This window comes from Oryzias latipes, chromosome 1 (assembly GCF_002234675.1).
Source record: "Oryzias latipes chromosome 1, ASM223467v1".
NCBI classification, from domain to species: Eukaryota; Metazoa; Chordata; class Actinopteri; order Beloniformes; family Adrianichthyidae; genus Oryzias; species Oryzias latipes.
The window spans coordinates 10,768,522-11,010,215 of NC_019859.2; the positions used below are offsets into that span (position 1 = coordinate 10,768,522).

At 40.3% G+C, this 241,694-nt stretch overlaps 5 protein-coding genes across 10 annotated transcripts; 4 read left to right on the top strand and 1 right to left on the bottom strand.

Annotated features, from left to right (window-relative positions):
- The first annotated feature begins 431 nt into the window (after positions 1–431).
- Positions 432–30,710, top strand: atf7ip (activating transcription factor 7 interacting protein). 2 transcript variants are annotated; one of them, XM_011474379.3, is made up of 14 exons: positions 432–1,015; positions 19,287–19,335; positions 21,428–21,931; positions 22,060–22,483; positions 22,645–22,820; positions 22,924–23,061; positions 23,143–23,214; positions 23,298–23,404; positions 27,180–27,241; positions 27,752–28,414; positions 28,491–28,592; positions 28,691–28,768; positions 28,887–28,966; positions 29,761–30,710. In XM_011474379.3, the coding sequence occupies exons 3-14, from the start codon at positions 21,434–21,436 to the stop codon at positions 30,214–30,216; spliced, it is 2,856 nt and encodes a 951-aa protein (XP_011472681.1). In that variant the 5' UTR covers positions 432–1,015; positions 19,287–19,335; positions 21,428–21,433; the 3' UTR covers positions 30,217–30,710. The 2 variants fall into 2 exon arrangements, with proteins under 2 accessions (XP_011472681.1, XP_011472678.1); XM_011474376.2 differs by lacking the exon at positions 432–1,015 and adding an exon at positions 15,047–15,267.
- A 5,655-nt stretch (positions 30,711–36,365) lies between these two features.
- Positions 36,366–178,320, top strand: LOC101163953 (glutamate receptor ionotropic, NMDA 2B-like). 5 transcript variants are annotated; one of them, XM_020702419.2, is made up of 17 exons: positions 36,367–37,502; positions 42,379–42,879; positions 82,332–83,015; positions 123,826–123,969; positions 127,410–127,680; positions 132,780–132,972; positions 147,132–147,246; positions 147,364–147,569; positions 152,267–152,438; positions 155,408–155,561; positions 156,822–156,947; positions 157,908–158,137; positions 160,458–160,618; positions 163,174–163,361; positions 172,053–172,291; positions 174,512–175,514; positions 176,508–178,320. In XM_020702419.2, exons 2-17 carry the CDS (start codon positions 42,871–42,873, stop codon positions 176,888–176,890), a joined length of 4,278 nt encoding a protein of 1,425 aa, XP_020558078.2. In that variant the 5' UTR covers positions 36,367–37,502; positions 42,379–42,870; the 3' UTR covers positions 176,891–178,320. The 5 variants fall into 5 exon arrangements, with proteins under 5 accessions (XP_023811626.1, XP_023811621.1, XP_020558078.2 ...); XM_011474390.3 differs by having other exon boundaries at positions 36,368–37,502; positions 174,512–174,920; XM_023955858.1 differs by having other exon boundaries at positions 36,366–37,502; positions 174,512–178,320.
- A 28,834-nt stretch (positions 178,321–207,154) lies between these two features.
- Positions 207,155–215,795, top strand: LOC101157109 (factor VIII intron 22 protein). Its single transcript, XM_023955885.1, has 17 exons — positions 207,155–207,358; positions 207,674–207,940; positions 208,386–208,495; positions 209,244–209,366; positions 209,493–209,603; positions 209,707–210,609; positions 210,870–210,916; positions 211,559–211,631; positions 212,991–213,150; positions 213,297–213,365; positions 213,480–213,600; positions 213,693–213,785; positions 213,890–213,954; positions 214,320–214,401; positions 214,466–214,512; positions 214,591–214,646; positions 214,730–215,795. The coding sequence occupies exons 6-17, from the start codon at positions 210,551–210,553 to the stop codon at positions 214,809–214,811; spliced, it is 954 nt and encodes a 317-aa protein (XP_023811653.1). The 5' UTR covers positions 207,155–207,358; positions 207,674–207,940; positions 208,386–208,495; positions 209,244–209,366; positions 209,493–209,603; positions 209,707–210,550; the 3' UTR covers positions 214,812–215,795.
- A 991-nt stretch (positions 215,796–216,786) lies between these two features.
- On the bottom strand, positions 216,787–220,543 carry LOC101157512 (peripheral myelin protein 22). Its single transcript, XM_004065706.4, has 5 exons — positions 220,419–220,543; positions 219,648–219,742; positions 219,263–219,362; positions 218,961–219,101; positions 216,787–217,761 (listed from the first exon to the last, which is right to left on the bottom strand). Exons 2-5 carry the CDS (start codon positions 219,720–219,722, stop codon positions 217,604–217,606), a joined length of 474 nt encoding a protein of 157 aa, XP_004065754.1. The 5' UTR covers positions 219,723–219,742; positions 220,419–220,543; the 3' UTR covers positions 216,787–217,603.
- A 5,271-nt stretch (positions 220,544–225,814) lies between these two features.
- On the top strand, positions 225,815–237,350 carry LOC101164209. The gene is made up of 17 exons (XM_011474421.3): positions 225,815–226,289; positions 226,528–226,686; positions 226,759–226,877; positions 228,159–228,342; positions 228,969–229,081; positions 229,156–230,248; positions 231,926–232,050; positions 232,348–232,603; positions 233,397–233,521; positions 233,623–233,719; positions 233,834–233,956; positions 234,211–234,383; positions 234,934–235,031; positions 235,316–235,443; positions 235,569–235,749; positions 236,552–236,696; positions 236,980–237,350. The coding sequence occupies exons 1-17, from the start codon at positions 225,869–225,871 to the stop codon at positions 237,052–237,054; spliced, it is 3,615 nt and encodes a 1,204-aa protein (XP_011472723.1). The 5' UTR covers positions 225,815–225,868; the 3' UTR covers positions 237,055–237,350.
- The last annotated feature ends 4,344 nt before the right edge of the window (positions 237,351–241,694 follow it).

The window sequence follows — 241,694 nt, forward strand, 5'->3', positions numbered from 1 at the left end:
AGTGTGGGACAATGGATTTTAAAGCAATTTGAACACCATGCTAACTATTTTTTTAAAAATGGTAAATACAACGTTGCAGATTCCTTTTTACAAAGACAAATTATTATTAATTTAAAAAAAATTGAAACACTTATTCTTTCAAATGAAAAATCGTTCAAACGCAGAACATCGTGGTCTACATTTGCCAATCTAGTGATCATCGACGTAGATTGGTTTACAGCAGTGACTTCTGGGATATTTCTCTAGCCCTGGATTTTGGATTCGGACAACTTTACAAAATGGGTGTCCATATACCCCCCCCCCCCCCTTTTTTTTAGGCTCTTCTTCAAGTAACTCCTCCCTCTGAATAAGTCCCTCCCCCTCAGCCGGGTATTAGTCTGTGAAGGAGAACTCGCTCACCCCTCCCTCCCTCCCTCCCTGCCACATGCTAATGTGGAGCTCACTCTAGTCTGTGCCTGCGCTGCTGGCTCAATGAGGCTCTAGCATCCTGCAGCTCAGCTTCTCCACACTGAGGTGCTGCTGCTTGAACACACCAACAGGGGTGAGTCCTCCTCAGCTAACCCGTACAAACCGACCGCTCAAGTTCTGGAGCCGTCCATACGTACCTCAGCGGCACTGGGCATCAACTTCAGCGCCTCAACTGGTGGAGAGGCTTTGAAAAAAGAACCCCAAGGAATACTGAAATTCAGGTCGCGACGCTCGGCGCGAGCGGCTGAGGTCTATCATCGTCCAACCCCCGCCGCAACGACTGCTGACGTCACACCAGTTTTATTTCTCTGCCTCGAAAAGAGGAGGAGCCTATTTTCGAGTTGATCCGACGGTCGGTTGAGACCGCGACCACCGCGATCCAGGCTGTGTGGCACAACCTCTACCCTTCTCCCGCCTGCATGTTAAAAGGAGAAGTTACTGTCACAGCAGATCCCTAACGGGTTCAGTAGATTTTAAAGGTGATAACAAAGAGAAGAGACGGAGCCGTGTGAAAAAAGCGGGAAGAGCAGTGGATAGCGCTCATCAGGTGAGTAACGGTACTGCATGTATGTAGCTTGTTAGCAAAACACCTCCTACCTTTTAGCTGTGATGTTTCTGCTTTTTTTGAAGCTGCAAAAAAAGTGGGCTCACAGACACTTGCATATAAGCACTATTTATGTTTTGATTTTTTTTAAGTCTGATTTTCTGTATTTTATTATAATTATTTTTATATTAATGTAGTTGTGGTTAAAACTATCGGAAAATGTTGCTAGCTAGCTAGTACCTGAAACTCGTATAAAAAAGAAATATTCATTTTTGATTTCACCCAATGAATCTAACTGTAAAATTATATTAGGTTTAGAATCGAACATTTCCAAAAGGTTTTATGATAAATTTGATTTTTGATTTTATCTTGAAAAAATTTGTAGAACTTTTTTTCTCATTTATTTATCGTTAAATCATTTTTACAATTGCCATGGTTGATGTTAAATTGTTTATTGCCAAAAATAGATTAGCAGACTTTATGTACTAAATTTGGCTAACAATTTTTAACAATATATATAAATTGAGTAGTTTGGCGATTAACTTTAATTATGATTTCGTAGAGAAATATTATTTTCTCAAATGCAAGTTTTCAGAATTTTTTATGTTGTAATGAAAATGCTGAATGTGTCCGCTGATAATTGCGTTGTCAACCGCTGCGTTGACAATGGAATTGAAACATCCTGCAAAGTAAATAAACATCGTTAAATAGATATAAATATTAATATGCACATAAATATGTATGCATCCTATGTGGTATTGGTCTTAAAAAGAGCACCAATTTTGCAGCGGTGACAGTAAATGTAGAGGTACAGAAAAGGTTGAGATTTATAAAACTTCATCCAAATGCAAAAGAAACATCAGGATTGTTTAGAATGTTCGCATAAAGACAAAGAACATTCTTCACAACAGTTAACTTACATAAAAACCTAAAAAAATAAACAAAAAAGGGGGATTACCCTGGAAAGACACAAAACCTAGCTAAACTACAATGGAAAAAGCTGCATCTACACCATGCTCCCCTCTTGGTTCAAAATGGTACAACCCAGTAATTTTCCATCCGCCACAATGCACTAGAATGTGGGTGTGGCCTAAAAGAAGTGTCAATCTGTGGTCGAAACGTGTTTTTTGTTGTTGTACAAAACTACAAAAACAGTGTGTAGCTGTTTGAACTCTAATGTAGTGATGTGTGTCAAGCTTTTTTCCTGCAGCAAAAAGCCTTTGAGTTAAATTACACACATTTTCAGATAGAAAAATCACAATCTATTCATTCATTTGTTGAAAAATAATCAAAGCTAGCAGTTCCAGATATTCTATCACTTTTTCTGAAACTGCTTTGGTCTTGGCTATATTCCCCTCCCCCACGTCTTTAGTTATCTGCCTTAATGTGGTGCATTATCCTAGCCTGGTGCTCTGGTTTTTTTATTTCTTTAAAGAGGAAGTACTCTTTTAAGTGGTGCCACCCACTTTTTAAAAAGCTGTTTTGTAAATTTTTTGTGAAAATCTTTGACATGTTCTAATGCGTCTTAAACAACAGGTGATCAATCTATGTGCAAAAGTTTACTACATTTGTGAACATAATTGTCTATATTCACACAAGGGAGATTTTTGTTTGTCAGCTAAACTGACACATTCGGTACAAAAAAGTTGTTTGTCAGGCCCACTAGTCTTGTTTTTACAGCTATGTTATCAAATTTAAACTAGCTGTCTATAGCTGCTAACCTGTGACCACTATGTGTATACTATCAAACTCATTTGCTTAAACGGCACTCTGGAAAAAATTGTGTTTCCTGTGTTTTTAGCATGTTTTTTGGCATTTTTCCAATTATTGAGGACGTATAAAATTAAGCCTAAAATAGCGACGAAGCAGATGAAAAAGATCCATTGGGAAAAAACCTGTGCAAACTACTTGGATCCGTGGACGTCTTCTTTTTCCTCGTCCACGTTGGCATCTGGTTCAGAACTGTACGCCTGGATAGCTCCACTATTGTTCACCACTTTTATTGCTCTGCTTATGTTAGATCAGGGTGTCGAGGGCTGTAAGGTATAGGGTTGTGCCGATGCACGATACCATCGTCCATTGTGATGCCACGGCCCCGCCACGTTGCGAGTCGACACCATAAGCCGCAGTGACATGTGCAAAATATCTTGATGGGATCAATGGTCGGATTAGAATCCAACCGTGTACATGGCACAGAAAAATGTTTTCAGAATATAACAAACGTTCACTAAGGTCACACTTTCGGTCGGAATAAATCATTCGCACATGCGCAGTAGGGTTTGAAAAACCGGAAGAGGATATAAGTTCCGCCGAGCGGCTATTTTTTTTCAAAAACTTTATTGAATGTAACAATTCAATACAAAACAAGGTTAAACAGCGCTGAGCGGCTATATACATTGACATGTCAGCTCGGTAATATACGAGACGATCTTCTAAACGTGCTTTTAATAATGTTACGGTTATTATGAAACACCTGTTCGCTCATCATTTGAATTTTAATTCGTGTGGTCAGTGCTTTTTCTGAATGGAGCCGGAAAGACGCCAGGATTCGCAGTATGCTAACACGGGCTAACAACATTAGCTTTGGGTGACGCTGCATCTTGGCTGCACGTAAACATGTGGGAATAACATCAGCCTTTATTTAGTCGGGACACGACTAAATAAAGGCTGATGCTGATACGAAACACAAATCCACGTGATTGTTTGAATTTTTTCTAAGGACTGAGCGACATTTCTGCTTTGAAGCTCAAACCGCTGTGAGTGCTGACGATCCGAGCTGTGCTCAGACACACACTTTTAGACCCGGTTCTGAGTTTGGTAGCTCGTACCCGTAAAGCTGCGGGACGGATCGCAGTCTTAAATCTCCCACACATACCGCTCATGTAACAAAGCATCATCCCCCCCCATCAAACACAAAGCTGTAAGTCCGCGCTCCGCCGGTCCACTTGACTAGTAAAATGCGGGAGCGGACCACTTCTCGTCTATTTTGTTTGTTACTTTTTTTGTTAAAGTCACTTCCCTCAGTTTATACTGGATGATCGCGGATGAGTCATTATTTGGGAAATAAAATAAATAAAGTAATAAAGTAATATAACGAATAGCAATTATATAAGAACGAAAAATGTAAAAAATAGCCCCCCCCCCCGACGATATCATCGTCCATCCCGATGGTTGACAGCAAACATCGTCAACGGCCAATTTAGGGGACATCGCCCAACCCTAGTAAGGTAGCAAGAGAGAATGTGAATAGATTGATTAAGGCGAAATGGGGGTGGGCTTACTACACGCCAAAGGTCCCGCCCACAACTCAAATGTGAATTTTTAACAACCTACTGCCGCTTTTCGGAAACTGTGTTCTAGAAGACAAGACACGCTTTTTATTTGGGCTAAAAACAGCTGAATAATCAAAGAGCACTGGGTCTTTAAGTTTTTGTTAATTGGATGAGGGAACTGGTTTGCTTGACTTTAAATGCACCTGGCCATAAAACCACAAATTCTAGTTAAAGTCGCATTGTCTTAAATAATATTTGTGGATAATTTACTATTTTTTCTTTCGAATGCCATGTTAGGTGTATAGCTTTGTGCTCTTGTACCAAAGAACAGACTTTTTGCGACTCTAAATGCACATTGATAATGTACGTGTTTGATATAGCACAGTCTATTATCTGTGTAGCTAACATGGCTGCATTAAGCCTGTTTTTCTTCTGTTAGCACATTTCTTGCTATTCCTTTTAAATTAAATCACCAGTTTTCTATGCTTCTCGAATTTTTAGAGAGAAATAACAGCATAGTTTCTTCTAAAAGCTTTTGACTCTTGTCGGAAATCACGATTGATCTACTAATCAAAAACGCACAGCTACAGAGTTGCTTGTTAACCATTTCTAGCACTTGTGATTAAACAATATATTTTAAAATGGGCATTGTAGAATGGAGGAGCGTGTTTTCTAAGTGCTGACGCTGAACTTTATAGCCTATGAGACATGTTCTATGGAGTTTTAAAAAAGTGTTTTTCTTTTCTTTTAATGGTAATCTGATGGACTAGATTTGGTTCAGGTGGGACCAGGGGCCTCATTTATAAAACTTTGCGTAGGATTTGCGTCAGAAGTGGCGTACGGATGAAACATAGGATGTGCGTACGCACAGAAATATTCGGAGTTATAAAACCGTGCGCACGCACATCCTACGCATCTTTCTCTTAATAAATCACAACCAATTCTAAATGCTGCGCAGCTTTTGCGGCCTCATGACACGCCTATAGTTGCCCATAAATAGTCTGTGAAACGCCCACAAATGAATATTCATTGATTGCGAAACCATGCCAAACACGGAGAGAAAATCAAAAAAACGTAACTTCACTCAATGTGAAGTAGAAGTTATCGTTGATGAGGTGGAAAAGAGGAGAATAATGTTGCTTGGAGGGCACAGTGTGGGCATTACTAATGCCAAAAAGGCACGTGAGTGGCAGACGGCGGCAGACGCTGTAAATGCTGCAGCCTCACAACCTCGGACCGTGGCCGAAATAAAAAAGAAAAGGTCGGACATCAAAGTCAAGGCAAAAAAATGTCTAGCGCTGAACACCCCCCCCCCCCCCCCCCACACACACACACACACGTGGGGGGGGGGGACACCGGAGCTGACCCCTCCTGATGAGAGACTGGCGGCAATAATTGGGGAATCCCTTTTAAGTGGAGTGGTGACTGAGGCGCAGGGGGACACCGACGCGCCAGATGCACCGGGTGACACACCCCCAAAAGCCCGCAGAGGAAGTCGGAACCGGCTCATAAGCCACTCGTCCTCGTTTGCCAGCAAGTCTCCTTGCTGTCTAAAGATGCGTTCACTCCGAATTCTTCCATTTGCCACATCTTCTAAGAGCGCAAGATCAGCCATTGTGCGTCATTACGCATTGTGATGGGGCATTTTATTTCCATCCATTTAATTACATCTGACAAGCTGCAGATGTCGGTAATAATCGACGTGGAAATGGGAAATTGATCAGCGCAAATGTAATTTCTTGTTGCTTTCTGAATGGTCGAGACATACGCCATACATTGTTTCATCAAAAATAAAACAAACTAAAGGCATATGCATGAATACCATAATTCCGTAGCTTATGAAGAAATGTTTTACTATGAAAACAACTTTCCCTAGTGGACAATTAATGCATCTCTCTCTATCTATCCATCTGTCTGTCTGATTGCACCTATATCTGCTCCGCCAGACGGACACATTGACGGGAATGTCAGTTTTGTACATTATTTCGCTCTGTTAAATATATTATTTATGAGGATAAATTGCACAACATGCCAATATTGCAGAACATATTTCACTTTTCTTTTTCCAAATAAGTGTTCATTTGAATTTCTGTTGTAATTTTCGTTTGATTTTTTTGTTTTTGTTTGTTTCACTGCTTATCGGTCCAACGGGTGTTCGTGTAGGCTGTTAATTTTAAGACTTGCTTTGTGAAGTCTTCATGTTATTTATGAGAGGCAGTATTGTCATTTTCACTTTCACGTGTTTCTTCCATCTGCCGACGGCGTCGCCGTTTCTCATTTCACCCGTTTTTGTGCGTACGCCTGGGTCAGAGCTTGCGTGAAGGACCGCACATTTTCCCGTCAAGTTTGCTTTTTATAAATCTCAACTATTGCGTAGAGAGTGGCGTACGCCTTCTTTTGTGCGTACGCAACGTTTATAAATGAGGCCCCAGGACTACTGTCCCCATCCAACTGCATTAGGCAAGTTAAAAAAAATGCTGGGTTAGGCTTCATTTCAAATAAAGTAGGCCTGCACAATATACCGCAAATTTATCGTTATCGCAATATCCAGCTCTGCAATATGCATATCGCAAAAGACGGCGAATATCGCAATAAATCGCAAACCCAAAATGTGTTAAAACAATCTTCTAGCAGCTTGAAGCATTTAACGAATCAAATAAATCCCTTTATGCTTTGACCAATCAGATGGAATCCTTCCCATTGTTGACCAATCAGATGGAGGCCTATTATGTTAACCCTGGTCCTGAAGAGCCTCAACCCTGCCTGTTTTCCAGCTCAACCTTAACCAGCTTGCTGTTGATTGGCTGACTCAAGTGATTTCACCTCCTGATTGACTGAACACACCTGATTTTGGTTATCATTATCGAGCAGTCTAGGGAGAATTGGAAAACAGACAGGGTTGAGGCTCTTGAGGACCAGGGTTAGCCACCCTGACGTTTGTCCCCCATGTCGATGAGGGTCATTTGGAGTATAATTTTTAAACTGTTGCAATGAAATGGGAATGATGTTTTTGTTTATTTTTCTATTTGTTTATTTACCGCAAATTTATCGTTATCGCAATATTGATCACTAATATCGCATATCGCAAGTTTTCCTCATATCGTGCAGCCCTAAAATAAAGGAACATAAATTTGCTGTTGATTTCAAAATGCGAGGAGGTTTATGGATGTGGTCAAGGAAGACATAAAAATGGATGATGTGAGCAGGAAAAAGGCAGAGGATAAGGTTTGGATGGAGGTCGATGATATACTGTGGTAACCCCTAAATGGTGGAAAACAAAAAGGCAAAGAATAAGAATTGCCTTAAATAAAATGGTATAAGGCTTTTCTAGCAAAGCAGCCATGTTGTATAGTTTAGAGACAGTGGCAGTGTTGGATGTTTTGTAGATACATGCAGGGAAGCAAATTTTGAAAGGAGAAACGGCGATTAATGCAGGACTCGATGATTGTTTGTTCATTCATTCATTCATCTTCTAAACCCGTTTTGTCCCTTTCGGGATCCTGGGGCTGCCGGAGCCTATCCCGGCCACTCATGGGTGAAGGCGGGGGACATCCTGTACAGGTCGGCGATCTGTCGCAGAGCCACAAATTACACACTCTCATTCAGACCTGGAGGAAATTTGGAGTAGCCAATTAACCTATGAAGCATGTCTTTGGACGGTGGAAGGAAGCCAGAGTCCCCGGAGAAAACAGCAATTCAAAACAGCATATTCTCCCCGCATGCGCGGAAAGGTCCCCCATTGGAGTTCTTTTTCAGGACCCCCATTGGAGCTTGAACCGGTGGCCTTCTAACTGTGAGGCAAGATTGCTAACCTAAGGATTGTTTGTGTGACTGAGAATACTAATCATAGGGTTAAATAGACACACGAGTAGCTGCTGGGACCCTCAAAGGGGGACATTCGAAAGATATTGAAGAGATGCTTTCAAAAATGTGGGAGCAATTTTGGGGGTGCCTGCTTCCTGTGCGAACTATCCAAGGGTTAGGGTTGGCTGCACAAAAAAAATCTATGAAAATATGGGTGAGTGTTTTTGGTGTGAAAGGACTTGACTGTCCGGCAACTATCCTGACAAAAAATCTGTTGAGATGAATTGGATAAAAAACGAGCTAAACTTTCTTGCTCAACATTGGTGTCCTTGTGGGAAAGCCTTCTCAAATGAGTTAAAGCTGGCATTGTGACAAGGTTTAAAGATAAGGAAAGGTCATTTAGTTAATGTGTTAAGGCAGATGGGTGAATGTATTCAGTCAAGTAATTGCATTTCTGAATGAATACAATCTTACCAAGCCAACAACTAGAGCCAGTTGGGTTTGAATAGTGAAATAACGACCAATCCACTACGGTATCATAGTAGTTATATAAACCCATAAGCAAAATCAGGATTTTGACATTTTTGTCTGTTTACATCTCTGCTATTCTATTGGCCATATGTAGAGTGTACAATTTGTATTGTGGCAACAAAGAAGATTACATATCGGAAAACATGGCTTATGTCAAGAGTCGATATCACAAAAAAGTTGGGAAATGAACTTAAAAAATGGATCAACTAGGAGTCATTACAATTGTAGTGCGTCATCAATGCATCTGCAAGTATAAAATATTATTAAAATTTAGTGTGCCTGCAGCATAACTTAGCATGCTAGCAGTGCTGTGACAACCTGTCAGAAAATGTTTCTCAAATTTTATTTATTTTTGCCTACAACTAGAAGCTTAGCGGTTGAGCATATAATTGCTGAATGTTCCCTGCAAACCGCTTCAAAAGAGAAGAACTCCCACAACTATAGAGTAAGAGGGCTGTTTTAAAGGACTGAAGCTAGCAAGTGTTGGAGCTAGCTACGTAGTAGCACAAACAAATCCATTCGAGTTGTTAATCCTTTAACAACAGATGTTGGTTGCAACACTAACACAACACACACCTTGACATACCATAACTCTTCGACCTTTCACACTATCAATGTAAATGAGCTGATTCTGATGCGGAGAAAGCAGCTTTGTATATCGGCTGTACACAGATACGCAACACATTACTATGTAAAGTGTTGCATTACAGAATCAACTGATTTACATGGATTGTGTAAGCACTTTACTATTGTACCCCACTTTAGAATCTGCGCGAAATATGGTAATTGCGTAAACTGTCGAAGAGTTACGATAGTCAAAGGACCGTTAAAGATTTAGCTTTAGCACCAGTGGTCTAAAGGAAAATCTTTTTTGGAAAAAAAATCTTTTGATGTCAATCACATAACCTTCACTCAACATTTTTTTTTGCTTTTTATGTTTCAGTTTCACCAGACTTTCACTACAAGCACCATCCCTCCAAACTTAGAATGGATTCTACCTTTTGATTGGAATGCAGATCAGTAAAAAACTAGGATTGAAGAAAAAAGAATTTGCCAGCGTCTCCCATATGCTAAAAACTGAGAATTACTTATCTTGTGTAAGAACACAGTGGTTTAACGTTGTAACACTGGATAGACCTCACAACTGAGGAAAACACTGGAACATAATTACTTTCTGAAATGCGGAGTAGATGCAGCATTTTGACGGATGAAGTTTAGCAAGCAGTAAAAGCTAAGCTATAATTAAATATTTTTTATTATCGAATAATTGCTCACATTACCAATTTTCCTAATGTATGGCACACCGGATTATAAGACACACTATTGATAAAATTGTCGTATTTTTGAACTTGTAATATAGAAGGCGCACGGATTTAGAAGGCGTGTGAAGCGAGACTAAAAAGTCACAGATAAGTCCGTCAGTCAGACTGCAACTGCGTTCACAGTATCTCTGGAACTTGTCTGTAATATGTTAATCCTGTTAGTGTACTCAAAAAACCTTGTTTGCAACATGTAAAAAAACAGACTGATAACTGTAAAACAAACGTTTTACAATATCACGTAATACACCGCAGTCCATGCATCTTTATAACACCCATACTTGTTTGTAACTAGTAAAAAAACAACAAAACTGACACTTTAATAGGATGCTGTGTTCCTCAAAATTGCTCCAGCATCAAAGAGCACAACCTGATTTAATCCATATAAGGTGCTCCAGTTCATAAGGCGCACTGTCATCACTGTGGATGCTGAATTGCAAACAATGTGGGGCTAAACAAGTATGAAATAAATTGAATTGCACTTTTTTTCCCCACCAATATTGCTTTTCAGTATTTTATTTATTTTTTATTTTCATGGTCAAGGTAGAATAAATCATCATTGTTAGCTTGTCTAAAAGATCTGTATGAAACTGAACAGCTGTGGCCGCCATTTTATGCTGAAACATCCGTTGCCGGCACAGTAGAAGTGGGGGTGGGGAAGTGTTAAGTAAGGAAAAAAGTCTACTGTGACAGGTACATAAAGAAAACACTCAAATTTAGACAGACTATAAAGTAAAGTAGTTTGCTGTTTCAAGGCCAAAGATGGACCTTTTACCAATTAAAAAAAACTTGAATTATAACAATCTATTTGTTTTGAATGGGTTGGTAAAATTTTCCAAATATACCTACTTATTCTTGTTTGTGGTCAGGTTTGTGATTATCTTTCTTATTTCTGTTGTGATCTTTTTGCATGTTTCAGTTTTAGTGCTAAAAATCCCCCTTTTGCAAAATGGTTTAGTCCATCCGTGGCAGTAAAACTCAAGTGGGAAGCACATTGCAGTTGTGGGGGAGGGGTATTGACGCTCTGTTTCTGTTTGAAGACTTGGACTGCGTGGTGCTAGCTATAGCTTGATCATCCAGCCTGACTCTAAATATCTTAGTGATAGCTGAGTGTTGTTGAGTGCATTTTTGTTATTTCAAAATCTTTTCCTCACTAGGACATCTAGATCCTTTAATTAAAAGTTTTTTTTCTTAAAATTTGTATTGAGTTAAAAAGGATTTTCCTTTGCACTCAGTTGTATTGTCTTGAGCCTTTGTACATATCATATTGTGGCTGTATAGCTACAATAAACCCTTCGCTCCATAACGCTAAGGAAAAGGCAGCATGTGCTTGATTGATTCACATGGAAGCTCCTGGGTCTGCGCACCCCTTCCCCCTCCTATTTTTCTTCCCCTTTTTCCTTCTACGTCTCTCTGGCTATTTCTTGGTTTTTGAGGAGGGGGTGGAGGTAGGGGGGTAGACAAAAAGAGCGTACAAAATTTGAGCTACTTACACTTGGAAAGCAATGCGTTAGGGCTTTTGAGTGAGTGTCTGCATTTCACTGTAAAACATCCCCTGTTGGGATAGATTGCCTTTCAATCAGTAAATCCTCACTTTTGGTCTAATTGTCAAAATGTGACTGTAGTGTTTCGTCAGTAGTTTATTGTACAATGCTATGCACTATAATCTTTGAATATATTATTTATTGGGAGTAATGTTTGTGTTGTCTGTATTAGTTTATTTCGTTTGGGGAATTGCAAACTGGAAATGTCTTTCTAGATTTAAGCTTATCGGTTGTAATTATTTTATAGATTTTTTTAATTATGATTCAAAGGTAGAACTATTATGGCACCAGGTATTTTGAAATAAGTCAGTCAATGAAATTCTTGCATTTTTATTCAATTTGCTCTCCTCAATTTCAAACTTCTTATTTTGTTTTAAATTTTCTGGATTGAACAATACGTCATTGTTCACTGGTATGAGTCAGAGTACACTTGTGGATGGAATGCCGCTCTTTTCACATACAGGAAAACTGAGCCGCACTGACGCTCTCAGCCCTGTGCTGTTCAGACTAGCTGGTTAACCTGTTCAGGCATGTTTTGGAAATGACCTCTATAGAAGAAAACGCCAGCTCGATCACTATATATTCCAGGGGTAACATCAAGCTAACATAAATGTGCCACAGCTCAAATGAGTCTTATCTGTGGAAGGATGTTTTCTATCTAATCAAATTAGATTGAAGTCAGTTTTGACATATTTTATAGGTATTTGCGAGTATTGCTTTTGATTGTTCATAGTCATTTTTATTTGATAGTTTTCTTATGCAGCTGAAGGTTGAGATTGTTTTGCTAAGTGTTGCAGTCAAAGCTCTGGCTGTGTACAGCAGACCAGGTGGCCATTTTGAGTTTCAGTGAATCCAGATGCAAGCAGTCAGTGTGGGGGAAGGGAAGACTGCGCACCCTGCGCAGTAATTTTGGAATGCAGAATCTGCCTTCATGAATTGACTTTTTTAACCCAGTGTTTTTAGTCTAAGATTAGTTTACTACTTAGTTGTTTTTATTCCTCCAGTGTTTTAGGAACAAAAAAGCAGTAGTAATAGTAAAGCATTCCCTGTGTCTGAAAAATGTAAACAGATACGTAAACATGTTTGGTATGTACATAAGGGTTTGGGTACTTTCAGATACGTAAACATGTTTGGTATGTACATAAGGGTTTGGGTACTTTAAACATTTGATAACAAGAAGAACAAAGTCGTAGTTCGAATAAGTTGTTTACTCAGAAACCCCAGAGATCTCCAAAACAGTCCACTCAGTGTGGCTTTGAGTGGAATAAGGCTAAAGAAACAGTTTTGATCGTGAGATTCTAGCTTTTTTCTACAATAATCAGACTTCTCAGAACCACAAACCAGAATTTGAAGTGGACTGAAGTGCGGACCTTACTTGTTATGTCCCTGCTCTTTTAAGTGGGCGGAGTTTGCTACATGATCTGCCCTTGCCTGTCCTCAGCATGCTGTGCGCAGCAACACTGGTGGCCATTTTGAGTGTCTGCAGTAGCAGAAGAGGGGGATGGGCAAAGAATGCAGCGTAACTCTTTGTTTACTTTCACAAAAGGAGTATAATAGATTTGTTTTAATTGTTTAAAGACATGACAGAATATATATATATATATATATATATATATATATATATATATATATATATATATATATATATATATATATATATATATATATATATATATATATATATATATATATATATATATATATATATATATATATATATATAGTTATTTATGAGTTTTATTACAATTAAATAAGGAAACAACTATAATTTCTTTAAAGTAGAAAAAAGTATAAAAGTATGAAACCAAAGCATTTATACCAAGTTTATTTTTTTTTTGTTTGTGCCTTTAATGAATAATCCTTGTTTTTTTAAGGATGACACCCCTTCAATAGAATGGTTCAGTCCAGACAACAGCAACCCTCCTGCTGTGGGAGCGGCAGGGTGGATAGTCTGTAATTGTGCCAAGCTGTGCTCTTTTTTTTTTTTGTGCCGTGTGCAGCTAGCACGAGACTGCGCAGCTAAAAAGCGCCATTTCCCCCTCTTGTAAAAGCAACTGGTTTTGAAGGAAAGGCTACCCTTTTTTCAAGGCATTATTTTATATTACCTTGGTAACTTTTAAGCATAGATTAAGGATGTTTATAAGAAATTGGTTACAACATAAAATTTTATTTAAAACATGTTTAAGATATTACTTTTACATTTAAGGTAAAGGGGAGAATTCTATAAAGTTTAGAATTCAATAAAAATTATTGCAAATCAACTTTTTTACCATTAAGTTTAATAGATAATTTCTTATCTTTAGGGTTTGTTTGCCCCTCCCCCACTTCCTCCCCATAGGACATTGGTTCAGCCCATGAAGCTGGGTAGGCTGGTTTACCACAGGCAGAAAGACAGTATGTGTGAGTGTGTGTGTGAGCCTGTGAGTGAGAGAGAGACATAGCAAAAGGAGATTTGCAGGGGTGGTTGGGTGCAGCTGCCTGTGCGTCAATATTTTGGCCGCAGTTAAGCACTGGCTATGGAGCGCTAGCTAAACTCTTACTTGCTTGTATTTTTGTGCCTTTCTTTGCAAAATCTGAATTGGTTTTATTTTTTAATCATAAGGAAATTCTTGTAGGATTGTAAATCCTATTATCAAAGTTTTTTATCCAATTTTTTTTCTTTTTTTAGATTCCCCCCTCCCCCACATTTATCTAAAACTTTGTGGATTACTGTGTATTATTTTTAACAGGAAAATACCTACGTAATAAAGGAGTGATCTTCTAGAGTTAACCATAAAATCTTTTACCTTGCCGTTAAGGGCAATGGTGATGTTGGCTTTTAAACCAGCAGCAGCTACTGCACAATTCGAATAATATGTTTGAACGTATAATTTGTTTTTTTAAATATATGTTTTGTATACACTTTAAAGTGTAATGAAAATTTTCCCCATTTACTTTAGGTAACATAGTAAAATAATTTAGTTGCAGCACATAATCTTTACCTCAACATCTGGAGAATGTTGTAATGATAAACAATTACTGTAATATTTTGACAGATTTCTCATTCTTTGCCCCTTATTGACCAAGATCGTTTTTGTATTAAATTGCCATGACCATCACAATTTTAAAGAATCTAACACATCGTCCCCCACCTCTCGACAGAATGGTTTTGTCCTTGCTGGCTGTGGATTTTTACACTGTGAACTAGTTTGTGCTAGAGCTGGAGGGGGATGGGTGTTGCTTAGCAACAGTCTGTTCACTTCTCTTCTGTTGCGCTGCTAGCTAGTGTTGTTATAAGTAATAATAACCACTCCACAATTTAAGAAGAAAACGGGTGGCATAACACTTGGTGTGTAACTTTAATGGAATAACAATTAAAAATGACAGTAAGATGCTAACAATATAGAATAAAAGTGTGTGTGTATTTAGTTTCATTTTATGGGGAAGAGCACATTTTGTTTGCTTTTCATTGTAAAGTTTGGGAAATTGCTAATACATGCACATAAGCTACACACACTGAAAGCCATACCCCTGTGAAGAACAAATTGGACTAGTCCTGCTACTGAGCCCCTCCTTCTTTCCTCTCTTCTGTTTCCAACCTCTAAGCTGTTCTCTGCTCCTGTGACCAACAAAAATATGGAGGGCCCAATCCAACTCATCTTGCTAAAGCCTGACGTTTGTTTCTAAAGCCTTTTTTAACAGTTTCTCATCACTTAGATGGATTTAAAGCCAAGTTTCCTGTTTTTCTTTTTAAATTTTTTTTTTTTTTTTACCAATTAGCTATGGTATCCTTGCTAGTTAAAAAGGTAAGGGTTTTGGAATTTTTGGGGTTTACATTTTAAAGCAACTTGAAATGTTAACACTTTCCGTTGTTGTAAATATAGTCTTAAATAATATTGTCACCACAAACAAGGTGTTCTGTTAACAAGCGTTTATCGGTAATTGTAACTGTAAAGTTTACATTTCTTAAAATTTGATTCCATTTCAACCCTTTAGTGATGCACGTAAAAGCTTTGTACAATGTCCTGGGTACTCAATATGAGGGAGGGACAATCGTATAAAAGACATCTTGTGCCAAAACAAGACTCTTTTAACATTTTAAATACTGTTAGCATGTTCTGCACACTTTTCAATCAAGATTATATTGCCAGTTTATATATATGTTGTCAAAGGAAAGTTCTTAAGTATCTGGATTTTACAGTTAGTAATTAAAATGCCTAGAACAGTGTGACGCTGCTCAAGTTTAGTGCTGCGTTCACACGGAACGTGAATTGTGCTTCCCCGCGTTTGACACGTGACAAATTTGCTGCTCAACGTTGTCCAAAAATGTCTTCATAAACCTAAAGGCCCATACACACTGGGACAAATTTCGCGCACGATTTTTGCCGACATTTAACGCTTCGTGACTAAACAAAGGGCACCAATGAGAGTGTGCACACCGACGCGAAAAAACGCCACGCATCAAAAAAAACCCGCCTCGGGTTAGTTTTTTTTTTTTTTTTGACACGTCGCGTCAAAATCTATTCGACCAATGAGAACGGCGCTTTTGCACACGTGTCTGGAGCCTCTGAAGTTACAGTAAAACACAACTTGGGGGCGCTCAAACACAAAACTGCCTTGCTGAGCACACATACCAGCGAAGAAGATAGACGCTGAGTTGCATCTACACAGCCGCGAAGAAATAATGACGGACATTCTAAAATATCCCCGAACCAAGCACCAGTTGGAGCAACTGGTGCTTGAAATATTCATGTTTTCTTTGTATGATTCTGACAAGCGCGTAAACACTTGCTCTCTTCTTCTGAGTGAAAAGCAACTTTAAGAAGCGTAAAGTTGCGCAGCGCCACCTTGTGTACAGGAGTATTTCTGTTTTACATTAAGCGCCATCTAATGTCAGGTTATGAAATTGCATTGTCGCTCGGCTCATCGTCAGCGAAAATCGCCTGGGTGTGAACACAAAACACGTGGTGAAAAACGCTGGCGAATAACGTCCCGCAAATATTCGTCCCGGTGTGTACGGGCCTTAACGCTCCCGCGTGTGTGGGAGAAGCTAGTGTCAAAAGTTTTTAGCCTTATCGCTCCATGGAAGCTTTGTCAGTAGGTCTCATTTACAATGCTTGTAAGACATTGATGATGTTGAAGTATCAGATCTGCTTATTTTGAATAGTTATACAAAAACATTGGTAAGCATGCCCCCATGTCTGGGTTCATGAGACCATTCAGAGACTCTCCCAGTATGGAGAGGTTCACAATCTACTACAGGAGCTGGATATGAAAGATTGCTGCTTTCGGTGGTACTCCTGTCTTTCTGTGTCCTAGTTTGACAGTTTGTTGTACGGCATTAGTTCGATGACGGAAAAAATAAGAATAAAGTTAGAGGAACTTTTTATTGTGGTCTCGACGAAAATAAGAAAAATATCATAAAGATGAGGAGAACGATCAGATTCTTCTCCATGTTGGTTTAGGATTCTACTCGCTGATCTCATCATTAACATGTCACTGGCCAAATCATGATTGGTTGTCAGGACACATCTTCGCCAAAATTCAGATATATGAACTCTGGAAATTTTGTGACTCCCAAATGACATCACAACACCCAAAACGTGCTGCTGCCAGACTGCCGCACCATGTCCAATGGTCAAAGCGTGCTGCTGGACCGCTGATTGCGTCCGTACGTTGACTAAACATTGAAACTGGTCACCCCTAAAGCTTGAATTCCATTGGTATCACTGATAGTTTTGTTGGAGCCCTTGGTATTAAGTATTACTTTGTGCATTACTTGAACTGAAGACGTATCTCTATCTGAACAAGTTATCTCTGACAGAAAAATTAAGACGATAGTTAATTTGTTTTTCTGGTTTAACCCTCAAACACTGGAGCTTTAGTTCCAGTGTTGACATTCTTTGGACTACTGCAACTCTTCAACCGTCAAAGGTAATTTGAGCAGATTCTGAAGCTGAGAAAATCAACCTTATATGCAACATTTTACAGTAGTGAAGTGCTTATGCAATCAACGTTAATCAGCTGATTCTGTTGGGGAAAAAGTAGCTTTATGCCATTATGTTGCAATGGTACAAAGCCGAGATGCAACGCAGCTTAACCCTGTAAATGTTCGAAGAGTTTTGAAAGTATGTCAAAGAGCGGGTTATTTTGGTGTCACTGGCAACATTTCTGGTGTTAAAGGGTTAAACAAAGTTAATAGTTTATTCCAGATGCACATTTTTGTGACTACTTCCGATAATTATTCAGATTTATTTTTAATTTCCAGATAATTGATTTTTGTCCTGCTTTTATAAAAAATACCAAAATTAATTCTTTAGGATAATGGATTATTTGAATCCTTTTGTTTTTTATCTTTTCAGACCATGTTACATTTTCTTACTTCAACATCATAAACCCCTTATTTGGAAAGTGGATACACACACTTTATGACCAAAAATAGGTCATGACTCTTGTCGGCTGGACAAAACAAGTGGCATCTAGAAAGAAGTAGGCTTTACTTAAGATACCTTTGGCTTTCTTTTAACTAAGCTGGAAATAACACTTAAGTTGTAGCGTTTTTTGTAATGTAAGATGGTTTGTGATGATCTGGTGGAGTGTCACATTTATGCAGTAATTGTTTTTATGTAATCTTGAGCCAATAAAAACAAGTTATTGATAATTTGACTGCAGATTACGTGCTACGTACGCATGTAATATGTACTATTTGTTATGCTTCATATGTATCCAATACTGGATGAGCAGCAGTTCATTTATAAACTGTAAAATGGTTAATGTATATATACATAAATGTGGTTTTTTTTTTGTATTTTAGATTAGACATCCTAATGGGTTCTCTCTTATTTGTCGTGGATTTGAGTTTAGTCTCTACTTGCTACATCCCGTAGACTTGAGCAGCATTTGAAAACCTCTGTTCTAAAATTAAATCTACAATGTTCGATGCAACGTTGCCACCGGATTCATCTGACTGTCATTTTCAGCTAGCTACAGTGGGTTTTGCCTGGCATCGAGGAGCCGAGCTAACCACCATTTTGAGTTTCTGTACTAAATCCAGGCGCAGTAATTGAGGCTGCAGGGTGGGGGAGGGGGACTTTAGGTTCTGTGCCGTGTGCAATAGCCTTGGAATGTGGAGTGGAGCAACAATCTTGTTTCTATGTACACCCATCCACCATCTTTGTCGTGTTTTTATTCATATTTATATATATTTATATATATATAATGCTTTTCGCGTGCCCTTACTTTTTAAGACTAGAAATATGTATTACATACACAGGAGTTTTATTCTCATTGCAAGAGGCATGTTTGCTGATGAGAACAGAGCAGAGATGGTTTACACTTTAAAGCATCTGCTTCAGTACCTCAGGGTGGTGCTTTTGCAGTAAAAAGTGTACACTGAGTCTATGCGTTTTCCATTTTCATAAAGCAACCTGCAAAGTTACAGAAAAACTTGTGGTTAAAGGACCAATGTTCAACTGCAGCTGTTTTCCAGATCTGATCCACTAGGTCAGCAATTCAAGAAAACCAAAGCTAACGCTCTTTATACATACCAAAACACTAACAACAGTCATTCACCAAATCGAACCTTTAAGGGGGCTGTGAGTCCATGAGCCAAAATATTATAGTCTATTAAGTACATCACAAAAGCAGCATAGATTCTAAATAAATGATGTCTAAATTCCCTCAAGTAGTTGCCTTAATTACAAACTAAGACCTCCTAATGTCAGCCTATGATGTGGATATAAACCCTCCTATTTACTGTAGCCACTAGGTTACATTTTAATTTCACTTTTTTGTTACTCAAAATAATATTTTGTTTCCTTTTCAGATTCAACGTCATTTGGTAAATCCATGACCATCAATCTGCTTGCCTAAAGGTAAGTTAGAGTGAATAGGCACTGGTGTTATTTGTTTCTGAGCAAAAGATGTCGCTTCATCTTCTGAAACACGTAGCTTTGAAACCTTTTTCTCAGATGGGTTACTGCTTTAAATTAAATTATCAAGTCCATACATATAGCCAAAAAGATAAATGATCTTACTGCATAATTAAAAAAGTACCTCAACTGTGTGAGAAAGACAAGACCATGTACAGAAAGACCATAACATTGTGTATAACCTTGTTGTGCTGCCAGCACTGCCACAGTCATACTCCGAGAGAAGCGAGACATTTGGTCTGGAACGCAGAGCTGCAAGACCAACTGACGTCATTTTGAAGCATGACACCCCTGGTCTGTTCTGATTGGCTTAGGAATGAACCAATAGATTCACGAGACAGTGGAAGACAGTTGTGTTACTGCTGATACTATATTACTTGGCTTCTGTTTTGCCTTTGGATTGTTGTCTGGATAAATAAAAGGTCAACTGTTAGGTCAATATTTTGCAATGTTTAAGGGCATCTAATTTTAAATTTTCATTATATCAATATATATATATAATATATTCATTATATTAAGTTATATCTTAAAGCTAATGTTGAACTAGCTTACTGTTTAGATACGGGATCTGTCATTTGTCTCCATGCACTGAATCACAGGAGAAGATTTGTAAACTTGGAAAAAAAAACGTAAAGTGTTCATCTTTTTGAGATGTGGAATGGTATGTTTGAGCCCGGGTCTGACCTTAAAAGTGAAGCTATAGTACAGGAAGATCAGCAGCAAGACAATTCCCTTTGGTAAAAATGTTCTACTCCACTGTACTCTCTGTGAAACAGAAAGATCTGAACTGTTGTTATGCTGTCATTAGGCAGTTAATTACATCTCTACTTGCCTACATATTTTAGGTGTAAATGTGGAAAGAGCAACACAATGACAACAACGGTTACTGTCAGGAAGTTGACATGGCAACAGTAGATTTTGTTACAAATGCAAGGGCACAATATGAAAACATTTAACTATATAATTTATCTACCATTCCACTTACTTTCATATATGAAAACACTTGAATACTGGATAATATCTAAAAGAATTGGTGCTAAACCATAAAAACACCAGTTAAAATTTCACAATCACATATTTTTAGGCTTTACATTTAACAAAAGGATTTGCATGGGTGCAACTGTTTGTTGTAAAGCTTCATTTAGAAATATAGTGATGGATGCTTACATCTATAGTTTGCCATAAAGATTCATAGTTTAACCTATAAAATATGGCTTTGTGAAAATACAGTAAGAATACTATTTTGGCTAAAAACATCAATTCTGTTACAAGTAAGGTTATTTACATAAAAAGGTTTCTAGAACTTTTATCTGGAGTTTTTAACTGCAGTATTAACATTATTATATGACACTATTATTAGTATTAACACCACACACTGATCTATTTTTAGAACTGTTTATTTTAAAACAAAGGCACAACACATGATCGGCAGATCTTTTTCAGCAGACTTCTGGCTGAAGAGTGCTGGAACAGCTTTGAAAAAAAGCTTTTTCACATTAAGTTTTATTCAAAATGTTACTTCTGAAATAAAGAGGCTATAACAACTACTGGTGCATAAACACGCCCTGTAACTCGCCCCTTTAGCTCAGTGAATTGTCACTTGTAATGCAGTTATTTGGCATTGCTGGAGAACACACGGTAAGAGTCTGAGTTGCAGAGAAATTTTCAGAAAAACAGTGAATGTAGATTTGGAACTTTAAACTTTAATGCCCGTATTCAAGAATGAATCCAGATTTTCAACTAAAAAATGAAAACCAAAAGCTTTTTTTACACTTGGAAACCAGGACAACAGTGAAAAGAAATGAAAAGAAACAGCTGTGCAACTAAAGTTATGTTTGAATGAAGTTATGTGAATCTGTGAGCAAATTTTCTATAAAAGACCACAGCATCCAGATGGACTCTTCTGCACCCATTACCTTTTATATTGGGTGTATCTTAGAGCAGCTTAGAGGTCTCTTTTGTAGAGAGTTATTTTGTTTGCTTTAGACATTCGCAAGAGTGATCACGCTGTTTGCATCCATTTTTGCTCTTACAGGAAGCAATGGAAGTTGTCGTGGCGGAGGAGAAAAAGAAAATTTTCCGGGCCAGGAAAACGATGAAAATGAGTGATCGTCTGCAACTGGAAAGCCTTCACAGCACTTTGCTGACATCAGCTTCAAGTTTGCCCAGCCCATCTCCACCACCACTTATGAATGGCACACACAAAGAAGACGGCGAGAAAGTGGACGATAAAGAGCAAAACAACATCTCGCGCGCAAACTCTCCCAACGCAACATCACCCAACTCTCAAACCCCTGGGAATTCTCCTGCGCCATTCCTGTCCCTAAATTTGTCCCCGTCTCCTGGTTCCTCTCAAAGTCCAAAAGAACAAGAAGTTACTTCTCCCAGGTCTCCAGTCCAATCTGCATTCTTTGACGATATTAAGGCAGAAAGTGAGGCAAAAGACTTTTCTCCAGGACTATTAAATGAGTCTTCAGTGCCATCGTCAACTCAACCAAAAAAAGACACTACAGAGACGCCATTGGACGAAAAGAAGCAGGTAAATGTCAAAAAGCTTACGCAAAACTCACTCGGTATTATAAAACATTATTTTAAATGTTTAAAGGGTTAAAGAGTTCAAAAGATTCTTCAAAAGTTTCTTCAAATATGGTTTTATACTCTTGACAGGAAAAAAAGAGTACAACAGAGCATCTATCAGTGGATAATTCCTTAAAAGATTCAGCCTCGTCCTCGGATGCTCCACCGTTGGAATCTGAATTTACACGACCAGTTGAGGGAGAAAGTGACTCTTCCACAAAAACGGACCCTGGCCCCCACATTTCCAAAGTAAAAGATGGAAAGCCTTATTCTCCCAAAGCTTCTACGAGTCTTTCCAAACCTCATTCTGAGGGGGAAAAAAAGAAATCAGTGGATATCAAAGAGGAGAGCATAAAAGATGAGAAGAATAAAAAAACCAGCATCAAGAAAGGGTTAAAATGTGGCGAAAAAATGGAGGTGGATTTAGTAAAAGAGGAGATCAAAAAGGAAAAAAGTGAAGAGGGACAAATGACTAAGTCGTCTCGACCATCATCAACTCCGCCCTCTAATACAGGTTGGATATTCCCTCAATATATTTGTTTACTGGTTACTGTCATTATCTCTGTTACTAATATCAAACATTATTTAACAACAATGCTCCTATGCTCATGCTCTTTACTGTGTAAAAAAGTCAAAAACTCAAACTGCATTTAGTAAGGATTGTCTTGCGCACAGCTCAAGAGAAGAGGTCATCCTCAACACTGAAGCGCACCTTATCAGAAGGAAGTGAAATAGACGGACCGACTGTTAAAAGAGAAGGCAAAAGGCCCAAGATGCAACATGAAGAACTGGAGGCCCAACTGGAACTGAAAATCAGTGCCAAAGCTGGCAGTCACCATAAGCTTGAAAAGGTATCAATCAATTGTCCTGCTATGTCTTAACTTGAATTTTAAAACTGCCCCATTACTGAGCCCAACTCAGTCATTTCTACCATTTTCTGGTTTCGTCTTTTAGATTGTGCAGCAGCTTGTGGAAGAACGGCTGAAGATCTTGGAGTTGACTGTTTTCGACAAAAATTTCCAAGAGCTAAAAGCCAGGGTAGATAAAATTGACTGTGCCAGCAAACATCAAACGGCCCTAAACTCACTCCAAGTAGGTTCATTGTACAATTGGTATTATCGTTTAGATTTTTCCATGGCAAAAACGTTGTCAATTTCTGCCCATCTCTTTTAGACCAAGATTTCTCGACTCGCTAAAAAGTTTGGAGAGGCTAACCAAGCATCTGAAAACAAAAGAAAGCAAGATGTAAGATACAATTTTTTTTACTGCAGTTAAAGTGAGATTTTAAGATTTTTTTTTTCTTAAAGACTGGTTTTACTTTGGCGTAGGTTATTGCTGCAGCTGCCGCTGCAGCTGCTGCAGCAGCTTCTGTAGCTACCACTACAACAACTGCTGCCAAGACTACTACTGTTACAACCATCCCTCCACCTCAGCGGTAAGTCTACATAAAAAAGTAACTTCTAAACTAAATTCTATGCTCTGTACTTAACTAGTAACTGAATGAATCCACGAGGAACACTATTTTCACATCAGTGCCAGTTTAACATTTGTCAAGTGACAAAGTAATTGGGTTTCAAATTTTTAAGCAAACATGCAGTACAGTCTGTGCGCAGTGTTTTGTGTGAATAAAATTTGGCTTTTGTAAGAACGTGACAATACTGGACTGATAGGGTTAGCATCAATAGATGACATTGTCCCGGGTTGCAAACTATATTATAAGACACTATTTTCAAAAACAGACTAAATTAAACAACTGTACGTCCTTCAAAAATCCAAACTCCTTCTTCTATGTCCTTTTTTCCCCGCTTTGTCAGCCTTTTAACCCTTAGGAGTCGACGGACGCTGCACAGCGCCCAAATCACATGACCAATTTTGAGATGTGGTTTTGTTTGCTCCTCCTGGCTTATGATAAATCATTTCCGTTGTCATTTTTTTTATGTTAGTTGTTTACCCGTACGTCCTGGACCTGATGAAGAGTTGTTTCAGTAAGTAGTTGAACGCTTACGGCGATTGCAAACAAAACATGTGGAATCACCTTCAGTCCTGTTGAGTAAAAAATGTTTTGCCATTGGTTGCTGGAACAAATTCAAGAAAGTTGCAGTGAAAAGTTTTACAGCTGAGATGCTTCAGAGATTTGAGACACTTTGCATGTTTGGAGTGTCTCGTTTGTTAGCTTGTTAGTGAGTGTGTAGTTAGTTTAGTGTCTAAAACTAGGCGACTGTTGAACACGATCAAAGCGCTTCCTTTCATCTTTGAGCTTGACGCTGATGGCGCTAATGCGGAAATACTGCCATGGTGGTGGTGAAGTGGATAATCCATCATTTGTTTTTGAAGAGAAGAAAAGATGAGTTTCCAACTTGACCCCTGAGAGCGATTGGAGTACTGGACAGACACAGAGACCACTCAGCAGGCACACCAGGTCCAGGTTTCTGCTGATGCCCACAGTAGACACTCCTCCATACGTCAGCTTTGAGTCGTAGAGGAGAGAGGTGGATTATGATACTGCCCCAGCAGTGAGCAGGTTCCAACCATGGGGGACACCAGGAGTCCAAGTGGATGAAAGTCCTGACTGTTGTCCAAAACACGTATTTTTGCTGTTTGTTGCTTTGACACAGTCAGGACAATTTGGACCAACATCGATGATGGTGCTGCGAAAAATGAAAGTTTAGGGAAGAACTATAAGGACTGATATAGAGATGGAGATCTCCACAAGCCTTTTGATCGCCTCTACATGTCGTTGGTGTTCCTGCCAAGCCTTCTAGAACTACAAGAGACAAAATCACCCTTTGTCCAAGCCCCTACCAGCTAAGTTGATGACAAAAAAACAGATTCCAACTGATTCCAGTCCATATTTTGGAACATTCACATCAGTAACCCAGAAGAAGAAGCAAAAAATGATGGAAAGAAGGAACTCAAGGCTATGACAAAGGCCTGCCAGGATTATCACCAGCCAAGGAATGAAAGGATGACGATGTACAAGAAGGACAAGTTGACTTGTATTTCATATAATGGGGGCTGAGACTTTTTGTACTGGTTGAGTCGAGCACTCTTTTGTGAAATCCACCATATATACTGGAAAAAACTGCAACAGAACGTGGACCTTACGCAGCCATCCTATCCTGATACTGGGTGCCATATTTGCATATATATGAACTGTTCATGGACTCAGACAGCGGACGTTTGGAGCATGTGGCGGCTACAAGGAGAGCAGATGGATGCCCCAAAGGGGGGGAAGCAAATGCCCTATACAAAAATCTGGGAGAGGGCCCACTTGTCTGTGCTGCACCACCCATCCTGCATGTGCCACAGACTGGCGAGGAGTGGAGATGGACGCTGGGCTGTGAGAGACATGCCCTGTCCAACACTAACAGGAACATGGGTGGGGTTGACCCATCTGATCAGCTCAAACGGTATTACTCCGCCCACAGAAACCGGGCTCACTGATTCAGTACTGCCCTGCTGCACTTGTTGGAAAGGGGAACAACAAACATGTATACCTCGCACCTTGAGACGAGCAGAGCCAAGCTAATGCAGCTTGTGACACACAGACGTGATGGTGGAGATGGTTTAGTGTGAACAAGACAGGTTTTCCCCAGAGCAGGAGGCCGCATCCACATTCCCGTGCCCATCGACACAGATTCTGATAATGTCTAAAACACAGGGAGGCTGAAAAGCAAATGCAGCCTTCAGGTGATCAAGATCAGGAAAGACGCAGCTTTTGAAGTAAAGTGACTCTGTTTGTGAAGCTGGACAGGAAACTGCTTTGTGGATCTGCTCAAATCTCCTATTTATATATAAATAGGGGGGAAAAGCTTGGCTGCATTTTTAAACGTTAAACGTTGGGTCAAAAATTGAACATGATTGAGATGCGGTCATGTGAATTCGGCTGAAGTGATTTGAGTCTTGGTCTGAGACACTGGCTGAGACACTGGCTGCCTTTTCATTTAAAAAGTTGCATAGCTGCTAAAAGCCAAAAGGTTTGTTAAGTTTAGGTCCAGTGTAGCAAAAAGGGAAAGCTAGGTGAGGTTGTACTGAAAAAAAAATGCTACCAACCAGGGCAAGGTGAACTGTTTTATGGTGAAAATATAAAGATCAACTCAGACAAAAACGGCCAATCGTACCCTGGACTCCTAAGGGTTAAGTCTCACTTGTACGTCCAAAATCCTACAGATTGGTCGGGATGATAAAACATTTGTTTTATGAACCCTCAAAGTAAACCCCCCCCGTGGGTCGAGGTCCTGAGTCTTGTGACGTTCTACAATATGAAGCCTGAGCGTTTCTGCAGGCAGAGCAGTGTAGTTAAAACTGCACCTCTTCTTCCAACAGCGTGCTCCGTCGGCAGACAGTAGAGCCGCAGCCTGAGGTACCCAGAGAGGGAATGGCACCCTCTCTCGGTAAGACCCCTGCACTGTCTGTCAAGGTGGAAATGGAAGAAGAGGACATGGGGTACGAGCAAGAGACAGATGTCTCACACCAGATTGCCATGGCGACAAAGCTGGCAGAGTTCAGTGAAGGAAGATGCAGAGCTGAAGTTAAACTCCGCCCGATTTCTTCCCATTTGGAGAGCGTGTTGTACAACAACTGCAAGCGAAGCTCAGGAACCCCCAGGCCTGACCGTTACGCATCTTACCTTTTCCGCTACTTGGTCCCTTATGACACCTACTGTGACTGGGTGGCAAAGGTCAATTACGTTGGATTAATGGGAAAGGAGGCACTGCCCACAAACTTGAGGAGAGCAATGAGGATGTACATTGACCGTCGGTTTCCTTTACTGTCAACTGAGAGGTGGAGAGAGATTCGTGACGTAATCAATGAGATACTCAGAGTCAAGAGAAGACCGGAGTTTTTTCGAGAATATGACGGAAGGACTACAATGTTAATTTGAGGCTGTCACACAATCATAAGCATTCTGGGACAATTGTCATGAAGCACAATAATCAAACGGTATTTAATCTTTTGTCTTTCATGCAAACACGTAGAAGGACATTAAGACCTGGTGACTTGACACTCCAAACCGCTTAACCCCTTAACATCATACCATAAACTTGGGCAACCATTTTGTAAATTGAACCTTCATGCAAGCTGTTTTACTGTGTTGAATGGAATAAAACGAGGTGTCCACGCCCTCTTCTGTTCAATTGTTGTGCTGTCATGGACGCAAAGGGCTTCCTATGTCTTCAAGTCTAAGCATGAGCAATCTTTCTGAACAGGCCGGTCCGTGCTACCGTCGAAGTAAAGCAGACTCCAACCGTTCCTTCGTCTAGCTCTGCTGGTGAGTAGCAGCATTTTTTTTCCAAAGTGGAATTCTGTGTCCGTCTGTACGAGAACAACGGAGACGGTTGATAGATTTTGGGGCTTCAGTCTTGGCAGCAGAATGTGTTTTTCATTTAAACAAGTTCTGGACATCACTGCCATGTTTCTAAACCAATTTGATTTACAGTCACAGGTTGATGATTTGAATACATTTAGGATTTGGTGTGAATGGACTAAATATTGATTCATGTTTAAAAATTGTTTGGGTATTAAAAAATGGATTTAAGCCACCCAAATCAGGAGCAGCTTGCAGAAAATCTGTAATTTTGTCTTAACAAATACAAAAATCAATCCACTTCATGACTCTGACAGTCTAGATCCTTATTTATTCATGTTACCTAGTCCTAAACCATCTTGTTGTGGGTTTAGGTTGTATCTGCCTTTCAGAAAATACTAAAAATATTCACGTTTACTGCTCCATGGAGCGTCCTCCTCCTAACTGACCTGAACTCTTTCTGCTTGTTCCCAGTTGTTTCGGTCCAAGCACCTTTACCTGCCTCTGTTGCAGCCTCGACCACCTCCGGCACCTCCACTGCCATGGTTCCACAGGGCTCCATCCTGCAGCTCATAACCTCCAGCGCCAACAACGTCTCCACGCTGGCCACAGGCATCACTACTCAGAGTCAGCCGGGCACGCTGGTGCTGAAGACGGCCCCCGGGAGCAGCATGGTGGCTGCGGGGCAGCCTCTGGTTATCCAGCTGCCGCTATCGGTTAATGGCCAGACGGGGACGCTGGTCAACTTCCCAGTTTCTTCCTTGTCTGCGGCCACCTCACTAACCAAGGCTAAAACCACTCCCTCCACCACCACCTTCATTCTCAAGCCCTCTCCTGCGACCAACCCAGTATCGGTCTCCAGCTCAACGGCCGCCTCTCTCCCAGCAATTCAGGCCTCTGCGGGTCAGGTGTCCTCCACCCAGATCTCTGTGGCCCGTGCTGTGTACCAAGGCGGTGCAGGTGGAATAACTACTCCCAACGCGGGAGTTTCTGTGACCACAGCAAGGACACCGGCTCAGTCCGTCTCTGTGGTTGGAGCTTTGTCTTCTGCATCTTCACCTGCAACCTCTGTACCGGCGGCGACCGGTTCTACTGCCCCAGGACCCCCACAAGGGACGTCTCTAACTTCAAAAACAGGTGAGGAAGATGGAAGCTCTGCCTTTGCTTACTTTCGTTCTTCTAACTTAATAACTAACAAGATGATCTTATTTAGACAACCAAACCACCATAACCCCGCCAACCAAAGTAGTTGTGCCTGTAGCACGACCCAAAGGCTCCGTCATCGACCTTACCGAGGATGACGATGATGTTCAAGGTAAGACGAGTCCTTTTCCCCTTCATGAATTTATTGTTTTAAAAACTTTTCCTGTCTTTAATCCTGACACTAAGAGTTTTTTTTGTTTTGTTTTGCAGTGACAGGAGTGAAGAATGCAACAGTTGCACCTCCTTCTCCTGCGTTGCGTTCCAACCCAGTTACCAGCATTTCCACCAGTAAGAACAACCTAGCATGTTTAATTCATAAACAAACGACAGCACTTAAAGCAATTCACAATTATTGCTTGTTTTTTTTTTGTGTGTGTTTAAAAAAATCTTTGTGATTTATCTGCAGGCGCTGCAGCCAGGTCGTCCCCAAAAACCAATCAAAACCCCTCAAATCCTCAGATAACGGTGCATCATCGCCCCCCACAGGTGAGGATGTAGAAGTGCAACAGAAAATGTTGAATTTATTGTTTTTAGTTCTTATTTAGAATTACATGTGTCTGCAACTCGAGCATGAATGGAGAACAATTCACACAAGATTATACAAATAATAACAGCAGCTTCTGGCCCCCAAGGGTTTGGGTTTTTCTGTTTTTATTCACTGATGTTTGAGGGGAAAAAAGGAAGAAGAGCTCAAATGTAACAGAAGTGTCAATAGCAATAGGAGCCCGGCCACTATTGGCGACTGGCATCTAAAGTAAAGAGAACCTTTCAGACCCGCCATTATTATAGACCGGCCACTCTCCTGCTAGCTTACAGCCCATCACAAATGATCTCCTATTCAAACGGCATTTCTTCGTCTGCTCCTGATTCACAAAAATTTGAATAAGGAAATACTTCAAACAACAATTTTAAGCTTCATTTTCTTCTTTTCGGAAAAAAGAAAACTGGTCAAAAAGACAAGACTCTACTTTTTCTTCAGGGCTACATTTAAAAAATGAAGGTTTATTTTTTTGACAGTTTTTCCTTATTTTAAAAAGTTTTGTTGAACTACTTAAGATCACATCTAATTGTTTGGTTTTATTCGCATACGAGTAACAGTTGCCTGTAACTTCTGTCAAAGGATTATGGTTGTTGATTTGAAAACTTGAAAATGCTGAACTAATCCAGACGAGGGGTTTCACATTAAAAGCCTAAAATAATCAACTTTTCGTCATTTTTTTTCTGCACATCAAAAGTGACTTCTAGTGACTGCTTTCTAAACTTCTCTATGTTTTTCATAGGATGCTGCTTCCAAGCCCCGCCCCACAACCTCTGCAACAACACGGGGTCCGGCCCCAGCGCTCCCTGCTCTCCCCGTCGCCCCCGCGCCTACACGCTTACCCCCCGAGGCCGAACGCACCTCTCCTCCCCAACAACTGCAGCTGAAGCTGGTGCCGGGTCAAACCGGCATCGTGTTGTCCTGGAGTGTGGCGGAGGTCGACAGAAGCTGCGCCACCGTAGAGAGCTATCACCTGTACGCCTTTCACCAAGACAACTCCAACTCCAGCTCCGCCCAGCAGCACTGGAAGAAGATAGGGGAGGTGAACGCGCTGCCCCTCCCTATGGCCTGTACGCTGACACAGTTCCAGTCTGGCTCCACATACTATTTTGCTGTTCGAGCCAAGGACATTTATGGACGCTTCGGTACCTTCTGTGAACCTCAGTGCACAAATGTAATCACTTCCACTTCTACCTAAAACCGTCAGAAAAAATAAAAGTTTTTGTTTTTTTTGTTTTTTGCCTTTGAATGGTTATGGCAACTTCTTTTTTTCATTTAAAAGAAAATCCTTTTCTGTTAAGACTCAATGCTGAACACATGCAGTATCTGTAAATAAACCCACATCCTGGACTACTGACTGACTTGGAGGATCGCTGAATCAAATCTTCATTCTCACTGGTTCTTCTTTGTATGTGACGTATTATTTTGTGACTCAAACGTGTAAATATCTGATTGATCTAACCCCTCTGCAACGTCAGATATTTATGCTGTTGCCTCCCGCTGTTCCAGCCTTTTTTTCCACCTGTTTTTTTTTTTTTTTTAAAGGATAGGCTGCAAGATTCTTCATGTAAACTCAAATGCACAAAAATGTAAACTTGTGTGGTAGAAACAAAATAACTTTTGTAAGTTCTGTCTGGAAATGAGACTTTGACAAAAACAATAAAAAAAAGTTTTATTAAATGTTCGGCTAAATTGAAGTGTTAATGAACTGTTTTTAACCACGCTGTCAGACGGCACTTTAGCTTGCCTAAGCTAATTGAGGATGTGTAGGTTTGTGCTTGCTGTCAATAATTAATATGGTGTAACATCCCTGAACGCCACGCTGCTGCTGGTGGACCGGCGAGCACCGGTTAATGGCAGCTTTGGTAAAAAGGAACAGGAGGTAGCTAGCACCCATTGATGGTCATTTCCATAAGGAGAGATTTTAGGAATGCAAGGTAAGATTTGTTGTGATACAGACAAACGTGTGTGAAGTAAGTCCACAATCTTTGGCGGTTTGGCTCTGGGCTGATGACGTTAACTCAGACCTTTGGTGAATAAACCTTAGAGCAGGGTAGACCAAATCCAGACCTCGAGGGCTGACCAACCACCTGCTGGTTTTCCAGAAATCCTGCCTGCTCTGCTGTTAATTACCTGGATCAGGTGTGTTTAGCCAATAAGGAGCTTCAACAGCAGGTTGGAAAACATGTAGGACGCCGGCCCTCGAAGCCCGAATTTGGGCATCTCTGCCGTAGATGCTGATGGTTGTTAGAGGTCAGACCGTTCCAAAGCTTTGCTCTAGGTGGAGAACAGGGTGGTGGAGGGCTGTTGAACTGTCTAGAATGCAAAGAGAAAAAACCTTTATGAACTTAGAGGTTTCAAATTAAAGTCCTGGTTCAGGGCTGGCCAACCCTGTTCCTCAGGAGCCACAATCCAATCAAGCAGTCCAGGGAGGGCTGAGGGTTGGCCAGCCCTGTCCTAATATTGGTAACAACCCAGCTTACCTGGAAGTGAGGTAGATCCTCCTCGTTGATATTTTGCAAAACCTTTTCTACGATATTGAGATGCATTGGAAGTTAGAAAACATTGTGCTGACTACTTTTAGAAAGGTGACACCAGCCAATTAGGATTGACATAAGTGCTTCTGAGGAAATCACACACGGTGTGACGTAAAATAAGAAACTGTACATACCTGAAATTACACAATACAACAACCACTGCAATGGAGACCACAGATTAGACACACGCCAAAGGGAATCCTTTGGTACAAGTTGGAGGAAGCCGCAGAAAAAAGAGAACATCTAAACTCCACATAGAAAGGCGGCATAAGGTTGTCTGCAAAAGACGTTTCTGATAAATGGCCTAGAGACAAACTGTTTTTGTGTTGTGTGCAAATGTGGACAAGACATTGAAATGTACCCAGCTCGGCCAAAGGTTATATCTTTGTATTGGTAACAAGCCAACCTAACAAGAGTGAAGTTGAACCAGAATTATAGCCATGTTGGTATTCGCTCAGTTAGACATGCCCAGAGCACCTCCTCAACTTCCTGACAAGATGCCCAAGTCACCTCAACTGGCTCCACAGGATGCTGCCAAGTTCCTCACTCTATATCCAAGGGAGCAGCCAGCTACCCGGTCGCATCTATCTGGGGCTTTGTTCTCGTCACCAGTGGGGCCCCAGTGATGCCAAAAGAGTTCCCAAAGTAAATGTTTTATCTTTACGTCAAGGATTGAACATAATTGGCTTGTAAACGAGGCAGAGCCAAAATAAAGTAAAGACACATGATGGAGAGACCTAGATCCTGTCAAACGCTGTGAATGAACAAACAGAGGTTAGAAATGATTCCTTCTTTGTGTTTTGAGTTTTGTTTTTTACATGCGTGTCAAATTTGGGACAAAATTGGAAAAGTTTAGTCATTATTTTGTGGGTTAGTCTTTAATCCATAGAGCATGAAAACATCTGAGCATAAATCAGTGTGGCACCATGAATTCTAAAACCAAAAAAAAGGGCACGTGGAGGTGTGAAATCTTTGATTGATGAGTAAGTTCAGCTTTGATCCACTAGGTGGCAGCACTGTACCTCCAAGCCATAATTCTCTGCTACAAACAAAACTCAAAGAGAAGGAAACCAAATCAGAACCTCTTTCCGTTGAACAAAGGTATGTTTAAATAGAAAAAAATAGAATGTTTTTGAATGTAAAGTCACTTAGTATATAAAACTTGACTTTAATGACAAAAGTCTTTCTGGTGGAACAGAAGATAAACTGTTCTTTTTTTGTATTTGCCACACAAAAGGAATGGCTCAGTTAATTAAAATGGTGACAGAGAAAAATAAACCCCAAAAATAAGCTGGTAATTGTCTGAAGTATTTTACCAAAAGAAAACATAAAGTGTTTTTTGAAGCATAGTTTGAATAACAAATCACTTTTTGAAGTGGTTCTGGGCCTCCTTCCATTCTAATCACCCAGAAGTGTGTACCTTTATGGTGAATCAGTGACTTATTTAAACAAAACTGAGGTGAAAGGATGGCGTTTTGACATAAAAGAAGCATTTTCATGCTGATGTAGACGTTCTCACGTCAGCACAGGATAAGCTTTTTGTGTTTTAAAAAGCAATCCTTTTTTGGCTCCCCTCGTGTGCAGCTTTGAGAAAACAGTTTCAGTTGATGCTCCTCCCGTGTTGAGCGTGGAAGAAGCTTCCTTTGAAAGGACCTGGAAGTAACTGTTTTCCTTGAGAAGGATCTTCCAATCCAGAACAAAAAGGAAGGTTGATTCTTTTTTTCCCTTTCTTTTCAATGAAGAAAAGAAGGGATAATCCAATCCCACAATTCTTTTCTTACCCAACACTGAAGTGAAAATGGAGCTTTAAAAACACCATCCAGCTTGTAAATATCTGTAATTCTGTAAATTCATGTTATGTAATCCAGTTTCATGGATAAACTTGGCCATTTGTGTAGATTAGATGTATAAACATGAGAAGCAGAGCTGAATTAACTGATTTAACCTGAATAAAACAGATTTTGATGCAAGAATGAGTTTGATTTTTGTTGCTCTGGATTATGTGATCAAGTGTTTCCCATGATGCATCTGGGTGCCCTTGCACGTGCACTTTCAGAGGTTTATCTTGACATTTTTTTTCAACCACACATCTATCTGCTGGCATAGTATTTAATTAGCTGAGTTTAAATCTGCACATGCCCACATCTCCTTTTGGTGTTTCTTCTTTTTTTCTCAGTGGTTCCTTTGATCCATGGCGTTTGGCAGTGGGAGATCAAGATTAGGAAAAGAAGGAAAAAACAGTTTTTATTATAATTCAGAGGTAGAACAGGTATTTTGATTCTGGTTGATGAAACACAACTGAACCTCTCCTTTGTGATGGTTGTCTTTTACTTGGCCTCCTCTTCTGTCCATACAAACCCAGATGGACAAGATTTATCAACAGACAGAACCACAGTCCAATATTAAGAGCCAACTCCAAATGTAACAGCCTTTTTGGCACTAACAAGCCACCGTAGCCAGGCATTAAGAGAATAAATAGCTGTGAAGTATATCAGGGGTGATTTATCGCTAAATTTCATATACACAAAAGAAAATTTTCCAATAAAAAACCGGATTTCTTTGTGTTCAAACTGGAACTGCAGCGTTATTTAAACTTAATTTCTGCTTCAAAAAATACAAAAGCTCAAAAAACAATTAGCATCTGTAAATCTTTTGGACTGCTGACATAGATTTACTCTCGCATTTTCTCTTTTCTCTTTATTTTTTTGTTTCTTTTTATTTCTTATTCCCTTTTGTGTTTATTATTAATAATTAGTATTTTTTAAAGAATGCAACATGTTTGTTCTGTATTCAGAATTCTATTGTACATTAAATGTGCATAATTGTTGTATTTTCTTGTTTTGTATGTTGCAATTGTTCAATAAAAAAAAAAAAAAAAAAAAAAAGTATATCAGGGGTGTGCAGCCTGCTGCTCCGGAGCTACATGTGACTCTTTTACCCCTCCATTGTGGCTCTGATTAGAAAAAAAAGAAAGTTTTTAATTTTATCAAGTAATTGTAAAGTAAAAAGTAGGTGGTAAATAAAAAAATGTAAGGGAAACTAAATCTACTTTATTCAACTCATTTACAAACAGTAAATAAGTCGATATTTGTCTGCCGTCTACCACAGAACATCGATTGGAAGTCATTGAGCCCAACCTGAACCCCCGTTGTAAAGGCCCGTTCACACCGGGACGAATTTCGCCGGCGATTTTCGCCGACGTTTAACGCCTCGTGACTAAACAAAGGGCACCAATGAGAGTGTGCACACCGACGCGAAAAAACGCCACGCGTCAAAGCGTCAAAAAAAACCCCGCCTCGGGTTCGTTTTTTTTTTTCGACGCGTCGCGTCGAAATCTATTCGACCAATGAGAATGGCGCTTTTGCACACGTGTCTGGAGCTTCTGAAGTTACAGTAAAACACAACTTGGGGGCGCTCAAACACAAAACTGCCTTGCTGAGCATACATACCAGCGAAGAAGATAGACGCCAAGTAGCGTCTACACTGCCGCGAAGAAATAATGACGGACATTATAAAAAATCCCCGAACCAAGCACCAGTTGGATCTACTGGTGCTTGAAATATTCATGTTTTCTTTGTATTATTCTGACTAGCGCGTAAATACTTGCTCTCTTCTTCTGAGTGAAAAGCGACTTTAAGAAGCGTAAAGTTGCGCAGCGCCACCTTGTGTACAGGAGTATTTCTGTTTACATTAAGCACCATCTAATGTCAGGGAAGGAAATTGCATGTTCGCTCGGCTCATCGTCAGCAAAAATCGCCTGGGTGTGAACACAAAAGACGTGGCGAAAAACGCTGGCGAATAACGCCTGGCGAATATTCGTCCCGGTGTGTATGGGCCTTAAGGCGGACTTTCTAGTTTTTTTTACTAATTGAAGGATTTTCAGTGCACCTTAGGTTTAAAGTAATCAAGTAGTAGTTTGAAGTACAGTAAAGCTGCGTTCAAATCGCGTCGGCCGCCTCTCATTTGCCGCACGGCGAATTCTGTCCTCGCTGCATGACCAAAAATGGGTTCCTTTAAGCCGGCCTCTGCTACTGCGTGTGGGAGGAGCTACCATGTAGCCTGATAGCTACATGGAGCGGTGTCTGTGTCCATCTCATTTACAATGCCTGGAAAACACAGCTGATGTTGAGAGATCAGGTTTATTGATTATGAAGAAAACGTCTCCAAAAACGTCAGTAATCACGTCTCCATGTCTGGGATCATTCAGATTCTCCCCGTTCAGTGTGCTTCTCTCCCGCTGCTGTGTCTGTGTCTGTGCTTCCGCAGTCTTTCTGAGGCTTGCTGACTCGCGTTAACTACATAAAAACAAGTTTGTACCTTGACTTAACATTGAAACGGCGTCCGGTGTGAACGCACCATTATCCAGCACCCAAATAATTCAGCTGAAATTGTCCAAATCCCAAACTATTGCTGTTACCTCGGGTGTTCCTCAGAGCTCAGTTCTGGGGCCCTTTCTCCTTTTAAATTATTTCTTTTCCCTCAGCACTATTTTCCATAACTATGACATACACTTCCACTTGCATATGCAGATGACATCCAGCTCTACTTTACCATTAAACCTACCTCAATTCTTCTCCTCTGTTCCCTCATTGATTACCTAGCAGCAATTAACCCTTGTGCTATCCTAGGCACTTTAACATTGGGAGTTGGGTCAGCTAGACCCACTAGACAGTGCTCTGAACCTTTTTTCTTCAATGATTTGTGATCTTCACTGGTGTCCAAGGATTACATGAAATCTTTCCACCTTTATCCACCTTTGTTATGGTAGGGAGAACATGTCAATGTATGGATGGGGTCATCTAAGATAGCACAAGGGTTAAATCCTGGTTCTCCGACTTTTCTTCAAACTAAACATGACAACTGATGTTTTCCTTGTTGGCTCAAAATCCATACTGTCTAAAACATCCCATTTTTGTCTCCTTCCACTTCCTTTCTGTTTCTCCCTCCCCCCAGGTTAAGAGTGTCCTCTCGTTCTCGTCACATCTCAACCGTTCCGGCCCACAGCTCCTGCTTTACTTTTGTCCCAAAACAGCAACAGAGGGAGCTGTTGCTTCCTTTAAAGAATCAGTTGTCTTCACAATTGTTGCAGCAGCCTGTCTTCACTGTTGCCCTCCCTCCGATTCACAGTCCTGCCACAGAGGAGCCACCTCCACATCTCCTTCCCTCCTCCCTCTGTGAGCGCCGCTCTCTTTCCCCCTCTCGAGAGGCGAGGAAGAGGAGCGGAGGGTTGTGCTCCACGCTCCACACCAGAAGTGTGTTTTCGGATCCACACTGTGCACGGCTGCAGCAGCCATGCAGACCCGCGTCTGACAGCTGCACTGGCAAAAGGCTGCAGCTCATCTGAGGGAAGCCGGCGTCTTACTTTGACAAGAAGATTAAAGAAGACTTACCAGTTGCAGAGAGAGAGAGAGAAGGAGGAGGGGGGGGATATAACTGAAAGCCCCCTACCCTCGACTCACTTAACTGAGCAAAAACGGAAGGCTTTGGAGTATTTAATTTTTTCTTTCGTTTTATATTTTTCTTATTCCTCATCGCGGTGCTGGGAGGTGCTTCATCTTTTCATATAGTCTCTCTTTCTGTCATCTGCCTCCTCATCTATTTCTCCATCTACTTGGTTTACAATTTCATATATTTATGACTGAGAGAAAGGAGCGTTCTTTTCATTGTTTGCCCTCCTTCCACTCCTCATCGCACCATTTCTCTTCGGTTCCTCCTTACCATTTCACCTGAGGCTCATCCGTCCATCACCCCCCTCCCACCTCTTGCTGTCTTCAAACTCTGACACGATGATAAACTTGGACGAATTTTCTTCAGACTTTAAAAAAACAAAACCAAACAGCAGCTCCTCATGAATGACTTTTTTTCCCCCCTTTCCCTTCTCTTTTGGTCCCTCCACACCCATTTTATTTGCGTCACTCTCTTGCGGGATTCTTAAATATTTTTCTAGGTAGGTTAACTATTGTTCAGTGTCTATCTGTCTGTCTGTGTGTATTTGTGTGTGCTTTATGTATATTTAAAACACACATCAACACACACTCGCACACTCAAATGAAAGTGGATTCTAGTGTGGTCTCAGCCGTTTTGCTTTCCTCTCATCCATTCATCCTGGTCAAACATTTTAATCTGCTGATCATGTTTCTTTTGTTCTTTAATTTACAGCTTTTTCACTCAACTAAACATGTTTTTGCAAGTTTGGCCACAAGAACTCATTTAGTTTAATTTCTTTTCTTGTTTTGGAAAACGTTGATTTGATTTTAAGGTTGCACGCAGAATTCAAGTCAAATCCTTGTTTTATGCTCATTATTTTTTATTCTTGTTCATCAGCAGCTGTTGCTTCTGTTCCTCCTCCTCCCATCCCACACGATCCAAACATTTCTGCCGAACTGAACCCTTCTCCACTGTTCTTTCCTGACTCCCACATCTCCTCCACTCCTTCCTCTCCTTGTCTTCATTTTCATCCTCTATGGTTTAAGAGAGAGACCGGTTCCCACCAGGTAGCTGTTGATCTGTGGGTGCAGGCTGTGGATAAACAGACTGAGAGACAGATAAAAAATAAAATAAAATAAAAACAGAACTTGAGATCCCATCTCATACCAGCTTCTCATCTTCCTCCTCTCTTTCTGTTTTGTATCCCACCGCCACACCTCACTGTTTGGAAGCATCACCTCTGCTGTTTTCAGCTCCATCCACTTGCTGGTTCCCTCGGCCCTTAGGCAGACCTGTAGCTTAGGCCACGCCCACCTCCTGCTTTTGGACTGCTTAAAGGGGGGATTTCTGAATCCCCTTTTTTCTCATGGTTGTTCGGGCGAAGAGGGATGTCGCCATGAAGGGGTCCTCCGGTTCTGCTCTGTCTTTGCTTTTCGTGTCTCAACTCTGCTTCTTTGTAAACCATCATCTCCAATCCAGTCTATAAAATATGTGTTACAGAAAAGAGTTAATTAGGTGAGTAGTGAATTGATCCGAGCACTGTACTTCTCCTGCTCCTGCACATGCATGAGCTCTCCGGAGGGCGTACCCCCCCCCCCCCCCACACACACACACACTACCAGCGGGTCCAGCAGGAGCGTGCACGTGTCCGTCTGCATGATGGGGGAATGTGTGGTGCATGAGGTTCCGTCGGCAGGTTCCCCCCTGAAGGTTATTTTTGTGGTTTTCCGCCGCGTTTGCCTGCACACACCTCCTCTCGCTCTGCTGTGACTAACTGATTGCTTATCAGACCATGCCTTTGATCTTTATCCATCCCTGCAAACGTTTCATCCCTTTACCTCCAAGAAACTCTGATTTTTATGTCCCCCCCCCCCCCAGTTATCAGTAGTGTTTCAGAGCCAGTGATGCTGTTTGTAATTCGTGGCAGAAACCAGCCCCAAATACTCAGTGAATTTGCTTAATTCTGCCTCGGTCAGCTTTCATCAGCTGACGCGCGCGCGGTTAGTCCACTGCTGTGCACAGGTGCATGTATTTACATCTGTTCATTTGAGCCTCCTTCCATTTCCTTGCCGATGCTGCGAGCTCTTTTGTTGATCAGTTGTCGCATGGATTCCTCCTCCACATTCAACACATTCCTCCTCCTGCTTTCTGGCTGGAAAGATCTGCAGCAGATCTTTGAGGATCATTTGAATCAAATGCCCCCTAAGTCATCTGAGGGGTCTGAGGCGAATCACATAGACTACACTGGACTCCCTCGTATAACGAAGTATAAAGGGTTTGATGTTAGTGGGATCCAAATTTGGTGCAAACACAACAGCTTTACTCAAATTTAAGCTACTGATCAGTTACATTTACCTAAGTAACTTTGAGTGAAGACTAATTTTACAATGCTCTACTTTATAAAAATAATTTAAATAACATTAAATGAGGTGATCAAGAGCTTCTAATCTTCCGTTTTGTTTCGGCCTGTTGCCAAAAAGACTTTCAACTAATTTAGTTTTTGTAAAGACTTATTTTAAAAAAAGTTCCAAACTTTAATTTAGATTTGAAAACGTTACTTTTTTACTCTTATTAGAGGCTCCTTTGTACTTTTACTGAAGTCGTCTAATATGAATTGATGCTGCTTATTGTAGAAAAACCTTGTGGATATTTCCGTAGGCTTAAGGCCGGAGGAAAATTGGTCAAATGCGAAAAGACGTGGAAAAAGTGAGAAAAGTTGTGGTCTCTCTTAGAAATCTTCACAGATGTATCACGAACGAACCACATTAAAACCACGGAAGAAGTCCGATAAACCACGCAAAGAACACGCAAATGTTTCAATTACGTCATTTTAACTTTATGTGCCTTATGTGGTGCATGCGTGAAGAGTCCGTTTGACACACGGGGAACGGTCGTGGAAAGCCACAAATTTGTGTATGCATCTCGCAAAAATCACGCACAATTGCGTAAGATTTACGTACTAATTGCGTATAAACGACGTAATTCTCAATCAACCAAAAATTTTTAACAGCTCAAAACCAAATTCACTTTAATGTCAGATCAATAAAGTTCACAGTGTCTGTGTTGATAACTGACATCTTAGGTTCTTCTATTATCAGACACGGCTGTGTTTTTCACACACCTGACGTGTTTCGACCGGCGTCCTCCATCTACATCAGAGTCGTCATCAGGTGGTGGTGATGTGCCTGTCAAACTTTGACAGGCACGACTCCGCCCCTTGACGTCCGTTTGCTGCTGGAGGATGTTGCTCCAGGTGTGAGAAAGCAGGAAGGCCCCCCCCCCCATCCCGGTTCATGGAAGTGTGGGCTCACTTTGGGATCTCCACCGCCTCCATGATCCATCTGCGGTGTCTGTTGTCTTGAGTGCTGAGGACTTTGGCCTTTTCCCAGTCCATGATGTGGTTTTCTTGTTTGCAGTGGTCCGTTGTGGCTGATGTCATGTTAATTTTTGTCGGCCGAAACCCTCTACGGTCATCTGCGCGCATCTATCACTGACGAACGCAGGAAACACGCTTTACGTATATCACGCATGTATCACTGAAGAACGAAATCTCATACGTGGAAAATGTGCAAATTGTATGTAGTGGCTGTGTGACACGGCCGTTCAGTTGAGTCGTTCCAGGCATAAACACAACAAAAGCATCACTAAACAAAGTAGAATAAAAACAAAGTAAACCTTCAAACCCAATTCCTCCAATAGTTGGAAAAAAAAGTATTACTTTTTATAGTTTTAGGATTGATTTTAGCCGGTCTGAATGATTTAGAGGAAAAATTCAAAAGAATGGTGAAGCCGTTCAGATCCTGTGAGCACGCCGTCTTCAAAGAAGGTCGCGTTTGTGTGAGAATGGGGAAGAACTCACTTAACGCCTAAGTAAAAAAAAAAAAAAAGAAAAGACACTTCACTTAAAAAGTAATGAAGCAAAAGCAGTCATGTTTAATTTAAAAGTTGAGGAGATACATTATTTTGGGCATTTATTTAGGCTTTCTGAGGATTGAAATATTAAATAAAACCTTATTAAAGTTAAAGTTTGCGTAAAATAAACCCAAAATAAACTGGATTTTCTTTTAAATGCATGAAGACTTCAGGACCTTCAGAGTTACAATATGTATGCACCAATGAATTCTTCACTGATCATTTTACCAAAGATTGTGTTTTCTATTTAAGAAATGGAAGTAAAAGATAAAAGAACACGCCTTACAACTTTCAATTAACAGTCTTCAATGTTTACATAAATAAATAGACTTGAAATTTGAACAAATGCATGCGTTCTGGAATCTATAAAAAGTATAGACGCAGCGAAAACCTTTCCATTTAGTTCATGCGAATGCGCAGAAAATAATTTCTAAACGTTGGACTAAAGTAAAAAATGAAAAGTCTGTCACGGTGTTTTACAAACTTCAAATTAAAACAAAAAAAACACATTCTTCCTTTCACCTAAATTCATGATGATACATTTTTCAATCTCAGACATTTTTTATTTGCATTTACTTGTTTTACATTAAAAAAGTGCTTTGAGTCCGTGGTTTTCATGGGTTAGTTCCTACAGATCCAGCACTGAACCTCCAGCAGCAGCAGTTTTTAGTCGTGTTGCTTCAGTTAAAGGATTGTGTAGCTTTGAGCTCAAACTGTCATCTGGTCAGCTCTGTTTCCTGATTGGTTCCTTCGTTGGTGTCAGTAATGATGCATCGCTGCTTTGAAATTTAGTCTAGTTTGTGAATCAAAGCCTTTTTGGGGTTGTATCTAGATAAATGATCTGTGCTCTCTAAACGCTGCACTGACAAAACAAAGCCAGTCAACTAAACAATTAAAAATAATGTAGTTTTAAATAGGAAAACTGAAAAAAATACAAGTTAAAAGGAGTTATATTAATATATTTGTTTGTTTGTAACATGAAAACATTTAAAAACAGAACTTTTTTAATGCTAATGTGAAGAAGTCCTTCAAAATAAAAGCATGTTGCAGATTTCCTAAAAAACGTATAATTCTTGTAATGTCGTTGTTGCCTGCAAGATATTGCTTAATAATGAAATAATGTTGTGCATTAAATGATGCACAATCAAAGCCAGTTTGTTATAACACCAGGGAAGGGACTAAACCGGCTTTAGTTGGATGCATTTCAACTCCATAAAACTGCCATCTAAACTAAACTAAAACCAAAACAAGCTTGACCAAACAGTCTTATACTAAGACTTTTAACATCTTATTATACGAGATTCATTTTTTAGAAAACATCTGTAGCTTGAACAGTGAAAAAAGTTTCTTTACTGATCTAAACTTTGACGTTTCAGTGAAGGAGTCCAGTTGTTTGAGCCTTCATCTTAAACGGGGTTGACTTCACGGCAGCATTCGGCGCCTTTCTCCTCTGACTCTGCCCTTCATGTTTCTCTCCTGTTCAGAGCAGAACGAGGAGCTGGCCGCCGCACAGACGATCATGACTGACTAAACTAAGCAAAGACGCAGAGTGACAGAAAGCCCAAGAGGAGACAGGGGAAGGGAAGCGCAGAGAGAAGAAGCGGAGTACATCTGCTGCTGCTCATCTCCACGGCAACAGCGCTCCCACACTTGCAGAGTTCTTGAAGGAGACCTCTGCGAGCTGCATTACCAGCTTTGAAGGAACTGGATGGAAAGAGGCCTAGTTTTTTCCACACTGACACTCTGACCTCAACTTGAAGAAAAAAATACTCCTCAGTTCAATTAGCCTTTTTTTTGGCAGCCATCATTCTCCAGCCTCTATGAATTCATTCAACCCAGGTCCACTTTGTGTCAGTTTTTCACACGTGACTTCTTCAGCTCCCATCCCTTCATCCGAGGCTATGAGAGGAGGAGTGGAACCACAGACCTCTCCATCATGCCCCTTCTGAAAAGCAGAGCAGAGATCCGGGCTGGCAATGTTCAAGGTAGGCCGCAGATTTTCATTCACAAACTGCAGGAAAAGAAAATGCCAAAACTTTTTTTTTCCTTTGCTAGTTACTGACATTAAAAAAATATGTACAAGTTGATGAAGTCATAAAAAGCCATTTTCTAGCGTTCACATCTGATTGTTGTAGTGTAATTATTATTGTCAAAGTTAGACTTCTTTGAAATGACCAGACATTTCCACAAATCTGTGGAGCTGTTGGGCTTGTTGCTAGGCGACAGATGAAAGCATCACCTGCAGTGCTTTTGGTTGTCTCAAATGTTCTTTCTAAAATCCCGCTTAGCACTTTTTTTGTTAGAGGCATTTAAAGGTCACTTCCTCTAAAACTGAAACTTTCAGGGCTCCAAGAGGCTTTTTGTTAAAGACTGACAAGCTTTAACTGACTTCACAAAGACGCCATTTCTGCATTAACACGAAGTTAAAATGTGTTTGTGCATATGCATAAAAGTTTATCAGCAACATGGCTTTTTCAGAACTTCTTTTACTTTTGGTGAATATTTCCTTTTTTCTTATTATTTCTAAAACCTTTAGGCCTAGAAAAAGTCTTTCTCTTTCTAATCCGCACAAATGTTCAAATGTTGAGAACGTTTAAGGCCCAAGGTTTTTCATGAATCCTTTATGATTACTGGCTATTTCTCTCAGTTAACTCCACATTCTTTGTTTAACTAGAATTTTATTTTCAAAACGTTTTAGGTTGAAGGTTCTTTCCAACTTATCTTTGTATATCTTATTTTTAATTATATATATATATATATATATATATATATATATATATATATATATATATATATATATATATATATATATATATATATATATATATATATTTTAAAGTAGATTTTTACAAAGGTAATTGTGAAAAAATAGTTTTTGCTCCAAAAAAATCCTATTTGGAGATCTATTTTGAAACACTTTGAAAACATTTTTTAACAGTTTAACATCAGTAATAATAATGTCAAAGTACCTAGGATAGCACAAGGGATAACGTGGGTCCATCAATATGTCTCTATTCTGGTTTAGGTTCTACTGAGCAGTTTGTTAGCGTTTTAGAATCAATCATTTTAATCCAAAGGCGTGGATTTTCAATACTTCTGTTTGAGCCTAAAAAGGTTCCTGCATAATAAAAAAGAAAAATTTAAAAATGAAAGCTTCCTCTTATTTGTTATCCTGATTTACTTATTTTTTTTAATCAGTTTTGTTAAAAATCAATAAAATAAGATGGGGTCAGATCGAATTTAGAGCAAAGAGCTCATAAAAACAAGACCAGACGATATGAAGATAGATTAAAATCAATTGTTATCTTAATGACATAATGATCTGATTTTATGAAATGGGGGATAAAATGTGATAAATTATGTAATAGAAAATACTGTGAGATGAGACAAAGTGAAACAATTTGAGATGGAAAGCTGCAAAGCTGCATCACATATTCATAGACACATTCAATATAACCCTTGTGCTATCCTATGGGGTCAAGATGACCATTGACGTGTTCTCCCTACTATGACAAAGGTGGATACAGGTGGAGAGGATTTCATGTAATCCATGGACACCAGTGAAGATCACAAATCATTTAAAAAAAAAGTTCAGCGCACTGTCTTGTGGGGTCTAGATGACCCAACACCCAATGTCAAAGTACCTAGGATAGCACAAGGGATAATGTGGGTTCATCAATATGTCTCTATTCTGGTTTAGGTTCTACTGAGCAGTTTGTTAGCATTTTACTTGCTAAACACACCTGTTGCAAACAATAAAAAATGAGAAAAATAAAGAAGCAAAAAACAACTTCTGCTATAATAGTCTAGAGAAGACGTGATTAGAAAGTCCTTCTCCTTGCTTTCTTTCCCATTAAAAATCAACTTTTATATCTCAGAAAAATGTTATTAACTGCTCCCTCATGCAAATCATTTAGTTCTGTATTTTAACGCAGAGTTGCAGCAGAAGAAGTTAGTTTTTTTCAAACGAAAAGACTCAAATATCAAGACTTTTTTTTTTTTTTACAAGCCGACACTTTATGGATAGTTTTTAGTGGTTTTGCACCAGCAAACCAAAATATTTGAATTCATTGAGGGGTACAGCAGTGGGAAAAGGTACAAGCAGATAAAACAAAAGAAAGAGGGAAAAATGCATCGAAAATGTCACCGTGTATGCAAAGGATTTTCCAATCAAAGACTTTAGAGAAGGTTTGTGTTTTTTACTGAATAAATCTGCAAAACTTCTTAAATTGAATTCAGCATTGGCAAGGCTTTTATTTCTGCGGGGTTTCAAATCCCCTCAGTTGACCTGATGATGTTCCAGCTCAACAAAACATAAAAAACACTCATTCCGATTCTAACAGAAATGCCATTTTATATTATTTTGTTTAAAAAAATGGCTCCAAACCTTTTGGAAAGGAGAAATGGAAGAAAATAGAAAACAAAATTCCATGGAAAAAAGGACAATTTGACTTTTTTTTTGGTTTTAAACTGTAGGTTTTTTCTTTTCCGTGGAATTGAGCTAAGCGTTCAATAAGCCCATCAAAATAAAAAGCCGTGCTGAGGGGAAGAGGATCCAGACAATAGTGACTGTGCTGAGCAGCAGAGTCTGCAGCTTCTACTTTCTGTCTTTTTATTTGGAAAGCTGCTCCGGAGTTTGACTGATGAAAGGTGTGTTTAAAAGTTAAAGAGGTGGGTTGGAAAAAAGAAAATTAATGGAGCCAGTCAACTGAGAGGCAGCGTTGCAAAGATTATAGGAGAAGACATGTCAGTAAAAACCCCTCGCAGACAGACTTGATATTAATCAGAGCGGAGTGCTCTTTTCGACCTGTTAGAAGCTTCTTTGATCCTTCCACATGCCGCAGAAGAACTGAGAAACACAAGTGGAGTTAAAAACAAAACACTGTGTCCAGCTCCTGCCAGTGGAGCAGCTCCAGCACGCGTCTCTCAAAGGCTCGGCGGATCTGCATCTGGATCGTCTGTCATCTTAAAGAAGCTTTTCTTCATCTTCATTCCTGAGATAAAAAGATTAGTTATGCTGTCTTTGAACTACGGTGGCCTTGAAGTTCAAATCACACCAAATCGCTCAACATAAAAATATATTCCATCCATCCATTATTTGAACCAGTTTTATCCCTTATGGGGTCATGGGGTTGTAGGAGCCTAACCCGGCTACCGTTGGGCAAAGACACGGTACACCCTGGACAGGTAGCCAGTCTTTCGCAGGGCTACAATCATGCAACCACGTCCACATATCACTTTATCTATGAAGCATGTTTTTGCACTGTGGGCGGAAGTCGTAGTCCCCGGAGAATACCCACCATGCACAGGGAGAACATGCAAACTCCACACAGAAATGTCCCCGCTGGGACTTGAACAGAAACTATATTAAAGACTCCATTAAAATTACCAACAAAAAACCCCAAAAAGATAAAAAAAAACAACAACATTAAACTTAAGAAATCAAAACACAATCCCCCAAAAACAATGAAACTACCAGTAAATGAAATGAAACTTTGCTGAAAACTACGGTAATTTCCAGAAATCAAAATAAAGATGTTTGGGTTTTATCAAATGCATCTCAATGTCCACAGACTAATAAAATTTTTATGATTAGTGTGGAGCATATTCAAAAAATGGACAAATGCCATCCTCCATTCAGCAATATCCAATAATACCATAGGTCTCAAACTCCTGGTCTCCTACTTATTTCCAACTAACCTGCTTTTATAGCTTCCTATTGGGCAACACGCCTGATCCACAAAATCAGCAGCAGATAGGAGGGAGATTCTGAAAAACCAGCAGGAAGTGGGCCCTCGAGGTCTGGAGTCTGACATCCCGCTATTTCATACCTTTTCTGGATGCCATAATAAAGAAAAACATTTCAGAAAATAAAATTAATTTCCAAAAATCAAAACAAAACACAACAAGAAAACAGACAAGGTAGGTACTGTGGGACATCACTGATTGGATGATGAGATTTTTCCATTATTTCAACTGAAAGTAATTTTTTATTAAATTATTCTGGATATGAATAATTAGTATGCAGATATTAAAAACAGATTTGAAAAAACATAAACGTAATCATTTAATCAGTGATGTCCCATCATACCCACCCTTTTTTTATTTTTGAAATTCTTTTTTTGTTTTCCAAAATGTTTCTCATTGATTTTGTTTCATTTTTTTGGATTTGTTTTTTAGTTTCTAAATTGTAATATTGTTTTTTATTATTTGTTTACATCTTTATAAGGTTTTTTGCATTTGTTGGTGTGATTTGCGCTTCAGGGTCGCTGTACTCCACACATGTTATTTTTTTTGTTGATCCGTACCCGCCAAATGCGTTCCGCTAAATTATTTTACAGCAACGGATCAGTCAGAGCATCTCTTGAGATGGTGATAACAATAATAACCTATTAAAATGTTTATAAAAATTGGAAACTTTTATTTTAAATGTTGATCAGGACCGCACAATCCTGACTCAGGCCGTGCAGATCTGCACATGTGGAAAGTGGAAGCTGGGTCAACCAAAGTTGAGATTTTCATTGCAATAACAACAATATATGATTATAGAGTGTTATATTTAGGTGCCAGTTTTCCTATATTTGGTTAGGGGGAAGCTCTCCGTTGTTGAGGAAAGCATTAATGTGTGCAAACGCGCAGGTTTCCATTGTCTGAATCGCTCAGACAATTGTAAAAGAGGCAGAACTGTTGGGAAATTCTACACAGAGCTAATCTGATTCATATTGCTTTACTGTCGTTGGCAACGAGAGGAAGTGACACAAGATTCCAGTAGAGATCAGTAAACGATAGCGACTTAGTGGTGCTTCAGTAATGTTCAGAGACAGATTTTCCTGCTTCTCAAGCTGAGCAGAGTGTTCTTTGCAGTTGGTTGTAAGCTCAGAATGGCTGCAGAGGAGCAATGTTTGGAGAGCAGGTTCTCCATCTCCAGACAGGAGGTGAGAGGTGAGGTCAGGATGCAAGCAAGGGGTTAAAGATGTAGCAGAGCAGCAGAGGGAGGAGATGCAAAGACAGAGTCCATCCGCGGGGGCTTTGGAGACAGAGAATGAAGGGGTCTGGGTGTTGACAGATGTAGCTTTGAGTGTAGAAGCAGCAAAGCCTGAAAGGGCATGTTGTTGTTGTTGCTGCGTTGTGATGCTGCGTGCTTTTCTCTGAGGGTGGGGGGATGTGGGGGGGGGGGGGGGATTACTGGGTCTGAAGCCCCCTGGCAGACGGGAAGTGTGGCCTCTGTTTTGATCATCAGACCCTGAGGCGTGCGTCAGCGGTGAATTGTCCTGAGCGTACGGCCGTGGAGACGGGGATGCTGCAGCTCGCTGACAGCAGGCTGAGTCAGTTTTGGATCAGGGCCGCGTGTGAGCAGCTCTACAAATGTTTATTGAGTCGTCGGAGGATTACAGGTGCCGAACAGCCTGGTGTTTGTTGTTTATCCAGAACTAGTGAGGGCGGGAGAAGTGCTGAGTACTTAGTTACACAACCAACTCAATTCCCAGCACTTTATTTCATTGTTATTTCAAGAAAGGAATGCTAAAATTGGAATTATAGATGTGGGGCTTTACGAGGGGCACCTGTGTGCAGACAAGATCTGCTGACATCATCAGCTGAAACTATACAATTTACCCTAACCATAACCCAAAAGTGTTCGGAAGTGTAGACAGTATTTTATTAAAGTTTTTTATTTTTTGCATTATTTTTTGATAAAACACTTGGGAACATAAACATAAAACAAAGGGAAACAGATTGGTTACACAATTGAACAAAAGAACAAGGCAAAATAAAGACATAATTAAATAAAACCCATAAATAATAAGCGTTTTCATATGTAACAAAGGATTTTATTAATGCTTAAAATGCAAAAAACTGTAATTGTAAGGTTCACTAGTTAAAACGTTTTTTCGAGCGATATGGGGAAACTTTCGGTTCAGGTAGAGGACTTCCGGTTCTAGAAATTGACGTCTGCAACTAAGTACAAAAAGTCGGCTTACTTTAGTGGAGAACATCTATAGCAGGGCTGTCCACACTCTTTGGCATGTGAGCTACTTTTGAGATGACAATGTGCAGTAACGTATGTATCAGAGGATGTTCGATTGGCTGTTCTGCATGTCATTCAAGTTGCGTACTTCTCGGTGAGGATTTTAAATCCCTGACGGATTTTTTAGAATCATCTATATCTATCTATATACATATATAAGTCTATATATATATATATATATCTATATATATAGATATATATATCTATATATATCATATAGATACATACCATATACCATCTATATAGATGGTTATTTTTCTTGCCATCTACCCTCACGTCCTTGAAGATCGACCGGTCGATCGCGATCGACGTAATGAGCACCCCTGATCTATGGGATATTTGGTATTTCAACATTATTTAGTTTACATTTTTAAAACCTGCTTTTTTGGGTTATTTATTTATTGTAATTCTCAAAATGTTTGATAAAACAGTGAAAGTTGGGAGGTAAATTTTAGTTTTTTCCAAAAGGAATTCAGAAGAAAAACAGTAAATAAAATAAAAGAAAAGAGAGAAAAATCTGTTATAGAAATGGAAACAAGATGTTACTACATAAAGACAGCTCTTGCTTTCTTAATAGGATGTAAGGAACTAGCTTGTTTAAAATCTATTGCTAATCTAGGTAATTATTTTTGTACAGATTAAAATGCATGTTTTTTTCTAATTTTATTAATTACAAAGGGTGTAAGAATTCATTTTATGGATTCGATCTGATTCACTGACCTAAAATTGATCCAGGACATCTTTAGCCAAAAATTCAACCAGTGTGACTCAGAGATAAAAACCCATGTACTGAACACTGCAGGTGACGTTTTCCAGATTCATTGTATTTCTTGAAAGATAATTCTCACATTATTTATTGTGAAAATGACGCTTTATTTCCAAACAATGCATAACCTACTCTGATAAAAGTTGTGTTTCTGGTGTTTTTAACATGCTTTATGGAAATTGTTGTGAGTCAGGATTGAATCAGGAACAGCTACTTTGGGATGTAGAAAACATGCTGGGCTTAAACTCTAAGCAGGGAGCTCAGCAGCAACGGAGAGGGGAAGGGGGGTGTGGTTGCTCCACACCAACGGTCCCGCCCACAACTCAGAGGTAAATTTCTAAAGAACTCCTGCTGCTCTGCAGAAACTATGTCATTGAAAATGACACAGTTTTGTTTTTTTATTTGCTTAATTGTAATCAAAAGACCACTGGAAATGGTTTGAAAATAGATCAAAAGATGAGCGGAGTGGGTCTTTAAGTAACCAGATCCTGTTAATCCATGTACTTTCATCAGAATGACTTGGTTATTCCGCTGTGTAAACTTTGTGACCATGATGCCAAATTTCTGTCCTCACAAACACATTTGCACTACAAAAGCTGCTCGCCCAGCTGACTCCCAGCAGAGGAGCAGCTGGAGGAAAGATGGGCCGTTTCTGTGAGGTAGCGCTCTCTGAACGCCCCAGTAAACATGCCGTCTGATCAACCAGGTTACTTCAGCTGACATGCAACTGTTTCAGGTTCCTTCGTGTACAGTGAGGTTGGGTACCAAAAACTTGCTTGTACAATAGTTAGTTGTTTTTTAACTGTGATTGTGTTTTTAAACAACACTGTGGTTCTTAGGTTAATTAATACTTGTTAGCTAACAGGTGGTTAGAAATGTGTTCCCCGCTAAAGCAGGAGCATGGTGCCGTGTTTGTTCAGATCATTGCAGGCTGTAAGGTTTGAACCCTGATTAATTAAACTCTGAATAGATAAGTGGAGAAACAAGCCAAAGAAAGACTCTGCATGGTGCAAGAAGCACGAGACATCCCATCATCCTCTGTGGCGTGTATAATTGCAGCGACCCATTGATTTTTTTTTTTGAGTACATCTCATGACTTCAAAAGAAAAGCACCTAATGAGGGATCGGGCTCTCTGATGGCCAGGGCTTCGGGTACAGAGATGGCTCAGCTGTCAAAAGCTTCGGCAGACCACAGACAGGTGGGAGGGGCACGGCTGCACGGATAATGACCCGCATGCTAAGTCTTGGATGGCTGGATGATCAGACCCAGAAAGGAGAAGCTAACAGAGAGATGTGGAAGAGAATGAGCGCAGTGGATGATGCCCGTCATGGAAAAGAGCGGATGCACCTCTTTGAGTTTAGTGGAGCAAAAAGAAACAAACTCTGGTCTGGAGAGATGTAGATGTGAGGAAGATGGTGAGATGAGTCATCCCTCATTCTAGAGACATCTGTGGTTCGTTTGTTGCTACACAGCAGAGGCCTGAACTCAGCTTTTTCACTTTCTGTCCCCATCGTTAAAGACCCACTCTACTGAAAATGGGGTTTTTAGTGGAGTGGCATGTTTCTCCTGATGGAGGACAAATAGCAAGTGAGTTCAACTTAAAACCTGCAATTCTGAGTATTTCTTCATTTAAACTGTAAACCAGGGAAAGACGAAAAAAATTGTCGTTTGAAAAGAGCGTATGTATATATGTGACATCGAAAATACGCTGAGCGGGCCACAAGCTCCCTGGTCTGACCTTTTAACAACAGGGAGGGGAGGGGGGGGGGGGGGGGGTTGCGCTGCATCAACTGTCCAGCCCACAACTCAGAAGCAAATTTCTAATGAACCACTGCTGCTCTGCAGAAATTCTGTTTTAGAAAACAACACAGTTTTTTTTAAAAATTTGGCCTAAAAACTGCACAATTGTAATTAAAAGACCACTAGGAACGCTTAAACTAGATCAAAAGATGATCGGAGTTGGTCTTTAAAAGAGAGAAATTATTAGATATTTGCCTCAAGGGGCAGCTGAAAAGCAACTCCTGTTGAAATCACACTTAGGCATTGTTTTTGTCCGTTTGATCTTATTTTATTAGTTACATACATTTCGGCCTCTTCCAGGATACTTACAAAAGGCTCAAACAAATTATATGTAAAGTTTTAGTGCTTGAAATTGCCCCTAATTTGCCTACCTATTTTTTGAGCTCCTGTAATGTTGTATGCAAAACAGATCTAGAAATGAAACATTCGATATCTTATAAAAACAGTTTTTTTCACCTAAACGCAGACAACATGGCGTCAAACCCACAACTTTTGTGGTTTGGCTTTTTATTGGCTATAAACAGCAAATGCAATTATACAATTCCTCACATAAAACAATAAAAAATTTCAAAATGAACTTAAATAACTAATAGTCCAAGCCTGTATGTGGGTTTTCCTCAGAAATTTTAAATACTCGTCTAAAAGGTTGAATTTTAGCTGAAAATGAAAATTTACAAACAGTAGTGCATTTTTAGAATAAATGACCAGAAAAGACAAATCATTTCAAAACATTTCGCTTCCAGTCATTTTTTTCATTTTCTTTCTGTAAACAAAACAACAGAAAAATTGGTTATTTAGTTTTCTTTGTATCTTTGTATAAATCTTTTGATCAAACCAAACCAAACAACCCCCCCCCCCACACACACAATGCCGGCAGTCGGTCGGCCATAGAACATTATATTGTTTTTTCTTTATTTTGGTTTGATGTTGAGAACTGAAAAAGACCCACAGCAGTCCAATATCCTTGTTCAGGCTGTCATGGATCTTTTAGCCTTCTTTTCATTTAATTCCTTAAACTCTTAAATTATGAGCGCACAAAGAGAACAATATTTGAATAATTGCCACCGCCCCCTCTGTTTACTCTGGAAAGTCTGCATGTTTTCAGCAGATCAAAGAAAAAATATGATCAACTGGCTCAACTGTGTTTTTATTTATTTATTTAATAATTTCACACTTTTTGTGCTTTTAAACAACAAAAAAATCAGCAAAATGGTGGTTAATTTTTACAGCCACAATAAGTTTTAACCTTCATTCACATTCATGTGCGTCCATCCAATTATATTGGTACCGAAACACAAAATTCCCAGTTTTTGCTTCCCCCTCTTTGATGTAATGTGTGACGGTGGGAGCGAAGGATTATAGGGAAGTGTGTGTGTGCGTGTGTGTGTGGGGGGGGTCTCAGACCGGTGACGCCGTGTCTGCTCATGAGCTCCTTCTGAAGGTTTTTTTGTTGGTTCTGCTCCTGATCTGGAAATGTTGACTTTGCTCAGGTCACAGGGGGAAAAGCTTCCACCCAAACTGCTAATATTAGAACTTCTTTGTGAGGCTGCAGATCCAGACGTTCAGACTATAAGGAACCCTTTTGTCCCGACACACTGAGGTAGAAACGGAGATGTCTTTGACACGAATAAAAGAAAAAAGTCAAGTTTGGTTAAATATTTGTATCCAAACAGGAACTTTTTTTTTTTTTATTCTCAAAAGGAGCAAAAGAAATTCTTTCATGTGGTTGACTTTTCATTGCACTGGATGACAAGATCATCATTTTCAAAGGAGATGATGGCAGAAAGCAGGTTACTTTGATGCTAATTATCAACAGACCTAGTTTTGTTGGGGCGCAGCGTACTCAGGTGCTGCCAGGTGGTTCATTTATTTATGACTTTTTTTCAGTCTCAGTAATGGGAGCATGAAAATGCTCATCTTTTTTTTTTTTAAGTGGGAATAATTTGCCCAATAAAAGTCATCTCACTGCACCCGTTGATCTTTCCCAGATTATTAGCGCTGCCAATGGCAAGTGGTGTGACATTTCTGCGGCTTCTATTGGCTGAACCTGTTCCAGGTGTCAGCAAATATGTCTCCGTCTGATCCTCGGAGGAGCTAACTTGTCAATTAATTAGCAGCGGCTTGCTGGGAGCGGCGTTGGAGAGCCGGTGGGAGTGACGGAAGGAAATGTGGCCTCTTCCTGGGAACGTCTCAAAGATGGAGGAGCGGCCCGGGCGCTCGGCAGAGGAGGAAGAGGTGCAAAAGCGCCAAGTTGATCACATTTTTCATTCTGGTTTCAAGACAAAATGTGCAAAATGCTTTTAATTGAAAAAGATGCAGGCCCTTCTGAGAGCTGCCTGACAAAACGACAGCCCAAACTGTTCCCATCATGTTTGTTTTACAGGTTGGTTGCTCTTTTTACTTAACACTCTTTTTTTCAGACATCCGCCATTGTTCCCTGCAGCTTTCTGTAGCTTGTTAACTTCTTGTTGTTTCTGTGCATTTGCAGCAGCTCGGTGGTCAAATGGTGTAGTGTCCACCCAGAAACTAGGATTTGGGTCATTGAAAGGACAAAGTTAAGGATCCTAGGGATCCTTTATGGGGGGCAGGAGGGGGTAGAGGACTTTGGAAGGGTGGCCAATGAGAACAGCAGAGGCCATTACAAACGAAACGATGAAAAATCTGTATTTTCAGTTTGTTGTTGTTATTATTGTGAAAATATGAAAACATCAGTTCTTTTAGCTTAGGTGCCATTAAAAATGTAATGCTTTTATTATTATTGCAATGCTCACAGTAGCTTGTCATAATGATTTCTTAATCTTTCTCAATAGTCATGCTAATATTGATATAAAAATTGGGGGGCAATTATAGGGGCAACACAGGGGGCAGAAGCCTTCTTTTGCCCCCCCCGTTTGTAGACAGATTATGTCAGACAAGATTCTGAAGTTGGAATGAATGCTGAAGTGTGTGTGTGTTTGGGGGGGGCAGATCGACCGCGCAGTGTTTTGTCAATCACACAATCTTCCACCTCTAAGTTTTCACTGATGTTAGATCTTAGAATGGCTTCACAGCGATAAGGTCCTGGTTTAAATCCTAACTGGGACCTTTCTGTGTGGAGTTTGCATGTTCTCCCCGCACATGCGTGGGTCTGTCCGGGCACTGCGGTTTCCTTCCGAAATCTAAAAGCATGCTTGAAAGGTTAAATGATGATTCTACATTGCACCTAAAGCTACGTTCACAGCAGGAATGTGCAGTCTTGAAAGAGTGTTTTGTCCTCGGTGTTCACAGTGGACAAACAGGGAGGAGCTTCTTCTATTTCTTTTGCTATTTTCTAGCAGATGCCTGCCACCTACACCGCTCAAAGAGGTTCAAATCTCATGAGTCTTGATCCAGGTATATGACAGCCTTAGTATCATAGAACTGCTACTATTAATTTCTTCTCCATGATCAATAGACGGTGGCACTTCTGTGAATGAAAGGGGAAATCATCCATTCGTCACTGCTAAATCTGAGTCCAAAGTTTGATCTAGTTAAATTTATAAACACGCATTTAATGGCCTCACGTTTTGTATGTAGAGCCCGAAAACTGTTGTAGAAACGTGCGTGGTGACGAGTGAACGCAAGAGAAAACCAAAACGCATGTTTATATAGACTTTTCATTGAAAGTGGTCGGTTGAACGTGGGTCGCCGAAGGCAAACAGACAGAAGACGCTGTAAATGTTGTGTTTCTGCAGGATGTTACGATGGACTGTTTCGATGCCACAACAGAAAACATCGTGAAACCCTGTTAGAAAATTGCCATCAGTCATAAGCCAGATGATAAATTCAAGTAATGGGATTCTAAAAAACTCTTACTCTTTGTAAATTTAAAACCCTAAGAGTCGATTTTTGCATGTCTTTATTTTGGTAGGCATTATTATAGAGATCTTCTGTTACACATCATTTCCTGCAGAATCCTCATAAAAGTCTTGCGTGACAATATTTCTTCCCCGTCTTCTGTCATCCAAAGACCAATGTTCTGAAATCATCATCGCACAATCAATACCAAAAATCCTTCTTTCTGGTGATGTCAGTGACCCGACTGCTCGCCTCTGATCCACATGCGTTCGGTGTCCGTGGAACTGTGGTGGCACGGACCCTGAAGAGAGCCGCGGCTCTGATGCAGAGACGGGCGCATCACAACCCGGCTGGATTAAATCCAGAGATTGCAGCTCAGTGGAATAAATGGCTTCAGTCAGGTAATGATGGCCAGAGGGGGCCGTCTCTGAGCCTTCCGCTGTGTGGAGTTCATTGCGGCCGTGTGGTGATGTGTGCACTGCGGAGGGATTGGTCAGTTAATTTGCTTCTAATGGGGGAATCATATAATGTGATCTTGAAGAAGCCATCAGCGTCACTGCAATCAACAAGGAGAGGAGTCTCCACCAGATTAACCTGAGTTGTTGAGCCACTTCACTGCAGGATGTTTTTAAGCTCATCCCACTGAAAAAGAATGAAATATTCAGTCATTTTATTTTAAGGAGGCGAAGAAAATGCCCTGAAAGTAGAAAGACAATCTGTCGAATAAATGGAACCTTTTCAGAAACTCTGAAATAAGATGTTGTGATCTAGAAAGGAGCTTTTCTAGAACAAAAGAAAGGGAACTTAAAATACAGTGAATTGTTGCATTTTCTGCACTACAGGGCACAGGGGAGGGGGAGCACCCTTACCAAACTAAAATACATTGCTTTGTGACCCGGTTTGATGACTTGCTGTCAAACTTGCTGGGGCGAACAAATCAAAATAAGTATAAAATTAGAAAATCCTTTGGTCATTTCAGCTGAAGCTGCTCTCCCACCGCTGTGGCGGGGGCGCTCGCTCCAGCCCTATGGGCCATGCGACAGACTGTGTTCGTCCAACAGTAACCAGACGGGTTCCTGCAACTTCATGGCCCTGAAAGGGATATAGTGGATTGAGAAAATGGATGGAAGGAAGTTTGTGACTAAAAACACTCGGATTTATCCTCCATGTTGGATTTGCACTCCACCCGCTGATTGAGTCACCGAACACGTCATGTGCCCAAAAGAAAGTCTCTAATTGGTTGAGGCGATGCGTCGACTTAGTCAAACTTCAGATTTTTGGACACGCCGCCCAGCTCACATCTCATCTGTAGATCGACTTCCCATTAAAAAATTAAAAGGCAGCTTTAAAATATCGTTGTAGGATTTGCCATTCATTTTTTATTGACCTGACAGGAAATTTTTGTGTATTTATGTTGTAATTCTTTCCATTTAGCGTCAGAATATTTAAGCTGTAAGGTTGTTTTTTGTGATAGACTCCCTTAAAATCTTTAAAGTAGTCTATGAAATATGGAGTATAAACTGTGCATCTATGAGCCAGTGGGTTTGAGAAATCCCCAAATGTTTCAGGAAACCATTCAGCTCCACTTACAAACTCTTATGACAGTTTGGTCGGCAGCCAGCACTGTTAGGAGCCAACAGCGGCTTCATTTGGACACTTTCTTTGTCAGAGTGAAATGAGCAGGCATGGAGAAGGTAAATAACGTTGGCTTCCACTGTTGCTGCGGGGAGTCATTATAACTGCAGGATGCCTGATTACCTGACAGAGGGAAATGAACAACCTCCTCTTTAGAAATACATTAGATTTTGGCACGAACGCTCATCTCTTTACTAAACTGAACGTTTTGTTAGAAATGCATTTACCTATCAGGCAACTTTTTAATGTTTTTTTTTGTTGTTGTTGAGGAAGAACAAACAGAGATGAAATGACAGCTGAGTCTTAAACTGCTACAGGTACTTAAACAAGTGTTTGCCAGATATTTTGAGTAAGCTGGTATTTTATTTGTAGATTCTGAAGTGTTCTTCAGGTAATAAAGTGCAACAAACCTGATAAATGAGACTGTTCTCAGGAGATGGGTTATTACCATTTGGGGAAAAAACTTAAAAGAGACCTTCTTGTTTGTGTTTGTGTGTTTTTTTTCTATTTGACCTTTATTTAACCAAGTAAAAATTAAGTCTGATACTCCCGGAACAAACATTCCTTCAGTAAATGTCAGTTGCAGTGTAAAAGTGCTTAAAATACTTAAAACTTTAAACAGATCATTGAAGAAAAGAGTTTTTTTGGCTTCTGTTTCATCTGTGCTACCGTCACAAACAAAAACTGCCACCATGCGATGGGGATTCATCTGCAGAATCCTTAAGATTTCATGTCGCCACCCGATTTTAAAAAAATGTGTTGTTGTGGTCATGAATGTAGACGAGTCAGTCAGGCGTCAGTCAGTCAGGCAGGGAGACAGCTGGGCGGCCACAGGGCGGTGGCAGCCAGATCGCCAGCCGGCAGCAGCTCTGATTGGACGATATGTAAAGGTCTCAGGACGGTGGTCGTCCATTTCATTTGCCACCAACCGCCCGGGGGTTTATCAAAAGCGGGCCATTCTGCACCACAGTTTATTTGCAACTCAGATTCTTCTTCGCCCTTCTTGAGCGTAATGCGTTTTGTCTGTGAGAAGCGCAACAACCACAGCGTTCTGTCCTCTTCGTATTCTTCTCAGCATCAACCGCAATTCCTCAAGACGCAGGTCTACGAGTCACCAGATTAACGTCTGCTCATCGCCAGGTTCTCCAGTCCATGACAATAGCCATTGTTGAGGACCCATGCTGCTATTGTATGATTTCTAACAATCAGAGGGCGGCAGTGTGACGGCAGCACGGGGGCAGCAGTCTGAAATCAGCCAATCATCAGACGATTTTGGGGACCTTGGAGACCCTCTTATCAGTCAATTAAGCTGCCTTCCTGCCACCCGCCTGTCATCAGACTGCCACCTCATGACCTCGAAATTTACCCGTCGTTGTAAAATGTAACTTTTCCTAAAACCTCCCCGGCCATCATGAGGCGTAAAACTATAAATGTAACTGCCGCCGCACGGCCACTTGCCGAATTTGCTAAAAAACGTGCATTTAGGTCACCGCGAGGTGGCATTTTGGTATATGTGACTATAGCATTAAAGACCCACTCTGAGGAAAATCATCTTTTTTGGCTTTTTTAACATGTTCTTATGGCATTCACTGATGATGGTGGACATATGTATTAAGGAAACTAAACTCAAAACTAAATTTGAGTGTTTCTTTATTCAAATGGTTGTGAATAAGGAGCAGATGAAATGCAGTTTGAAAACGCTTGTAATTGCTACATAAAATCTATGCTGGGAAGCCATAAGCTCCCTGCTCTGCTCCATTCTGATGCATCCACTTGTAGACAAATAGATCCCTGTGCGTCTTTGTTTTCTTTGTCTGAGCTGGGATCTGGATCTAAACTGGAAGGCTGGATATCTCCCGTATTGCTCACCATTTTTGTTGCACCTGGAATGTTATGGTGGGGGTGTGTGTGTGTGTGGGGGGTGGGGGTGGGGGGTGGGGGGGTGGGGGGCTGTGAACAACGGAAGAGAGTGTAAACAGAGAGCTTTCAGCAACAGAGACTGGTCCTGTCCAAAACTTATAGGTGAATTTCTAATGAACTTTGAACGTCTGGACTAATAAATTAAGCTCAGATGACCTTTTTTCAAACTTTGTCTAACTTTTTTTGTTCTTGAATAATCAAACCACATTTCTGTGTTATATAATCTTTTATTTAATCACAGAGAAAGAGCAATCTGTGCCCAGCTGAGCTGCTGGATGTGCCGAAAAGGCTTTTGCTTGGCCGTTTATGATTACAAAAACATGTCAGAAGATTGGAATAATTATTACAACCATCACAGTTGGTCCACCTGTGGGAGGTGGGCTCTGTCTTTTATCATGTTTGTAGGCAGCTGCTGTTCTGATGCCACAGCAGCTTCATGGACAGAGGGAAGGCCAAAGTCTCCAGCTTCTTGTTCAGGTAGACGCTGGCAGCTTTAAGGTTCTGATTCAGAGAAAACATCAGATTAAAAAACTCAATTCATGTCAGGATTAGAAAGCAAAAAGGAGAAAATAGAAGCGTTAGCTTCTGTTTTACGGGACTGTCACAGAGGTTGTGCACTAAAAAAATTCCCTTAATTTGTCTATAGCTGAGGGATGAACTGTAAAAAACTACAATATAGAGTAAAATTCAATAACTTTTGATGCCTTTATGGTTAAAAAAAACAAATATTTATTTCAGGTCAGCAGACAAATACAAACTTGAAAACAAGTTTTTTTCTAGGCGGTTGTTACACAAGAAAGTTTACCACCAATGACAGTCCTCAGTCTTATCCACAAAAAATAATGTACTTTCGGGCGGAAACAAAAACCCCAAAACACTTGTTTTTTTATTTGAGTTTATTTTTGAAGCTCAAATAAGGGTGTTGATTGACTGGTGTCCATCAAATCTTAATGATGTGTTTTGACACCCTGTCAGTCATCCTTGTCCCGCCCATTTAGCACCTTTAGGTCATTTAAATTCAACATTATTTATAGATCTTTTTTCCTGTAACAAAACACCTCAAAGTGCTTTACTTAAAATGAAAAAGTTATGATAGTAATTATAATACAAGACCCCCAACACACATACACACACTGTACAAAAACAAACAGGGACAAAGGCTGTAAAAGCAAATTAACGCATGAGGAAATGTAAAACATACTTCAAAGATAAGATGATTTTGAAGCTTTTTTTTGAAAAACTTCTGTAGTGGATGAGGCCTTCACCTTCTCAGGCGAGGGTCACAGTGCTGGATTTAATCGATTCATATTCGAATCCCTGACAACAGTTTTTATTATGGGATGTATTTTTCCTTCTGAAGTTTGTTCTGTTTCGCGTCAAAAGTGCCTTATAACTTACTGTAGCTGTTTTCCTTTCCATGAATTGTTTGTTGCTGTTTAAATGCAAAAAAAAAAATGAAAAGCAGAGAATTTTAAATGACACAATGGTTTTATTTTTACACACATATGTTTTAGTTGGATAAAGCGATGTCCAGATGTTTTTAGTTGGTGTGTTTGAAGCTGCTTAAAATGTGTGACTGCAAGCCAGAAGCGAACTTCATCTGCCTCGATGCTACTGACCTCCAGTTTTAGTTCTCTACCTTCTCCTCTTCAGATTTGATGGGTGGCTCATTACTACGAGGTTCACGTTTACTCGACACATTTAAGGCAGAAAACGAGATGCTCTGGAGTCTTAAATGTTGATTCTTGTTGAAACTCTAGTGCCAGCTGGTGAGCAAACCTGTGAAAACAAACCAGCCTGACTGGAAAATGGAGCAGGAGCTTGTGTTGCTCTCATTTATCTGCTGTAGATCCATGCTGACCAAAATGTCTTACGCAAATTCAAACAGATGATCAGGAAACCGATGAAGACGTCAGTGAAGAAGGAAATCAGGCTTGTGGAGTGAGAAGACCAGGTGAAACACCAAGGAAAACAACAGTGTTTTGCCTAATCAAATAATGCTTTTGGTTTTGGATCTTTTAAGCCACTGAGGTCATTCCAACCAAGAGCTATCATAATGGTTTTCAACCGAACTGTTAGAAATGAAGACTAAAGTCCAGATGCATATTTGTCCACGTGAGCCAATGTGGGGTGTAATGTGGCGTTCAGTGCCGTCAAAGGTTTTAATTCTATTGCTGAACCTCACAACTGGTTTCCCTATTTTTGGTGTTTTTAACATATTCTTGTAGTATTTTTCTCATGATGGCGGACATATGTAAAATAATTTAAGATTAAAATAGATATTCTGAATATTTATTTATTCAAATAGTTGTGAATTGAAAAAGCTTGTAGCCCACCCAGTGTAGATAAAATGTACGCTGGGTGGGCCACAAGCTCCATTCTCCTTTTCATTCTGATGCGTCCACTTGTAGACAAATAGATCCAAGTACATCTTTGCTTTCCTCGTCAGAGCTGGCATGTGGCTCTAAACTGTTCGTCTGGGAATGTTAAATTGGTGGTATTAGGCTAGCTGGCGAGAGTGTAAACAAAGGGATTATGGGAAGTCAGGGCAGGCTTACTCCGCGCAGGACACAGGTTTTTGATTTTGTATACAAACAGCATAATCTCGATTAAAAGACTACTGGGAAGACATAAGACCAAAGGATGATCAGAGTGGGACTTCAAGGTTTAAAGTTTACGAGAAAGAAACATCTACACTGACCAAAAATATGAACGCAACACTTTTGTTATTTCCTCCCATTTTTAATGGTGTGAACTCAAAGATGTGAAACATTTTCCACATACACAAAATAACCAGTTCTCTGAAATATTGTTCACAAATCTGTCTAAATATGTGATTGTGAGCACTTCTCCTTTGCCAAGACAATCCATCCCACCTCACAGGTGTGCCATATCAAGATGCTGATTGGACAGCATGATTATTGCACAGGTGGGCCTTAGACTGGCCGCAAGAAAAGGCCACTCTGAAATCTTCAGTTTTGTTTTATTGAGGGGGTCAGGGGACTCAGACAGCCAGTCAGTATCTGGTGTGACCACTCAGTATCTGGTGTGAGGCAAATGACCACCATTTGCCTCATGAAGTGTGACACATCTCCTTCGCATAGAGTTGATCAGGTTGTCTGTTGTGGCCTGTGGAATGTTGGTCCACTCTTCTTCAATGGCTGTGCGAAGTTGCTGGATATTGGCAGGAACTGGAACACGCTGTCGTACACGCCGATCCAGAGCATCCCAAACATGCTCAATGGATGACATGTCCTGTGAGTATGCTGGCCATGCAAGAACTCGGATGTTTTCAGCTTCCAAGAATTGTGTACAGATCCTTGCAACATGGGGCCGTCCATTATCATGCTGCAACATGGGGTGATGTTGTTGGATGTACGGGACAACAATGGGCCCCAGGATCTCGTCACGGTATCTCTGTGCATTCAAAATGCCATCAATGAAATGCACCTGTGTTCTTCGCCCATAACATATGCCTGCCCATACCATAACCCCACCACCACCATGGGCGACTCGATCCACAACATTGACATCAGAAAACCGCTCAGCCACACGACGCCACACACGCTGTCTGCCATCTGCCCTGAACAGTGTAAACTGGGATTCATCCGTGAAGAGAACACCTGTCCAACTCGCCAGACGCCATCGCATGTGAGCATTTGCCCACTCAAGTCAGTTACGACGACGAACTGGAGTGAGGTCGAGACCTAGATGAGGACAACGAGCATGCAGATGAGCTTCCCTGAGACGGTTTCTGACAGTTTGTGCAGAAATTCTGTGGTTATGCAAACCGATTGTTTCAGCAGCTGTCCAAGTGGCTGGTCTCAGACGATCTTGGAGGTGGACATGCTAGATATGGAGGTCTTGGGCTGGTGTGGTTACACGTAGTCTACGGTTGTGAGGCCGGTTGGTTGTGCTGCCAAATTCTCGGAAACGCCTTTGGAGTTGGCTTATGGTGGAGAAACAGACATTCAATTCCCTAGCAACAGCTCTGGTGGACATTCCTGCTATCAGCATTCCAATTGCACGATCCCTCAAAACTTGTGACATCTGTGGCATTGTGCTGTGTGATACAACTGAAGATTTCAGAGTGGCCTTTTTTTGTGGCCAGTCTAAGGCACACCTGTGCAATAATCATGCTGTCTAATCAGCATCTTGATGTGGCACACCTGTGAGGTGAGATGGATTGTCTTGGCAAAGGAGAAGTGCTCACTATCACAGATTTAGACAGATTTGTGAACAATATTTCAGAGAACTGGTTATTTTGTGTATGTGGAAAATGTTTCACATCTTTGAGTTCACACCATTAAAAATGGGAGGAATAACAAAAGTGTTGCGTTCATATTTTTGGTCAGTGTGTTTGCGCAAATTAAAAAAAATAAATGTCACCGTTTGTGTTGCTGTTGGTTTCCAAAGTTTTTTCTTTTTGTTTAAGGCCTTTAAATTATAAAACAAAATGACAAGAATAAAAATGAAACATACCTGGCAGTTTATAATAAAACTGCATATCACTAAAAATGTTTGTTTGCAATAAAAGATGTGAAAAGTTAGAAAAATCAAGAATTAAATAATATTTTGATAGAAAGTTTTCATAAAAAGGTTGTTATCTAAACTAGACTTATGGTACACTGATGATATACAGAGCACAGAGCCTTTAAAGATCCACTTCATCTTGTCATTTTTATAGAGTTCCCAATGGTCTTTTAATTATGATGATGTCATTTTTTGCAAAAATCAAATAACCTGTGTCGTTTTCTAGGACATCATTTCTGCAGAGCGGCAGTAGTTCATTATAAATTCACCTGTGAGTTGTGGGCGGGCCCCATTGGTGTGGAGCAACGCTGTCCCCCTTTCCCCTTCTACCCTCAAACAGCATTTTTTTTCCTCCACTCCTGATTCACAACTATTTGAATATAATAAAATACTCACAAATTGTCATGGTTTGGGTTTCTTTTGTATTGGTTTTTCCTTTATATCTTGTTCTGTCATGTTTGAGTTCTGTTTTATTTTGAAAGGTTTCCTGTTTTGTCATGTTTTTGAGTTTTACTTCTTTTGTCCCAATCTGTCCTGATCATGTTCACCTGTGTCTTGTCTGCCCTGTCTGTATATAAGTCTTGTCTCTGCCTTCCTCTTGTGCTGGTCCATTAACGTCATTAATGTCTCTTCCATGTACGTCTTCTGCCCTATTTATCATGCTATGCCCACAGTGAGTTTTGGTTTTTGTTTCCCTGCTTAGCAGCGCTTTTTGTTAAGTTAATAAATCCCTTGGCCTGGAACTGTGTGCTCCCGTCAATGCATTTTGGGTCCTTCATGCTACCACAGCCCCCCAACCTGACACAAATGTGATTTCAATCTTAATTTTCTCTCTATGGGTCCTCCATCATCAGAAAAATGCCATAGCAACACGTTAAAAACACAATTGTTTTCAAAATGGGTCTTTAACGAGGTGGGACAAACCTTTTTTTTTTTTTTTATGGGGGTGTCCTCAGCAGAGCTTCTTCCCTATTGCTGTCTAAAGGGGCTGCTTTGTGCTCATGGGAGGCTTTGAGATGTTCTACCATAGCTCATGAGGGCTGCTCCTCTCATTCACCCTCCTGAACTAATCTTATTTTCTTGTTGCACCTACCCTGTAATGTTTGAACCCTGTTCCACACTCTCCAAAGGATCTGATCCAGTGAGACCAATAAGAGTTTGTCCAAGAATTTTGTTCTGGATTTCTGATCATATGGCAGCCATGAGGCTGAAACCCACCCATCCCTGCTAGGAAAAAAAAACTGTCATGCACTCAGCCAGAGTGTGTTAATGAAGACGTCAGCAGAAGTTCCCCTGCAGCAGAACTGGGATGAAAGCACCAGAGGAATCAGAGACACGGCTCTCCGCCTCGCGATGGAGTTCTCTGCTTCTGTGGAGATGACACAAGTACCAATGTCACCTGTCGCTGACCACCCACTGTATGCAAATGAGCTCCTGAAGTGACATTCCTGTCAGATTATGTCTCCATAACACCCTTCAGATGTTTCGACAGCACATCCCACCACACACGGGCCCTGAGGGATGAAGTAAAGCCTGATAATGATGGCCCACATGTGCTCACTGTTTACTCCTGATGCTTAAAGCCTTCGCTTGTTTTGATCCACCGATCCGTCCAGCACGCTTGTGGCTGTGAAGTCCATTTAGAATGGACTGATTGGGCAGGATCTGTCTTTGTGGGGCCATGTTGTTTAGCAGCTCTGTTCAATGTTCCTGGGTGTACGGACGGTTACAGAATCTCTGGAAGACAGTCGGGAGGGCTCAGGTGTTTGAAAAAATGTTTCCTCATGCATGTGCTTCATTATCGGGTGGACGGCTGGTCACGCCTGCGGTGAAGCACCGGGATAGAAAGTTTAGCGCCTGGCTAATTGTTCCTCATGTGTGGAGATCGTCGAGAGAAAAGCGCATAACCGGTCAACCTGCATTCAGGTTTTCTTTGTTCTTTGTAAATCATCCAGAGTTGGAGCAGATCAGCTGTTTGCCATAGAAGTTGGCTGTAAAAAACAAAATTATATTGTCATTGTACTGGCAGGTTTTTTCACTGTGCTTAAAAATATGTGGTAAAATAAATAAAGCACATCACACAAAATGTTAAAAGTTACTAAAATTTAGTCTAATAAAGCTAAATTTTGGACAACCTGGCTTGTCCAAAGTCCACGTCATGTTAAAATTTATAAAATCAATGAAATGCTGTCCCAGCACTTTCTAAAAACTGTTTATGATTTCTTGATTGTGATTGGATAAATCAAGCCATGTTGTCTTTTTTTTCTTTTCTAACTTGTCCTGTCCAACAGCTGAGCAAACAGCTATAGGCCTCTTGTGTTGGACAGATTTCACTGAAACAGTAGGGGGTTATGCATCTTCTGACACACAATCTGAATATTTGTATTAACCCTTTTTGTGACCCTTTCTAGCTAAATCCTAAAACGTTGATTTTACAAAAAGGGAACAAAACTTTTGGATTAATTCTAATTTAGGTTAGTCCCCTATTTTTGTTTAGATTTTAGCACAAAACAATTAAAGTAAAAACATTTTATGATTCAGATTATGGCATTTTTTAAAATCTCCCTGTGAACACACTTTCTTTTTTTAAACACTGAAAAACACTACATCAGCTCTGTAAACATCCTCCTGACTACCAGAGGAAAATAAATGATGCACACAGGACCAGAGACACACATAGGACCAAAGACACACACAGGACATCACACACAGGACCAGAGACACACACAGGACCAAAGACACACACAGGAACAGAGACACACACAGGACCAGAGAGACACACAGCACCAGAGACACACACAGGACATCACACACAGGACCAGAGACACACACAGGACTCAAGACACACACAGGACATCACACACAGGACCAGAGACACACACAGGACCAGATACACACACACAGGACCAGAGACACACACACAGGACCAGAGACACACACACAGGACCTGAGACACACACAGGACCAAAGACACACACAGGACATCACACACAGGACCAGAGACACACACAGGACATCACACACAGGATCAGAGACACACACAGGACCAAAGACACACACAGGACCAGAGACACACACAGGACCAAAGACACAAACAGGACCAAAGACACATACAGGACCAGAGACACACACAGAACCAGAGACATCACACACAGGACCAGAGACACACAGAGGACCAGAGGCACACACAGGACCAAAGACACACACAGGACCAGAGACACACACAGGACCAAAGACACACACAGGACATCACACACAGGACCAGAGACACACACAGGACATCACACACAGGATCAGAGACACTCACAGGACCAAAGACACACACAGGACCAGAGACACACACAGGACCAAAGACACACACAGGACATTACACAAAAGACCAAAGACACACACAGGACCAAAGACACATACAGGACCAGAGACACACACAGAACCAGAGACATCACACACAGGACCAGAGACACACAGAGGACCAGAGGCACACACAGGACCAAAGACACACACAGGACCAGAGACACACACAGGACCAAAGACACACACAGGACATCACACACAGGACCAGAGACACACACAGGACATCACACACAGGATCAGAGACACTCACAGGACCAAAGACACACACAGGACCAGAGACACACACAGGACCAAAGACACACACAGGACATTACACAAAAGACCAAAGACACACACAGGACCAAAGACACATACAGGACCAGAGACACACACAGAACCAGAGACATCACACACAGGACCAGAGACACACAGAGGACCAGAGGCACACACAGGACCAAAGACACACACAGGACCAGAGACACACACAGGACCAGAGAAACACACAGGACCAAAGACACACACAGGACATCACACACAGGACCAAAGACACACACGGGAGATCACAGACAGGACCAAAGACACACACAGGACCAAAGACACACACAGGACCAAAGACACACACAGGACCAGAGACACACACAGGACCAAAGACACACACAGGACCAGAGACACACACAGAACCAGAGACGCATACAGGACCAGAGGCACACACAGGACCAAAGACACACACAGGACCAGAGACACACACAGGACCAGAGACGCATACAGGACCAGAGACACACACAGGACCAAAGACACACACAGGACCAGAGACACACACAGGACCAAAAAACACACAGGACCAGAGACACACACAGGACCAGAGAAACACACAGGACCAAAGACACACACAGGACCAAAGACACACACAGGACATCACACACAGGACCAAAGACACACACAGGACCAGAGACACACACAGGACCAGAGAAACACACAGGACCAAAGACACACACAGGACCAAAGACACACACAGGACCAAAGACACACACAGGACATCACACACAGGACCAAAGACACACACAGGACCAGAGACACACACAGGACCAGAGACTCTCAGAGAACATAACACACCAAGCAGAAATGAACTTATTGCTAAAAATGTTGTCAGGAGTTCAGCTCTAAAAAAATGACAAAAGAGCAAAGAAAAGAAACTTTGATTTATTATTTCTAACTATTAATATTTCCTGGCTTTGTTTGTTCATATTTGCATAATTTTGACAGAATATAATTATCATTCTGGATTAATATTCCTGTCTGTTTTTATTCATATTTATGTTAAAAAAGTTAAGATAAAGGTTTAAAGATTTAAAAGTTTAGCTTTAGTGTTTTCAATAAATGTTTATTTCGTTCGGCCCGCAACCTCAAGTGTCTTTTGGATTTAGGCCCCCTCTGCAACTGAGTTTGACCCCCCCCCCCCCCCCCGCCCCCTGTAATACGAGTCCATGCATTTTTCTTTGGTAAAATGAGCAAATAAAAATAGGGCACACAAAAGGATGTCATCAAATTGTTTTTGTGCGTGTGTGTGTGTGTGGTGGGGGGAAGGAAGTTTTTAGCAAGCAGGTCCTGTGGCGCCCTTCATACCCCTTGGTACCCATGAAATAGCCCTCAGTTTCAAAAAGGTTGGTGATCCCTGCCATAACATTTTTGTTGGAGGATACACAGTATTGAAAATCTCCTATTGCAAAAAATGACACTTGTTAAAAAGACATAAATATTAAATGGAACCCCCCCTCTTTTTTTTTTTGCTCCTCCCCCTGCAAAAGAGTGCAGACGCTTTTTTCCCTGCTCCTGCTGCTTCCTGCTTTATTTGCTTTTTAATCATTTAATTAATCATTTTTAATCATTTTACTTCTTCCACACATCCTGGAATATCAGACTGGTCATCCTTTTTTGTGACTTCTACCTATACAAATCAATATTTTTGACAAGCCAGCGACATGTCCGGAAGAGGAAGAAAAACAAACTCCCACTGTGAACGCTGTCGGATCTACCAACAAGAAATAAAAGAGCTACAAACACGGATATTTACTTTGGAAACTGAAAATGGACTTCACAAGACCCTTCCAGTAACATCGGGTGGTAAGAAGCCTGCTCTTACCACAAACGAGAAGAATAACAGTGACATAGACCTGAGTGATGTTGTGTCCTTTCCAAAACTTTGTGCGGAGGAACTCTGTGTTAAGCCAAAGCGTAAAGATGACAGAACATCCGAAATAAAGCTCACAAACAGATTTTTACCCCTAACACAATGTGATATTGAAGAACACAGTGAAATTGGACCACAGAGAAGGAGTCATAATGTTGGAAACAAAGCACAGGCAGAAAGAAAATCTGTGCCAAACGTCAAGGTCAGAGATACGCTGCTGCTTGGAGATGGCGCTATCAGTGGAGTCAGCCACAGAAGAATGCAAACTTTATGTTGCCCAAGTTCTACTGTTCCAGTGATTACAGGACTCTTATCTAAAGTCTTGTACCAAGGAGTTAAACGAATAATCATCCATGTAGGTGCTGTCGATATCAGAAAAGAACAGTCCGAACGTTTGAAAAAAGACTTCATCAAGTTATTTGAAGAGATTGACAAAGTAGAGGTTGAAGCATTCATCAGCGGACCTTTTCCTAACATCGATGGGGTGTCACTCAAGTTCAGCCGTCTGTTTCAGCTGAACAATTGGCTCTCCAGAGAGTGTGCTTCCAGAGGATTGCATTACATTGAGAACTTCAATACATTCTGGAAGCGAAAGGACCTTTTCATGGGAAGAGGCCCACACCTGAACAGAGGTGGAGCAAGAGAGTTAGTGAAGAACCTCCTCCACGCTCTGGGGCATAGAGGCCAAGGCCCTGAAAAGGCAGCAAGGAAGGACCGAGCCAGTGTCCCAGGAACCACAGCACAACGGCAACAACAACTACCTCCACCAACACCGGTCAATGACTTGGATCCGGCAGCACCAGCACCACAACCACCTCCACCTAAGGACTCAGCTCCACCAGCATTACAGCAACCACCTCCATCTAAGGACTCACCTGCACCAGCACCACAACAACTACCGCCAGCTAAGGACCCGGTGCAGAACCACAACAACAACCACCAGATTTGGCCCCAGAAATTCCACCATCTGACCAGCTGTGGGCGCCCCCTGCTACATCTACTCCCAGTGAAGACTCACTTTCCTTTTCGTCCCCCCCACTTTCACCCATGGCCCTACCTAGCCATTTTGATAGCCTCATTAAGTCAGGAATTAAGATGGCTCCCCTAACACCTGTGAGCCTCACACCACACAGGAGCTCTCCTACCCCTCCAGCGCCCCCTCCTCATCCTTCACCCAAAGTCCCTCCAACACGGCCTTCATCCAAACCCCCTCCAACACGCCCCCTCCGTCGTTCACCCAAATCCCGTCCAATCTAGTTCACATCCCTTGCAAGAAGGTTTTGACCAGTCCCAAGGAAACTAATCTCAAACTTGCTGCACTCAATGTCAGATCTTTATGCAACAAATCATTTTTAATCAATAATCTTATCTCTTCTTTTAATCTTGATTTTATGTTTTTAACTGAAACATGGCTTGACAAAAACACAGGAAACATAGTTCTAGTCGAATCAACTCCCCCCAACTACAAACATGAATCGGAAATACGAGAAAATAAAAAGGGTGGAGGCGTTTCTGCACTGTTTAGAGATAATATTGCAACCCGCAGACTATCATTTGGTGCGTTTTCATCATTTGAGTATGTGTCCTTTAAGATTGAGTTAAAACAAACTCCTCCCTTACTCTGCATAGTTATGTACAAACCTCCTCAGCACAGCCAAAGTTTTATTGATGATTTCACTGAAATGCTCTCAGTTGTGTGCACAGACTTTGATGGTCTAGTCATTACAGGTGATTTTAATGTTCATGTTGATAATGTCAATGACAGAAATGCAAAAGAGCTCAATGCTGTCCTTGAAACCTTTAGTCTAATTCAGCATGTGAGTTGCCCCACCCACAGCAGAGGGCACACTCTGGACCTGCTCATCACAAGGGGGGTTACTATTTACAATGTCAGTGTGGTTGATGTCGCCCTCTCTGATCATTTCTGTGTATTCTTTGACCTGTCTGTTGCTCCCAAACCACCGCCTGGCCCTGCAGTTGTCCAAAGGAGACAAATAAATGAGAGCACTAGGGCACAGTTTGTAGAAATGATAAACCCTGAAAACGTCTCTGGTGCCAATGTTGATGAAATGCTGAATTCTGTTACTTCTAGCATCTTGAATGTTCTGGATGCCATTGCCCCTATGAAAGTTCAATTGAGAAAACATAGACAGAAAGCTCCCTGGAGGAATGATGATCTAGTCAGGGCACAGAAACAACAGTGCCGCAGAGCCGAGCGAAAGTGGCGCAAGTCAAAACTCCAGGTTCATTATGGAATATATAAGGCGGAGTTGTACGCTTATAACCAGATCTTATGCAGAACAAGGGAAAGGTACTTCTCTGAAATAATTGGAAGTTGCAGCAGCAACTCTCGTATCCTGTTCACAACAGTTAACAGATTAACTAACCCTCCAACCCAGCTACCAATAGAATTGGTTTGTACACCTAAATGTAATGAGTTTGCTGTATTTTTCAATGACAAGGTTAAGGGCATTAAAAAAGCCATCAACTCCACAACACATATAACTATCGAACGGCCACCTACTCACTCTAAGCTGACTCACTTTATACCTGTCACTGACCAAACTGTCCAAGAGACCATCACCCGTCTGAGCTCGTCTACATGCTGCCTTGATGTGTTACCCACTAGATTTCTAAAGTCTGTCTTGAACAGTGTGTTGCCATCAATTACTCAAATAGTTAACATGTCTCTTCAATCTGGAATATTTCCAGACGCATTAAAAACTGCAGTCATTAAACCTCTCCTGAAGAAAAACGGTCTTGATCCCACTGTACTGAATAATTACAGACCTATCTCTAATCTGCCATTTTTAGGAAAAGTCCTTGAAAAAGTTGTCTACCAACAGCTCACTGACTTTCTCTTATTAAACAATTCGTTTGATGTTTTCCAGTCAGGTTTTAGACCCCATCATAGCACAGAAACTGCTCTTATCAAGGTAACCAACGACATCCGCCTGAACACTGATGATGGCAAAGTCTCTGTCTTAATCCTGCTAGACCTGAGCGCTGCCTTTGATACTGTTGATCATGGGATCCTTTTGCACAGACTCCAAGACTGGGTTGGCATGTCTGGATCTGCCCTAAGTTGGTTCAAGTCTTATCTAGAAGACAGGAAATATTTTGTTGAAATTGGGAGTTGTGTCTCAGACTACATGGGCTTGAATTGTGGTGTGCCCCAGGGATCGATCCTGGGACCCCTTCTGTTCAACCCTCTACATGCTGCCACTAGGGCAGTTAATACGCAGTAATAACATATCTTATCACAACTATGCAGATGATACTCAGATCTATGTGTCACTGACAACAGGTGAATATGGGCCGGTGGATTCTTTCAACCACTGCCTCCAACAGATCAGCGCGTGGATGCAGAACAACTTTCTCCAGCTAAACTCAGACAAGACCGAAGTTATTGTTTTTGGCCCACAGAAACAAAGAGAAATTGTCAGCAGCTACCTTCATTCTCTGTCTCTTGAACCCTCAAATCAAGTCAGAAATCTAGGGGTAATCATGGACTCTGACCTGAACTTTAACAGCCATATCAAGTCAGTAACATCAGCGGCATTTTACCACCTGAAAAACATTGCCAAAATCAAAAACATAATCTCAAAGCGAGACCTGGAGATACTTATCCATGCATTTGTCTCCAGTAGGTTAGACTACTGTAACGGCCTGCTCACCGGCCTCTCCAAACGAGCTGTAAAACAGCTTCAGTACATCCAGAATGCTGCTGCTCGAGTCCTGACCAAAACCAGGAAGTTTGATCACATTAGTCCTGTGCTCAGGTCTTTGCACTGGCTCCCTGTACCTCAAAGAATAGACTTCAAAGCAGCTCTGCTTGTGTACAAGTCTCTCCATGGCCACGCACCAAAGTACATCTCTGACATGTTAGTGCCATATGAACCATCTCGTACTCTGAGGACCTCAGGGACCGGCCTCCTGTTGATTCCCAGAGTCAGAACTAAACAAGGGGAATCAGCGTTTCAATATTCTGCAGCTAAAATCTGGAACAGCCTCCCTGAAGGCGTAAGACAGGCCTCTTCTGTGTTCATGTTCAAATCTAGACTTAAAACATTTCTGTTTAGCCGTGTATATGACTGAAAGGTCCTATCTGCACCTTTCTTTCCTTCCTTTCTTTTTAAATCTTTTTTTTTTTTTCCTTTTCTTTTAAAGTAAATTTTATGTTGATTATTTCTATGATTTATTGTGATTTTAATGCATTTTTCTATTTTGTGAAGCACCTTGAATTACTTTGTGTACGAATTGTGCTAAACAAATAAACTTGCCTTGCCTTGCCTTTAAAGATGAATACTATAAACATCTTTATGAAAAAATATGTCTTGGAGCCCTAAAAATGTTTGAAACCAGACATTTTTACATGGTAGCACCAAAAAAATGAATCGGAGGATGATGCTAAAATGAGAAAAAACAAAAAAAGAAACATTCGATAATAACAGAAATATTGTTTGGTTGCAGCCCATCAGTTTGGACACCCAGAGCAGAACAGCTGGGTGTGTAGTTGTCAGTTCCTCGGCTGAAATTCGTGGTCTGCCAGCTCGAGGCTAAAAGCAGCAACATTTATGTAACATGACACTGTTCAGAGCAGGATCAGCTTTTTACCCACATTTAAAGCCCACTCTTCTCCACCAAGCATCCCGTCTTTCAGCCTTCCTCTCCACTGCCGAAGACGAGCAGAAAACATTCCACACGCAGCACAATGTGCCCAAACCCTCGGCTAAGGAGAGGCTTTAGCTTTAAACAACTTCAGGAGGCAGCAGGGAAGGGAACAGCTTTGACTCACACATAAAAGCTGCAGTTAGTTTTTTTTAAATCACCTAATTATTGGCCATTTTTAAGCCTTTTTGATCAAATTTTGTGCATTTTTGGGGGACGGGGGATTTCAAGAAAATATTGTGGAAACATTGCTGCTTGTAGAGTGAAATTGATCTCACCAAATAATTATTTTTCATATATTTATGTCACAAATGTTACATGCTACAACTACAACTGTATATGTAACAAGAATTCAATTTTTTTTAAAACTTCAATCCCTGTTAAGGATCAACAACATCTCTAATATTAAATCCTTCCACTTTATTATTTGTTGATTTGAATAAAAATAATATAAAATTACCAAAAAATTCTTTGTAATTTATAGTGGAGGAAAGGAGCTCTGTAGTCAATTTGAGATTTTTACCGTCCAAAAAAATTAAACTGATAACTTTTACTGTAGACAAAACACATACGTATAATAATATTTTCTCACAAAATGTGTCATGTTTTCTTAAATGCTTGGCCTGTAGCAAAAAAATGACGTTTTTTAACGTTTTTGTCCAGCCTCCTTAAAACGACCAAAATTCAGCACTCAGATGTTTTTTTTAAAGCTCAATTCACTTAAATTTGCTTTTTGTTTAAAAATAGAACAGTGCATGTCAAAGGAAGTTATAGAAAGGCACTTCCTCCTTCTCACCGCACTAGGATGTATTGAATTATCCTCTCATTTCAGTGCCTTCTGCAGACAGATTAATGCATTACCTCTTTTCAAGTGCTGCAGGGAGGCGCACTGCTCCTCTACCGGCGCGTCTCTCCACGGATAATTTGTGTCACACTTTAGCTGGGCTGCGAGCTTTGTGCTTAAGTCAACAAACAAGTTTTCTGACAAATGTTGAGCCCCACAGAGAGATATACACAAAAGTCTCGGTGCTGTGTTTACCCTATAAGCTGAGCTCCACGTTGGAGGGAGGAGGTCTTTGTTCTTCCCAGCGTGACTCCTCCAGTCCTCATCAGACGTTCAGGGCTTTTAAATGAGTCTATTATGTTATGGAGCACACCCAAGCTATAGCAATGATTAATGCCGCTAATCAAGGGAACTTGATTTATTGGTTGTCACTGGGTTGCGTGTGATGTGTTTTCCTGTGAACGTGAAGGGTAAGCGATTAAAAACAGGAGAGGTCGATTAGGGAAGAGGCTGAACTGCCCAGCAGCGATGCTTTTGGGCCTGAAAACATGGTTTCATGAAAATCAAGTGGGAAATCACAAAATGTACAAGTGAATGTGCCAGCAATAAACAACTGAATTTGAAGTAAAAATAAAGCATAGAACAACCGTCTTATCAGGAGTCTAGTTAGTGCCGGACCTAGCAGTGTGGGGCCCCAGGTGAAGGATAACACGGGGCCCTCTGCAGCGGTTCTGTTACAGAATTTTCAGTACTGTAAGGCGCACTTAAAAGCCCTTTGGAATTTGCTACTTTGGAATAGTCCATTACTGTACAGGATGAAACATTTTCCCATTAGCAGTCTTATGTCATTTCAGTGATTTGTGTTTTTTCTGACAGAGTTACGTAACCCTTGTGCTATATTATTGGGTCCAGATGACCCCACCCTTACATTGGCTTGTTACCCCTACCATGACAAAGGTGGATAATGGTGGAGAGGATTTCATGTAATCCATGGACACCAGTGAAGATCACAAATCATTGAAGAAAAAAGTTCAGCGCACTGTCTAGTGGGGTCTAGATGACCCTAATCCCAATGTTAAAGTGCCTAGGATAGCACAAGGGATATTAATGAGCATAGAAAGGATTTTAGACATTTATTTTAAGTGTTCATCTCAGGGCCCTCAAGGTGCTTGGGGGCCACAGGTAATCGCCCACCTCGCCTAATGGTAAGTCCGCCCCTGAGCCCTGCAGACACAGAAATGACATTCTGACCCAGCGCTGGGTCTGGGTGTAGGGGTGCAAGCAGGTCACCAGGGCTTCCGGTGGATGCCAACAGCCCAACAGTCTGTGTTCAATTAAGTCACATCCGGGTGCTCTTTGACTTCACTCACATGTCTAACTCTAAAACCACAAGTATCAGGAGCAGTTTGAAAAAGCTAGTTGATGTGACGTAGAACCTTCAATGGGCGTGCTCCGCATCACTCTGATGCATCCACTTGTAGACGTCTAGATTAATGGATGCCTTTGTCTGAGCTGGCATCTGGCTCAAAGCTGTACGGCTGGATAGCTCGGATGTTACTCACCATTTCTATTGCACCGGTAATGTTAGGTTGGGGTTATGATAGGCTGTAAACCAGCAGGAGAGCGTGTAAACAGATGGATGATGGGAAGTGTGGAGAGGCTTACTCTGCACCCACGGCAGAGGGGAATATCTGATGAACTACTGCCGCTGTTCAGAACACAGGTCTTTTATTTTGACTAGAAATGACATAATCCCAACTAAAAGACCCCTAGGAAAATCTTCCCAGTGAATCAAAAGACAATCGAAGAGGGTCTTTAACTCCTCTCTTCGCATCTGCCTCAGTCTGTCTTTCTTTTTGGACCATACTCTAAGATGACACTGATGATAAAATAATTTGCAAAAATTAAGATAGCTTAGAATACAAAAACTCAATTATAAAAATAAAAACAGTCCAATAGAAGGCTCTCAGCTTTGCGATTTAGCTCCATTATTTGACAGGACATGAAAAGAAAACCGAACATTGGTACTTCCGTATAAAGCGCTTGAGAAATGTATCTTTCACTTTGATTGTGTTCTGTCAATGTAGAGGAATATGTGCTTGGTCCAAAATCCCATAGAGTAAATGACTGCATTTCCGTAGCACCAGTCCGTCCTCCCCTGTTAGCAGGGATCGCACTGGATTCCTGCCAAATCCCTGTTTCCAGTCCACCCATGCATCAGGCTTGGAACTGTTGAATTGATTTGTGGGATTGGTGCTCCTGCTAAAGTAACTCGTCTTTGCAGAAAAATCTTCCTGGTGGGAGTCACTTCTGACACCATGTGGCATTTTCCTTAGTGATTACAGGCCCGCGCTCTGTGCTTGTTGTTTAAGTCAACAACAGGTTTCCAAAGACACAATCTGGTGTGAATACGCCTTAAAAGACCTCAACCATGACCAAGAGCGTCTAACGTCTAAGTGAAGGATGTGCTTATGCAAAGACCATGCTGTTTTATTGCAAACTAAAAATCTTTTTTTACAAGTGAGAATTTGCACTGCAGTATGATTAACATAAAGTGTTTATTATTAGTAAACGGCATGAACTTAACGGCAATAATTGATGCAAGTTGTATCTTCCTGTGCATCAGGGTTTTTGTGGAGGCATATTCGAAGTGTTACTATGGGAACCGAGCCCTCCTGTTATACGGCACAACACATATTAAGAGGTGCCTTTTTCTTTTACTTCTTCCTCTTTCTTGTCTGCCGTCAGACTTCTTGCAGGATTTTAAAAGACTTTTACAAATACAAATAGTTTCTCTCTGCTGCCCTCTCTGAGTGGATTCACCAGCCTTTTCTTCTTCATCAACGATGAGAAGCTCTTTCCTCCTTTCTGTGCTCTTTTTAAAAGTCATCTCCTCCCTGGGTTCTTCTTTTATCATCTCACGCTAATCATACCATTTTTTTCTGTCATCTTTTCAATTTCAGCTACATTTCTGCTCAGTAGCGCCTGCCGTTGCCGTCTCCCTCCCCTTTTCCTGCGTTTCTTGCAGCTTCTTCCTCCACCTCCATCTCTTTTGTGTATGTCTCTATTTATGCTTCTATCTCCACCTTCTTTTCTCCGCTGTCTCCCACTCACACTCTTCCTCCTCCAAGCTTTGCCGTCCACATGGAAATCCCGTCTCATTTTCAGTTAGCATGTGTACTTGCAATTAAGCCTGACAAAGCACTGGTGATTTGACCTTTAGGGCACTTGTTTTTTCCTTCCTACCTTCGCTCTAAATGTGTTTGGGTTGATTGGCCTCTTGTCTATGTGCTGACATTTTATTAAAAGAAATTTGGCTTTTTACTTGTTTTGTTCTAACAGGACTAACTCTGTTTGATATTTAAAAAAAATCAATAAAGAATGAGCAACGGTTTACTTTGAGGGGCTGAGGTCTTTTGCATATCAGTGATACTCTAAGGAAGGGTCCACCCACCAGCCAATCAAACTATCAATCAATCAATCAATCAATCAATCAATCAATCAATCAATCAAACAAACAAACAAACAAAACAAACAAACCCCCTTAAAAGCACAAATTGAACCTTAAATGACATTGAAAATGACTGATTGAACCTCTCTTTCAAAAAGAAAATAAAGCATAAACACAGAAAATTCATCTGTTTATCATCTTTTGATCTCTATTCAAAGCGTTCACCTCCTCTTTCCGCCCCAATTGCACACTCTCCTGCTAGCTTACAGCCCCTCACACTCCCAAACTGACATTAGCGGTGAAACAAAAATGGAAAGCAATATTTGATTTATCCATTATTGAGCCAGATGCCAGCTCCAACGAGGATAACAAGACGTTCTTGGATCTAGTCGCCCAAAAGTGGATTATTCAGAATGGAGCAGAGCAGGAAGCTTGTGACCCACCCAGTATATTTTCTACGTCACAAATATGATCTTTTATTTTATATCTGAATGCAATTCACTTTCATATGACATATACAGACTTGAACCGTAAATTTTCTTCTAAATCAAAAATGCAAACCTCACATTTTTCAGGATTACTCTTCTAGTGATTAGTAGTAAATAAATGTTGTCATACTTAAAAGCAGTCAATTCTTTGGTTAATAGTAAATAGCTTTTCCCTTCACAGAGCTTTACTCTCTCCTTAGAAGATCCAAAGCACTCAACACTCCTAGTCCCAATCTCCAACGCCCACACGGGTGGGGACTCCGCTGACGAACACTGGTGCCAGGCTGAGGTTATAGGATGTTGAGGTTATAGGATGAGCAATGTGGGGTTCACTGTCTTGCCCAAGGACACTTTGGTGCATGGACGGGCAGGCCAGAAACTGAACCTGTGATATTCCGTTCAGGGGTTGACCGCTCTACCTCTGCGCCAATGGCGTCCCAAACTCTTTCTGGTGCTTCTTTCTTTGGTCTTTGGCGCCATCTTCTATATCTTCGGGCCGTACCCTTTCAGCGGTGCTAATGCTAGCACTGACATAACAGGATCTGCATGTATAAGAATATTTTAAAATGTAACTCATGTTTACACTAATATTTATTCAATAACACTGGAATTGTTAACATTTTGTGCTAACAAATTGTTATTGTTGTCGTAGTTGACAATAGACTGCAGCCCAAGTCTTTCACATAATTTTTCATCTAAATCTGTCATAGAAATATGCGAATAATAAACTTTCTTCTATCAGGCTTGTGATGTTCTGGCTGCTGCTTCTACAGTTTTCTCCTCATCTTGCATCTTATGTTCCTCCTCAATCTTCTGTCATTGCGTGATCTGCTCCAACGGATGTCTGCAGGCCGGAAAAGTGGGGCTGTAAACATTATAAATGATCAGCAATGATAGATCAACAGCTGCCTGAAACGAGCAGCAGAGAATTCTGGGAGCAACCAGCAACTGTCATGACTCAGGAGCCATAATCCCACGGGAGTTGTTGTTTCCTGACACATTTTGACGAGTAAACGTTTAATCCTCTTGAAAGCACCGCCCACATCTGAAGGTGATGGGCCTGCAAGCAAATATATGCTTTCCAGTTATTTAGAGTCAAACTGTGCTGGTGTTGAAAGTTTCCATCAGAAATGATAAACTTACTTTATCTTGTAAGAGGCTTACGAGAATAATGAAGAAAATGATCTTACTAAGACTTACTTTATAGGAAAACTCTGATTTCAATGACATTTTTGCTTATATAATACTAGAACCCGAATAAAAGCGAGAAAATTATTGAGTTTTATTATTTTTTTAAATCACTGTGCTGCCACCTAAGTAACAAAACAAAAAAAACATTTTATTTTATTTCTTAGTATCAATGGTTAGTTCTGAGAAGTCCATTCATTTCTGATAATTCACACCTCTACGGTCATTATCCTGCTTATATTATGGTCATTTATGAAATAAATAAATATTAAATCAATAATTAGTGCTTTGATCTTGTTAAAAGTTTAAATTATTTTTCACCAAAAGTGTACTATTAGATACACGGTGCGATGCATTTTCATGTTAATGGCTAGATCCTACACCAACCTGGGCTGCTGCAGCGAAGGAAAGTGGTGTATATGCCAAGTTAAGCGAAACATCACTTCAGAGGTAAAGTTCACCTCTTAGCGCTAGTTTTTGTCCAGATGATGAAGCAAATGTGTGTTTCCGGTGTCACCTCTTTGTATCTCATCTCCTCCGTCTTAGATTCTCTTCTCCATTTCTCTTCTGTTTCATCTCCGTCTTCAAAATGATCAAATTCCCCAAACAGGTTGTAGGAAGCTATAAAATCGCTCATGTCTCTTCTACTGTTTTGCTGTACAGCAATTATAAAGCTAGATGAGAAGTAGATTAATTAAATCAATTAATTACAGGTCATAATTAATTATAATTAATTTATCGCATGACAGCACTAGTTTATATCTCAGCTGGGTTCTTTTTATGTGGAGTTTGTATGTTTTTCCTGCTAATTCTAGGTAATCAGGCATCCTTTCAGGCCATTAACATGTTTCATTGGTTAAGTATAAGTATTGATTCTGAATGGCGTAGAAAGACAGTAGGAGGTTAGATGTGGTCTAGGATCTGCTCACGAAGCCCGCTAGTGTTTCCTTAAGACAGCCAGGAAATCTACAGGACTGTGCATGACCCCAGCTGGGACAAAGCGGGTATGAATTTTGGCAGGACAGTCTGACTTTCTTTTTCTTTCCCTAGAAGTTAGTGGCTTTTCAGTATTAAGGCTTCCATATTGATAGAAAACAGCAACGTGAAGTCTGAATGACTGACTGGAAGCTTTTTGGAAGATGAGGCTGTGACAACAAATTATGCCATCTTTACCACCATGCTTCACTGTTGCAGCATGAAGCACCATTTTTTTTCCTCGTTTGGAGGTTAACAGCTAAAAACTATCAAAGTATGAAAGTACATAAGAAGAGTTGGGTAAGAGAAAGGAAGAGAGGAACTCTCCTTTTTTGGGGTAGAAAGATAGCAAAGCAGCAGTCACTGATATTTTGAAGCTGACCCGGCTCTGTGGAAACTCACACAAATGTGCACACACAAAACTCATCATACTCTTACAGTTTTGTCTTTGATGTGCGCCTTAGAGCTTCTCTGAGGAAGTCTCCCCATGGTATAACAGATTTGACAATATAATGTGCACGATGTCTTAGAGAAATTTAAATCAGGGAGAAAAACAGCGATTAAAATCGAATTTGGAATGACAAAATTGGAGATTTTACTTTTTGCCGATATTGCCCGGCTCTAAGGAACACAGTTAATAAAGTCTGATGGACTTTATCTCTGACTCTTTTGTCTCCCTTAATAGGTCTTATAGTTTGGTGCGCCTTGTACATGACACAATTTAGAAAATGGAGCATTCATTGACAGTGCACCTTATAATGCAAGATATACAGTAATTACTTAACTTTTGGATGAGGGTCAGCACCGCTAAGAGGTCTGAGGCTACGGTTATTGACCGGAGAAAGGTAGTTTGCCCTCTCTCGGTGGGTGGAGTGCTCCTGCTTCAGGTGGAGGAGTTTAAATATCTTGGGGTCTTGTTTAGGAGTGAGGGAAGACCGGAGCGTGAGATTGACAGGCGGATCGGAGCAGCATCCTTAGTTATGCGGTCGCTGTGCCGGTCCATGAGGGGAAGAGTGAGCTGAGCCAGAAAGCAAAGCCCTCAATTTAAGGGTCAATCTCCTTTCCAATACTCAGCTATGGTCATGAGCTCTGGGGGATAACTAAAAGACTGAGGTTGCGAATACAAGCGGCTGAAATGAGGGTGGCTGGGCGCTCCCTTAGAGATAGCTCAGAGTAGAGCTGCTGCTCCTCCACATCGAGAGGAGCCAGTTCAGGTGGCTTAGGCATCTGGTTCGGATGCCTCCTGGACGCCTCCTTAAGGAGGTGTTCTGGGCATGTCCCACTGGGTGGAGGCCCCGGGGAAGACCCAGGACGCGCTGGAGAGACTAAGTCCCTCAGCTGGCCTGGGAACGTCTTGGGTCCCCCCCAGAGGAGTTGTAAGAAGTGAACGGGGCGAGGGGAAGTCTGGGCATCTTTGCTTAGACTGCTGCCCCTGCGACCTGGTCCTGGATAAGCGGAAGAAGATGGATGGATACTTTTCATTTGACGTTGACACTTTGTGAAAATGATCATCTTAGCTGAAGCATCAGCCCCATAGCTCCTCTAATGGTGAGCTATGGAGTCTGTTGACGAGTCTGTAAGCTTTGTTTTGTTGGGAATGGGACTCCATATTGTACTGCACTTTTCATCATTTGACATTAGTTCAAGATTTGTGCCAAACAACGTAGTTACAGTCAAGTCGCTCAGGTGTTTGCACCTCATTTTTCCGAGTCATTGATCTCCTGCCTTCGCCAGCACAGATGTCCTCTGGGAGCAGTTTCAACATTTGCCCTTTCACTGTCGAGCATCGATGTTTAGATTTTCTGAGTAGACGTGTTTTGTTTATCATCTATTTTTCTCTCTCTCTGTGCCTTTTCCCACAGGGACGGCATTTACACTCCTCCACGATGCTTGTCAGCCTCCCCCCTTCTCCCTCCCACCTCCCGGACAAGCGATTGGAGTTTCCCTCTCCTCACTATTCTACTTCTTCAGGCCAGTCGTCCCGCTACCCGCGTCCTCAGCCTCGGTTGACACTTCCCTTCCTGTCCTTCTTCTTGTCTCTGCTCCTCCTTTCCATCGTTTTATTGCCGGTCTGCGAGTCTCGGAGGGGTGGAGGTCCAGGAACAGGGCCCGGGGGTTCCCCGGGAGGACAGGGAGGCCACAGGGGTGGCACCAGCCAGAGAGGTGTGATCATCCCTCCTCAGTACTCTCCTGGCTCACCAGCGCTCCCCCCTCTCGGTCCTAAATTGATTAGCTCCCTCAGCATTGCTGTCATTTTGGTGGGGAACTCCAGTGAAGTAACCTTGGGGGCGGGACTTGAGAAAGAGGACTTCCTCCACATCCCATACCCCCCCAAAGTCGAGGTGGTCACCATGAATGAGACCGACCCAAAGAGCATTATCAACCGGATCTGTGCACAAATGACCAGGAACTCTCTGCAAGGTGTGGTGTTTGGGGACGACACGGATCAGGAGGCCATCGCTCAGATCCTGGACTTCATCTCTGCTCAGACACACATTCCAATCCTGGGCATCAGAGGGGGCTCTGCCATGGTAATGGCCGCTAAGGTAAGAAAAGATGGTGTCAACTGTTTGCATTGTTCTGAACGCATCGTTTAAATTGAGGAGAGAGCATGGGTCACATGCAACACAAGTGATCGCTTGCAGTTTCCGAGCCTGGTGTGAACGTAGAATAGAACTGTCATCCAAGGCTTTGTCTGAATGAACTCACTAGTCCCTAAACCCCTAAAAGACTCTATAGTACGATACTATCTAGTGGCCTGGATTTTAACCTAATTTAGACTCATGCTACTACTTTTTTGTTTTCAATGGCATATTGGATGTCACCTTTTTGCCGAAGTAAAAACCCACATATGAGTATTTTACGACGAATATTCATGAATCCACTGTGTTCTGATGATGAAAATTTAGATAATTTACAAGAAACTATTCAAATGAAAAATTATCAATTGTAGCTTAAAGCTGCAGAAATAGATGGCTTGTACTCCACTGTGTAAAACATTACAAGGTTATTTAGGCTGAAACAGCAGAATAATAATCCGACAGAGAACAACATAGACTAGCGGAGAATAAAATGATTGTAACTGATACAAAGAAGAAAGAACTAAAACTAAAATGCAGAAAAATTAAAAAAAACAAAACCATAAAAAAGAGATATTAAAAATGAGATAAAATGTCCCAAATTTGTTTTTTAAACATGCAAAATATGAATTTCCCTGTCCCCTTTTTGTTCTGTAAAACCTTAATTTTTGTCTGTTTCCGAGAAATCATGTGGCATTCTCCCTTTTTACTGTCATGCTGCTGCTGCTGCTGCTGTTGTTGTATGTGGAGTCCCTCGTGGACACAGCTGGATTGAGGTAAAGAAGGATTGGCACAAATATGACACTTTCAGAGGAATCTGCCATGCAGAAAGGAATTGCTCAGAAACGGACTCACTTCACCTCAGAGGAGTTACGTGCTGTTTCTCCTTTATTTTCAAAGTCCTGTTTTATTTTTCGTCTATTTCGGGAAAAATCAAGTCAAACAAACGGCAAAAAATGGAGTTTGTCAGTCTTATTCCAAATCCAGCTTTGAAAGAAATTCAGTATCATTATTAATTTTGGGCACATTTTTAAATGCAATTTTGCTGTGATAAAAACTCTCATGTCTGGTAAAGGATGTGGTGAGAAAACACACTGAAAGAGGTATTTTTGGAACAGTGATTGAATAAAGTTGCCAGCTTATCCTTGTTGCAGATCACAGTTACTAAACAAAAATTTGGTTTGTAGCCTTGAGCGGCTAAAATTACCCTGGAATCAAAGTTGATAGAACAATCAAAGGTCTAGTCGATGAATACCCAACAAATTGACATTTTAAAGCCCCACTGTGATCATCTTAAAAGCATTCCCAGTCCAGTTGTTTTCTAGGACATAGTTCTGCAGAGCGGCAGCACCTCATTAGAAATTCACCTCTAAAAGCCCGTACACACCGGGACGAATATTCGCCAGGCGTTATTCGCCAGCGTTTTTCGCCACGTTTTTTGTGTTCACACCCAGGCGATTTTCGCTGACGGTGAGCCGAGCGAACATGCAATTTCATTCCCTGACATTAGATGGCGCTTAATGTAAAACAGAAATACTCCTGTACACAAGGTGGCGCTGCGCAACTTTACGCTTCTTAAAGTCGCTTTTCACTCAGAAGAAGAGAGCAAGTATTTACGCGCTTGTCAGAATAATACAAAGAAAACATGAATATTTCAAGCATCAGTAGCTCCAACTGGTACTTGGTAAGGGGATATTTAAGAATGTCCGTCATTATTTCTTTGCGGCAGTGTTGACGCTACTTGGCGTCTATCTTCTTCGCTGGTATGTGTGCTCAGCAAGGCAGTTTTGTGTTTGAGCGCCCCCAAGTTGTGTTTTACTGTAACTTCAGAAGCTCCAGACACGTGTGCAAAAGCGCCATTCTCATTGGTCGAATAGATTTCGACGCGACGCGTCGAAAAAAAAAAACGAACCCGAGGCGTTTTTTTTTTTTGACGCTTTGTCGCGTGGCGTTTTTTCGCGTCGGTGTGCACACTCTCATTGGTGCCCTTTGTTTAGTCACGAGGCGTTAAACGTCGGCGAAAATCGCCGGCGAAATTCGTCCCGGTGTGAACAGGCCTTAAGGTGAAGGCCGGACCTTTGACGCCGTCATGACAACTCCTGTTAAATGTATTTCATATTTTAAAAAAAAGGCTATTTTTGATTTATGCTTATGCTTTCTCTTTGCCAAAAAACAACCGTTTATCTTTATTTCTCAAATATATGATTGTAACAATAACATAAATACAAAGCAGTGACTTTTTTTCCTTTAAAGTTAAAAGAAATAAGTGTTGGGGGTTGGAAAGTCCTGGTTTCTAGGAACTTTTCATTCCTTGCTGTAAGGTATAACCAAACTAATTTCAGTAATGTTTTAGTTATTAAGTCTTTTCTTAGACAGACATGAACGTTTTTACACTTTTCTCTTTTGTTTAAACTCTCAAAGTTCAAATCTTCAGAGAAAAAAAACAACAGCATTGGAGAACGAGTAAACAAAGATATGATCACGATCGAAGATTTAAAAACATTTGTAGAGATGCACGTATGCTGTATGGGAGATACAGCAGGGAAAGGATTACAATTCTGGGACAGTGATATTGTAAAATAAGGGAAGTAATCTGAATTTAAGCAGTAATCTGAATTACAGATCGGAGGTTACACTGAAGAAGAGTACCAAACTGGTTCAGGTTCTGTAGGGTACAGCTGTTCAGGAAATCCTCAGCTACAACTGGTGCTGCATTCACTGACTCTACAGGTGTGGGAAATTCTGCATCATCTTAAAAAAAAAAAAAAAAAGTTGCATCTTACTGTTTTTTTTACGACGGGGCCAGTTTACCCCAAAACTTTTTTTTTAAAAGTACGACTTTTAAGTTGTAAATTTACGAGAAAAAAGTCGTAGATTAACGAGGAAAGAACACCAAAGTTTTCTGATTATCGGAGCCTAGCTTGAAGATGAAATATGTGGAGCCTTTTGTGAAGTTTTATTTCTGGATAGGTATAAAAAAACAAAGACGTTCGGAACCTTTTGGCGACTCAAAATCAGATTATTTTCAGTGGAATCGGCTTTCCGGGGTTCAGTGTCAGTAAAGCGGATTTTCATGTGTAAAATAAGGAGCTCAGAGACACGTTTGGGTGTAGAGGACCGCTGCAGCCTTTATTTTCCCTTTCATTCACATACCCTGAAGTTCATTTGTCTCATTACGTCATGAACTTGTCATCAGAACACCAATGCGGAAGTAAACAGTGTTACATATGCCCACTCCTACAGATGAAACGTCCCGTTTTAACATAAAACAATAAAGAAGAATGAAAATAGTCTGTAAAATTAGCATTAGAACGTTGAAAACGCCAAAAAGTGCTCCTCCTCAGACGGAGTGTCACACAGACGTGGAGATCTGGGGCCTCATTTATAAACGTTGCGTACGCACAAAAGAAGGCGTACGCCACTCTCTACGCAATAGTTGAGATTTATAAAAAGCAAACTTGACGGGAAAATGTGCGGTCCTCCACGCAAGCTCTGACCCAGGCGTACGCACAAAAACGGGTGAAATGAGAAACGGCGACACCGTCGGCAGATGGAAGAAACACGTGAAAGTGACAGTGTGTGCCAAATCGTGCTGGCATGTGCTGTGCTACACAATGTGGCACAGCTTAAAAACGTGCCTCTACCCCCTGGCGCTGATTGCTGTGTTGGCCCCGACCCTGAACCCCATCCCCACGCATTTGAGCCAAATGCTGCTGCTGTGCGCCAGCGCTTGGAAGTGATGCGTCGCTTGTAAAGAAAAAGAGGTGTGGAAAATATTATTTATTTAAGAATTCCCTCATCGTGCAGTTTATTTCAGTCAGGGCGATCTTGATTTCGCCCAACTCCTTGGCCACCTCTCTGATTGAACTACTGACTTCCCTCTGCATTTCAAGGACTGCATCGGTGAGGACGCGCCCACTGCTGGAGGGTTGAGAGCCGCGTGCCGTGGAGACGCTGGGGCCAGACGGCTGCTCAGCTGCAGCATCGTAACCACTGGCCCCGCTGGAACACCAGCAACTAAAATAAAATTGTTCTATATTAATAATCTGTAATTGTGTAGCCTGCATACATGTGACTTGACTGCATTCATTTTAATTATTTCTCTTACCTGTGTCAGCCTGACCCTGGCGCGTCGGCGTCCCCTCCGTCTCAGTCAGGTGACTGAGGCGGAGGAGGACGCCGATAAGGGGGACTTAATAAGGATTCCCCAATAATAGCGGCCAGTTTCTCATCAAGAGGGGTCAGCTCCGGTCCCCCCCCCCCCCCCCCCCCCCACGTGGCGGACACACTCTGCCGATGCAGCACTAGACGTTTTTTTGCCTCGACTTTGATGTCCGATCATTTCTTTTATTTCTTTTTTATTTCGGCCACGTCCGAGGTTGTGAGGCTACAGCATTTTCGGCGTCTGCCACCGTTTGCCGCTCACGTGCCTTTTTGGCATTAGTAATGCCCACACTGGGCCCTCCAAACAACATTTTTCTCCTCTTTTCCACCTCGCCAACGATAACTTCTACTTCACATTGAGTGAAGTTACGTTTTTTTGATTTCCCCTCTGTGTTTGCCATGATTTAGCAAGCCATGAATATTAATTTGTGGGCGTTTCACGGACTATTTATGGGCAACTATGGGCGTGTCATGTAGCCGCAAAAGCTGCGCTGCATTTAGAATCGGTTGTGATTTATAAAGGGAAAGATGCGTAGGATGTGCGTGCGCACGGTTTTATAAATCCGAATATTTCTGTGCGTACGCACGTCCTATGTTTCATTTGTACGCCACTTCTGACGCAAATCCTACGCAAAGTTTTATAAATGAGGCCCCTGGTCTTTCCTGGAGGAAGAAAGGATTGAAGTGGACAGCTGCCTGCAGGGATACCGACGGCTTCATCGGGCTGCAAAGATCCTGCAAACCACCCATCAATAAATAAAACTTTAATAAATCATAAATCAAACAAGTGAGCTTCCAAACATTTGTAACGTTATCAATAAATATTAAGCTCACCTGTTCAATTGAGTTTAGTCGGTCTGCTCTGCTGCTGCGCGGCGTTCACTTGCTGCTGCACTGTTTGCTCACTTCCACTAGTTTAATCTCGTAAATTTGCGAGTTTTTTTCTCATAAATTTACAAATTAAAATCTCGTAATTTTACTTTTTTTTGTGGCCCTAAAACTCCGTCGCAGTTTTTTATTAGCAAAGTCAAAAGAGATTTTGCGTGGGGCCTCTCGGTATGTGCTAAAGTCTAAGAACCTTATCCTTCCTCTCGCCTACAAAAAGATGTTGCACGAAAAAGGTCTGAAAAGGAGAGAATGAAGAAGAAGAAAGGAAGAACAAATAAGTGAGGGGAGATTGACAGTTGTGATACAACACATTTTGTGTGGGTGTGATGGAATAATAGGCATTTGCGCCACACATAATTACCTCATTTAAAGCAGACAGAGAGACAAAGGTATATGAGCCGAGAGTGACAGAGGTAAAGGAGTAGATATTTTGGTAGTAGACACCTTAGAGCCCCCCCTAAAAGAAAAGCACGAGGGGTTCTGCAAGGGGAAAACTGTGCGTTGGAGGGGAAAACTGCGAATAACAACAATTTCTTGAGTAAATATCTAAAAATACATATTTTTTCTCCTGCTCCGAGTGATTTACTATTACCTTGGCTTGTCTTTACTTAAAAAAGCCTTTATTCTTCTTGAGCTAAACACGCTCACTATCGGTTACAGGCACACGCACACCGAGGGGGTGAATAACGTTGCCATGGCAACCACTCACATATATCTTTCTTCGTGCGCTGTATAATACCAGCCACAAAGGCACAGAAAGAATAAATCATTATTTCTTTAACAAAAGCAGCAGCAGCAAAAAAAAAAGGCAGCGTTTCTGGAGAGACGGAGTTATGGATACAAACAGAGGGACAGATTAAAGCTCAATGATGGAATGCAAGAAAAAAAAAGGAATGTGGGAAGAAAGATGTGGATTGACGAATGAACTGCCTGTGTTTTTATTAAAAGTGATTTTAGGAGCCCCGGTTGCAGAGATGTTAACGATATTTATAGCTTTTTGAGTCGCACAGTGCTGAAAAAAATCCAGCTACTATACGCTAAAAATAATTAGAAAAAAAACCCTAAATATTATATCTATTTTCAAAGAAAATCAGTCTACTGCTCATATTTAAAGGAAAGACAAGAGTCAAAGCGAAGGTTATTTATTCAATACAAATTACATTACAAATTAATTAGTCTACACTGCAAAAACTGAACCTTAGGAAAGTCAAAACAAAAAATTGTCTTAGAAAGAAAAGGATCATACGGAGCCCCTAAAGGGCCATTGATAGGAAAAAAAAATGGAGGAAAAATTTTTTGTTTTGAAGTAAAAAAAAAATTTTGAAGTAAAAAAAAAAAAAAAAAACTAACTGGTGCGCACCAGTTAGTTTCAGGTGCGCACCAGTTAGTATCAGGTGCGCACCAGTTAGTTTCAGGTGCACCAGTAATTTATTTTTTTCCTTTTTACTTCAAAAAAAAATGTTTTACTCCCAAAATTTTTTTTCCTCCAGTTTTTTTTTTTTCATCAATGGCCCTTTAGGGGCTCCGTAGGATCAAGAAAGTTTTTCAATAGCAAATAATCTCTGAGGAAATACGTCTTAGTGACTGATTTATTTCTTAATATGGATGGAAAAGTCTCTGTCTTAATCCTGCTAGACCTGAGCGCTGCCTTTGATACTGTTGATCATGGGATCCTTTTGCACAGACTCCAAGACTGGGTTGGCATCTCTGGATCTGCCCTAAGTTGGCTCAAGTCTTATCTGGAAGACAGGAAATATTTTGTTGAAATTGGGAGTTGTGTCTCAGACTACATGGGCTTGAATTGTGGTGTGCCCCAGGGATCGATCCTGGGACCCCTTCTGTTCAACCTCTACATGCTGCCACTAGGGCAGTTAATACGCAGTAATAACATTTCTTATCACAACTATGCAGATGATACTCAGATCTATGTGTCACTGACAACAGGTGAATATGGGCCAGTGGATTCACTCAGCCACTGCCTCCAACAGATCAGTGCGTGGATGCAGAACAACTTTCTCCAGCTAAACTCAGACAAGACCAAAGTTATTGTTTTTGGCCCACAGAAACAAAGAGAAATTGTCAGCAGCTACCTTCATTCTCTGTCTCTTAAACCCTCAAATCAAGTCAGAAATCTAGGGGTAATCATGGACTCTGACCTGAACTTTAACAGCCATATCAAGTCAGTAACATCAGCGGCATTTTACCACCTGAAAAACATTGCCAAAATCAAAAACATAATCTCAAAGCGAGACCTGGAGATACTTATTCATGCATTTGTCTCCAGTAGGTTAGACTACTGTAACGGCCTGCTCACCGGCCTCTCCAAACGAGCTGTAAAACAGCTTCAGTACATCCAGAATGCTGCTGCTCGAGTCCTGACCAGAACCAGGAAGTATGATCACATTAGTCCTGTGCTCAGGTCTTTGCACTGGCTCCCTGTACCTCAAAGAATAGACTTCAAAGCAGCTCTGCTTTTGTACAAGTCTCTCCATGGCCACGCACCAAAGTACATCTCTGACATGTTAGTGCCATATGAACCATCTCGTACTTTGAGGACCTCAGGGGCCGGCCTCCTGTTGATTCCCAGAGTCAGAACTAAACAAGGGGAATCAGCGTTTCAATATTCTGCAGCTAAAATCTGGAACAGCCTCCCTGAAGGCGTAAGACAGGCCTCTTCTGTGTTCATGTTCAAATCTAGACTTAAAACATTTCTGTTTAGCCGTGTATATGACTGAAAGGTCCTATCTGCACTTTTCTTTCCTTCCTTTCTTTTTAAATCTTTTTTTTTTTTTTCTTTTCTTTTAAAGTAAATTTTATGTTGATTATTTCTATGATTTATTGTGATTTTAATGCATTTTTCTGTTTTGTGAAGCACCTTGAATTACTTTGTGTACGAATTGTGCTATACAAATAAACTTGCCTTGCCTTGCCTTGCCTTAAAATAAGAATTCTTGGTATAACCACTTTCCTCACCCAATTTGGAGATTTTTTTTGTTTTTTTAAAGAAAACTTGCCAATGGGGTGGGAATATTTGACCTCCTTCTAATAAATAAATTGGAAGTAAAGTCCCATTAGCTGCCAAACACTTAGATCTGTGAAATTTATTTTCTGCATGGGGGAACAGTGAGCTGCAGGCACAGCTGCGTGTGGGAATCATTTAGTGGTTTAACCCTTCTAGTCCAAAACCGCAATGCACAAGTCCACTAAACTGGTTAGAATTGTTACTGAGCTTTGGTATCAAACTCATCACCATGTGGTCCTAAGGTAACTGCTATAACCCCTAAGCTTTAAAGGTTTCAAGGACCTGAGGTTTTTTTTTGGCAGTGATTATTATTACAGATGTTTGAACTTCGAACCGAAGTCATTTGTACAAAAAAGTACAGAATGAAGCGGAGCAGGGTGCTTGTGCCCCGCCCCAGCGTTTTTTTTAATGTCACAAATGCGATCTTTTTCAAGCTGCATTTTTTTGTCTGCTTCTAAATCCAGATTTGAATGAAGAAACACTCAGAAATTCCAGTTTATTTTATTTTAAATGTCCTCCATCATCAGAAAATTGCTACAAGAACACGTTAAAAACACCATTTTCATTTGGTGTGAGTCTTTAAGACAAACTTGGGGATGAAAACACTGAAAAATTTAATTTTCCTCCAAGTTAACTGGAATTTTATTTTTCTTTGATTGACACAAATTGTATTTTATTTTATAAAAATAAGGTCACCTGAAAATTTTGCATAAAAGCTTAAAGCAAATCAGCTATTACATTTATTGTGTCTGCCCAGTGAGTGCAACATGGAAAAAGTAGAACTTTAACATTTATTTATTTTTTTAACCCAAATTGCTTAGTGGAGGAGATTCCTCTGGAGTAACCTGCCTGATTACTGCACTTCCAGCACCTCATTGTGTTCAAAAATGTTCCACAAACAGGTTGGTCCGGGCAATTTGCACCTTTTTCATTTAGCCATTAATTCACACGGTGCCATCTTTTGATTCTGGCACCGTGTTTGGAGACAGAGTTGGCCCTGGCCCACACTCAATTATGGTTCTGCAGATTAATGATGCCTTTCAGATCCATTGTTAGGATTTCAAGCTGCGGGTATCAGAGCTGCTGGTAAATGATAATAGCCTCTAAGTCTGTGTTTGGGCAGATTACAAGAGTTGTTTTCTCTGAAAACAATCTCCAGAGAGCTGCGCAGCATCCTCATAAAAGGGTCTTTGGATGGGAATTTTATTTGAAACTTTCTCAGCTCCGATTTGATTCTCTTTTAGTTTAGATCTGGCTGAAAAACTGTCTACCAGTAAAAAAAAAAACTTTGGGACGAATGGTTTTCTGTTTGTTGCTCCCTTGTGGTGTGATATCTTGTGAAAAAAAGGAGGGGAAAATGGCATCCATAGCTCTCCCTGTCAATGAAAACTGATTCACTGCTGTTTGATTGATCACTACAATTATACACCTTCTCTGTCTTAAAATAGATGCGCTTGCAGAGAGGTGTGTGTGCGCGCACACGCGTGTGGATCTTATTAGACAGACGTGATCTGAGAAGTAAATTATCTCCCGGACCTGTCTGGCCACTTGAGTCTGACACGACTCAGGCAGTGATGAGAAGCTCCTCGCTGTTTCAAAGGTGATCTCACCTTGGCATTATTCACCTTATGGCTCTTGCTTCCATTTCGTGCTCATGAATCCTGGCGCTTTCATTCGACGCCATCGTGTAATCTGGCTGTACATCAGAGGATAATGGATCACATCTGTTCTGGTAAGCACCAGTTTAAAAAAAATACGCCAAAAAACTGAAGGAGTAAAACGAAACTTTGACGTACTTTAAAGCTGCTTTGAAAGTAAATACCTGCAGATCAGGTCTTTTAGGTCAACTTTTAAATTGACCAACCTTACATCAGAAATTACAAAACTTTAAACTTTGCTTTAAACATATTTTTTGCAGGTGTAGTTATATTAAAAATTGAAAAGTACTTTTGTTAGGGTGGGCTACACGTTCGCCCCGCCACATACTCAACAACTCACCTAAATTCAAAAAATTCTGCAGAAAAACATCTATTTTTTTTTTTTTATTGAATACAATACTCTTTCATACTAATGGGGCTAAAAAAGAAGAATTCAAAATCCACTAAAAAACCAAAACACACATATCAGGGATATCCAAAGGAAGTTTTAAAATTATTATGGGATGGCCACAGGACCTTTGGCGTGGCGACCATTTTTTTTTTGGCAAAAACTTTGACTGATCTTCAGGAAACTTCACACACAAGGAGCCAGATCAAGTCCACCATCGGAACCAAAGCTTTGTTGACCTTTGACCTCGGGAAGAGGCCATTTGACTTAAAAAATAAATAAATAAATAAATAAAAGGTAAACTTCTCCTAAGGATTTTTGATCTAGTACCTCTTAACTTCTCGAGCATCATTGGGAAGCCACTCTGGATAAAAATGTTGGAATTAGAAGTTGTTGATTTTTAATGGCGTTAGTGTGGCGAGCTTGCAAAAGTGGTGTTGCTCTCACATTTCTTTACAGGAATATTGTGAAATTGCAATCCATGACTCACAGATTTAAAGATGAAGGATATAATATAACATATGATATGAATATATTAGGAATGTGGTCGTGGTTAACGTAAAAACCTTTGTTGCTAGGGAAATCTAAAAGTTTACTTTAGCTGATTTTTATAAAACTTACATAGATCTTTTCGTCCCCCCAGGAGGGCAAAAAATACAATGGTTGCCATGGAGATAAAACCAACAGTAAAGCCATCAATTTGAAAAAAGTGTTTTTTTTGGAAAGGCAGAGGGGGGGAGTGAGGGGCCTGAAGCAGCTCATCCAAAAAAGGGGAGTAATGGGGGCTTCAGATGGACACCCAAAACATCCATCTTTATGGATGAGTAAAACATTTTACACACCTTATCTACATTTTGAATTTTTCTAAGGAGAAAAGTGAAGAAAACATTTGCAGGAGAGGGTCATTCAAATGTGGCGGGTCGAGAGAAAATGCTTCAATATAAAAAATGACCAAACCTTAGAAGTTGCTTCATTTTTATGATTTAAAAAAAAGTCACCTTTCAAAACTAACCTTTCCCAGCAATATGATTTACCGTATCTTTATTTTTAATTTAAAAACAGATGTCAGGTTCTCCACAGAACTTCTGCTTTTAGTTTCAATGGTTTGTCCTTTTTTTTTAACCTGTATTCTCATTTATTTTACTTTATGAAAGTCCGAAACCTCTGAGCCTGAAGGACTCTGGACTTGTGCTCACAACAGAAACATCTTCAGGAATGATTTGCATTTCCGTCTTCAGACTAATTCTACCCTGTTGGAGCTTTAAACGTCTTTCCTCTATTCTCCTCTCACTCACACATATCACCTTGACATTCTCTGATGGTCGTCCTCTGATTGACAGCCCTCCCTTCCTATGTTTGGCTGAACGTTTAACCTCAGAAATATCTGACAGATGGAGTTTCGATGGAGAAGAAATCTGCTTGGAAATAATCCTTTCACCATACGAAGATGAAAGTACAGTAAAGAAGAAATGGTCACACCTGTCGTACTTAAATACTGCCGATTTCTAAAGCACCTTCTGAGTGAAATGTGATTTGTCTGATGATCTGGTTTTTCTCTATATTTGATATGAACTGTCACTTGACGTAAGGCTCTTTGGAAACTCATTTCAGATGTTTTCTATGAAGCATCAACAGTTTCAATGCAACATTTCTACAGTACCTTGATTCCATTAGGGATAGATCATGAGGGTGGTGCATATTTTTTGTTGTTTTTTTAATATAGTTTGTAGCTTATACTTTAAGCTATTTTTTCCCTCCAACTTAATCCTCTGTTGAGATGCAGTTCGTGTCAGCTAGCCTTTAGCCGCTTGCTTGATGTGTTCAATTCTGGGAGGATAAAGCTGCGTAAAAACCTCAATAAAGTTCATAGTTACCTAAAATGTTACAGGAAACATCCGGAGAGCAAAAATTCAGCTTCAGTAAATTGTGAACTTTGAAAAATAATATCATGAAAGCCCATACCACTATGGGTACTCCACCTTGCCTAAGTGATGTGTTTTTCCAGGGTAGTGTCAAAAGTAACTCGTTTTATGTCTTAAAAAGTAATGTTCTGGCATTTCGTTGGTTGATTTAGTGACTATTCAACTTCAAACAAAAAGGCATTTTGATTGCATGCAGAACTTTGAGGGTTTCATTGTTTCAAGTCACAACCTTCCTCCTAATACGAGACAATGGCTGTATATCAGAGTAAAAAAATGGATAAATCTGGTAATCCTTCCAAAGACGATTAGATAAAATAAAAGTCTGAGTAATTATTTCTGGTTCTACCTTGGACACCAAGAACCTCAACTTGGAGATATTCCCCAGCTGGAAGAAACAGTTCCTTGTTAGCATTTTAACGTGGTGACTGCCATATTTTTTGGCGTATAATTTGCGTTTTTGGCATAGTTTGACCAGGTGTGCGACTTATACTCCAGAAAATGTGTCGTCAACATTGCTGAGTCAAACATGACAGAGTTTTTAGGTTTGGTTGGAGAGACGGGTCAAGGAGCTGATGTGGTGTCCCATCAGAGGGATCTTCTTCTCAATGATTAATGTCTCTGTCTTGACTAAATTCCACTGGGGGAAATTGGCTCTTAACCACAGGTTGATGCAGGTCAAACAGCTGGTTTAGGAGAACACTTGATGGATCTCTGCATGATTAAATGAGTTGGATGCTGCTGGTGTAGCTGTTCTAGAGGGAATTATCTAATGGTATGCTGTGATTCCCAGGCCATGTTAATGAATCCCATGAAGACAGCAGCAACACTGGTGCTCACACATAAGACCAGGATACCTCCACTACCTTTTTGTCTAAAAGTTTTAGTATTATGGGACACCAAAACCTTTTCAGGGCATGTCATTTACCAAAACTAAATATAAACAAGATTGCAAACATTTTTAAAGTCATTGGTTAACTTTTCTAAAAGCTTTTATTGCATTTTTTTAATAAATTGTCTTTAGAAGAAGTTTGCTCGTGTTAAACGGCTAATATCACACATCTGGCTTGGCAATCAGAATTCAGAATAATTATCCATCCATTCATCCATCCATCCACCTTCGTAACCCGTTACATCCCTTTCAGGGTCATGGGGTTTAACTATGTCGGTTGAATGAAGTTTTCCTGTATGTCTTTCCATGAATTCAGCCAAACAAAAAGCTGGTCCAGTTCTTTCACTGAAAGATTTTTACATTTTAATTGCGTCCTTCAAACAGACTGCCAGTCCAGTTTGCTCTCTTTTTTTCTTCTTCTTTCTCTCCTTCAAATACGTTTGTTTTATCAGCCGCTCTGCAGCGCATGGACAGGAAGACTAATTTAGGAGATCACAGAAGACTTCTCTGCATTGCATTGAGTTACAACAGGTTGTCAGAAGGGTCTGGGAGCCTCAGTTGCCTTTGTTTCCCCTCTAAGCAGGAACTATCTTTCATTTTACTATTACAATAAATTAGGGCTAATTAGCAAGCTAATCTAGAATGGAATATAATTTAAATTGGAGTGGATTAGCCTTTGATGTGAGAAGTAGTCTGAGCATTTTTGATTCCTTACAAGTTTAATAGTTTGACATGAATGTTTTCTGGCTGCATTGATCCTGAGGCTTTCTGCTCTTTGTCTACTTTTAGTCTGCAAACAGCAATAACAGCTTTGAATTATAGAGTTATTAAGGTGTCGCTTGAAGTCTTTAAAAGATGCACTTTTGCTTGTTTTATACAAAGCCTTTCCCTATTGCATAGAATAGAATAGATTAGAGTACAATATGGGATGGGGAAATTTACCCAATATTGAAATTGGTTTCAGTGCAACCCAGAACAATATCAGACACACAACAGAAACACACACACCTTTGACTGCAGAGCAGCCATAAAAAGTGATGTTCCCTGCTTAGCGTGGATGTAGATGGGTTACAAGAGGAGGGTTTGGTCATTGGTGGAAAAAAAAGCCTCATTGCAACACTGCGAACAATATGTAAATACAAAACAATTTTTTTTTTAAAACAGACGCACAATGCAATTGGAAACACTGAGATTATTTCACAATATTCTTAATTTCATGGCATCCTGTGATAATTTTCATTTCCCCTTGAATGTAGGCACATTTTTTTTTCATTTCTAACTAAATATCTCATGAGGTCTAATACGGAAATGATAAACTCAAAATGAAATTCCAATTAACAACAGTAAACATTTTAGTCACAGCAGCACTTATGGGTGAATACAGGCCGTCTGCGGGTGAAAAATGGGCAAATCAGTACCCACGCAGACAGCCCACAGGAAAGTCGCAGATCGCTCAGTGAGCCCGTAGTGCAAAAACTTTCATTTTTGGCTACGGGCACGCAGCGAGCGACATGTCGTAGTGAACACATAGTAAGGAAGTAAGTAAGGAAGTAAGGAAGTAAGTAAGGAAGTAAGTGAGAAGCAGGCTTGTCGTATGGATTTTTCACTTTTTCAACCTCCCTCAAATCCTGGAATTGCACAAAGAGCTCGTAAAAACTGTTCATGTAATGAGTGGGTACCCCTGGGTGCCTCATACAGGTTGGCCCATTATTCGCCCGCAAACTATCTAGCCATCAGAACAATTGTGAGTAATGCTTTACCAACAACTAGAGTGAGATATAGGCGCACTGACACTATAGGAGTGCTACCTCAAGGAAACTCCACTCAGGATGTGACTTGACCAGGCTGCTCCTGTCTACGACCCTCCATGAGCCCAGGAAAACCCAAAAACCTGCTATACAACTGCATGTGACGCGTATATAAGCATATAGTTTTCGCACTGGACTGTGACACTAGTGCATGAACTCACAGTTGGAAGCAACTTGGTGCAAAATGTAGAATCGGTGCGAATATTGTGAATCTAGCTCCAGGCTTTTTTTTTTCACAGCCCTCTTCCGATATATGAAAGAGGGGACATTGAATTCCAGCCAAGCTCCTCCATGATCACTTTTTAAAAGTTGACACTTCCATAAATCACAACCAAATCCAAGTCCCTGATTGGTCAAAGTTTAACTGCTTTAACTTTCAAAGCATGTTCAATGACTGCGGTTTTGTACGTAGAGTCCAAAAACTGACTTAAAGCCTGCAATCTGTGAACAACACGAGGCCCGTGTGAACGTAGGCATTAAGGAACTGCACAAAGAATGCAAACTCTATTTTTTTATTTATTGATTTATTTTTGCAAACAGATAGACCTCTATTACAGTCTCTATAAAACTTTATTAAAAACCAGTCTCAGACGAAAATACCTCAACTTTATTTTAAGCACTAAAGAGAGTGACATAAAGTGTTCATCGTTGACCATCTATTTCATTTTTTTTTTTTTTTTTGCTGTAAACATTTAAGAGGACCTCAGCTCATGTGAAGATGTTTGTTATCGCAGCTGTGATGGCGGAGGTTTCCATCGGCCTAATTTGGTCATTCATGTTTGAATCAGTGAGCTGAGGACCAATTCCTCCCCATTATATTTTGTCTAACAGTGTGTGACCCTTGTGCATTCTTGAGCGAAAAGATCAAAACGGTTCCTATTGGCCGTGGGAGGTTCTTCTCCATTACAGAGAACAAAGACAAGGGGGGGCACAGGGGAGGTAAGATTACAAATCCCAGTGTTCACTCTGATATAATGATCTATTAAAAGTGCGGGAAAAAATTTTTTTTTTTGAAGAATTGAAGCATCGCAACAGGAGACACATAATTTATGTAATATGTAATTATGTAATTTAATACTCTTGACTCTCAGATGTTGTTTGGTCAAGTTGATGCTCAGCCTCATTTCAAAGTTGATTAAAATAAATAATCAAACCTATCACAAATAATAACTGAATTAACCATTTTTTTCCTTTTTAATTGGAATTTAAGCCAATTTAATTAAAAGACAATAGTTCAAAGGCCTTTTCTTAAAGCTCATAGGCAAATTTCACATCCTGAATCTGAAGACATTTTCCAGATTCTTATTAAAATATTTAACTAAATAACTTTTAACAAACTCATACCTGTTTCTGACACATTTTTAACCTTTTTGTCGGTTACAGTTCACCTTATTTTGAGAATGTTCATTCTTAATAAAAACAAGTACTAACACTTAAAGTCACTTATATCATGAAAAGCCTATTGTTGATCTGACCTTTGACATTAAAGACCCACTCTCATCATCTTCTGATCTATCTGATCCCAGTGGTCTTTTAATAATGTTTATAAATTTTTTGGCCAAAATCAAAAAGACCTGTGTTGTTTTCTAGGACATAGTTTCTGCATAGCAGCAGTACCTCATTAGAAATTCACCTCTGAGTTGAGGGTGGAGCCGCAGCGACTGCACCCTCCTCCTTTCCCTTCCCGTTGCTGACAGCATGGAGCAGGGAGCTTGTGGCCCCCTCAGCATATTTTCCACCTTTTAAATAAGATCTTTTTTAAACAACATTTTTTGTGTCTTATGATTCCCAACGATTTGAATAAAGAAATAATCGGAAATGCAGTTTTGAGCTTAATATTTTTCATTTACGTCCTCCATCATCAGAAAAATGCCAGAAAAACATCTTAAAAATATAAAAAACTTTGAAGGAGGCTGATATCTTTAGTCTGACATGTTGAAGAGGTGATTAGAGATTTAAAATAAAAAAGACCAAAAAGATTCTATCTTTATTCACAATGTCACTTAAATGCAAACTTATTTTCTTGCTTCTTCTTAAAAAAAATGTTTTTTAAATCAGATTTGTACAAACTAAACATGTACCATGCCTTCCGGTTCCTCCAGGCGTCTGTTTGCATTGTGAGGTCTGATTTTGAGATAAACTTTTGGGTGCTCCCTTCTGAGCTACATTTCAGTTAGATGGGTGTTTTTTTCTAACATTTCTTACTGGATGATGGACTATAAATTGCTTGGAAATAGCTTCCCTTCACACTAAAATGTATTTGCAGCCTCAGGGACTTGTCTAAATTGTTGCTGATATTTTTCTTTCTTGCGTTGTGTTCAACTTTTGAGTGAGTTTGGGGCATTTTGTAAAACTTATGTAGTATAATTGTGATAAAGGATGATTTTTATCCAGTGTTCTGGTCATGTTTATTTTTCATTTTTGACTAAAACCTTTAATAAACGTAAAAACAATTCACTCAGACTAAAGGATCTGGAGCTTTTTATGTTCTAAAGGCAATAACAGGATTTGTGAAATTAAAAAGATGTTGACTGCTGAGAGATTTTTTTCCCCTTACCTTTGACAAACTGGCATTGATAAACTGAGTTATGGACTGTTATGGCGGAATCTGTGTTTTTCTGTTTTGGTGCCAATCACAGGCGCTGTCTGGTTACTTTAAAATCGCTACTTGAGGCGGTTGCCAGTGGGACTGAAAACATTCATGCTGACAGATGACTCAGCCCTGGCATGTATTCATGGAAGCGTGAGTGCACTGTTCTTAAACAGAGACACAGAAAACACAGAAAATTGTTTTCATTACTATAGTAAAAAAACAAGAGTCAAAACACTCTTTTATGGTATTTTTGTTTATTTCACACTTTTGATTTTAAATATTTGTTGTCTCCTGCTTTAAAAATATCTTAATTCCTAAACTGAGATTCTAACTGTCTCATAACTAGACATAAAAATGCATTTATCCAAGTTTCTTTTCCTTTTCATGAAACCGACCTTAATCATGGTCATATTTCTCAGATGGGGAATACAAAGGAAAAAAAAATGTCCAGAGATAAAAAGATGAGAAGCTGTGTTGAAGTTAAAGTTACGCTGTCAGTATACAGTATGGAGGTTTTCATGGTTTTGCATCAGGCGAGTGAAGAGATGGTAAATACAGAGCAGAGCAGAGGGACTAGTGGGTATGTGATCCCAAACAGAGGGAAAATGGTTTGTTTGCTCTTATTGCATGGAGCAGGGGAGCTTTGGAGCTGTTTAAATGGATTTATTTAACTTTAGTTGGACTGAGGCAAGGAAATGAGACAGTGGAGGAGAAGGCAGAACAAATGCAAAGACAAAGTAAATTCTAATGGCAGCAAAATCATGTATTTGTAGACAATTACTGCCTCACATATGTACTGTATTTTCTGGAGTCTAAGTTTAAGTATACTAAAAAAGAAAAACATATGTAACTAATAGTATAAGTCCCACTGGGTGCGGCTTATACTGGGTGCATCCAAGCAAGGGTGCTGCCCTGCAGAATGAAGGGTCTGCTGGATAATTCTCCCCATTTTGACCAGGGTCCAGTACAACCCCCTCTAGAAGCCCTGTAGGGGTCCTGCCCTGCCACCACCTGAGCATGTACCCTCCACCAACCTCAGAGACAAACCAGAGCCACCCAGTCGTTTCTTCCTGCAATACTCAAGGCGGGCCACTAACCAGTAAGTCCAGCACAGAACAGAGGCATGGAATGCTCCTCCAACCATCAGGAGGTAGTAGAGGTCCCCGACAGAAAAACAAAACAAAACAATGGTAAGCCAGGATCGACCAGGTTTTAGTTGCCATGGGGACAATGGAAAATGTGGGGCGGTCCATTACCCGAAGGCAAAGACAAAAATAAACTCTATAGAGACACTAAGACGCTGTGGCGTTGGTGTAAAGTGATCCCCGGTTCATTCACTTCTTTAGGACATGTTTACAAGTTAGCCATAATGACATGTAACCCCCCCCCCCCTTCAAGCCTATTTCCCTCAGTCTGAAACTTTGAAGGAAAAAATATAATAAACTAAATAAAATGACAAGTAGCCTCACATACAAACATGGCGTATAAAGTTAAGCACCTTAAGTGTCCAAAAACGAGTCAACATCAGACAAGAGACGCCCGTTTCTGTCCACTTCTCAGCAGGATCGATGGGAAAGCAAAAATGATACCAAATAGATCAAATAAAACGGCTCCAAGGCACGTTAACGTTGGTTGTGGGGTCATCTGGACCCCATAAGATCGCACAAGGGATATCGGAACAGAGCTGTGAGAGAAAAAGCCTGGAGCTAGATTTGTGAATTTTGCAGCACTTCAACATTACGCACCAAGTGTCATACACTGATCCATACAGTACATTTCAATGAAAATATCTCCTATTCTACACAATAATATTGAGTATTCTGGTATTCTAACCATCAGTAGTAGGTGTAACGTCTTTACTGTTTACTCAATGAACTGACATGGCTCCAAACATTTTATTTGCAAATGTGGTTCAATCTGGGAAATAAAATATCAAGAATAAAACAAAATAATAAATAAAAACATTTTTTGTTGCAGCTTGTTTTATTATCATTATTATTTTTTCTCTGTCTTGTCATGTTATGTGTGATGTATGTGTGAGTCATATGTATTTCAGAGCAGGAACCTGCTGAAAAAGAATTTTAAACTGAGCCCGGTTAGTTTCTTTTAAAAGTATTTTTCAGTTCAATAAATGAAATCAAATCAAATCCGCTTCATCAAGCTCATGGTGACTGTCCATGCTAATGCTAGCTTGGTTTCAGCTGATATTCCCCTTGAGGAGAACAGCACGATAGGGGAACTGGTCAGAAGTTTCCCATCGCTCCAATGTGAACGAGCAGGAAACCTGTCACTTGCATGTTTCCCTTAGATGTGTGTTTGTGTGTCAGCAGCAGCAGCAGCGGAGAGTGGGAATTAATATCTGTTGGTGACAGCTGGAGAGTCTCTCCAGTAGCTGTTCTGACACATGCAGCTCTGTGCTCTTTATCTTCAGTGAGAATGACACTGAGTGGCAACATCTCTGACGCTCTTTTACTCACGCTTGGCCGTTACCTAATCAGCCATGGATCTAATTCTCAGCATTTGCGCTCAGCCGGGGGCTCCCACCAGCAACAATGAGTGTCAGCCCAAGCCTTTGTTTAGTTCAGATGTAAAACAAACGCAAGCATGCAAGCAAGAGTGCTGCCCTGCAGAGTGAAGGGTCTGCTGGATAACTTTAGTCATGCATTATGCAATCATAAAACTTATAGTACATTTCTATAAGTGGCCAAACAGATTGTTTGTTCACCTTTCAGCATATCCCCTCAGGGGTTAGGGTTAGGGTTAGCGAACTAGCTGGGTTTCCCACAAGTGGTTTGGCAGAGTTTTACACCGGATACCCATCCTGACACAATCTTGTATTTTTTATATTGGCTGGGGTTTCAGACTTGGGCTCCCTTGTGGCTACATGTTTAGGCAGTCGTGAAGGGTCTTGCATGGGGACCCACACTGGATGAAGCTCAGTACGGCCCCATGAGCCCTAATTTCACATGCACCAGTCCTACACACAGCCAACCGAGCCGTCCAGCCCCTTTGGTGGCCAAACAGGATGATGAGAGGTTTTGTGGACCCAAGGACAAGGATGGGATGCAAAATACAAATTGAGGGAATTTGAATCTATTCAAGAGCCACTCCACTGATTCCAGAATGACAAGTTTTCTGACAGCTGTCTAGAACTTTGGGAAAAAGTTTTGGTTTCTAGGGACAAGTAATTCGTTGGATTTTATCTGGTGCAGAACCAATCCTCTTGAAATGTTCTGGTGCCTAAATGGTACACGAACTAGTACTTCAAAATAAAAGAAAATATTTAAAAACATCCCGAGATTTCCCAAAAAAAATTTAAGTGTGTTTTTGGACTGTGGTCCGTGACCAGAAAAATGCTCTCTGACCCATCTTTGGAGGTGGTCTCTGTTCGTTTCCAATCGGACTGAGCTTCCGTTGGCTCTGAGATTCCTCAGTATGAATACAATCCGTCCTCAGAGCAGAACAACTGAATCAAAACGGCCACTACAGCCGGCATAAACAGAGTAGCAATAAAGCAACAGATGAGCCACAGAGCAAATGCAAGCGACCGTTGTTGTGTTCTTGAACAAATCTTTAGTCACATGGTTTTGTTTACAAGCTTTGGTCCGTAACAGAATGATGCGCTTGATCCCAGTCTGAATACAAACCAAACACAAGGTTCAGGACTCGATCTGAAACAAGGGAGTGTTCCTGTCTGAATACACCCTTTGAATCATTTGTGGTGAAGTACTCCGGTCTGTTCACCTTCTGCATTTTGACTGGAAGGCTGCGCGCCCTCACAGCCTCGCCCATTCTTAACTTTACAATTGTTTGGAACAGTAAAATGAATGGCAAGAATTGTGCAGGAAAGCTGAATAGAATACAAGTTATTGACATGTCTGACATCATGCACCAAAATCTGCGTTTTTATACAGTTCTAGTCGTACCGTATGTCTCAGTACCGGTACTACCTTGACACTGAGCTTTGGTGCCCATCCCTATGAGTCTCGAGCAAAATTTTGAAATGCAAATGGTCTTCCTGGCATCTTTGATAACTCCTCATAGCTGTGGTAGAGTGGACAGCTCCACGATTGTGCTGGAAGCCTTTTGGGTTAACCACAAGGAAAGAGTTAGCACAGGGGCGTCGGACTATGGACCTAAAGTGGCGGCACCCTGCTGTTTTTTTTCTGAAGCACAACCTGACCTGTTGCTGATTACCTGAACCAGGTATGGGTTAGAAGTATGGATGGGTGGAGCTGTAGTATAACTACAAAAGGAAGTTCATGGACAAGAAAACATTTTCTGACAAGAAAGTCTGGGTTGTCCGAGCATTTGTCTCAGCTTGGATTTGGAGCAGTACAGCCAGAAGAAGACCAGCAGTTGTGACCTCTAGCTAGAAAATTATAGGAGGAAAACCTAAAATTGGTGGAGAAGTTCTGACCCTGCATTAAGTCCTCTTATCAACTGCATCTGGTTGTTAAAAACTCAGTCTTGTTGTGCTAGTCCATGATTTTACCATTCTTGGTAGGACCCTGACTGATTAGAAGGATGCCCCCAGTTATTCCAGCAGAGGTGGACTCTTTTGAGCATGCAATGCGTAAAGTATGTCGAATTAACATATTTTCTTCCACAGCCCTTCTTTATCTTGCCTGCGTTCTAGTGGACTCCAGGCTTTATAAACTGGTTTAACAGATCATTTCGCTCACTTTGGGACATAGCTACGTGTGTGTGTGTGTGTGTGAGTGAGTGTGTGTTTTCACTGAGGCTCATAATTACCCAGGTAGGGAGAAATGACTGTTACGCTGCTGCCGAGCTTTCACACTCCGCCCTGTTTATCAAACACACACTTGCAGAAAAAGCTAATCCCCAAACTATCGTACCTGCCATGGAGTTACTATCTATAGGTGTCCTTCTCCCTTTTTTTCCTCCTTCACCCCATTTTCTCTCTTTACACAACTTTTTCATGCTCTTGTGTCCTCCCTCTAATCTCCTGCTTTCTCATATTTTTCTTCCTTCTCCTCCTCTGCATCAAAGCGAGCCAGCGCTCTCAGGGAAGCTGAAAGCTTACATTTTCTCCCTTCAAAGCCACTTCTCGGCTGTAAGGGAACAACACTGAACATGTTTTACTTTTTTTCTGACACACTAGGGAAGAATGAACAACTGAATACTTAATATTATAAATGCTGTTTGTTGTTCACACTTACAGTCAACTCACTGAGCAGAACTACTGTTTTCCTGACAAAACAACAGTGCCCTGGACATTAGACTTTTATAGCATTTTCTGCACAAATGTTATTACTGTCTGCACAAAATGCTAACATATGCGACAAAAGACTAACTTCTAAACACAAAATACTTACTTGTATTTGCAGAAAATATTAACTTCTATGCACAAAATACTAACTGGTGTGCACAAAATATTAAAATATGTGCATAAAATGCTTATTTTGCAGCACAACATACTGTCTTTAGCCACAAATTACTAACTTCTGCACACAAAAAGCTAACTTGTGTGCAAAAATAGTTAATTTTAGCACCCAAAATGCTAACTTGTGCAGACAAAACACTAACTTCTGGATACAAAATGCTAATTTGGGGGTTCAAAATACTAACTAGAGCAACAGAATGCTGACTTGTGCACACAAAATACAAATTTGTGAGCAGAAAATACCAATTTGTGCATACAAAATGTAAATTTTAGCACACTAAATTCCAACTTGTACGCACAAAATGTAAAAAGAAATTGCAATTTGTGGCCCATATTAGCATTGTCTGCACAAAATTGTTTAAAATTTGTGTGAAAAATAGTACGTTTTTCATGTAAAATGCAAATTTGAGGGGAACAATTTTTTTTAAACACCGTGTTCATAATGCCGTAGAAAACAGCAGTAGATCCTAAACAAAGTAAATTTGATTTAGGCCTTAAGCTTGAATTTAAAAGTTGTGTTATAATAGCAAATGTATTTTCTCAAGAAAAAGCTTTTAGTGAATGTGTTTGAATAAAACTAACTCTCTGTTCATCCATTAATAGCCACTATAGATCAGAGACAAATTGCTTCTTTAAGCTGTCAGCATTTTATTCATGTAACAGTAACGTACATTTCTGACAGACAATAAACTCTTAAATTTGAAGTGTTTTTAGCATCTTAATACATTTAGCAAATGAAAAGAAAGTAAGCAAAAGGAAAAACATAATGGTTTTTATGCACTAATGAGAGTACACGATGAGCTCTTTGGATAAACTTTTCATGTGGATTATGCTCAATAAAAATACAAACGCAAGCTTTTTACAATGTTAGTGAGGAAATGGAAATGTAGGTTTTTTTACATTGAGTTGCAGCGTTTTGCTGTGGTGTCCCCAGAGTTTAAAAAAAATCTTTATTTCTCATAGTGATCACAGAAGTCTGGTGGGCGTGACCCACATTTCCCAAGTATCTTCCTATGAGACTAAAGAGTGTTGAGAAAAAATGAACTTGAAACAAGAATGGAGCCAGAATCTGACATGCTCAAAGGGTCTGTTTATTAAAGAAGAAAACAGAAGGTCTTCTCAGATTCTCACAAACACTTGAACCTAGTCGAAGATAAAAGCCGGCCATTCTCCGGTATTCCACAACTTTTATGGACATGAGGACGCGACTTACGACCCTCATGTTTGTTCTGGTAACTCTAATTCAGACTTTTAGTTGAACATCTCTACTCGTGGGTTTTTTGGAAGGTTGTGGCCAACACCAGTCACTATATAGTGCGTTTCCCCATTTTGTAGTGCTGTCCAAATCTACAATTTCCAAATCCAGTGCCCTGAAAATTTCCCAGAAGTCTCCGCGAAAAACCAGTCTGCATCGATGCTCACTAGATAGGTGAATATAGACCACAATGCATTGTGTAAGAACATTTTTTACCAAAAATTCTTTTTAAATGTATTTTTTGATAAACCATCAACGTTTTTATCTTCAGAAGACAGTGGACTCATAAATAATAGAAAGCAAAATGCTCATTTTATTTCGATTTTAACTTCCTGAAATCGATGACGTCATATCTGCCGTTAAAAAAAAAAAAGAAAAACAGTAGTGAGCATGGTGTCCGAATTGCTTTTAAAATTCATGAACAAAACCTAAGAGTTTAGTTTCAGGAATTTCATTCCTCCAATATTATGCCCAATAGAAGAAAAAGTATCTGACTCAACGAAAGCAAAAAGAAGGCAGTTGTGTGATTGGCTGGTGACCTGTGAAGCTCAGCTATGATGAGCATGAGCAGCATTTGTGCGATATTGTCTCAGTGTGACTAGAGGTCACAATTTATTACCAATTTGCATGAATAATTTGGGGTTTCTGTCAAAGTTGAGATCAGAAATACTAGTATCTAAACTTAAAAAAGCTAAAAGACATTAAATTAAAATAGCGCTTATAAAGTAAATGTGAAGTTTAGTAATTTAAAAAAAACTGAAGAATCGTATAGGAGATCTCGAAATACTATGTTTTTTCAAGTTAATTCAGAACTTCATAGAACTTTTTGTTATATTAAAAACACATTTGTACATAAATGACTACTATAGTCATATATGATACTGGGCAATTGTTTTTCCTTTGTAGCATTACTATCCTTTTTGCAGATTAGAAAGTTAGTCATTTATCATTGATATTGTGGATTAAAATTTTCTCATTTTTCAATACTTTCTAAAGTCGAAACTTTTCTGCTTTATTTCAGAAAGCCTTGAGTGAAACAGCAGCTGTTAGCATAAATGAGCTGCATTTCATCCAATTGGCATCAATTTTTTGTTTTGTAAGCCTCACAGAGGTTGTTTTTGTTATAGCTCATTTAAAGGTTTGAGATTGAGAAAAACAGCTTTTTGATCCACTTTTGACAGGTTTCCTTCATTTAAAACCTACTAGAAATAGATAATAATTGTTCATGATGGAAAAAAGTCAGATTCTCTTGATGTGTGTTCCTCAAATCTTTGATGGGAAGCTGCAGAACTGAGACAAAACAGAGATCTGTCTCTGCATTTGCTGCCATCTTCTGTTCTCCTCATTTTGCAAAGTCGTCACGTAGTGACTGCTCTTTTCAAGCATAAAGCAGATTTTTTTCTTTCAGCTCATTTTGTCTGCTTTGAATGGACATGACTTGAAATTGTCCATTTTTTTTCTTTAAATTCCACAGGCGCTTGTCAGGGAGAGCTTGAACTATGTGTTAATATTTAATCATTTCATAGATGAAAAGCTCAATCATTTAGGAAAATGTTTTGGGAGAAAGTAAACGCTGTAATATTTGCCCCTTCAGTGGGGTGGAAAGTGGGCGTTGTGCCATCTTTTGGGTAGCGATTTGCTCCACATAAGTTCATTACAGGAGCAACTTCCCTCCAACATCCAGCAAGTAAGACTTTACACATGCAGCCCACCTCTGCCAGCTTAGGTTATCATAATGTGTTAGGTATATATAGTGCAGGATGTGTATGTGCAGATGAGTGGGTGGCCCCAGCCTGCAGACTGTCACTGTCGATGAGGCAGGAAAAGGAGAATTTGCTCCCTGCAGCCTAATCTGAGGGACGCAAATTTGCATTTGGATGTCACAACAAAACTCAAGTACTTTTAGTAGGGATGCTTGTTTTCCTAGACCTTTAATTGAACTTCAAGCATAAATGTTCTATAATTGAGCTCCCGCAATTCACCTTCAGGTGCATCAATGAGCTGACTTCACGGATCTGTTTCTATATCTGTGCGCAGTTTGGTGTGAGTAGGTATTTTTTCTTCTTTTTTTTTTCACTCTAATGGCATCTTTAGCAAGGCCGTTTCTATGGAAACCGAGTTGCCAGGGAAACACTGCATGTCTCTTTGAATTAGAAATGTCTTTCTCTATCCCTCATGCCTCCTTTCTGCATGTCTCTCCTTCACTTTGGGCCTCCTCGTCTCCTCCTGTCTTCTCCGTCTGCAACGGGCCGGCTGCTGCCAGTCAGAAAGTCTTGCATTGTTTACGGAGAAGTGCTGCTCCAACCGGAAAGGAAGGAAAAACATATCAGAAAATATATATTCTCTAAAGAGGGTTATAGAAGGTGTCTTTTTTTTTTGGGTGGAAAAGAGGAAGAGCGATGTATTAAAATTGGAGGGAAATGATGAGTGACATTCAGCAGATAATGATAATGAGGAGCAGCAGGACCAAAGGAGGAAGGAGAGAGCTTCACAGACGATGGGAGAGGAATGGAGCGATTGATTTTGTTTTTTTTTCTATATCTGTGTGACGGTGCTGCCACATTTATCTGGCCTCTGTGATTGAACTGTGCAGGATAAGAGGAGTGGCTGATGCATGGACATGTGTGGATTTAAAAAAAACAATGAAACACGCAGAACAAATAAGATGTTTTGGGGGGACGGGGAGGAGGCGCAGCGAGGAGAAATGGAGTTGAGACACGCTGAGGGAAGCACGTGTCCTGACAAGGCTCTGAACCACATGTCTGTCGCTGCACGCTGTGTTTGACTCCAGCCTGCCCTCTCACCCCGGGAGCTTGTTAGAGAGGAAAGGATTATGGAAAAAGCTGGATGAAGGGAAGATAGATGGCTGCTTGGGAATAGAGTTGGTGGTGTTGGGAGAAACTTGACATGGTTAAAGGCTGAAATGAAAGCTTTCAGCAGTAGATTAGGCAGGAAATTACTAGTGATACAGTTGGTAGTCACAGTGTAGACTGTTTCCTCTGCAGCTGATCTTGGCTCTAGTCATTGTGTTATTTAGAATATTTCCAAATATTGTGTTAAAATCTAGTTTCACACTGATAAACTGATTCAATTCTCTTATTTCATTGGAGAAAGTTTTCTGATCTAGAATGACAAAAGTCAGAAGACTTTTCTGAAATGTTTAGAGACAAAATCTGAGATTGGACACATTTTGTTCGCTTAAATAATAATCCGGAACAAATTTTCAGTCTGAATTCACCCAAGGGGACCCTGGCCCGGGATCAGGAACTGCTCTCTGACCTCGAGGTGGTCTCGGTTCATTTCCAATCAGGATGAGCAGAACAACTGAACCAAAATGGCCACCGTAGCTGGGCATTATAGGATGTAAATAGAGTACAGTACAATAAGACATAGCAACTCATCGAAATGTGGTCAGAGGAATACAGGCTCATTAACAAAAACTTCTAATGTGACACATTGCTTGTCACTGTTTTCCCACAATCTATATCATAAAGATTTATCAGCGTACCTTCTTAGCCATCGTCTCCTCAGTAACCGCCTTGCAGCATGAGTCCACCGTACAAGTAAAAAGTGTCGAGCCTGACGTTGAGAGAGGGGTATTGCATTGCTCAGTATATAAAGTTTGAATAAGTGAACTATCCCGACAAGGATTGCAAACCACAAGACTTATTATTATGCGTTCTCTCGTTGCTTTGCCCCGCCTTCATAACTCCTGGTCAATGACTGAAGAGACCTTTAGTCGAATGGTTTTGTTCACAAACTTTGGTTTGTAACAGGAAAGTCCGCTTGAAGGCAGTTTGGATCCAGACCCAAGGCAAGTTTCAGGACTCAATCCAAACCAATCCGGACCAGCTGACTTTTCCAGTCTGAATAAAACATAAAATTATCCAATTACCTCGCAGAACTTTTGTCTCTGTTTGATCTACATAGACAAAACCCTGAGTGTTAATCCAAATGTTCAGGGACAAAAAACTAAAAGTGCGCCCTCATGGTCCTATCTTTTTTCTTCTTCTGATAGAGCTGGGATAATGTTCATATATTGCAGAGCTACTTCAATGTGTTTTTTGTCTTTAGCGTTGTCTTTAGCTTTTGGCTGCTCCCTTTTGGGGTCACCACAGCAACTCCTCCACCTCCACCTAACCCTCTCCACTGCATCCTCCTCGCTCACACCAACCATACTGATGTCCTCCTTCCCCACATCCATGAACCTCCTCTTTGCTCTTCCTCAAGGTCTCCAGCTCCAATCTCAGAATCCTTTAACCAACACAAACCCAAGCACCATCACTAATTCAAGAGAATATTGTTTTGTTCCGGAAGGGAAGCTATTGGATCTACTTGGTATCTCTGGTTGTCCTGAATACGTGACATGGCTCCTTCAGACAGACACTCGAAGGCCTGGTAAGTGGGGTTGGGTTTAATCAGATTTAATGCTCACCTAGATTGGTGCGATCTGGCCCAATCAGCACGCAGGCTGCCGAGTGTCGCTGATAGATGACCTGCCTCCGCTGCTCTAACCATCTTAATCAGCTCCTCCTAAGGCAGTTTTTGATTAGTTCATCGGGACGGAGCTTCAACTAAAATCCACCCCTTACATGCTGTGATTTGATTTTGGTCACTTTTAGCTGTACCTGCTGTTTTTTTTTTTAAGACCTACCTACCAAGACTAAACACTTCATTTATCAAATGAAGTTAAATTCAAGAGGAATTTCTTTTATTATTTGTGTCACGTTCCGTTGGCAACTTGGCCCAAAGATTTGGGCTGGACTGACACGAGACGCCCGAATACCAACAGTGTGTGATTGAATCAGACAATTAATTATATCTTCCTTGCAGCGACACAGTGGTGAAGAAAGCTTCTGGCAAGCGTTCATTTCCGTTTGTTTTCCCAGAACGATGTGCTTTTACTCGTGCTGTGTGTATGGTCCTTTTTGGTGCGTCTGCATTTGTTTGTGCGAGAATAAATGCCACTGAGAGACAAACAGATTCATTTGCTCTAATTAGACATTCAGTGGATGATTATGTCCGTGATGCAAAATTGAATACTTGATGCTTTTGAGAGGCGACAGCAGGAGCCCTGCAGTGTTTGGAACTCATTTAAAGGTTCAATGCGACGAGTGGGGCAAAATTAGATCCACTTACGGGGAAAATTAGGGGTCAAAATAATAATAAAAATATATATTTCTACGTCTCAGATCAGTGGTGGTACAGTGAGGTACATTTGCTGCATCGTGGATGTGTTCAGGTTTTTAAAACTCTAACTGAGACTAAAAAGTCCAAACAGATATGTTCTACATAAATATACGTTTCATACATACCTGCATATTGGGAAAACATCTCAGAGGAATCCGGTTTCTCCACACTAAACTGTGTCCTGGAGGCTGCAACTCTTTCAGCAAACAACAAGCATCTGGAGCATTCATCACATGAACGATATAAAAAGGAGTTGTCTTTTTAAAGCTAACATTTTTATTTGTGTTTTAAACAAAGAATTACAATTCTTTCCTCAAGAATCTACATCCTTTGGAGACGTAGACATGACATCCAAAAAAAACAAAAACAAATTGATCCCTCAAATTAAAAATTTATGGTCACATAGTAGGATTTTGTACGCTCAGATTAGCATTTTGTGACCACAATTGAGTATTTTTGGTCACAAATTATTTGTGCTGACAGTTACTATTTTGTTCACACACATTTTAATCACAGCATGTTAGCATTTTGTTACCACAGTTTGGCATTTTTTGGCCACAAATTAGTAGTAGGGATTAAAAATACAAAGTAATTTATGTACACAAAGTACTAATTTATGTACACAAAATACTAATTTGCACCCACAAAATATTAATCCGTGCGCACGGGACAGTAAATTGAGGACACAAACTGTTAAATTGTGGCTACAAAATCCAAACGTTCGTTCACATCCAAACGATTATTTGGATCTTATCTGCATCTTCATAGCAATGCAGTGCAGCAGTTAGAAGGTAAAAGAGCCAGCAGGCATGTGAAGTGTGTCCTTGACCTTCTATGTGTATTTTTAGCTTAGCTTTGTTGATGAATCTAATCATTCATTTACATTTAAATTCATTTTAATAGTTAATAGCTTGTGCACATTTTGCTGGTCTATACAGTAATGCAGTCATAAAACGCATGCTGCGTTCTCCCCTTTTCTCCTCATTTGCTCCCAGCTCATCTGCACACTCTAAAAGGCAACGTGGCGGGAATTCTTTCTGGCAAGAACCAAATCTGCTAATTTGTTGCCATGGCAGTGACACAAGAAGTCTTTAACAAACCGTGTTAGGAGTAGGTCCTACTGAGGGCTTGATGCTTCTCCGATCAGCAGGTGTGACATTTCAAGGTACTTGGAGGTAAATCAGAGAGAGGAAGTGAAAAGAAGCTGAACATTTACAGCAAGAATGAAAAAAAATCCCACAAACTAAACCAGTAAAATGTCTTTGGTAAATGAAAAAATGTACATCTCAAAACAAGATACATAATCTTTTTCCTTATAAGTGGAGCAATCCGCAATAGAACCTGTAGAATTTGTATAATTTTCTTAAATAATTTGTGATATCCTGCTTTTAAAGTTGAAATAAAATGTTGAAATTTGCTATAAACTATCATATTTAGGTATTTTCTTCAGGTAATTGGGAATATTGTTTAAAAAAAGTAATTTTGTATGTTTAAAGTAGATATTTATAATTCACTTTTTCCAAAATACATTATATTTTAAAAGCTACAACGGTCCAGTGATCCAGGTTTTTCAGACCACAATCATCCTAAAGTAAGACTAAGGGTGTATTCAGACTGGAAAATTCCTTTGTTCTGGATCACAAAGTGAAGTCCCGAACCTTTGCATTTGGTCTGTATTTAAACTGCCATCAAGTGCAACATCATGTTACCACAAAGCCGCCTCGAGGCAGACTCCTCCTCTTCTTCTTCTTCTTCTGGAATAATTTCCTCGATTAAAAATAGCCAGATTAATTCAATCAGGAAATTATGGGTTCTGTTCAACAAGTGCATTAAACGGAGCCAAAAATGAGACAGGGTCATTGATAATTAAAATGGCAAATATGAGATGAATGAGCTCGCTGTGTGAGTTTGATTAGAAACATGATGATGAAGCGGGCCGGACTCAAACTGGCGAGGATTGACAGCGGCGGAGTCGGCGGCTGTGGAGGCCAGACTGTGAGGAGGAGAGATACAGAGAAGGGAGCCAGATGAAAGGTGGCGAACGGCGGGTGTGATGGAGTGGAAAAAGCCAAACGCTGGAGGCAAAAATGTGGCCACTTGAATGTGTGTTGTGAGCATCTGCGAGTTCTTTTCCAGGAAAGACTTAAGCAGCCCCCTTTCACCCTTCACCCCTCCGATCCCAGCCCAGCAGGCCTTGTTGAACCGTGGGCAGAGACGACTGTAAATCTGTTTGGAGACGGGCTTTCAGTGGCGTGACATGGATGTGAGCTGCCAGCTCTGGTAGGCTGCTGCAGCCGTCCTGTCCTGAGAGGTGTCGATGACAGGTAGAGGGCAACACCTCCCCGTTTGACAGCTTTAAATGCTTTACAAGCAGTCGTGTTTTCTCTCCCTGTAAATCACTTATGGGGGGGGCTTTTTATTTAGTCAGATGAGTGAGCGCATTAAAGTGATGTTATTTCTGTCATCCACTGAGTCTCTAGTGAGTTCAGAGAAAGTGCGGCTGCACCTTCTTAACTGGAGGTCACACTATGACACTTCCTCAGGGAGCCGGGAAGGCTTTATTTTCGTTTGTAAGAACTAGAACCGTCTGCACAAAGGTTAAAAATTAGCCATAAAGTAACTCTTTTATTTAAAATATATATATATATATATATATATATATATATGTGCAACATTTGCAGATATCATGTAGAACAGATTCAAATTCTTTTTAAGGTAGTATCAATGGAGATCATGGTGTTCACGATAGAAAGCAGCGAGGAGGATCTTCTCCTTCTCTTCTTCTACTGTTTACTAGCGAATCTCCACAGAAACTGCGGACAAATTCATTCGGGACCCAGATTTCCTGCCTACTTTTAAACTATATGGGGCCCACTTGGCCTTGCTGGCTGGGAAAAAGCAACAATTGTCGTGTTATCAAAGAGGGAAAAAGAGTCCAAGTGCTTACTTTACACCGTTTACATGCTTTTCTGTGTCTCATTACTCGGCTCAGGCCCTGCTGTAACGTCATCCTTAAAGCTACCTTATAGTTTCCGTAACCCTTGTGCTTTCCTAGGCACTTTAACATTGGGAGTTGGGACATCTAGACCCACTAGACAGTGCGCTGAACCTTTTTTCTTCAATGATTTGTGATCTTCACTGGTGTCCATGGATTACATGAAATCTTTCCACCTTTATCCACCTTTGTCATGGTAGGGACAACACGTCAATGTAAAGGCCCGTACACACCGGGACGAATTTTGCGCGCGATATTCGCCGACGTTTAACGCCTCGTGACTAAACAAGGGCACCAATGTGAGTGTGCACACCGATGCGAAAAAACGCCACGCGTCAAAGCGTCACTTTTTATAAAACGCCTGGGGTTTGTTTTTTTGGTTTGACGCGCCGCGTCGAAAACTATACGACCAATGAGAATGGCGCTGTTGCACACGTGTCTGGAGCTTCTGAAGCTACAGTAAAACACAACTTGGGGGCGCTCAAACACAAAACTGCCTTTCTGAGCACACATACCAGCATAGAAGATAGACGCCAAGTAGCGTCTACACTGCCGCGAAGAAATAATGACGGACATTCTAAAATATCCCCGAACCAAGCACCAGTTGGAGCTACTGGTGCTTGAAATATTCATGTTTTCTTTGTATGATTCTGACAAGCGCGTAAATACTTGCTCTTTTCTTCTGAGTGAAAAGCGAATTTAAGAAGCGTAAAGTTGCGCAGCGCCACCTTGTGTACAGGAGTATTTCTGTTTTACATTAAGCGCCATCTAATGTCAGGGAATGAAATTGCATGTTCGCTCGGCTCATCGTCAGCAAAAATCGCCTGGGTGTGAACACAAAAAACGTGGCGAAAAACGCTGGCGTGTACGGGCCTTAAGGGTGGGGTCATCTAAGATCACACAAGGGTTAACAGAATTCTCTTAAACACAATGCCCCAACACCACAACAATGATACCCATTAACTCATTGAAATGTTATCTGATGAATGCAGGCTCATCAAGACAACTTTTAGTGTGATACACATTGGTTCTCACTGTTTCCCTGACAATCTTTCTATCATTAACACTTATCAGAGTACCTTCTTAGCTGTCTTCTTGCCAGTAGCCGCGCTGCAGCACGCCTCCACCAGACCAAAAAAGCGAGTTAAGCGTTGAGCCTGACGTTGATACAGATGTTTAAAATTGATGAACGAAATATAAGGTTTAAATAAGTGAACCAAAGGCAAATGAAGAAGAAAACCATGAAGAGACAGAACTACAGCGGGAGTTTTCCTTCTTGAGGTTTGATCTTCCACTGATGAAGGCAACAGGGGGGTCTAAGGGCAGGGATGCCAGTATAGCTTAGTCAGTTTGTTAGTTCATTTTAGTATTTTCCTATTGAACTCTTTGTATTCATGATCCTTTTGAGTTCATGTTTACTTCGAAGCCCATCGAGACGACTGTTGTTGTGATTTTGGGCTATACAGATAAAATTGAAAATTGAAATTGAAATTGATGAAATATTGTAAAAAAGCAGCCAAGGAACAGCAAAGGACAAAAACGAAACCTTGGGACCAGCATACAAGCTAAAAACGGAACAGTTGCTCAGGGTACAATCTTCCTGTGAGTTTTCTGATATACCTGCTGATCTGTTTAACATCGTAACTCAAAACAATCTTCTCACAAGAGGGGGATTTTCTGTTTTTTGTCATTGAAACTTTGAGCATAATCCATTTATAACGTACAACGGTGGCGGGGATGTTTTACATCACTCAAAAGTGATGAGTGACAAACCCTCTCTTCCTATTATTGGATTTTGACCAGTTTATAGCTCCTGGATGGAGATCCCAATGTAGATGATCATTGCTGCAAACCAGCAGACCATTGGGTCACAATTTAAGCCCCAAGTGGGTTTGAAACAGAACACCTACAAACATTTGGAGACATTAGGAGTAACAGCAGTGAATTATTCAGAGATCACTCCAAATTCAAGCCAGTTTGCTGCCTGTGCCTGATGCTGGCAGATGTAATCAGCAGCCTGGTCTTTAAGCATCATTAACTGATTAGATTAGTCTTTGAACCATTAAAAACCTCCATTCAGATGACTTCCCACTGAGAAAAATGGGGAAGGACCACCACAGTTTCTTTTATTTTCATTTTAAAGGAGTTTCTCGGAAAGAAACCGTTTATAAACCCAACGGAAACATTTGAAGGAAGTAACAAAATCATTCAAGAGTTGAAAACGTCGTGATTTATATTCGACATAGGAAATCTGTCCTTTGACTAAATCTTTTAGAGTGAAGAGCCTCATCAGTCTAAGAAAGTGACAGCCTTGAATTGTTGCCTATGTTTACATTCAGATTTGCGGTAGATTGATGATTCTTGATTCTTGGTTCTAACTGCATACCGGTACTCTTTCTGACAGTTTCTCCATTCTCTGTCTTTGGTTTCTTCTCACGTTTAGTGTGTGTAAAAGCAGCCACATCAAAGCGTGAAGCAATCCAGCATCTCCTGCCTAGATGAGCTGAGCTCTACCAATTAATCCATCGTAAAGCACACCCTAACGGCAGCAGAGAAGGCTTTTACACAGATAAACGGCCTCATCGCGCTCTTGCTGCTGCTCAGCTCAGCCGTGTAACCGTGGAGCTTCTTGTCTTCACCTCTGACCTTAGTAAAAAAAATCATGAAGCCACTTCTGTTCATAAACGCATGAACTTATTTTAATAAAAGCTGTTTTTCGCGGACTTGGTTTTCTAAGACTCAAATGTTCTTGCAAAAAGCAAGACTCCATATTTTTCATGATACAATGATCTGTAGATTTATATTTCTATAACATAGGGATTTTTTTATAGCCACAAGGCAAATCTCAAAGGAATATCATCCGGTTGGAGATACATTTTTCCTTTTCAGTGCAGATAGAGAAAAATCACATATTTTAGATGCTAAAAAAATCCTATTTTGATCTATTTTTAAAGAATTCCTAGTCATCTTCTAATCACACAAGTTGTTTATAACTAAAATCCAAAACCCAATGTCATTTTCAAGGACATAGTTTCTACAGTAATTCATTAGAAATTCACCTCTTGAGTTGTGGGCTGGACTACGGAGCCCGTGTCCTGACATGAAGATATAAAAATATATCTTGTTTTCACAGATTATTATCTTGTTCCCACAGATTATTATCTCGTTCGCACGAAATACTATTCCGTTCCCACAAGATACTATTGCGTTCCCACAAGATACTATTCCGTTCCCTCGAAATGATTAACTCGTGCGAACGCAGATTGGAGGATGTTTAGAGAACAGATTTATTTATTTTCAAAAGAACAAAAGCATCCATCGTATTCACGTTCATTCAAATGATGATGATCTGGTACGCCCTCAGTCATCTTGCTGCAAAAGCCGCTTCCTGACGCTACTTCCGTGACACTGTGAGCATTCAATAGGGGTAAAAATAAAAGCAAGAATGGTCGATCTGTTATTGTCTCGATGAAAATCTGAAAAATATCATATTAAGCTGGCTGCTTCGCCTAAAGCACTTATCTTTAGCTCGTAGCATAACAAAAATAGCAGTACGTCACGTTTCCCAGCATGCTTTGCTGCCAATCATTGGCCAATCACCGTGTCCCTGTGACCAAGGTTAAACAACAAGACCAATGATGAATGATGAGGGCGTACCAGATCATCATCATGTGAATGAACGTATACGATGATGAATACGATGGATGCTTTTGTTCTTTTTAAAATAAATAAATCTGTTCTCTAAACATCCTCCGTGTCTTCAATGCAATGTAATGAGACACACACAGACAGAAATGTGAAGTTATCCGCTGTAAATCTATGACGTAAATTAATAACAGGATATGATCGGCTAGTCAGTTAGCATGTAGCCTAATAGCCTTCGAATGTAAAGCGACTGACTGCTAAAGTTAATAAAAGACAAGTCCTGAATATTATTATTCCTATTCAACCCTAAACTACCATATCAGCTGTCTGTCATCCGACCAGCCAGTTGCCCAAATGCCGGCATACATCAAAGAGCTCTGCGGCGGAGCTAGTAGTAGCCTAGCAGGAGCCATCGTATGACATAGCAGCCTAGTTATCATAAATCTTTTGATATTTTTCTGATATTCATTGAGACTGTAATAAAGTGATCATTTTTGTTTTTCATGTTCCTTTTTTGAACGAATATGGGTCACAGAGACACGGAAGTTACCGCTGAAAGCGGCTTTTGCCGGCGTACAGAGAGCATATCCGCGTGAAAGACTTATGACGTGAATAATTATTGCGTTCGAACGGATTAATTATTGCGTTCGAACGACATAATTATTGTGTTCGCACGAGTTAATCATTTCGAGGGAACGGAATAGTATTTTGAGGGAACGCAATAGTATCTTGTGGGAACGGAATAGTATTTCGTGCGAACGAGATAATAATCTGTGGGAACAAGATATTAATCTGTGGGAACAAGATATATTTTTATATCTTAATGTCAGGACACGGGCTCCGTACTGGACTGTTGGGGTGGAGTAAGCCTTTCCATATTTCCCATAATCCCTTTGTTTGCATGCTCTCCTGCAAGATTACTGCCCCTCACAACCTTTCATTTTTTTCATTTTCATTTATTTACTTGTTCCTTTCATGAAAATTATTTATGCCCAAATGTTTACATGTTTGTTTTACCTATTAAAAATTTTCATGATTGGAAGGGAGCAGAATTGAAGAATTCAACCTAACATTACCGCTGCACCAAAAATAATAAGAAATTTTGAAGCTAACCAATTTTGAGCCAGATGCCAGTTCAGTCGAGGGAAAGGAAGATGTACATGGATCTATTTGTCTGCAAGTGGATGTGTCAGAATGGAGCAGAGCAGGGAGTTTATGGCCTGTTGACTGTAGCACCTAGGTCACTGCTCCAGTATGCTCCTGATTCACACTGATTTGAATATAGAAATGCTCAGAAATGCTGTTATGATTTTCTTTATATGTCCTATATATCGCGAGAAAAATGCTACAAGACCATGTTAAAAAACACCAAAAAAACAGGATTTTCATTGGAGTGGGCCTGTATAAAAACTGTTGTTTATACTTTTATCAGGACAAGATTCAGTTTAAATATTAAATATTGTTGGTTTTTTATTCCTCCAAACCACACATTTTAAATAGTTCACCTCTGAACCACAGAGTAACAAGCAAATGCAGCAAAATGAGACTTTAGGAAACTATGAAAAAGCATTTTTCTAATGTTGTTTTCCCTCTCCTCTCAAATACTGCTTTAAATGTCACCCCAAAAAATGTTATAAAAGGCTCATTATTTTATAATCAGTCTAATCAATGTGACAAAAACTGCTCAGTTAAAGCTTTCATGCAGCTAGTAGAGTGACCCATTTTTGTCTGTGGAACGTGCTGTCACGTTCAACACGTTTAACTTGTTAGTAACAGAATAAGATATCCCACCCCCAAAAAAAGAGGAAGTGACGAGACGTTTTCCAGGGTTTGTGATGGAGTCATAGTGATGCGAGACAACGGGCAGGAAAACAAGCATACACGGAGGGAGGCGGCTCCGGCGGAGCCACTGTGCAGCAGCGATCATTTCACACTTGTGTGATGTGAACAAAAGGAGCCACAGGCCATTATGTAAAAACAGGAGATAGAGAGGAAAAGATGGGGTGAGTCAGGAGAAAGAGGGACTGGAGGGGGGACGGCTGACGTCTCTGACGTGTGAATAAAACAAATGTATTGTGAATGAAAGAAAAAGCAGAATGAGTCCATGATTAGCTGTAATTTTAGTTGGGGGAAAATAAGGGAAGTAGTGACCTCCCGAACCTTAATAGCAGGGTCGGCTTCACCACTGATTACACTGTACTTCAAAAAAAAAAAAGACATGACATGGGAAAAATAAAATATATCTCGTTCCAACAAATTAATATCTCGTTCCCAAAAAATATTATTTCGTTCCCACGAGATAATCTTTCGTTCCAATGAAATACAATTTCGTTCCCTAGAAATAATTAATTTGTGTGGATGAAATAATTATTCACATCATAAGTCATTCATAAACACGGATATGCTCTCCGTCTGGCCGCAAAAGCTGCCTTCAGCTGTAAATTCCGTGTCTCTGTGACCCACATTTGTTCAAGAAAGGAAAAAGAAAAAAAAGAATGATCAATTTATTACTGTCTCAATGAAAATAAGAAAAATATGAGATTTTAAACAAATCACAACCACAAAATGCTAAAAAATCCCAAAATTGTAAAATGAAGAAATTATGAAATAATTGAAAAATTAGACCAACATCTCAGCTTTCTGAGTGAAATATTCTGTTCTTGTTGAGATGAATATAATCAAGAATGAGGGCTAACAAGACATTCAGCAGACGCTGATTGCACTGCTGCTAGCGTTGATTGATGTGGGTACGAAAAAAAGAAATGTTCAAAATGGTGTCAGTCTTAGTATTAGCATGAAGAAACATTTGTGCTCTCCTGTTGCGTTTCCAGATTGGAGTCTTTTACAATCTGTTTAAATTCAATGCCACTTTAGAAGCCATTTACCTGCAACCAGGTGCATGAAGAGGTTCTGCAGCGTTAAATGGCACGATCAGTACCAATTAGAGAGAGCAGAGTGTAGAAAAACAGTAAAGTCTGTGTTTCCTTCTTTTAAATTCTCCCTCCGATATGTTTTTTGGAGTTTTTGACATGTACTTGTGGCATTTTTCTTATAAGAGAGAACAAATGTAATTGGCATTTTTGCATTTCTGAGTAGTAGCCGTTGTGGCTTTGTGACATTGCGCAACCTCCCTGATCTGCCCCGTCCAGAGTGCACAAGCTCAGATACGGGTGAAGAGAAGATGGTGCACTGCTGCATTCCCCGCACGTATTTTAAGTGCGTCTAAGGTTTGATTTTTTTGTTGGCCGCAAATATTTCAAATTCAATTTAAACTTAAAGTCCCAAATACGTTCTCCACATATGTGTTCTCTCTCTGACCGAGTTTGAAGGCTTGCCGTCCCATATTAACTAGAGAGGCTAAAAATAAAAACTAAAATTAAATCATGGGACAGTTTTAAATATAGCCTCGATGAAGGTAAGAAAAGTATCATAAAGTTCAGGCGGCCCGAGCAGGTTGGCTCCCCATTCGCGTCGCACTGCTGAATTGAGCTGCTGAATTGAGCTGCTGAAATTGTGCCGCTGCCAGACATTCGCGCCGCAGCCCGCCGCTCAAATCGCGCCGCGGGATCTCAGATTGTGTCTGTACCATTGACTTAACATAAAAACTGTCTGCCTCTGCCATGAATCGCATTCGATGAGAACTTTAGCTTTTGGAGATCTTTGATCTCTGCTCTCGTTTGACTGGTTGATATAAATATTGGTTGATATTGATCTAATATATATATATAAATATATTATAACTATATATATATATATATGTATATATATATATGTATTATATCATAATTAGTGTCACCATGTTGTCAAATTTGAATTTAAATCTGGATTTTTCCCCTACCCCTTCTCCATCGACCTACATTTACAGTCGCTAGTCATCTACGTTAGCATGTAGCTGCCAGCGCTAGGAAAAGACATAACATACTCGGTTTAACTTCAAAGAGTTGTGCCAGAGTAAAAACGAAATACTTTCATTAGAATCTAAACTTCTGTGCTTCAGAGCACACCCACGTGAAGAAATGCATTTCACCACAGTGTGATGCGGATCACCATGAAGAGGGAGGAATACCCAGTCCTAAGTCACTACAGCTCCCCCGTAAAGACAACACTGAATCTCCAAATGCCCTCACCACTGGAGCAAAAGGGAGGAGCTGGAGGGGTAGGGAAGGGATTTAAACCCTGCCCATAATCATGATGTACGCTTAAAAAGACAACTTATGAGCACCAGTATGCATCAAAGTAGCAGGGGAGGGTTTGGATTTCCTGCTGTGAAGCCGTAATACCATATATACTTTCTGATTTGTTACTTTGTTCTTTGTAACGGCAATCACCACCTTTCACTCACAAACAGTAATTCACAGTTGTGACAAATTATAGCTCTGAGCGGTGATCGGGGTGTAAACACGACCCTCAACACCTCCGGTCGATTCAGCAGCCTCCACAGAGAACGTCTAATTCTGGACAACCTGAAGACTACTATGCTCTCATTACAGAGCCTGTTAAGTGTCACTTTTCATTACTCACTGCAGCAAATAATTTACACAGACTTCTGCTCTGCCTGTGAGAAACCTGGCTGTTATGTAGGAGTGACTTACGTGTCCTTGACCACTTTGCTGCTCCGCACAGAAGACTTTTTTCTCCATCGTTTATTTATGCTCCCAAATTTGTTTCCTGGCAACAACAAAAAAAAAACCCACAAAAAAGTGGATGTGGCGCACATCTAAATGATTACATGAAATATTTACCTACTGTTAAAATGTTTTTGTGTTGTGGTGGAACAATGACGATAATTTGGAAATGTTGAAGCACAAACTGCAAACACACAATCCTCAAACAAGGTCGGTCCTGCAAAAACGGGACATGCTCCATAATCGCCTGTGACCTATCTTCCAGTCCTCCCGAGCTGCATGACTCATGACCTCGCTTGCTGATTGGCTCCATGTCTTTGGTTTCCAGGACGACCACTCAATGTTTTTCCAATTTGGCCCATCCATCGAGCAGCAGGCCTCCGTCATGTTAAACATCATGGAGGAGTATGACTGGTACATCTTCTCCATCGTCACCACCTATTACCCCGGTCACGAGGACTTTGTCAACAAGGTAAGAGGCTCAACAAAAATCCTTTTTTTTTTTTTTACAAAAAAGAATGAAACGGTAGCTACAAAGCAAGTGTTTCTGAGAAGAGGATTGTTTGGCCTCAAGCCATCATTTCAAGCTTTTTCAGAAAGATAAGGTTCGTTGGAATCCTGTCTAAGTGTCCCCATTTTCCGGCTGCTATAATGGAAGAGTCAGATTGTCTGAGCATGTCCTTTTAAAGGGAGCCGCTCTCCGAGGCTTCAGCCCGCTTATCTCCAGGGCAGAGAACAGACTTCTGAAGGAGGACGGCACGAGATCCTCCATCAATTTAAACATCCGACACACATCTGAGAAGAAGAAGAAGTTACTGAAAGTCAGATAATCATAAATTAGAATGAAAACTTTGCTTTGAATAAAGTTAGACGGCAGTTTAAAAGGTGAAGGAATCAGTTCATGTGTACGTGCACCACCAATGGTCCTCTAAGGAGCATCTCCTGTTTGTTGGACACATCTAGTACCAAATGACCAATAAAGAAGAATGCAAAAGTTTGTACAGCTCCGCTTGCAGAGGTGTCAAACTCCAGGCCTGGAGGGCCGGGCCTCCTGCTGGTTTTACAGAAATCATGTCTCCTCTGCTACTGATTACCTGGATCAGATGTGTTTAGCCAATAAGGAGCTTCAAGGGCAGGTTGGTTGGAAAACATGTGGGACGCCGGCCCTCGAGGCCTGGAATTGGACATTCCTGAAGGAGTTTCTGACAGTGTGAGAAAAAGGTGGTCTGATCTCTAAAATACGATGGCCCTGAAGTGCAAAATCTCATCAACAAATCACTCGGTGAAAATGTTATTAAAGATCACGATCATCAGAATTTCACTTCTGAACTTTGGGACCGTTGGGGAGGAGAAAGTCCGGCCTCACTTCCCATCATCCATCTGTATATAGCCCCTCACAACCCTAACCTAACATTAGCGCTGCAACAGAAACCGTGAGGATACTGGAGCTATTCAGCAGTACAGTTTTGAACCCTTTTTTAAGCCTATTTTTTTCTTTTTCTTTTTAATCTATGTCCTCCATCATCAAAAACACCATTTTCATCAGTGGGTCCTTCAGCTTCTGAGCAGACCCACTGAAAAGTTTGGTGATTGCTCAATCAACTCTTTACCAGAGTTCAGGCAAAATATCCTTCTTCCCTCTTCTTTAAAACTCATCATCTAATCAGAGAGCTCCTACTTATTTTGTTTCATTTTATAACATTTTATTTAGATTTCTGGAAATTATTTTTCTTTTCAAAAATGTTTTTTTTTGTACATTTTGGTTTTTGAATTTTGTTCGTATTTCTTAAATATCATTTTCTTTATTATTTACCTATTTTGCTTTTCTAATTGTCATTGTGATCTTCAATATGGTTTATGTTGCATGATTTTTTTGATGGGATTTGGACTTCAGGGCCACCGTAATAAAAAGCAGAGGTTTTGACAAAGATTATATTTTTCACTCTACCTTTTATTTTGTTTAAAGTTTTTAAAAATGCCATGTTTTTGTTACAAAAGAAGGTTGTGGGGGAAAAAAAAGTATACAAATGTCCAAACCTCTGCAGCAAGGCTTTTCTCAGGAACCAGCAAACGGACACACATCACTCCTCTGTTGTCTGCTTTACATTGATTATTTTGAATTGATTTGAAAATTCTACTTTTAGTTTGTAGAGTCTTGCATGGTCATATATGACTTTTTAATCCAATACTCTTTGGCCTGATCCTTGAGGTCTTCAAACCAAAACCTTTTAAGCGTTCTAAAAACCCGCTCCAAGACTAGAGAAGATCTCTGATTTCTAGCCGTTGCTCCTCGTCTTTGGAACTCCCTCCCATGTGTGTTTTAAATCTCAGGTCAACACGTTTTCAGGAGAGCTTTAAGTTGATTTTAATCCTTGCCTTACTATGTTTTTCAGTGTTTTCATTATTAATATTATTGTATTTTGTCACATCTGTGTTTTGATTTGATTTTATACTGCTTTTGTAAAGCTCTTTGTGATTCTTTCTGGGAAAAGTGCTGTATAAAAAAAGTTATTCTATTCTATTCTATTCTATTCTATTCTATTCTATTCTATTCTATTCTATTCTATTCTATTCTATTCTATTCTATTCTAATATAATGATCTCAAATAATTGCCAACCCAAAAGGACCACAGCAAATAGGCACATTTAAAAAGTTTATTATTCCTCTCCTGGAAAAGTGACTTTTTTAACCGTGTATTCAATCCCGGGCCTTGGGATCTACCACCCTGCCTGTGACTCCACACCAGGAATTTACAGACGCAAGCGGTTCCCTTAATGTGCTATCTTAGATGACCCCACCCTTACATTGACGTGTTCTCCCTACCATGACAAAGGTGGATAAAGGTGGAAAGATTTCATGTAATCCATGGACACCAGTGAGGTTCACAAATCATTGAAGAAAAAAGGTTCAGCGCGCTGTCTAGTGGGTCTAGATGACCCAACTCCCAAGGTTAAAGTGCCTAGGATAGCACAAGTGTTACCGGATTTATTTGGTCTCTCCATATCCACAGTGAAAACTGCACATACCAACAGAATAGAAATCTCTCGATAACGAACATACAATGTAAACAGACAGCTTATGAGTCTTAGTGTCCTCACATCCACACGTGGTATCTTTTGAGTACAAACTTGGTGTTCATGTTTCCAGCGTCTCTCCTCTCTGTCCGTACAACCTGTGCGCTAAGCACTCTAAATGCTTCTGGTTTTTTAAAAATAACTTTACCTTCGCAATAAACATCCCAGAACTTGAACGACAGTTATCTACCAAAAAGGAAGAGACGAATAAATGATCGTTACACTGCCCGTTTTCCAGATCTCTCTGCGCTGAATGAAGCTGCAGGTGTATTAGGTTAACCTGACTTAGCTTATCAGCAGCAAGGGGAAAAGAGAGCACTGGAAAAAAAGGCAGGGAGGTAGATCCTGAAGACCAGGAAGTGAGCAGTTCTGCTTCAGAAGCAAGACCACCCAAAGCCGCAAGAACTGCTGACCCGTTTAATGTCTTAAAAAGGTAAAGAATTTCAATATGCTCAACAGAAGTTTCACACATGTGAAACAAAAATATCATCAAGGTATCAAGTATCATCAATTGTCTGCCTGTTTTGTGTGTGTATTTTGGAAATGAGTTGCAACAAAAACACTGAATACGATGCAGAATTGAAGGTGTGATGTTTGATTGATTTTATGCTCATGAAACTTTCCAACTTCAAAGATTTTCAACAGGAGGGTCTCAAAATATTAGGATTTAGGGAAACATCTGCCCTGGTTGTGCTAAACACTTTTACTATCACCTCATATGAGATGTGTCAGTACAAATGGTGTGGAAATCTAGAAGCTATAAGGAGAAGAGGTTGCAGACAGTTTCTCTTCTGCGCATCTCCATCTTCTAATGTGTTCATTTTCTTTCCATGGCAGATTCGCAGCACCATTGAGAACAGCTTTGTGGGCTGGGAGTTAGAAGAAGTCCTCCTTCTGGACATGTCGGTGGATGACGGAGACTCCAAAATCCAAAACCAGATGAAGAAACTGCAGAGTCCCGTCATCCTCCTCTACTGCACGAAGGAGGAGGCGACCACCATTTTTGAGGTGGCTCACTCCGTAGGCCTCACGGGTTACGGCTACACCTGGATCGTGCCCTCGCTGGTGGCTGGAGATGCAGACCACGTCCCCTCTGTCTTCCCTACAGGTACACCACACAGTCACTTCTCCAGAGCAGTAACATGTGACTTGGAGCATCTAACATTCAAATTTACAACTTCACTAGGGAGCAGAGGAGGATCCAAATGCAGGAAACCTGACACAGAATGAAGATCAAACACGACTAAAAGAACTGAACTAAAACAGAAATGAAGCAAAATCAGGACGACAGGCCGAGGATCTGACTCTGACAAAGTAGTATAAACATGCTAAAGGATGACTAACTCTTTTAAGCTACAGACACATCACACGTGTGACGCCAAGAATGCACTACCTACATGTTATTGACCAGCCTGTGATTTTTACACTGCACAAGCTGGGAGGGGCTACTTCTTCTTCTGCTGTTCACCAGTGCTTGTCGGTAACCTACAGTTGGAAGAGGTTTGGTCGACGCAGTGCAAATTTCCCGAATGTTGCTTCAGGCTTCGTTTTTTGACAGCTCTTTTCCGATATATGAAAGACTTGATGTCATATAATTCACATATCACAATTATTAATCTCTCCGCCACAAACGGTTGGCACTTCTATGAATTAAATGGGATGTCACCCATACGTCACTACCAAAGTGGAGTCCCTGATTGGTCAAAGTTTCAGTGTGCATTCAATGGCCACACGTTTTCTACGTAGAGCCTGAAAATGGTCATCAAAACATGCGTAGCTGCACGAGGACGCGAGAAACAGGCCAGAAAACAGTAAATTTATGCTCCACTGAAGTATTAAAGTGGTCACTTGAACGTGCTTTGTGAAGGCGATGTGAATGAAGCTTTACATCTGAGCTTTTTCGACTACAGTAACTCAACTGTTAAGGTAATTAACAACATTTCAGCTATCTAAAGTGGAGAAAAGCAGCCATTCGCTGATATGCAGCCCTTTATAGTAGTGAGGTCTTCACACAATCAACGTAAATCAGCAGATTCTGAAAAAGTGGCTTTACAAAATTATGGAACACTTTGCGTATGTAATGTGTAGCATATCGGTCCAAAGCAGAAATGAAAAGCTGCCTCAGAATCAGCTGATGCCACCAGATGACGTTACTGGGCGATGATTTACGATAGGTCAAAGAGCTAAACTAAAAACAGCCCCCCTAAAAATCTGAACTCTAGGCTGTCCAGACATCTTTGTCCTCTTTCCCTTTGGGGTCTTCGCTCTGCACCAGAGTCTGTTTCCAAGACAACAAGTCTTGTCTTTTTCACAGGGTGAAAAATCTTCCTTAAATGAGTGTGAAGAGTGAAGGTCTCAGTACACTTTTTGAGAATTCCTAGAGAAGTGCAGCCACAGGTGATGGTAAAAAGGCACTTAAGGCATTTTCAGCAGAAAATAAAAACACCACCAATGACAAAGAACGTCAAATCCAAAAGGATTCGGCCGTTTTTTAGTATTAATCAGAGTGTAAAGAGAGGATTAAGGTTATAACACATAAAGATGACAGGACTGATGGTTTTCCTCATCAGGGTCCATTTCATGGTCAGATTTAAAATGGTTTTTGATGCCATGTATGAGGTACATATGAGGATGTTTGTACTGATATGTTGTGATATGTTGAATATAGGCTTGGAAAAGAAACTCAGTTGTAAAAAGGTGCAAAATTGTCTGACTTTGTCAACGTTTGATATTCTGAACAAAAAGAAAATAATCCTTGCGCTTTTAAAAAAGCTTGTTTAGTCCTTTTTTACCTTTGCGTTTTTCTGTGCTGAAGTCTCTAAAAAAGAAAAAAGAGAGACAGATGGACCATCTTCTGTGGAGTATTCACGTGTTTTCGCAGCTCGCTGTTCACATTTCTCATAACTCAATCACAGTTGAATTTCAACACAACCCACCACTTTGTGCTGAAGCAACCAGTGGGTGGTGGTGGGTAGTAGTATGGCTTTACTCTGTCTGTGCTGTCAGAAATACAACACTGGAAAAAATTTGACGCAGCGTAGCCGTATAGATTTATATTTCAGACAAATCATGCATATTGTGGTCCAAGCAACAATTCTGGCATGGATGTATCTAAAGCCTTATTTCCACTGAGCGGAGCGATCCAGTCCAGTTTAAACATTTTCATTTTAAAATTGACCCATTAAGCCAGACTGAATCGTACCATTTTTGAGCCCCTGTTGGTTATAGGTCCATAGAAAAATGGAACAAACCGGTTAGGGAGGTACCGTTGAAACCTGTTGATTGGCAGAAGGTAATAACAATAAAAGAAAGGCTGTATTCCTCTACACTGCCCACAATATTCTCTCAAACAATATTAAATGCTTTTTTTACAAGAAGTATCAAAGCGAAGCGGATGACCTCCATTGTAGTTGTTGTTAGCTTCACCCCACGTGACGGTCCCCACTTTGAGTGGAAACGCTCATCTGAATAGCGTTGACCGTTCTGAAACAAGATCGGACCGAACCATTCAGTGAAAACGAGGCTTTGAGATCAGAAAAGGACTTTAGCCATGGGAAAAATCTGAAATTGTAGCCATTTGGAAATTTGGCAGCTATACACTCAATTAGACTATGTACAGTAATATATATATATATTGTGACAACCCAGCTGGTACGTCACTGTAGTGGGGAAGCAAAAGCCAAACTGCTAATTAACTGGCTACCAGTGGTGGTTTTTGATATGGGCGAGGTGGGCGGTGGCCCAGGGCGGCACTTCATTGAGGGCCGCATTTTCCGTGCCCTCAGTCACACACAGAGAAATGCCAAATTCAAAGAGGAGACGTTGAGCTTTTATTTTGAAATGCCTGCAGCAGCCGGCACTTTGCGCTCTTATTTTGACACATCGATACATTGCACCAACCCAATTTCGACCAAAGCAGGCAATGGGGATTATTTCCCACAATTCCCTGCTCCGACACAGCAGACCCAACGTGCACGTGACCACCGCCCTCTGCTGCAAGACACTTGCGCCCACACCTCTTTGCAGCAGTCTTTGGAACATAACAAGTCAAAAAATTCGACTGGGGGGCGCAACTCATCGGTGGCTGGATGAATCACACTAACAGGTGATTGGTAGTCTTTTTCACTCTAACGATCAATTTTAGGCCGCAGCTGCGCGCTCCCGTCATAGAGACGGAGCCGCATGTGTCAGAGGGAAGGGAAGGGGTGGTGGGCGCAGACCTTTTTTATATGGTTTGAGGTTTTTTTGGAGCATTTTTGCTGTTGGTGTAGCAAAAAATTAGGGAAATGCCAAATATTTGGAGTAATCCCACTGATGAGTTCAATGATTTAGTTTTTAATGTTTTATAAGACCTAAAAATGATATTCACAATAAGTTTTTCTTTTTAGATCCAATCCCTCTGATATGTTTAACAAAAATACACTCAAGAGGTCACACACCAATAAATTATTGCTAAAAATGATGCAGGAGTCCAGCTCTAAAAAATGATAAAAGAGAAAAGAAAACGGAATTATTTGTATATAATTCCGTGTGTGTATATACATATATATATATATATATATATATATATATATATATATATATATATATATATATATATATATATATATATATATATATATATATACCATAGTCCGGGTGAATACTCGATTCTGATTGGCTGCTGGGTGTGCCTTAAAAAGTGATTGACCACAGGATAACCGCATGGTAAAAATTGAAGTTCTGGTCACTTAGCTTAAATGTTTTGTATCACTGCGCCGGCTTTTTTAAAACAACCTTTTGCTTCATCATCTGGACAAAAACAAGCGGTAAGAGGTGAACTTTCTCTCTGAATTGATGCTTTATTCAACCCATCGGAAAGATCAGCATGTATATGTCACTTTATATCGTCAAGCTTGACTGAAGCGGTGGTGCGGCGCAACGCGGACTCTTTGTTATGTGCACGTAACAAATAGTCCGCTTTTTGTGAGAAAAGCGATTCAAATCGGAAAAAAAACAAGAAATAAGGACTAAAAACTGGTTAATATTTATTGCTTTTGTAAGTGACCACGGTATAAGCGGGTTAATAGCTTTCTAGGTGTGCATTATCACTTTCTAACGCACTTCGCGTCGGACGGTTCAGGCTTCCACGCCGTGCGTTAAAAAGTGATAATGCACACTTCGTCAGCCATTAACCCTTATATATATATCTATGTATGTATATATACAATTTTATTTTATGTTTTTATATTTTATTTTCTCATGCTTTGCTGATAGGTAAATTCATACCAAATTTGGTGCCTGTACCACAAAATGCATGATTATTTTAATAACGAGCTCTACTCTTGTCAGATGATGCTATGATGGTCTGAAAGGTGAAACACGTGAAAATGGACTACAACTCCCAATCCCAATCTTTGACTCTAAGTGTGAGTCCAGGCCCATTTGTCTGATGTTCAATCATCCACTCCTTTGACTTCCAGCTTATCATCCATTTTTCTTTTCAAACATGACAAAGATGCGCTCTGACAAGCCTCAGTTTCTGCATTGTGACTGTCAGTTCTAAGAATAATTTCAGCCCCGTAGTCCATTGTTCAGCAAAACTCCCAGAAGCTGTTTTGAGAACATTTCTTTAAGGCGCTCTCATGTGAAGCCCTTCACTTGGTGAGCATGTCAGAAGCTGTTTATCTGAATTGCAGTAAACACATTTTTCCAGTTCTGTAAGCTTCAGCAGGTAATAAAAAAAAAGAAGAGACTACCTGAGATTGCAGGCTTCTTTTATTTCCAATAAATTTACCCAATCAGATCCAAATATGAGCACATCGTGCAGAGCAGTCATGGAAAATGACCTGAACACTGCTGTTTGGGTGAAAGAAATAAATGTTGACGTTGGATAGTTTGGGGTTTATCATGGTTGAAAAGCCATTTGTAACAAAAAGAGCAGCACGAGGGCTCTTCTCCGGAGCCAGGCTCTCAGGCTTGTTTCATTTTTTGTGTTATTTTTAGGAATATGGAGATGTTGATTATGAATATTTAAGGTTTCAGCCAGAGCGTTACAAGATCGTTTTGTTTCTCTTCCTAAACGCTTTGATTGTTTTAAAACTCTTCCCCCTCTGGCTGTTTTTCACAGCCTGCTATTTTTTGCTTCCATTTCCCCATTTTTTTTTTTTGCTTCGTAGGCGCTTCTTTTCTTTTCTCTCACCTAATCTCCCTCTCCGTCTCTCCCAGGTATTATCTCAGTGTCATATGACGAATGGGACTACAACATCGAGGCCAGGGTACGCGACGCCGTGGCTGTCATTGCCACAGCGACCTCGACCATGATTTTGGACCGAGGGCCGCACACGCTGCTGAAATCCAGCTGCCTTGGGACGCCTGACAAAAAGGGCTCTGGCACCGGCCTTTCCAAGGAAATCTTGAAGTGAGTCAGTGCTGGGGGAGGCAGCAGGGGCAGCTGCTGCGCGTGGAACACATTAGTTATGGAGACTTGAAACACGAAGTAATAAAACTCCTGCTCCCGACTGCACCGCCTCAACAAAGGTAGCTGGCCTTAGCAGGCTGGTCTAACAGATTACAATATCAAATCCTCAAAAAGTATGCAAAAGCGTCCTGTACCCTCTGACAAAAACATTTACATCAATTATATCTTGTGCTACACAACTCAATTTTGACATGACAAGTTTGAGTAAGCAGTGTGTGGATGCTGACACTTCGCAGTTTTTTGGTTGAATTTACAGACATGCATATGGAGTGATTTTTGTGCCATTATTCAAAACCCAACACTCACTGCTTTGAGCGTAAAACTTAAAAAATGTTGTGTGCTCCAAAAAATTATTTTGCACTTGAGACAGAAAAATGCACTTGAAACTTAAAGAAATGATGCAATCAAAACAATTTTATCTCAAGAGGAATTGTCTCTCTTCTGCGCTCGAAACAGAGCAGGACACCTTACAAATGGGCCACAAAAGCCAGCCAATCACAGACTTGAAACGTCCCGTTTCAACATAAAACAACAAAGGCGAATGAAAGTAGTCTGTTCTATTAGCATAAGAAAGTTGAAAATGCCAAAAAGTGCGACTTTGAATCTCGTAATTTTACTATTATTTTTTTGGGTGGCCCTAAAGCTCAGTCGTACATAAGCAAAAAAGACCAAACATACATTTGAGCATTAATATGCATCTTTAAAGCAAAAGTTTAGAGCTGTAAAGATTACCAAAGCCTTTTACATTATCAGAAAACACAATATTTTTTCCTGTCACTTGTCAGCTGATTTGTAAAGGATATGCAATGATTTTCTTGACAATTGTAGCAGAAGTTTAGCTCAAACTGATGAAACATGTCTGACTCTTATCTGGATGTGGGATCATTTTTCTCAGCCTCACTGGAAGTCTTCAGTCTTCAGGTTCTTGTCATTTAAGGTTGCAGCTTAAATACAAACCTGTATGAGAAGATAGGACCTATTAAACTCAAATGAGATAAAGAAGAAACCTTATGAAAAACATTTAAATCAATTTGATGTCAAAATTCCTATTTTTTCAAAGACCGGTGATAAAAAAAAAAGCCTTGGTACAAGCTTCATTAAAACAAATAAGTGTATCAAATGTAAAAAAAACTGTTTGGAAGCAAAATGCTTTATTACAATAAATAATGAAGTCTTTATTTTCTTTTCTGTCTTTGCTGAATCACACATTTGCACAGACTCACTTGCATTTACCCTGAAGCCACGTTCCCTAAGGAGAGCTGGAATTTGTTTAAGCTGCAAACAGAAGTAAAAAAAAATGGACAGACGTAAGTGAAGCTCTCGACTCATTAAAATAAGATCCCCATCTTAACGTACAACATTTTGTCCTGCACTTCTCATTTTGGAGCTTTACAGAAGAAAACAAACATTAGTACTTAATTATTAATGCTCTCTATTTCAATGGGAAATGTTTTTTGGTTTTTTTTGTCACAGTGACTCTGCAGCTAATAGAACAATTAGAGTCAACCGGGTTTGTAAAAACAAAAAGTTAACATTTCAACTCTGTTTGATTTTAAGTGCAGGTCACACCAGAGGTTGCCTCAAGCTCAGCGCAAAAAAACATCAACTCCATTAGTCAAAATTGGAGTAATCCCATTCAGTCCAGATCATTCAATTAAGGCCACACTCTCTTCATTGTACACTAACAGCCTGTGAAAGTGACCAACAGATAACAATGATGGATATGTGGTGCAATCCTTGTTCTCAAAAAGCAAAGGGAGACGGTGAAGAGTTTCAGGAAAACTGACATGCTATTTTCACAGCAGGCATGCGTCGCCTGTTCAAGAACGTGTTGAATGCAGGATTTGGCGTTACCCCATACTACCACATGTACCTGCAGTTGGAAGAGACTTGGTGTGAAATGTCGTAGCTCCAAATGAATCTTGCTCCAGCCTTTTTCTTTCACAGCTCTACTTCTATATTTGAAAGACTTGGTGTCAAATGATTCCTGTTGGGCACAGACCACAATTATCAACTCATCCTTGAAGATCAATTTTTTAAACAGTTGGCACTTCTGTGAATTGAAAAAGATGCCATCCATACGTCACTACCAAATCTGAGGACCTGATCAGTCAAAGTTCAACTGATTTAGATTTCAGTGGCTGCAAGTTATGTATGTAGAGCCCATAAATGACTAAAGAACGTGTGCAGTGATGCCTGAACGTGAGAGTTTTGAACGTGGAATCCCGAAACGCGCATTAATATGCATTTACATAGACTTTTCATTGAAACTGGTCACTTGAACGCACGTTTCCAAGGCCGGTGTGAGCGTAGCATCAGTCGCAGCTTCATTATTTTGGTATTCATTGTTAGAACCGGTCTAATTTTCCGTTGCAAAGCTGTGACATCACAATTCAATAAGGCACGAGAGTAGATGTGTTTTGTGTTTGTTTTGTCAGCATCATTTTAAAGGTGAGAAATCAGACGAGATAAAAATAATATCATTGAGCCTTTCCTGCCATAGCTGTGTTAATGTCCTGGTTGAAGTTGATGTATTGCAGGGGTAAAAAAAAAGAAAAGCGGTCTTGTTTCCTTATTTAATGTCAGAGATGCTTGTGTATGCCGTTTAGGATCCAGCCTCCAACAGCAGAGATAACAATAAGACCAGAGCCATGAATATTTCAGTCCCCAAAGGACGCTATCAGACACAAGGCTGGCTCTCAATCATCCAACAGGCTTGACATACTGCCATGTGTGTGTTTGTGTGCGTGCTCATATATGTGTGTGTTTGCTTGCGAACTAGTCAATTCATTTTCCTCAATCCCATGGAGCAAAGGTGGGGAATTCAGTTCGGTAGATGTTGATGGTGACTCCAGGGGCTTTCAAACACACAGGACACGCTGAATTCCTGCTAGTGCAATGCCCCCCCCCCCCCCCCCCCCCCCCCCGAGAGACAAAAGCAATAATATGGCCATATGTCTCTGCGTAGTCCTGTGGGGCTGCAGGCCACTGCAGGCAGCACGCTCTCCGCATTACCATGCCATCCAATTGGCTGTGATGGACAGAGATGGGTTACCCCTGTGAGTCACTAAAATTTGTTTAGGGGCTGCTGACCTTACGGGGCGCATTGGAAGGCGTGCACGCGCACGATGCTAACAGAAATACCCACGAAAGCGCACTCAAGAGGCCATTCTGTGTTTTCTGTCTGACAGGGAAGACAAGCGGGATCGGGGATAATGAGAAAATGTGCTGCATGAGGTGGAGCAGGCTCTAATGGGTCGATGCGTGTGACAGGACCAATGTTGACTGTGCACATTCAATTTCCTTGTTTAGTCGAGAGGTTTTTCTTTGATGTGATCTACATTTTTAGTCATTTGTTTAAGTGTGCTTGTCTCATCGTGTGACTTTTAAAGTAATTTATTTTCTCTGTTTTGCAGCAGAAGAGCAGCTTTTCTTGCTTTTCCTAATGGGCACAATAAAAGCACAGTGAAGGCGAGCAGACTCTCCTATCTATTATGCTTCTGGGTATCTAAAGTACAAATGAGCATTTCTTTTTACGAAAGCCTTTCCTAAGTGAGTCAGACTATCAATAGGCACAAGCCTCACACATCGTAGTGATTATTTCCGTCTTCTTTTCTTGGGTGCGCCGCTCTTTTCTTCTCCTTCTGGCTGCAGGTCTCTCACAACAGCCTGTAAAAGTCGCTGAATGAGTCTTCTTTAAGCCTCGCCGCCGTTGCGCCGGTCTCACAGAAACTGCTGATCACCAGTTTATTTTTTTAATCAAATATAAATATTTCAAAGATAGATCTCACTGAGTTATCAAACTGCCTAGATGTTTGGTGTAAATTCTGCCATGTGCCAGACTGAGTGCTCTCTCCTAGATGTAGATCCCTTCTCTTTGTATGTCTTAATGAGACCATCACATTGTTAAAACACATTGATCTGTGCGTTTGCATTGATATGACAATAACTACCAAACGGCTGCTGTGTTATTGATTGTGGAAAATTTTTCACTTTTCTTGGACTAAAAAAGAAACACGGATTATGTCCCACAGCCATTACATACAATTTTTGCATTTTCCATGGATGAGATTTTGGTATTTCACTTGTGCGATATACATGTTTCTTGTGTTTGTCATTTGTCGATATGCGCAGATGTCCGTTGAGGGTTTCGGCCGATGGATCTTTACATGCATTTTATATTTTTAGCCATTCAAAAGTTGAGAATTACGCAGCTTATGCATATTTTACGTAGTTAACAGGCAATCATTGCTTTAATCCTATGCAATTGTGTGTGATTTTTGCGAGATGCATACCCTAATTTGTTGCTTTCCATGACCGTTCCTTGTATGTCCATGTATGTTGTTTTTTTTACGGACTTACCACTGATGTATAACTTTTATATTGCACATACGGTGCACGTATCATGTTTAAATTACGTAATTGACACACAAATCACAAAAAAATTGCATATAAAAAGTAAAATAATCACACATGGTTCATGCCTTTAGATTCAGATTATGAGGCATTTAGGACAATAACAGACAGGGTTAAATATGAACACATTTTAATTGAATTGTACCATATTCGTCTGGCGGTGGAGAAATTCATCAGTCGTGGCAGCGCAAAGGAAAACAAACTAACAAAACAAATCACTAATCATTCCAAATAAGACAAACAAGTAAGTTAACAATATAGATAAATAAATGTTGATGACCTCGTCATTCTGAGAAAAGCAGCAAATCTCTACAATCTGAGAGGATAAAAGGTTTGACATCATCTTATGGCACAGTTTGGGATGTTGTTGCATAACTTGGTGCTTTAAGATTCTTGTGGATGCAAAGGAAAGGCATTTTCTGATGATTCATCGTGTTACAAAAATTGTCCCTCAGTCATCATGTGTCTGAGGGGATATTGTGATACATCATGATTCCTGATGGGAATATTTCCGGACTTCACAGGGCATGAGGCCTAAAGCATGTTCTTTATCCAAATGTGCATGATTGAGGAGACATCAGCCGCCGGAGGAATGTGTTTGTTAGGAACAGGCTTGATTGTGATAACGTAAAGGAGTACCGTATACATCGCGGGGGTTACATTCAACCCATAAAGTCGGAGTACAGATGTTTTAAGGCTGTCAAACCCCTCACTAAATACTTTATTGACTTTTCCCAGGCAGACACGAACATTTTCTCTTGTGTAAACTCTTAAAGTTCGAACCTAGGTCCACTTTTATGAAAGGAAAATCTGATCACAATCTGGGATTTATGTAGATTTGGAGAGCTGCACATTTATGTGCAGGAGAAACGACTCAGAGGAGATTGACTGACCATCAGAATGAAGAACGCAGTATGCTGTTTTGAAAAAAAAAAATTATAAACGCGTGAAAGATCGCACTGAAAAAAATCTGCGAGACCCCGAAAGGTGATATCAGGAGGGAACACTGTGTTAATACTGTGACTTAAAAAATATTTCAAATGATGTCACATTTCTGTCATAGCAGGTATTTTTGAACAACACAGAATCCCATGAAGGAACTCCAACTGATGTGTCTGAGAGATGATTTCCTGTTGCAAACTAGTACTCCTTACCAAAGTAAAAGCATGTTTATAGTATGAAAGGTAAAAGTCCCATTAGTTGTTTTTTTTTTTCTGCATCCCCTGGGTTAGCAGTGAGCTGCAGCCTCAGCCGCATTCGGGAACCATTTGGTGGTTGCTGAGTGTCTAGCAGGGAGGCATTGGGTCCCATTCTTAAAGCCTTTTGGAATGACTGGGATTTAGGATGGAAACTCTACTACTCAGTCTGGCCACTTAGTTGGTATGAGATTTTCTTCATGCATGACAGGTGACAGGTGTGACTGAAAAGTTAAATTCCACCAAATTCAGCAGGGGAAAAAAAAAAGATAAAATCAGAGTTTTCTTTCAAGAAAAAAAAAAATCCACCGAAAAGAGGCAGATTTCTTTCCCAATTGAGTCGTTTCTGACAGATGCTGGTTTCCACAGGCCAGACTGTGCAGGCGGCAAACTTGGCTGAGAAGAACAAAGTGGATTTGGAGAATTTGAGTCCCACAAAGTTAAACTCCAACTTAAGCTGTAGACTGTAGCTTGGTTGAACTCTTAATTGGTTTTGTGGAGTACAGGTCTAAAGCAATAACGTGACGGTCAAATTGATGAGTTTGAGTTCCTGAAAAAATGATATAAATAAAACAGCGAGGAAGCCATAGAAAGGCAACTTTGTAAACGTTATTTTAATATTTATTTATTTTAATAGTTGATAGAAAAACCTTCACAATATGGCAAAAATTTTGTTATACAGAAGCTTCTATTTCAAAAACGTACAAATATAACTCCAGTATGTAGTTAGGTAAAGAACTTTTCAATCAGGTTTATATTTTTAGCTTTTTAGAGGAAAATCCTAATGATTTTCTGATCCTCAGAACTGGATTTAGTTAAATTAAACAATTAGAAGTGAGTTTTATTATGTAGTGTAATAACACAGATGAATTTTGACCCCTTATATCATTTATTAGTTTAGCTGGTTTTAAATTTAGTTAGTTGTTCAAAAATGTGTGCACAAGCTTGAAAAACACTTTAGAAAAATATCAAATCTTTTCTCCTAAATTTCTTTTTTTTTTTTTTTAAATGATTACACATTAATATAGAATGTACATAAACCTTGGTAAATCAAAGGAGATTCGGCGTATCTTTGCGTGTATGTGCCCTCTAAAGGGAAGGGCGTGTGTGTGTTTGGAGCTTCCGACTTTGAAAGGTCATTCTGCTGGTTTCATGACGGAGAGCTCTCTGATGCTCGCCTCAGGCTCCACAGGTAGTCGTCTCAACAGCACAACTGGACTCATTAAACACTCGGAGCTTCACACTCATCTCTTTACATGGTATATGAATACGACAGAAGCAGGAAATCCATTCAAACATAGAATTTTTCCTTTATGTTGTTTAAGACTCTTCACATATTATTGGTAGGTTATAAAAAGTTTGAACATAAGTAAAGTATTATTTGTTATCTCACTTTTTTGTAAATGGTGTATATGTATATAGTGCTATATTCATTTCATATTCAAAGACGAGAAATACAATAAAGTCTGGAAAAAACCTTTTGTTAACATTTAATCTGGGTTCATATGAAATGTTACATATTATACATTATTAAATGCTCGCCTTCTAACTTCTAAACTTTTTTTAGTGTTTTTTAAGCTTGTGCACACATATGTACTTTCAAAAAACCATTTACACATTAAATTCTGAAAGGTTTGATCACACAAAAAATGTTCTTTTCGTTAAGCCTTTAAGGCTCTAAAGGTCAAATAGGCACAGATTCTTGCTACAGGTTTAAAAACAGCTTAAAATGTAGTTTAGTTAATCACAATCAAGAAATCCTCGTTCTTATAAAAGGGCTGGGGGACGCATTTTATTGATTTCATGACAGGAGCACACGCTACCCAGCGCAAATTTGCCATACAGTCCGGACTTTGGACATGCCTGCTTCAATCGGTTCAATTTAAAAAAATTAAATAAATAAAAAAGGCTGCTGGTTCTGTATTTTCTGTGAATGGAGTTTCTGTAAAGTCAGTGTTTTACTGTGAAAATGAAAAGTTAACGCAAACACAGAGAATCTACAGACGACCAATTGGACAATTCTATTCAATGCAAAGATAATTCCTAGAAAATTCTTACAAAAATTACTACAAAAGCAGTTTTGACTTTAAAAGCTATTTTATTGACTGTCAAATAGATTTTCAGGTTCATAGTCATGTTTTCAATCAAAATTAGGGATCGAGTTAAGGTTAGATTTAGGTAAATTCTAATAAAGATTATATTGTTGCAGCTTATGTTTTATAATCAAAACACTGTTGTGGTTAAAATCCAAAAGTTCTGTTTTTGCCACATCAGTTTCTCATTAGTGTCTCACTGCAGAGCGGCTTTAAAAAACCCAATGTCCCAAACTGTTGGACAGTGATGAAGCGAGCGGGCGGCTACAGGGGTGGCACAGCAGCACACAGCAATGTTAGGCCTCTTTATTTACTTTGTTTGTGATTACACAGCCAGGTTTAGGAATCTCATATTTTCCACTTCTGATCTGTGTTCTGCAAAGACATTTGGGCTTCCACTAAAGCAAAAGCGTGCCAGTAGTCTGATCATGTACGTTCAGAACACACGTGTGATTATGAAACACGCCGTGAGCGTACCGCTGTCTTGTAAGTGACTACAAAGTTTTGAGCTAAAATAATATTTATGATGAGTAAATGTGCATATCTTCTTTTTGGTGCGGAAAACCAATATTTAAATCTTATAATCACAGTGTTTTTTGTTTCTTTTACAAGATCATAATATGCCATATTCGGCATATTTTAGGACATATTCTTCTGATGTCTAACAGTGCAGTGCAAAAATCACAAACAGTCACATGTGTTTTAATTGTAATAAATAGGATAGGATTGGGTAGGATCAGGAATGAATCCATCACAAGAACAGATTTTAGAGATAAATGCTGGGAAGCAGATTGAGATGGTTTGGACACCTTGAGAGGATGTTGGTAAAAGGATGCTGAAGTTGGAGCTACTAGGAAGGGGGCCAAGAAGACCAAAGAGAAGGTCAGGGTTATGAGGGTGGTTGGTGTGAGGGAGGGGGATGCAGATGGAGACAGATGATTCACCATGGCAACCACTGAAGAGAGCAGCCAAAGACAAGGAGGATGAAAATTTGATTTTTGAAATGTGCCCATCAGCAAACCCTGGTCTAGATGGTCGTCCTTTAGTCGATTTGTTTTTGAGAAGTCCATAGATGCTTTATGATGTAAATTTCTGGCATTTAACATGGTACAGCTGGGCTGTTCTTAGATGTGGCGGTGCAAAAAATAAATAAAAAATTGCTTGATTGTTGGCACTAATGCATCATAAAATAAAACATGTTGCTGCTCTTCTCCGTTTGGACTTCTTGCGTGAATGACGATAGCCTTAGATACGAAACCACGCTCTTCAATTTACCATCTACACAAAAGTAAAAAAAAAACTATATTTTTTCTCTTTCTTTTTAAGATCTGATATCGTCCACATACTGTAAAATGTATTAGTGAAACAATAAACCATTAAGACCATACAGCGTTACACGGTTTCTCAAACGGAGAAGCTCCAAGCAAATTGTTGCCTCTCCTGGAGGCCGTTTCTGTTTTTTTAGGTATGTTTTTAAGGAAATTCAATTATACGTTTGCAACAAGCTAGCGGACTTTGGCTTTACTGCTGTTTTGCGTTGGATCACCAGAAAAGTAAAGGCCTAAAAAAATCATCTATACTTTAGGGACCAATATTTGATTTATTAAGCTTGGATAGATTCAGATTGATTAATTGATTTTATCAACCCACCCCAAAACACCTATTAGAAAGTTGGAGTTTGATTTAGTTAAACAGAAAAAGATTTTAATTTTTTTTTTTTTAAATCAGGCCTTTTTTACAGCAGGGTTTTGCTCTGCAGAACATCTCAGACACACGACAAAACAAAACCAAGAGCGATCATACAATCATTAAAGAACAACTAGAAGGAGCTGCATTTCCAGAAGAAAATGCAGGGTTGAATGCTATATGGCTGAAAGAAAGCTTAATTTGTAAAAGAAATGGCTGAACTGAGCTGAAAGAGCTCAACATTTTAAAAGTAAAATGGTTAAAAAAGGTGAAAACCTGTAAAAAAGGTTAAGCACAAGAATTCTCTATGTATTTTAATGGAGCAAAAATCCTGGAATATCTTTAAAAAATCAATGATTTGAAGGTCCAAAAGTAATAACTGTAATAAGTTGAAAGAGTTAAAAATGTTATTAGTTGAATGGTAAAAAAATTTGAAGTGTCCTAACTGGGTGTCGAACCAGGAACCTCATGTACCATAACTTCCCAATGCATTTTAATAGGGCAAAAATTCCCGGAAAAACTGGAATATCTTAAAAAGTAAAAGGATTTGAAAAACCAAAAGTCATAGCAGAAAAAAGGTAAAAGAGCTGAACATTTTAAAGTTGAATGGTTACAATCGGTTGAAAATTGTAGAAAGAGTTAAGTGCCGAAAAACGGCGGAAGATGTGCGTAATAAATAATAAAGAGAAACAGAAAAACAAAGGGTTGAATGCTTTACAGCATTCAACCAATTAGAAGCGGCGTAAGGAAACGGATGAGGTCAGTTGAGTGTTTGCCCTTTTAACTGTCCATCAAAGTGCTTTTTTTAAATATGATTATTCAGGTCATTTAAAAAATTAAAAATAAAAACGCCCCCCTTCCCATTACTACCCGCTAGCTTACAGTCCCTCACACCCCCAACCCAACATTACCGGTTCAACAAAAATAGAAAGCAATATTGGAGCTGTCCAGGTGTACAGTTTTGATCGAGATGCCTGCTTGGACGAGGAAAACGAAGACGTACATAGATCTATTTGTCATCAAGTGGATAGAAGCAGAGCAGGAAGACTTTGGCCCCACCCAGCATATTCTCTTTATCACAAATTAACTTTTTTTTTCAAATGGCATGTTTTCGTCTGCTCCTGATTCACAAGAACTTGAAAAAAGAAATACTCAGAAATGCAATTTTGAGTTTAAATTTCTTAATCTATGTCCTCCATCATGACAAAAAAGCCACAAGAAAATGTTAAAAACACCAAAAACAGAACAAAGTGGATCTCAAGTAAAGAATGAAGGTTTTTTTTGTCCTCTGACTGTTTTTTTATTCTTCAAAATAAATTACACACTAGTGTTTGTCCGGCCATTTCAAAATCCATAAATTAGGATTTCTTAGTAGGACTAGGACTTAGGATTTCTTACTTTCACGTGAATACTTCAATGTGTTAAGCACCTCAATAAAACTTGTTTAAAATGGTTTTGATTTTGTGAGGTTTTACTTTGGAACACATATCTGTTCATTTCTCTCATAAAATAGGATCTAGACACGTCTTGTTGTCCGCCTGCAGCTCCAGAGCCTCGGCTTTTGCATCCTGCAGACCATTCGCTACTGTTTCTGCAGCAGTTGAGTCTATTTGTGGTCTTTATCCAGCTTCTGTCCTACAGACGTGTAACGTGTAGCTCACATTTTCTCACTAACTGCCGTCTCTTCAGGGACAGATTTTCTGCAAATTATGAGTCATCCATCTCAAGATGATACAGTATGTCAGAGTGTGTGCACGTGTGCACGCTTCCTCGCAGCAACATGCAGCAGATATACTGTATATTTTTACATTGCTGCATTGCAGCGACCGAGAACTTGTGCTCTGCTTGGGTGGAGAAAATGGAAGGCATCCAAGAGAGGACCTTTCAAAATAAGACAGATATAAAAGCAGAGTTTCTTTTTTGGGGAAAAAAAAAAAAAGAGGATTGTGTTCATGCCATTGATGATTCATGGCGCCTGCTGTTGCACATTTCTCCTGTAGGAAGACTTTGGAAGCTATAGTTGCAAACATGCAACTTCATATAGGCAAGGCAAGGCAAGGCAAGTTTATTTGTATAGCACAATTCGTACACAAAGTAATTCAAGGTGCTTCACAAAACAGAAAAGTGCATTAAAATCACAATACATCATAGAAATAATCAACATAAAATTTACTTTAAAAGAAAAGGAAGAAAAAAAAAAAGATTTAAAAAGAAAGGAAGGAAAGAAAGGTGCAGATAGGACCTTTCAGTCATATACACGGCTAAACAGAAATGTTTTAAGTCTAGATTTGAATGAAGCCACACGAGGTACTATTAGCAGCTCATCCCAGTTTTTTTCTTTGCTTTCCTCAGAGTCAGAGGGGAGCTCTGACATGAGGAGAGATCAAACGGCACATAAAAGCTACATCAATAGTGCAGCGCCACAAAATGATAAACAGAGCAGCCTCCGCTGGTGTACATTCACGGCGTGCATCAGCCTTTGTGCAGGTTAATGCACAGCCTAATGTGTCATGCTGATGCGTGGTTTGACGCTGCGCTCAGAGGTCGGCTCCAGAGATTGATCTGAGTGAGAAAGGCGGCGTGAGGGGAAGTGGGTAAACACTCCGGTTTGGACTGATGTATACTCGCCGTCTCTCTTTCACACAGCACCTCTCGGGTGAAATGACTGTTCCCATGGTAACGCAGCTGATTGCAGGAAAATCGCTGGGTGTCACTGCCATGCATTGCATCGCACCATGCTCCTCCCAACATCCTTATGTTGTGGTTTCACTAACACTGACACGAGCTCACTTGAGCCTTCAGGACACAGGCCCCCGAGGGGCGGCTACTCATCCCACTGGTTGCCATGGCACCGGGGCAAGCAACAAGTTGGGCGGCCACCTCCACCTCGGCCTCCATTGCCTTGATCTTCTTTGTAACCTATTCAAAGTGAGATCATTCCCAGGAGGCTAATCCCATGTTACACGTGCATTACAGCACTTGCATGCTGCAGCCTGCAAGCGTGACATGGAGGCTTGAGTCGCATTATTGACTCGCTCGAAGTGCTCAGCCTGCTCAGATTGGCATGTGTGTGAGTAAAGAGAGCGGGAAAATGGACTTGCGCTATAAATACATGCGGTAGAGAGAGTGGGAGATACTGTGATTAAAATCTTGGCTTCTGCTCAACCCAAACTCTCCTTGTTAAGTTTGTAAATTCTTTTCTTGTCCGCAGTTTTCGCTTTTGTCTCTTTTTGGCATAAAGTCGGGCGAAATGTGTTTCCTTAGACATCTTTAGGCTCAAACACCGTACTGTTTGCATTAAAGCTATTTATTACTCTATTTCTTTCTTTATTTTTTTTGTTGGAGGCAGAGCGTCTCCATGGCGATGACAGCCCACAGGATGAGGAAGAGGGAGGAAAAGAGGCAACTAAGAGAGAAAGTAATGTGCTTATCTGCCCCTGCTACACTTGTTGACACATAAAAGGCGTGGGGCTCTCTGATATGGACTCAAAAGGCAGTTAGGACACTCTTGCCCCTCTCCACCTCTCAGTCCTAACTCTTGTAGCTCCGTCTTCACCCAAGTGGTTCTGTTTTAGCTTTTTCTTTATTGTGCCATGCTCGTTAATCTCTGAGGTGTTTCTGATCCTCTGCCTCGATGCATTAAATATAAAAAATACATTAGCCTCTGATAATAGGAGGACGTCCTGTCTTCAGGTTTAAAAAACAGAATTTCTGTGATGTGTGTGACAGAATGGAGCCGCGTTCAAAGAAAGATGAGGTTCCATACAGCTTCCATATAAATTCATGTATGAGTTACAGGATATTGGCCAAAATGCTCCCTTTTTCAATCAATAATTGAAAAAGCAGAAGGATGCAATCCGTCTTTTGTTGCCAACTTTACTAAATGACTCACAACATGCGACCTGAATATTATTAAGACGATCATAATGCATTAAATACCAAACACACAGCCACTGTCAACACTATTCAAGACAGAAACTTTGTGCCAAAAGAAAATCTGCCGACACTTGCAGGCAGATCTCGTTACCGTGGTGTGTTCACTATTTTAATTCATTGACTCTTTCACGCCTGAAGATCTTCCTTACATCTAGGTTTTTTATGTTTTCCTCTCTGCTTGGTGTCCATCAGAACCGGGAATCCTCTGATCCAGATAATAAACAGGTTTGACCTTTTGGTGTGGAAGCATTATTTGTTTGGTGGTAGATGGGGTTTATATATGATAGGGTGTTTTAGATACTTCATCTATTAATAGGTATATCTTTGCTCATGCAAGTGACTGACTAAAGTTAGTTTGAGGTTGCTTTGTGTTTTTTATGAGTCACTTCTTGTGTTGGAGTTCAAGCCGTAAATGCAAGTCGGGAAAACATTAGATTCTTTCCTGACACATGAAGCACAGACATCTGTTGTTGTCGTTACATGTTTGATGAGCTTTATAAAAATTAATTTGAAAACTTAAATGCAAAATAAAAATGATAATTTTCCTCAGTTTTTTATATTTTGATGTTTTCCCCAGCAGTTGGAGGATCTTAAAATAGACTTAAAACTTAAAAGGATTCATAAAATCGATTAAACCAACAAATTTTTGGGTCTACAAATAACTTTAATAAAACCCTCAAACTTTATGTACAATAATAAACTGCATTTCTAAAATTAGATTTCTTTTTTGGCTCAGGCACTAAAACATCCCATGTTGATCTCTCGTCACCAGGTACCTCATGAATGTGACGTTTGAAGGTCGAAATCTGTCCTTCAGCGAGAAGGGTCACCAGATGTTTCCCAAGCTGGTCATCATTCTGCTGGATAAGGACCGACAGTGGGACAGGGTAAATGTCTCCTCCTCTGGTTTGTGACCCATCTGCCGCGTCTTCTTTTTGGAGTTTGCCGCCTGAGGTAGCTTTTCCCTGGAGCGTTCACACAGCTCTCATCCCACACACACGCAGGTCGGCAAGTGGGAAAGAGGCTCCTTGACGATGAGGTATCACGTGTGGCCTCGCTTTGAGCTGTACTCGGGAGCGGAGGAGCGGGACGACCACCTGTCCATCGTGACGCTGGAGGAGGCTCCATTTGTGATCGTGGAGGATGTGGATCCACTCAGTGGGACCTGCATGAGAAACACTGTGCCCTGTCGAAAGCAGTTAAAACTCAGGTAAGAGTCACAATTTTATGGGTTTGCACAAATACTGACTCAAATTTAACCCTGTAAATCCCACTACATCAAAGAATTGATAGAAAATTCAAATTATTTTTCAACCCCTTTGATTAATTCCACAAAAATTATGATTTTTTTATGAGCTATAAATAGTATAAATTGTATTTTTACTAGATAATTTGGTGATTTTTTGTTCCCATCAATGTTAGTTTAAGATGCCAATTTAGACATGACTGTCAGGAAAAAAAAGCCACTTATTTACCCGCCGTCTCAAATTTTATCCAGGCATTTTTAACGTGCTTAAACTGTATTTTAAAGAATTATTTAACAAGAAATTTTACATTCTTTTAATTCATTTAAAAAATATACATAACAATAGATGAGTCATTGTCACCAAAAAGGTTTTGAAAATTATCAAAAAATGTTCTGCCATAAGTGCTTTTGAGGTTTAACGGAAGCAGCCATTTTTAAATGAGCTGGCGGGGACTGGTGGGGGGCCCTGACCTGGGGGGGGGGTTCCGCCTCCACTGGATGGGTTGCCCATCTGCGCCTGGGGCTGGGATTACTCTCAGAAGGGGTTTATTCAAATATACACCTTGTGTGTCAAAAGATTCATAACCCTATGTTGTAAAAGCAAAATATGTCCAACACAAGGGGCCTTCAGCTCTCATCTGTTTGCTCAACTGTTAGACAGGACAAGTAAAAAAAAAAAAAAAAAAAAAAAAAAAAATTAAATGAGCAGGAAAAGCCCTTCCACTGCCCCTAATGGAAAGATGATGAACTACAGGGCAGAAAACATGAACTACGTCATATCCTATGGGTTTTTCATGGACAGTTTGGATCATGCTAATAACATAAGGGTCTCAGATGCGCCTGCATCAAATGTAATACGATTGTTTCTGCAGGGTTGAAGTTATAAAACACATTTTTGTAACATTTAGTGAGCCTTTCTTAAGTTTTCATGGATTCTCCTCACATTTTTCCATTCAGCGCTGATACCTGCATTTGAAAAGTTTAAACAGAAATGATTGTTTTATCCATTCAGGGACTGAACTGAACAAATGAACCATTCAAGCATAAAAGGCCCCTACCCTGTACTTTCTTTTGATGTCACATCCGCCTGCTATGTGAGAGCATGACTTGTTTTAAATACCTCTATGAGAAGGTGAAGATGGAGTTTAATGACAGCAAAACCGTTTTGTTTCAATGGAAACAAATAAAAGTCTGTTTTCCACTTTTCCTTTTTTAAGGAAGCAAAACACAAAAACAAAGTTAGTTTTGACCTGAACATTTTGTGAAAAGTGGAGGTTTGTGGGAAAGTATTTCTCTCTCGCATGCTAAGCATTGTGGGAGTCTGACAGAACTTGACATAGGAACATTTTTAACTTATCTTGTGAATTTCTTTCTTAAAATGTTTAAGAAGGAAGAGTTTTAGTCCAAATATCAAGACTCAACTTCAAGAAAATGGCTTGTATGTTGTGAATAATCTCACCTAAAAGTTAAATTATTTTATTGTCTCACTTGCTTTGTTTTAGTGCTTATTTGCAGACAAAAAAAAACTGCCTGATTACACAATTTGTTATGATTCATGCAAAGTTTTCTATTATATGCGAAAACAACCCTGGTTGAACTACTGAGCAAAGTGTTTTTTTCATGCTGGTGTGACTTATAGATAAACAATAAAAAAATAAAAGAAGAAGGGAGCATTAAATACACTCCTGTAAAAATCCACATACAAATTAGTACAAAAGTCAAGAGAAAACTTTTGAAAAAAACCAAAGGCTTGTTTTCCCCATGTTTACTTTAATCCTTTGACGCCTGAATTTAGTTTCAGCTATGAAAAGAAAATTACATTTAGATAATATTGGAGCAGAAGTTGTTTGATGCATTTTTCCATCAACAGGGGTCAAGGGGTTAAGGATTCTTTTACATAAAAACTGATTGATCGGAATCAGTTTGTCTTCCAGGAGATCCCAGTTGTCATGCTACGTTCACACCGGCCTCTGCAGAGTTGATTTGCAGGAAGTTGTGTTTATAAATTAGTTTCCATACCTGGTAAACAAACCTTGCATACATAGGCATGAAAATCCTAGACTGATCCTTTTGGCATCATCCACTGGATTCTGAACGACAAAGTCAAAGTACTCAGTTCCCGCCCAATGGGACAAAATTCAAAAAAACTGCAAAAAGTTTAAACTGTATATGTGAATCTGATTTTGTGACCCCTCTCTCCTGACGTTCCATAGGAAGTAGCCACAGAACCCTAATTCCATAGATTTCTATAGAGAAACAAACAGCTTTCACTAAGTTATACTATTTGTCTGAATAACTTCTGTTGCTCTGCTTCCTGCTTTTAAAATTTTCCCGCTAATCTTAAATTATTTTCCACATTTTTTTTTTCCTGTGGTGCAAGTTGTTCAGTTAAAAACAGGCCAATCAGATGCTTCAATAAAAGTAGGTGGTGCTGCTGGCCCTCTCGTCCAAAGTTCAAAACATTTGATTGACGGATTGCGGACCAATCACTGCTTTCCGATGACGTATCATAAAAAAATGGCGACTGAATTGATTTCCTTTCATTGGGGCCATTTTCCGTGGGGATGTAACACTCGGTCCAGTTCTTACAGTCATTGGATTCAATGTAAGGTAGGACTGTTGAGCCCACTCTTGCTCTACCCACCTGCCAATCAAAAACAAATAAAAAAAAAAAAATTAGACTTTTGCAAATGGAAACCAACAGAAAATTGCCTGTTCCTCAATCCAGCCATCATTTAGAAAATGCAGTGTTTGATAGAACCATTTTGGCTCCAAATTCCAAATTCATGTAACGTGGGGGGGGGGGGGGGGGGTTGTTCCGCTCTTTTTCATAGTTTTCGTTTTCTTTTTCTTACAATAAATAAGCAAATACTGCAGTTAAAAAAGTAGTCAGTGTCTGCAGAGAACAGTTGTGTTGTCATCTGAAAAACCTTGACATTTTCCTTAATTTACCTCTTTGGGCATCTTCATTTGAGCCCTGTAATTACCCCCAATGCTTTCACCTCTGCTCACTCTTTCATCGTCTCATTTTCTGTTGTTGTTGACTTGCTCTGTACGTTGACCCCGTCTCTAAGCAGCTCTCCTCTGACTCCCATAATGAATTTGCTTTCCTAGGTTCCTTCAATGGAGAACCTAAGGCCTTTTGGAGCTCATAATTGTATGTTGTTTATTTTTTAAATGGACAGATCTTTCCTCCTTTTTTTTCTTTTGACTCTGTGGTTCTCGTCTCCCTCTTTCTGCCTCCACTCAAAGCCTCAGCAGCAGATCTAGTATGGCTGGCAATATGGCACAGATAATATTCAGATAATAGCTCTCCATCCGCGCTACTCTGTTCTCCATGATGAAAGCAGACAGATGGGAGCACAAACAACTAAATCTCTGTTTAGTCTTATACATTTCAGAGTTTTTCATTTGTATGTGCTCGATTTCATAGAATTGAAATGAAGCCTAAAGCAAACGAGACCCATCGGATGTGAACCTCACAGAAACACATTTGTTCTTGGTTTGTTTTGAACAGCTTCTGCTGTCGATGCCTGAGCTGCTGTGGTCTTTGTGCCCAGCTGCTCTGCACCTGTATGAGCTGCCAGCCAAAACAGCCTTTTGACCGATGACGCACGGTTTGGTTAACCGCTCCACTTGTCCTGTGTGTTATTCATGGACCGTCATTAGTGTGCAGTTTGGATGAAAGTGCATAAACCTGGTGGGTTGTGGGGGAAGAAAGTGTTTTGTCTAATATTTGCCGTTGTACAAAAATGCTTTGTGTCATGGCTTGTTTTTATTTTTACCATTATTTACAGTCAGGTGTTTGTAGTTGTTTCACCTCACTCTGGGACATTCGTTCTTTGCATTTGAGATCCCTTGGGGGAGCGTTGAGCTGCAGTTGAGGCCAGGCTCAGGAGCCCTTTGGAGGTTTAAGTCCAACGTCCAAAGCTATAAGTCAACTTGGAGGACAATGTGACCAATGTTTTTACAGTCTTTGGTTTGACCCAAATGTAAATTCAAATCCACAATCTAAAGCTATGGACACAACTGTCATGTGACACGCATACTTGAACGCACATTAACTCATAGTGTTCATACTGGGCAAGCAGGGAGGGTTTCTTCTTCTTCTGTTATTTACTAGCTCACGTCCGCCACCTACAGTTGGAAGAGTTTTGGTGCGAAATGTCAAAGTGGTGCAAATCTCACGAATCTTGCTCCAGGCGTTTTCTATCACAGCTCTATTCTGATAAACAAAAGACTTTGTGTTGTGCAATTGCGGCCAGGCACAAACTGTAATTACTTGTTTTTTCCCTCCATGATCGATTTTCAAACAATTGGCACTTTCATGAATTAAATGGGACATCATCTCTACGTCACCACCAAATCCAAGTCCCTGACTGGTTAAAGTTCTGTAGCCACATATGGCATGCAAGAGTTTTGAATGTGGTAACCCAAAAAGCACATTTATGTGCATTTATATAGACTAGAAGTTGCTTGAACCCACGTTGCCGAGGGCGATGTGACCGTAGCATGACAGTTTCAGAGCTGGCATCTGGCTGCTAATCTGATTTTGAAATTTTGCTCACTAAATGCTTAAAAAAAGGTTTTTGTTTTTTATTGTTTTTCGTTGTCACTTTGATCATTCAAACTTGGCATTTTTTGTCTTTTTCTCTTCTAAGCAATATGACAGGGGATTCGGGGATTTACATCAAGCGCTGCTGCAAAGGCTTCTGCATTGACATCTTGAAGAAAATTGCCAAAGCCGTCAAGTTCACCTACGACCTCTACCTGGTCACCAACGGGAAACATGGCAAGAAGGTCAATGGAACGTGGAACGGCATGGTGGGAGAGGTGAGAGTGGTGCGCGGTTGTAAACGGTCCCTTAAAAACGTGACACAAAAAGCAAAGAAAGATGTGTTTAGTTGGTATTTGTTATAACTTTAGTTTAGTCTATGACTTAGTGACCAAGACTTTCGAATGGTGTCACATTTTTACAGAGTACAGATTTGTAAAATGAGCTGAATCTTCTGGTAACCTCAGGTTCTGTCAACATTGAGTCCAACTGGCACCAAATGAGCAGCCCCAGTGAACATGGACTCTGCTCTGAGAATGGGTGTGAGTGACTGATCCAGATGAGGGCTATCCCTTAGAGTAACTTCAAACTGGTGTTCCATTAAACCAAGTGTTTGTCCCTTCGAACCTATAAGTAGCTGATATTACAGGATAATATGGCCAACCGCTCAACACAACAGGTGGCATACAGCCAGTCTTTTGTCTCATCAAAAAGCCCTCCATATCCACCTTTTACAATCAGTCCCGTCTGCATCGTTTGTAGGAAGCAGAGATGCTGAATCCTGCATCGATGGAGTGGCATATTTTGGTGGCAGTATGATGATATGGGACAGCATCTCCATCCCACCTCATTGAGACAGTCTCAATGCAGAGAGACATGAGGGAGGGAAAATATCCAACACCTGCCACCACAGGCCGGTTTTAATCAGAAACAATTACTACAGCAAAGAAGTGATCAACCAAACGCCAACGTTCTTGCATTTTGCGCTCTGTCTACTCATCTGCTTTTGATGTAGTCAAAAGGTTCCTCTCTGACACGTCACATAAGACTCAGAAGGAGAGCCGTGGATGTTTTCCTGTCAGCTTTCCCCCCACAGCAGCGAGAAGCCTCAGCTTTTCATCGCTGGTAAGCAGCTTGAAAATACCCGCAGTGACAGTTCAAGCAGACCTGCTGGCACACCAGCTGATTGTGGATTTCACAGCTGGCAGAGCGCTGTAGCAGAGCACCGGAGACTCCACCACACACCCATAATTGAACCATCATGGTGACAAAGAGGCACTTTTGTCGAAACAACACCAATATTTCTCCTTCTGGTTTGCCACAGCAGCAATAGAAACAGCTGCATGTTTGACCTCTCCCCAACTTTGGAGCTCAGAGTCCTGCAATGTAAAATGTGCAGATTTGTACGGGCAGATGAGATGCTGTTGTAACATGGTTCTCTAGAAACTGCCACCCAACAAAACCTTTGAGTTCTGAGCCCTAACATCACAGTTCATGCAGATATGAAATTTCTGCCGTTGTTGCTGTACAGCACAAATATGTGGTTAGAAGAGCCAAAACCTGTATGAAGTATTGATTTTTTTAAATGTAAAAACGGCTTTATTTGACATTTGACCCACAGATTTAACATTTTTCTGTCTAAAATCCCATTTAAGTGAAAGTTAAAATAATCCAAATAACTTTTTAACTTTAACTTAACTTACTTACCTATACCTTTCTCCTAAACTATCCCATAGACTGCAGCAGGAGAAGAGAGCAGGATCCAAAAATGAGGAGTTACTGGGATTTTGTTGATATTAGATATTTATATAAAATACATAAGGGATGAGGCCCGGCGAGGGGCCCATTATAAGAAATTAACCGACGACGCGGAAGCCTTCATGTCGACGGTTGCCTCCGCAAAGTCCATTCATTTCTGACCATGGACACTTTGAAGGCCATTATCCCACTTTTTCCATGGTCACTTACATCAAAAATAAATATTCAATCAACTTTTAGAACTATATTCTTGTTTTTGTTTTTGCTTTTTCGTTTTAAAATGCTTTTTTCGCAAAAAGCAAACTATTTTGTACATGGTGTGATGTGTTGTCATGGTTATGGCTAAGCCGGGACCGACTGCACGGCAAAGGAAAGCAATAAATATGCTGATCATCATGATGGGTTATAGAAAGCATCAGTTCAGATAGAAACTTTACCTCTTACTGCTTGTTTTTCTCTAGATAATGAAGCAAAAGTTTGTTTCATATAAGACAGCGCAGTGATATGGAACATTTAAGCTATGTGAACGAATGTTCTTTTTTAGGTGTGGTATATCACTTTTTAAATCCACACCCAGCAGTCACTCAGAGTCGACTCGAGTATTCACCCCGAACGATGGTATAAATTAAAATACATCACACATGAACATGTCATACATGAGGAAACAAATGCAAGATCAAATTAATAAATAATTGTACAGAAACACATAAACTGCGAGAGAAAGAGTTTTTTTTCTTTTTTTAGTAAAAACAGTCCAAAAAAATGAATGCAAAATAGCAGGTTTGAGGGATTTGAAAACCTTGAATCTTCATCATTTTTTCCACCAGGTCTTAAAAACTTTCATAACTTTTAATACTTAAAATAAAAGTTAGGCTTCACTTATTAATAACAGGAAAAAAGCTTAACATTAGACAAAATGTGTGAAAAAAAAACTATTATATTTACACAGATGATGAAGGTCTATTGCAGCCCGGGTCCCTTTAATAAAATTTAACTGATTAATTCATTTATGTTAAGTGTGAAAACCTACGTGATTTCAAACAGAAAAAGCAAAAAAAAAAAAAAAAAAAATTCACAGTTTACATTTTAGCAAAAATAATGCCAAGCATGAAATATTTTCTACAAGGGTCTACAAGTTTGTTAGCCATTAAGTTGACTTATTTTTCCCACATGAAACCTCTGCAGTTAAACTGTAAATAATGTTTTCTGAAAATAATATTTGGAGAATAATTATGTAATGCTGTTTTACAGACTGATTTTAAAACCTTGAAAAGCCTGGAGGAAACCTTAAAACGTAACTGGGATAGATATTTATTTTCCTGTTGCTGTCAACTGTTCCTGTGGTGGGAAATCTTGAGTGGGAACGATCTCTTCGGCCTCTTAATCACTCAGCAGAGATGGTGGATTGCTCAGGTTCCTAGCTCTGAATGTGGATTGTTCCACACTAAACTTCTGTGTTTTCCATCTTGTTTGTTTGTTTGGCCTCCAGGTGGTGTTAAAGAAAGCCCACATGGCCGTGGGTTCACTCACCATCAACGAGGAGAGGTCGGAGGTCATCGACTTCTCCGTGCCATTCATCGAGACTGGCATCAGTGTAATGGTCTCCCGTAGCAACGGCACAGTCTCCCCCTCTGCCTTTCTAGGTCAGGAAAGATGTGTTGTTTTTCCTTCTGTTGTATTACACTAGTGGTCAGGCAATCAATACAAAAGAAAAGTAGTTAGTAAATTTTATCAGTTATGTCTAAAATAAACGCCTAAAATACTTCCTAAGACATATTATAAAAATTCATAAAATACCATAGTAAAAAAGTAATAACATGAAAAAAATGGGCCATTTTGTATCTTTTCTTTTTTTTTTACTGCTATTTTTTTAATAGAGTCGTCATTTATGAAAAACAATTTAAAGAAATTACGTTGTGAAATGCCAGAAAACTTCCCAGGTTTATTCAGATAAGTCAGCTTTCACACTGCACTTTTGAGAACAGACCGTCACACAGTTACAACTGTGTTTTTTTGGGGTGTTAGAAATAAAAACTGACCCAAAAAAAGAAAGTTTATAGTCAAAGTAAGTATTGATCAGCCAGGAGTGACAACAGAAACCACTTAAGCAACGGACACACTGGGCATGTGACGCACGGTCAAAACACGTTGAACAAGGTTTCCTGAATGCCCATAGTGTTCACACTGGACAAACCGCAATTATTTTTAAACGGTTGGTACTTCTGTGGATTAAAATTGGAGTCCCTAGATGATCAAATGTTCAATCTGGTTTCACTCGCAACACCTGATCAGTGGCTGCGCGTTTTGTACGTAGAGCCCAAAAATGGTTATGGAAACATGCAAAGCTTCACACAAATGCAAGAATTTTGAAAGTGGAAACCTGAAACGCTTGCTTACGTAGGCCTTTTTTATTGGAACTAGTTGCTTGAACGCATGTTGCCGAGAGTGGTGTGAAACGTAGTTTCCTTAAAGTGAAAGCTTATACCATTTCCTGTCTTTAGCCAGTTGGACCACTGTCTGCATTCATACTGTAGTGAACTGCATCAGAGTTCATTTGCAAGCAGAGATTCAGAAATTTAACTATACAAAAATCAATAAACTTACAGAGCTGCAAAAACGATGCAGATCATCCAAGAAAAAAAAGTTTCGCACATAATTTTTTAAATTAGAGGTTTATAAACAAAAAAATTCTCCGGAAAAAATAAGTTTTTCAAAAAGCTGTTTTTCCAGGAATTTCAATTTGGTTTTGAAGATTTTTTTCAGTTTCCTCCCATAAAATCTGTAATATCAAGGAACAGCATCCAAAAAGCAACAATCAGGTTCATTTCCGTGCTTTCTGTTCATAACGATGTTTTATATTTTTTAATAAACTTTCACCTCCCCCTTCTGTTGTTCACTCTCAGAGCCCTTCAGCGCTGACGTCTGGGTCATGATGTTCGTGATGCTGCTCATCGTGTCGGCCGTGGCCGTGTTCGTGTTCGAGTACTTCAGTCCAGTGGGTTATAACCGCTGTCTGGCAGATGGACGAGGTGAGAGGCCGACTCGGACGCCAGTGCGCTCATGCGAACGCCCCGGTAATCAATGCTGCAGAAAGGTGACAATGAGGCACAATGTCAACCAATCCAGTGTGGTGGAAGAAAGGTGTCAGGTGACTCAATCGGGCGCTTTGACAATCCTGTCTGAGTGGCGGAGGCTTTTCCACTTGATGCCCTTGGGGTACTTATCTACATTGACAGTCACTTAAGCTCTTCCACTAATGAAATGAATCATTAACAAGAACCAAATCGGTGATGTTAAGTATTCTTAGCCTTATCTTCTGATGTATTGCATTCCAACCTTTTTTTTTCCCGTAACCTACCGTTCTCAAGAATTGCGTCACTGTTGCATCATGGTGTGTAGAGAGTAAAGGCACTTAAGTGCGTCTAATACTATACGTTGAAGCCACTTGTCAGGTTTAACTGTGTGTGACTAAATGAAATGACCCGCCTCTGTTGAATCAAACACAGCTCCAGCAGGAATCAATTTGCCCATCAGAATCCCCGCTCCCATTCAACCTGTTATTTTCTCCAGTTAGACTCCAAGGCCGGCTTTGTTTGGATTCCTTATAGCTTTTATTTTATAGGACAGAGTGAAGACTTTCCAGCAATGGTGCCGTTTTCAGCATTGTGTGGTTTTGTGTGGCTCTAATGGCGGGGTTGTGGTGCTGGCTCCAGCTGGAGGATAATTGTGGCCTGTCGGGCGCCCGTCTTCCCCCTCAGCTCTCGCCGTTTCTCGTCGTCTTTGTTGGCACAAAGCTGCCGTGGGTAGTATTTGCATTCTGACACCTTGTCAGACATCTGTAGAGGTGGGAGGAACTGAGTCAGTGTGTAAAGGGTTGTCACCAAACTGGCGGACCACACAGAAGATGGGAAGAAATCTGTTTTTTCCCCGACAGCAGAAGTTTTTAAGGGACTTCCAGCAAACTGACCTGCCCTCTTTCTGCCCCTCAGAGCCTGGCGGCCCCTCCTTCACCATTGGGAAGGCCATCTGGCTGCTGTGGGGTCTGGTGTTCAACAACTCTGTTCCTGTGCAGAACCCCAAAGGCACCACCAGTAAGATCATGGTGTCGGTGTGGGCCTTCTTCGCTGTCATCTTCCTGGCCTCCTACACTGCCAATCTTGCTGCCTTCATGATCCAGGAGGAGTACGTGGACCAGGTGTCGGGCTTGTCAGACAAAAAGGTGCCGCTTTTCACACAGTGTTATGCTGAACCAGGTGTGTGAAAGTATGTGAGAGTGGGGCGGGAGAACCGCCTGGTTCCTCACTTCCAACCAGTGCGACCGATGCCTGTAGGAACATAGTGCTGCTTTATGTCTGTCTGTTAGCATCACACCACAAGGTTTTCAAGAAAAAAATATGCTTAGACCATTAATGACCTGGACGAAAAGAAATACGCAGCTGGAATTTTCCTTGACTTAAAAAAGAGCATTCGACTCTTTCAATCATGACATACTTGACCAACTAGAAGTGTATGGGATAAGAGGACTAGCGCTAAGTTGGGTCAAAATCTGTCTAACGGGAAGAAAAAACAATTTGTCAAGTTTGATTAATTTACATCAGCCAAAGAGATAAGTTGTGGTCCCACAAGGATCAATTCTGGGCCCGCTGCTATTGAATATATTCATAAATGTATGTATCCAGTGTCTCATAGGGAACTAATCAATGTATCAAAGTTAACTTATCAGAGTCAAACAAAATAAAATCATGAATGGATTACAGATTATCTTTGAACCTAGAACAAACCAAAGTGATGTTTTTGCTAGCCACAATGCCAATACTGAGCTCTCAACTAAATAAAAAAACGTCTCGATTGAAAGTGTTACAGAAATCAAATTCTTAGGGTTTTTATCGATGACGAACGAATTTGAAGGCTAGACATCAGACACATACAAACTAAAGTCTCAAAAAATATTTTAATCATAAATACATCTAAATATACATTAGAATACAACAGTAGATATTTATTGTACTGCACCTTAATACTACTATATTTCACCTACTGTATAGAAATTTGTGTGGCACTAAAGTTTGGAACGGGTTAAGTAATGAGCTCAATGTTCAAATATTCAAATGTTCAAGAAAATGTATAAAGAAACTCTGACTTCACAATATGAAGATAAGAGGAGTTAAGGATCAACAGGTGTGAAAAATTCCAAATACATGTGTGAACTTGATTGTGGTGAAATAATCAAAGATCTTTTAATTACAACCAATGAGCTTTACATTGTGTAATGTGCAATAATGATTACTGAAATGTTTTAAAATACAATCAATAAGCTATGGATTGTCTTTACTTGATCTGCAATGTGTAGCAATAATCACTGGTTTATTGTGATAATGTGTTCTAATGATAATCAATGATTATTACATGTCGGTTCACTAAAGTGTGAATCAGTAATGTTAATTAAGTTAGAATTCTTTCTGAGGATAATCAATATGCAGTCGATTTTGTGACTTGAAAACTTGATCTGCAATGTGTTGCAATGATATCTGGATTAAAATGAAATTGAATTCTGATTATAATCAATGAGTATTACATTACTGTGACATGGTGTGTGATTCACGTTACTGTTTACTGAAGTCTATCTGATCAGAAGTGGATTACAAAAACTATGCAAAACAAAAAAATGAATTAACTCAGTGGGGGTGGGATTATAGAGTCACCCTTGTTCCCACTCCTTTTCAAGCAATAAATCAAGCTCTAATTGACTTTAGTTAATGATCACTATATTTAATTAAGCAAATGTGACTTAAGTGTGTCTTTATTTTAATTGTTTTTTTTATTTATACATTTTATCATTTCTGTAATGAGTTTGATAAATCTGTGTGATTTTTTTTTCGTTGTATTGACTACAATTAGTGCTTGAAATAAAATAACTGGCTATGAGAACTAGCCTGAGTGACCCCTCCCCCGTCGCATTCCAAACAGGAAGTAAACGCTAGCTCCAAGAAGCTAAAATCCCATAAACTTCTACTGAGAAATAAACAGGCATTTCTCAGTCATCCTTTATCTGAGACTTTTTTTAAAAATATTTTCTAGATTATCCTAATTTATTTTTATGACATCTTTTTTTTTTTATTATTATAACTTAATTATTACTGACCAATCAGATGCCTCAATAAAAGGATGTGGTCTCACGTTCAAAACCTTTGACACAATTCTCCCAAACCCATTTTCAAGTGGTTGGAGTGTGGTCTTCCAACAAGCACACTCCTGATTGGGGAGAGTTGTTGCTATAGAAACGTTGACTCAGACCGACTTGGACCACCCAGTTATTTCTGACTCCAAATGACAGCATCTGTATTGGAAAAAAAATGACGACTCAATTAACTTCGTTATTTTTTTAAGAACTGAAAACAAGTCAATGGAGTTTTAGTGCAAATGTGTCGCAATATGTCTAACTCTCATGCTGACCGGCATCACTGGCTGTTGGATGCATCTCTGAAGCTGTTTTCTTCTGTGACGACCCCCTTCACTGTTTTTTCCTTCTCCTGCTGCAGTTCCAGAAGCCAAACGAATTCTCGCCGCCTTTTCGCTTCGGCACGGTGCCCAACGGAAGCACAGAACGCAACATCCGCAACAACTACAGGGACATGCACACCTACATGACCAGCTTCCACCAGAAGAATGTGGACGAGGCCTTGTACAGCTTGAAGACCGGGTAAGGCCTACAAGGAAGGAAGGAAGATTAGAGGCTGCGATTGTCTGTTGTTCTGCAAAAGCGGAGAAGATGCGTGGAGGAGGAGGAGGGGAGGAAAAGGAAGAGGAAGAATTTGGGGCAGTGTGGGAGGGCAGCCAGCAGGGAAGCATTCCTGCCTTCCGCTGGCACCCAGAACCCAGAATAGCAGTGCGGCCTGTGTTCGCTTGATAACTGCCTTCTTACTCTGCTCATCACTCTTTCTCTCTGTCTGTCTGCAAACATTTTCATCAACCACAGCTGAGGAAGTCAGAATGCAAAGCTGTGATGTTCTCCTGATGCCGAGTGGCTGCAGAGGCCTGAGGAGCCCTTTTGATGGTAGCTGGAGAAGCTGGAGGCTGTCACATCAACTCACACTCTGCTAATACAGATCGAGTCTATCTAGAAAAATATTGAGTCTTTGACGTTAATATCTTACCCTGCTTCTTTTTTTTTAGCTAATAATTATATTTAAACGGCAAAATTAAAAATTCCAGTTTAGTTAGAAAGCTTTTTATCTTTAACCAGGACGTGAACAAATCTCTTAACTAACTCCATGACAACAGAGCAACCTAAAATAGAGAACTTACAATGGAGGAGGACTGAGAACACAGCGGGTGATTGTGTACAGAACGTCTCCCCTCTTACATTTTTGGACTTTCTGGCTTCTAAAGTGAATCATCTCTGCTAGATTTTCCCAAAAAAAATGTGCCAAACTTGCAAACAATGTTGAACTTGTTTTTACTTTACATAACAAAATTACTTTTTACGCTACTTTTTAGCCTATCTTTTAGGAAATACAACACAGAAATGCACAAAGGCTCACGTAGAGACTGGGAGGTTTTTTGGGTTTTTTTCAACAAAAGTTCAGTTTTCTTACTTTCAGATGAATGGGTTTTAATTTAAATATGATTTATCATGTTCATTTGGTAACACTTTACATTAGCTATTATAGCAAATCATTAATAAACTGTTAATGACTTAAACAACAGTTAAAAGTTTGATAAATATTGATAATTGTCCCTTATTAATTAGAAAACGATCATGAACAAACTGTTAGTAAATTACTTACTAATGGCTTGTTTAGTATTATTTAACAGTTTATGTATGTTACTGAGATGTTATTTACCTCATCATTCAATACAGGAGGAACATTTTCTACTTTAAAAAACGTCCCAGAAACAAGTAAACTATTAACCAATACTTAACAACATTTATAATTTTCTGACAACCTATTCATGATCTATAACTAATAAAGAGGGTACAGTTATAAATCATTGACATATAGTCAAGAAGTCATTCTCTACCTAACAGCTTGTTAGTTATTTACTGGCTATCTAAAAGGTTCATTTATAAATTATTTATAACCTGTAAACTGGTATTTATTGAGCGATTTATAAGTCATGCATTAACAGTGTATGTATGATTTGTTAACTAGTTATCATAAAGTGTTTTATATATTTTTTTTAAAACTGAGAACAAAAATTAATATAAAGATTCTGCAGGTCACAGATTCAAGACACAATTTAAGTGTCACAAAATAATACAATAATATATAAACCTTTAAAAGAAAGGTTTTCGTAATATTTTTATTCAAAAACAGAACACAAACGTTTTGAAACTAAGATTATGAAAGCCCAATGAAAGTTTAGCAGAAAAACGTGGATTTATCTTTGAGGTTTCAGTTCAGCAAGAGAAATCTTGTGTTTGGATGGAGCCACAGCGACCTCTCAGGAGCGCTTCTGAGGTCCTTTTGTTTTGAAGCACTTCGTATTAAAACAACAGAAATAGAAGCTGGCCCTACCGTTTGTTATTTGACTAATCCACAAAAAAAGCCCTTAAATTTGTTAACAGGTAAACTGATTTAGTTTTAAACAACAAATGAAACAGGAAGTGTAAAGAATTTGTATATTATAAAAGGCTACATTCACACCAGGCACGTGATGCGCATTCAAGAACCCACTAGAGGAACTTTGTTGAACATGCATTAAGCATTCGGTGTTCACACTGGACTGTGGCTACCCCAAACATGTACTTATACAGGTACATGTATAAGTACATGTATCAAAAAAAGGCTTCTATGCAAATCTGGTGAATTTTGTTCCAGGCATTTTCTTTCACAGCTCTATTCTGATATATGATAGACTTTAAAGAGTTCCAGCTGGACACAAACCGCAATTATTGATTTCTCTTATACCTGATTGGTCAAAATCCATCTGGTTTCATTTTTAAAGCGCATTCAATGGCCACGTGTTTTGTACTTACAGCCCCAAAAACTGACTTAGAAACATGCGTAGCGATCTGTGAACGTGGAAGTTTTGAACGTGGAAGCCCAAAATGTGCGTTTACATAGACTTTTCATTGGAGGTGGTGGTGTGAACACGAGCCCAGTGTGAATGTAGCTTTAGACATTTGATCAAAAAACAAAACAGAGGTGCTTTTAGTTGCTTTGGTGAATAATGATACGACCCTCTCGTTGCTTTGGTGAATAATGACACATGCCTTCTCCTAACACACTTGTTGTGTACCATACTCCACAGCAAACTGGACGCCTTCATCTATGATGCTGCGGTGCTGAATTACATGGCTGGCAGAGACGAGGGCTGTAAGCTGGTGACCATTGGCAGCGGCAAAGTGTTTGCCTCCACTGGATACGGCATCGCCATCCAGAAAGACTCAGGCTGGAAGCGAGCTGTGGATCTGGCTATCTTGATGCTGTTTGGAGACGGTGAGCTTTGTGGAAATAAAACGTGGTTGTGTAATTACAGGAAATATGATGGTTCTGGTCAGAAGATCTAAATCTGAGAGGACTTTTTGTATTTCAAACAGCTCTACATTTGTAGAAGCTCTTGCACATTTGAGTCCAATTTCACCAAAGAAACAGCTTAGCAGGTTTACCTTTGATCTAAAATCATGCTTTTTTCTACAGGTTGAATATTTACAATCCATACTTCCCAGGGTTGGTTTCTTAAGAAGCAGATTTTAAGTCAGTTTGCCTGAATGATCAACATCATGGCAGGCTATAAAATTGCCCAAAAACTGATATATACATGTACATCCCAAACAAAATTGGATCACATGCAGTAATGCCTTTGAAGGGATTTAATGGGAAAAAGTACATAAAAACACAATGACATCAGTGCAGAATTTAAAATGAAATCTATTAAACAGTTAGACAAAAATGTTTTTAAGCCACCATGAAAATATTCTGTTGTGTTACAAGTCATCTAGTCTTTACTTAGTGAACTGCACCTTACTCCATTTCCTTTGCTTTTTGAAAAGGCTTCAATCTGGAAGCGAACAGTTGCCCCTTCATTGTCTTTGGTTGCTAAACACCCTTATATGACTTGACATAACTTAATAATTTCATGAACACAAGTGATTTGTAGAAAGAATGGCTTCATGGACATTTGGATATAGAGAGTTCCAAGTTTCAGATCAGGTTCAGTCACAGTTTGCTGGTGTCAAGAAGAACAGTGATGGTGGGGCCGTGTCACTACGTTAATTTTTTGCATATTGCCCGGATGGAAATTGGTCATACCTGAATATACGTGGAAAAGGTGAGAAAGGTTGTGGTCTTTTCTTTTCACATATGTGTCACGAATGAACCATGTTAAAACCACGGAAGAAATACAAATAAACCACGCAAACAACACGTAAATCAACCTAAGAGCCACACAATAAGCAAATCGTGCATGAACTGTACGTGATTATATGTGCGTAGTGGCTGTGTGACACTGCCTTTACGGTGCTGAGGTCCTTATTGGAGAGCAGGAAGTGACATGAAACAAATGATCTCTACTTAGAAAAGCGAGCAAACAAAATGCAATAAAAAAACTTGAAAAAACATGGGTTTTTGTTGAAAAGTCCTTTGCCAACCCTTAACCCTTTCCAAATATTAAATTTTAACATATAGATATCCCAACTTCTTCCTTTTTTTTTTTTAAATATTGTTTTAATGGTGTCATCCTTTTCGAAATGAGATTTTCAAGCACTTCCCAAACAAATCAGTTATATCTACAACTTCTCAAAATAAATTTGACCTAAAAACTCAGTTTTCTATTAGGGCTCAGGTTCTTTAATAGGTTGTTTAATAATCTCCAGAGAGAAATTTGATATTTTTGTTAAAAAGGAGAGTGAAGATCATGTAAGAAGAAATTATGCTTTAAATAAAATTTTAATGTCAACAGGGTTTTTTTTTTTTGCTCTATTTTTAATGCTTTTTATCAGCTAAATCCAACAAACCTTTAGATTCTTCTTTTTTTTTTAGATTAAAAAAAGCTACCGTGTAAATCAGAATCTGTCTGCCAGCTTCCGTGTCTGGTGACGGAAGTGCAGAGTAACACCCAGCAGTGGCCTCCTCATTTGTCTCTGTATAAATGAAAGCATTAGCACCTCTTCATGCATCAAGGTGGCGCCGCTGCACGGGACCACACTAACAGTACCATGGTGGGGGGATTGGTGAGTAACGTCAATGATGCTTTCTAGGATTCCACTACACACCACTGAGACATGCGCTCAGTTGTGAATCGTATTTCCAAAATCAGCTGTTCTTCCCCAGATTTCCATTAATGACATAAACACAGATTCTGTCCACAATATATAACAGACATGGCATGTCACCAACAGTACAAACGTCTCTAAAATTAAGAGATATTTTCAACGCTTTCTTTCTCTGCACACGTCTTTGAACGTGTCTTTCATTTGCAACAGATTATTTAATGTTAATATTATATTAATATTATTATGTTAATATTATTTTTAGGGACCCTTTAAAATGATCCGTGCATTTTTTTAAGAACTATATCTAACATTGCAAGAAATTCTTTCCACAATGTACAAAATACAGCAAAAATGTGCTCAAACAAGGAAAAATGTTCAGTTTCTGTCAATTGTTTGGTGTATAAAAACACACTGATGCTGTGTTATTATTTATGATTTAGTCATAAATGGCTTTTTACATAACATAATGCTGTCTAGACTATCAAAAATAGAAAATAGAACAAAATCAATTATAAACAATTAGGAATTATACAATCTTAACTACAAGATGGCTGTGTTTTGGGGATAGAAAAGGAAAGCAAAGAATGAAATTACTTACTTTATTTAATTTGTTAAATATAATAAATGCCAAATACCTGCCAGGTTCCTAAAAGAAGGTTCATTTTTTATTTCACATATTTACAGTATATCTACTCATAGTTAATGACACATCATTTGACTGGGCTGGGTATCCCCAATAATTTCCAGATTTGATTCAATTCACCAGAGCCTGGATTGATTTAATTCGATTCTTTTGATCCACTCGATTCTGTTTGATTCAATTTGAAATTAACGCTGTTTACACATTTAGAAAAAGTTGTATAGAACTACAAAAGTAATCTAAATATTTTTTGAAAACATTAATATATAGTCAGCAATGTATCTTTAGGTCTTAGGTCACCGGAGTGTTAGCATTAGCCGTCCTATGGGAAACTCTATTATACGTTAGCATCAAGCTAGCAGACTTTGACTATACTGCTGTTATTTGTTAGGTCACCAGAAAAAACGGAAAGGCATAAAGATCGTTCTCTACTTTAATGGATCGATTATTGATCTATTAAGCTTGGATCAATTCAGATCGATGAATTGATCTTATCAATATTTTTTGTCGATGTGTTTCCATCTGTCAAATGTTAATTTGTGGCTGTCGACTCTTTCGAAGCATCTAAAAATCATTCATGCAGATCTTCATGCACAGTTCAGCTCCAATGATGTGCTCAGCAGAAAAGTAGATATTATCTTTTTCTTTAAATATAGCATTTCAATGACTAATGTACTGGCTGTAATATATAAGGGGTTTTTGAATTATAAACGTGCAAATATCTGTAGGCAAATGGAATGCGCTCAAAGATCTTCCTTTTTTTATCATTCTAGAGAGAATCCAAAATGGAAACAAACAAGAAGTCGTCAGTCAAAGCGATTTATTTTGTTGGTTCTTTGGTAAAACGGCAGACGTGACACCTTTTTGCTTCTGCAGTGAAGACAGACACCAGCTGTTTGTTTCTGCTTTTTGACAGCAGTAGACAGGATTTTGCAAGATGGGTGAGAATGCAAACATCTCTGCCATGTGCACGTCTTCAAACGAGAATGAGAGATCATCCTTTTTCTGATATATATGTATATATATATATATATATATATATATATATATATATATTAGTTTGCTTCTTCAGTGTGAAGCATTTTCAACAGCTTTCACTTGGTGTGTATAATTGTGTCACATGGCCATGGAAGGGCTGCTTCTCTTTGCTCTTCTATTTGTGGAGAGACAGATTGCCGCTCATTGTTGTTGTCTCCTTGAGCGGACAGTTCCGATAATTGCAGAGTCAGATGTTAGAAAGGAAAAGCCTCCAGTCTATAGCTTTGACTCCCTGGAGCTGATTTTAGTTGATCAGGATTTATTTTTCCAACCGGTGACGGTTCATCCGAATTCCCTTGTGTTTTTCCTTCTTTTTTTATGTTTCCTGTTATATGAAGTTAGAAAGCTCTCTTCAGATGTCTGACTCCAGATAAATACATCCCAAATGAAAAAGAAAACTCACAGAATGTGTGAGTAAGATGGACATTTGCTTTGAAGACAAATTGCAGGGAGATTTGACAATATTTACCTCTGAAAGTCTAACACAAAGAACAAAGACCACAGATTATGACGCACAGATGTACAAAGACTCAGAGAATAATAAGGAAAATCTTTCCCCATTAACTAGTCCTTATAAATTCCTCGTATGATTACAGATCTGTGGTATCCAGGTCACCACCACAATGGAACGTGCACATTATTCAAAATATTTTCAAGACCCACTTTTTAAAACAATCTTGTGCAAATCCTGGTTTAATGTTTATCAAAAATATGAAAAAAATAACTGATTTATTCAGAAATTCCAGAATTCATGTTATAGAATAAAAGAAACTGGAGTATTTTAATTCTAATGGTCTGTCTGATGTTTTTGATCAGACTCCAGAGTCAAAGTATAGTCTAATCATTACAATATGTTGTTAATAATTCTATATAATTGAATCAAAATCTTTACAAATTTAAATATTAGTAAAAATTATTCATTTTTCGAAGTTTGTCTTTAAAATAAGTTGGTGAAGACCCAGGAGGGCATCAAATGTACCTCTAATTAAGTAAACATTTTAAAAATGATTTAAAATAATTTTTTTTGAAATGCCACATTGCAAAATGTAAAGAAATTTCCTTTGAATGAGAAATAATGTGAAAACATCACACACCTACCTAAACAATTAGTGAAATTTGCTTGTTTTTTGTGTTTTTCTATGCAATTCCCTAATAATTCTTTCATTTTATTATTCACTGTTTAACATCTTTATGAACAAAAAAAAAGTACTTTTTACACAAAGTCAACGTATCACAAACCCTCTCACAAACTATAAATCAGACATGATCAGAATGAGTGTCAGTTTTTTCCATCCAGTTTTTCCAGACTAAATCGTAAAGTTTCCACGTAAAGTTAATACAATCATACAATGTGCACTAGGATGCTCCTACTATTGCGTCAACTGGCTGCTATAGGGGCTAAAGGGGTTGTGGGGGGGGGGCACCGTTCAGTGTTTCGCCCAGGGCGCCAAACCTTCTCTGGCGGTCACTTTTTCTTTGTACAATTTAGCCAAACTTCCAGGTTGAACCTTATTTAAAAAACAAAAAAGTTGAGTTACATGCCATTCATGAAGAAACCCATCAGAGGCTTGTAAAAGAAAAAGAAAAAAATCAGTAAACACTAAACAAACATTATTACACACGGGTTTCAAAAGTATTTTTAACTATAATAAAGTATTTATTTTAGTTATAATAGCTTCTATGGTACTTTATTTTCACCTTTTCATTAGAGATGTTGACTAAAATTGGTTCTGGGAAATATTGGGATCATTTTCTGGTATTAGTTTCAAATGCTTGAAAAACTATTTTTCATTTGTTATTTCTGAGCAAACCTTTAGTTCAGCATCTTTTTTTGGTGTTCCACTTAAACCCCAGTAGTTGGTACCGAACCACTGAAGACTCTTCCAGCATCTCTGCACCTCACCGCGAAAAAACGGCGACTAAATAGACTTCATTTTGTTGAAGCTGGAATGAAGTCATTTTCTGTGGGTGACGTCACACTTCAGTATTCAGACAATGTTTTTTCAAAGTTATACTTTTTTCGTATCGCCAGACTCTTGCCCATACACAGCCCCGCTTTTGATTCCCATTTCATTAAAATAATGGGTGGGTGTTGACTAACAGATGAGTGTGAAAGCCTCTACTTTATATAAAGCTCATTGGATGTTTTCCAACCACGTTCTTTGGTAGTTAGACATTTTCTAAAAGACACGTTTAACTGACGTCACGTACGTCCATGGAGCTAAAAAACAGATTGCCTCAAATCAGCTCAAGGCAAACAAAATCCCGATATGACACTTTGTTGATCTGCTTCAACACTTAGTTTGTTTATGTGAAACCCCATTACAAAAAGAAATGCTGCTGAATTCACTCCTAACACTTAAAAGCCTTTCATGTCTTCAAAAAGTGGTTCCTGTGCTGCCAGGTGGATGTCCTTAAGCGTGCACGACATCCATCTGTGTCTGTGTAGCTGGACTCAATAGCCTCTCTGCTATAATTCTTCCTTTTAGGTGGGGGTTGGAGAATAAATGAGTGGTGTAAAAAGGTACCACACTTGGGGGTGCTATATCAGTACAATCTGGCAGCTTGTATGTTATTAACAAGCGAGAAGTAGAAATTTGGTGAATACCTAGCAGGAAGTCTGTCCTCTTCATTTAAATGTGTGTGTGTGTGTGTGGGGGGGGGGGGGGGGGGTACAACAGCTTTTAGCTTATTTTTTGTGGAAAATTTGACATTGATGAAACAAATGTCGCCATTGTGAACTTTTGCCCTCGCATCAAGATACAGTCCAGGTTCACCGGTCTCCTAACTTCCTGCCAAATCTCATAAACCCCAGCATGCTGACACACACCCGGACCGTGGCCTTTGAGGTGCTAACACTTTCCGTTCAAGCCTGCGTGATGGAAAAATGGGTCATTCACCTCGGATCAGATTCTCAGGATTCACATCCGCTCCAACTTTGACGCACCGTGTTGGCGATGTCGTGTGGGTAGACGGGGTGTCTGCGACGTTCATCATTCAGCGTTTGTGCACGTTCCCGAATGTCTGCTGCGTCTTCAGGTCTTGTGGTTTTGGGAGCAGCGCCTCAGACTCACCGTTGCTTGCTCACATCTGTCACGTCCTGTTTGAGCAGAAGGTGAGCTAACGGAGCAGGAAGTCATACACAACAGTCTGAACGTACACAAGCTCCAGACAGGAAAAGATAGAAATAGTTCAAGGGAAGAAGAAAAGAGATTGGAGAGATTATGCAATGGCATGGGTAGTGGAAAGAGAATAATCCCCTGGATTTTCCCACAGATTTGTGTCGTATTTGATTCCATATTGTCTAGGCTAAAATTAGAACACAATAGAAGCGGGTGCTCTGTGGTTAAAAAAAACTAGCTGTGTGGGAGCTGAACCTTTCATTAACAAAGCTCAATCATAGAACAGAATCGATCTGGTACTGAGAGAAACGGCAGTATTGGTTGAAAACCACAGATACAATCAAGATTATTTTGATAAAAGTACAAAATGAATTGGGGAATAAATACAGTGATCCCTCGCTACATCACGGTACGCCTATCTCGGTCTCGATTTTTTTCAGTCCCCTTTGCATGCTTTTTTTCTTTTACAGCACACTGTTTTCTGCACCTGATTGGCCGTTGGCCTTGTCAGTCAGTCTCCACTGTGCTGTGTCTCCAGTACAGTATTTACATGAGTCTTTGATGGTGAGCAGATCTTTAATACTGGACTTATTATTCCCTGACTTTGAGAAAGAAAAGTGTGAAAATGTTCATGTCTGTCTGAAAAAAGTGGAGAAAGTGTGTCCTGAGGGGTTTGACAGTCTTAAAACATCTGTAATCCTTCTTCGTGGATTTCCCTTACCGTGGGTTATTTTTGGAACATAACTCCCGCCAAAAACGATGGACTATTGTAATTAGTTCATGTCAGTTTTTCTTCCTGTTGTGTCTCTATTGTCTTTGCCTTTTTTATGTACGTTTGATGCCAACAAAAAGACGTGCTTGCAAATTTAAATCATTTTTAAATAAATAAAAAAAGTTTCTTCTTTTACTAAAAAAATTTTACATTTCGAAAGTGAATAAGAGACATCTAATTTTAATAACACACTGGACAATTTTGAACTTTACTGTAGTGCCAACAATCTTTGAAGTTGCTTTATTAGACTAATACAAATACTAAACCCTTAAAGACAGATCTGTTTTGCATGAACACAGTATCTCTTGTAAATTTAAATCTTGTAAACTTACGACTTTGAAGTCATAATTTTAAGGAAATAAATGTCGGGTACTGGGGTCCAGGGCGGTTAGGTTCACCTTCACTTCCGGGTTGGGGCTTTTATTTTGTTAGGTTCCGGTTCGGTGTTCTGTTGTGCTTCTGTGGACTTGACGTCTTCATCGCCAGCACCTGTTTTACTCACCTGTTGTCAATCACTGTTGTGTGTATATATACCTTGTGTTCCTCCTCACTTATCACCGGATCGTTCTCTTATGACTGTTACTAGTTTACGAGTCTCAGAGCCTTCCTCAGGATTAAATCCTTGTGTTTCTCAACTTCTGTCGTCCTGCATCTTGTGTCCACATCTTCGTTCCCTGACAATAAATGCTGTTTGTAAACCGGCACTACAAACTCTGTCGTATTTAAGTGCGCCTTAGGGTGCAGAAAATACAACAAGCGGAATCTAAAAAGGCTGAACATGAAAATGTATTAATATAAAATAAAAAGTGAGAAAAATTTTCATCCCACATATGTATATATCCACATATGTATGAATATAATGGAGATTTTTGCTGCCCTATTTCCTGGTAAATATCCTGGTAAAAACACAAATGTTCTCTCGTCTGTACAAACATGCAGGAGCTAACCAGCATTATGTAAGCAGTGGAGAAATCAGTGCCCAGACAAATCTGTGCAGACGTGTTCTCTCCTCATAGGCATGTGGAACTGAGAGGGACACTTTTCATGACGGAAACACTTGTCACGTGACTGAACACTTCCTCTTACAGAGGACTGTCAAACCCATAGGTCAGCTGTGAAGAAGGGTGGATCTGCACACATTTTGGTTAGTGTAGATGAACCTCAGGGCAGTCTGTGGTTAAAGTGATACAACATGACATGTTGTGTATACACAGGACGTTTGCTGTTTGTGGCTTCAACGCCACATTTTTTAAAATTTTCATATCTTCTGACAATGTATTTAGGTGAAATCGCTAAGGTCACGTCACATGACATTAAAACTCTGCTATTTCTTTTCTTCTGCAGGTGAGATGGAGGAGCTGGAGGCTTTGTGGTTGACGGGCATCTGCCACAACGAGAAGAACGAGGTGATGAGCAGTCAGCTGGACGTGGACAACATGGCGGGGGTCTTCTACATGCTCGGGGCTGCCATGATCCTGTCCCTCATCACCTTCATCTGCGAACATTGGTTTTACTGGCAGCTGCGATTCTGCTTCATGGGAGCGTGTTCGGGAACGCCCGGGGTTACCTTTTCCATCAGCAGAGTAAGTACTCTCGGGTTTTATTTTGGTTCTGACCTTTATGGTCCTGACAGAGCCATCACAAGAGCAGCTTTCCTGAAACCACTGGCCATGGCGGAGATGGATTGAGGTAGTCAGGAGGATGCCATGACTCACCTTGTTACCTGTGGCTGTTGTAGTCTGTGTAGCTGTAAAACAAAAACACTCACATCAACACTTTTAATGAGACACTTCAGGTTCGGTAGCAAGCTATCATCATTGATGAAGATGAACGTCCACGTCTCTAAGCTGCTACTTTAGTAACAGACTGTTACGAGCCACGTGTATGACGAAGAGACATCATAGGTCCTTTTCCTTGCTCCTGTAAAAGTACACAATCCAAACATCCAAATCTATTGTTACTACTATTCATTTCAAACTGTTGTCCCTTTAAAATAGATATTAGGATGATATTAGGACCCGTGGATCAATTGTCTTCTTCCTGTATGGCTATACGAGTAAATATGTGACAAAAGCTCCCATTTGGGGGACAAATGAAGGGCAACTTTATCAGATCTAAAAAATAGATCCAATGAAGTGATAAAAGCTAATGAATTACAAAAAGAGTCTTGTGGTTGGCTGATGTAAAGACTGAATTAGATATTCATACAAGGCAGTACAATGGCGGCCTCTATTCTATTACATTTTATGGCAACCATTAAAACAGGCAGCCCCATTGAGACAACTGTCACTAAGAAACTTGAGGAACAACTCTAGACTATTCATATTCATGAGTGCAGCTCAGTGATGGGGAAAGTGACTAAGAGACAGAGGGAAACTGTTTCTGACAAGTTGACATCTTTGAGAAATGTTGGCTGCATGCTGGGTGGTGGATCGTGTGTCCTCAACCTTTCAGATTTGGCCGTCACTTTAACCAGATTTCCCCAAGCCACAATTTGGAAAAAAACTTGTGTCACATAGTCTTTCTCTGACACAAGAAGTTGGGTTTTACCATTAAACTAAGATAAATGTTTTTTCTGTGATTCAGTGCAAGTGGATGAATAAAAGTTCTTGTTTTGGGTCACTAAAGACTGAAAAAGTTATATCCACATGAGGCTAAGCCATTACACAATCCTGTAAACATATCTAGTTTTCAATCCCTATTTAGCTTTACTTTAGAAAAATTCAGTACAAGCATCCAATAGGTGTGTTGTGTGGATTGGTTCGCTCTACTCCATGTCGCCTTAACCCTCTATCACTGGATATGTCGCCGGCAACACCTAAATAACACACTGTTTGACCTACTGGAACCCTGGATTTACACTAGTCTGTTTGCCTTGCGTGCGAAGTCCGTCCCCTCTGCCTTCCATAAGAGTGGTTAGTCCTGCCACCCCCATGACGTGTAGTTCGTTTCACTTGTAAAATGCATGTTTTGTGTCCTACATAATGTTATGGTTTTGTACTTCCAAAATTAAACTTTTGTCATCCTTGGCGACAAAGTCCGACAGTGTGATCTGCAATGTTAATGAACGTTATCACGTGGGCACGTCACTTTAAAAAAAAAATTACTTTACATACTATAGTGTTAGTGTTCATTCTACAGATCAGGCCAAGAAAACAAAACAGTCACATTCTGGTTTTCTATGCTTCTAGGAAAAGAAATGAGTAAATCTTAAAGTAGAAGCCAAACTGAGATTTCATGAATTATTAACTGTCAGTGGTCTTTGTTGTCTACATGTAAACGAAAGACATTTTATGGTCTATTGAACCCTTTAGGGACTTCACGAGCTCCTACTTTATGACAATTTGGAATTGTTTGGGAAGTGTTTGACTGTTTTTTTGCTTGTTTCTGCTTTGCTTCACCTGCAGAGTTAGGTCAGGAGTCTGGTCAGGTTTTGAAATTTTTGTTTTAAAGCTAGCGGTGCACATTCTAACCCTTTTACAACCAAGATGTTGCAGGCGACACTTAACGCAGAGAAAAGTGGCTTTTCACAACGGCTTTTCTCTGAATCTGAATCGGCTGACTTACGTTGATTCTGTAAACACCTCAATACTGTAAAGTGTTGCATGTCAGTGCAAAGCTGCTTTCCTCTGTTTCAGAATCCGCAGGAATTACATTAGTTAAGGTAAACAGTTAAAGAGTTACGGTAGTCGATAGAATGTCAGCACTCAGGGGTGACAGGGTGTTTTAATTCTGTTGTTTTTTGTAGACTGTTTCTCGTACTTTTTTGGCTTCCCTATATCTTCATTTTTGTCATGCTACAGGGTATCTACAGCTGCATCCATGGGGTCCAAATTGAGGAAAACAAGTCAACCGTAGACTCACCCTCATCTACTATCAAGAAGAACATGAACAACACCCACTCCAATATTCTGCGTTTGCTCCGCACTGCCAAAGACATGACTGCAGTCCCTGGCATAAATGGTTCTCCACATGCAGCTTTGGAGTACAGCCACAGCGGCCGTGAGTCAGCCATCTATGATATCCAAGAGCACCGGCGCAGCCTGGTGGGTCACCCTGGGGACTGTAAGTCTGTGCCTCCCTATATGGCGGAGGACAACATGTTCAGTGATTACATCAGCGAGGTGGAGAGGACTTTTGGCAACTTGCCCCTAAAGGACAGCAACCTGTACCAGGACCATTACCGGCACCACCACCCGGCCTCGTCACTGGGTATGTCCGGCCCCCCACCTAATAGGCCGCGTAGCTTAGGCAGCGCTAGTTCTTTGGAGGGTGGCATGTTCGACTGCGACAGTTTGGGTGGAGGGGTAGCGCCTATCTTCACTACCCAACCACGTCCCTCTATGACCCACAGGAATACAAGTAAATTCGACCTGATTGCTGGACACACCCTTAAGGATTCTGGTCAAGGCGCATTCAAAGGAAGCAACGCTTATGGAAGGTTTTCTTTCAAAGGAGGCGCATCCAGCACAGGGCTCATTGGGGGTCATGAAAGATATTGTGGTGGGGGTGGGGCGGGCTCGGGAAATGATGACGGGAACATTCGATCTGATGTATCGGACATCTCCACGCACACCGTCACCTATGGAAACCTGGAGGGCAACGCCAGAAGACGTAAGCAGTACAGGGACAGCCTGAAAAAGAGGCCGGCCTCTGCCAAGTGCAGACGGGAGCAGGACGAGATAGAACTGAACGCCTTCAGAAGGAGACCCCACCACCACACCGTCCACCACCACTTCCCCTACGGGCCTCTGGCTCACCGCACGGTCTCACCTCCCCTGGAGCGGAAAAGGGGAGGAGGAGCCGGTAATTCTTCACCTTTCTTATTCCGCAAAGACAAAGACAGCCAGAGGGATTTCTATGCGGACCAGTTCCGCTCCAAGGAGGGCAAGGCCAAGTGGGAGCAAGAAGGTGGAAGTGGAGGAAGCGGTGGGGGCGGTGGTAGCGGTGGTGGTATTTGTCAAAGCTTAGTTCCTGTGGAAGACTTCCTCAAAGGAAAAGGAAAGAAGCAGGAGAGCAAAAGTGGGGTTGGTGCAATGTCAGCTGGGCAACAAGCCCAAACTTGCTGGGAAAAGGGGGTTTCTGGGCTTGGGGGAGGAGGCATAGCAGGGGGTGATTGGGAATGTCGTAACTGCCACAGTGTGTGTCATCATGGTGCAGGTGTAGGAGGAGGCGGCACGTGCCCAGCTAGTGGAGTTGCCGGTGGCAGCAGTCGCCCCAGCTCTGCTACGTGTAAACGCTGTGACTCCTGCAAGATGCAGCCAAGCAACCTTTACAACATCAGCGAGGATATCAACATGACGTTCTCTGGAGGGAAGAGCAGCGTAGGACCCAACCAAACCCAAACTCAGGTTCAGCGAAGAAAGCTAGGGCCAGGTGGAAAGGTGTTACGGAGGCAACACTCCTACGACACATTTGTTGATCTGCAAAGAGAGGGAGCCAGCCGCATGGGAGGGGCCGGTGGGGGCGCTGGCGGGCAGTTTCTTCAGCCCCGAAGCGTGAGCTTGAAAGACAAGGACCGTTTCATGGAAGGTCCTAGCCCCTATGCTCACATGTTTGAAAGGTATGCAGGTGAGAGGGAGTCCCCATTGTTTGGAGGAGTAGGTGGTGATAGGACTGCAGGAGGTTCTTCCTTCAGTTTGTTCCGTGGGGGTGAAGGTGGGTTGCATCGACGTTCGGTGGGAGAAAGAGACCTGAGGGACAGAGATAGAGCTATGATGGGAGGTGGGGGCTGTGGTGGTGGTGGTGGTAGTGGCAGAGGGGCCGGGACTTACTCGTTGTCTAAATCTCTCTACCCAGATAAGGTGAACCAGAACCCCTTCATCCCAACCTTCGGGGACGACCAGTGTCTATTACACGGTGCCAAACCATACTACATCAAAAAACCACAGGCGCAGCAACAGCAACTTCTCAACAACAACCGAGGAGGTGAATTCCGTGGCTCCATGGGAGTGACTTCCTATTTGCCCGCATCTGCTACAGCTGGCGTGATGTCTAATGTGGGCACGAGATACCCTAAAGAAATGTGTCTGGGAGGGCCCATGGGGAACAACCATGGGGCCAACAAACTTCTTCCTGGAGGCAGGGACACGTTAGGTCTGGGGCAGGGACAGAGACCCTTCAATGGTGCCAGCAATGGACACGTATATGAAAAGCTCTCCAGCATTGAGTCCGATGTCTGATAGTGAAGTCAAAGTAAGAGGAAAAAAAGACAAAAAGTGGCTATGAGGGAGAAGTGCAACCCCACCGCAGGATGAGATGTTTGCAGAAAAATGAGGAGACACAAAAGTTTGTGTGTTGATCCCACTGCAGTGAAATGAAAAGAGTTGGAAAAACAGTAAAAGCGCTGCTGCAGGAAGCAAAGGAGACGTGTTCGATTATGAAAAGACCGGATTTTGGTGTTGCTCCAACGCAACAGACAGGTCTGGAAAAGACGAAGCACTGGAGGGAGGGATGCTGGGAGTTGGAAAAGGTGAAATCAATTCTCCAATCTCTTCTCTCTCCACATGCTGGTATCTTAGTCTCTCCCTTACAATTTCTCAAGACCAAAACACTTTGTTTTTCAATGGAATTACAATCATGAATGGGAAATCTATACTTTTGCTGAAGTAACAGGGTAAGCTAATAAAAATTGTAATGACGATGTTGATACTGTCGTTAATTATTATTCCAGTGTTAAATGACGATTGATTTGTATTGTTTTGAATTTTTATTTATATAAATATTTTATGTTATATATTTGTATGATGTTATTTCTTAGCTTCCTGACATTGCAGAAGACCGACTGATCAATCAACAGTGCAGATCTTTTTTGGATTCCTGTGTTGAACTATTTTTTGCTCTAAATTATCCATGTTTGCTTTTTTTTTTTTTCTTCTATTACCGTGAAGTGTATTTAAAAGGCATGACTTACAGAGTACTTTGTATGTACTTGTAAATTTGTTAGGATCCGTTTTTTCTTTTTTTGGGCTAAAGATGTAACAAAATCATACAGATTTTTCATTGTTTTCATTAATTTCTGCTTTACAGTACCAAAAGGGTCTGACAGTTTGAGCTGGATGTGCCTTAAAAGGACTACCACTGATTTTCCTATCGTCTTCTTTAGGACAACAGATGTACTTGAAACAACCAATTGCAATGAAGGATTGAGGGATTTAAAGGATTAGCAAACAAAAATGAAGAAAATTCCTACTTAAACGCAAGCTTTTCTCTTTATTTTACAACACAATAAATCTGAAATACCAGTAAAATTTCCCCCCACAACTCAGCTCTTTGTAACTGATGACCCAAAACCTTGCTATCATTGTAAATCTAATGTAAATTGCGTTTAATGTTCTCGTCTTGTTCTCACGCTGCCTCATTGGGTCGAACTCAATTGGCTATGACATTTGCCATTTGGGAGTATGAAATAATGGACCCTCTGACGAAAGCTTTTATTGCTGGAATGAGCTGTAAATCTTTTTGTGACTGCTGTAAGAAGGTCACACCTGAGTGAGAGGAGGAGAACAATGATTTAACATTTGCACAATAGGCCTTTAAATAGCCTGATACCATTTTAGTATGTTGTTCCTAGCTAAGCTACAAATGTGCGTAAAGGCTAAAAAAAAAAAAAGGTGCTGAAGTAGCCAAACAAAAAAAGAGCTCCAGTCATGGTGTTATTTTTTGTCAGGCAAACTTGTATTGAACTGGAGTAACAGAAATTAAAGAAAAATCTCTACAATTACTTTTGAATGCACAAAAAGTAGCTAATGTTTTATGCGTTCATAGTTTTCCATTTTTCCCAAGTATTTTGATAACTTTAATCTATTCCTGTAAATTCTAAGGATGACAGAAGAAAAGGCTAATGTGCATATCTAGTACATCAAAATATTTAGCAAAAAACGTATTTAGTTTGAACCACAAGAGAACTTCCTTTTCAGCATTCACCAACATTAGCTTCACTAGTATTAGCTTCTCTCAGCTTCACTAGCATTTGCTTCTCTCATTAGCTTTGTCACTAGCTGATATGGGGGGTATTCCAGAAAGCAAGATTAAACTACCCTGACTTTAACCCTGATCTCTGGCTGAAGTCCGCCTGAAGTTCCTTACTCTGGGTATGTCGGTTTCAATAGACCGGATATGAGTTGGCGTAATTTCGCTCGACTTGGTAACCCTGGGTTAATGCGCGTGCACGGCAAGTAAATAAAGACATTCTCAATGGATCGCTGATTTCCGGAGTCACAATGGAAACGCGTGGAGGAAAGAAGAGAGCGCTATACTTTTGTGAGACGGAGTCTGAGATTTTAATGACGGCAGATTATACGCCTATCAAAAAAGTAACACAGAAGGATCAGCAAATGAAAGAGTTTCTGCTTGGCAAAAAAACGGACAAAGTAAACGTATGAGTTTCTATCTCATTTCTATTTTCATTGTGACGCATATATATAAATATAACTTATCAAACTTAAATGAATTACTTCAATTGATAACAGGTAATTGAGTTAAATTTATTCAACCTAATTTCTTACGTCTATCCAATTCAATAATTATTTTTACAACTCAAATTTACATAATTCAATTAAATGTTTTCCATCTTAATTAATTGTACTTCTTAAAACTCTCATATGTCTAAGTTTGAGCCTGCAGATATACTAATTTTTATAACAATAAAATGAATTAAACAAAATAGATTTGAAACATGAATCATAACTTCATTTACCATTTCTCCAACTTTAACATTACATCACTTAGCAGTAGTGGTGCCACATAACCTCTTCATCCTCTTCCTCCCTCTCACTCATGGTGCAGAAAGAATTCAACATAACTGGAAAAAAAACTAGGCAAAACACAGTAAAACAGCTAAACAACTAAACTCATTTGGACAAAAGCCCACACTTAAACACAAATCCATCCAGACAGGCAAAGGGAATGGTATCCCACAATTCTCGAATACCCCCCTGTATGCGGGACTCTATCGGTTTCCCCACACAACCCTGCATGCGCGAACCATACGTCCCTTACTTTCTTCGCCGATCTGACATTTGCCAAAAGACATCACAATACCAAACGTTCCTCTTGACACGTACAAGCATGAACATACTTGAATATCACTAGATTCCCCATTAGCTTCTCTCATTAGATTCCCTCATTAGCTTCACTAGCATTAGGTTCTCTCCAATTAATGGAATGTGGTTTGAAAAAATATTCTAAAAAGCCTCTTTTTTGTTAAACCTTCATATTTATAACAACAATATTTAGAAACTGGGAGAGAAATTGATAGGATTGACACCAAGAAGTCAAAGGGCTAAAGGAGGCAATCAGCTTTTCTGTCAGCGGTTGCTATGGTGATTCCCGCCAGAAGTAGATTTTAAAAAATAAATAAAGACCAAAAAAGAGGGTTTGTAGCTAGGAGACTAAGGCTGATAGGAGAGAAGCTTTGAAGAGGCTGTTGCATGGAAACCATTTTTCTCACAGAAAACAAAAGGTGCCATCTATAGTCCATTTGTTATATGAAAGCTCAATGTCTTTTTATTGGTGGTTCACATTTTTTGCAATATTTGCACAGAGATTGTTTAACATCCTCATATGTGCAGTCTTTATGCTAAGCTAGCCCACCTAAAATCAACCTTAATAAAGTAAAGCCAGCAGACCACTGATTATTTTTAATAAACTCACAGCAGCTGGCCGTTTTTAAAATATCGGAGAATAATGGTAAGTACTTTCACCACTTGAAGGCACACGAGTTTGACTATGAAAAGGAAATTTCCCTAAGGTCCAAAGTCTTGCATGGATTAAGAGGACTGCGCATTTCAGGAAAATGAATGAAAAAACTAGATGAACTAGTAGACAGTGTTGCAAAAGCACACAAACTTTGGTACTGTGTGAAAAGTGTTTGGCTTCAAACCACGCTGTGTCCTTTTTCTGATACATGTTTTGCATTATTGTTTTACGCCACTTATTGCCATTTAAACCCAACTTTTGCTTCTTAACAAACAAAAAAAATGATTTTTTTATAAGGCCAGTTGACATCAAAACTTTACCTTTTTCCTCATTTGACAAGTCAGTGGTTATGATAAAATCTGTGATGTTTGTAAGGACTTGCATGTATGCATATATATATATATATATATGTATAGTTTTTTTAAACTTGATTTTTTTTCTTTTCTGCCTCAAAAATGACATGTTTTTGAGCAATACCTGTTAATTTTCACTTTTGATGGCTGATGATCCATGTGGTACAGTAGGTGTGAGTGTGTTTTAGATTTTCTCATAAAGGGAAGCACTCAGTTGATAGGTCTAAAAAAAAACAGGAAAATTCATCAGTTGTCACTTAATAGTTTCACTTCCTTTAAACAAAGACGTCATCTTAATTTACACATTTATTGCCATCGAAGGAGTGGCGCCTTTTCTCATTTCTGATGCTTTTTCAGTCGTTTTCATTTCTCCCCTCTAAATAGATCTCATTATTTGTTATTGTATGTGCCTGAAAACATACGCTTGATTACCTCCGTGTGTGCTCATTTACGGAAGAGAGACAAAGTGCGCAAAATAGACGTTTATTGTACATCTACCACAGAAGGACGTGTAAATATTTTACCTCACACTCATGAACTTTTGATAAAATTGTATAAAAAACAAAGAAAAGAAAGAAAAAAATCTATTTGGGATAAATCTTAAAATCAATTTATCTCCCTGCACCAAACTGCTTTTATTAGGATTTTAGGCCAGGAAATGTGCAATTACTTATTGTGACACAGATTAAACACATATGAGTGAAGCTCTGTGTTGAATCTATACAAAGGTTGATTTTCGCAAACAAACAAAAAAAATCATAATTGGTATCCAGAGAGCACAATAGACACTGTATTTTTATAGAGATGGTCTTTTTCCACTCTTTTGTCTAAAATGATTCTGTTTTTCCACAGAAGAAAACTGACATCTCTGAGCTGTACAGAATGTGAAAAACATGTACATATGATGACAACTTTGTTCACTTTTCTTTCTTTCTTTCTTTTTTATGGAGAGATATTAAATGTGTGAAGAGAGTATTTCAAAACTGATTGAATATTTAGTAATACTGAAATGAAATTTAACACAGTTAATGTCCAAATAAGTGCTGAGAAATAATATTCTTCTGTCTTTTTGGGATAAAAGTGTTGAGTATTAATAAAAAATATGAAATCTTAACTGTCTTGCTCTTTTTGGGGGGGGTCAAATATGGGTTATTTCCTCTTTAGCTTGACAACAACTAAAGACATGTTCATATTTTACTTTTATTTCATTTTTAGGTATTAAAGAGGCAAATTTGGAACCAATTTTTTTATTTTTTCATTTTGTTCCCTCCTTTGTTGCATTCTCATTTGTTTGTTGTTATGGTGGGCAGGTCTGGACTATAAACACAGTTGTTTGGCACTAAAGGCTTTCAGTTCTGCCTTAATCCTTGTGTTTGTTTGACTATAGCAGCATGCCCATTCTTATTTTGCCTTCAAATCATACATTGAGCTCATACATTACATCAAGTTGCTTCACATTATTCAATTACGCAAGGCGTTTTGTCTTGCATATACGGCTGTGACATAGACGGGCTTCTTGTGGATTCAAATTTGGCCTTTTTGTAATTTTCTCCCCAACGCCTCATTGTTGAACTGGACCGTTGTGAGACAACTGTGGTGTGATCAGCCAAACAGTTAAAGTGGGTGTTCTGCAAACTGCTCTGTGCTGTGTGGGGGTGCCTGCTGAACAGAAAAAAAGAAGCTAAATTACGTAATCTGAACTGGATTTAGAAACCAGAAACGTTTTTTTTTTTGTGTTTACACCTCAGTAATGTGGTTCCTCTCGTTTTCAATGGGGCTAAGAAAAAGCTGTTTCCACCCCTGAACCGTACAGTTTTTATAAGCGATTGTTGTAACAATGTGAACACAACACCTGCTGTTACGGGTAAAGGACAAATAGCGTTCTCTCATGCGTACACTTTTCTACCTCTTTCAAGAACCAAGGGATTTACAAATTACACTCTATACATGCACACACACGACAATGGCCACAGAGCTGTCATTCAAAGTGCCACCACTGGGAGCAGTATGGGATTCTGTGTCTTGCCCAAGAACACTTCAACACACATGGGTGGGCAGAGCAAGAACTGAAAATGTTCAGGGTTCGCAGCACTTTTTAAGTTACAGAACGTAAATATTACATTTTTTGTTTGCCTGTTGATGTCATTGACAACAGTTCTGGTATTAACCCTTGTGCTATCCTAGGCACTTTGACATTGGGAGTTGGGTCATCTAGACCCCACAAGACAGTGCGCTGAACCTTTTTTCTTAAATGATTTGTGATCCTCACTGGTGTCCATGGATTACATGAAATCCTCTTCACCTTTATCCACCTTTGTCATGGTTGGGATAACACGTCAATGTAAGGGTGGGGTCATCTAAGGCTACGTTCACACTGCAGGCTGAAACGACCCAATTCCGATTTTTTTGCCCCTAAGCGGCCCAATTCCGATCTTTTCATGACAGTCTGAATGACACAGATCCGATCTTTTCAATTGCGACCCAGGCCCCGTGGGTTTGCCGTCCTGATTCCGAATTGTAGCCGTTCTTTTCAATTGCGACCGCCGTCTGACCGGCCAGGCGACTTGATTCCGAACTGTACGTCATCGACACGCAACAAACGTCATCATTTTGCGTTGAAGTAGGCGGGAACGAGAACGTAAACATTAACCATGGTGGACGATGCTGCTGAGATCAGTCAGTGGAAGGGAAGCGAGATCCCCGATTGGATTAATATTTGGGCTGATCGCTCTTTTCAGGCCAAACTCCAGGGCTCTGATCGCAACTGGGCGGTTTTTGAAAAAATTTCCAGATAAATGGCAGAGCGTGGTGTTGAACCTTTACCGCGATAACTTTTTTTTCTTTCTCCCCTTTGACCGTGCTCAAGCGCGGGGGACCCGAGGCGATCCTCCTCCTCCTCCCTGTTCTGATCCTTAGATTCTCCAGAACGGGTTAATAAAGAGTCCATAGCATTTATTCTGGGGGAAACCTTCTTCTATTACCGTCATCCGTAACACACAACATGAATGCGCGCACACACTGCCCCCCCCCCCTCTATTCTCTATCGCGGCACGCGCTTGCACACACGCGGGCGAGCGGCTCCAACATACACATTTCCATTCCACAACAGTGGGTACAGACGATCCCGACTCCATTGCCTTCTTAAAATGAGAAGATTGTAATTGTGCTGCTCCTTCGTGAAAATAAATTTAATATTACAAAAAGAGCTCCGCTTTTGACAACACTGTTGTTGACATCTGCTCCGCAAACAAGTGACGTCGTTCACCGTTGAGTATTCTTCTGGCTTCTGCGCATGCGGGTCTCGTTTGGGTCGTGTCACGGTCACACTGGAGATCACAAAAGTTCGGATTTACTTGGAAATGTGAACGGTCTAGCAAACAATTCGGATTTTTTCAAAAAATCCGAATTGAGCATTAAGCCCTGCAGTGTGAACGTAGCCTAAGATAGCACAAAGGATAAAGGAGCATGTTCATGTTCAGGGTCTACAAGATTTAGAGTAAAAAAGTAGGATATACTGAATTTATTCAGAATATCTTTGATTGTAAACCTCAATTGGCACATGTTCAAGTTGTCCCATCCCATGTGCCCTGATGAACCCTCCAAACAAATGGTCACGTATCCCAAAATGCCACCGCCCGGCGACCTAAATGCAAGTTTTTCAGAAAGTTCCGTGGCCACATGGTGGCATTTGTAGTCGGGAGGTGGGAGTTGCATTTTTACACACCGCAAGTTACAAATGTGTGGCAACCAGACGCTTTTTGGGCATTGGTCAGAGAACGTCGAGAGGTGGGAGTCCAGTGACAGGGGGTGGCAGGAAGGCAGTATAATTGACTGATGGGAGGGTCTCCAAGGTCCTCAAAATCATGTGATGATCGGTCGAACCTCCAGTCAACCTCCTGCCCCTTTGCTGCCGTCTCACTGCCACCATGTGATTGTTAGAAATGGTACGGTAGTCGCGCAGGCACTCGACGAGGGTCGTTGACATGGGCCGGGGGCCTGGCAAGCATCTCCCCAAATGGGGAAACGTCATTGATTGATGTATTCATGCTCTTCATTCAATGAAGACTCCAGCTGTGGTCGGACCACTTGGACCTTCGTTTTTTTTGGGCGCTTGAGCTTTGCCCTTGCAGGAGGAGGCATGATGTCTAAAAACTGTACATTTGTAAATTGACATAGGTGCTCAAAGTCTGAGTTGTTGCAAACCAGCTGCCACCGTCCTGTGGTCGGCCAGCTGTTGCCTGATTTTCGTAGTGGCGTGTGATTAAGTAGTTGTATCTACTTGTCATCTGTCTGTTATAGGTGATCACTTTTATACATGTCATGTATGAGCAACACAACCACCAAATGTTTAGACTTGTTTAATAATTTTGTCATGTTTTTCACCTCCTCTTTTTGGTGCCTAAAGAACAAAATGGTGGCCGAGGCCTTCACTTCCTGTTTAAGAGTCGGAAGGTAAGGATTTGGATTTGTTTGCTTACCTTTTGGTTGTAATGATTTGAGTTTTTTGTTTATTTATGTTTGTCTTTGTTTACTTGACTTTAACTGGATACTTTCCAAGACATTTCCATCTTTTGTTGCATATTGGTGGCTTCCTTCCTGGGCGTGGCCAGCCAATTAACTGGAACCCATAAAAGGGAAGGAGCTTAGTGTGACGGGGAATGAGTGTGTGTGAGCTGTGCAGCTGTCAAAAAAAAAAAAAAAACTCTGTTTCTGGACTTTAAGGTCTGCCTTCTATGTTAACCAGGCCAATTTAGTCACACCACATTATGACATGGCGTCATCCCGCCTTTCTGACTGCAGACATCTGCATTCATGACCCCAGCAACGGTTTTTCAAAACGTCTGGCGGCGGCATGAAATCTTGGAAGTTTCAGCCGACGCCTCCCTATGGCGCGGTGGCCGCCGTATTTGTGACCATTGCATAAATTCTCCTTTTACAACAAGCTGAAGTCTCTTCACTGTAGGATCACACCTTTAATTCTGTGCATAGAGGATCTCTTTTTTAAAACCCCACCCTGATCACTTTGTGATTCCCAGTGTTTATTTGAATTCTGATTGGGCCATTTTTAGCCTAAGTCAATAAATGTGTGTGGTTTTCATTGGATTTGGTCGTCTATATGTGGAGCCATCAGAATGGAGTGGAGCAGGAAGCTTGCCCCCCCCCCCACCCCACCCCCCCACCCCCCAGTATTTTTTTACAATAAGCTCTATTTTTATGACTTTTTTTTGTCTGCTCCTGATTCACAAGGCTTTGAATAAGGAAATACTCAGAAATGCCTAATTTTCCTAAATCATCATCATCATTTTCCTAAAGAGCATGTTAAAAACCAAAATCACAATTTTCATCTGCGTTTGTGGGTCGCTCTGGTTTAGAAATGTGAGCCTGGCATCAAATGGATAACTGTTAGTTTGAGCTGTGGTCGTGAAACGCAAATATTTAATTGCCTGTGCTGAACATTCCAGACGTGCACACCAGCTGAAGTTCAAAGTGATTCCAATCAGACTGAGCATCAATGTTCCCAACGTTTCCTTTTTGTGAGTCCTGCCCGGGTCCTTGCCTCATCTGCTTGGCCATAAGGGAGCCTCATCTGCATGCCGAGGATGAAACAAGTGCTTACTTGAGTTTCTTTCTGTCATTTCGGATTCGTTCTCCTCTGACTTCGGGCATCAACAAGACATCTTCACCCTGAGAACTGGCTTCGACATCCAGGTCACTAAAACCCCCCTGTCTTCTCCGCTCTGACACTTAGTTTGAACTTTAGCAGCCCTTCCTGCTTATGTTTCTAAATGCAGCCAGCTGCCACCATGTAGCTCCATGGTGGATTATATTTGGATCGGTGTGTGCATACACTTTTATTTTGATTTATTTTTGTCTAGTTTATTTCTTGGGGGTAAAATTGTTAATTTTTTTTCATTTCCACTCCATGCTGCATTTATTTTCTACAGATTGTTGTTTCTTCTGCTCTTCGTTGCATGCTTCTTTGTGTTCATAGACATGCAACTGGATTTAGGAGCAAAAACCTGTAAGAAAAAGAAGAAAAAAAATCAGGAAGATATTTGGGGAGGTGGGAGAGCTGTGGAGAAGTGATGCAAACAGAACCGAGGGATCAAAGTCCCCAAACCCTTCGCCGCTCCCCACTCGTCACCGATTCAGTGACAGCTTTTGTCCAGCAACAGGAGTTATTTCAAGAAGCCAAAAGCTTTTTTTTTTTTTAAAAAAAAGGATAATTCTTGTTGTTAAAATGCGACTGTAGGATATTTGTCTTTTGCTGTTCTGGATGCACAGATAGATCAAGGTGTGATAAAAATATTCCCCTTTTTCGCCATCCTCTTAAAAAAACGACAACAGCGTGCTTATTCGGTTTACTTTTTCAGTCCTGAACACTAGCCCAACAACCTATAGATGCATTGCAACACATGTAACTACTTCTTGACAATTAACTGTTACCTAGCAACTGGCTCTTTTTCCAGAGATGCAAGGGAGGAGGGTGGGGACTGGGGGGGGGGGGACTGGTAGAGAGATTTAAACCATATTCCCACAGCATCTTAACTGGATTGGATGCAACAATGACAATACCGTACCAAAATGGAAAGTACAGCTTGAGCTTAACGCCCACACAGAGCAGAAAAGAGCGGAGCGAGATGGGCAGGGAGGGAAAGAAAGGATTTTTTGATTTACACTGTAGATTACAGTGATTGCAACAAAAAGAGGAGAAAACCAGAGGAAAAAGATGGAAACAAAAGAAGCGTGAGGCATATTTAGGTTAAACACAAGAAAGACAAACATTTCAGCCAGCGGTGTGTGAGCAGGGAGACTGGTTGCTGTAGAAACGCGTGGCAAAGTTTTAATGAAGTTGGAAATCTGTGCCCACAATACACACAAAGTAATACCCAAAATAAAAAATAAAAAATGAAAACAGGAGGCTATAATTATGTTAGTAGATAATAAGCACCCCCTGCTGGAGCTGTGAAGACGCTCATGACTTCAGTTGAGCAGCACCAAAGCTGCCTTGCTCCAGTCTGGATGTCACGTCAGATCTTGGCAGCAGGCGAGTGCTGACACCAAGTGGCAAAACACAACATCTTCTCTCCCAGACCCACTGTGGTTCAGGGTGTTTAGCTATGCAAACACTTATATTGTTACAGGCAACTGAAGGAAGGCTAGAACTCTTCCAATACGACACTTTGTCTGATCTTTGAAAGTACAGATATTTGAGGGTTTTTTTTGAAACTACAATTAAAGTTCCATTTGACTCAAGTTTTATCCCAAAAAATATATATATATATACTTTTCATTCAGTTCATTGCAAAATATTGAAAATAATTGGTAGTCTACTTCAAAAGTTTCCTATATTTTATTATATTTATTATTTTCTATATCTAGTATTTTCAAGAACCTCTCAATTATTTGATTGGTTGGTTGGTTGGTTGGTTGGTTGGTTGGTTGGTTAATTGATTTCAAGCATTGTAGTAAAAGCAAGACTTCAATTCGTTCAAAAGCTTAAACTATAATTATATGTATACTGATGCATTTCACGTAAACTAAAGCAAGTTATTGCTTATTTATTTTCTGTTTTATCGTTACAACCATTGACTGTATATGAGAACTGAGCTGAGTGACTCCTCCCCCCTCGCATTCCAAACAGGAAGTACTGGCTGGTTCTATGAAGCCAAAATCTCCTATTTCTATAGCCCTTGTGCTATCTTGTAGGGTCCACATGACCCCATCCTTACATTGACGTGTTATCCCTCCCAAGGTGGACAAATGTGGACAGGATCTCATGTCTGCCATGGAAACCAGTGAAAATCAAAAATCATTGGGGGAAAACAACTTTAGCAAGCTGTCTCGTGGGTTCCAGATGACCCAAGTCCCAACGGTAACGTGAAATATATAGCTATTACTCAGTCATTGTCAGAATAACCAATCTTGCTCTGATACCTTTTCTTTAATCATATTCTTGCTAATCCTAATCTTTATTGCAAGTTATTCAAGTTAAAAACTGGCCAATCAGATGCCTTAATAAAAGTATGCAGTGCTGCTGGCCCCCCAAGTCCAATTTTTGTGTAGCCAGCTTTCGAGTGGTAGGGGTGTGGCCTTCCAACAAGCTCACTCCTGATTGATTGCCATAGAAATGATGACTCAAACCAACACAGACCAGTCACTGCTGACAATGAGGATGCCTGGCTCTGCCATGGCGGCGTCTTTATCGCGAAAAAAAAGGCAACAGAATTGAATTCATTTGGTTGGAAGACATTTTCTATGGGTGACATCACATTCACTAACTCCAGTTCTCATGTACAGTCAATGGCCACAACTCAACCCAATATTAGAAAATTTAAAGTGTTGGAAAAACAAATTTCTATTTAATATACTCAAACTGACATCTGAAGATGAATTTAAAGCTTCTACAAAAACCTCCTGTAAGCCTGTCAATCTAGTCTGGATCAGTATAAGTATCATTGTGAGGAAGACTATGATAAGTATCTTGAAGACGATTGTTGATAGCTCATTGCAAAATCTGAACACTCAGTTACATTTCGTTTTTTTCTAATCATTTTTCTAATAAAGCTCACATTTGTGTCAATATTGTAGGAATTCTAAACGGGCACCATCACTGTTGCCCCTTCGTGACCTTCACCCACACGCTTTGTGTTTTTCACATCATAATATCTAATTTGGAGTTGAACTCACACAATCCTGTGAGCTGTGGTGTTGCATGTTAATAATAACAGAAGGGAAATAAAATAACAAAATCGAGAGGAAAATGTGACGGAAAAAAGAGTTTATGTCACAAACAGCTGGATTTGAAATTTTCATTTAAAAGTTTATTCATATTTTTAGGTTTTCTGCATGTTCACTTAATTCTTTCGTGTCTTTTGCAGCTGATTATTGCAAAATGTGCAACCAATTTCTAATGGTTTTGGGGGGGGAAAGTGTCTATTTGTTGTTTCCTGTAAAAGCCTAAACTTCATTCAGGACAAACACATTTAGGTGATAACTTTCTACCTTTGCTAAGTCAAATTTTCTTAATTCAAAAACCTTCCAGGTTTGATTATGTGGAAAAGTCAGAATTCACAAAGCTGGAATACTTTCACATTGTTGCAACAACACCACCAAGGATTAGTTTCACATGTAATGATCAAACTTCTGCTTTCTGGAAGATACAGATTTGAAGCACTGGACTGGATTTTTCAGAATAAAAGTCACACATCCTCATGGTTTGGCTGAAAGTTAGTGTACAGTAATTTTGTACATTTTAATAAAAAGCAGCAGCTAAAATTTGTTGCAGATAATTTAAATCGTAAAAATATTTAAAAAATTCAACTTTTGAACAGAACCATCAGTTAATTAAAAAAAGGATGTAAAAAGATAAAATTACGTATTTGTTAGACTCTTATCCTAAAGCATCAGTACAGAAAGCAGGTCAGGTTCTGCACAGGAGTTCTAAACAAACTTTTGGTTTTCCTGCTTCTGCTCTTCCGGCTTTAGTCATCCCGGATCAGCTTCCCTCCTCTGTTCCTCAGGAACCTCAGCCGTCTTCTCTTCACCACCCTGCTGCTCCCCCTCGGTGGGGTCGCCCTCACTTTGCTCCTCGGGTCGAACCGGGCGAGAGTCGTGGCCTCCCCCTGGAGGCTTTGAGCCCTGCTTCCCGTCGCCTCCTCCAAATCCTCCCCCTGGTAGCCAAGGCGACGGAGGATCGGCTCCAGCGTTGCTAAGCGATGAGAGAGCTCAGTGATGCGGCGGTGCAGCAGCGAGACTTCTCTGAAGAGATCATTGATGGACTCGGACAGAGGGCGCACCCTGCAGGAGGAGCAGAAGAAGTGCAGTTTCCCTGGATGAAGATTTGAAATTAGTAACACAAAGCAACATCTTTTCAGTCAACAAAAGCAACAAAAAATACTTTTAAGATAAAAAAACACTAATCATGTACAAAACTGTTTACAACACATTCACAGATTTGTTGGTGCTTCGTTCACTCCTTTTTTTTTTGCCTTTTAAAATAATATAATTATGAAAAAACTAAAAATGTCTTCATTGATTACTGACATATTTCATCTTTTTACTTCTTCACTTGCTTATAATGTAAAAAAAAAATCTAAATTAAGCCATTGTGTAATTATAGTGCCAAAATGGACTTGTTAAAAGCACACACAAAATAAAAGAAATAGTGACATAAAAAACAGAAATGTGATCTAACATGTATATTTTGTCTTGTCTGAACCAGTTTTTGCCTCAACAGCAGCTACTGAGATTTTTGTAATCCCAAGTTATTTTTAATAACTAAATAAAATCATCTTTGATGCTAACCCTTTAACGTCCAAACTAAGAAAAAAATATGTTTTTAACCCGCTATATCCATTTGGGGATCACAGGGTAGCTGGAGCCTATCCCATCAGCTATTGGGCAAAGGTGGCGACGGTGGCGGTTTTTGATATGGGCGGTCGCCCAGGGCGGCACTTCACAGGGGGCGGCATATGCCGTGCCTGAGGCGTTACACCCAGTGTGCTACATACTATATTCAAAGAGTAAGCTTGGAGCTTCTAATTTGAAATTGCTTCAGCAGCCGACACTTAATGCTTTCAGCTTGACACATCAGACTCTTAAGAATGTCTTCCTCCTATTTGCTCTTCACACTTATGGTGCAAAAAAAAAAAAAAAAAAAAAAAAAAAAAAGAATACCTCAGAGTGAAACAACGTAAAACAGGCACATGAAAAGGAATTAGGCATAACAAACACCCGTGCTCAACCCAATTTCGAAAAAAGCAGGCAATGGAGATTATTTCCCACAATTCTTTGCTCCGACACAGCAGACCCGATGCGCACGTGACCACCGCCCTCTGCTGCAAGACGCTTGCGGCCACACCTCTTTGCGGTAGTCTTTGGAACATAAGTCAAAAAACTCGAGAGGGGAGCGCAACTCGCCGGTGGCTGGCTGAATCACACTAACAGGTGATTGGGAGTCTTTTTCTATCTGACAATCAACTCTGAGCCGCAGCTGCGCCTCCTGTCATAGAGACGGAGCCGCGTGTGTCAGAGGGAAGGGGAGGGGGAGGGGGGATGAGATCAGACCATTTTTTATGGATTGAGGTTTTTTGGAGGATTTCTGCTGTTGGTGTTGCACAAATTTAGGGAAATGCCAAATATTTTTGGAGTAATCCCACTGATGAGTTCTAAGATTTAGTCTTTAATGTTTTATAAGACCTAAACATATTAATCACAATAAGTTTTATTTTTTAGATCTAATCCCTCTGATATGTTTCACAAAGACACACACAGGACGTCACACATTAAGAAATTATTGCTAAAAATGAAGTAGGAGTCCAGCTCTAAAAAATAAATTCTCTAAAAAATGATGAAAGTACGACGGAGTATTAGGGCCACCAAAAAAAAAAAAATTAGAGCCACCAAAAAAAAAAAAAAAGTAAAATTACGAGATTTTATCTCGTAAATTTAGGAGATAAAAACTCGTAAATTTACGACTTTTTATCTCATACATTTACGACTTAAAATCTCATAAATTTACGAGAAAAAAGTCGTAGATTAAGGAAAAAACACCGAAGTTGTCCGTTTATCGGAACCTAGCTTGAAGATGAAGTATGTGGAGCCTTTTGTGAAGCTTCATTTCCGGATTATTATAGGTTTAAAACAAAGAGATTCTGAACCTTTTGGCGACTCAAAATCAGATTATTTTCCGTGTAGCAGTCTTTCCGGGGTTCAGTGTCAGTAAAGCGGAGTTTAATATGTAAAATAAGGAGCTCAGAGACACGTTTGGGTGTAGACAATCGCTGCAGCCTTTATTCTCCTTTTCATTCACATATCCTGAAGTTCATTTATCTCATTACGTCATGAACCTGTCATCCCAACACCAATGCGGAAGTAAACAGTGTTACAAACGCCCCCTCCTGCAGATGAAATGTCCCGTTTCAGCATAAAACAGTAAAGAGGAATGAAAATAGTGTTTTATATTAGCTTTGGAACGTTAAAAAATGCCAAAAAAAAGTGCTTCTCCTTTTGTGTGACGGAAGCGTCACACAGACGTAGAGTCTTGTCTTTAGTGAAAGGATTCAAGCGAACAGCTGCAGGGACACCGACGACGGCTTCATCAGGCTGCAGAGATCCTGCAAACCAACCATCAATAAATAAAACTTTAATGAATCGTAAATCAAACAAATGACCTTCCAGACATTTGGAACGTTATCAATAAACATTCAGCTCACCTGTTCAACAAAGTTTAGTCGGTCTGCTCTGCTGCTGCATGGCGTTCACCTGCTGCTCTGCATGCTAACTTCCACTGTAATCTCCTAAAATTATTACTTTTTTTCTCCTAAATTTACGAGTTTTTATCTCCTAAATTTACGAGTTTTTATCTCCTAAATTTACGAGATAAAATCTCGTAATTTTACTTTTTTTTTTTTTTTGGTGGCCCTAATACTCCGTCGTATGAAAGAGCAAAAAAACGGAATTATTTGATATAATTTCTTATTAATATTTCCAGGCTGTGAAGGAATTTGTTTTATTATTATCATTGTTTAAATGTATTTCTTTAAATGTTAACTCAGATTGACCTTTTTACCTCTTCTGAAAACAGTTCTGTGTGTTTGGTCATCTGCTTCTCATGCCCAGCCAGGAACAGGGGGGTTTTACGACACACTGTCCTCAGCTGATAAGTGATACTGTTTGAAGTTAGAATCCACCAAAGGGGTCATTGTATGACACCCCCTAATGAACTTTTTGTCTTTGTCTTGAATTGTTACCTCCCACTTGTGTTCTTAATAAAAGCAGCACAGGGAGGGGCAGACCTTTGAGAAGAGAAACGTGGTGGACCTTTTCCAACACATTTGCTCCTCTCCCTCGTGCATGAGAAACTTGATTCTTGTTGTGGTTTGTTGTTTATAATTGTGTTTTTCTTTAATGTCTAGATGCATTTATCTGACATTCTTTGGTCCATTCGAGCCGGATGACAACATATCTGCGTCCTTGGGGGAGGACCATGCCGATTGAAGTCTGTGCACAGCCCGTGAGACTAGGTCTCCGGAGGAAAGTCCGTCGTAGTGAATTCTACGCCGGCCAATCGACTGGTCTGATCCCTGGGTCCGGATTGACGTTATTCGTTAACCAGTCAGACCACAACGACAAGGCAAGTACAGCGCTTTTTCAGGGGTTCAAGTCCCCGAAGTGGCCCAGAATTCTGAGGGACAGGTTCAAGTCCTGTTGCCTAAAACACGTGTGGGTTTGGAGTCCCGGAAAAGTCCAGAATTCTAAATAAAGGTGTAGGTTCGAGTCCTGCAGCCTAAAACGCGTAAGAGGGTTCAAGTCCCTAAAAGGCCTAGAATAACAACAAAAATAAAATAAAAAAAGGTTTTTTTTTGGTGTGAATGTGTGTGCATGTGTGAAAGGAGTGAACTTGTTCGAAGCAGTGAGCAGCTGGAAACCTTGCGGTGTTAACACAAGGCTGCTTGTTGGAGTAGAACAAGATTTCATCTCATTAGGCTTTAGGTGAAAAGAACCCAGAGTCTAAAACGGGTTTTGCTCCTGGGAGGACCCTAAACGTGTGACCGGATCAGACAATAGGTCTGACCTAGAAGCTTGTTGCACGGGGAGTGAAATTCGGTCCTGAGAGAAATTCTCTGTTGGTTCTGATCACACTCTGTGACTAACGTAAATGTAAAAAAATAGAAAAAATATAAAAAATGGGGGAATTCAAATAAAAAAGTTGAATTACCATGAGATTAAAAATATATAGAAAGAGGTTCATCCAGGTTCAACTACATTCTTGGTAAAATGGGATAAAAACTACAATTTTAAGGGGAATGTACTGAATTAGTTCAATGGTTACCAATTAATAACAGAATAAAAACTAAAAAAGAAACAAAAAAAAATAGTGAAGAATTAATTTGTGCAAAACTGTGGTTAAATGAAGCAACGAAAAATAAAGGGTGGCATTCAGAAAAGTAAAACTAGATAAGCATGTCTGATTGCTAAAAAAAAGTAGGATAAATCAGATGTGCGACTCAGACCCCTGCAACAGCTGGCTGCAGCAGGCTGCAGACCGAGCAGGGGCAGGATGAAAGGGGGGGAGAGCAGAAACCAGCTGATTTCTCACCTCCTCCCTACCAGGGGACAAATGCTCCTCTGTTGACGGGTTTTTACCCACCAGTGACTGATTTAAATAAACCAGAAAAAGAAAAAATAATGTTAGGAGGAAAAGGGAAAAAACTTGTTTGGAGTAAAACTTTGGGGGTTGGTTTGGAAGAAGCTGGGAGTCATCTAAAGTTGCATAGACATTTCCAATCATTGAAGTGCCCAATCCCAGAGCTGGAGAAAATGGCCAGAGGCCTACACTTCTTGTGTTTAGGACCTGGACATTAGAGGATGTTAGGAAGGCAGTGAGGGGAGTTATCTCTCACGGGCAAATGATGGAAGTTCAGAGAGCTTACCATCTGAATGGCATTGAATGTCAGCAAGCATGTATGACTGCTATGAAAGCAGACTGGGCAAAAGTAAAGGAATCCTATGAATGATGACAATCCACCCAGACCTCTTCCGCATAACAGTCTAAGAGTTAATTCAAAGTCTTACACTTTTAGGACAAAGAATTAGAGAAGCCTTTCCAATGAGACCTGATTATGGAAAGATTGGTCAAACTAAACAAATGATGGAGAGTTAGTGTCTGATTTTAGAGTCAGATTTGAAGAAGTTTTAAAGCTAATAGTGGACTCAGAGATGATGATAATGATGAAAGTCCCTATAGACAGCAGCTGAAACAAGCTTTACTGCAAGCTATGAGACCAGAGATTGCAGACTAGATAAGGAAACTTTACGTTGATCTACCAACAGGAGCACTACAACAGTTTAGGAATTTTGCTGTTCATGCAGAAAAAGTGATGGTGAATAAAAAGAAATGCATGGAAGAGACAAACAGACAGTAGCCTGACTGCATAGACTTAGTTCAGCTAAGCATGCGTATCACACGCACAGCAGGTCAACCTTTAACGCCTTTTGAAATGTTGTATGGACGTTCTTATAGGTTACCAGACCTTGATCCTACACAGCAACATTCTCCAGATGATGATGCAAATTTAGTGGATTATTTGAGAAAAATGTTTACCACTAAAGATGTTCAAAGGACAAATCAAGTGCCAGATTCCTTCTTATCTCCACAGGACACTTCACCAGTGCAGGTTGGTGACTGGGTGTTTGTGGAGGCCATAAAAAGGAAGTGTTGGTCCAGCCCACGGGGGGAAGGGCCATTCCAAGTCCTGCTGACTACACCAACAGCTGTAAAGATTGCTGAAAGGACGTTTTGGATCCACCTGTCACACTGCAAGAAAAAGCATCTGGGTGAGGCTAATTCCAACTGCTAGGTGGGGAAGTCTGACTACAAAGGGAGGCAGCTGTATAGAAGCTGCTTGTCTCAACGTCAGCGAAGCCGAGACATCCACCTAGTCTTAGGGAAGAAAGCACACCAGAACTCTTTTGCACTACACGGATCCTACACTGTTAGAGGACTTGAGGAGGTGATGTGCTAGTAACCTCTCCCTCCCGAAGATAGGTACATATCCACCATGGCGTGTCCAACTAGGCTAAGAGACAGTTTATTTTGTTTACTGTTCCTGCTATTCCTGACAGGAGCAACCACATGGATTCGATTCTTTTGGAATCATTATCCACCTACAAGAAGAACCACCAACGAGGAAAGAAACATTTCTCGACGATGGCTGAGTATTGATGAACATGATGTTTTGAATAGTCCAAAAATGAACATAACTCACCTGTATATGACAAATTCTTGGTATAGGTATGTTATGTTACTGGCTAAGGAAAAGAATAGATCGGATTGCTATGTTTGTTCTGTAATTGAAGCTTCATCCCTACATCCTAATTTGCAGGCAAAGCAATTTTCTGAGTGGAAAAGCGACTGTGTTATTGAATATAGTACCAGAGGGTATATTAGTACTGGAGCCGTCACCACTTCAAATGGAACTCTTGTAAGACCGAGTTGTAAGAGTTTGTATCAGTTTAAAAAACTGAAATTGACAAAATCATTAGCTCCATATGTTAGTGTGGAACCAGGAACTGTGTTTCCACATTGCGTAACTAAAAATGGCACAGAGTTTTTAGGAACTTTGCCGACAAAGATGTGTCATGAACTTCTTGTTCCCTTCACAGTCCAGATAATCAATGACAGAGTTTCCCATGGTTATGCTGTTCCCTGCCCCAGAGGACGTTGTGTTGGATCTAATCCAGATTTAATTCCAGGTAACAATGGTACTTATGTGGTTGATCAAATGTTTTGGTTATGTGGGCAGGCCCTCTACCTCAGTCTGCCTAGAGACTGGAGTGGGATTTGTGTTTCTGTAAAGGTCACAGGTCACACTTTCATAGTTTCTGCAGTCCATGAGCCTCACCTGCGTCACAGACGTAACCTTATTGATGTCAAGCCACATGATTCCATTTGGGGATCAGATGTTCCTGGAGACCATAAACACTGGAATACTGGGGAAAAGGTAACTATGGCATTGTTTCCCTGGGTAGGAACTGCTAAAAACGCTCTCAGAATTGAGACCATTGATTATCGATTAAGTTTATTTTTGATTATTTTTGAACGCTACAATTAAAGCATTTAAAGGCTATAATGAAGAAATGTCAAGCATGAGACTTATGGTTCTACAGAACAGATTGGTTTTGGACTTATTGGTTGCTCAGGAGGGAGGTGTTTGTAAGATGTTAAATGATACCTGTTGTACATTTATTCCTGACAACACCAATGAAGGTCACAGCATCACTGAAGCATTACATCAACTTGAATAGGTTCAACAGGCAATGCAGGATGACAGGAAACCCCAATCTTGGGATTTCTTCTCCTGGTTTGCTTTTGGTTCCTGGTGGCAACTTTTGTTAAAAATAGTGACACCTATTCTTATGGTACTGATTATATGTTGTGTGTTCACTATGTGCATTTTTCCTTGTATTCAATCTATGATTTCCAGAGCAGTGAATGGTGGAGTACAAAGTGTTCTTCTGAGTCAAGAATACAACTTGTTATTAAAGGGAGAACAAGATGACTGTAATGATTTTGAAATTGAAATGACTTGAAAAAAAAAAAAAAAAAAAACTTCTCATCTGAGTGTAAATTGAAAGTGTTATGAAAATGAAGATGTCACAGAAAACTGAAAAGAGATGTGATATTGGATGTGAGATTTTGACATTTATCAATGATAAAAAGGAGGGAGTATGTGAAGGAATTTGTTTTATTATTATCATTGTTTAAATGTATTTCTTTAAATGTTAACTCAGATTGACCTTTTTACCTCTTCTGAAAACAGTTCTGTGTGTTTGGTCATCTGCTTCTCATGCCCAGCCAGGAACAGGGGGGTTTTACGACACACTGTCCTCAGCTGATAAGTGATACTGTTTGAAGTTAGAATCCACCAAAGGGGTCATTGTATGACACCCCCTAATGAACTTTTTGTCTTTGTCTTGAATTGTTACCTCCCACTTGTGTTCTTAATAAAAGCAGCACAGGGAGGGGCAGACCTTTGAGAAGAGAAACGTGGTGGACCTTTTCCAACACATTTGCTCCTCTCCCTCGTGCATGAGAAACTTGATTCTTGTTGTGGTTTGTTGTTTATAATTGTGTTTTTCTTTAATGTCTAGATGCATTTATCTGACACAGGCTTTCTTTGCTTTTTGTCCTGCAGCATGTTCATATTTGTATAATTTTGACAGAATATATTTATATGGAGAACAAAATATTACAACTTATTTAAGGTTTAACTTGTGTTCCTGTTTTTATTCATATTTATGTTCAAAAAGTTCAGTTTAAAAGGTTCAAAAGTTTAGCTTTAGTGTCTTCAGTAAACATTTATCTTCTTCGGCCCAAAACCTTAAGCGTGTTTTTAACTTAGGCCCCTGTGTGACTGAGTTTGACCCCCCTGTAATACGAGTCTAGAAAATTCATGCATTTTTTGTGTAAAATGGCTAAATAGAAGATAGGGAACACAACAGGATGTTGTCAAATTTGACAACATGTGGGGGGGGGGGGGGGGGGGGGGGGGCGCTGGTGGGGTTACTCGCCCAGGGAGTAAGTTAGTGTAGAACCGCCACTGGGTGGCGAACAGCCTGGACACGTCGCCAGTCTGTCGCAGGGCAAGAAAAAAAAATCAATTTTCGATATTTTTCCTTGTTGCTTATGGCCTTGGGTGAGTGTAACGGTCAGCGTATATTAATGTTGTGTTTTTAGAATGTGCTGGCGGGTGGTTAAAGGGTTAAAGTGTGGTTTTTCACAGGTACCTGGAGTAGTCAGGCAGCAGCGAACTGGGCTGGGAGTGCAGCAAAGTCTTTATCTCCCTGAAGATGCGTTTCCCCCAGACGTCCAAAACCCTGGTCACGCTGCGCACGGACGCCACGTTCACGCTGTCGGCTGAAGCAGAGGCTGCGGTTAACGTGGCAGAGGTGCTGCTCTTCGCTCTTTCCACCCGCTCAAACCTTCAGGCCCACCAACATCAAAAAACAAAACCTCTCAAACTCATACCTCCTTCTCTGTAGTTCCAGTAGCCGTAATCCACATCATTCTCCTTGCTGACAGCTTGGGCCCCTGTTACCATGGCAACTGCCATCAGTGCCGCCAACAGCGATGGAGGGCCCATGATCCCCTTTAGAAGGTTTTAGGAAAAGAGAGGAGAATGTAGCAAACGGATCAGCACTGATGTTGCTGTGTTGGACAGACAGATTCTACTGGAACAACAGAGCGTTGTTAATCTTTAAACATGAGGTGTGTACTCTACACTTTTCAAAACAAGTTACAAAATACAGAACACAAGACGTTTTTCCCTTGTTAAAAGTGAAAAGATTTGCCAATAGAATGGTAGAATTAGTCTTGGTAAGATTTCTTAAAATAGGTTGTAATGTAGCTAGGTAGGTAGCTCCTACCCAGCCGGCAAGGTCAATATACAGTATGGTTTACAAGTGGGCATAAAATGTGGGCCCCAGGAGTGTTTGTCCACAGTTTCCATGGTGGCCCCACCTGTGTATGCCCACATTGGCTTTAGTGGACCAGGGGCGTAAAAAGAGGGCGTGCAGTATATGCGTCGCATAGTGGCGCCGGCCAAAGGGGGTGCCAAACCGAAGTTGTGGAAATGATTTATTGTTTGATTTATTTATTATTTCACAGCTGTTTGTGCACATATATTTACACGATATGATCAGTGACAGAAACACATCGTAACTGATTGTGGGCCCCCCCTGCAGCCGATCCTCCCTCACTCGGGTCTTGTACAGAGAGCACAATCCAACGTGTGTCCGCAAGAACGTGCTGGAGCTGGCTGGCGTAGCAGGAGGGGAAGCGGCCGATGAGGCTGGCGGGACACCAAAAAGCGGAGGGCAGCGGGTGTCAGGGCTTCTTCTCATTGCGTCTCATAGGAGCTGTCAGCTTTCGGCGGGAGATGAACCTCCAGGCCACAACTTGTGCAGAGCTCTTTTGCCAAACAGTTGGGACAGGTTTCTGAACGACTTCAGAAGGACAGTCAGAGGTCCCGTTGTCTTCCACACCTGCGCCGGTCTCTGTAGCCTGGTTGGTATTCATTCCTGGAATTATTGCTGTGTTCTGGGTCTGGTTTAGTTTGGATGGAACTATTTCATCCAAGTAAACGTCATCATCGCCTTCACTGAATTCCATTTCCCGGCTACCATGTTGAATTTTAGTTCTCCGACGAGGATGTGCAAAGGTTTTGATAACTTTAGGTGAGTTCTTTGTAGACTCTGGTTGCCATTCAGGTTTTATTCATGTTTAATCTGTTTGGGTTTTCTCCTGGTGCTCAGGTTTCCCCTAAAAAATGTCATAGTTTATCATTGTTTCTGCTGAATACGTTTATGTGTTATTGGTGACTAAAAACAGACATTTAGGTGTGAATCTAAATGTTTGAACAAATGGATGGATACATGGATGAAATGAATGGATGGGAAAGTAACATTACATGTGTTATATGTAACAGATCTAATGAATTGATATGAATGAGTGAATGAATGTAATGCAACCACAAGGGAACACAATCCAGTTTATCCAGTCCTGATAAATGCAGAGGGTTGTGTGAGTGCAAAAACAAACTGAACATATGAATCCCAAACAGAGAAGAGTTTAATATATATTTATATATCACACAATCCGTGGCAGTGAAGCTGCTAATATTAATTTGTAGTGAAAGCTGTAACCCTTGTGCTATCCTAGGCACTTTAACATTGGGAGTTGGGTCATCTAGACCCACTAGACAGTGCGCTGAACCTTTTTTCTTCAATGATTTGTGATCTTCACTGGTGTCCATGGATTACATGAACTCTTTCCACCTTTATCCACCTTTGTCATGGTAGGGAGAACACGTCAATGTAAGGGGGGGGGTCATCTGAGATAGCACAAGGGTTAATGAAATCCCTGAGTTTAATTATCTGTTCCAGAACAGATGAGGGTTCAAAACAATGTTCATGTAGGCTGTTAAACCATTTCATTACAGGCGTTCCAGCATTAACTGATTATTTTTTTCATCTTCCACTAAATTCAAGCAAAATACCTGATGATCAAATCATTTGTTGGTGCACCGTTTGGTCTCGAACGAGGTAACGTCACGCGAGAGAGTCCAGCTCTTTAAATGTATAGACCAAAAAATACAGTGACCAACCCCCATCTGTGTGCAAAATATGAAAGCTTTACAGGCTGGGGAGGAAAGAAAATAGCGATGGAGAAACTGCAGAAGGCGGCTCACAAAAGCTCGCCCTCTGACCTCCAGTAAAAACACACTGATTACTGCACGCCTTCGCTCAGTCGTCGGGCCTGTTATGTAAAATGACCAGAGAGTGTTTGAGAGGACAGAATGAGCTCAGCCCAAGCTGGCAGAGAAAATGGGAGTTTTAAACGTATCCGTGTTCTGAGAGAGAAAAACAAAAGCGGGAAGACAAGCAAAGCAAAAATTACGTCTGATTGAATCCATGTGAGGAAAGTATGACGTCTTTCACCAAACTATAACCAACTTGTGACTCACTGTTTTCATATTCTGCATGAGAATCAGTCAAAAGCTCCCAAATCTGCTTCACACAAAGTCACAAACCAAACTGATGCCAGATTTCTGTTTGCCAAACTTCCATGGCAGTTCCAGGTGTCACACGCCGGAGAAAGTTGCATAGAAATGATGAAATACTCCCAACCTGCAGCGATGATGAGATTTCAAGACTCAAGTGGCTTCCTCCTGTTTCCCTGCTCGCTCCTCAGATGTCCAGCGATGAAGACGGCGTTTCTGGTGCGGCGTGGCGTCTTTATTCGCTGAAGGTCTGGAAGCTGGGGTATCTCCACAGCCCCTCCCGTTCTTACTCTCCCTCTCCTGCTCACAAGCATTCCAGCTGCAGCCAGATGTGTGGCACATCCTCCTCTTCCAGAGCAGCCCCTGCTCGGCTCTCCTCCTGTCCTCTGAGGGACAGGTGTGAAGGTGGAAGTTTCCAAAGGCTGGTTCGTTCCTCTTCACTTTTACTTTATGTTGACAGTGCAGATAAATGTCGGTGAAGCTTCTCATTTATCCAGGTGACGTCTTGAAGTTGAGTCTTTGTATCTGGAGCTTTGAAAGCCCTTGGATGAGTGGTGAAATGTGTTATTTGAACGGTGAGACAGAAAATCACAAAGAAAATTAAGAAATTGGGTAAAGAATTGATATTTTTTTGCATTTCATTGAGGGAAAGAAGTATTTAACCCCCTGGTAACCATAAAGAGTTCTGGTTCGACTCTCCTAATCAACCTTTCACCTGACTTGAAGACACGCGTTGTAACAAATTACCTGTAGACAGAATCCATCTCTCAGACGTCAAACCCTCCAACATGGGAACGAGCTTCCAGTGGATTTAAGGTAGAAGATTGTAGACCTGAATAAGACTCAAGCACGGAGGCGGAAGCATTATGGTTTAGTTGGAACCATGTATTGTCAAATCTTGAGTGAGAACCTCCTTCCCTCCACCACGAGGCTTAAAATGGGAAAATGACTCAAAACATGCAGCCAAGGCAACCAAAGAATGGCTGAAGAAGAAGCACATCAAGGTCATGGAGAGGCCCAGCCAGTCTGTAGACCCTAATCATGTAAAAAACCTATGGAGAGAGCTAAAGCTCATTGTCGCAAAGAGACCACCAAATCTTAATGATTTAGAGTCATTTGTAAAGGAAAATAAACCAGAAATTATGTGCAGAAACCTGCTCATCAACTACAAGAAACCTCTGACCTCTGTGCTTCTAATGAGGGTTTGGCCACAAAGTACTAAGTCTTTCTGGCAAGAAATACTTATTTCCCTCAATGAAATGCAAATAAATTAATGTAAATTTTTTGGTTTTCTTCATGATTTTCTGTTTCCCACAGTTCAAAGGAACCCACTATTAGGATGACAGACTGCCAATTTATTTTTACACGGGCAAGCGTACAAATCAGCAAGGGATCAAATACTTATTTCTTCTAATGTAATTCATCCACATCAGAAATGACTGCTGCAAAACCTCTGAGTGTTTTTTTTTTCTAAAAATAGAAAAGTTAGAATTGAGTTACAGATTTAGAAACGTCACAAATGTTCAGCAGTTTAAATATTTAGCAGTTAAATTAAATTGATAAACATAAAATATTTCTAATACAAATGCATAAAAAAGAACTTAGTTTAATTTAAACCTGAATTAAAAACGAAATGCACCGTAATCTTTTTGCAGAAAACAGTCATATAAAAATGTTCTTTGGCTTTCTTGATCTTTCTGCCTCTTTTGCTGTCAGAAAAAATAGGTTTTGATACATCCCTACCCACGAAAAAAGGTTGATGTGGATTAGAGGAGACAGGAAAGTATTGGGAATAACTTATTTTTCATTGACTGGCATCCAGATGGGATCCCAGCTCTCTGTATCTGTTTTTGTGCAGCAGCAATGAGATCAGAGTTGGCTCATTGATAAAATTCCAAAAAGAAAAAAAAAGGGAAAAGGGGGAGAAGAGGAGAAAAGCTGTCAAAAAAGACAAACAAATGGGGTTAACTCAAATAAAAAAGGATTTCAGCATCTGACGCCGCCAAAAGCTGAAAGCAGAAAGCTAACGGGGTGAGAAAGTAAGGCCAGCGCCAGCAGCTGTTTCACATTAGCAGCAGGCAATTTGTCACCTATAGCTGAATTCCAATAACACACCACATTTTTTTTCTATTTTGACACTGCGCAAAGAAGGTACGCTCTCACACTTTCATGGTCCACAGTGTAACTTCTCCAACACTGTGTGGGTGTGGAGGAAAGCGAACGCTGCGCTGAGGCCCACCCCCAGAAGCTCGCTAAACGCCCACACTGCAAGCCAAGCTCTTGCTTCAAACGATGAAAGTTAAAAACTGCCCTCCTCCAAAAGCCTTGCCTCCTATTTTAGGAAAAATGAATCCTCCTTTTAACACAATTTTCTTTGCTCCTATGAGCCAGTTCAACCAAATGCAACACAAATGTGGGCAGGCAATACCTTCCCACTTTCTTCAAATGCGATTCAAACTTCCTGTTTGAAGCGCATTTGAAAACAAAACTTACTGAGGTCAGTTCACTGGCTAACCACTAGGTCGCTTGTCACACAAACAAAAGAAACTCAGTTTATCCTAATGTAAAACAAATCCAATCAAACAAAGTGTTATCTAAGCATCAGGTCTTATACAATTATCAAAATCACAAAAAGCTTCAAAATGACCTAATCCAATGAAGAACTTTAACATGAAAAATTAAAAACTGTTGTATTTTTGGAGGAGGTTTTTTTTGGCGAAGGGTGCGATGTTGGATGTATTCAGACTAGAAAAGTCCGGTGGTCCAGACCAAGTCCTGAAACTTGTGTTTGGTCTGTAGTCACATTGGCGTCAAGCGGACTTTCCTGCTTTAAACCAAAGCTTGTAAACAAAACCACATGACTTAAGATCTCTTCAGTCATTGAACAGGAGTTATGAGGGCGGGGCAAAGCAACGAGAGAAAGAATAATGGAAGTCCTGCGCTTTCCGATCCTTGTCGGGATGGTTCCTTAATTCAAAATGTATATTTCACTGAACAATTTTGAACATCTGTATCAACGTTGAGTACAACACTTTTTACTTTTACTTTGGTACGGCGGAGTCATTCTGCAAGGAAAATGCTGAAGAGGCGACAGCAAAGAAGGTAAGCAGATAAGTGTTTATAACATATAGATTGTGTGAGAAGCAATGTGTGTCACATTAGAAGTTTTTTTTCAATAAGCCTGCATTAATTCTACCAAAATTCAACGAGTTGCGGTGTCTCATCGTTGCTCCACGTTTGAGCGACCTTGAGTGCAGAAAATACGGTATACACATTCATTAATAAAACATGCCACCCATTAGATCTTATTCAGGAGCAACTATACTGCGTTGTGTCTCCATTTTCTTTTTTGGCATTTATCTGGTCTTCAGTCCATCTTTATTGAGTCTGGCCTTATGATTGACCCATCTTTGTCAAAAACAGGAAGTATTCCAGCTCATAGATCCGTTTGTCTTTCTTCTTTTCTCCATGTTGGGTTTGACATCATGTGGAGTTAAAGAGATACCACATTAGAACTGAAAACTGCTTCAAAACAACTCAATCCCAACCTAAGAAATGACCGTCCATCCATTTAAGGTCAAGGAGTAAAAGCGTCAGGCAGCTAGACCAGCCTGAGTTGAGATCAGCATAATTTTTATCTAAAAGTTGTTTTTGACTAATGAAACATGGAAAACAAGAAGGTCAAATCAACATGGACTTCAGCAGCAGCATAACTTTGTTTTCTTAGTTTAAAAAGTCAATCATGAGGCCTTCCTGCAGCTCAGAAAACTTCCTTCACTTTCACCCATTCTCCTTCTTTTCATTTGACTTTTCAGCATTTTATTTCTGGCTGTTTTAAACAAGCCAAGTCTGACCTCATTGGAGCTGCAGCATGAAAAACAGACTGAGAGGGCTAGAATAATATCTGCAAAACAAAGAAAAAGCAAAATGGAAATGATCAACCAGGACACCAGTTTTATGACACCGTAAGCCCACTCTTTAGAGGCCAGCTCTTTAGATTGGATCTGGACCCTTATTCTTCGGACAAGCACAAAAGAAAGCAATCATCTCTGTCTTTACCAGGCTTCTGGACTGCAAAGTTCCACTGCTACCTTAACAGAATCTTGCTACCATAGATTTTTTTTTCTGAAGCATACTGTAGCTCTGAAGAGGCAAATCCAGAAACTGGAGGGCAGAGGAACTCGGACAGTTATTTTTTTGACCTCCTTGCAGCTATCATCAATGAGAATAAAAAGAAACAGCAGCTAAATCTGTTCAACTGTAAAACATACATTAGTTAAAGTCCCATTCTAATCATCTTTTTATTTATTGTAAAAGCGTTCCCAGTGGTTATTTCATTCATTAAATATTTGCCTGTGTGGGTGGTACTGTTTGCACAGAGTAAGCCTGCACTGATTTCCCATCATCCTTTTGTTTATACGCTCTCCCGCTAACTCACAGCCCCTCACAACCCCCAGCTAACATTACTGGTGCAACAAAAATGGTGAGCAATATCGGAGCCATCCAGCTGTACAGTTTTGAGCCAGATGGTAGCTCGGACGAGTAAAACAAAGACATTCATGGATCTATTTGCCTGCAAGTGGATGCATCCGAATGGAGTACAGCAGGAAACATGTTGCATTTTCTAAGTCACAAATACAATCTTCTTCAAACTGCTTTTTTCCCCCCTCACAGTTATCTAAAGAAATAAATACTCAGAAAATGCCATTTTAAGCTAAATTTTCTTTACATTTATCATCAAAAAATGCCACAAGAATATGTTAAAAACACACAAAAACAGGATTTTAAAAGAAAATTAATTTTACGTTTTATCTACATTTTTTAATATCCAATATGCCCTATTAAAACTTTTGTCATTGATATCCTTCTACAAAATGATACGTCAATGTATATATCTGTTAAATAAGAATGGAGTTTATGAAAGCGTTTTAATCTAACAGTGTTGTTAGCTCGTTTCAGGCAGTAGAGGAAAGCTAAAATTGTTCTGGAAACTGCTAAGCTAGCTGGTACCTATAGTCTGTTTGAATCTTTTACCATGTTAAAATAAACCAATTAGTAAAGAATCATTTAAAAATATCTTTAACATTCAACTGCTTACCAAAACCACAAGGGTGTTTTTAAATAAAAATGCCCAGAAAACCTGAACGTTTGACAATCCCAATCAGACTAATATTGCGACCAACTTTTTGGATAAACTGCATCAAAAAGAATTAAATTAATGCATGGTTATTTCTATGTGACTCTCCAACTGTTTATATTAGGTTGGGTCCCTTTAAGGTCCTCACTGAGTCAACTTATAGGAACAAAATGAGGAAGTTCTTGATTTGCTTCAGACCGGAAAACTATCTGTACTTTGTTCACCAAGTGAAAGGAGGAAAACAGTGAAACCCTCTTGAACAAAGACTAAAACCTCTGCGACGGACCCATTTTGGAGAAATGGAGGCTCAACAGTTCTATCGCTTTTCTTTTTGGTCCACTTGGGTAATTGTCCTTTTCCTGCCCTCGGTTTGCACTGGTATGGATGCACCAAGTAAGCTGTTCCACCTCCATGTACTTTGTGTACTAGTTCATCTATAGCCTTCACATATCGCAGAGTTGCAGTATATCGCACAATTGGGGATTTTTTTTAACCAATACTTAAAAAATTTTTCAAAGTACTTTTATTTTCCTGCCATAAGGCAGACAAAAAATATAAAAATTGATGATGTGAACAAAGTAAAATAAATATTCAAGCACCCAATCAAGTGTTTTTTTTTTTATCCAACAGCTTCAGATTCAGTTGTATGGAGTGCTTACCGGATGGTCAGTTTTAATTTATAATCCCACATTTTGTGTCTCCTTGCAGGACTGAGCTTGAACAGCACGGTCTTTGTGGCCTTTACAAAGGAGAATCTCACAGTCTGTTGTACCCTTGACCTCCCTGCAAATCAGACTGCAGACAAGTTACAGTGTTTCAACCCCTCTGATAAATTAATGTGCGAAGAAGACATCCAGGCGACAAAAAGCATCATTAAAGTTGAAAAAATGCTTTTGTTAAAAAACGTGACGGAATCTGGAGAATACCACTGCAAATATAAAAGAGCCAACGTTTACTTGTTTTTACAGGTCAGAGGTGAGTATCAGAGAATGAAAAAAGCGTTTAAAAAAAACCAGGTCATTCTATTTCTTATATTTTAACTCTGATTTTGAAAGTATACAGTATTGTTGATGTACTAAAAAACAATCCAACCAAATTACATTACAAAACAAGGAATTACATTTGAAGAAAATAGCCTATTTTTGAAGCTCCCCTTTGGGGCTGGATCAGTTAACAAAATAATAAAGTAAACATTTAGATGAATAAAATGTTAGAGACTAAGTTTAGTTTGAGTTATTCAGTAAAGTTTTTTTGCCCTGACTTTAAGGGATGTTTTACCTTATAGTCAGATTTTTAAATTCCTGGACAAGCCTTTTTTTGTTAGAAAGAATCAATAAATGAATATTTGAAATAGATTTTATTTTTTACTTATCAGTTTTTTTCAAATTGTGTTAGACGCTGAATAATATGTGTTTTTCAGATGAAGGCTACAAGGCCGACCACACTGAATTTATTATTCGGGGCACCATCGCTGGAGTGCTGCTGATCTCCAGTGTGCTCTTCTCAGTGATTGCTCTCAGAGGACATTGGGTAAGATGTGGCGGTTTGACATACTATGAAATGGGCTGTTGTAAGATTAAACATTTTTCTATCGCATCTGTTGCCTTGTTAGGAAATAACACTGTTTGTTTGATATACTTAGATCTATCCAAAAAAATCACAAATAAAACTATGTTTTCTGGCTTCACTTGTTTTACATCAAAGAAATCCAACTTGTTTTTGCTTTGTAGGGATTTTTATTTTAAAAGTGAACAAAATGTGTTTTTTTCTGTTTAACAAAGATTGGTTAACAAAGACGACGCCTTGCTCTCTACTGGACGTTTTCCTATTAAAAAAAGAATAGGAAGTGGGGAAGAACAGAGAAAGCACAGAAAAAAAACAATTTTAACTGATAATAGTTCAATGAAAGCCAGTAATTTGCCAGTAAAGTCTCATGAAATTCGGAGGCTTTTCTTTCTAATTTCTCTTGATTTCGACATTTGAAGCTTCAAGGCTTCAGTCCAATTTGAAAATAACAGACAACTGCGACATCTAGTGGTCAAATTATGCCACTGCTTCATCTAAAGACTAGAAAAGCAATATTTGTAACAATTCAATGTTCATAATAAAGCATCTGAAAAGACAGCATCATCAGTATAAACTAATAGTTTTTTCTGACAGATTTATATTAAAATATTATAAAGAAATATTATAATCATATAAGTTGCAAACGCTATCTGTTTTCTGACACCAGGTTGTGACATCCAGTCATCAGACTCTCCTTGTGTATTTTTTTTAGAAAGAAAAAAACACAGAATGTGACAACACTGGCAGAAATGAAAAGCAGAACAAAGAAGAAAAGGACAGAGAGATAAAGGAAGCAAAGGATGTGATGCCACCACAGTCCCCTTCTGTTTACGCTGTAAGCACTCTCTTCATCACATGGACAGACACATTTCCCTTGCCCCGATTTGACAATGTCATTTTTTAAATCATGTAAATGAATATATAAATATTTCTTCCCGATGACATGAACAATTATTCCCAGAGTCTAGATACTCGTCCCAGGTCCATTTATGACGTGCTGGACTGCTCAGCTGCTGAAGCAGAGCCGACAATTGAGAAAACCAATTCCAAGAAAAGGGAAATGCTAAAAACGGTAAGTAGTAATCTTATGTTTTATGACAGATTTACAATCCATAAAAAAAAAAAAACATTGACCATGTTGTTCTGCTGGTTTTTCTTCCATTCTTTCCTCTCAGGTGGAGCCAAAACCAGAACACCAAGATGAAGGCGCATTTGAATCTGTTTATGAGAACTTCTAAAGCAAATCTTCAGCTTCTGTGCATATTAAGATTATAATCCCCCCCCCCCCCCCGCTCTCTTTTTTTAATTTAATTTAATTTTTGGTTTACTGTTAAAGCCTACTTCTATTGAAGCCGTCAAGCCGCAAAGTTACATGCAAGAGGTTTAGCTTTTAAAAATAGATGTAAATAATGGCAAAATGTATGTAGAGACGAAAACAACTAGAAACTTAATGTCTTTATATTAAAATTAAGTATGAGGTAAAATTAATTAATATATAAAGAAAAATAAATAAACTTGGGCTGGTGGTGTATTACTTGAATTATGATGTTACTGGTTTATTTTATTTAATAAAAACAAAGGAATAAAGAGACACAAATAAATGAAAGTAATATTGCTTACATATCTCAAACCTGTTTAAGATTTGAGGTCATAAATTAATTAAAAACAATATTCTAAACATATGATTGTTGTGCTTACTGCTGCATTAAAACATCATTTTTACCAACAAAAATGTGACCTATATTTCCAAATGAATTGGTTGATGTGAAGAACAGACGCGTGTTTTTCTTAACATTTAACAGGAATAAGAGCTCTAAATGACGGCAAGTTTCTGTTTAACACAAGCGGCTCCGACATGTTTTTTTCGATTTTGTGTTTTATGCTTAAATCCTCTTATGTTGTCGTTTTGGAAAGAAAACAGTGAGCTAAACGTTCGTGACGTTTGACCTCAAGTAACCAATCACAGCTCAGCTTTTAGTGGAACTTCCGGGTTTAGCTATTTTGCTAGCTGCATTCATCATGGCTGCCGAAAGTGATTTTCTGGCGAGATATCGGGCTGTGTCTAATAAACTGAAAAAGTAAGTAAACCTTCATGTATTTGTGCGTTCGTAAATGTACGGAACAAATATGATATACAGCTTTTATGAAAGTTATTGTCCTTAAATTTGTAGAAGCTAAGGCAAATTGTCAAAGCTAGCATAAATGTGTTAAAATAGACATACACGTTTGGAATCTAGATACTGTCTGATTAGATGTCCAACAGTTAATTTATATTGACAGGCTTTTTACTTGTTTAGTTATTTACTGCAATGACATGCATAACGCTCTTGTGTTGTAGACGTTTTCTTCGAAAGCCGAACGTAGCGGAGGCCAGTGAGCAGTTTGGTAAGAAATCTGTTTCTCTATGCTTCATATAAATTGATGGTTTAACTTCATTTTTTTTAGGTCTCAGCAGCAATGTATTGCCAATACCGAAAAAGAAAACGTAAAAGACGTGAAATTTTGTAGTGTAAAGCATAATGGAGCCAGAAAAAGACCAAACATCTCCCAACAAAGTTATTAAAAGAATATTATAAATGCGGTAAAAAAATTACCGACAAAAAAGGGCAGAATGTTAATAAAGTGACGCTAAATGTTTATGTAGAGATGTTTGACAACTTGCAATGATGTAACTTTGACATGAAAACCACTACATTAAAAATTAGTGACTAAAACTATCTGTAAGTTTAAGTTATATTTCTGGAAAGAATGAAAACCAGAATTTAAATGTTCAGTGTTTTTATTGATTTGAAAGCTTTTCATCAGTTTAAAGTCTTTAATGATTAGTTATTGTTCCTTCCAGGAACCTGTAGTGGTGTGGCTGGTATAGATTTATTTTTCTTACAATAATTTATGTCTATTCAGAATTTATCAGCAGTATATAAAGCGACTTTAGCGAAAGCTTTTGTCTTAATTTGCTTTTCCTGGTTTTAAATAGTCATCAGACATTGTTCCTTTTTTCATATTCATGTTCCTGGGCTCTTCCAGGCCAGTTGGCTAAAGAACTGAGGCAGCAGGATTGCCTTCAATATGCCGCCTTCTGCAACCTGGCTATGGCTCGGTGAGTGCGTGTTCATGTCATTCACACTCACTCAGCAGCGTTTTTTATTCAGTTGTGGAGTCGAATCAGACGGGAACGTGTTCAAGCTCATCAGATTTTTTCTTTCAAAATCATACAGTTGTGGAGGAGTGCAGTCTTAAGCTGGGTAACATTTTGGTTTTCAATTACTATCCTGTATGTACAGGTTAATTTATTTATTCACGTTCCATTTGATACCTGATTCAAATCAAAAACTCCTTATTGAGCTGTAGAGATGTCTGTTGGTGGGAAGTTACATTTTTGGGCAAATTCTCAATTTCTTTAGTTATTTGCAGCAAAATGTAATGTTAACCTTTTTTTATGGTTTATTTTAAGCAATCAAATCAGAATAATACACAAAAACATTACAATCATCAGTTAAACATTCATACAATGACTAATCAAATTTAAGATTAAATGGACATTAAATTAAATATTACTTGAAAAGGGAGTGGAAGGAAGCAAACTTATAGAATCCCATCCTGTTCTACTGTAACCATTTTATTACACGAGTTCTCATTATCCGGCTCATAACTTTTATCAGACAGAATTAAGAATCCTTAGGTGTCAATAAAGCACATGACAAAGATGAATTACTTAATTATGTAACAAAATAGACATAAAAATCACGTGTATGTGATTAAAAAATAAAACTATATCAGTAAAATAGATATAACAGTTTAGAAAATCTTCATACCATAAATTGATCAAGTATCAAAAGTTAAAAATATGTGCAAATTATGTTTCAACTATTAATACAACATTTCTGTTTTTTTAGTAATTTCCGATCTATCTAAATCCTATTCTCTTATGCTTTTTTTTTTTAGATTTAAAGTATGATTAAAAACAAAAGAAGGATTTAATGTAATGCTTTTATTAGCTTTGTATTTTGTGCATCTGTTATTAGAACCGTGATATTATGACTCCAACGGAATCTGTTGATTGACTCCACTACCCACAATGCCCTAAAAGGAAAACCTTGAGTCTGTTTACCTGTGAGAATTTATTCAGATATTTTCCACACAGGCTTTAGAGTAGAAAGAAGTCCATTTTTTTTTTAATTTCTTACCAGAAATTATCATCACTCTTGAAATTTTGTTCAGTTAAAACTGTTCAGGATTTAAAATCGTATTTATACATTTATTGTTTGACTTTTTTACAGAAAACATTTAAAGATTAAGAAAAAAAATAAAACAAAGTGTGTGTCACTGAACAATGTAGACTGCAACTCCAGCACTGCAAACGGAGATGAATCAGAAACCTTTGATCCTGGTGATTTCCGTTTGTGTAGTTAAGTCCTCCGCTGTTTGATGTGTTGCTGTTCCACATGCCGTCCTGTAGCTGCGAGCAGACTCTCTTTAACGCTCCCGGAGAGGCTCTGGCCTTGACCGAAGCCGCCCGCCTCTTCCTCACCTCCGAGAAGGAGAACCGAGCCCTGCAGGCCCCGGGCTTCGACGAACACCTCCAAGCTGCACTCAACTGCTACAGCTTTGCCACAAAGGTACGCGGGAATCCCTGATGACACGACCATCTGACAGCTGTGCTCTCAGGGTGCTGAAAAGCAGCAGTAAATTCATGGAAGCAGACAGTGTCTGCAGGAGTGATCCGGGCTTTGAGCTGGAGTTCTGCTTTGTAAATGCATCACAGGTGTACATTGAGATGAACCAGCCGGTCATGGCAGCCAGCCTGTGTCAGGAACTTGGCAACGCGCTCAAGGTTGGATCCCAGCTTCAAAGTGTCCCTCGAGATTAATGATGTAGCTTTTTCGTCTTTGTTTTTATTCAGGTCTTTGGCTTGGCATTCATATAATTCCCTCTTCTTCTTCAAAAGGAAATGAATAGACCAGGAGAAGCCATTGTTCATTATCAGCGAGCAGCAGAGTTGCAGACGCAGACGCCCATTGAAGCCCTGCTGTCAATGGGAGAAATGGCCTCCTGTAAAATCCTAACCCGTAAGTCCAGTCGGGTCAGTTAGACCCCAGCAGGTTGTTCATGTACGCAGAGACCGGACCTTTTGGCCTGAACGGTTCTGGACTTTTCACAGGCGACTATGACGGAGCTTTGTCAGTCTTCACGGAGATGCAGCTCCTCTGTCAGGAGAAAGGACTCCAACTCCCAGGATCCTCCACTCCAGTTGGTCAGTTGTTTTACCTACAACAACCTCTCATATAGAGATGTCTCTAAGAAAGGAGGTGCTTTTTGTTAGCAAATCAAGACACTGTCTTAACTTTTGTCTCAAAGGAGCCTTCTTGGACATTGTAGCCAAATGTGAAATATCCAGAGTTCTGCTGCTGATGCTGCTTGAGGTAATACATGGATACAATATTCAAAAATACATTTAAACCAAGATATCTTTTTAACTACAGTGGTCCCTCATTTATCTCAGAAGTTGCATTCTAAAAGTAACCTGCAATGGGTCAAAATCTGCAAAGTAGAGATTTGTGGATGTTTAAAAATGGCAGAAATGACTTTCCTGGTTTACACTTCTCTGTTAAGGTGTTAGGAAATAAATACTTTTCCATTTTTAATTATAAAAGCTGGGGGGGGGGGGCTCTATGGGTGGAACGGGTAGCTGTCGGCCTTTCAGAGGCAAGAATACGTGATAATCAGAGAGTGAGGAGACCAGGCAAATATTAGGATGCTGAAAGTGGGAAAACCTTCCTGTGTACAGCCGCCGCCGCAGAAGCTGCTGCCAGAGCACGCTCAGACTTTGGAGAGATACGCCTGGGAGTCTTTCGACCCTCACAGTCAAGGTATTTGCAGATACGTTGATGTCCTTTTTTCTGAGGGGTTAGTAAATGTTTTTCTCCTCTTCAGTGACGTTCCTGCCCGAGAACGTCTTCCTGCTGCTGCAGTCTGTGGTGGTGAGTTTCCAACCTTCTGGGACATTAGTGAATAAAGATGTTGAAGCGGAAGCAGTGATATTGGTTTGTGTTCTGCAGATGGCATGTCAGGAGAAAGACACAGAGTCTCTAAAGTCTCTGCAGACTGAACTCTGGTGAGCGTCTTCAAATATTGCTCTCCCTCGTGCTCCCTGGAATGCTAACTAACAACCTTCCATTCATATTTCCACATTTCCAGGCCGTTTCTGACTGCTGAGCAGAACCACCTTCTCCACCTAGTGGTGCAGGAGAGAATTACACCGTCTGGTCAAGGCATTTAGCTTCCACCGGCTTCCTCTGGGAACAATATATATAAGAGAACATTCCTGCCTCTGACTGGGTCTGTTTTAGGGCCTGGAGGGGCTGTTTTCTGCTGTGGAAAACGGTGTCTTCACTGGATCCGACAGAGTTCCTTATTTAAGAAGTTGTTGCACTTGTGTTTTTCTCTTAAAGCGTGGCGGTTTGATGTTTATCATTAAGTGAAGAATGGGAGAATAGAACCACAGCAGTAGACGACGGCGTGGAGAGAGACAGAAAATGAAAACCGGGAGCGGCGTTGTATGGCCTACAAACGCTCCCCGCCCCCGCCGCTCCCCCATTACTCCTTTTTCCCTGCCCTCGCTCACTGAGCGGCAGCTTCATTCTCCCTTCTGCCTCTGGCTCTCTGCTCACAGCTGCACGCGACAAATTCATGAAAAAAAAAAACTTTTTTTCCCCTTCAAAATGGCAGCTTTTCTGCTGGTTTTATCTCCATAGCAACCTATCTTTGGTCGCCTTAGGGTGACGAACAGGTCTATATCAATTTTAGAAGAATTGGCAAAAAGAAAATGTTTGGATTTCCTCAGCAACTGAGGCTTTATGTTAACCCACATTCCTCATATTTTCATAAAGTTGGTCATGTTTTTGTTTAGCTTGAGCCAAGAATTCATGTATTACATTTTTAGTAAGAGGAGAACAGCACTTTGGCGAGCTCGCCACGCTAACGCCGTTCAAAATCTTCTAAATTCAACATTTTTTCCAGTGATGCTCAAAGATTCTGGGGGTGATGGATTGAAATCCCAAGGAGTTTTAATCTGAAGCTGGGCCTGAAAGAGATTTTTTTTTCTATTTAATATGGCAGCCTCTTCCTGAGGTCAAAGGTCAACTTTGTGGTTGTAGACCTAGCCTGGTGGCGTGTGTATGAAAATGTAAGAAGATCGCTCAGGACAGAAGTGTTCTTTTCCCATATTGATCAAAAATGTGAAAAATAAAAATTTGCCACACAATGTTCGCCATCCCATAATAATTTCAAAACTTTTCCTTAAGATAACCCCGACACGTGGGTTTTGAAATCTTTCATTGAGCCTCACACATTGAGCCTCCTTTTTTTAGTTTGTTTCTGCCGCAGTGATGTCATCATTTGTTCATTCTCAACAGGTTCTAGGTATGTACAAATTTTGGCGGGGGGGCATTTTTGGCACTGCAAGAAGTTTGTAGTCTACCAAAATGTTCATATATGGGAACAGAGATGTGAAAGAAAAACCTGGAGATTCCCAAGATTTGCCCCAAGTAGGGCTGCACGATATGAGGAAAACTCGCCATTTACGATATGAATGATCAATACTGCGATGACGATGTAACTTATGATACATAAACAAATACCAAAACAACTAAACACATCATTTCCATTTCACTTCAAAAGTTTAGAGTCAACATAACATAAATTATACTCTAAATGACCCTTGTCTACATAGAGGGCGAGCATCTAACACAAAAGGAGTCCATCTGATTGGTCAAAAACACGGATGGGTTTATTTGATTCGTTAAATACTTCAAGCTGCCATAAGATTGTTTTAGCAGATTTAAGGCAATAATAATAATGGTTTGGATTTATCTACGCTTTTCCAGACGCTCAAAGCGCTTACAGTGCGTCCATTATTTATTCACTCCTGCCACACTGGAGGCGAGGGTGAAGTGAAGTGTCTTGCCCAAGGACACAATGACAGCTGAGTGGGGGGAGCCGGGATTGAACCCTTTGATCATTTTCGCTGACTGTCCCTTCAAGCGCACAGCTTGATAATCGCGATAACCATACATTTGCGATTTATCATTCAGGCCTAGCACCAAGCCTCTCCCGTCCTTAGACGGCGCTCGTATCGGGTAGCAACAGTCCAGCGTGAACGCCACGCCTGGTGTGCACGTAGCTGAAGACGCCCAGCTGTTTTCCAACGCTCAATGTTTGTGCGAGTGACTCCAGACGTGAAAACGCCAGCTTCAAGTTAGAATTAGCTTTATTAGTAAAAACGGCGTAACTTCCAATGAAACGGCCGCTCACATGCATAGTTATGGTGAATGACACAGTGCTGCTCTCCTCTGCATCTCTTCATGCTCACCTGAACATTTCTTATGATAGCAGCACAGAGGCACAAATCACACACAGTAAAACAAAAAACTACAAAATAAAGGTTACAATGGACATAAAATAGAAAGCATACATTTGATGTCAGTTGTAAAAAACAAAAACAAATGCCCATTAATAAAAACTAACTACTCTCTTCAGGCTTTTTTTTTGTTTATTGATTAAAGGATTTCAGCCTCTGACTATATATTGTAACTAAACTACCCCTTAAGTTTTTGCATATTTCAATGACCCTTTTGGTGTTTGGGGCTTTTATTTTATCAACCAAGAAAACTTTCAAAATAAAAGCTGCTAACTTGAAACTGAGAGAACTCCCATCTCATTTTAGTAGAAATATCTTCTAAACTAGAAAAAAAAAGATTTTTATCAGTTAACTAAACATCACACAGTTATTTTGGAGGATATAAGAAACATTAAATCTGTCTGGGAAACAGACAGAAATGAATATTTAGGTTTAAGTTTACTTTTTTTTTTTTTTTTAAAGCTGCACATTTTAAGTCAGTCATTCCAAAACCTTAAATCAAAACTTGGCTCTGGATCGGATGGAAACGTGTTCTTGCGTTCCTGACTACTACGGGTGTTTTTACCAGACGGGATCTGCAGCCAGTAAATCCTGTTCCTTACGTTCCATTCAGAGGAATGCGGTGCTGCCATCCTTTTTTCTTTTTTTCCACCTCACTCGCTCTTTTTCCGCAGGATGAGGTAGGTGAGCGCCAACAGGAAGGTGAGGACGAAGGAGATCCATGCCAGAATGTAGGCGTGGCCATAGCTGCCATTGTCGCCGGCGTGAAGCTCCGCAGTGTAGACCGACGCAGCGATCATCACGCACAGACCTAAGGGAGGAAAGGAAGGAAGAGGCGGGGCTTCAATAAAGAAAATTGACCTTTTTTTAATTTTTTTGGAGGGGGTTTAGGAAAGGAAAATGCTTTAATTTTGCATATTTATTTATTAATAAAAAAAAGTTATTCTACTATTAGGAAGAGAGATTAACTACGATTATGTAATCCATCAGATTATCCTCTTGACAGCAGACGACAAAAAAATGAGTGGAACAAAAATCCCTTATGGGGCTCAAAAATATTTCAAAAATCTACTAATAAAACTAAAACGTGTCAGAAAAAAACAAAGACTGGTTTGAAAATTATTATGGGATGGCCCCAGCAGCTACAGCATATTTCTCACACACAACCAGGTTAAATCTATACACCACCAAAGTTTTGTTTACTTTTTCCCTAAAAAACTCCTAGGGATTTTAATCTATAACCTCCTAGCTCCTCCAGCATCATTTGGAAGCTGCTTGGGGGAAAAATGTTGTTTTTTAAGTTTGCTGATTTTAAACCATGTTAGCGTAGTGAGCTTGCAAAAGCCGCGTTTCCCTATTTCTCCGGCATTTATGACCCGAAATATTGTGAAAAACGAATTCATGACTCCTTGAGTCAAGCTGAACAAAGCGATATACTACATGACCATATTAGGAATGTGGGTGCGGTTAACAAAAAACATCAGTCATCAAGGAAACACAAAAGTTTACTTTTGCTGATTCTTCTAAAATTTCCATCGATCTGTCTGTCGCCCTCAGGCCATCACAAAATAGAATGGTTGCCATGGAGATAAAAAACCCAAAATTGACTTTGTCACATGTGGATCTAAATGGGGCTGGGTAGGAGAAGGGATATTGGGGGTGAGTGGCAGCTGATCGGTTAGTGATGTTGGGTCAAAGAGGGGGGTGGCAAAGGCGGGTGGCGCCTGCGACCAAACATCGCCGCTCACGGCTTTAAATATTATTGGAACTCTGAAATCTTCAGTTTCAACGTAATTCATTCCTATTTCAACTTGGTTTTAGTATTTCCTCTAAAGCAAAACAAAATAAAATTCCCGAATCTGCATTTAATCTCCAAACTGAGGTCACAGCGGAGGCCTCTGTTGACCTCGGTCAGTCCAGCATCTCACTGTTCGCTCAAATATGGAAGAACAAGAACACAGATCGATATTTCTCATGGCTGCTCGCCGGGTTGGACTCCAGCTTACTTACAGGAGATTAGCTGCAAAATGCCCGTGAACGTGAACCGTTGGCCCTTCGGGAGGGTGAACAGCTGAGCCACGAACACAAACAAGGCCAGGATGGAGAAGATGCAGGCCAGCACTGCGCTCGCCTGCACCGACTGATGGAACTCTGCAGCAGAGAAAACAAAAGCCACCTCAGAAATCTGTCTCCTCTGCATCTTAGTTGACAAAAAATGTTGCCTCACAGGAAAAAAGCAATTTGACACAAGAAACCCTTGAAGATGCTGAAAGATCTCAGAGAGCTTTGGTTCTGTACCGCCTGCTGCTCACCATTAGGAGAGGTCTTGAGGTTGGAGTAACGCCACTCTGAGCTTTTGAGCTCCCATGTGCCCCACAGGTCTGTTGACACGGTATCAGTGACCCACCAGGCCTGAGAAGCAGAAGAACAACAGACGCATTTCCATGTGCTGTGTAGACATAGATTGGTGTGGGCGGATCAATATTTTTCTGTGAGTTGTTCTTTATTTTTTTATGATCGTGTGAGTGCCGAGCTGTGAAGGTCTGTGGGTGGCAAAAGCATATTTTGACATTCATAACTCAGTGGTTTGCACACATGCCGCCCGCCTCCCTGCTGCTGTGTTTGCATTTCAAGCTGGATGTCGGAGCTTCTTGTTGGCCTTTTGGGGGGGAGGCATGACAGAATGGGGCCTCTTACATTGTCGATGGTGGCCACCAGCAGCAGGATGATGGTCGAAACGTGCAGAAAAATGATTCCACCCAGCACCAACATGGTGGCCCTCTGGAGAACGGCTGAAAGGAGAGGATGCGCATCGTTATTTCACTTCCGCGCGCGCGCGCTTGCGTAACACTCTTTCACTCAGGGGAGCATCCGTCTGGCGCACAAGTTCCAACAACAAAAGAGGAGAGTATGGGGGGCATAAAAGTGGTGGGGGCAGCTGCAAGTCCAAACTCGCCCCTCCACTCTTTTTGAAAGACGCACATCTGGATTCAGACACGTCACGCATGTCCGTCTTTTATTTTCACGCACGTGGGGAATTTGGAGAGCGTTAAACCGCAAAAAATGGCACTTTCGTTCGACTCTTGGTGGGTTTTTCCTTTTTTTTTTGGTTGTACTAGAGCACTTTACGAGTGTTACCGTCAAAAAGACGCGCGCCCTTGCCTTGTTTTGGACCACTTTCAACGCATAACCAATATCCTGCTAAGCGCCCGTGCGCAATACACGCACGCCCATGTGCTCTAAAATTGAGCGCGAGGGCAGGAAAACAAGCTTTCATCTACGCCGGTTCACCATGCAACACACCGTCGCTTTGTGGTCGCGCGGCGGTTGTGGAAGTGCGCGCGTGCGCCCACTCAAAACTCCAGTTTTTCTGTTAAAATAATGAACTTTTCTGCTCGCAAAGTCTTCATGCAGCATGCTCCACGCGGCTTTACTGGTAAAAACAAATAAAAAACGCGCACACATTACCTTAAAGACACGGAGCGGGAGTTTTTGGGGAATGTGTAAAAAAGTCTGGACACACCCAGCGTCGAATTCAGCACACATCTCCCCTTTTCTCACCCCCTTTCCCTTTTTCCTTCCTCCAAGCCCCTCCCAGACAGTTTCAAATGTTGTTGTTGTTTTTCTCTTTTTCTCACTTGAAAAAAAGTGAAGAGAAGCACATGGATTTTTATCTGAAAACTTTAATTCAGCCTTTTTTTGGCGGTGTCTATTTCCTCAGGTCTTCTTCCAAAGCAGCTGCCAAAAACCTATCTCAATTATTGACATGTCCTGCAACTTTCAGCTTGATCATCCAACAGAAAAACCTATGTCTGGAGATGCAGTCATCTTATAAGTTTTTGTAAAAAAAAAAAGGAAAAAAAGGAAATTCAAAGAAACTTTATTATTGCACATCAGTGATGAGTTAAAAACATACTTGGGTATGTTTTTAGCAACTTAAATATAAGAGACAAGAGGAGGTTAATTCACATTTTTATCTGCAAATCAAATCATTCATTCATTTTTTTAATCCCTTTATTCCCTTCGGAGTCACGGGGTCGCCAGAGCCTATCCCGGCCACATGGGCGAAGGCAGGGGACATCCTGGACAGGTCGTCAGTCTGTCAGAGGGCCACATATACACCCATTCACACTCACATTCACACCTAGGGACAATTTAGAGTAACCAATGAACCTATGAAGCATGTTTTTGGATGGTGGCAGCAAACCGGAGTCCCAGGAGAAAACCCTCGCATGCACGGGGAGAACATCCACACAGAAAGGACCCCCATTGATGTTCTGTCTCAGGACCCCCAGTTGGAACTTGAACCAGGGGCCTTCTTGCTGTGAGGCAAGAGCGCTAAACCACCCTCTGCAAATCAATTTTCTGCAAAATTACATAAATTCAAGCTGATGCTCAATACTTCTGTCCTAGTTTCTTTTATTTAATTTTTTTTACCCTTATTCGAGTAATTTCCTCTGTAACCCTTGTGCTATCCTAGGCACTTTAACATTGGGAGTTGGGTCATCTAGACCCACTAGACAGTGCACTGAACCTGTTTTCTTCAATGATTTGTGATCCTCACTGGTGTCCATGGATTACATGAAATCTTTCCACCTTTATCCACCTTTGTCATGGTAGGAATAACACGTCAATGTAAGGGTGGGGTCATCTAAGATTGCACAAGGGTTAAATAATGTTTTTTTTTTAAGTAATGCTACTTTTACTGGAGGACTGCTTTTGGACCCTCTATCTGCCTCATCTCTGCTGATTTAAGATTGATTAGAAGCTCCCTCTTGTGGGGGGATTTCTTATTTGAATCACTTCTCCAAGTCTAGTCCTGTCAGCATACCAAAATGACTCAGCACAAAAGACCCACTCTGATGAAAATGGTGTTTTGGGAGTTTTTAACATGTTAACATGAAACACAAAGAACAGCACTGTGAGGGTTCCAGGCCTGAACGGAGGCTTCCAGGCACAAAGGTGTTGAGTTGACAACACTGTGGAGCCCAAAGCAGGCAAACACAAGAATCTAGGGCAAAGATCTGAAGGCCATGTCACGTTTTGCGTACATTTTGCGCATTTTCCACGTATGAAATTTTGGTCTTCATCAGTCGTCGATGTGCACAGATGTCCACTGAGGGTTTCGGGCATAACCACTGAATTTTGTTTTGAGCTGTTTAAAAGTTTTGGTCAGTTGAGAATGACGCAGTTTATACATATTTTACGTAAATTATATGCAATTATTACATAAATCTTACATAATTTTCGTAAGATGGCTTTCACGACTGTTTCACACATGTCACACATGCTTTCACGCATGTTCCACCAATGTATAACTTTTATAGTATATTGTGTATACGGCGCACAAATAACTGTAGGTAACTGAAGCATGTATTACTTATGATTGCAAACAAACAGAGCAATAATCACACACGGCTCATGTTCTACATTGATTTATGTGTTCTTTGTGTGTTTTTTATTCGTACTTTCTCCGTGATTTTGACGTGTTCATTCATGACACATCTGTGAAATTTCACGTAAAGACTCCAAATTTTTCCACAAATCTTCACTTATGACCAATTTTCCGTTGTACAATATGCGCAAAATGTACCTAGTGGCTGTATGACATGGCCTTGATGGAGTGTGTGCACTAAAATTCAAACGTGTAGCTGCATGTGGGTTCTTCTGCAGGGATTCGATGATGAAGTTATTGGCAGAACAGCTGGAAGTGTCTGGCAGGAATCAAAAAACGACAAGCGCCTGCACGAGGAGCAGAGTTACTCATTCAGAAAGTTTGGACCCCATGTTGTTAGGTGTAATTCTGCATGCTGGGAAAGTGTCAAAGATCCTTTAAAAGTTAGCCGGTCGTCATTCATGACACAGATTTTCTGGCCAATTTGTGTGAAGATCATAGAGGATAAAAACGATGGCAGTAACTGCGGTTCTGAGAGTCGTAGATGACAATCAGAGGGCCCGGCTCCGAACTTTTGACTGAGTGAGGGCACTTAGAAATGTCAGAGACCAACTAGAGCACATAAACTCTCAATTTACAATTTTTGTCACCCATAACCTGTCATATTTTAAATATCTCATAGCCAGTTTTTACTGCTTCCAATAATACGGCACCATGAAAAGGATTAATTAGCAGACAGTGAACATGGAGCGAAGCCTTTCATCACCTGTCGGGGAGGAAAAAGAGCTGAAGTGATTATAGGTTTTCTCATTTCGACAAAGTATCTTCCTTTGAATGGCCTTTTAGAACGGAGCATATGGATAGATGAGGTCTTTGTTCGGCGTTTCATGCTTGATCAGGCAGAAGTTTGATGAAAACACGTGCCCTCGGGGTTCACGTTCTCTGCAGGTATTCCTGAAATTGATGACTAAATTGGAGCAGCTGATGTTTCCTGCTTAAACCTGCTCTACTTCATCATTCATTCATTCATCTTCTAAATCCTTTCGGGGTCACGGGGCTGCCGGAGCCCATCCCGGTCACTTGTGGGTGAAGGCAGGGGACACCCTGGACAAATCGCCAGTCTGTCGTAGGGCCAAACTTTAATCGATTTATTGGTAAAAAGATGGACTGAAATTAAAGTTAAAAAAAAAACAAAACAGGAAGGAATGGCAAACTGTGGGTTTTTACTTTCTTGAAACAGAAAGTCAGAAAGAATAATTATGCTAAAATGCCACAACTTAGAAAGAAAGGTGGGTGTGTGTCTCAATAGTACACAATTGCAATAACTACCTTGTACATTCTCCAGACATTTGCTTTTCTAAGTTCTTATTTTTTTTTCTCATCAACTTTTTACCCCCATGTTTTTTTTACCTTTGATTTTTCCTTTTTTTTGTAATAATAATTATAATTTAAAAAAAAATTCAGTCAATAGACAAAACAGAAAACAGCTATATTTATTATATATTTAACAGCTATATATATTTATGTCAAGTGTAAATCTGATAAGCCTGATGTGATATAAAGAAAATGAAAGGAAATTAACATTTTCTTTATTTATTTGCAATGAATGAGTAAAAATCACGTTTTTTTTAATCACATGCAACACAAGTATGATACCTGCTTCCAGTGCTTCAGAGTCCTTCCTAGTAATAAGAAATGTTGTTTTGTTTTATTTTAAAATTTAAAAGAAATCATCTGACTCCGCAAAAGCATCACACATTCCGATCTAAAGTTTTGCTAATGTGGTCCTAAAGTCTAAAGCTACATTTTTTTTCACACTGCATATGTGACACGCATAAGCATGCACTCCAGAACGCTCATTTAGTCTGTGATGTTCACACTGGTCAAGCAGGGAGGGGCTTCTTCTTCTACTTCTTTTTCTCCTTTAGTGCATTTCTGCCACCTACAGTTGGAAGAGGCTTGGTGCAAAATGACAAAGCGGTGCAAATGTTGCTAGTCTTGCCCCAGGCTTTTTCCTTTACAGCTCATTTGTGATTTATGAAAGACTTGGTATCGTTTAATATCCGAGTAGTTGATTGGTCAAATTTAGACCTGGTTTAACTTTCATCCTGCATTCAATTATTTTGCATGTTGAGGCCAAAAACCGTCTTAAAAATGAGTGCATCTACAGCCTCGACCATGAAGCCTGAAATGCACATTGAGGAAGAACGTAGCTTATTTATGACTGATTTTCCTATTAGCTATTTTATTTATTTAGCAAAAAAAAAATCCATCAAATATTTGCAAAAGCTGCAATACCACGCCAAAAGTATCTCAACCAATTAGTCATGCTCTTTTCTTACTCACTGTTTCAGGAAACAAACAATAACTGAGCACATGTTGGGCGAAACACATTTCCTGAAAGGTTTATTTGTCATTTGGCGGTGTGATATTACCTGGGTGATGATAATAGCAGAGAGTTGTGTTGCTGTCTGGGTGTGGGAGTCAAATAAATGAAGCGTTTCACTTGGCAGTAATTCAAAGCCATTATGTGTGACCTCTCATGGTTTCTCATATCGCTGTGAGTTGTTGTGAATGAATACTCAGCGGTATAGGAGTTTCCTCGTGAGTCATTGAGTTCCTGTGTTTTTATTTTATCCTGACAGAACAGTCTGACCTACAATCTAAAACTGTTTGAGATTGTTAGGCGGTAACTCTGGTTCTTATGGTCTTTTCTAAATAGAATTTTATAAAATTTGAAGCATTTTAGTCATATATGCAATTGATGCAATTTTTTATATGTTGTTTTTTAGTTTCTAGTATAAAACCTTATTCTCTATTATGGGAAAAAGAACAGGGTTGGGGGTGGGGTTATATACATATTTCCAAAATTTCATTTCTTTTCATTTCCACAAAATAACAAAAATAAAAGCTATTGAAGAAGCAAACAAATCTCTCTTTCTCTCTCTCCATCCATCCATCCATCCATCCATCCATCCATCCATCCATCTCTCTCTTTTTCTGTCCCAAAAGGGATAAAGTGGGTTAAGAATATGGATGGGTGGAGATTTCTGCAATATAGTATAGGAGTATTTTTTTATGGTTTACATCAAAGATTTTAAGTTAACAATAACCCAATCAAGACACATATTTAATTCCCATTTGTATGCAAATATTCAGTTCACCATAACACAATAGGGAAAAAAGAATAAAATATGTTAAGGGACTAATTTGAATTGTATTTTAAGGCTTTGCCATTAAAAACGGCTTTTTGTGCAATTAAATTTTGAGGAAAAAACAAAGAAAATAATGGAAAAATGCAATAAAAATTGATGTATTGTCATTTAAAAATATTAAAAATATACATGTGTATTTTTTCCCCGATGAAAACTATTTCTGACTATTTTATTTTTTCTGGCGTTTTCTTTTAGTAGGTCACCTGCTGCTTTTTGATTGGCTGGTGCTTAACGAGTCTTAATTAATCGGCCGACATCCACCTGGCGCGTTAGAGCGCACATTGGCCTAAAACGAAAGCCAAACGGTGATGTCTTGCAAAAAGAAAAGAGGAATTCTTTTAATTTTATTGTTGGGTATTAGTTATTTTTATACATTCCAACGTTGCTGTGCAGTAAGTTTAGGTCAAAGGAAAGATGCTTCAAGCGCCCAGAGAGCTCAAAAGTCGACCAGAAGGACAGAACAAGACATCCACCGACAGCTGGGGCCGCTTCCGGCGGGCGGGCCGGTTACCGGACGACCCACGCGGCGTGAACCCAGACGAATAGGCCACCCTGAGCTCCACCAGGCCCTCGCTGCCCCACCGAGGAAACCAATTCACGCAGACGGGCCGGAAGTCGTTGAATCTGATGTCGGGCTGAACGGCTCGTCGTGGACCCTCGGTGAAGTCCTAACGGAGCGGAAGCCCCCACCGGCGCACCCGGAAGACGGATATCAAGCAGATTTTACAGGTTAAAGTCAAAAACAATAAATAAATAAATAAATAATAACAAAAAAAACAAAAAAAAAACGACTGCTGCTGCTGAATTAACGGGGTCGGCTTCATCAACTTTGAAGCGAACAAAAACACGCAAATGTAAATTGTTTGCCAAAGTGCATTCTGGGTAATGTAGGCATCAAGGTGGTTGTAGACGGCGTTTGTGGGTCTGCAGCGCTTAACATTCCAGTCAATTTTATTTTATTGTTTAGGTTTTTCTGAAATCCAAGGGGAGGTTTTGGGCCTTTCCTCTGACTCCAGTCCACATTTCTCTGAGTGGGAGGCCATGAAGCCTGAGGTGGAGTGTGATGACACCTTCATGATCTTCTCTGCCTCTGGTCATGGATTACTGCACTTGCTAGTGGACAGAAGTAAGTAGTCAAAGACTGTTTAAATGAAATAATTTGATTGTTATTCATAGAAAAATTCCCTTGTTTCTGCAGACGAAGCCACGCCCATTTCCATCTTTCAGTTGCCGGCTGACTGTGGTTACTCCGTCAGAACTTCGTGGCGTGATCTGGAGATGATGGTGCCGTATGATGGATGTTATGTCATTCAGGAGGTATTGGCCTTTTTGTCATGTCCTAGGTCAGGGGTCAGCAACCTGCGGCTCTTTCTACCCTTCTGTTATGGCTCTTATTCGAGAAGTATAATGTTTTTAATGTTAAAAAGTGAAGCATTTTTCAGACAAAGTGCATCAAGCAAAACTGAAGTCAGATAAGTCGATATTTAATCAATTCATTCTCAAACAGTTGAAGCACAGTATGTCCCTCTGCTAGGCTCCATACCAAAACTTGTAGACAGATTTTTTTGCACAGAAAATCAATTGCAGGGTCAGTAAGCACAAGGATGATTTTCATTTTGTTCTCTTCTTTTTAATTATTTCGTCTGAAAAATCTGTTATGGGTCACTTAATTGGCTCTGATTTAATTTTAGTTAAACTGTAAAACTGTATTTCTTATCACAGCCGTCATTACTCTACATTTTCTGAATTCGGATGGTCCTATGGTTTATTTTGAAAGGCAGTCGTATGCCCCTCTGTTAAGTTATCTATTTAAAGAGACAATTTTGTCGTTTATATTATACTGGTATGAATTGAAACCAGCGTCTTTTTTTTCCCTTAAGGTTGAACAGAGACTTTGTGGCTCCTACTGGGTTGTAGAGAATGAGAATTAAAAGTAAACGGTGATAAGAGCAATAAACAAACATTGAAATAAAAAATATTTCATTTTTTTTAAAGGATTAATAATCTAATTTAAATTTATAAAATGGATAAATCAACGCAATAGAAAATAAATGAATACAATAATACAAGTAGTCAAATTAGCAAAAAGCCATGTTAAAAATGAGTCTTGAGCCATTTTTTTTTTTTTTTTTTAAAGCAACTATGTTCTCTGCAGCTCTCAGCTCCTCTGGCAGACTGTTTGACAAACGAGGGCCAAAGGGCTGAAAGATGCCTCTCCGTAGGTTTTGGCTTTTACAGCTGAAATGGTTAGACCAGAGCCAGAGGATCTTTGTCCGCGAGGGCTCATATTTGACTAAAAGATTTAATAGATAAGAAGGCGCAAGACTGTTAAGACTTTTAAAAACTGTTAAAAGTATATTTAAAACAGTCCTGAAGCATATGGGGAGCCAATGCAGAGATTTTAAAATTGGAGTGATATGAACCCGCCTCCTGGTTTTGGTGAGAACTTCTGCAGCAGAATTCTGGAGAAGCTGAAGATTCTTAATGTTAGATTTTGGAAGACCAGCAAGCAGGGCGTTGCAATAACCAATTCTACTGATGACAAAAGCATGTATTAGCATCTCCATTATTGGCCCCTCTCTGTTCCCTCCCTGTTAGAATGGCAGTTATGTGCTGCCCATGCAGTGGTTGAGCACCTCACTGAAGCTGTCGTGTCCAGTGAAGATGTCCACAGCCGCCCCCATGGTCTCCCTGTTCACCCCCTCGGTTTTCTGCTCCGCTTTTGGCATGGCGGTACAGATTCCTTGGCAGGAGCGTGATCAGCCAGCGCTCGGTGTCGTAGGTGAGCTGTTCCCTCAAAGATGAACACCTTTTGATTTATTGCATCTGTTTAAAGACCCACTTCAGTCCTCGTTTGATGTTTTTTAAAAGCATTCCCAGTGGTCTTAATTATGACTGACGTTTTTGAGGACCTAATTTCTGCAAAACGACTATTTCATTAAAATTCTCCCAAGTGGGGTTGGCACTGTTGGCATCCTGCCCCCACATCCCGTCATCCATCTGTAAACATGCTCTCCTGCTAGCTTAAAGTCCTTCACAACCCCAACCTAACATTACCGCTGGCGAGCAAAATTGCAGCTATCCAGCTGTACAGATTTGTGCCAAATACCAGCTCAGACGGGGAAAATAAAGACGTACACGTATCTATTTGTCTGCAAGTGGATGAATAAGAATGGAGCGGAGATTCACAACGATTTCAATAAAGAAATACAAAAGAATAAAATTTTTAGCTCAATTTTGTTGGGCTATCAGAAAAATGCTGCGAAAACATGTTAAACATCATTTTCATTGGAGTGTGTATTTTTAGCTGTTGCACTTGTTACTACAAATTGGAGCTGTTGTGTAGACTTTAAAAAAGTGTAAAGTATCACGTTTTGTTTTCTCATCTTATACACTACATTTTTATAGTCGATGGCGCTTGGGGCCCCTTTGTGTCAGACCTTTGTGCCTTTGAAGTTGACTCCCAACCTCAGGAGCTCACATTCCTCATCTCCCAAAGAGCGCCATGTATCACAGCTGACGTAAGTGATGTCAATTACCCGAGTTGCAGTAGCACAACAACCTCTGCTGACGATATAAGTTTGGTTTCCAACAGGACAGTCTGCGTCTGCAGCTGACGTTGGACGATGAAGAATACGTTCTTTCCTGCCCGGTCGGTCCTGATTTTCCATACTCCCCTTCTCCCCCTCCTCAGTTTCCATTCAGCCCAGACTCCGTCATTCCAGTTTCTACTTCCTCCCTTGCACCCACTTCTCTAACACCAAACCAGGCCCCGTCTGTCCAACTTTCTAACAACCAGCAGTCCTACTACCTCTATGCTGGCCCCCAGAACCATCAATTACCCCAGGACTATGCCTCTGGCCCCCAGTCTGTCAATGCACACAACCCCAGAGTCGATGGTCCTACTGGCCCCCAGCAGAAGTTGCAGTCTCCCTATTTTGACAAGCAGCTGTTCTATCCGCATCCGTTTTTGTTGCAGGGTCCCATTACCCATCAAATGTCTCCGGTTCCGGTAGGCCAGCATCCCTACCCCTTTGTTTTCTATCATCCTGATCCATCATTCTATCAATTGACCTCAGATCCAGCAGGAGAGGCTCTCAAACCTCAAGTTTCTCATCCTGATGCAAATCCACAGACTTATCATCCCGCAATCACTGCGGCACCGGCGACCCAAGCCCCAGCTTTGTACCATCCGCCCCCCTCTGGACCAAAGCAGTCTTTGGGTTCTAAACCTCAAACGAACATATTTTATCCACAAGCTTCCTACTATTCCCACCGGTCAGTTTCCCACACCGCTGCCCGTGTTGCCGCTTCACCCAACAGCCCAACAGCCAGCCCCTCCGACAGCGTCAGGTATCCCCCCGCTCAGCTCTATGCCCACAGTCCTTTCCACCCACACGCTCATCAATCCCCTGCTGGAGAAAGCCCTCAGAACCCAGCAGCTCCACGGAGGATGTGCTTGTCCTCCAGTGATCCTTCCTGCAGCTACCACTCCTATCCTTATTCCTCTCACCCCTTCTACCCACAACAGCCATATTCCTCTTCATCCCACTATCCTCAGACCCCTGTGGCAAATCCTTCCACACCCCCAGCTCAGAACCGTCTACAGACCCCCCACCTGCAGTGTCTGACGGGCAGGATGTTCGTCTTCCTGCCTTACGCTGACCCGCGATCCATCCACATCTTAGGTCAGTATTCGTCTAAACTTTGATGGAAATGTGATTTAAAGTTTGTAGAATATCATGAACTTTAGAATGCCAAAAGCTGAAAGTGTTCAGGTTTTTTTTTTTTAAATGCTGGTTATAAGCAAAACTTTCTTTTATTAAAGCCATTCTACTCTTTGAACTGAATTGTTTTGAGCCTCCAGGGTGCAGAAACGAAGTCGGAATTTAGCAACAAAACACTCTAATTTCATGAAACATTTTGCTTAGTAACAAATGATGAAATCCCTATAAAAAAGATGTTAACTTTGAATATTAAACATTAAACATCACGTGTTGGTGACAGTTTGTCTTTTTTTTTCATTGGGAGTGCAGGAGACTATAAATTGATGAGAGGAGCAATTTTCTTCATTTAAGATGAGGATCAATGATCTTTTGGTTTTGGAGGAAATTCATTTATCTATGAGGGGTGGAACATGAGATTTTTAATGTAACCTTGAATCCCTTCAAGTTATTTGGTGAATTTAGATGTCACTACTGTTAAAATATTTTGTAAGGGGTTATGTTCCAAGTTCTCTGCACTTTGTCAGATCTGCATCCTTTTTCCTCTTTATTTAAAAGCAAATGCTAATAAATAAAAAGACATGGTGTTTAAAAAAACAACCACAATTTAAAGGCTTTTTAGGTTTAAGTGGCTATTGGTGCTAAAACGTGGATACTTTAATTCAATTTTAGGAAAGTTAAAAAGAAAATAATTTGTACATTTCATGCTGAACTTGCTGAAGAAACCATTTCTTCTAAATATTTGCTGCTAACCTATTAGTCATTTTTAGTTTAAATTAGCCAAATTGACCTAGAAAACTTGAGCAAGACAGTTTTAGTTTCCATAAATTATAAAATTGTTTTGATCTTTGAATGCAGTGCATTAGTCTATATTGTCTTTCAGTGTTTTGTATTTTGTTTTATTTTAATCTTGAGCAGAAACTTCCCAACAGAGATGGACCTTTGGGTCTGATTTCAGTAAAAGAGCAAAGGAGATGTGGTTTAAAATGAAAGGTTTCATCTCCAGACAGGATCATTGTTGTTTGTTTTTCTTGCCTCCTGCAGTTGAAACGTTTTTTTTTTTCTCTCAACCAGCAGAGCTCAAATGAGCTGGTAAACGCTGCAGAGCAGTTCTCTCATTCCTTCAAGGTGAAATAAAATCAATTGTGAGATGATGTGGAACGTCCGGACCAGGACCTGTAGAAAATGAATTTTATACTCCAACAGGATGAGTCTCCTGTTTGTTGACCTGAAATGACATTTGGTCCTGAGATGTTCTACTGAATTCAGTTTCTTTATCTTTGATCAGCATTATTTTGTAAACTTTGGGCTCTTTAAAAAAAAAAAGGGTTTTGGAATTTTAAGTGAAAGAAGAGGTCTTGTTCTTTGAGTCTTTGAGTTAAATTTTTTTTTTTTATAATAATCTTACTGAATTATACCTGGCTTGGTGTTCTTTAAAGATGGCAGTGAGGAGTTCACATTAGCTTTTATTCATTTATTTTATGAGAACTTATTATCCTTAGTAATGGGATTCTTTTTGTGACGGTTAACATTCGTAGATTTTTTTTAAGACCCTTTTTGTCTGACTTCATTCATTTGTATAATGTTTTTTCAATGCTTTGATGTAGAACTAACAATCAGAAATGTGTTGTTTTCTCGTAGAGCATCAGAGGACATGGAAGCTCCTGTCAGACATGCCGTCTCACTGTGGGTTTGTGCTGCAGCAGATCAGGGATCACGGGGTTCTGCTCCACTCTCCTCTGCCTGCCTGTCACAGCTACTTCAGAGTGAGTTTCTGCAGAAATGTTGAGCAGAGAGAAAGATGTGTCCAAAGGGAGTCTTGAAAAAATCAGGACTGTTGTTTGTTTTGGGGTGAGACTAAAACTTGAGCAGTTCTGAGTGTTTGCATGTAAAGCAGTGAAAAAACTCCTGTCCGCATGTGATTGATCTCTGAAACAAATGCTGCTATCTGCCGTTTCTGTCTTTAGCTCTGCACTTGTGCAGCTGAGCGTTCTTCCACACAGGACTTGGTAAGAATGCGTGGTTGCTCCTGCAGATTTTTATTGATCTTTCTCTTGCTTTAGACTCCCACCACCATTTCTCTACCTGTACGTTTCTGGGATGGTTCTGTTGGACAGAACAGGACCATGGACCTCGAGTGTCCATATCAGAAGCCTTCTGAAAGTCCTGCGCCAGTTTCTTCTTCTGTCCCTGCTCCACACCAACCCACCAAGGACGAGGGCAGTCAGTCTGGATTTGGGAAATCAGAAGTCTTCTGTTCCTCCCAACAGATGAATATAGCGCTCCCTGCTGGCCCCATTTCAGAAATAATTGTTAAAGGTCTGTATATGGAACTCTCCAAGTTTAGACAGTGGAACAAAAGTGTCCAATTCCAGGCTTCAAGGGCCAGTGTCCTGCTTCTGTTTATACTTTAATTTAATAGAACAGTGTATAAAAAATGGTACAAGTTCCCCCCCCCCCCCCCCCCCCCAAACATTCCAAACAGGAAGTACCTGCTGGTTCCTAGAAGCCAAAATCCCATAGACTTCTATAGAGAAATAAACAGCTGTTACTCATTCTATTGGGCAGAATATCCATTCTTGCTCTACCTTTTTTTTTAACAAGTTCTTGCTAACCCTAATTCTTTTTTGGTTGTTCCAAATTATTCAAGGTATGAACTGACCAATCGGATGCCTCAAATAAAAGTAGGTGGGGCTGTTGGTCCCCATGTCAAACGTTTTATTGACATATTTCGTGTAGCCCACTTTCTAGTGGTAGGGATTTGGACTTCTGACGAGCTCATTCCTCATTGGCAAGAGTGGTTGCCATAGAAACAATACTTGATGATATCTGGCTCCAACAGGGCAGCGTTTATATTGCAAAAAATAAAGGGCAATGGAATTGACTTAATTTTGTTGGAGCTGGAAAGGTTTATGGTTGATGTTGTACCTGCTCAGTCCAGTTCTCGTGTACAGTCAGAGGAAACCGTATCCAGGTTTGACAGAGTGACAGTGGCCCTGAAGGAGTCTGGTTTGAGCACATGAGTTGGTATTTAAATGAGAACTCTGCTTTAAATTCCACATCAGCGTTTCAACATTTACTGAATTAAATCCTGTATTTCCTTACATTTCAGACGCCAGAGGAAATCGGATCACTCTCAATGACCAAAAGGACTGTGGTTATTATATAAACAAGGGCAAAGATGGCAAAACCCATCTGATTTATCAGTTACATTCACATTGTCATCAGAGTGTGGAGGCAAGTATTGACTCAAATCTCACACTGTGGACATGACCTTTTGCTCACATGACGATTCCTATCCACCTATTAACTCTTGTATTGATGTTTTCCGCTACAAGGGTGAAATGCATGTCATTAGTGTCATCTACATCACCGAAAATGGACAAAAGGAGGCTCAGTTTTCCTGTCCGGTTGTGATCCCGAGGTCCGGACAGGGTGGGTGGAATTGGTTTTCTCTCCAGATGGATGTTTGGTTTGCCCAAAGCTGTTCCCTTAGGGCTGGTTGTAGATATTTCAACTGTGTCTGACATTTGTGCTGCTGCCCCTCAGAGTGCAACCTTCACAGCGAATACCGTCTCCCCTGTGGGTCTGGCTCCATAACCCAGACACAGTGCCTCTCCATGGGCTGCTGCTTCAACAAGCACCCCTTTGAGTGCTATTACCCCATGGAAGGTGAGCTGCCCTCCGGTTCCCGCCTCTTGGCTTTGTTTGAGCCATTACTGCTACAGATGCGAGTCATGCAGTTGGTGAATTTGTGTCGAATAAAATTTAGGACGAACATGCCGCCATCCAAGCTGGTATTGAGTGAAAGGCTGTAAGACACTTTGGCTCTCATTATCAATCGCCTCCTGAGATTTTTGACCTTTTTGTTACCTGACCTTTTCATATCGGTGCATCTGCTTGTGTGTTTCTGCCCCCTTTTTCAGAGTGCACTATTGACCGTCGCATGGTCTTCTCTGTGCCCGCCTCCATCACGGACCCCCCTCTGTCTCCTGCTCTGCTGGTCGCTGCCAACAACTCCACCTGCAAACCTCAGAAAGTGACCTCTGAGTACGCCCTGTTCAATATCCCCATGGACGGCTGTGGGATGCGCCGGATGGTGAGAATTAGACTGAAAATGTCAGAACTTGCTGGGAACCGACGAGGATATGACCTTCATTAGTCACTCGACTGATATTGCATTTGTGTTGAAGAAATTCTTCACATCCATGAAAACAGTTGAGTTGTTTTTTTTTAAATAAAATAAAAACTGGTTTATAAATGAGCTAAATGTGTTCCAGGTGAAAGAACAGTTCAATAGAAAAAAATAAATTTATTGATCCTAAACCCATGCTCTGAGAACGGCAGATAAATGACACTAAGAATACTCCTAAAAAAAAAACTTAAAACGTAAGAAATCAATGACAAATGAATATTTTGTGTTTGGAGCATTTCTGAATAAGCAGTTTATTTTGGGTTGGCATGACAACCCTTTAACACCAGGGCTGTCTTGGTGATGGCACAATAAAGCACGCTCTCTATACTACCATTTCCAGAAGTTTTTTTGTCTTTTTCTGAGAGTTTCAGACCTGAAAGTTTTGGCAAATCCAGTTTGATCCCTGGCAAGTAAAGTATTTTTAGTTTTTGACTTCTCCATTGTGCTCTTACAGATGGTGGGGAAAACACTGGTCTACATGCTGGAGATCACCAACATGATACAAGCAGTCAGCCTCAACTATGGTACCATCACGAGGGAGTCTCCCATCAGGTTTGTGTATCTTTCTATCTGTAACTTTGTGTTTATTACAGCCAGTGGCTTTAATAGATGAATGCTGCTGTCACTGTGCAGGACTCTATGGATGATGTAATACCTGATGTTCTTATGATTAAAGTTTGTATTTGCTTGTTAAAAATTAATTTTCCTACAACTCTCAACTAAAATGTGATTTGTCGTCTCTCTCTCCCCCTCAGCAAATTCTTGTTTGTTAAATCCATCTGTTAGCATTACTCAATCTTTGTCTTCCTGCTGTCACGTGTTACAATCGTTTTCAGGCTGTTCGTGGAGTGCAGGTACTCACCCGGAACAGTTCTTTCTGTGAGCTACGTGGTGAAAACGCCCTCTTTTGGCCCTGACGTTCATACCCAGGGGGTGTTTGGAGTCCAGCTCAGGATATCTAAAGGTTCATTTACTGATAATTCTATCATCTGAGGAGCAGAGGAAACAATTGACTTATAAATATGTGGGCTGTCTGATGTGCTGTAAATATAGTAATAAATAACCTTCAGTTTGTGCTCCTCTTTTTAGATGCTCAGTACACGAGCTACCACCCACAGTATCACCAGCCCCTGCGCATGTTGCTGGGGAAACCTCTCCATTTGGAAGTGCGGCTCCTCAACTCCCCAGATCCCAGTTTGGTGCTGCTGGTGCACTTCTGCGTGGCCTACCCCCGCTCTGGAAAAGCTGTGTGGGTGCTGCTCTACAATGGGTATGCTGGAACATCTTTTGACTGTTCAGAAGGGCTTTAAAAAGACACCAAAAAATGCTGATGTTTCTGCAGAAACCATCCGATGAGACCTCATCTGATGGCATAAATGCACACCACGGACTGTTTGATATTGTTGGTATACGTGCACAAACATGCGGTTTTTATTTTTTAACGTCTCATCTACTGGAAAAGGGTTCCTGTGGTCTTTAAATTATGATTGTCATTTTTAGCCAAAGTCCAAATCTATTGTTACTAGGACATAGTTTCTTTAGAGCGGCAGCAGTTCATCAGAACATCTCCAAGCTGTGGGTTGGAGTAAGCCTCCCTCATTTCCCATCATCCCATTGTTTACATGCCGTCCCGCTAGCTTACAGCCCTTCGCTACCCCAAGCTAACGTTAATGGTGCAACGAAAAGGCAAGCGATATTTTGAGCTATCCACCTGTACAGTTTTGAGCCAGATACCAGCTCAGACAAGGAAAACTAAGACATTCACGGATCTAGTCCTCTTGAAGTGGATGTATCAGAATAGACCAGAGCATGGAGCTTGTGGCCTGCCAACTGTAGATTTTGTGTAACTACAAGCTTCTCCAAACAGCATTTTCTTTCATCTGCTCCTGATTCACGATTTGAATATAGAAATGAGCTTTTTACCTAATATTCTGTCTGCCAACATGAGGAAAAATGCTACATGTTAAAAACACCACAAAACACTATGTATCGGAGTGGCTCTTTAAACTACAGACAAAAGTTTTTTTTTGTTCTTTTTCACCTGCAGTTGATATTATAACATGAATTTTCAGATGTCCCAATCCCTTGGACCCATCCCCATCAAAGACGGTCCTGTCTGGCCCTAAACCACCAACTCCTCAGAGTCAGACCCGTCGCTTCACCATCACCACCTTCCAGTTCCTCCCTGCTGCCGATTACAAGGACATGGATGAGGAGGTTAGAAGAAACCTCTTAGATCTGTGAAAAGGAACTTCTTCTGCCCCTTTAAAAAACAAAAAAAACCATCGGAACAATTGGTGTTCCTCCATTGTCTTGTGATGCTTTGATTTCTCCTTTCAGCGGTTTGACTAGAAATGTGGAAATCGATTTCCACTGAACTTATCTGGAAATGTGATAATGAATCTTCCCCATTTCTGATGCGTCGAAGTGAAACGCTGCTATTCGGCTTTAATCACAGTTGAATCAACAGTAACTTTGTGATCTGTTTCTCATCTTGCAGATCTACTTCATGTGTTCGACTGAAATCTGCTCTCCGCATGAAGGCCCCTGTGTTGAAGGATGCTTTGGACGTTGATGGTACAGATCTAGACGGAATACCGATCATAAACAGCCTGAGACTCGGTGGTAGCTCCACTTCCATCTGACAGCAGGACCATATTTAAATGATGATGTCTGAATAATTGACATGGAGCAACTTCCTGTTTTTTAGACTTCAGTTGGAATATTGAGGTTAGAAGTTGGTTAACATATGGTGGGTTATCGAATACTTGTAACAGATATTTCAAATGTCTGTTAACAAAAGGATCTATTTTTTTTCTGGTGATCAATCCCTCCTATAACCATTAATAAAATCTCTTACATTAACACTGATGCTGGTTTTTTTTCTTTCTAATATAATAGATGGATAAACTTTAATGATCCCAAAGGAAATTTCAAGTGGCCAGCTGCCCACGCTTAAAAAAAACAATCATTCCTAAATCAAATAAAAACACAACAAATAGCTAAAAGGATAAAGATAAAAAGCAAATGTGAACAAACGCCTCAAATCAAGTCAAGTTTCCCAGAATTTCAGTCTAATCAAAAAATAAAGTAAAAGCTCTCAACAGTGAGTGGCGTCAGTGGCTCAGGCGGTTGAGCAGGTCGTCCAATGATCGAAGGGTCGGCGTTTCAATCCCCCCTCCCTCCAGCCAACTGTTGTGTCCTTGGGCAAGACACTTCACCCTCCTTGCCTCCAGTCTGGCTCCACTGGTGTGTGAATATGTATGAATGATCCCGGTGATGGTCAGAGGGGCCGTAGGCGCGAAGTGGCAGCCACGCCCCAGTCTGCCCCAGGGCAGCTGTGGCTACAACCGTAGCTTATCATCACAAAGTATGAATGAGGAGTGAATGAATAATGGACACAATGTAAGCGCTCGGAGTGTCTGGAAAAGCGCAGATAAATCTAATCCATTATTATTATTTAACAGTGTTGTCCAGTCTGATGGCTCATGGGACAAGACTTTGAGTCTGTCTGTGGTGCAGCGTTGGGATAGAAGTCTGCTGCTGAAGCTGCTCTTCCTCTTACTGAAGGCCTCATGCAGAGGGTGTGTCACGTTGTCCATGATTGCCTGAAGTCTGGAAAATGTCCGTTGTTCGGCCATCTCCTGCACTGTGGCCAGCTTTAGTCCCACAACCAAGCTAGCCCTCCTGATGATCTTGTTTAATCAGGTTTTCCTTGCTTGTGCTGCACCAGCACACCACGGCGTACAGCAGAGCACTTTCAATCACTGTTTGATAAAACACACTGTTTAAGATAATCTTTCTATCTAATGGCTATCTTTAGAAAGGAAAGTTGCATTAAGACAAGTTTCTTTGTGTGGATTTAATTAAAATTGGTAGAAGCTGTATGTATTTTTATTTTAGGCTTCTAAAAACTACGAAACTTCAGAAAATAAAAAGCACTAACATTTCACTGATCTGTTATTACTTCTTTAAAAATGTATTCGGTCTGAATTTTCAGATCAAATCAAAAATACTCAGAGCACACTAGCCTCTTTGTCTTCTTTAAATGCAGTTTTCACACTTATTTGAAGAGTCCACATGAGAAAAGGAAAGAATTGTCCTCAAAGAAGGCTGCAAGATCCTAGTTTTGTTGCATCAGTATTCATTAATCCATCAGAAAACTACTTTTGTAGTATTACTTTGTACATAAGAGGCTAAGGCAGAGTAACAGGCTGCTAACAGTTTTAGCACCGTTGCAAATAGTTTAGCTCATTTTGAAAGAAAATGTATTTTAAAAAGTTTTTAAGAGTTGTAAAGTTCTTCTGGTTTAACTCATTTAATTGTGAAACTCCTGGTGACGCCTCCATCGGGTAATGTTCTGGGTATGGGTCACTGGATGGAGGAGGACACGCTGGAAAGATGACATATCTTGACTGGCCAGGGAACGCTTTAGGGTCCCCTCAGAGGAGCTGGAGAAAGTTGCTGGGAAGAGGGAATTCGGGGCATCTTTGCTTGGACTGCTGCCCCTGCGACTCGGTCCCGGATGAGCGAAAGATGGATGGATGGTTGACGTAGCGGTAAGTGCACTTTGTTGTGTCTATAATTGTACATTTATAGTTTCTTTTAGTCATTTATTTGGATAGTCTAATCTTGTATTGTTTATGTAGCTGCAGGAAAAGAAGGGGTTGTTTTTTGTAAATGCACAGATCTCCTGTTTTTCTTAATCACCCTTGACGTTTTCAGAAGGTCAAGAAAAAAGAAATGGACGGCAACCTTGAGGGGAGATTCAGATGCACCCCTGAATTGTTTTCCCACTAGTATAGTCCTAAGAGTGGGTGTGGGGTGGGGTGTGTGTCACTCTTCTCTGATTTGAACTGGTTTCTTGTTGCACTCCAAAGGGCCGGTCTCCTCAAACATGCATCAACCAAAGCCTTGATCTCACTTAACCAACGACACTGACTTTTTTTCATTTTTGCACAGCAGTTTGATAATGTTTGGCATTGCTATCCTTGTGAACAGAAGAAGCGGTGTCATTTGGTAGAGTATAAGTGATATTATTTGACACTTTCATTGTTCAGAGAACAAATGTCTTGTTTTCCTCTGAAACAGGACATTGAAGGGTAAAGTCTGAACTCCCAGATCAGCAGAAGAAAAATCCCACCCACCCAAGCTAACCTTGGAGCTTCCTGTTTGCATTAAAAGTGTACACGTGCACACTGTTATTCCCGAAACACTGCTCACAAGGCAGCTGTGTAGAACTTTGGTTGTTCTTTGTAAATCCAGGTGAGAGGGGCGTTTAGATGGGTAGATTTTCTGGAGCTCGTCATCTCAAAAGTAGCTTGCATGCCAAACAAGTGTGGGCACCCCTGTGTAATAAACTATATTTAAAAAAGAAACCTCTACTTGCACATTTATTGCAACTAAGCTTGGGTCCTCTACCAGAGGCCTGCATCTTTGAGGATTCTGCACAATGTTCTCAGTTCTGGATTTAATGGCACAGAACTCACATTTCTTCCAGCTCTTCGTGTCCTCAAATTTCTCGTGCTCCTTGAGTTTGCTACTTGCATTGGCCTATGTGTCATAACAACCCCCCTTTTGTTACTATGTCCACTTGGTTAAACAAATTGACTCTGAGAACTGGATGAGTAAGTGTGATGTCATTCACAGAAAACAACTCTCTTCTGGCTCCAGCGAAATGAAGACAATTCAGTCGCCTTTTTATTTTACTTTTTTTGCAATACTGACGTGGCCATGCTGGAGCCACACAGAAAGCAGTGATTGGTCCAGTCTGTTATTTCTATGGCAACCACTCTCGCCAGTCAGGAATGAGTGACTTGTTGAAAGTTCATACCCTTTCCACTTAAAAGCAGGCTACACAAAATCTGTCAAACGTTTGGAATGCTGGGGCACCACATGCTTTTATTGAGGCATCTGATTGGTCAGTTAATAACTTTAAAAAATTGGATTCACAAGAACATGTTAAAAAGGTAACGGAGCAAGAATGATTATGCTGACAAATATGTTTTTTCTCCATAGAAGTCCATGGGATTTTGTCTTCTTGGAACCAGTGGGTACTTCCTATTTGGAATGTGGGGGGGGGGGGGGGGGTCACTCAGGCTATTTATTGTATAAAGTCAATGGTTAAACCATTTGTACGTTACTCAAGATCTTGGCACACTCAATCTCAACCACCTTCAGGATTTACTTTACCTTGACTTAGACTTCCAAACCATTATTGACAGGGATGTCCTATTAAAAAAAAAAAAAAGTTTCCGTGCTCCATGATCACCGTGGCAGCTGGCATGTTATATGTCACTCTTATGTGCTGTATACTATAATTTCTGCACAGCCAATAGAATTCTGCCTCCTGTGTCGCTGCTTCTACAATGGAGGGGGGTTGGTAAAGTGTGTTAGGCTAGGCCATTCCACACAACTGTCCTAGTCAAATTCTCAGCTGTTCACTTCAATCCTGACAACCAGAATGAACCGGCGTCAGCACGAAAGGACTTTTTTGTGCTGTGCCATTCTTCTGCACACTTGGTCTCACTCCAATCGTGTCTTGATCCTATTGTAAAAGCGATCCCAGTGGCTTTTTAAATAATGACTGTTATGCCGTTCTTAGCTAAAATACAATTAAATATGTTTTTTTTAGGACAGTTTCTGCAGAGCAGCAGGAGTTTATTAAAAAATTTGCCTCAGAGTTGTAGGTCGGGCTTTTGGCACAGAGTAACCCTTCCCTCATTTCCCATCATCCATCTGTTTACACTCTTTCCTCCCCGAGCTTATAGGCCCCAAAACCCCAACTAAACATTACTGGTGCAGCAAAAATGTCGAGCAGTTTTGGAGCAATGCAGTCGTACAGTTTTGAGCCAGATGTTGTCATCTAGAACTGTATGGATCAGAATGGAGGGGAGCTTATGGCATGTAGACTGTAGCTTTTTTGTCTCCTGCTCCTGATCTCAAAAATGCAACTATGAGCTTTATTTTCTTTATAAAAGTCCTCTACCATTCGAAAAAGGCTACAAGAACATATCAACAAAAATAGCAGAAACACAATTATTTTGGAGTGTGTTTTTAATAACTGCCTTAGTTAAACTGAACAAGCCAACAATAGGGATTTACTGTGACTAAAAGGCATAAAGAGAATTCTCATGGTCCATTTAACAGAAGAAATAATTTCTGGCACATCAAGCTCATTTTGCTTTTTTTTTTCTCTGCTTCTGGTGCCATTTG

Excerpts from the sequence above, each read along its gene's own strand:
- atf7ip (XM_011474379.3), top strand. The coding sequence starts at position 21,434 with ATGGAAGTTGTCGTGGCGGAGGAGAAAAAGAAAATTTTCCGGGCCAGG. Across the intron at positions 23,062-23,142 it reads CGGCCCTAAACTCACTCCAA|ACCAAGATTTCTCGACTCGC; the intron begins GTAGGTTCATTG and ends CATCTCTTTTAG. Across the intron at positions 28,415-28,490 it reads GTCTCTAACTTCAAAAACAG|ACAACCAAACCACCATAACC; the intron begins GTGAGGAAGATG and ends GATCTTATTTAG.
- LOC101163953 (XM_023955858.1), top strand. Across the intron at positions 147,570-152,266 it reads CGAAAGCAGTTAAAACTCAG|CAATATGACAGGGGATTCGG; the intron begins GTAAGAGTCACA and ends TTCTCTTCTAAG. Across the intron at positions 152,439-155,407 it reads GGAACGGCATGGTGGGAGAG|GTGGTGTTAAAGAAAGCCCA; the intron begins GTGAGAGTGGTG and ends TTTGGCCTCCAG.
- LOC101157109 (XM_023955885.1), top strand. The coding sequence starts at position 210,551 with ATGGCTGCCGAAAGTGATTTTCTGGCGAGATATCGGGCTGTGTCTAAT. Across the intron at positions 210,610-210,869 it reads GTGTCTAATAAACTGAAAAA|ACGTTTTCTTCGAAAGCCGA; the intron begins GTAAGTAAACCT and ends CTTGTGTTGTAG. Across the intron at positions 213,601-213,692 it reads CTCCTGTAAAATCCTAACCC|GCGACTATGACGGAGCTTTG; the intron begins GTAAGTCCAGTC and ends GACTTTTCACAG.
- LOC101157512 (XM_004065706.4), bottom strand. The coding sequence starts at position 219,722 with ATGTTGGTGCTGGGTGGAATCATTTTTCTGCACGTTTCGACCATCATC. Across the intron at positions 219,102-219,262 it reads CCTCAAGACCTCTCCTAATG|AGTTCCATCAGTCGGTGCAG; the intron begins GTGAGCAGCAGG and ends TCTCTGCTGCAG. Across the intron at positions 217,762-218,960 it reads CATTTTGCAGCTAATCTCCT|GTCTGTGCGTGATGATCGCT; the intron begins GTAAGTAAGCTG and ends TTCCTCCCTTAG.
- LOC101164209 (XM_011474421.3), top strand. The coding sequence starts at position 225,869 with ATGTCTTGCAAAAAGAAAAGAGGAATTCTTTTAATTTTATTGTTGGGT. Across the intron at positions 229,082-229,155 it reads CGCCATGTATCACAGCTGAC|GACAGTCTGCGTCTGCAGCT; the intron begins GTAAGTGATGTC and ends GGTTTCCAACAG. Across the intron at positions 232,604-233,396 it reads TTCAGAAATAATTGTTAAAG|ACGCCAGAGGAAATCGGATC; the intron begins GTCTGTATATGG and ends CTTACATTTCAG.